At 39.4% G+C, this 254,320-nt stretch overlaps 2 protein-coding genes and 1 long non-coding RNA gene across 4 annotated transcripts; 1 reads left to right on the forward strand and 2 right to left on the reverse strand.

Moving 5' to 3' along the window:
• Window positions 1-9,598: 9,598 nt before the first annotated feature.
• Window positions 9,599-226,398, forward strand: GAREM1 (GRB2 associated regulator of MAPK1 subtype 1). 2 transcript variants are annotated; one of them, XM_055235105.2, is made up of 6 exons: window positions 9,599-10,183; window positions 89,996-90,136; window positions 179,436-179,566; window positions 202,492-203,664; window positions 219,517-219,683; window positions 221,143-226,398. In XM_055235105.2, the coding sequence occupies exons 1-6, from the start codon at window positions 10,063-10,065 to the stop codon at window positions 222,038-222,040; spliced, it is 2,631 nt and encodes an 876-aa protein (XP_055091080.2). In that variant the 5' UTR covers window positions 9,599-10,062; the 3' UTR covers window positions 222,041-226,398. The 2 variants fall into 2 exon arrangements, with proteins under 2 accessions (XP_055091080.2, XP_055091084.2); XM_055235109.2 differs by having other exon boundaries at window positions 9,600-10,183; window positions 221,146-226,398.
• Window positions 136,229-170,729, reverse strand: LOC129458847 (uncharacterized). The gene is made up of 4 exons (XR_008649750.2): window positions 170,565-170,729; window positions 169,804-169,908; window positions 145,348-145,445; window positions 136,229-136,595 (listed from the first exon to the last, which is right to left on the reverse strand). It is a non-coding gene; the product is annotated as an uncharacterized lncRNA (long non-coding RNA).
• On the reverse strand, window positions 193,738-198,806 carry LOC129458841 (DNA-directed RNA polymerases I, II, and III subunit RPABC4-like). The gene has a single exon (XM_063610318.1). The coding sequence runs from the start codon at window positions 196,582-196,584 to the stop codon at window positions 196,408-196,410; it is 177 nt and encodes a 58-aa protein (XP_063466388.1). The 5' UTR covers window positions 196,585-198,806; the 3' UTR covers window positions 193,738-196,407.
• Window positions 226,399-254,320: the final 27,922 nt, after the last annotated feature.

The raw sequence follows: 254,320 nt of genomic DNA on the forward strand, positions 1-254,320 counted from the left end.
GATCTTTATTTCCAATTGTCTACTTCATATATTTTACAGGTGACTCAATCCAATATGTCCAAATCTAACCAATTCTTTCTCTTTCCCTTCCACCTCCTGTTAATGGAATACTCATTCCCAGGACCCAAAGCAAGGAATCTACAAGGATTTCTCACTACTTAGGTGGGCAAGTCGCCAGAAAAAAGAAAGTTTAATAGTATCAGCCTGACATAAACTACATTGCTAGAGTTCGCTAAATGTTGAGACTGTCAATAAAACCTGCTCTGACCTGGGAACTATCTTGTCCCTTCATGGTGACTTTGCTTCCAAACAGTGGAAGTGAAAATTCACACATTTCTGGAAAGTAGATTGGCAGTTTATATCAAAAGCCTTTAAAAAAGTTCATACCTTCTAACACAGCAAGTCCCCATGCAGGAAATTATATTAAGGGGAAAAATGTCATGGTTATGCCCAAAAGTATACCTACAAGGATAGTCATGAAGGAATTATTAATAACAAAAAATTATAAACAATAAAAATGTCAAATAATAAAGAGTTGGATAAATTACAGTATGTGCATATGATGAAATACTATACAGTCATTAAATATCACCTTTTGGAATATATATCAATATGGAAAGTGTTGACAATATATTGTTAAATGAGAAAGGTGGACTATAAAATTATACTATAGTTTAATCCAAACTAAATAGATCTACACATACATATATAGAAAAAGTAAAATACACACCCAATATGAAGAGTGATAAAAAGTTAACTTGGGGTGATGGGATTATAGGTCATATTTTCTCTTCATTAAATGTTTTGTGTTTTCAAAATTTTATAAAATAGATATTTTAAACACAACTTTTGGGAAATTTTTAATTTGCTTCTGAGGTGGCGGAAAGGCATAAACTTTTTAAGACATGGGTTTGGAAATGATTAGAAAGTCTACTAGGGAAGTTAAGTATAATCTTAAGCAATTCTAAGTACATTAATGTGATACTCTCAAGCCTTCAGAGACCAGGAACCTGAAAAAATGAGAGGTCAGGAAGGAAAAATGTGTCCAGTTTGAACAAGTGTAGTCAGGGGCCCAGGGAGGTACCCAGCACAACCACCATCTTTCTTGTCTTTCCCTTCTCCCTGCTTACTACAAGAGAGGGGAGAAGAATCTGCAACCTAGGAAAACATGTATGACAGCCTTTCTTTAGGGGACTTGTCAGCAGGGAGCTAAGATCTCATTATCTTTCTATGGAAGGCTTAAAACTGGAAGCCGTCTGTAAGTGCCTCTGACACTGAAACTCCTTTGAAGATTCAAATCATCAGCTCAACAACAAACTCGTATACATCCTGGGAAGATTTGGGGCACTAATAAATATTTAATAATATGAATGATTAGTTTGACGCTAAAAATAACAAAATGAAAGGTTTGCTACCTGTGCTTTGCCCCATTAAATAGATAAATACGTTGAGAAAAATCTAAATTATGTCATAAACCATAGACTCTTGTAGGCGGAAAGAACCTTAGCTTATTTAGTTCATAAATGACATAACCAAATAGCTATCTGTTTCTTTAACCAATACTTTAAGTGTAGTATTAAAAACAGTTCATTCACATATGCACAAGGAATAATTCGTGATTAGTTAGCAATTCTGCTTTACTTTCAGAAAGAATTTATTCAAACAGCAGAAAAGCCACGCCCCACCCAACGCCATTTCTCACTACCAGCAGCTTCTCAAGAGGAGGTCTTGTGCTTGGTTGAGAGTAAAAGTAAAAGTACCACCCACAAAGAGCTAGCTTCTTCATAAACCCAAACTTAGAACCTATGAAGTTACACAAACACACGCATACACATACACATAGACATACATATATGATGATTTTGGTAAATTAAATAATTCTTACCATCTACATTTTTGCTTCTGAGTATTCATAAATTTTAGAAGCTCCTACAATTTTAACCATAATGCTCCCTCTTTTGATGAAATGTAAATACTTAATGCACAAAAGGAACTATTATTTTGAATGGTGGATTTTAAATTGCAGGTTGTGACCCATTATAGATTGTGAAATCTATAAAGTTAGTGGGTCATGATTAGCACTAAAAATAAAGAAATAAATAAAAAGTAAAAGATCAGGATGCAGTAGATATGATAAGTACACAAATAAATACTGTTTTGTATAACTTTTGTTTCAATTTATATGTATGTGTGTACTGGGTCACAATGTGATATGTATTTCTAAATGGAGATTTGTTATGTATTGTTTTAAAAGCATACAAGCCTGCATGAAATTTAATTTGCAACTGGTGATATTTTCCTTAATATTCCTATATTGGCACTGTAATATCTGTCTTATCCAGTGATCTACTTAAGAAAGGCATGTCCTATATCAAAAGGGAGCAATGACAGTAAATTTGAGCTTCTTTTTTTTTTTTTTTTTTTGGAGACAGAGTCTTGCTCTGTCGCCCAGGCTGGAATGCAGTGGCGTGATCTTGGCTTACTGCAACCTCTGTCTCCCAGGTTCAAGTGATTCTCCTACCTCAGCCTCCCCAGTAGCTGGGATTACTGGCATGCACTACCATGCCTGGCTGATTTTTGTATTTTTAGTAGGGATGGGGTTTCACCATGTTGGCCAGGCTGTAACTACTGACCAAAAGTGACCTGCCTGCCTCGGTCTCCCAAAGTGCTGGGATTACAGGCATGAGCCACTGCACCCAACCAGTTTGAATATTTTTTAAGAGACTTTCAGAAAGTGTCCATATGAGGTACGTTTTATGGTACTTTCATCCATTCAACATATGTATATCACAATATATATGCATGCATATATACCACAATATATATCTATTCACCACACACACACACACACACACACACACACACACACACTGTCTACTATATGCCAAATGCTAGGGATGCAGAGATAATAAAGAAAGCTCTTCTGGGGGTAAAGTCCTAGTAAGGAAGATAAAAAATTAACAAACAATAACACATATGCTAATGGTTTTAATACATGTTGGAATTGCTAGTCTAGAAGCATAATATCTACTTGGGTAATAAGAGTGCAGATCTTGAATTCAATGAAATCCAAATTTTCAGATGAATAAAAAGAATTGGGGGCCAATCTGATAGGAAACATTGCTATTTGGAATTAAAATCTCAAAAATCTTGAACATTTCTAGACTTGATGTATATTGTTTATAATCAAGAGATTAGAGCAGTGTGAAAAAGAGGCAATAATGACCCTGGGACTGAGCAAAGCTCGCAGGCTGTTGCATCTCTGATTCCAGCACTTATGTCCTACTGCAGTCGCCAACCTGCCTAAGAGAAAAGATGAAGGGGATGCTAAGAACATAAAGTCAAGGTGAAGGATGAACCACAGGAGACTTGCAAGGTTGTCTGTTAAATCTGCTTCTCCTAAGCCAGAGCCCAAATCTAAAAAGGCCCTTGCAAAGGAGGGAGAGAAGGTACCCAAAGGAAAAAAAGCATTCTTGATGCTGGCAAGCATGGGAATAACCCTGCAGAAAATGAAGATGCCTAAACAGACCAGGCACAGGAAACTGAGGCCCTGCAGATGCCGAGTGCAGTGTGTGCATTTTCGATATCTGTGTACTCTGGTGATGGCAGTTTGAAATACGATTTGTCACCAAATTATATAAAAGTGCAGAATTTTGTTTTCCTGTTTTTTTAGGCTATGTTGTTAGCACACCAAACACTTCATTGTGGTTTTCTGAGGAAGGGGCATATATTACTAATAGAATGTTCCTGAAGCTGGAATGATGTGGGAAAACATCTTTCCTTTCTAGTTTTGAGAGACTTCCTCTTGGCGTCCAGGAGGAAGGATTCCTTGAGGTTGACACACATAGCCACCTTGGCACAAACGCCCGGTGGTGTGGAAAAACTAAAATGCATTTTTATGTCCTCTTCTCGCTCTCTGCCTTCAGCATAGACTTAACTCCCTTAAACCCATACGCCTGTTAGAACCAGACCCTCCCAAAATCAGTTACCAGTGTGCCAGGCAATCTGGACTTTCCAGTGGTACCATTGAAATGGCATCCCTCAAAAGAGCAGCAGTTCCTGTTCTAGATTGTGGCTCGTCAGATAAATTCCACCATTTCTTTTCATTTCTTGAAAGTCAGGGTTGGCTCATGAAAAGTTAAACAACATGCTAAATGTGAAATGTCAACCCTTCCTCTAAACTTTCTCTTTCATGTTGGTTTTCCTCATATCAGAGTGTCCTGGCTCACATAATATTCTAGCGGTCAAGTGTGATATCAAAGTTCACAGCCCTAGTGATTTTTTAGGTCTCCACATTCTTTTCCCTTTCACTTAATTGCCATGTGATCCCCAGAGCTAACTTGAAAGACAGTCCCTGGCTAATGCCTTTTGCAGTGTCTATATCCTCATTGTCTATGAAATCAAGTGTAAAGCCCTTGGCATGGCATAGAAGGTTCTTCCCTTATGTGGCTGGGTCAGGGTATCAAATGAAGAGTTCGTTTGGGTTTTAGAGTGGCTTTCTGATGTGAGTAGTCCATTGAAGGAGAGAATTTGAAAGCTGTTCAATACTCTTAGTGACTGTCTGCACATGTCCTGCCTGATACTATGGTTGTTTATAAAAAGTATCTTGTTTTTTTTTGAGATGGAGTCTTGCTCTGTCATCAGGCTGGAGTTCAGTGGCGCGATTTCAGGTCACTGCAACCTCCGCCTCCCGGGTTCAAGCGATTCCCCTGCCTGAGCCTCCCAAGTAGCTGGGATTACAGGCACGCGCAACCATGCCTGGCTAATTTTTTGTATTTTAGTAGAGATGGGGTTTCACCATGTTGGCCAAGATAGTCTCCATCTCCTGACCTCGTGATCCACCCGCCTCGGCCTCCCAAAGTGTTGGGATTACAGGCGTGAGCCACTGGGCCCGGCTGAAAAATGTCTTAATAAAGCTGGATACAAGGTCAAGCGTGGTAGCTCCCAGCACTTTGAGAGATCTAGGTGGGTAGACTGCTTGAGCCCAGGAATTCAAGACCTGCCTGGGCAACATAGCAAGACCTGGTTTCTACAAAAAATAAAAAAGATTAGCCAGGCATAGTGGCATATAAGTGTAGTCCTAGCTACTTGGGAGGTTGAGGCAAGAAGATCACTTGAGCCCAGGAGTTGGAGGCTGCAGTGAGCCATGATAGTGCCACTGCATCCAGCCTGGGCAACAGAGTGAGACACTGTCTCAAAAAAATAAATAAATAAATAATGAAACGAAAAAAATAAAATAAATAAAAATTTAAAGCTGTATACCGTTTGGCTTGGGGAAAAAAAGGAGTTGCAGTGACCTACAAAATAATATAGAGTGAGAAGTTGACTCAGTGCATTGATTACTCAATTCAACAAACATTAATTGAGCACTTGCTGTGTGCCAGGGATGGTAATAGGAGCTGGCAAAACAGAGGTGAAAAAAAATACTCTTTTTGTATCCACTGTCAATTGTTATCTAGTAGGCAAAGCTAATATAGGAAGATAATTAATCAGAGTGCAATTAGTACAGTCAAAAGAGGGTATTGGCCGGGCGCGGTGGCTCACGCTTGTAATCCCAGCACTTTGGGAGGCCGAGGCGGGCGGATCACGAGGTCAGGAGATCGAGACCACGGTGAAACCCCGTCTCTACTAAAAATACAAAAAAAATTAGCCGGGCGTGGTGGCGGGCGCCTGTAGTCCCAGCTACTCGGAGAGGCTGAGGCAGGAGAATGGCGGGAACCCGGGAGGCGGAGCTTGTAGTGAGCCGAGATCGCGCCACTGCACTCCAGCCTGGGTGACAGAGCGAGACTCTGTCTCAAAAGAGGGTATTGCAGGTGCAATGGTAACGCAGAAAAAGGAATCTCCTTGGAGGAGGAGATACAACAGCTCACGGAATGCAGGAAGCTGGAGCTGGAATGAGGTTTTCACAGTAAGAGAAAAGGAGAAAGGCATTCTAAGCTGAGAGAACAAGCTCTACAAGGGTATGCATTACCATGATACATTTGGGCAACTACAGGCAGGTGCTACTCCAGATCATAGGGTATTAGAAGGTAGCCAAGAGGAGTGAGGTTAGGGAGTCAGACCCAGCCACATAAGGGAAGAACCTTCTATGCCATGCCAAGGGCTTTACACTTAATTTCATAGACAATGAGGATATAGATAGTGCAAAAGGCATTAGCCAGGGACTGTCTTTCAAGTTAGCTCTGGGGATCACATGGCAATTAAGTGAAAGGGTAAAGAATGTGGAGACCCAAAAAATCACTAGGTCTGTGAACTTTGATATCACACTTGACGGCTAGAATATTATGTGAGCCAGGACACTCTGATATGGGGAAAACCAATATGTAATGTTTTTATCTTGCAAAGCTGATAATGCAGAGAATTAACAAGTTATGCGTGTATAAACAGTAGACTCACAGTTAGGAAGCTGGCAAGTGTCTGTCACTTGAGTCCTGTAGTGTCATTTACCTGATTCATCTTTGGGCTTATCAATAGCATATACAGAGTCTTCATGATCCTGCCTGGGTCTGCTGGGTAGGAGGCTGGTTCACTGTGGAATAAATTAACCCCACAGACTCTAGATTTGCAATGAAGTCCCCCAGCTAGGTTTCTCATTTAAAAAGTGTTCTTCTACTCCTTGCCTGATATAACTATTTTCCCAAATCTAATCATTTCTTATTTTTCAAATCTATTCAAATCATCAGCATTTATCTCTTCATCTTTTTTATAAATTTTGCCCTTTAAAGCCAATGGTTTTTAATAATAATAGCAAATATTAATACTTCCATAGCACTTCCTATGCATCTGGCACTATTCTAAATGCTAAATGTATATTAAATGATCAAATTCTCATATCAACCCTATGAGATGAGTACTATTATTATCTTCATTTTTCAGAGGAGGAAACGGCAAGTTTCCCATGACACTAAATAGGAGCAGAGCCACTAATCAAATCCAAGCCATCTGGCTCTGGAGCTGATACTTTAATTCACAAATCGCAGTTTGTAATGGTACACAGTAGGAACAAGGGACCAGTGCATCAATTGTTGCCTTAAAGAAAACTTTTCTTGGATGTTCCTTTTTCATAAACTTCAAAGTCCTGTAAGTTTTGCCCCTGCACCAAGTTGTAATGCTTTTGTATACACGGTTTGCATTGTTCCAACAACCTTAAGAAACATGTTTGGAAGTACAGTTCAGCCAGACTGAAAGATTACCCCTCTCAACTGTTTTTTGTTTTTGTTTTTGGCGGTTTAACCAAAACTCTCCATCTCACAAATAAAATCCTTCCGTAAGAGTTCTTACAGGACATGAAACTTACTAAGAATTTGCAGCTCACTAAAATTTCTTCCTTTTAATACTCAAGATTGAAATAAAACCTTTTCTGCAAGGTCCGCAATAACAGATCTAATGTAAGTCCTTTATTGATTTTTAAAAAGTTGATTACATTAATCTTTTACTTTTTATCTTGTCATTAGGTCGTAAGTCACCAGTCCTTTTGTGAGAGGAAATTACTTCTCTTATTCTCTGAAGCTTTTAAAGAGAATATAAAAGTAACACAGTCATTTTTTAAAAAATCAGCCTACCATATAAGGGTTTAGGATCTACTTACAGGTTGAAAGACACTTGACCCTGCCCAATCTTAGATGTTTCCTATATCATTTTTGGAGTCTGAGCTTTATTTCCAGAAGTGATTAATTATTCAGAAAAAAAAAAAAATAGCTGGTACTTTACAGTTTTGAAACTTTTTTTTTTTGAGACAGTTTCGCTCTTGTTGCCCAGGCTAGCCTGCAATGGCACGATCTCAGCTCACTGCAACCTCCGTCTCCTGGGTTCAAGCGATTCTCCTGCCTCAGCCTCCCGAGTAGCTGGGATTACAGGCACCTGCCACCACGCTCGGCTTTTTGTATTTTTAGTAGAGACGGGAGACGGAGTTTGACCAAGTTGGCCAAGCTGGTCTCAAACTCCGGACCTCAGGTGATCCGCCCGCCTCAGCCTTCCAAAGTGCTGGGATTACAGGCGTGAGCCACCGCGCCCGGCCGAAACACTCTATGTGAACAATTCTTAGAACTTTATGGACTTCTGATTCTACATACACTCTACAGTAAATACTTCCCACTTTTTTCCAAGACTTTTTCAAAAAGTCAATGTAAATGACCCAAAGGTCAAAACTTTCAGATGAATTTTGTGAAAATTATCGCTAATGCTTCAAAGTGAGAGGATCAGGAAGGTGGGTGTAGAAGAATCTGTGTTTTTCTTCAAATGTTAATGGAGTGGTTTATTAGCACAGACCTTTTAAGCCAGGCCGCCAAAAGGCAGCGGGATGTTTTCAAGTCCCCTTGGGCTGGCGAAGCGGGTACTTCCTGTACCTTATCAAGCACCGAATACTGAATACGTGTTGAAAACAGAGCTGATATGCAACCTTAGCAACCACTCACCTCTGCTATTTAAACAAAATGTTAAGCAACCGAAAGAAAGAAAGAGAAAGAAAGAAAGAGAGAGAGAGAGAGAGAAAGAAAAGAAAGACAGAAAGAAAGAAAGAGAGAGAGAGAGAAAGAAAGAAAGAAAGAAAGAAAGAAAGAAAGAAAGAAAGAAAAGAAAGAAAGAAAAGAAAGGAAGGAGATTAGCTTACAAGGCAGGACATGCCACCTTTATATTCTGAGCTCTGTCCACAGTGAGCAGGCCATGTCAAACATTGCGAGAGACAGAGAATGATTGATCATGCAAAGCAAACTGTAGGTTTGAATCCCAGCACGGCAATCTACGAGTTATGAAATCTTGCCAAACTACCTAATGTCTTGGTACATATACCTAGAAAACGAGAATGATCCCAACCTTTAAGATGAGAAGAGAACTGAACGGGAAAAGCGGGTGAGAACAGTTGACCCCAGCAGCCTCCCAGTAACCTAGTTTTCCATTCCCATCTCCGTGTCTACGGTGTTTGGTGGCCTCATCATCTCCCGTCGCCTCCAGCAGCTCGTTCACTCAGTTTAGGTCCTAGACCGAATGACCACCTTCCTGTATGCGGCTACTGATCACCCACTACCTTTCTGCTTTTCGGTGCTTTGCCCTTTTTATCTTGTCTAGCAGCCAAAGCTGAGACTGGTGGGAGTCATTTCCAGCTCCGATGGTAGAGGAGTAGGGTTGAGGGGAAAAGCCAAGGCGTGCTCCACGCCTGCCGTCCGCAGCCCCGTTGGGCTGTGGTACTCTTCTGACCAAAGTCTGGGTCACCGGGAAGCAAGAGGGAGCGCCACTAAAGGTCTATTTTGTGCCCTGTATTTAGCCATTGCATTGCCAGGATGGGAGTGGAGGCGGACGGTGCCCGACACCACGACTCAGGGAGCGATCCCTGAGCTCGCTCGGCAGTTTCCGGGCTCCGGGGACGGGCCTGGGCGGGGAAGGAGTCGGGGCGCGCAGCGGCACCCGGCGAGACTGCAGGGCGCCCGAGCGGTCGGACGGGGGAGCGAGAGCTAAAGCTTGCGGAGCGCGCCGAGAAGCGGGCGCTGGCAGCCCCGGCCGGGGAGCTGCGGGAGGCGGAGGCCGAGCCGGGGGCGGAGCGGGCGGCGCCTGGGAGGCGGAGGCGGTGTCTCCCAGAGCTGCGCAGGCGTTGCTCGCACCTTGTTGATTAGTCAGTGCTGGGAGCGCTGCTATGGCGTTTCTCAGACTCGCGGCTCCTCCTCACACGCTCGAGGCGGAGGGAAGGAGGGGTAAGAGGAGGAGGAGGCGAGCGGGCGGCCGCCGCAGCTGCAGACCCAGGGCCAGAAGAGGAGGCGGAGCGGGAGCCGCCGCAGCCACCCGGGCCGCCGCCGCCGCCGCCGCCCGCAGCCGCGGGGCTGCTCTGAGTCTTCTCCGGGCGTGAGGGCACGCGGGGCGCCCCAGCCATGCCCCGCAGCGGCAGCTGAGCCGGGCGCCGGCCCCCTCCCTCCGGGCCGCCCCAGTCGCCGCGCCCCCCGGCTGCCCGCGGCCGGAGCTGCCCGGCGCCTCCCGCGCGCCCCAGACCGCGAGCGCGAGCAGCGGCGGCCGCCGAGGCGCGGGTGGTGCCGGCGGCGGCGGCAGGGGAGCGCGGGACAGGAGGCGGCGGGGAAGATGGACCCGGCGCCCTCGCTGGGCTGCAGCCTCAAGGATGTGAAGTGGAGCTCGGTGGCCGTACCGCTCGACCTCCTGGTCAGCACTTACCGGCTGCCCCAGATAGCGCGGCTGGACAACGGTGAGTCCCAGCTGGGGCGCGGGGCAGACGGGCGAGGACAGCCGTCTCCACGCGGGTGTGCGCGCGTGTGCTGGAGAGGGTGGGACCCGGGGGGAGTGGGCTGCCGGTCCCCGAGCGCCAGAGTTGGCCCGAGCGGCTGCCGCAGCCCTGGCGCGTTGCTCTCAACTCCCCCCAGCAGCAGACAGGGAGGTGGAAATCAGAGTCCTTGCAGTATAATTAAAAAGGACGCCCTAAAAAAAAAGTCAACATAGGGAGACCTCTGCAGATCGTAATCTTGGACGCCAGCGATCCCTCCCCACCCGCCTGCAAGAATTACTCAACCAGGGAAACCCTGAAGAGTTATCTTAGGCAACTTTCTTGAGAATATCATTGTGCTCTGGGTGGCATCTTAATGTGGGTGCTCTCCTCCCTATCTCCCCCATCCCCCGCCAAACAGATTGAAGAGGAAAAGCTCCTGGGTGACCATTGAAAAGGATCACATTTCTCAGAGACCTTGTATTACAGCTTGTCTGTTTTGTTTAACCCAACTGAAAGTAATTTAGGGCTGTGTGTAGAAAATGTTTTTAGCAGAAGTGATGGTATGCTTAAGGTTAATTATTAGGTTAGCGCATTTCCAGTCTGGAAAAAAAAAATAAGTCACCAAAACGTATTGACTCGGAACCTGAGCTCAGAACTAAGAAGGGTGTATTTCCTGAAACTGACCACCAGAAACCCACCCAACTCCTTCCCCCAACTGTTTATTCTGCGGTATAACAGCTGCAAACACAGAGTTGCGCATACTGTCAAGCAAGTAGACACCTTTCAGTTTGAGTGATGGATGACATGTAAGGTGGCAATTTAGGTGTGTTTGGTCTTCTCTTGTTTTCATCATAACTTCAATGGGCTTTGGCGTCATGCGATTTTAGACTGTTTGCAGAAAGAAGCCTGCCCTGCTGTGGGGCAGCTGTGGAAGTACCCGGGCCCAGGCTGGTAGGCAGGCAGGCAGAGCTGTGACTACACAGGCCAGGTCAGAAGAACACTAAGCAGAAAGATGTCATTTCGAGTCACAGGCACTAGGGTTACTCCTTGTTTCCTGGGGTAAAAGAGTGGGTAACGTGAGATGTATACATATACAAAGGAGTTTTTATTGTTTCTTATCTGTGGGGTTTGATTAGACATTTGTATATCTGATGTGAAAAATAAATGCAGGAAAGTTCGTGAAAGCTGGAAAACAATCTTGGCTTGCTTGCTATCCTCATTTGATTGTTGGTAGTAGTAGGGTGCATTGGGAATAAGCTGGAAGTTTTAAAACTAGTAATGAAGTGCAGATCACAGTAGCTGTTGCAGTGGCGGGGTGGGGGCGGGGGGCGGGGGCGGGGGCGGGGGCGACGCACAGGTGGTGTGTTGAGGCCTTTCTGCTTAGAGTGGGGGTGGGAAAATGTTGTGTGCTTTAAATAGCATCTGCAGACCTGAATTGGTGTGTGTATTTGTATTCACAGCGTTTCATTTCCTGTTCCAAAATTGTGTATATTGGAAGATTGTGAGTCCTTACCTTTTCCTACCTTCTCTCATCTCTGCACACTGCCACATTTGCTAGCTAGGCAGAGAGCATTGCTGCATGTGGTGTAAAAGCCACTCAAAAGCTTCATTAAACTGAAAGTTTAAAGGGGTGGAATATCTCACTTTCAGACATGACTTTCAGTTTTATTTCCCACTTTTCTATCCCTGCCATTCATAAAAAGGATCTGAATCAGCAGTGTACTCATCCCACACTTCTTTCTAAAATGAGGACGTGGGTAGCAAGTCTTAACACTGTGTCCTTTCAAGCTGTGGAATGGATTTTGATCACTACATGTAATTCTAATTCTTCATTGTAAATTTCTTTTATTTCCTTATTGCCGCTTGAGAATCATATTGGCACATACAAATTGGGAATCATTGCCAGATACTGCTTTATACCTTGCTTCTTTCACTTAACAATCCCATCTCATTTAAATATTTTTGTTAACATGATTTTTAATAGCTGCCAAAGAGTCCATGGGCTAAGCTATACCAAGTAATTTCATCCCTTGTTGTGGACATTATTAAGCTATATTATTTTGTGCTATTAAAAATTATGATGTAATGAATACTCTTGTACATACATCTAGGAGTTTTTTGATTAGAATATATTTCTACTTTGCTGAACAAGCATGTCAGTCCTATTAAAATCCTTGATACACATTGTCAAATTGCTTTAGAGACTAAAGGAAATCCTCATTTACACCAGCGTGAGCATTGTGATAGTATCAGTCTGCCCACATCCTGAAAATATTAAGTATTTACAAAAAAATTATCTGCTAATTTGATTGGGGAAAGTGTTGTTTTAGCAGTTTAATTTGGGTAGGCTTTAAAAGAGTCAATCATAGATTCTGTGCATGTTTTTAAACATGTTTCACACAGTTAGGACAGGTTGAGGACATGCTGGCCTATTTGTAAATGTTATAGGTGAAATCTTAAGTTTTGTGTTGTCCTCATCCTGTGTTTGCCTTTTCCCCAGTTTTAGTACTGCAAGTACATTTTACATCTGCACACGCCCACCCGATACTTAGACATGAAAGGTAGTCATTTTCCAACTCACTTGTTTTTAAAGAGACTAGAACAAAATTGAAAAACATGCCACTGGTTGACATTATGCCAAGAGGAAATGATTGGCTAATTTTAAATAATTTTTAAAGAACATTAAAAAATCTAATTTCACAACTATTGATTATCAAAAGCCTACTATAGGCTGGTACATTTCTAGATGCATAATATGTATTGTCTCAAATCCTCAGCAACACAATTTTTAAGAATTTCAGGAACCTAAGATTCAGAGAAATTGACTTGCCTGAAGATTCGTACCTAGTAAATGGTGGAGTGGAATTTCCAGCGGACCTTCTGACTCTGAAGACTGACCTCTTATCTCAAACTGGGCTACCTCCTGGTACTAAAGGAGAGAACGGTTGAAGTTGTTCCGACATCTGCTCTAAATAGATTCACTGTCTCTCTGAGAGCTTGAGGACTGGAAAGTCAATATTTCAAAAACAGTGTAGACACCACATTAAGTGCTGGCCTCATCCATCATACATATGACTTTCTGCTTCCCAAAGGAGTGGCTGAAAAGAGGCAAGAGGCAGTGGGGAAGAAGAGGTTACAGAACAGGAGAAAAAGAGAAAACATTGGGGTTTGAGGGCCTAGTAATGTAGATGTGTCTGTTGAGATGACTGTTCAGGACATTTGGCATCCTTAGAATATTCACCACACAATATGTAAAGAACTCTCCAATTCTTTGTATTATACATGCCACTCCTGAAGTGCCAGGTAGATAGATGTGTTCAGTATTACATCCTTGATGGTGAAATTTGCCTTTGTATGATAAGATAAATACAAAATAATTGAGCCTTTATAAATGTTGCCCCATAAGTTTTTCTGGAGAACCCAAAGAAAGTTACTCTAGCAATTCTCCTTGGGAGATTTGATGAGATGTATCTCATCAGCTGAGGTCTAAGCCCAGTCAGCAGTGCAATTAAGATCAGATATTTAAACTGATTGATCATCAGTCTTATAAACTGTTGTCTGTAGAACTGGGTTCAGCAAATGTGCTTAGGACCAAGGAGAGGATGGAGAAAAATACTAATCCTCACTCCACCCCCAACCATCCTCACTCAAAACTGGATGGGTGGGAAATTGTTCATTTTCTCTCTCCTCCTCATTTCATCTTGAATAGACCCTGAAGGCTTGTGTTAGAGTAGCATTCTTACAACCTTTTTGCTTCTATACCTCCTAAAAGATTTGGTGAAACTCTGTCCCTAAGCTCATTTTTGAGTTAAATGCTAAAACTTTTCATCCTAAGTTTAAATGCTTGCAGGGGATGTAATTTCTCAGCATATTGTAACTATTAATATTTTAAAGTATTATATCATTCTAAAAACCCTAGTAAAATATATATTTGATTTCTAATATCATTTGTTTAAAAATTCATGAGATTCAAGAATCAATCTTTTGAAAGTTAAATATTTTACACCTTTTCTTTATCTCTTTAAATTCTTACTCCGTTTCTCTTCCACTGTATAGAATTCTATCTCAGTGTAATATATTTTTATGCTTGAAAGTGTTCAATTGATCACCCTGCCATACTCTCTGTAACCAAAAAAAAGTATATAGATTGAAATCCAGTATTTCATATTTATTTTGATCATAAGACTTTCAATATTTAATGATTTCTGGTTGTTTTTTAAAACAAAGAATTGGAAATTACCTGACTTAACAGAAATAGTTGTTACCTAAATACTGGAGACTTTCACCCTGCCACATGAGTCAATATTTTTGTTCCTTTGTTTGTTTCTCTATCCAAGGTCTTTTCACCCTCAGGCAATGCATCTTAGAAAGATGTAGAGAAGGTAATACAAGTGCATTACTTTTGTAAAGTGAGTGAAGAACCATTGTGAAGGGGAGATGGTGAACGACAGCTTCCTTCCATCACAGTGAAGGTCCTCACAGGATGGATGTCCAACGCAATCGTGGACCCAAGCCCATTAATTTTTAAACAAGAGTACGTTTGGAAATTTCGAATGTAGAAACTGATTCCTTTACAGTTGTGATGATGAAACCCTTGGGAAGTGTTAGCTTTGCCTCAAACATGTACCCCAGTTTAAAGAATACTGGTCTAGCACAATAAAAGATGTGTTAATGGCCCTGTTTGCTGAAAGGAAAAGGAAGACCAAGGCTGCATGGAAAGGCAGGGAGAAAGAAGAAAAGGAGTAGGAGACTGCTAAGTAGATAGAAAGGAACAGTGACCGTCTCTCCTTCCTGGCTGTGCATAGGAATCAGATCAGATTCTAAGTCCCGGATGTGTTGAGACTGTGGGAACTTTGGTCCTTACTTTGTGCTCAGAGGCTTCTGCAGCTTTATCATTTACTGGCCTCTAGGAGCAAAAGCATGGACACTTAGGCCCCAGGGAGGCTCCAAGTGGCTGTTCGTAAATGTCAGAGGTCTTTCTCGGATCCATGTTTTATCACTGAAATTGAAGTAAGTTCTCAAAGTCTACTTTGTAATTGATGTCTTTTTCTTTTTCTTTTCTTTTCTTTTTCCCAAAGTAACTTAGTTTTGCTCTTGGAAGATGTTCTGTGTTTATCTTGTGGCTTCATTTCTCCTGGCATTCTGTATTTTAAGAGAGTACACATGGCCAGGGTGGGGGGAATGATAGTTTAAAGAATACTGGATTTGGAGCCAAGAGACCTTCGTTCTGTTAGAGGTACTGCCATTTCATAGTCATGTGATCTTGGTCAGGTCTTGTAATCCCTTTGATTTGTAGTTTTCCCATGTAGAAAAACTAGACATTATACTTGCCTATATTCTTCATTCAGTAAGTTGTTTATTCAGTCAACTAACACTCACTAAGCCCCTACTATGTGACAAGCCCTGTTACAGGTGTTGGGACTATAGCACTGAACAAATCAGACAAAAATCTATGTCTTTGTGGTGCTTACATTCTTGTGTATCTACTTATAGGAATTAAATGCAATAATATATGTCAAATACATGTGTGAGATGGCTGTAGTAGAGATACGGATCAGTTGAGGGAGGCTTCAGAGTATAGCATATCATTTAGGTAGCAGCAGGTTTTATTGTCTTTGTACAGAAGAAGAAGCTGAGAGAAATGCTCTGGGTGACTTGAGTGTGTTTCCTTTTGAGTATTCCAGGTTATTGATCTAGTAATCCACAGGTTATATAAAGGTGGTGAAAGGTCTTTATCAGACAGAAAGTGTTATAAACTGACTAATCTAACCAAGATTGGGCTTCGGAGGGACTGGAGGAGTTTGGAAAGGAACTTTTCTTTTTTAAAAAAAGAGATAGGTTCTCGTTATGTTGCTGAGGTTGCCCTCAAACTCCTGGGCTCAGATGATCCTCTGGCCTCAGCCTCTCAGGTACCTGGGACTGTGTAGGCCTGAGCCACCACATCTGGCCAGGAACTTTTAATTTAATCCAGAATCACAGGTGAGTTTTACCAAATGGTACCAAAACAATGAGCTTAGACACTTGCATTTTTTTTTTTTCTTTTTGTGTCGCCCAGGCTGGAGTGCAGTGGCTCAATCTTGGCTCACTGTAACTTTTGTCTCCTGAGTACAAGCAGTTCTCCTGCCTCAGCCTCCCGAGTAGCTGGGCTTACAGGCATGCACCACCACGCCCAACTAATTTTTGTATTTTTAGTGGAGATGGGGTTTCACCATATTGGCCAGGTTGGTCTTGAACTCCTGACCTCAAATGATCTGGCCGCCTTGGCCTCCCAAAGTGCTGGGATTACAGGCATGAGCCACCACGCCAGTCTTTTTTTTTTTTTTTTTTTTTTACCACATACTCATCATTATTTTCACTGATAGATGATCATTTTTTTGTACCTACAGTTGTATAATGGTTAGCAGGAAAGAGGTGCCTAGTATAATGTTATACACAAAGTGAGTAATTTAGGCCAGGCACGGTGGCTCACGCCTGTAATCCCAGCACTTTGGGAGGCCAAGGTGGGCGGATCACGAGGTCAGGAGATTGAGACCATCCTGGCTAACACGGTGAAATCCTGTCTCTACTAAAACTACAAAAAATTGGCTGGGTGTGGTGGCACGTGCTTGTAATCCCAGCTACCCGGGAGGCTGAGGCAGAAGAATCGCTTGAACCCGGGAGGTGGAGGTTGCAGTGAGCTGAGATCAGATCACTGCACCCTGGCTTGGGCGACAGAGCAAGACTCTGTCTCAAACAAAAAAAAAAAAAAAAAAAAAAAAAAAAACAGTCTCTTTAATATTCATTGATATATGGTATACTTTCTTCCAGTTTTGACCTATTCTGACTGTTGCCTGTGCCTAAAAATGATGAGAAAAGAATAGGAGAGGACATTGTAGCAGGCAGTGGGCAATGATAAACCTAGACCCACAGGACAAGATTTGCAGATAGCTCTTCCAGTGTCTTTTGTTTTCAAGTAAGATGGCTGTTTCGAAAGTCTTTTTATTTTTTTCCAGAGAACAGTACTGTAATATCTATTTAGAAAGGAAAGCAAGTATCTTGAATGTAAGGTGTCTGTTTACATATTCTAGTAAAAAAGTATAACTTTTTAATTTGTAATTGACATAATCATTATATTAATACATATTTATGGAGTACAATGTGGCATTTCAATATATGTACACATTATGTAATGATCAAATCAGGCTAATTAGCATATCCATCACCTCAAATATTTATCTTTTTTTTTTGTGGTGGGAACATATAAAATCCTCTCTTCCACCTATTTTGAGATATACAATACCCTATTGTTGACTGTAGTCACCCCACTGTGCAGTAGGACACTTACTCTTCCTTTTATTTAATTGTAACATTGTACCCAATGGCCACCCTCTCCCAATTGCCCCGCTTTTCTCTGCCCTCCCCAGTCTCTGGTAGCCATTGTTACATTCACTACATGCTGATTTCATGTCCTTTTTATATACACCCCATAGTGGGATTGCTGGACCCCTATCTGTCATCTATTACTGAACCCCTATCTAATGCCATATATGAAAATCAACTCAAAATGGATTAAAGACTTAAATGTAAGACCAGAAACTATGAAACTACTCATGGAAGAAAACATCGTAGAAACACTTTATGACATTGGACTAGGCGAGGATTTTTTGGATAACACCTAAATACATAGGCAACAAAAGCAAAAATAGACAAATGGGATTACATCATACTAAAAAGCTTCTGCATGACAAAGGAAACAATCAACAGAGCAAAAAGGCAACTTGCAGAATAGGAGAAAATATTTGCAAACTATGTATCTGACAAGGTGTTAATATCCAGAGTACAGGGAACTCAGCTCCATAGCAAAAAGACAAAGAATCCTATTTAAAATGGGCAAAAGACCTTAATAGGCATTTCTCAAAAGAAGACATACAAATGGCTTATAGGTATTTGAAAAAAATGGTCAACATCCGTCATTAATCAGGAATGGCAAATCAAAATCGCAGTGAGATCTCATGTTACTCTAGATAGAATTGCAAAAAGACAAGATATCAAAAAGACAAAAGTGTTGGCAAGGATGTGGAGAAAAGGGAACCTTTACATACTGTTGGTGGGAATGTAAGAGTGTAAATTTCAATTAATAAAGCCATTATGGAAAACAGTATGGAGGTTCCTCCAAAAATTCAAAATAGAATTACCTTGTGATTCAGCAGTCCCACTACTAGGTATATATCCAAAGGAAATAAGTCTTAACTGAAATGAGTATCCACATTGTCTGTAAAAATCTTAAGATATTCAGTTCATTTCTAAAAGGAAAACTGGTTTGACTGTTGTGATCAACTGCATTATAGTTTAAAGAGGGAGTATTTTAGTCTCTTTCACTCATTGGCTGCCTTACTGAAATAGCAAGTTCTTGTAGACCAGCTTGTAAACTCGTTTATTTTTGTTTGAGATTCCTGAGGTATCTGTCTTTTCACTTAGTGAGCTGCCGGTTCTAGGAAGACTCATAAACTCCCCACTCATCTTCAGCAGGACTGTCAATCTTAACAACACCAGCTATGATATGCCATGGGAAAAGTAACTTTTATTTCTGGCTTATGTATTGTTTTTGTAAAATATAAAATACCTGCTAAAATATTATTTATTTATTTATTTATTTAATTTTTTTGAGACAGAGTCTTGCTCTGTCCCTGAGACTGGAGTGCAGTGGTGCGATCATGGCTCACTGCAGCCTTGAACTCCCAGGCTCAAGTGATCCTCCCACCTCAGCTTCCCGAGTAACTGGGACTACAGGCACTTGCCACCACACCTGGCTAATTTTTGTATTTCTAATGGAAATGGGGTTTTGCCATATTGCCCAGACTGGTCTTGAACTCCTGAGATAGAGCCATCTGCCTGCTTTGGCCTCCCAAAGTGCTGGAATTACAGGTATGAGCCATCACCCCTGGCAGGATGAATTCTTTTAGACCTTTCCACATGAAAAGCCTCCCCTACCACCCTGCTGTACCCCTACTACCAGTTTCATAAGAATTGCTTACTTGAATTTCAGGTTAGAGGTATCTAAAATTACTTTTACCATTTCTCAGCTCTTAGCACAATGCCTGGCACGTAGAAAGCACCCAATAAGCATTTAATAAATGAATAAGCAAATCTCAGTATTAAAAATTATAAGGTCCAAGAGATCTATATTACTACAGCAGTGTATGAGCTCTGCAAGTCTGAAATAGAATGTCACTTTTGTTTCATTTGAGGCAGACATTATATTTTTAAATATATAAATAGGTACTAAGATGGCAGGTCTTAATATTAGCAGAAGGAAAAAGAGAGACTATCATGATTTATAAAATAATGATTCTTAGGGTCATTAGTTATCCATATTCTAAATAAAGTATTTCTGGAAAGTATAACTCATTTTTCGATTTTTCACTTTTTTGCTAGTTCTTTTCATTCCGAAGTTAAGATGTCTCCTTTACATATTATGTGTTTCCATGTCACTGGATTTTTAATCTTTGGTATTATCATGCTCTTCATATGACTCCTGAGTATATGGACTAGAATGCCATAAATCTTAGAAACTAGTCAACTCTTAACAAAGACCTGATAGCATAGTCAGCTAACCATTTATCCATCCTCTCATCTCTGGGCACCACAGATTTTACTTCTAAGCAAACAAGCCACTTGGTTCAAATAATGTTACAAAACTACAACTGCTAATTTGGTACAGTTGTCATCTTCCTAGAATAGCCCCAAGTTTGACTTCAAACAGTAGTGTCTGAATCCCAGACAATGAGTTTCCTTTTATGCCGTACGGGAGCATTACGTGGTGGTAAAAGAAGAAAAAAAACTGTTCCCAAGCTCCTTTCCAGTTTTGTGGATGAATTGCTTTACAATTACAGGACAAGTTATTTTAATTGATTCTGCTAATTGTTAACCTAGTTTGAAGTATTTGAATACTACGTGGGCTTTGATGACCTTATGGTTGTTTAATAAATACCAAGTTATTGAATTTAAAATGCAGTATGAATTCTTTATAGTTATGAAGACACTTTAGTTAATATTTAACATATATAGTAAATTGTTATGATTAAGCTTGGTTATATAGTGTTGAGAGGAATGTAACTCTCTATGAGCAATGCTTATGTAAGTGTCCCTGGGAAGATTTAAAATGAGTTGTGTTCTGTTGTTGTTTTTTCTCCAATTAGTAGAGAAAAATTTCCTTGGTCAGAGTTTTTTTTTTTTTTTTTTTTTTTTAATAAGATGACAGTTTTCTCAATTATCAGACTTTAGGATGTTAGAAATGAAAATTTGCCTTCCTAGCAGGGAACTAGAGTTTAAATATCTATCTAAAAGTACCAGAAAAAGGGTAAATGTTTATTTTTGAAATTTTAAAACATATCTGTTACTGTTAGGTAATTAGAAAGCACTCGTTATAACCGAGTCTGTCATCCATTAAAGAAAAGGTTAATGAAATACCTGAGAAGGCCCACTTGAATAACCCCAGGACAGCTGTCTGTGCAGATGCTATATTCCATGATTGATTCTCATTTTGGATTGCTGCTGTCTTCTTTTAGCAGCAATGGGCAAGTAAGGGTTGGTTTGAATAAAAAAACTAACATTGTCATTTCTGGTCCCCAGTAGTTTATGCTCCTAGATCTTCATTTTTAGCCTGTTTCAGGTTTTTAAAATAATGCAAGATTCATTTTTTACCTTTGACCACTGACCCACAAAATCAATCAAGCACTAGACCCAAGTTAAAAACTATTTAATGGTTGTTTCGAGAGAGAGACAGAGCGTGAGAGAGAGCATGCACTTCAGGAGGTTCAGATTACTTATTTAAAAATAAATAACAAGTAACAAAAAGCTTTATTAAGAGATTCTACTCTTATTTTTTCTGTTTATTTTGGTCCTGTCTTTGGCCAGTTAAGAGGAAGTCAGCCACTAAGAGAAGATAGGATCAGAGGGAATCTTCACAGCCTCATCATGGCCAGGGACCTCAGTTAAGGTTAATTTCAGTAGTGTCAGGTAAATTTAAAAAAATAGCGGCTTATACAACACAGAGAGTTTATTTTGTTTTGTTTTCATATAGAAGTAGTCTGAAGATATGTAGTCCAGGACTGATAGAGCAGTTGCACAGAATGAAGGATCTAGACTCTTTCTTTCTGCTCTGTTGTCTTCTGCAAGTAGTTTTCACTCTCAAAACTTCATGGTCCTAGATGGTTGCTGGAGCTCTAGCTGTCATGTCTACATCCCATACAACAAGAAGGGCAAAAGGCTGTGTCTTACCACTTGTCCTGCACAGCAGTTCACTGACATCTCGTTTGGTCAGCACTTCAACACTCCTATATGGGAGTATAGGAAGGCAGGAACTGAAGTCTTTTAACTGGGCATAATGCCCAGGGGTTCCTACTGCAGGAAAAGGGGGCATCGGATATTGGGATCCACTTAGCAGCCTCTGCCACCTAGATTGTTGCTGTGATGCTTTCTTCACTTTTTTTTTTCCTACTGACAAACTTATTAAAATAGCCATACATTGGGCCCTAACTCCTTGACCTCTCCAGAGTAGCTGGGATTACAGGCGCGAGCCACCATGCCTAGCTTGTTTTTGTATTTTTAGTAGAGATAGGCTTTCACCGTGTTGACCAGGCTAGTCTCAAACTCCTGACCTCAAGTGATCCTCCCGCCTCAGCCTCCCAAAGTGTTGGGATTATAGACGTGAGTCACCATGCCCAGCCACTTATTTTTCTAATAAAGACAGGGTCTAGCTGTGTTGCCCAGACTGGTCTTGAATTCCTAAGCTCAAGGGATCTTCCACCTTGGCCTCCCATGATGCTGGGATTACAGGCGCTAGCCATCACACCCAACCTTCTGATTTGATACACACGATGATAGTGGCCCATTTTTTTAAAAAATAGAGATGGGGTCTTGCTGTGCTACCCAGGCTGGAGTGCAGTAGCCATTCATAGGTGCAGTTATGGCACACTACAGTCTCAAACTCCGGACTCATGCTGTCCTCCTGCTTCAAACTTTCAAGTAGCTGGGATAACAGGCACACCACTGCCCAGCCTAGTTGTCCAGTTTTTTTAGAGGTGCTTTTTTTTCCTGCTGTATTCCTTTTGTCAGAGAGGCTTTGTGGTTGTGTTTAAAAAATAATATTTACTCTTCCCCCACAAAATATCACCATTATAGAGAGCTTGGAAAATATAGACAAGGAAAGACAAAAATGAACATCAGCTTTAATTCCAGATATTGTATAACTTGTTATATAACCATTACCAACATTTTGCTATTATGCAGGCATGGGATGTAAATCAAAAATACATTTATAAATGGGACCAAATTGTATATAAATCTGCTTGTTAAAATTTACATGAGATCTTGAGCCTTTTCCTTCATTATTAATATCTTTGGAAATAGACCTTTTGTGACTGAATGGAATTCTGTTATTACCAATCAACTATTATTTATTTGACTGTTGTGAGACACTAGTTGTTTTGAGTGTCCTGTTTTTGAGACTTTTTACTTAAATGTGTCAGTTTTACATCATTTTATTATTTTAGGTTCCTGGAAGTGGGATGGTTGTTCAAAATTCGTTATTTTTAGAATGTTGATATGTATTGCTAAATTGCATCCACGAAAGATTCTACCTTCAGCAGTGGATGAGTAAGCCCATGACTTTGTATATCATTGAATATCATAGTTCTTTTTTTTTTTGCCTTGCTAGTTTAGGTAATTAAAACGTTGTATTTCTTTGCTTAATAGTAGAATAGCTTCAATAATATCATATTTTGTTTGTGAATTTCCTGAGCCCTTTGTTCAATTTTTTGGTAGAGTTTTTTTTTCAAATCTCCCGTAATAAAATATCCTCCTGTATGTTTCTCTTAGTTTTCTATAGGATGTTTTTAAATAATCTTCCAGTTTCATGTGGGTTAATTACTTTTTAACTTATTTGTTGTCTTCAGCAATCAGTGTTCATAAGTATTAATAGATATTACCTCTGGTTTTGAAATTGAATAATTGTGATTCATTTACTTTTCTTAACCAACCTGGATATTGGATTTAAATATGATATGTTCACTGTTGTATTGTAACTGTCCTCTGAAAGAATTCCCTTGCATTGTATGAAATCAAATAGTCTCATGAAACTCTTGGTAAAACTGTGTTATGTGTTCACAAATATAGTTATATTTGTGTTCCATTCATGGAGAGTTCCCCAAAGATACTTCATTGTTGATAAATTCCTGTGCATTGCATGAAACAAAGCTGACAAACAATTTGTCACTTTTTGGCTTTAAATACTAATAAGTAAATGGACACGTTTGTAAAAGTATTTAATTATTTTTACATGTAATACATAAACTGAAGTGCCACATTTGGGGTAATTAGATAAGAGATAGACGACAACAACTTCAGAGTCTGTTGAAGTTTAGAATCTATGTAGAGACACTAGTGAATAAATAATAGAAATTCACAGATCACTTCCAGACATGGGGAGAAGCACATGTGATAGTTTGAATGTCATTTCATTTTTTCTGTTGAATATCTGTGTAAATATTGACTTCACTGTAATGACTAAGAAGAGAAATTAAAAGTCCAGTTTAATTCTCTCTGGACGTAGATCCAGGGGTTGATGGGTAATAAAGTACGTATCACCAACAGGGCACATGTATACATATGTAACAAACCTGCAGTTTGTGCACCTGTACCCTAGAACTTAAAAGTATAATAAAAAAATAAAAAATAAAGTACATATCACTCTGCCAATTTAGCACCCGAGGCCTCTATAAATAGTTGTATTTATCAGTGTTGAGGTGGCAGTTGCTAAAAGTGAAATAACAAGATAGCTTTAAGAGAATCTTTTGGTGCCACACCAAAGAAGCTTCAAATTAACTTTACAGTAGATCAGGTAGACTGCGAATTTTACTTACCCCTCCCCCATCTTCTGTTTCTTTTTTTTCTCCCTTGACTCAATTGGGAAGATACCTGCGTAGATTGTGTACAGTTGAATAATGTGTGTTATCGAGGAGTTTCTTGCTAAGCAGAGGCCACGGAGTTGGGAGGGAGGAAATGTATGAACTAAGTATAAACACTATTTGTGGTCTTCATTCCCCTCTGATTATAAACATATATATTATGAAGAATTTGAATACCGAAAACTATTTAAAAACTTAGGTATTCTGAAGTCTTGATATAACCACCAACATTTTGATTCATTCTCTGTTCTTTCTCTACACACACACTCTCTCTCTCTCTCTCTCTCTCTCCCTCTCTCCCCCTCTCCCCCTCTCTCTCTCTCTCCCTCTCTCCCCCCCCACACACACACAATCTCTCTCCCCCACCCCCCACACACAATTTTACATAATAGTGGCATTTTAGCTACTTTTTAACAAATTTTCTTCCTTCATGACAGACCCCATTCCTCCAAACCTGCCTACCTACGTAATCCAAATGTAATCCACTCTAACAGTCCAGTGCATGTTCTTCATATCTTCTTCATACTCATAGAATCCTACATCACTATTACATATACATACAGAGACATGCAGAATTTCTGTCATTGTTCCATAAAAATGGGATTATATGACAAGTACTTTTCGGCCTCTTGCTTATATCACTTATGGGAATCTTTCTAAATCATCTGGTATAATTGAAATTCATAACAACTGCATAATATTCCATGATGTGAAAATACTCATTCTTTTATTGAAAGGAGTTCAATTTGTTTCCTTTTATTGGTCTCCGTGAATTATACTTCGCTAAACCTTCCTGTACATGTCATTAATTTGTTCATTGTTTCTGTAGAATTCTGTGATTTCTAATAAGTTTCACTTCTCCAAAACATTTTTGATAACATTGTTTTCCTGATTCTTTTCATTTCCTATGCAATTACCAAAACTAAATAATTTTAGGAAAAAAATGTAGGGGAAAAATGGTTGTCTTGCATCCCAGTCAAACTCAGTTCACAGAAGTGGAGTTGATTTAATAAATGCTGCCAGAATGCTATCCAAAAAGTCCATAGCAATTCTCATTTCTATCATGGATGTGTGAGAATACCATTTCTCCAAATCTGTGTCAACCATAGTTATTATAATGTGTTAAAAAATATTCGCCAGTGTAATGGATATAAAGATCTTATTGCTGTGTCAATTTGCATTTCCCTGACTATTGGTGATTTTGGGGACTCTCTTTTTATATATATGTTCACCACTCGGACTTGCTCTTCTATGGATTAAAATCATACTTTCTGTTGGTTTTTCTGTTGTTGGCTTGTTTTTGTCAATTTCTAGATGCTATCTGTATATAATGGAAATATTTTTTACATTTTTCCGATCAATTGACCTAATCTACATTTTTCCATTTAAAAGTTTTAAATTTTCACATATACAGAGAAGTCTCTTATTCCTGTTTTCAATCCTAAGAAAGGTCCCCCTGACACCTAGATTGTACATGTAGTCTCTAGGATTTTGTAGGAAGATTAATTTTTTTTGTTTTTAGTCCATCTGGAATTAATTTTTACATATGATGTAAGATTTTTTTTTCTTCCAGGCTGTTGTGCCAGCCCATTTATTCAAAGACCTGTTTATTCCTGATATGAACTATCTTTGCCAAACTTATTTTGCTCTTTTAGTAGTATACAAAACACTTCAGCAACACCTTTCTTTCAGAGACTACCTTTGGCTGTGTTCCAAGAACACATAAAGTTAATGAAATCGGAAAACAATTATTTTATTCCTAAAGAAGTGAAGTTGTAGCTAGAACTGTTCCTGATCTTGACTTATCCTTCTTCTCCAATGGCTGTGAGAGGTCTGATATGTGTTTTTCTAAAGAAAATTTAAATGCATTTTGAAGCATTTCAAATGTGTACCCTGGTGAGTCTCTGAAGTGATAGTAACTTGTTAAATGCCTTCTAGAAGGATAGTCCAGATGCTTTGGCAGTAAGTTTTCTCCAGGGAAGAATTTGCTTTTAAAATGGTACTTTACAAAGCTGCTGTTCAAGTAAGTGTGTGTGTATGTGCGTGTGTGTGTTTCAGAATTTAAGAAGGATTTGCAAGTTGCACTCAGCTTGATTACTTAGTTGAAAGTGTATTTTTCCCCCATTATTTTTGTAGGAGTAGCAACTTTCACATGCTGTTCTCAATGTATGTGTGTCTCTTTCTTTGAAATCCCATAATGACCTACATCTGTCCACTTAAAAATTCTTAAATTTCCCTTACATTTTGTTTACCTTTCCCCCATTTTTTCATGGCCTTATCTTCCTGATTCCTCTTAATCTTGTGTGCAAAGACCAGAATGAAATCTACATTTTAGAAAAAAACAATGTAGGGCAATGTGAATCTTACATCTTAATGTCAAAACCCAGACTGAATAAATATAGGAGAAACAAGTGTGAGAAGAGGACTCATAACGTAGATTAGTCCCTGAGACTTTGTCTACTACATAACCTTTGTGTAAGATTATAACAAAACCTCGATCCTGGATTCCATGCAGACTTTATTAGGTTGGAGTTGTGTGTGTTTAAAAGTTTTATTACTTCCCTTTTTATATTTGTCTTTCTAAGCTGTCCAAGAGCAGAGAGCAGGGGTCCTGTCTTGTCTTTGCACTGTTCATTTCACACAGTTCACATGATCTGGTGTGATGTTCCAACAGATGGATCAAAAATTTTGTCTGAATGACTCATCTACAGAGTTGTTGGGATACTCCAGCCTATCCCTAAAGTATTTACAAGCTTCCCCGACTAGTACACACACAGGTGCACACACTCTGTTCCTTACAATCTGACTTTTTAGCAGGTTCTGGGCAAGGAAAGAAGTGATGATTCCATCAGCCTCTTCCTGCTCAAGGAATTTAGAGTTCTTTCTCAGTCTCTGACTTTTCCAACTATCTCAAGCCTGGAAGAGACCCAGATTGTGAGAATATGTCCTACTTTTAAGACTTAGTGAATTATATTTACATATATTAGCCCGATGGAAAGAGGTTGAAAAATACTCTGAGGCTTGTGAAGCCAATTCAGCATTAAAATTTTGCTGGGAAATCATTGATATTTGGCTATACTACTTAATCAGAAGCTGTTAATTTGTCTGGATGTATTGTAAGAATATATTTCAGAATGGAAATTAACATATTTCATTGATTCTAAGGTGTACATTTTCATATCTCTGAAATCAGCATGTGTCTTATAGTTAATGGCATGACATAGTTTTATCAGCAGTGTTCTGTCTTGGTGGTTGTCAAACAATAATTGTCTTGCAAGTGATGGCATTCTAAATTGTATGAATTGTGGTAGTGCCATGGAGTATCTTTGGGTTCAGTAATTCAATGTGCAAAGCAAACATATGAAACAAGGACTTTTTGTGAATGTCCCAATACAGGGTGGGAGATAATCTAAACCGAAAATCAAGTAGTATTCCCTGAACCATCCATCCCTAATGGAGAAAGTGTTAGCTTACTCATTTAACAGCAGGTAAGATGAGGTCACTATTATATACAACCATGGTGTAATTTTTTCTCATATTACATTTTCCAACTTTAAAGAATAACTTAATTTTCATACTCACCCCACCCCCCTATAGATTCTGACCTTTATGAAGGCAGAGATTGTGTCTTTCATGTTCGTCATTGTGTCCCCAGCACCTAATATAGTTTCCAAACTGTGTTACCTTGGTAACATGTAGGTGTTCAGTAGAGCCTTGTTTAAGGATTCTTCTTTGTACAATATACAACACACATGCACACAGGCATGTGCGCACACAGTGTAGTTGATTGAATGGGGGTCCTGCCAGCAGATTTGTCCACATCGAAATCCCTGGAACCTGTGAATGTTACTTTCTTTTGAGAAAAGATCTCTGCAAATGTAATTAACAGTCTTAACAGGAGTTCATTCTGGATTACCTGAGTGGGCTTTAAATCCAACGACAATGTACTTATTATGAGAGAAAGGCAGACAGAGATTTGAGACAGAAAAGGAGGCAGGGTAAGGATGGTTGCAGAGATTGGGGTAATGCAGCCACAAACCAAGGCTTACCTGAGCCACCAAAAGCTAGGAGAGGCAGGGAACAGAATCTCTCCTAGGACCCTCAAAGGAAGTGTGGCTGTGCCTGCAGCTCGGTTTTGGACTTTCGGCCTCTCAAGCTGTGAGAGAATAAATTTTCTATTGTTTGATGCTGTTCAGTTTGTGGTAGTTTATTATAGCAGTGGATGGTTTGGCTGTGTCTCCACCCAAATCTCATCTTGAATTGTAGCTCCCCTAATTCCTACATGTTATGGGAGGGGCCCAGTGGGAGATAATTGAATCCTGGGTGCAGTTTCCCCCATACTGTTCTCGTGGTAGTGAATAAGTCTCACAAGATCTGATGGTTTTTTAAGAGATTTCCCCTTTTGCTTGGTTCCCATTCTCTCATTCTTCCTGCGGCCACGTAAGATGTGCCTTTCACTTTCCACCATGATTGTGAGGCCTCCCCAGCCACATGGAACTGTGAGTCTATTAAACCTCTTTTTCATTATAAATTACCCAGTCTCGGGTACGTCTTTATCAGCAGCGTGAAAATGGACTAATTCAAGCAGTCACAGTAAACCTGTTAAAGACACGTACTCAAGCACACACCCACATGTAAACACACACACACACACACACATACATATATAAGTTTTGCTACCCTATAGTTAATAACATGCCAAGTTTCTTTAAAAAAAAAAACGTAGAAGTTATAAGTGTAAAACCTCCTTCTCTGGATCCTCAAAGTAACAGTTTCCCCTAACATTCATCAATAGGCTGATGGGCAAGTGGGAGTATGGTATGTGGTTTCCACAATGCTATTCATTTAACAGCTGTGGAGCATGTGCCTGCTGCTATACAAGCACAGTAACAAGGGCTAGGCGCACAAAGATGAATACATGTGATACTCATCCTCAAGGAGTTCAGAGGCCTGCTGAGTAGGTAGGTTCTTAGACAATTAAATACTGTCATGTGATAAGCAAGGAAATCCTTCAGCCCAGAGGCCAGTTAATGTTGCCGACAACTCTTGGGACAGGTTTTATAGAAAACATTAATTGATCACTGAACTAGTTGTTGAATGAGTAGAATTTTGGGAGGTTTTAAAGAGGATGGTGGCCTCTTTAAAGGATTTAAATCCTTAAATTTGCCTGCCCAACCTCCATAGGGGTCTCCACCTAAATTATTCACCTTTTAAACTGTTTATGTAGACATTGGTGATTACCCAAAATAGACTCTCCTCCCTTCAAGATTATGTATTAACAGGAAAATGAAAAAACTAACCTGGTTTACTGCATGTCACCATTCTCTCTGCAAAGGAAATTTTGAAGAATTGGAATAGTCGTAATGATAAGAAATAATAATTCTGGTCTTCACAGAAGATGAAAGAATATTTATTGAAGCCACTGGTGGCCTGACAAAGGTTTGGAACGTCCTGAACAGAGGCATGTTAGGGGAGGGCAAGTTGGGAAACAGATTTTGAAGAGCCATAATATACTGACATTTGACTTTTCTCCTCTGGCTAACTTGGTGGCTCTTAACTTCCTTTCCCCTTCTGGGACACAAATGACAGATGGTGTTACAACAGAATGGATTGCAACAGAATTCAATGGGGTCCTAAATTTGATGAACTCTATTATAAAAATGGGTAACAAACTACAATGATGTATGTTATAATAATATGTAAGCTCCTAATATCAGTAGAGTCTCAGGAAGGACTTGATGCAGAATCTTGGGCCATGTGCACGTCTTGGCTAGCTAATGATGACCTCCATCTCTTCTCCTTCTCAAGAAAGCGTGTCAGAATATGAGTGAAAGTCAAGTCTTCATAGAACTTGAATTAACTCTAACTTGAATTAACTCTAATTTTTATTTTAAAAATACCTTTTTTCATAGATTTCAGTATTTTACTAAATGCTAGTATCAAGCAACATTCTGCAGCTGGCTCTGTCACTGCATCATGTTGAAGATCATTGTCCAGGCAAATGGCTCATCCTCATTCCTGTGGTGCCTAGCACAGTGCCTGTTTGCAAACATGGCCCTCCAATGTTTGTTATACAAACAGCTATATTACAGCTGAAGGGCTGTAAATATGGGAAAGGCCCAGATTTTTTTTGTTGTTGTTTAACAAGGGTTATTCAGGTCAGTTTGGAAGATCATTTAGAGCAGAAAAAGTTTGGAATTAGACAGTATTTGGAAGCTATAGGGTTTATAATTAAAGAGAAAGAGGGCCTCTAGGCAAAACTAGATTTGTGGGAATGTAGTGGAGCAGGGTGAGTGGGAAATATTATAAGGTAAGAGTTCCAGGATTAATAACTGGATAATGGAATATGAGGAAGAGGGAAGCATTAAGTAGTCCTGAGGTTACTGGCTTGGGTGCTAATGCCCTTATCAGAGATAGAGAAGCAGGTTGCAGGTGAGTGTATTAGGCAGAGTAGGCCAGATTAGGTGGCAGTAACGACTCCAAAGTGTTAGTTGGTTTAAAACAGCAAGGGTTTATTGCTCACTTGTGCTGCATGAAATTTTGAAGAATTAGAATAGTTGTGGGAATAAGAAAGAATAATTCTGGTCTTCATAGTTGAGATGAAACGAGCTGGCTTGGGGGTGTGGGGATAGGGGCTCTGCTCTCCATCATCATCCTCATTGAGGATCCCAGGCCTAAAAACCTGAGTTTGTGCTTCCACGGTTGTTTTCATTCTTGTTTTTGTTTGAGACAAGGTCTCACTCTGTCATCCAGCTCTGGAGTGCAGTGGCACGATCATGACTCACTGCAGCCTCAGCCTCCCAGGCTCAAGTGGTTCTCCCTCCTCAACTCCTCTAAGTAGCTGGGACTATAGGTGTGTGCCACCATACCTGGCTAATTTAAATTTTTTTTTTTTTTTTTTAATAGAAATGAGGTTTCCCTATGTTGCCAAGGCTGGTCTCAATCTCCTGGGCTGAAGCAGTTCTCCTGCCTCAGCCTTCCAAAGTGCTGGGATTACCACAGTTGTTAGGAAAGGCAGAATATGGTAAATCATGCCCTGGCCCCTTAAAGCTTCTGCTCAGAAGTGATGCACCTTGTATCCCTCTTACATGTCATTGTTAGTGGCAAGTCCCATGGCGACACCCAACTTTCAACAGGGTGAGGTACCATCTTTCCATATGCTGGGATTATGACTCCATAACTGCGAAAACCTGGAGGTATGGGAAAGCAGCAAGATAATTTGTGGCTATGTTGAGGTATTGAAGGGGAAATTCAGTTCAGGAGTCAGAAATCCGGGCTTGCATCTTGAGAGAGTTCAGGGCTAGAGAAATAATACTGGGAGATTTCAATGTAATGGTCATAAATCAAGCCACGGAGTGAATCACATTGATCAAGAGGGAATTGAACCCGTGCTGATGATGGTAAAAGATCGAGGTTAATGCTTGTGGTTACAAATGTCGCAACCCCTGAACAGTTTTTTTTTTTTTTTTTTTTTTTTAGCAGCTTATTAGAACTTTTAAATAATTGTATGTAACAGTTGGCATAGGGGTTGAATTAATCACTTAAACGGGATTTAGCTTTTTTAAACTCCAGAATTGCTGACTTGCATTTAGGGATTTAAAAGGTACTCTTAGATTTTGTAGTAGGATTTCAGCCAATTTTCTAATCCAGCAGGGAAGAAAAAGTATTGCAAAGGATAGCCGTTATAGTCGGAACAGAAGATCAGTTATATAAGTTGATTGATACTGATTGCTGAGTACTCAGAATATTAGAATATCTTAAAAAATTTCCTGACTGGTTGTGCCACAGACAGCAAGATATTAGCTTAACCTTACTGTAATAATATTCTTTTTATAGCTCCAATTACTGGCAAAGGGAGGTAGTTAATGACACTTTTTCCCATTGGCTAGTGTTCATACATAAGGAGACTTGCTTTTTCTCTCCATTCTTTTTAAAGGTTCCTATGCCTTTGCCTGCCCAACCTCCATAGGGGTCTCCACCTAAATTATTCACCTTTTAAACTTTTTATGTAGACATTGGTGATTACCCAAAATAGACTCTCCTCCCTTCAAGATTATGTATTAACAAGAAAATGAAAAAACTAACCTGGTTTACTGCATGTCACCATTCTCTCTGCAAAGGAAATTTTGAAGAATTAGAATAGTTGTAATGATAAGAAATAATAATTCTGGTCTTCACAGAAGATGAAAGAATATTTATTAAACTTCTACCATGCCTGCCCCCCAACCCTTTGTTTTTTTGAGACAGAGTGAAACTCTGTCACCCAGATTGGAGTGCAGTGGCACAGTCACAGCTCACTGCAACCTCAACCTCCCACCTCTGCCTGTTATGTAGCTGGGACTACAGGCATGCACCACCACACCCAACTAATTTTTTTTAATATATATTTTTTGTAGAGATGGGGTTTCGCCATGTTGTCTTAACTCCTGGGCTCAAGCAATCCACTTGCCTTGGCCTCCTAAAGTGCTGGGATTGCAGGCGTGAGCCACCGCACCCAGCCTAAACTTCTGCTTTTTAGTAACACTTTACTATGAATGATTAAAAACTTTTAAAAAAAAGGAAGCTATAGCTTTTACCTTCTTGACAAAGGCACATAAAACTGTTAAAGTAACTCTTCCATATTCCCCCAAACAAATCCATTGGTGTTTATTTCTGTATGATAATTATAGTTAGCGTTCATTGAGGACTAATTATGGTGCCAGCTGCTGTACAACACTTTACGTACATTATCTCATTTACTTCTCAAGAGCTCTTTGACATAAGGAATAATTTGCTCAAGGTCACATGGCTGAAAAGCGGAGAAGCCAGCAACGGAGGCAGTTCTAGAGCTTGTACTTTATACTCTGGCCTGCAAGTAGTGTTTTCCCATTCATATTGCTTATCATAAAATGAGAGAGTCTTCTGTCCATCATCTTTATTGAAAGTTGAACCACTGTAGGCAAAAATACCAAGGATAGGTCTGATCCCACTATTGAAATAAAAAGAACCGTGAGGACCCCCGCAGAATTCAACTGGACCTTGGGGATTACTCACTGAAGAAGGTTTTCCATTTTGAATGTTTATTGTCTTCCTACCCCAGTCTCCCCAACAAGAAACACTTGGGGTGGAAGGTGACATGTAACAGCAAAATAAGAACTGTTTGCATTTTTCCTTCTTGGTTTGTAAAAGACTTGTTCCCAAATTGTCCTCAAAGGTACATAAATGCATACATATGATATTTGTATATATAAACACATATGTATAGTAATACCCTTCATTTACCTTGGGGTGAGACTTGAAGAAACTCCAGCCTTCTTTCTAGAGAGCCTCTGCTTCTGGTATTTACCTGTCACAAAGCCCACACCTGTTGTCAAACCCTTTCCCGTAACTGAGGAGTGTATTTTACGATTATGGAGTAGAGTAAGTAGCAAATGCTATGGAAATTAAGCCAGAAACAGGCCAGTGCCATCACAAATGACAAGAGCATAACAGACATAATCAGGGGATGTGGTCACACTTAGGTTGTGACATCAACAGATAATCTCCCCTCCCCTAGTATACATTTGTACCAGGTGATAATTTTACATTTTTTATTGATTACAACATCAGCAGTGATTCTTGCTTAGCTTTTTGGAGATCCTGTGAAAGCTGCAAATGGATAGGTATAAACACAGTTTTTCACATAATTTCAAAGTATTCATGGACCACCCTCCACCTGCGTGAAGCCAAGGACTCAGACCCTGAGTCCTTAATAGTACTTTGATAAATGATAGGTGTCTCTTCGACAATGGAGCAAGAGAGATCCCACAATAAACCCCTTTAGAAATACACCATAGCAATTCTTTATTATCTGTGTGCATGTATTTATTTGTGAAATGACATAATTTTCATTTTACACCAGGTTCTCTAGTGCTCTCTCACAGTATACTTAGCCAATGCCAACTGAATTATTGGATATAACACATGTAGTGTAGGATTAGGAAGGCAACACCTCAATAATAACAGAGAATTTCAACAACATAACTTCTAAATTATATAGTTTCTTGGTTCATCCATGACACATCTTTTAATTAATATGACTTAAGCAATGTCTGTAGAAATAAAAACAATTTTGTGAACATGCCTATGATGTGTAAAGCGGATGGGGAAGTATAAGGTCCCTACCATCAAGAAATTTTAAAATTTGGTACTTTTAGTACTAAAGTTACATCATTTCTTACAACTCTTTCTGTAAATTTGGAAGATTTAAAAAGGACCAGATCTATACCAATCCTGAGAGGTAACTATTCGTCATTATTGCTTTCCTGTAAAGTAAATAGTTTTCTAGACTTCACCACTACATTGATATGATACAGTAAGAAAATGTTGCATTAACATTAATGTGACTATATATCTTCTTTTAAAAGGCTTACTTTTCTATAAAGGGAATTTATTTATAATATGGGGAGAAGGAGTGTATGCCCGTAGGACTATGACTGAGAAATTTATTTGACAAATGGTTTTGTTTAATAAGCTTTTAAATATGCGAAAGTAAAAATTCAAAAGTAGAGAATTTAGTTGAATGTTTTGATATGTAAATAAGTTAGCCAGTTTCTTATTTAAAGGTATATATATTAAATTCCAACCAGAAAATAGTCTTAAATTTGGTAATATTTTATTCAGAAATTTGGCTCAAAACATGGAGGAATAGTGTAGTAAATGTAAATGAATTATCAGAAACCCACGCACAGCTTCCTACTGAATGTAAATTAGGTGGTGATAGTTGCCGTGAAAGGGTTGTAACTGCTGTTTGTGCACACTTGTAATAGAAACAGCGTATATAGTTTTAAAAGCAGCAAAGTTGCATGTAATTAGTGCTCTCTATGGATACAGGACAATCAGGGCCATTGATGGCCCGTGGCAGTTGAGCCTGCTGGGATGATGTATACAGTAAATGTCCTTTAATAAGATACTGCTGCTCAGTTACTGTTTGGAGGTTGTGCCTGATGACACTCACCACGGCTGGATTTTTCTGTTTCCACTCTGCACTCACAGAGAGTTTTATGATCCCAGTGTCTTGAAGTTTTAACCCCCACATTTATTTACCTAGAATAATTATAGGAATTTTGCAAGGGGATTTGAGAAAAAGTGTTGATAGAAGCAATAATAATCAGCTCAGGAAGCCTCATACAAGACATATTGATGAACTCACAATTATAACAAAATAGGAAATAGAGAAATATTGGTACTACGTTTGTTAACTTCTGTTTTTTGTTTGCTTTGGAAGTTGTTATTCTTTTGAACCACAGTCAGATACGGATTTCATTTCCAATTTCCTCTTGTCCCTGTGTATGAACTTGGGAAATTAAGAAACTTTTCTGAATTTGTTTCTCTCTGTGGAGAACCCCAGCATCCTGATTTGGTCAGGATAGTCCAGCTTGCATTTCTTATGCCCTATTTGATTCTCAGAAGTGTCTTAGATTGGGCAATACATTGTATGGAAATTGTATTTATAGGTGAAGTAGAGATAATACGTCCCTCCTTGTCTTGTTGTGATGATTAAATGAAGTAATACAAAGTGAACACTGTGATGCTTTTGGTTTACAAAAATTTTGCTACAACAGATAACCTTGAATATTGTATTAATGGTGAACAATTCTGTTGTTATACACACACACACACACACACACACACACACACACACTATAGGGAACTTACAGTCTGAGAAATGGATAGACTATTTTGGTAGCCATTTATTGTGTACTAGTAATCAACAGTCCCTGTGTTTTGAAATGAATAATTTCTATTGTATTTATGTCATTAGAGCTTTCTACTGCACAACTCTGTGTATCATTGTTTCAGTGTCCCCATCTGTTATTTGAATTAATTTGAAGGCTGTGCCACCCTCATGGCAGAGCATCATGTAAAATTAAGAGCATTTCTCTTGATGAGCAACATGCATTTTACCTCAACATGATACTTCCTGGAATAACATGGTTCTGCTACTGAAATAATTTGTGAGACTAATTTCTACCATGCTGCTATTGCCTTAACCTATATATATTTTTTTTTTGCCAGAAAAATGAATTTAGTTTAATACCATATGGCTTGATTCTGGGATTATTATATATGCAAATCAGCTATTTATGACTTACTATAGGGATTTTAAACTTTTTTAGGTGGAAATAATTTACGCTATAGTAAGATGATTGAACGTTAGAGTCCTGCAAAACAAACTAAATTATATTTACCCATAGAACTTTGACTAGTTAAACTGGGAGTCTTTAGCTTCAACCAGTCAACTTGATTATCTTTCATCAGAAGACTTCTGGTTTATATTCATTAATTCATGAACTTGAAATATTACTATAGCAATAGTTTTGATAAGACTATTGATGCAATTTGTTTTATTTTTTCTCTCTTTTTAAAATAACAGTGTGAATGGGGTTCTAGGGGGGAGTATATACCCCTATTGGAGGAGCAGACTGCTGGTAAGCATTTCTGGTGTACTATTTAACACATAGATCATAGGCATACTGCTTACAAATCAGTTCTTTTATCTTCATGAAAGATGCCCAGATAATAGCTCTAGCCTTTTTTTGTGGGGGTGGGGGGTTTAGTGAGAGCAATATATCTTTTAATAATTCTGTAATTTACACTTTTTAATATGTGTATATTTTGCCACCTGCATTCATTAGTTTATATAGATGCTGATGTCTTTCCAAAATGAGAAATCAAAGAGCAGGTTTGTGTTGGGGAGTGGAAAAGTAAGATGATGAGGTCAGGGGTTGGATGTGCTGACTTTGAGTTGCTGATGGGACATCCAGGTGGAGATGTACCCCAGTTGGTTGTTTTCTCTCATTCACCTGTGCACATCCATGGGCACAGGCATTCTGGGATCTCAGGTCATGGACAGATCCATACTGATGGTTGGGAAGGGAGGCAGGATATGCTACAAGAAGGAAGTATTGCCTATGCTGAGTCTTGAAGAACAGATAGGAATTAAGCCAGATGAAGAGGGCCTGCTTTATTTTCCTGTATCTCTCGAACGTGTCTATTAATCTTACAAAGTCATACCCACTTAAATGTTTGTGCCTTAGGAACATATGCATTCAATCTAGAATTTGCTGAACCAGCCCATAGGAAAAGGGATATAGAGAGTTTTTCACTTGCTAGCACTAGGTTAATTCATCGGGGCAGGTTGGAAAGAACTGGGGTGAGACCTGGCATTGTTGGGTGTTTGGGATTCCCAGGGATGGCTTAGTTCAGCTGGTTTTACTGTGATCCTTTCTGTTTTTTGGAAGTATTAACCCTCTCGAGGATTATTTCTCATATGATGACTATACTTAAACCAGAATAGAATGTGAAATTTCTAGTGACTCCCAAATATGCAGTGGAATTGCTGCTGTATTTTGATAGCTGGCATGATCATAGAATCATCCCGTTGAAACCAGAGGCCTTTTTTCCCTAGCACCCTAGCCATGCCCTTAACATAGGTGGCAACTGAGGTTCACAGAGCCATTGGCATTTAAGCAAGCCCGGGGGCAAAAGCAGAGCAGGACTTGAGCCCCTTAACTCTGAGCCCATGCTATTTGCATATAGTAAATTACTTTTAAAAACATTTTATTAACATGCTTTATTGAAGAATAATTCACATACTATAAATTTTGCCCTTTTAAAGTGTACAATTCAGTTTTTAGTATATTCAGAGTTGTGCAACTATCACCACTCGTTAATTCCAGAACATTTTTATCACTAGCAAAAGAAACTTTGCACCCATTTGCAGTCACCTCATTCCTTCCTTTCTCTACTGCTTGGCAACCGCCAATTTATTTTCTGTCCATGTAGATTTGCCTACATTGGACATTTTGTGTAAATGGAATCATACAATATGTGGCCTTTTGTGACTGACTTCTTACACTGAACATAGCATTTTCAAGATTCATCACGTCGTAGGATGTTTCCACACTTCGTTTCTTTTCATGGCTGAATAACACATCGTACCGATCTACCACATTTGGTTTACTTACTCATCATTTGATAGACATTTGGATTGTTTCCACTTTGGGCTGTTATGAATATTGCTGATATGAACATCTGTGTACAAGTTACTATGTAGACATCTGTTTTCATTTCTGTTGGATGCATACCTAGGACTGACTGGAATTGCTGGGTCATGCGATAACTCTACATTTAATTGTTTGAGAAACTATCAAACTGTTTTCCAGAGTGTCTGTGCCATTTTACATTTCCAGAACAATGTGTAAGGTTCCAATTTCTGCACATCCTTGCTGTCTCTCTTTTTGATGACAGTCATCCCAGTGCAGTGTGAAGTGGTATCTCTTTGGGCTTTTGATTTATATGTCCCTGATGACTACTGATGTTGAGCATCTTCTCATGTGCTTGTTGCCATTTGTGTATCTTCTTTGGGTAAATGGTTATTCAGATTCTTTGTCCATTTTTAAATTGGATTACTTTTCATTGTTAAATGGCAAGGGTTCCTTGTGTATTTTGGATACAAATTCTTTATCAGATAAATGTTTTGTAAATACTTTCTTCTACTATATGGGTTATCTTTTCACTTTCTTGATGGTATCCTTTGAAGCACAAAAATTTTAATTTTAAAGAAGTCTAATTTGGTTTTCTCTTCTGTTGCATATGTTTTTGATTTCACACATAAGAAACCATTGTCAAATCCAAAGTCACAAAGATTTACTGCTAGGCTTTCTTCTAAGAGTTTTATGGTTTTAACTCATACATTTGGGTATTTGATCCATTTTGAGCTGATTTTTATATAGATTATTTTTTAATGAGGAGTTATCTGTGTTTCTTAGCTGTTTTATCTTCGGTGTGTTTCTAGTATTTGAATCCACATGAAATTACATGAAAAGTTTTAAGAAAAACACCCATTTCATTCTTCTTTGTCTTATTTTTGGTCATTTGGTGCAATCCACTTACTGACATAGAGTTATTAATTTTAATTTTCTTTAACCTAATGCTATTGTGAGTTGAAGAATACACATGTTCTCTTTTACAGTAGCAAATACACGTCAGTGTAGTGCTGAAGGCTCTTGCTCTGTTAACCTGAACAGTTGGTCTCTGTTCTAGAACAATATCTTCATTTTCTGAGAACATTTGTTTGGGATCTTTCAATGAAAGCATCTCTCTTCCCATCAGCCTCTTATCTGCACAATGAACAAAGCTACTGAGTAGAGGGCAAAAGCTTAAGACATGCAGGTGACTTGGGAACTGCCACATCCGATATGCTGTAAGTGCTGAAAGTTAACATGCATACTAAAGTTGAGTTCTGGCAACTTCACAATATATTCTCTTCCTCAAATAATATGCTATAAAGTTTTGTTATAAAGTCATCTTCTTTTAAATTTTTTGTTAAAACAAGATGTTTTTTCATCCTTTAATATGCTTAATTTAGCATTTGGTGATACTGCTCTTTTTATAAATAGCATGTTTTAAATTTAAAAGTGTTAAGATCTCTTAAAATGTACTTTGTATTTCAAAGAGCTTCTGCTACCCTGAAATATCACATGCCAAGTAAAAAGCTGAAATGGAATTTTTGCACTGAATTCACATAAATTTATTTCTATTCTTTGGTTATTATTTTGGTGTACTTAGCTTATCAAGTTGTTAAATAATTTGTTATAAATAGCTGAGTTTCACATTTTATGGTTATAAAAATTGGTAATTATCTGATAAATACTGGTGTAGTTGAGATATAACAGGCAGTGGACATTATATCAAGCCATAAAATAGTTTACTTAGCACTGCTAAGTAGAACAATGGATTTTCAATATAAGTTTTATTTTAAAATGATAGATCAATAATGTTTTTCATGTAACAGCTCAGTAATTTAGCTTAGTATTTGGCAAAGCTGCTCCTAGCACCTCAGAGGGATTTTTTTTCTGTAAAAAAAAAAAAAATTACAATTTGCACCTGCCTTGAATATGGATGGAAGCAGCTTTCAGCTGCATGGTGTTGTATTGTGGGGGTAGTTATGAATTGCTTCAAGTTCTGTTACGGTGACCTTCCAAGGGACTTGGTAGGTTGCATCAGGGACAGGAAGTTTGCTGTATTTTGGAATGCAAGCAAAAATATTGGCACATTGTTTCTCCAGCTGACTCTAAGAGCACTTTTCTTTCTGTGCGGGGTTTGGAGGGTAGCCTCTATGTGGAGAGATTTGCCGTGTGGGTTGGCTTGTGTCCGAAGAAGGAGCCCTTTCAGATTTGGATCTGATGACTGAAACGGGGAAATAAAGCAGCAGTCGAGCTGCTTTTGTTTCTGGGTATAAGAGAAGGCTTCTGTATGTTTAAAAGATGTTTGTGTCTGGGTGCACAGTCATTAAATGGAGAACACGATCTTGGAAGGAGATTTAGTCATGCACTTGAATATAGTATGTTGCAGCTTTACTTATCTGCTGCTTTAATTTTTCTTTTTGAAAGCCGTGCTTTCCTGATTGTTGGCTGCTAGGAGTAGCTCACATATATTGAATATTTACTCTGTATCAAGCAGTGTTCTTTCTTTAGATGGGTTATTTAGTCCTCATAACAACCACAGCTGAGTTCAGTACTGTTGCTATTCCCATTTTATGCTAGACGTTGTTGTTGGACTTGGCCGCTAGTCCACACAGAACCCAAATTCTTAAATGAATTAAAAAAAATTGTTAAGTATTCTTAGTTAAAATATATATTGTCTTCCATATTTTTAAATGTATATTATCTGAGAACTTGCTTCTGTCCCTCTAGGCTTTCCCAGGCGGACTTTTTCCCTCTCAAAGAAAACATAGGAACTAGAGTCTTGATGTCTTTTAAGTCTCTGAGTCAACTGTTAGTTATGATACTATCTTCTATATTTTATTAAATCTTAAGCATCACTTGTAAGAGGCACTATTTTTTATATATACAGCTAAGAAAGAAAAAGATGTCATAAAGTGGTGCTTCTTAATCACTTAGAATTTTATACTTGATAAACTCTTTGAGACTTACGTAGACACAGATTTTCACTCTGAGGCTCATAGAGACAAAAATGTATATGTGAAATAAACAAAGGTATTTCTAAGGCTTCTTTCCATTCACAGTTGAGTTCTTCTGCCTTGCTTTTCCACGCAGCTGCAGATGTCCATGTATTTCCACACAATATGGTCCTCTGTGCCATCAAGAGCATTGTTGACACAGCATTTCTTAGGAATGCCACTGTTGTCTACGGAATTTTCTTCCAAGCTACTGACACTCGTTCTGTAAGTTCTATGGGTATGCACAGGCAATGAGGATACATCACAACTGCCACCTGCTTAGCAATGATTGTAGGATACATTCCAATTTTGGAGATTCGTTGTAGAATTAAAACTTAGTATTGTAATCTTAAAGGAAGAAACAAAATCAAAGGCTGAGATTTCTTTTTTTTTTTTTTTTTTTTTTTTGAGGCAGAGTCTCGCTCTGTCACCCCGGCTGGAGTGCAGTGGCGCAATCTCGGCTCACTGCAAGCTCCGCCTCCCGGGTTCACGCCATTCTCCTGCCTCCAAAGGCTGAGATTTCTAAACTTCATCACCTTTAATGAGGCTCACCATTACATTTTCTGAATGTGCTTGTGTTAATTATTAGTAATGGTAACAGAGTACAGACAGTATACTAATTACAGTATTAAGCAGGGCTGGCTGGTTAATTCTCTCTTGAGAATTTGAACTAGGACATATCAACAGCCTTGGGATCTGAAGCTGTAATAACATGAGATAGAGAGGTTCCCAAAACCCATTAGAGTCATGTAGAAGCCATGTGATCTTAAGCAAGTTATTTAATTTCTCTATGCCTCACTTTCTTCAACTAAAAAAAGTAAGGATGATAGTTTCCATGTCAAGACTTCTTGATTTAATGGGTTAATATCTGTGGAGTCTTTAAAACATTGCTTGATGTACTAGTAAGTGCTATTTGTGTTAAATAAGCTAATAAACAATCAAATGTCTAAAATCATCAGGAATTAGGGTACAGTGTATGAACAGAAGAGGCCAGCCAGCAGAGAGAGGAGAATGGAGCAGATGTGCAGAAACTGTGCAAGAGTGCCCATGCTGGTCCTAAGGGACTAGGCAAAGATGTGATTTCTAGAGCTAACTCTTGGAACTGGGGGATGAGGAATGGGAGGCAGCACTTGCACCTTCATTCACTAGAACTGTTCCTGAGTGTAAATAAAAGTCATTTATTTGTGTGACTGTTTTTGTAAGAGAGAGAGTGTGTGTCAGAATGGAGGTTGGTGGCTGATGGAGACTTAGAAGAGGGTGGTTGGGAATGATGGATGCTGAGGCTCAGTACCCAACATTGCCCTTACTTAGCTATGTCAATCAATGACCTCTCGTATTCTTACCAGAAATAACCCCACTTTTTAAAAAGTGCTTTTTAAAAATTAAAAAAAAAAAAGCTTACTTGGTCACTCTATTAGTTTCCAACCAAAGCATTTCAGGTGTTTTCTCAATATCTTTGGTCTAGAAATGACCCAGGATAAGGTCCAACCTGCAGGGTTGTCATCTGCTAGGTTCTCTTGAGTTGGAGAGGTTTAATAGGACTGGACAAATCCCCTGGAGCATCATCTTATCAGAAGTAAATTGACTTAAGCAATCACAGGAAGTTTCTCCTTATACAAAGTGTGCCTGCTTCGAGTTCTTGATCTGAGTCAATTCTGTGCTTATCTGATGTCAGCCTGGCAATAGAACCAAGGCTCTCATTGTCACCTAATTCTGGTTTTTCCTTCCATGCATGTTCTTTTTAGAAAGAACTCTCCTTTCTTTTCTCTATAATTCTTCATGTTAAATAACTGAAGTTGTAATGATAGGTGAAGAAAGTGGGCCTTAGAATTCTATTGACTGGCTTTTCAGTGCCCAGCAAGCCTTCAGAGCCTTGGTCTTGATTGATGTCTGTCTTGAGGATCCTCTGCAGTTATGCTGTTTAAGCTCCAGGTCTTGCAAGTAATAGTATGGACTCAATAAAGGCAGTGACACCTGTTCACAATTAGAGCAACGGAGTGAGGGTGAGATTGAGGATCAGTGTATACCACACCCCTCCACCTGCACCTCACCACCAGAGTCCTTACTGAAATGAGCCACTGTTACTCATGGGAGGATGTGTGGGGGATAGGAATGAAAGCTGTGCTACTTCTCTTCTCATCCCTTCCCATCTTCCTCCAATTCCTGGGGCTCTTGCTTAGGAGACACGGTGCCTTCAAATTTGTCACCTTGAGGGGCTAACTACTTATTTCAGTGACAATTCCTTTAAATGTTTCTTGGCAGTCCTATATCTTGAAAGCAATCTTGGAAGGTAATATTATAGATTGCATTTTATAGATAAGAAAACTGGGATTCAGCAGTTGGGTAATTCCTAAAGATAGAAGTAAAAGATAAGTTCCATTATAAACTTATAAATCAGCCCAAGTTTCTTGCTTCCGTATTTAAGTGTAATTATCAGGATGAGGATTTGACATGCATTTGTTCTTGACTCGCCTTTGTTGCAAGGTCTGGAAAGAAAGGAAGGCTGTCATTGTCGCTAACCCCTGTCCTCAGCAGCAGTTAGTTCCTGTGGCTCACAGCCTCCCAAGGGGAACAGTCAGTTTGACAATGGGTTCAGCTGCCTGTAGGGCAGAAGGGGCCGTGTGGAGGAGCGCTAGCTGTCATCACAGGAGCCAGGCAAGCCAGGCAGATGGCCAAGGTGAGGAAAGTGTGAGGGCTTAGCACGACCTGTGAAAGGAAGTTCACGGATGGAAGCCATCAATTCACAGGGCTGGTGGCTGGCATGGGAGTCTAGCTTTAGACCATAGCAAACAGACCCGCTCTGCCAGATAAAGCCAGTTTATTTTTATCTTTTATTTAGTTGTATATCGTAGGCCTTCTGTCTTCCTTATTGTTTTACTTGGAGTACGAATGGCAGCTGAAGTTCGTTCCTTTCCAAGTAAGAAAGATTAAGAATGCAGAAATGGGGGAAGGTACATGTTTAGTTCCTCATACTTTTGGTGAAAGCAGTAATTTGTTCAAGCAGTTGTTTTTTATCTTAGACTTTAGAGGTGCTGGAGTTTGGTTATTTTGGACTTTTGGACATTAGTTTACCATTTTAAAGAGATCAGTTCAACTGTTTTTAGATGGAACATCATGAGAGTCATAAAAATGCTGCTTAAAGGTAAGCTCAGTTTGCCTAGTTTAAGAATGTGAAGAGCACAGAAACTGAGTAACAGCACAGTTCTAAATAATTTAAAAAGGAAACATTCTTTAAAACCTATATTTGCTATTGTCTATGTGGGATCTTTTAAGAAGAAAATAAAGACTGCCACTGAAGTGTCATTTTTTTTCCTCCCGTTTTCTTGTGTTTGAAAGTTCCCTGCTTTGCCGTCTGTAGGTAAATCTGTCTCCGCATTCAGAGGTGGAACCACCTTGACTTTCTTGGGGTAATCACCTTGGCTCCCTGTTTCAGGATTTAATCATCATCCTTGCTGTTCATTGTCCCTGCTGCTCATTTTCTTCTTTACCTTTAACCCCTCTAGAAAGTCAGTTTCTGCTGGTCATGGAATTCTAGACACTGGAGATCTTGGGATAACCCCTCAAATGTGTGCAGACTATCAGTTGCCTTCTCCCCTTTCCTTTTCTTTTGTTTTGTTTTGTTTTTTTTTGAGACAGAGTCTCGCTCTGTCGCCCGGGCTGGAGTGCAGTGGCGCAATCTCGGCTCACTGCAAGCTCCGCCTCCCGGGTTCACGCCATTCTCCTGCCTCAGCCTCTCCGAGTAGCTGGGACTACAGGCGCCCGCCACCGCGCCCGGCTAATTTTTTGTATTTTTTAGTAGAGACGGGGTTTCACCGTGGTCTCGATCTGCTGACCTCGTGATCCGCCCGCCTCGGCCTCCCAAAGTGCTGGGATTACAAGCGTGAGCCACCGCGCCCGGCCTCCCCTTTCCTTTTCTTTAGAACTAATTTCAGTTACAGTTTTTACAACATTTCTCACTCATGTCTTTCTCAAGCACCCAGCACAGAATAGTATCTTGAGCTCTCAGGATTCTGTAGCTGGAAGGAAGCCCTGAGATGATCCCATCCCATCCCCTTCCTATGGCAAAGAGAACAGCAGGAGAAAGCAAGCACAGGAGCTACTGTAGTCCTCTCAAGGTCATTGCTGAGTAACACGTGAAATAACAGCTAAAGCCCACGTCTCCTGGCTCTGTCTGGTGCTATTTTCACTGTAACACATTGCTTTGCTTGGTTATACTTACTAGTTGCCCATTTGTCACTTTCATCATTTTAATGATTGTATGTCATTATAATGGTCTAAATCCAGGTGTAAAATGAAGAACATTATAGAGTTACTTTCTCTCTACCCATGTTAAAGGCTCTCTCTGTGCAGGTGCTGCATTGGGATTTATATGTGTAATTTCTCATTTAATTTCATGATGACCTTTAAAGTGGGCTTCACATTTATTGACTCAAAAGATAAGGCTTGCTTAAGGTCCCCCAGCTAGTAAGTAAGGAGGTTAGGATTTGAAAAAGGAGTCTAGGATTTGAAACTGTTTCTCTGTCTTCAAAATGTGTCCTTTCAGTACCTCCCAGTTACATATTCAGAATAAATAAATCTCTCACACTTGAGATTTTGTCCATTTTAGGTTTGAAAATGCGTAATCAGAATAATGGGTTTTTCTTAAACTATTATCCTACCGTTAATTTTAAAATAAAATTCAAGGGAAATTGTTGGTACAAATAAGGTGATATGCTTAAACACTCCTAATAATGAAGTCGTTTAAACTTACAGAAATGACATTTGACTTTAGCTGCTTCTTCAGGTTAACTGTGTAAGAAAGAACATTGGTATTTAGCAACAGACAGAGGGCTGGCTTCTAATTTACCCAGAATTTAAGTTATAGCTGTTAATTTGAGATGTTTCTTTTAGGTTAGAAGAATATAGATAAATATATGTCCTCTTGTAGTTATTTTTCTTGTGGATAAGACGTTGCAAGTCATACACACACACAACTGGTAAACTAGAGCTAAAATAATTTCAAGAGTGTGACTGTAATGGCTCTATGTTCTGCCTGTTTCCCTTTAAGTTACTTGACCTTCAGAGATCTACAGGTTGGTTCTGTGCTGCATTTCTTACATCCCTTTTCATATTTCCCCAACTCTGAGATTCTTGTGCGGAGAGCGCTCATCTAAAACCACTTCCACCATTGTCTTCCCTTTATCATTTAACAACTTAAATCAGTTCTACCGTATACCATCTTTATTCACATATTTTTACTCATCCCCTTTGATATATTTTATTCTTCCTGCTAGCCTCTAAGTTTTGCCCTTTATCAGAGGAAAATTACTCTCAGTTTTCATCAGATGCAGTAAATATAGAGAAAGAGACTTTGAACTTTGACTTGAGATTGAAACTCAGTTCTACTGCTTAACTAGGAGACCTGGGGTGCAATTTTTTTACTTGTAAAGCAGGGCTAGTAATAACCTTTCTCACAAGGTAATAAGATTAGCTAAGATTATGCACCAAAGCCACTTAAAACTGCCTGGCACACTCTAGGAATTCAAACATGAATACTTCTCACCTGCCTTTCACCCCTCCCAGATTCCATGTGTGAAATTAGCCATAGTAGCTCTTCAGAGATTGTGTGGGATTTTACCTCTACAGCAACATCTTTCTCCTCTTTTAATTTACTACTTTAATCATATAACAACATTTTCTAAAACCCTAATTTTTATTCTGTGTCACCATTTTTCACTGTTATTGTTACACCTCTACTGGTTTCTTCCATTATTTAAAAAAACCTTGTTGGCTAAATAGACTTTTGTGAGATATCTTGGAAAATCTACCAATTATGTTCTGCAGACAAATGCGATCTAGTATTCAGACAGCCAATTAATGTTAAAATTAAAACTTTTGTTTTTTCAGCTTTTTATTTTGAAATAATTTTAGCCTTAAAGGAATTAGAAAAATGGAGTTTTCCCATATACCTTTAACCCATCTTCCCCTAAAAACTGTAGTATAGTTATCAAAGCTGTAAGATTAGCATTCGTTTGTTGGTACTAAGTAAACTGTTGACTTCATTTGGATGGTATGAGTTTTTTCACTGCTGTTTTTTTTTTTTTTCATCCCAAGATTCAATCTAGTATCCCACATTGCATTCAGCTCTCCTGCCTCGTTTGTCTTTTTAAATTTTTCACAGTTCCTCAGTCTCCTTGTCTTTATTGATGTTGACACTTTTCAAGAATCCTGGTCATTTATTTTGTAGAATGACATTCAGTTTGGATTTGTCCAATGTTTTATCTTGATTGTGTTGAGGTTGTGTATTATTGGGAAGGATCTGAGAGGGAAAACATGCAGAGATGAGACGATGCACTCTTCCCGGTGCACTGTGTTAGGGATACGTGATGTCAATATAGCTTATTACTGGTGATGTTAACTTTCCTTATTGGTTAGGGTGGTCTCTGCCAGGGTTCTCTATTATAAAGTTACCACTACTCTCTTTATAATTAATAAATATTTGGAGAGAGTTACTTGGAAATATGTATCTGTCCTGTTCTTGCTTAAACCTTTTCCCACTCATTTTAGCATTCACCATTGGATCTTAACTGTAGCAGTATTGTAGTGGTGTTCTGCTGGTGATTTTCTGTTTCCCTCCTTCCTTCTATGTTTAGTAATTGGAATTCTTCAATTAGTAAAGAAGATTTGCTTCTCCCATATTTATTTCCTTATTTGTGTTATTAATTTATATCAGTATGAGTCATGGATATTTTATTCTTTTGGTTTATAATCTAGTATTATTCCTATTTAATTTGTTGCTCAAATTGTTCTAGCTTTGGCCATAGGGAACTCTAATTTTGGCTTTTGTGTCCTTCAGTGTGCCCCCATCTTTTTTAAAAAAGTATTTTCTTACTTTCTGACACAGCAAAAGATGCTCCTGCCCTGGGCTTGGAATCAGTGACCTCTCCAAGGAGCCCTCCTTTTTTAAAGATCCGGATACGTGTGCTTATTACAACTAGTGACAGCCCTAGGCTTCTAGCTCATAGTTAGGAAATATATGTATATCTAATAACAAATATCCACGCAAACCTATATATTTTATTCTGGATCCATCTGTCTCTGTATGAACTCAGGAGTTCATGCAGCATAACTCTGATACCTAACACAACAAGGTTCTTTTTGATAGTCCTTCTTTTTGTATTTGTAACTTCTTTTTTCAACAGTGAGAAACTGGCTTTCATTATCAAAAACTGATTGGCTGTATTTGGGTGGATCTGTTTTTGGATTCTTTATTCTGTTGTGTTGATCTGTGTCTCTCTCCATTCACCAGTACAGCACAGTCTTGATTATAGTTCAGTCCTAAATAGTGTGAATCTTCCAATTTTATTCTTGTGATTAAAAATCATTTTGATAATTGTGGTTCGTTTGCCTTTCCCTATAAATATTAGAATCAGTTTTTCTGTATCTACAAAAAAAATCCTGCCAAGATTTTAATTGTACTAATTCTATAAATCATTTTGGACTGACTGATGTCTTAACTATAGTGAGCATCCAGTCCATGAACATGCTATTTCTTCATTTCTTTACATCTTCTTTCGATTTCTCTCAAAGATTTTTTCATTTTCAGCATACAGATTCTGTACATATTTTTATTAGATTTATACTTTTTTTGAACTATCATAAATGGTATTATATTTTAAAATTCGTTTCCAATTGTATATTGCTAAGATAGAGAAATGTGACTGACTTTTGTGAATTGGCTTGATATTCTTCGGCTTTGCTAATTTTACTTATTAGTTCCAGGAACTTAAAAAATAGATTTTAAAGGATTTTCTATGTAGATATTTATGTTCTCTGAAAATGGGGACAATTTTATATAACATATAGATTTCCTTTCTAATCCATGTTTTTAATTTCTTTTTTTTTGTCCTTAATTGTAGTAGTTAGAACTTCTAGTATTATGTTGAATAAGAGTGGTAAGAGTGGGTATCCTTTCCTTGTTCTTGATTTTAGGGGGAAAACATTTGTTCTTTCACCAGAAAGTATGATGTTAATTGTGGGGTTTTTGTAGATGTCCTTAATCAGGTTAGAAAGGTTCTCCTCTCTTCCTAGTTTGTTAGTTTTTTTGTGTTTTTTAATCATAAAGGTATGTTGAGTTGTGTGATATGTTTTTTCTACATCAATTGATATGATCCTGTGTGGTTTTTTTTTTTTTTTTGGTCTGTTAATGTGGTTAATTAAATTAACCGATTTTCAATTGAACCATTTCACATGTTGAATTCCTGGGCTAAATTCCAGTTGGCATTGATATATTGCTGTTAATATTTTTTTGAGGATTTTTACTTTTGGGTTTATGAGGGATATTGGTGTGTAATTGTCTTTTCCTGTACTCTTTTTGTCTGGTTTTGGTAACATGGTAATGCTGGCCCCATAGAATGAGTTAGGAAGTGTCCCCTTGTCTTATATTTTCTTGAAGGGATCTTATGGAATTGGTGTTATTTCTTCTTTAAATGTTTGGTAGAATTTGCCAATAAAACTGTCTTGGCTTTGAGATTTCTCTTTTTGAGGAAAGTTGTCTCACCACAAATTTAATTTCATTAATAGGAGACTATTCAAGTTATCTGTTTCTTCTTCAGGGAGTTTGGTAGTTTGTGATTTTCAAGAAATTGGTCTATTTTATCTAAATTGTGAAATTTATATGTGTGGAGTTGTTCTTAGTGCTACCTTGTTATCCTTTTCATGTCTGTTACATCAGTAGTGACATTCCCTCTTTTCTAATATTGGTAATTTGTATCTCTTCTCTTTTGTTCTTGGTCAGTCCAGTCAGACATTTATCAATTTTATTGATCTTTTCAGAGAAAGATCTTTAGACTTATTGATTTTCTCTATTGTTTTTCTATTTTTAAACATTAATTGATATCTGTTCTCATTTCTAAACTCTTTAAAACATTTTTCTTTTATTTGTGCTCTTCTTTCTTTCGGATTGCTTTCGGTTTATTCTGTTCTTTTTTTTCCAGTTGCTTAAAGTGGAAGTTTAGATTGATTTGAGCCTTTTCTACTTTTATAATGTAAGCATTTAATGTTATAACTTTCTTTCTAATCACTGCTTTAGTAGTATCCCATAAGACACTGAAAATCCCAAAAGACATTGTTAGAATTTTTACTGTGCACCATCATACTTATTTTAAAGAAATTAAGAAAAGAATAGTCTGTGGTATTTACCCAGATATTTACTATTTCTATTGTTCTTCCTTCATTCCTGATGTTTCCAGTTTCCTTCTGTTACCATTTCCCTCTGTTTGAATAATTTTTAAAGCATTTATTTTAGGGCAGATCTGCTGACAACAGATATTTCTCTTAGTTTTTCTTCACCTGAGAATGTCTATTTCACCTTCATTTATCAAGAATATTTTCACTGGGTATAGAATTCTGGGTTGACAGTTCTTTTAGGACTTGAAAAATGTTCCAGTTCCTTTTGACCTCCATGATTTTTTATTTTTGTTGAAAAATCAACAGTCAGTTGAATCCCATTTTTTTCTGTAGGTAGGTAGTTGTTTTAATCAGGTTGCTTTCAGGATTTTTTTCCTTTGTCTTCAGTGTTCACCAGTTTCATTGTGATGTGTAAGGGCATGGATTTCTTTAAGCTCACCCAATTTGGTATTTGCTGACAATTTTGAATCTGTAAATTTATGTCTTTCACTAGATTTCTAGAGTTTTTAGCCATTTTTCCTTTATTTATTTGTTTATTTTTGAGACGGAGTTTTGCTCTGTCGCCCAGGCTGGAGTGCAGTGGTGTGATCTCGGCTCACTGCAACCTCCACCTCCTGGGTTCAAGCAATTCTCCTGCCTCAGCCTTCCCAGTAACTGGGATTACAGTCGTGCACCACCACACCTGGCTAATTTTTGTGTTTTTAGTAGAGACGGGGTTTCACCATATTGGCCAGGCTGGTCTTGAACTCCAGGCCTCATGATCTGCCTGTCTCAGCCTCCCAAAGTGCTGGGATTACAGGTGTGAGCCACCATGCCTGGCCTTTCTTTATTTTCTTTTTTAATACCATACTCTCTTTTCCTTCTGGACCCTTATAGCATGAATATTAGACCATTTGCTATTATTCGATAGTATCCTGAGGATCTGTTCATTTTTTTCCCTTAGTCATTTTTTAATGTTTTTCATGTTGGGTAATTTCTATTGATTTATGTTCAAATTTACTGACTTTTCTCTGTATATCAGATCTGACCTCTGTGTGCACCACCCGGTAACCAGTCTTGGTTTTGGGTAGTGGTCTGTACTGCAGTTCAATTCTTAAAGCATTTGACAAGTTGTTTACGGTCAGATCCAGGCATGCAAAGCTTTCATACAAAGGGATTCATACTCAAATTTATAGGATCACTCTGTTGAACTCCCTTCTCTCTGTGATATCCCTGACATTTTCTAGCTCTCTGAAACCCCTTTCCCAGTCTTCTGGCCAAAAAGTCCTCTCTGCCCTGTACTCCCCACAATTGCATTTACAGGGCCAAGTGGCAAGAGTACAAAGAGATTTAAAAAGCAACAGTTATTTGCCCAATACTCTTGGAACCACAGTTTCTGTAGTCAGAGAGGATTCTCCTCGTTCAGGGTTTTAGGGAACTGCCTAGCTGTTGCCGCCACTGTCATTACTTGTGGGTTGCTTGAAGACCCTGATGTGATGCTACATCAAAATCATGTCCTCTTCTTCTCCTGGCTGCTGCGTACTTTTTAGAGTCCTCAGAATGCTGCCCCATGTACTCTCTCTATGGTTTATAACTGCATTCAGTGGAGAAACAGGGTGAGGTGTACTGTATCTCTTGAAGAATCCTTAAAAGGCTGTGGCTCTCCAGACTGAGATTCCCTTCCTTTCAATATATTTGTTTATTTGTTCAATCCTAGTATATATAGAGAGAGTTTGTGAATCCATACTCTTGCGAGAAACAAGTTTAGCAACTAGAGTACAGTATTTGTGTACAGGTCTTTTTTTCTTTGTATTACAGCATGAAGTCAGAAACACTATTTCCAAAACTACTAGGGACAGCTCCCTTCATGCCTGTCAGTATGTTTGTATATGCCATTCATTTGTAATATAGTTGATTCATTTGGTAAGAGAGTGTTCTAAAGGTTGGTTTTCATATTTCTGAGATGTCCTGAAATACCAGCATTCTCTGCCATGATTTTGTCTTTGGTCTATTGTCTGGTTCTGACAACCTGCAGAATTGTACTGCAATGTTAATTGTTTCTTCCACTTACCACCCCTCGCTTTGATCCCACTCAGCAACAACTCTTTCAGTGTTCAAATGAAAATATAATACAGTGACATGGTGTTTGAAACCAAATTGTTATATCATGTCCTTCAGTTTCATGTTTCTCAGTTGTCCGTGACAAGCCATGATTTCTAGTATTTTTTGAACTTGTTTACCAGTCTTTGCAGTGCAGAAAGTGGTTAAGTATTCAACTGTGGTTTTGTTTTTGTTTTTGTTTTTTCCTATCTTACATGCATACTGTAGGCCAACAGCAATTATGATTAAAGAATGTCATTCCTCCTCTGCACCCGGAAGGCGTGAGATAGAAAGATTGTTCATTTAGAATTAAAGTTCACCTTTAGTTGGATTAGTGCTTTTCATTAGAGGAGTAAAGTGTCTTTTATCAGCATAGATAAAATGGTATCAAGCACCTAAGCCGGAAACATAGCCAGCAAGCTGAAGCACTTTCTGGCTTTTCTCAATTCATATCTTCACAGCTTGAATTCTCTTTTAGTATTTGAAGTACTGTGTTGTGGAGTTCAAAAATATCGTGGTAGCAACAGAATTCAGAATGGCATGCAGCCTCTCCTTTAAGGTGACTATGGCTATAATGGAATAAAGGATTTGTTTTGTTAGAAAGATTTAGGCTTGGTTATAGGGTATTAACAATAGTGATTCTGGGAGGTGGACATTACCCAGAATGCTGAAGTTGTTCTTTGAACTATTTCTATTTGATTCTTACGATAGAAATAATCCTAAGTGGCGTTTGATCCTTTTTGGATCCCTTGCCAAAAGATCATTGACTCCAAAATTACTAAAATGATTTAGAATATCACTGGGAAAATGTAGGAGAAATAAAAACCTAATAGTGTAGAATGACATATAGTTTTAAGTTGTTATTGATATAAAGCGGTCCAACAGTGTAGAATGACATATAGTTTTAAGTTGTTATTGATATAAAGCGGTCCAACAGTGAATCAAAATTTGAGACAGGGCATTTCCCTTTAATTGATGGAGATAATAAAAGTTAATATGGATGATAGAGACTCCAAAACTTACTTGCCCGTTCCCCCTCCCCCATAAAAGGAAGATGTCATTGCAAGTCTTTATTTTAGAGAGTTATTTTTTGAGAGGAGAGGGTAGTACATAAAGAAACATAAATTCATTCTATAAAGGTTTTTGAAACTGTAAATTTTGCTAGGGCTTTGCAGATGATACAAAAAAAACCTTGAACTACTGAATGGGAAAAGGAGAATACAGGACTATCAAGGAATTCAAGGGCAAGAATGCAGCAAAGGACTAAAACAAGGAACCGAAAAGATGGAAGATGATTCCACATACTCATTCTTGAGCCAATCAACTGTGTCTGGAGAGTTGAAGCATTTAGTATTAAATGTGTCTTGGGCCCCTCCTCTGGGGGTAAGAGTGACATTTAATGGTTGTATTAGTCTGTTCTTGCATTTCTATAAAGAGATACTTGAGACTAAGTAATTTATTTAAAAAAGAAGTTTAATTGGTTCATGGATCTGCAGCAATATAGGAAGCATAGTAGCATCAGTTTCTGGGGAGACCTCAGGAAACTTATAATCATGGCAGAAGGCAGAGGGTGGTGAGGTACCTCACATGGCTGGAGCAGGAGGAAGAGAGGGGAGAGGTGCTACACACTTTTAAACAACCAGATCTCAAGAGAACTCACTGACTGTCCCAACCACAGGGGGTGATGCTAAACCATTCATGAGAAACCACCCCCATGATCCAGTCACCTCCCACCAGGCCCCACCTCCAGCACTGGGGATCACAATTCAATGTGAGATTGGGGCAAGGAGACAGATCCAAACCCTATCAATGGTTAAAGGGTAAACTAGACAGAACTCCCAAAAGTTGTCTCTTACAATACCATGTTTAAGTTTCTAGCTTATAATAATTAAAGCCTCTAATGGTGTGTGGCCTTCAGGAAGGTTACAAAATTTATCAAACTTGCAAATACAAGTTTTTCGACCATTTTTATTCATAAGCTTGTCAAACTGTTTTAACAATTTTCCTCCAGGTGGCTGCTCCATATCTTGAAGATCACTGCATTTTTAATGGCATTATATTTTTTAAAAAGATGATTTCCTTTTCCTCTTACATAATCTACCACCATTTTTAGAACTCTCCATATAATATACTTTCCCTCCATATATAGTCATATTTTTTCATGCACTTTTACTTAAATTGCATAGGAGCCCTTTTTTCCCCTTTATTCATGCTATTGTGTGTTGGAATTTTTTTGAAACCTAAGAAATTTTAGTTTTCAGATTTAGAAAATATAGCTTTAATATACCCATAAATGATGTGGCATTTTTTGAAAGGTCACATTTTTTATGGTTGGAAGGAAAATTGGAAATATTTGTGAGTCATTTTAGTTGTCTGAGTTTAATGCCAGTTTTTCTCTCCAAGGTTAGATGCTTAATTTAAACACAGAGTATCACTTATCTTCACGTGTCTGATTTTGATTTTTGTGATGTGACAGAATATAATAATACAGTCCCTTGGAGGAGAAATTTTGATGTGCATTTGTGGGTGATAAGCACGTTGCTGCCATCAGCTTTTCTTTCGATGCCTCTGATAGCAGTGATATTGCACCAGACCTCAGCTGCCTCAAACATCACCATTGCAATCATTTCAAGATTGAACTCTCAATTTCCATGTCAAACTCAGGGAGGCAGACATTCCTGGTTCTCTCTCCAGCTCTGTCATTTATTAACAGAATGATTTGGGGCTGGTTACTTCACCTCTTTGAACTTAAGTTTTTCTTATCTATAAATTTGGGAAGAGTAACTTATATACCTGTTGACTGTTAAACACTTCATATGTTTCCTGGAAAAGAATTGCTGCTCAGTAAATGGTAGCTAGTGAGCTACTTAATGACGTAGATGTTTCCTTTACAATATAACTTCCCCAGTGAAAGGTCCCTATCTTAGTTCATTTGGTATCTCTTTTATTGATTTTCAGTGCAAATGTATATGGCTCTCAAAAGTTGGAGCTCCCAGAAACTACCACAGGAAGTTGGGACAACGAGAGTAAACCAAATTTAGGAATAGAATGGATTAAAATTTATTAGGTCTCAAAAAACTTCCAACACACAATAGCAGGACTAAAGGGAAAGAAAGGGCTCCTATGCAATTTAAGTAAAAGTGCATGAAAATATATGACTATATATGGAGGGAAAGTGTATTATATGGAGAGTTCTAAAAATGATGGCAGATTATGTAAGAGGAGATCTTTTTAAAAAATATAATGCCATTAAAAATGCAGTGATCTTTAAGATATAGAGCAGCCACCTGGAGGAAAATTGTTAAAACAGTTTGACAAGCTTATGAATAAAAATGGTTGAAAAACTTACATTTGCAAGTTTGATAAATTTTGTAACCTTCCTGAAGGTTACAAAGGTTGACAAGCTCATTAGCCAGTCAAGTAATATTAAATTGGTGGAGTTGATTGAATTGTGAACACACTTAAGTAGAGGTGGAAGAGGAATTTCTATAGAAAAAGAAAATGGTAGTGATACATTTAGAGATGTACATGGAGATGTACAATTCAAATACACGAAGTAGAAAATGGAAACTGAAAGAACAGACCTGTATATAATAGAGTGAAGCATAAGTTGAAGCCAGAATTTCTGTCATGTGTGTCTTTTACCTTAGATCCTGGGATTCCTATTTTAATGTCAATAAAAGAATGTAATTTTTAAGAACAGGAAAATAATCCTGCTTTGCCTGTTGGCCAGGCCATTAGTCAAACATCCTATTTTCTCTTTCAGACTCTAGAATTAAAGAAAAAGGCCGGGCATGGTGGCTCAAGCCAGTAATCCCAGCACTTTGGGAGGCTGAGGCGGGTGGATCACGAGGTCAGGAGACCCAAGACTATCCTGGCTAACACGGTGAAACCCCATCTCTACTAAAAATACCAAAAACTAGCTGGGCGTGGTGGCACGTGCTTTTAATCGCAGCTACTTGGGAGGCTGAGGCAGGAGAATTGCTCGAACCTGGGAGGCAGAGGTTGCAGTGAGCGGAGATCACACCACTGCATTCCAGTCTGGGCGACAGAGCAAGATTCCATCTCAAAAACAAACAAACAAACAAACGAAAAGATTTAAAACTGGAGGAAATTCAGAGAAGAGTGGTAGAAATAGTCAAAGGCTTATAAAAAATAAGGCCCATGAATGAGGAAAGGGTAAAGGAGTTGTGAATCTTTAATTTGAAGAAAAGTTTAAGAGACCACTTAACTGTCTGAATATGCAAAAAATTGTCAAGAAAAGAAGGCTGAACAACTGTTTTCTTTCTCGCAAAGAACTGAAGAAAGAGAAACAGTTCAAGAGCTACTTAGATTAGATGAAAAGAAGTATTTCTTGAAAAAGAGAAATCCATATGAGTCAGACTTAACTGTTCAACATATCTTTGTTTGGCTGTGTTCTTAGGAGGTAGGGTACAAGCCTTTACTGAACATTTGTTGACTTAGAGTCTTGGACACAAAATTAGCACTCAGCCTCAAAATTAGCATTTTTATCTCACACTATTCTTTATTTCTTGGTTCTTTTATGCACATTACTCTTTTGTGTCTCCAACCCGTTTCTCTGTTCTAAGTTATAAGGTATTACAGAGCACAAAACAAATTATTGTGGCCACTAAGAGACTTTTCAGGAACTGATCAATTAGCAGACTGTGGAGGAAGATCTTTTCCCACAATGTTTATGAAAATACTTGGAATCACTGCTTACCTCAAAAGATAACAATTTTTACTTAAAAATGGTAGGACCTTAAAGAAATCTTCACAGTAGTTAATGGGAAATGGCTCCAAATAAAATTTTGTGCCACAGTGATGGTTTAGTAAATCGGTTAACTGTATTTCCTATCATTGATGTGGAAAAAATACATATTTTTAAAGTGGGAGCTGCTGAGTTAATAGGGTTTAAAAGCTAAGTATATAGAAAATACTAAGCACATTTATAGTGGAATAGTTAAGTGAGTAATAACAAATTAACATATGCCCAACCCATTGAGGTAAAAATAGTGGAGGGGAGGAGCCAAGTGATCATTTGGTTGACCCTTTTTACTCAATCACAAACACTAAATTGGGACTGGTACAGAATTTTAAGTGCCTTTTTCTTGGGCCTTACTGTTGTAATCTTTCTTTAGAACAGTTTGATATACCCTTCGGAGGGCTGGCCTCTGTGGATGTTGTCTGTGCCAAATTACAACACAGAACAAGGGACTGTTCTGTTTCATTTACTGAGAATAGTGCTTAATAAGTACTATTTGACAACATGCTGAATTAAGAGAATGTTATAAGGATGTTTCACAAAGGAAAGTGAGTAAAACATCTGATGTTTACAAGTTCTATTTATATATATGTTGATAGCAATATAAAGCCATGCTTAAAGTTTTATTTTTAAATTTTTATTTAATACATGTGAATATGTATACTGAGAGAAAATGATCTCATCTGGTTCCAAATATATACAGTATCTTGATATAGTTAATGCTATTTCAGAATCCAGTTTTTTTTGTTGTTGTTGTTTTCTGTTTTTTTGCCTTGTTGGTTTGAAATGCATCAGACCCTGGTAAATTGATTTATGTTAACCAAAACACATGCAATACTGATTTGTAACCTGCGACATAGTCATGATTCTTTCCTTTCTCTTGCCTTTGACTTTTATCTTATCCTAATATGTTATCTTACTTTATCATCATAAGTAACTATGGTTTCCTTTCTAAAAATGGAATCCCAAGTGGAAATTATACTGTGGGATCATATATTTATGTAACTGTGTTTGCACAAGTATAAAAAAGATCAGTGAGATTTAATGTCCAATGGAGAAATAACTGTCAAAAATTTTTATAATACTTTTATTTATACTTCAGTGTCACAGGCTAAGCATTTATGTTGAATTTAATTCAGCATAGATTTTAGCATATGGAAGTAGTTCTGTGAGACACTTGCTTTTTTTTTTTTTGGCTGGTGGGGAGATGGGGGTCTTACTATGTTCTCTGGGCTGGATCGCAGCAGCATGATCTCAGCTCACTGCAGCCTCTATCTCCTGGGCTCAAGCGATCCTCTCACCCCAGCCTCTTGAGGAGCTGGGACTACAGGCATGTACCACCACATCCAGCTAATTTTTAAATTTTTTTGTAGAGACAGGGTCTCTTTATGTTGCCCAGGCATGTCTCAGACTCATGGGCTCAAGTGATCCTCCCACTTCAGCCTCCCAAAGTGCTAGGATTACAGGTGTAAGCCACCATGCCCCACTCAATTTCTTAATAGACATCTATACTCTATAGTCAGGTCTAACATATGAAATAATTAACTTGTGTGTTGAAGTACAAAATACTCTAATTTGTCATTTAAGGGAATGTAAGATTTAGATGATCCTTAATGCTCCTTGCAACTTAAAGATTCTGCGCCTCACTGACATTAAGCTTGTATGAGACCTGTAGTCTGTTGGAATACATAAGCAGCTACCTGTGTTACACAGTTGTGAGGTGGTAATATACTTGTGATGAATTTAAAGAGCTCTTTCTATTTTGTCACTGACAACGGAGTCTAAGAAAAACCTGAATCATTGCATAATCAAATAAGACCTAATTTCCCTTTCTTTTTCTTACCTTGGAGCTGGTATAATTCTCTTGCACAGAGCAAAGGCCAGCATCAAAACAAGAGAAAGATATAAGGATAAACAGAATAATGAAGTAGTGACTAGTTTTCACATTCACATGTGAATGTATTTTTCAGTGTAAACTAAAATATAGTGTAAACTAATACCTATTTTATATTTTATTAATATCTGGCACTTGTGTAACATTTATGATTTGCAGAATGCACTCACTGATGTTCTCATTTAATCCTCACAACAGTTTCTGAAAGAAGTACTGTTCTCACATTGCAGATGAGAAAACTGCCTGCAAGCAGTTTAATCAGGAGCACACAGCTAGTGTCCCACTGGAATTCTTACTCTGCCCTTAGACTTCAAAGCCAGCCCTTCTCTCTGTTGCTTCACTGTGTTCCCCTGGGCTGGGTTTGCTTTGGTATTACATTGAGATACACAATTTAGGTCAGTGTTTATGTGCTCATATGAAATTTAAGTATCTCATTTATTTTATAGAATAGGCAATTTAGTTTTCCCTCTCAGATGGTATAATGTTTGAGACCAAGAAGCAGGAGGCCGAGTTCTAGTCTTGCTGTCGCCACTGACTGATCAGGGACCTTGTACATATTTCCTCAATTATAAAAGGAAAGCACTTGACCTTTAGTTTCTCCAAGCAGCCTTCTAGTTCTAAAATTCTGTGATTCCAAATTTGTTCTTGTCTCACTCAAAATTGTTGCTTTAAAAAACTCCAACCTCATATGATTAGCCCAAATTTTTACATATGTTGTTTCTAATTGTCTAAGCCAGGAATTTTTAGGCTTCAAGTTTTGGATAGTGTAGTAATAAAATCCCTTTTTAATGATAAAGAAAACCTTTCTTCCAAAAAATTCTGTTCTGTAATAAATAGTGTTACTTAGTAAAGCTCTCATTCTGAATTTGGAGAATGGAAAATGACAGCATAATGCCAGTCACACAGGAAACTTAATCCAGGAAACATACATTGAGCATCATTATTAAGTACTGGAGTTGCTAAGACCTTGAGCTCTCAGCCTAGTGTGGAAGGCAGACCTACAAATACGAAATGTCACTGCAGTTAAAAGAACCCTGGGGAAGAGGTGTACCAGGGCCAAGGGAGTGAAAGGAAGGAATCAGTTCCATCTGTTGGATGGAAGATGGAAGGCATGCTAGCAAAGGCTTCACTGGGAATGGGAGTTAGAAGTCGGAGAAAAGCTGGAAACCATCATTCTTAGCAAACTATCTCAAGGACAAAAAACCAAACACCGCATGTTCTTACTCATAGGCGAGAATTGAACAATGAGAACACATGGACACAGGAAGGGGAACATCACACACCAGGGCCTGTTGTGGGGTTGGGGGAAGCGGGGGGGATAGCATTAGGAGATATACCTAATGTTAAATGACGAGTTAATGGGTGCAGCACACCAACATGGCACATGTATGCATATGTAACAAACCTGCACGTTGTGCACATGTGCCCTAAAACCTAAAACTGAAAGTATATATTAAAAAAAAGTAGGAGAAAGGATAATTTTAGGCAGAGGGAAGTGTGTACAGAGGGGCAGAAGCTTTAAGGTTTGTAGTTCCAAGAACCTCAGGTAGTTTGTTTATATCACCTGCTGGAAGAGGATGATGTGCTGGAAAGGTAACTTGTGTCTAGCTTAGGAAGGTTTTGTGTGGATTTGGGAGTATCCTAGGCATTAAGGAGACTGTTAAGAAGGGAAGGAAAAACAGATCTCTTGCAAATATGACAGAGGAGACTCTCCAATTTCTAGCTTGGGTAACTATCGGGGAAAGGCTTTCTAGGCAACCGAATAAGCGTGAGAAAAAAAGCATGGAGGCCTGAGATAGCCCCTGGAGCTGTGCTGGTCTTTATCTGTGCACCTTTCTTTGATTCTGCCTTCTGATATACATTACCAGTGTTACTGCTGTGGCTGGGTCCTAAAGGGTTTCATGCTGCACCCCACGGCGTTTGGACTTTTTTCTTAGAGTATTGAAGAGCCATTAAAGGTTTCAAAGCAGGGGAATGATGTGAGCAGATTGGCATTAGGAAGGTTCTCATAGCACCAGAATGGGAACCAGTTTAGATGGATATTAGAATGTAATCAGCTGGGAGCTGCTGGGAGCCTGTATTAAGCCTAGAACAAAAGGGATGTGCAGAAGAGAATGGACCTGAGAGACAATGAGTTAGAACAATGACAATCATTTTAGCCAAGCTTTGTTGAGTGCTTACTGTGTACCAAGTGCCTGGTCCAAGTGCTTTGCATTTGCACACACGTTTAATCCAGCCTACAACCTTACAAAGTAGACACTATTATTATTAGTATCTGCATTTTGCTGATGAGGGAAGTGGGTTAAGTAACACTGGGCCTGTGCTTGACAATTATGTATAACTTTAAATATTATACAACAGCTATCAGGATTAGTGAAGCTTAATATAGTTTCATTGGCCCTTTCGTAATTGCCCTCCATCCAAAGGACTCTGAGTGGGACTTGAGTTTATGTCCTTTCTGAATCTCCTAGAGTATATTTATAAACATTACTCTAAATAGGTAGATGCAGCACAGATACTGAGGAAGGAACTCCAGCTGCTGCATAAGTGAGAACAGTCTGAGGTGCCCCAAGATTGTTGGATTCTCGGAAATGAAGACAGAGCCATGGCAGAGAACTTTCATGTTTATGAAACCAATGCAGTTAAGTACTATGTGGCTGTCTTGCATCCAGCTTTGGGATTCTTTTTTTTTTTTTTTTTTCCATTTTTGAGGAGAAGGGGGTCTCACTATGTTGCCCAGGCTGGTCTCAAACTCCTGGACTCACGCTGTCCACCTGCCTTGGCCTCCTAAATCATTGGAATACAGGCATGAGCCACTGCGTCAGCTGGGATTCTGTTCTTTGCAAATTAAATGGAAACATTTTTTACAAACTTCCCGTGGGTATATGGTTTCCCAGTGGTGGTCATTTGGATGGATGAGTGCCCCAGGGTGGCAATTCAGGGTCAGGAATAGTGAATCCATAAAGTAGGGGAGTCAGTGCCCAGCAGCAGTCGAAACCGTTAGATGCATCCCGGGAGGTAGAGATGCATTGAAGTTTAAATCATAGTGCCCATTTCCCTCAATATCAGTGACCAGTAGGGTTTTTTTTTTTTCCTGTTTTTAAATATTTTCTGGTCCCTAATATAGTTCTTTTGGCAAAAAAACAAAAAGACTTCCCTTTCTTCTTTCCCCTTCCTATCTAGGGTTGAAAAGTACAGTCAAAGGAGCAAAGAAAGGAAGTCTCAAGACCTTAGCATGACGGATAGAGTAATAATTTTGAAACTATTTAAAGCTATGATAATTATGCTCAATTAACTTTAAAAAGCCAAGTGAAATCGTTGAAAATTATTTCAAACTTTATTCTTAAAGACTAATAGGTTTTGGCTGCATTCATTTCTCAATTTAATTTATCTGAGTTTAAGGTTCTGTTTATCTCCAGAGCCTGTGGAGTGTGTTCTTTTGGCCTAGCGGCACTGTAAATGAAGCAGCCTGTACTGCTACGTGGCTCTTCCACTCACCTTAGGCAAGGTGACAGCTGCTTTCGTATCATAATATCTCAAAGTATAAATGAGTTTCGGTTGCTTTTTACCCATAAAGTCTTTTTGAAAGGTAATGTATAAACACAACACTTGACCCATCATTCTCTTCAATTCTGTGTCTACTTTGTACTGAAATAACGAGCTTCCTTCGTGTATTAGCATGTGTGATTGGCAGAATTCTGAAATGGCTCCCTTGTACTCATCCCCTGGTGTTATGCCAGATTATGTTATGTGTATGGCAAAGGGGGATTTAAATTTTACAGATGTAATTAGGGTCCCTAATTGGTTGAACTAGTATCTTAGTTCAGTCTGCTGTAACAAAGTCCTATAGACCAGGTGGCTTGTAAACAACAGAAATTTATTTCTCACAGTTCTGGAGGCTGGCATTCCAGGATCACGGTGCCAGTATGGTCAGGTTCTGGTGAGGGCCCTCTTGCAGATTGGAGGCTGCCAGCCTCTCCTTGTATCCTCACGTGGCAGGAAGAGAATGAGAGAGGTGCCTGGGGTCCCTTCGCTAATCTTACCCATGAGGGCTCTACCCTCTACTTAACTTCCCAGATACCCCACCTCCTTATACCGTCACCCTTGAAGTCAGGATTTCAACATGCACTTTGGGAGAACACAAGCGTTCAGCTTATTATCCATGGAGGGAGACTATCTTGGTGGCCCGACCTAATCAGGCAAGCCCTTTGAATGCAAGAGATTTCCCTAGCTGGTCATAGAAGAGAAAGTCAGAGATATTTGAAGCCTGAGAGGGATTTAGCATGAGACAGGTTTTCTGGTGCTGAGAAGGGGATGGGGCCACTGGGCAACGACCTGAGAATAGGAATCAAGAGCAGTTTCCAGTGAATACCCAGCAAAAGGACAGGGACTTCAGTCTTAACAACTGCAACTGAATTCTTCCAACAAGAATGAGCTTAGAAGAGGACCCTGAATTCCACATGAGAATGCAGCCAGCTGACGCCTTGATTTCAGCCTGAGTGGAGAGCCCAGCCTTGGAGTGCTAGACATCTGACTATATTTAAGCTGCTAAGTTTGTGGTAACTTGTTACACAGCATTACAAAACTAACACATTATGCTTCTCTTCATTTCTGTCTACTTATGCTGATTATTGGTCTTGAGAGTTGCAGTGTTAGCATCTCTCAAGCTTACTATATGTTTTCCATCTGTGGCCCTAAGAGCCACTGTTGCATTGAATGAAAGAGAACCCCACTCATTTCTTTCCCTTTGTCTCTTTTTGAAACCCCCAGTTCGATCTTATTGGTTCTATTGTATTATGATACTTGGTATGGATTTCAACCTCTGGGGCAGGTAGGAAAGGCCTTAACCTCTCAGTTGAGAGGTTACTTGTTAAAGTATCATCATGCTTAAAGTGATTTGAGGATACAGGTTTCTTTCCCTTTTACTTTACTGAGTTAATTCTTGGTGATTTTATGTCATGCTTACGTTATCCTTTGGAGTGGGTCTGTTATTCCCATTTCATGTGTAGCAAACAAGCAAAAGAACAGTACGTGGCTATTCCATAGCGAGGTGGAATTGAGCCCTAGAACAGAGAGGTGTGTGGGATGAGTAGAGGGTGTTTACAGTACACAGCAACCAGGAGCCGTTGACTTTGGCTCATGGACTTTGACAACATGGACATCTGAGACTCATCACGGAACTCTGTAAGCATAGCAAGAAGAAAGTCGCTAATTTTGACTGTCTCACAAGGGAGAAAAGAACATGGGTTGCTCTATTGTATGTATGTGATTATTCTATTTTAGTCTCCTTGGTGTTTTTAGACACTTTATCTACTTTCCTCTTGCATCTAGAAAATATTGAAATGGAAATATTGAAAAACATGAGATGGAAGAAAATATTCTCTCTCATTTTATTAAGTTGATGGAGAACTGGAATGGGGTAGAAAGTTTTCCATATTCATTTTTTTTAATTTTGTGCGTACATGGTAGGTGTATATCTTTATAGGCTACATGAGATATTTTGGTACAGGCATGCAGTATATAATAATCACATGGAAAATTGGGTATCTCCTCAAGCATTTCTCCTTTGTGTTACAAATAATCTAATTATACTTTTAGTTATTTTAAAATGTACAGTTAAATTATTAATATTATTGACTATAGTCCCCCTGTTGTTCTATAAATACTAGGTCTTATTCTTTATTACTTTTTTTGTGTGTGTCCATTAACCATCCCCACCTTCCTCCCACCCCCACTACCTTTCCCAGCCTCTTGTAACCATGCTTCTATGTGCTGTCTTCATGAATTCAGTTGTTTTGATTTTTAGATCCCACAGATAAGTGAAAACATAAGATGTCTGTCTTTCTGTGCCTGGCTTATTTCACTTAACATAATGACCTCCAGTTCCACCCATTTTCTTGTAATGACAGGATCTCATTCTTTTTTATGGCTGAATAGTACTCCATTGTCTATAAGTTCCACATTTTCTTTATCCATTCATTTGCTGATGGATGCTTAGGTTGCTTCTGCATCTTGGCTGTGATGAACAGAGCTGCAGCAAACATGGGAGTGTAAATACCTCCTTGTTATACTGATTTCCTTTCTTTTCTATCTATACCCAGCAGTGGGATTGCTGGATCATATGTTAGCTCTATTTTTAGTTTTTTGAGGAGCCTCCAAACTGTTCTCTAAGGTGGTTGTACTAATTTACATTACTACCAACGGTGTATGAGGGTTCCCTTTTTTCCACGTCCTTTCCGGCATTTGTTACTGCCTGACTTTTGGATAAAAGCCATTTTAACTGGGGTGAAATGGTATTTCATTGTAGTTTTGATTTGCATTTCTCTGATGATCAGTGATGTTGAGCACTTTTTCATATACCTGTTTGCCATTTGTATATCTTCTTCTGAGAAATGTCCATTCAAATATTTTGCCCATTTTTAAATTGGATTACTAGATTTTTTTCCTGTAGAGTTGTTTGAGCTCCTTATATATTCTGGTTATGAATCCCTTGTCAGATGAGGAGTTTGCCCATATTTTCTCCCATTCTGTGGGTTGTCTTCACTTCATTGATTATTTTCTTTGCTGTGCAAAAAGCCTTTTTACTTTATGTGACTCCATTTGTCCATTTTTGCTTTGGTTGCCGGTGCTTGTGGGGTATCACTCAAGAAATCTACAGTCCAGTGTCCTGGAGAATTTCCCCAGTGTTTTCTTTTAGTAGTTTCATAGTTTGAGGTCTTAGATTTCAGTCTTTAATCCATTCTGATTTGAATTTTGTATATGGCAAGAGATAAGAGTCTAGTTTCATTCTTCTGCGTATGGATGTCTAGTTTTCCCAGCACTGTTTATTGAAGAGACTGTCTTTCCCCCAGTGTATGTTCTTGGAACCTTTGTCAAAAATGAGTTCATTGTAGGTGTGTGGATTTGATTCTGGGTTCTCTGTCCTGTTCCATTTGTCTATGTGTCTGTTTTTATGCCATTAGTACCATGCTGTTTTGGTTACTGTAGCTCTGTAGTATTAATATAATTTGAAGTCAGTTAGTGTGATGCCTCCAGTTTGTTCTTTTGCTCAGGATAGCTTTGATTATCCTGGGTCTTTTGTGGTTCCAAATAAATTTTAGGATTGTTTTTCTGTTTCTGTGAAGAATGACGTTGGTATTTTGCTAGGGATTGTGTTGAATCTGCAGATTGCTTTGAGTAATATGGGCATTTTAACAACATTGATTCTTTCAATCCATGAACAGGGAATATCTTTCATTTTTTTGTGTCCTCTTCATTTCTTTCCTCAGTGTTTTATGGTTTTCGTTGTAGAGATCTTTTACTTCTTTTGTTAAGTTAGTTTCTAGGTATTTAATTTTATTTGTGGCTATTGTAAGTGATTGCTTTTTTGATTTATTTTTCAGATTGTTCACTGTTGGCATATAGAAATGCTGTTGATTTTTGTATGTTGATTTTGTATCCTGGAACTTTACCAAATTTGTTTATCAGTTCTAATAATTTTTTGGTGGAGCCTTTAGTTTTTTCCAGATATAAAATCTTATATCATCTGCAAACAAGGACCATTTGACTTTTTCCTTTCCGATTTGGATGTTCTTTATTTCCTTCTCTTTTGTGATTGTTCTAGTTAGGACTTCCAGTACTATGTTGAATAACAGTGGTAACAATGGACATACTTGTTGTGTTCCAGATTTTAGAGGAAAGGCTTTCAGTTTCCCCCCATTCAGTAGGATACTAGCTGTGGGTCTGTCATATATGGCTTTATGATGTTGAGTTCTGTTCCTTCTATACCCAGTTTTTTGAGGGTTTTTTATATGAAGGGATGCTGAGCTTTATCAAATGATTTTTCAGCATCAGTAAAATGACCGTATGGTTTTTGTCCTTCATTCTGTTGATATGATGTGTCACATTGATTGATTTCTGTGTGTTGAACTGTCCTTGCATCCCTGGGATAAATCCCCCTTGGTTATGATGAATGAGCTTTTCAGTATATTGTTGAATTTAGTTTGCTAGTATTTTGTTGAAGATTTTCTGCATCAATAGTCATCAGAGATAATGGCCTGTTGTTTTTTGTCTGTTTGTTTGTTTTAACGTGCCTTTGTCTGGTTTGGTTATCAGGGTAACACTGACCTTGTAGAATGAGTTTGGAAATATTCCCTCTTCCTCTATATTTTTTCAGAACAGTTTGAGTATGATTGGTATTAGTTTTTCTTTAAATGTTTGTTAGAATTCAGCAGTGAAGCCATCAGGTCCTGGGCTGTTATTTAATAGGAGACTTTTATTATGGCTTTGATCTCGTTACTTGTTATTAGTCTGTTCAGGTTTTGATTTCTTCTTAATTCAGTCTTGGTAGATTGTATATGTCTGGGAATATATCCATTTATTCTGGATTTTCCAATTTATTGGCATATAAGTTGCTCATAGATTGTATATGTCTGGGAATATATCCATTTATTCTGGATTTTCCAATTTATTGGCATATAAGTTGCTCATAGATTGTGTATGTCTGGGAATATATCCGTTTATTCTGGATTTTCCAATTTATTGGCATATAAGTTGCTCATAGTAGCCACTAATGATCCTTTGAATTTCTGTGGTATCAGTTGTAATATCTCCTTTTTTTATTTCTAATTTTACTTATTTGAGTCTTCTCCCTTTTTTTCTTAGTCTGGCTAAAGGTTTGTCAATTTTGTTTATCTTTTCAAAAAGCCAACTTTTCGTTTCATTGGTATTTTGTGTTGTGTTCTATATTTCAAATACATTTATTTCTGCTCTGATTTTTATTATTTCTTATACTAATTTGGGGTTTTGTTTGCCCTTGCTTTTCTCGTTCTTTAAGATGCATCACTGGGTTATTAATTTGAAGGTTTTTTCCTTTTTGATATAGGCATTTATAGCTATTAACTTCCCTTTTAACACTGCTTTTGCTGTATCCCATAGGTTTTAGTGTGTTGTGCTTCCATAGTCGTTTGTTTCAATACATTTTTAAATTTTCTTCTTGATTTCTTCATTGACCCATTGGTCACTCAGGAGCATGTTGTTTAATTTCCATGTGTTTATATAGTTTCCAAAATTTCTCTTGTTATTGATTTGTAGGTTTGTTCAGTTGTGGTCAGAAGAAGGTGCTTGATGTTATTTCAGTTTTTTTTGCATGTTTTAAGACTTATTTTGTGACCTAGCCTTTTTTTTTTATGTAATCACATACTTCAGGTAAACTTCTTCAATTAGATTGCCCTTGTCTGAAAAAAATAACTGATATGTTTATAGATGCTTAATGATATTCCAGCTGTCTCTCTTTCTTCAGGTCTATATACTCATCTATCTGTCTGTCTGAGAAAGTTTAGAAAATAGTCACTGGATCAAGTTGACACAGTGATTTGCTGATGGATCTTGGTGAAGGAGAGTCCTTACATTTATTGAGCCAAGCTGTACTGATCCCTTATTTCGTCATTGTCTGTGAAAACCTTAAAATGTTATTCCAATTTGATGTAATTTAAACTTTGCAAATAGCAACCTTTTATCTATAATTTTTTATATACTTTCAGTCATTAAAATAGATTTTTCATTAAAAAGTATATATGTATACAATACACTTGTGAACTCTGACAGCTATAGCTTGCCTCCCCTCAAGCCAGATAAATGTTCCATGTCTCAGATGACAAGTTTAGGAAATATTCCTATGTAAGTATGACCAAGTGTCAAAGTGATTTTCTTTTGTTACATTTTGCCCCAGAAAATTATACTAGTAATTTATTCATAAGCAGTATAATTGCTTGGGAATGTAACTAACCACAGTACCGATTTAATTGATGATATCTTTCAGTCAGTATCTGTAAACTCCTGGGGTTTGTTTTGGTGAGGTTTTTTTTTTCCTCATTATCTTTATAGAGTTTTAAAAAGAAATGATAGCTGTTTTGTTTTCCAGTTCAATTTTAAGAAGTTGCACCCTACTTAACAGAGACACTTTTTTACTTCTTTTAGGCCTATTGTATCTTTATAGGCCTATCTATAAAACTTAATGATCTGGTTTTTTTAGTGTTTGCTTATTTCCATTATTTTGATATAGTGTCCTTTCATGTTGAACTTTTTTATTGCGTGTATTTTGAAGTCATAGATGTAGAATGTCATCTAGCCACTGTCTTCAGGGCAACCCACCTGGCAAAATAAAATAATCTTCATTTTTCTTATTAACCCTCTGTTATGTGTACAGAGAATATTAAAATTCAGTGGTTTTATATATTGATACTGGAAACATTAGGTTTTCAGCATTGACATTTATATGAGTCTTTGTTTCTTTCAAGTTTTATGTGGTTTTGTTTTTAAGGCTAAGCAGTATTTTTGGAAATCTACTTAATGTGAGTGACTCCCCCAAACTGTCAAATATGTAGTTGAAATATTTTTCTGAAGACTATATGTTTGGTATTACTTCTGGTACAATGAATTATATTTTATAATTTGATTCTTTTGTATTTTATGTTTGTTTTATTTGTCACATAATAAAGTTCAAAGGAAGCTATGCCAGATTTGAAACTGACACTGAAAATCCCTAACGTTTGACCTGTGGCTCAGTTTATCCTCTTGAAATAAAATTGTTGGGTTTTACGTGACATTAACACCCTGATGAAAATCACTCCTTAATTTTGTTAGTTGAATTGAAACATAAAGTTCAAGCCATTGCACCTTAGTGCATTTTCTCATTAGACACAGAAGCTGAATTATTTACCTGAGCCAGGCTAATAAGGTAAAGGGAACTGATTGAAGAAGAAAATAAAACCAAAGTCACCAGGCACAGTGGTTCATGCCTGTAATCCCAGCACTTTGGGAGGCCGAGGTGGGCAGATCACTTGAGGTCAGGAGTTCGAGACCAGCCTGGCCAATGTGGTGAAACCCCATTTCTACTAAAAATACAAAAATTAGCTGGGCATGGTGGCACTCACCTGTAATCCCAGCTACTCGGGAAGCTGAAGCACGAGAATTGCTTGAACCCGGGAGACGGAGGTTGCAGTGAGCCAAGATTGCTCCACTGCACTCCAGCCTAGGTGATGGAGTGAGACTCTGTCTCAAAACAAAACAGAACAAAAAAACGAAGTCGTATTTGTTGAGAGACTTCTATCTATACAGTACTATATTGAGTCCTTTATATTTGTTCTCATAAAAGCATCTCAACTTCCTTATGTAATTATTAATACTATTATTTTAAATGTGAGAACACTGAGGCTCAAGAAGTTATTTGCCCATGATCATATAGTTAATTAATAATAGAACCATGCTTTGGGAGGCCAAGGTGGGAGGATCTCTTGAGGCCAGGAGTTTAAAACCAGCCTGGGCAACATAGGGAGAGATCCCGTCTCTACAAAAAATAAAAAGCATTATCCAGTGTGGCAGTGCATACCTGTAGTACCAGCAATTTGGAAGGCTAAGGCAGGAGAATCATTTGAGCCCAGGAGTTCATGGCTGCATTGAGCTGTGATCATGCCAGTGCACTCCAGGCTGGGCAACAGAGTGAGACTGTCTCTAAAAATATATAAATAAATATAAATAAACCACAATTTCAACTAAATCTGGCTGAAAATCCAATCCTAGGCTATTTCTGAGAGAAAGCACACTGTGTCTCACCTACCAGGTGGAATAATAAATACATTTAAGTTACTGGAAGCAGAGAGTTGGGGATGGAGAGGTTGGGATCTTAGAAACATGCCTGGTCATTTGGCCTCCGATGTCTAGTAGAGCCTGAGATGACACCTGTCTGCTTCTGTGATTCTCTTACTTTCTCTGTCTTTTGTGTGCCTTTTATGGTGTGAGCATCTCTTCACACAGTGTTATAAATACACACATTGCACAAACCAAATGCATCATCTTACTACCTGTCCAACAGTGGAGGACAAACTGGATGTATCAGACTTATTGAGAGGAATGTCTCTATATTGTAGTTTAATGGATTTTCAAAGAATTTTTTATGTAAATCTGAGTCCCCTCTCTCACCTGCCTGCCTGAAATATTCCATGGTATGTGTCAGGCCTTGTGTTGGAGATTTAGTATATTATGAATGTTTGCAGAAATACTGGTACTACAGTTAAGCTCATCTGTTTTTCTGAAAGTTCCCTGGTGTAGAAATCTTGTCTTTTAAATACTAGTTACAGTGCAGTATTTCAGGGTGTAAAATTTCAGATTTGAATTAAGTAGGCATACTTCTGTTTCATACAGCAGGAGTCTATTATATGTAATTCCTGGTCATTTTACTGTTGAGAAAGGAGTCTTTTGTCCAAGGGTTCATTTGAAAAGAGGTAATAATATATCCCTAATCTTTTTTCTCTTTTGTTTCATGCATTCCTTTTTGCTTAGATTTCACCATGAAGTTCTTTGACTTCATTACCACATATTGCTTTGTCTAGATTAATCTCGATTTTCTTCTTTTCTTGCTGGGATTTCACAGTAAACTGTAAAATGTAGAAACAAAATTATTCCACTTGCTTGGAGTTCAGGGTTATAGTCTTTGGGCCTTTGAGTAAAGTACTCACCCAAAAATAGGATTTTAATATAGCTTTGTTGATGTTTAAGGTAGGAAGAGATCAATAGAAAATACTTGAAAAAAGTTTTTTTTCTTATATACTCTGCTTTCTTTGAGGGGCTTAAATGTTTAAAATCTGAGTGCTTAATTTATATTTAGACTTATTTGAACATACACCAATTTATACCTAAGATAGTTCACGTAGAAAGCAGTTTTTACACACCCGCTCTATTGCCTAGTGGTCCTGTGGAATGCAAACAGCAGAAAAAGAGATGATGTTGAGCCAAAAGAGCTGATGGGTTAATTGGGGAGATGAGGGTTTCTGCTTGTTTCATGCTGTACACTCCAAGGAAAGATAGGCACTATGGAGACTTAAGTGCATCTTTAGCACTTATTCTCTCATTACTTTTCTAAACATTTTATACTTCTAGTCAATATAGGAATTAGAAGTCACTTTTAGATTAGTCAACATTATATGACAGCAGATACATAGCTTAACTTAATCAGAATGTTTTCCCAGAACAAAAATATTTTGAGGGATGCAAAGGAAAAAACCTTTCTGATTTGATTGGCATATAGATTCCGCTCCCAAAAGTTAAGTTGCTTTCCTTTAAATTTTTGGACATTTTCAGAAAACAGGGAGCTCCTAATCATGGGTTGCACTAGAATTTCTGTGCTGCATGTTTAAGGCCTGAGGTACAAGAGGAGGGATTGAGAGTTGGTTACTGGGTATTTAGTCTTAACAATGGTCAAATGGATACAGAAGCCACAGTCTGTGCAGTGGCTTTCCCTTTCTGTTGTACTCACTATTGGGTATCAGTCAGGTATTAATGCTGACATTAAGTTCTCCTGCTGATGGTAAATTCTAGGACAGATGTTTCACCTGTATTCCTCACAATTTTTGCCATTAATATAAAAGCACTCATTGTTTTTCTGTCTGCATTAGGGATACTTGATATCACCCCATTTAGACTTATGCCCCTGACTTAGTTTTATCAATAACTTAGAATCAAAGCACATAATATATACGAATTTAACCTTTCAAATTGTGAGTTAACAAATACCTCTTTTTTGTAAATAGACACAAGTAAGGAGTTTTTTTTATTAAAGGTGTGACAATATTTTTAGTGATTTTAGGGTAATCTTGGCTTTCTGAAGTAATCTAGAGTTAGTAAAAGTAATACAGCCTCTACAATCAGAAACTAGTTAGAAAGCTTGTAAGAATATATTGGAAGCGTAATATTGATAAATACTATAAACCCAATGGAATTATTTTGAAGTTGGAAAAAATTAGATACCAAACCTTGTTCAAAATTTACAATCTAGAACCAGGCTTAGACAGTACTTCCTTAGATTGACACCTTTAGTAGAGTTAGTTTTTTTTTTTTTTTTTAAAAAGACAAAACTCCAGTTTTGTGTGTTGAAAGTAGTTCATATATTTTGATTGAGTCATGCAGGCATTGCAATATTTAAACTTTATTTAAATGCTCCTGTGCGTCAATTTCAGCTTGGGCTCAAGTCACAGAGACCCAAAGTGAAGTCTAGCTAGGAAATCTGAGGTTGATACGTTGCCCAGGATGGCAGGGACCCAGGTTTTTTCTCAGTTGTTGCTATTTCTTGGCCTCAATTCCAGTCCTAACTTCCCTTCAAGGTCTCAGATGGTCGCTGCCACTCTAGTAATGTCATCTACCTTCCATCTATCAGAAAGAATAAAGAGGGAAGAGAAGGGCACATTATCTTTAAAGCTAGATCTTGGTTGCCACTTATGTTCAGCATTGTACTGGAGATTCTAGCTCGGGCTATTAGGCAAGTGGAAGTAAAAACATGGCATCCAGTTTGGAAAAAGAGAAGTAAGACTATGTCTTTTCAGAGATGACATGAATTTGTATACAGAAAATCCTAGGGAATCTATTTGTTTTTGTTTTTTGTTTGTTTGTTTTTGAGACAGAGTTTCACTCTTGTTGCCCAGGCTGGAGTGCAATGTTGCGATCTTGGCTCACTGCAACCTCCTCTCAGAACCACTGTCACCATCTTCCTTAAGGCTGCAGATCCTTCTCACACACAGGGACCATTGGCCCTGAGACAAGCAACTATGTTCTCATTTTTACATGTGATTAGAACAGGACAGCAACTAAGCTCAAGTGACACTGTTGTTCTCTGTAGTGGTTGCTTTTCCAGGGCCCTTTCTCTGTACCACAACATGTGTCTTAGGATCCACAAAATGACAGCACCCGGTAGTGGGCGGGATTGTTGAAGTGAATGAGAGTAGAAACGTAGGCACTTGCATAGTGTTGGAGGATCATTTGGGATAGCTGAATGTTAGAGGTGACTTTTAGCATAGTAATAAAATTATTCATTGGGTCTGCTCAGATTCAGGACACTGATTTTCTTTTACATTCCTGGTATCTGTGCCAGAAACTTTGTCTTTTAAAAATCCATACTATGCTTTGCAGGAAGCTTTTATCATCAGGTGGCTTCAGATAGTTTTATTTGATTGATACCAGTGTCTGTTCCTTCCTCTTCAGTCTTATACTTTCTTATAATACCTCAACCATTGGGCTAAAAGCAGTTTCTTCTCTTGTTCCTAGAGCTTTCTTTTCCCACTGAAGAAATTTTGGTTTCTTCAGTTTCCATTGACTTCAATTATTACCTGTACTTCACTGATTTCCTGTAAACCACATCCTTCCTGATCACTTTATCATTTCTGCCTCTTAAAAGTTAGTTGCCAATTAGTTATTTCTTTCAGAGTTCTTCTCCTCTTTTTTGACTTTCTGTTTGGAACACCTTGCTGCCTTTTCGCAGACAACATTTTCATTTTTTGATTTCATGATTGTTCTTTCATTGTTTTATAGCAGTTTTCTATGATTTCACCTCTTTCCCCCCACCTCACACCGTTTCTTTACTCATCATGTCATTTGATTATAGTCAATCGGGACAGAGAAATACTACCAGAATGTCATGTTGTATTCTCACAGTAAACAGTTCTTGTTTGTTTACAAGACAGTAAAACAACTAGGACATCATTTATTTTAAATGTTTGAGGATGCTAGGCTGGGCGCGGTGGCTCACGCTTGTAATCCAAGCACTTTGGGAGGTTGAGGTGGGTGGATTGCTTGAGTCCAGGAGTTTGAGACCAGCCTGGGCAACATGGCGAAACCCCGTCTCTACAAAAAAGAAAAATAAAAAATAATGTTTGAAGATGCTAATTAAATAGCGTTTAATTATATCCCTCAGTTTATAGAATCAAATGTAACTAAAAGAATAAGGAGTGGAGTTTTTTAGCCTAAGCCACCTTTGCAAGGTGAAGGGTAAGTTTGTGTGTATGAAGAATAGTTAGAAGGAACAGACTGTGTAATAAAACTTTTGTGATTATTAGAAGACCGCTGGTGTTGAGGATTATGTATACAGATGTTTTAGTTTGGGTAGGCTAACTACTGTAACAAAGAAAGAAAATTACAACACATCACAGGCATAATATCACAGTGGAATGGTATTTCTTACATAACAACTCATTGTGTGGTCCAGGCATAGTTAGGTGATTTGTTCGAGTATGTCTGAATTGAGGAACCCAGCCTGCTGGCAGCTGTGCTATCTTCACTTTGTTCCAAGGTATTCCTGAGAATCAATATTTAGCCACTGGTTGAGAAAATAGCACAGAAGATAGCTTGTGAGCAGGTTTCATGGGTAAGGCCAGGACAGGAAGTAGGAAATGTCATTTCTCTTCATATATCATTGGCTAGAACTCAGTGACATGGCACATTTAACTGCAAGGGCAGTTAGGGATTGTGGTCTACTGTGCACTTGGAAGGAAGAGGATGCTTCCTTGGTAGTCAGCCCCTTCCAATGAAGGTATTTTGAAAAAAGTTTAAATTGTAAGAGAAGGCCGGGCTCGGTGGCCCAAGCCTGTAATCCCAGCACTTTGGGAGGCCAAGGTGTGTGGATCACTTGAGGTCAGGAGTTTGAGACCAGCCTGGCCAACATGAAAAAACCCTGTCTCTACTAAAAATACAAAAAATAGCCAGGCATGGTGGTGCACGCCTGTAATCCCAGCTACTCCAGAGGCTGAGGCAGGAGAATCACTTGAACCTGGGAAGCGGAGGTTGCAATGAGCCAAGATCGCACCACTGCACTCCAGCCTGGGTGATAGAGTGAGATTCTGTCTCAAAAAAAAAAAAAAAGAAAGAAAAAAAGAAACAAAAAATTGTAAGAGAAGTACAGTGGTTTGGGTATTTAACTGACTCAGTAAGTTTCCTTTCTACATGAAAAGGACAAGTAAACATAATTAAAATTATGCCACACTATTAAAAGAGGAAGAATAAGTACAGTATTATCACTTGAACAGCTTTCCTTTTGATATTGGTAAAATAATGCACAACTGTTAAATTTATAATAAGTGCCAACACAGAAATCATAGAACTTATTAAATTATTCATTGTTTAATAGATTTAGCTATGACATAAGGAATAGTTTATGTCTGTGACAGATAAAAACAATATCAAGTTCAGCCAATCTGATTCTTATTATATATGTACTAACAAATCAAATTATTTCAGTGGGGCCATATTAGTCAACAACTATTTAAATGTCCACTATAGACAAGGCTCTACCACAGTGCTGAGAAAAAACCAGACTAATGAGGAATAAAAACATTGTTTAAAAAGAAAAATCTGTCATATAAGATTATATATTTGCAAAGTTAGGTATTTCGGAGTTGAAGGGATTAAACATGCATGCCTTCTGCAGGGATACAGCTTCAGATGGTTGACCTAACCAGTTACTCTGATGTGAAATACAATACTCTAAGTACAAAGAAACACAAATGTGGAAAAAAAGAACCTTAATATACTAGCACACAACTTATAGAATTAACTAAAATCACATATACTTGCCTTTTCTTTGTTCTGTCAACCAGGGTTTTTTTTTTTGTGCAACATAAGAATAGCAAGAAACAAACCCAAAAACCCAACATGAGCGTGTGTCTGTTTTGTTCTCTGGATTCATCCCAACCTTAAGAGAAAACTCATCAGCAGTTAAGCTAACAAGTTGATTATCAATATATTATATTTAGTCATCCGAATGTATTTTGTCTTCATGTTTAAATATAAAAAAGCATTCAATAGAGATTTGGGTTCTGCTGTGACAGATGTTACATAACTACTTACATTGATTCACAACCATCCTAAGTAATTCACAAGGGTGCTTTAATTCATAAAGGCACTATAGTTATGCAATAATTCAGATACATTCAACTGTAATGAAGGTAATGACAATTTGGACAAAGCTGAAATACTTACAATCAGCATAAAAAAATAAGATTCAATATCCAGGGAGAAATATTCTAAATAAAGATTAACAGCATGTTATGGTCCTGCATACCTTTGTTCCTTATCCCCTACAACCATGTTTCTCAAAGTTGGTGAATGTATAGACCAGTTTTTTTTTTTTTTTTTTTTTTTTTTTTTTTTTTTTTTTTTTTTTTTTTTTTTTTTTTTTTTTTGAGACAGAGTCTCGCTCTGTCACCCAGGCTGGAGTGCAGTGGCGCGATCTCGGCTCACTGCAAGCTCCGCCTCCCGGGTTCACGCCATTCTCCTGCCTCAGCCTCTCCGGGTAGCTGGGACTACAGGCACCCGCCACCATGCCTGGTTAATTTTTTTTTTTTATATATTTTTAGTAGAGACGGGGTTTCACCGTGGTCTCGATCTCCTGACCTCGTGATCCGCCCGCCTCGGCCTCCCAAAGTGCTGGGATTACAAGCGTGAGCCACCGCGCCAGGCCTAGACCAGTTTTAAAATGGAAAAAAATGCTTGTAATTTCTGCAGGTTAAGTTATCATTACTGTGTTGGCCTTTAAATATTAATACATAAACATTAAAAAGTTTATCTAAGATGCATGTACTCATAGCTCTAAAACAAACTTATAAATTCAGCATAGACTGTAAGCAAAGCCATAAAATCAGTGCAGTTTAAATGAGTAGGATTAGGACCAGGGCTGGGCACAGTGGCTCACACCTGTAATCCCAGCACTTTGGGAGGCTGAGGCAGAAGGATCACTTGAGCCTGGGAGGTTGATGCTGCAGTGAGTTGTGATTGGACCACTGCACTCCAGACTGGGCAACAGAGCGAGAACCTATCTCAAAACTAAAGCAAAGAAAGATTAGGATCAGGAAGACATTCACAAAGGTAGCACTTGAGTTAGGGTGAGGGACTGGGTAAATAAGGGTTGAGAGATAAAGGCCAAGGCAAGGAAACTGAAGTGAGCAGAGGGCTCGTATAAGTGAGAGTACAGCATATATGTAAACAGAGAACAGTCCCTTTGGGTTTTGTGTAGTTTGGGAGCGGGAGGGGGTAACTATTAGAAGTAAATCATGGGGACCTTGAGTATTGGACTCAGGGCCTCATTGTATATAAATGGAACTGTTGAAGGCATGTGAGTAGTACTACATTTTCATTTTTTAAAATGTTATCTGCAGCAATACCTAAATACATTAGGAGAATGAAAAGACTGAGGCCAGGCACAGTGGCTCACTCCTGTAATCCCAGCACTTTGGGAGGCCGAAGCAGGCAGATCACTTGAGGCCACGAGTTTGAGGCCAGCCTGGCCAACATGGCAAAACCTAAAAATACAAAAATTAGCTGGGTGTAATGGTACATGCCTGTAATCCCAGCTACTCGGGAGGCTGAGGCACGAGAATCACTTGAACCTGGGAGGCAGAGGTTGCAGTGAGCTGAGATCACACCACTGTACTTCAGCCTGGGCAACAGAGCAAGACTCTGTCTCAATAAAAGAAAAAGAGAAAAGATTGAAAATCCAGCCAAAAGGTCCACTCCACGAGCACAGGTACATGGTTCATTACCAAGTTGTCAGGTCCTAGAACATAACTGGCCCTCAGTAAGTGTGTGTTGATTGAATATATGATGCTTAATGAAGGGCATGGGGACATCTAGTTAGAAATGTGTAGGAAATGAAGTCCAGAATAGGACTCAGAATAAAAGTTAGCAACTAGTATGAGCAAGGATTTAGGAGTTGTCTACAGCTAATTGAATCCTTGAGAAATATGTAAGATTGTAGAGGAGACAGGGTGAACAGGCTAAGGGTGGAGCCTTGATAGCTCTCTGCTACGGTTATAGCAAATGTCAAGGAGAAAGCACTGAGAGAAAATAGCAAGAAGGGATCAGAAAGGTGACTCAGGAGATCTGTTGGCCCAGAAGCCAAAGGAGCAGAAAAGAAAATTACCCATTTGTGCATGTCTGGCTTATAAATATTTATTTTGGATTTTGAAATTGAATCCTTTTTTTTTAAGCAGACTAACTTTGAAGGTTTCATGGATTCTAGTTATCCTAGTGTTAAAAATTATTTTAACAGGTAGGTAATAATGTTGAAAGGATCAAGGTCAAATGGGGCAAGTAAAATCCAAGCATATCCCAAAAGCATGTTAAATGTGGGGAAATTTTAGGATGGCATTCACATATTTTGGAATTTAACATGCAGTTCTAAGACGTCTCATTACTACATCGAGTTTAAACATATAAATTTTAGTACATTATATGTAGTAGTTAAGCAACAGAATAATTATATCGCAAAATTATTTACTTTATGAATTCATTTAGTATAATGTCTCTATTAGTGGCCTACCCTAGGATATTTTAAGTGATTATATTAAGTTTTATTTCTAGACAATTTTTCTGGAACTTATTTTGCCTAAAGCAGGCACACAGCTCAGTTAAAATAAAAAAAGACATAAGCTCAAAAATAGGCATTGGTTTCTTACTACTTTATGGCTTTAAAAATCATCCTGAATTCTCTTGCTGGAGTGTTTACTACACCAGCTAGCAGTAGGACTTAACATTATATTTTCATTTTGATTAACTTGACTGCAGTTGTTTCTTGGCTGCCTCTTTAGAGCCCACTGTGGGATAAAATTAAAGCAGTTTTTATGATACAACAATTTAGTTGCAGAAAACAACATTTTTTTCCCCCTGAATGGCAGTGTGTTCTACCTCTGGGTTTTCTGCATACGCCCCATGGCTCTGGTTTCTTTCTTCTCCAGTCCATCTTTTAGAGTTCCACCAGATTAATTTTTCTAAAGCAGAGCTTTGGCCATCTTCTCATCCAAAACCCTTCAGTGGTTCCCTTTGCCTCTCTCTTATCTAAGCCCAACTCATTCTTCAAAGAAAGAGCAGCTCACATGCTGTATTTGCCCTCTTACATTTTTCTTGATCTCCTCTGCTGAAGTCCCGATCTCTGTTCTACATTTCTTTTTTTTTTCTTTTTTAAGACCATTATCTGGAGCATAGTAAGTACTTAAAAAAAACTTAGCAGTTACTAAGTTTCTACATCCATCTTCTTTTTATTTCTTTTTTTATATTCAGTTCATCTTTATTATTTTCTTTATTTTTATACATTAAATTCTAGGGTACATGTGCACAACGTGCAGATTTGTTACATATGTATACCTGTGCCATGTTGGTGTGCTGCACCCACTAACTTGTCATTTACATTAGGTGTATCTCCTAATGCTATCCCTCCCCCTCCCCCCACCCCATGACAGGCCACGGTGTGTGATGTTCCCCTTCCTGTGTCCAAGTGTTCTCATTGTTCAATTCCTACCTATGAGTGAGAACATGCAGTGTTTGGTTTTTTGTCCTTGCAATAGTTTGCTCAGAATGATGGTTTCCAGCTTCATCCATGTCCCTACAAAGGACACGAACTCATCATTTTTTATGGCTGCATAGTATTCCATGGCGTATGTGTGCTACATTCTCTTAATCCAGTCTATCATTGTTGGACATTTGGGTTGGTTCCAAGTCTTTGCTATTGTGAATAGTGCTGCAATAAACATATGTCTGCATGTGTCTTATAGCAGCATGATTTATAATCCTTTGGGTATATACCCAGTAATGGGATGGCTGGGTCAAATGATATTTCTAGTTCTAGATCCCTGAGGAATCGCCACACTGTATTCCACAATGGTTGAACTAGTTTATAGTCCGACCAACAGTGTAAAAGTGTTCCTATTTCTCCACATCCTCTCCAGCCCCTGTTGTTTCCTGACTTTTCAATGATCTCCATTCTAACTGGTGTGAGATGGTATCTCATTGTGGTTTTGATTTGCATTTCTCTGATGGCCAGTGATGATGAGCATTTTTTCATGTGTCTGTTGGCTGCATAAATGTCTTCTTTGGAGAAGTGTCTGTTCATATCCTTCACCCACTTGTTGATGGGGTTGTTTGTTTTTTTCTTGTAAATTTGAGTTCATTGTGATTTTGGATATTAGCCCTTTGTCAGATGAGTAGATTGCAAAAATTTTCTCCTATTCTGTAGGTTGCCTGTTCACTCTGATGGTAGTTTCTTTTGCTGTGCAGAAGCTCTTTAGTTTAATTAGATCCCATTTGTCAATTTTGGCTTTTGTTGCCATTGCTTTTGGTGTTTTAGACATGAAGTCCTTGCCCATGCCTATGTCCTGAATGGTATTGCCTAGGTTTTCTTCTAGGGTTTTTATGGTTTTAAGTCTAACATGTAAGTCTTTAATCCATCTTGAATTAATTTTTGTATAAGATGTAAGGAAGGGGTCCAGTTTCAGCTTTCTACATATGGCTAGCCAGTTTTCCCAGCACCATTTATTAAATAGGGAATCCTTTCCCCATTGCTTGTTTTTGTCAGGTTTGTCAAAGATCAGATGGTTATAGATGTGTGGTATTATTTCTGAGGGCTCTGTTCTGTTCCATTGGTCTATATCCGTTTTGGTACCAGTATCATGCCGTTTTGGTTACTGTAGCCTTGTAGTATAGTTTGAAGTCAGGTAGCATGATGCCTCCAGCTTTGTTCTTTTGGCTTAGAATTGACTTGGCAGTGCAGGCTCTTTTTTGGTTCCATATGAACTTTTTTTTTTAATTTGATTTTATTATTATTATACTTTAAGTTTTAGGGTACATGTGCACAATGTGCAGGTTTGTTACATATGTATACATGTGCCATGTTGGTGTGCTGCACCCATTAACTCGTCATTTAGCATTAGGTATATCTCCAAATGCTATCCCTCCCTCCTCCCCCCACCCCACAACAGTCCCCGGAGTGTGATGTTCCCCTTCCTGTGTCCATGTGTTCTCATTGTTCAATTCCCACCTATGAGTGAGAACATGCGGTGTTTGGTTTTTTGTCCTTGCGATAGTTTGCTCAGAATGATGGTTTCCAGTTTCATCCATGTCCCTAAAAAGGACATGAACTCATCATTTTTTATGGCTGCATAGTATTCCATGGTGTATATGTGCCACATTTTCTTAATCGTTGTTCGACATTTGGGTTGGTTCCAAGTCTTTGCTATTGTGAATAGTGCCGCAATAAACATATGTGTGCATGTGTCTTATAGCAGCATGATTTATAATCCTTTGGGTATATACCCAGTAATGAGATGGCTGGGTCAAATGGTATTTCTAGTTCTAGATCCCTGAGGAATCGCCACACTGTCTTCCACAATGGTTGAACTAGTTTAGAGTCCCACCAACAGGGTAAAAGTGTTCCTATTTCTCCACATCCTCTCCAGCACCTGTTGTTTCCTGACTTTTTAATGATGGCCATTCTAACTGGTGTGAGATGGTATCTCATTGTGGTTTTGATTTGCATTTCTCTGATGGCCAGTGATGGTGAGCATTTTTTCATGTGTTTTTTGGCTGCATAAATGTCTTCTTTTGAAAAGTGTCTGTTCATATCCTTCACCCACTTTTTGATGGGATTGTTTGTTTTTTTCTCGTAAATTTGTTTGAGTTCATTGTAGATTCTGGATATTAGCCCTTTGTCAGATGAGTAGATTGCGAAAATTTTCTCCCATTTTGTAGGTTGCCTGTTCACTCTGATGGTAGTTTCTTTTGCTGTGCAGAAGCTCTTTAGTTTAACTAGATCCCATTTGTCAATTTTGGCTTTTGTTGCCATTGCTTTTGGTGTTTTAGACGTGAAGTCCTCGCCCATGCCTATGTCCTGAATGGTATTGCCTAGGTTTTCTTCTAGAGTTTTTATGGTTTTAGGTCTAACATGTAAGTCTTTAATCCATCTTGAATTGATTTTTGTATAAGATGTAAGGAAGGGATCCAGTTTCAGCTTTCTACATATGGCTATCCAGTTTTCCCAGCACCATTTATTAAATAGGGAATCCTTTCCCCATTGCTTGTTTTTCTCAGGTTTGTCAAAGATCAGATGGTTGTAGATATGCAGCATTATTTCTGAGGGCTCTGTTCTGTTCCATTGATCTATATCTCTGTTGTAGTACCAGTACCATGCTGTTTTGGTTACTGTAGCCTTGTAGTATAGTTTGAAGTCAGGTAGCGTGATGCCTCTGGCTTTGTTCCTTTAGCTTAGGATTGACTTGGCGATGCGGGCTCTTTTTTGGTTCCATATGAACTTTAAAGTAGTTTTTTCCAATTCTGTGAAGAAAGTCATTGGTAGCTTGATGGGGATGGCATTGAATCTATAAATTACCTTGGGCAGTATGGCCATTTTCACGATATTGATTCTTCCAACCCATGAGCATGGAATGTTCTTCCATTTGCTTGTATCCTCTTTTATTTCGTTGAGCAGTGGTTTGTAGTTCTCCTTGAAGAGGTCCTTCACATCCCTTGTAAGTTGGATTCCTAAGTATTTTATTCTCTTTGAAGCAATTGTGAATGGGAGTTCACTCATGATTTGGCTCTCTGTCTGTTATTGGTGTATAAGAATGCTTGTGATTTTTGCACATGGATTTTGTATCCTGAGACTTTGCTGAAGTTGCTTATCAGCTTAAGGAGATTTTGGGCTAAGACGATGGGGTTTTCTAGATATACAATCATGTCATCTGCAAACAGGGACAATTTGACTTCCTCTTTTCCTAATTGAATACCCTTTATTTCCTTCTCCTGCCTAATTGCCCTGGCCAGCACTTCCAACACTGTGTTGAATAGGAGTGGTGAGAGAGGGCATCCCTGTCCTGTGTCTGTTTTCAAAGGGAATGCTTCCAGTTTTTGCCCATTCAGTATGATATTGGCTGTGGGTTTGTCATAGATAGCTCTCATTATTTTGAGATACATCCCATCAATACCCAATTTATTGAGAGTGTTTAACATGAAGCGTTGTTGAATTTTGTCAAAGGCCTTTTCTGCATCTATGGAGATAATCATGTGGTTTTTGTCTTTGGTTCTGTTTATATGCTGGATTACATTTATTGATTTGTGTATGTTGAACCAGCCTTGCATCCCAGGGATGAAGCCCACTTGATCATGGTGGATAAGCTTTTTGATGTGCTGCTGGATTCAGTTTGCCAGTATTTTATTGAGAATTTTTGCATCAATGTTCATCAAGGATATTGGTCTGAAATTCTCTTTTTTGGTTGTGTCTCTGCCAGGCTTTGGTATCAGGATGATGCTGGCCTCATAAAATGAGTTAGGGAGGATTCTCTCTTTTTCTATGGATTGGAATAGTTTCAGAAGGAATGGTACCAGCTCCTCCTTGTACCTCTGGTAGAATTCGGCTGTGAATCCGAATTCTCTGGAATTTTTTTGCTTGGTAAGCTATTGATTATTGCCACAATTTCAGAGCCTGTTATTGGTCTATTCAGAGATTCAACTTCTTCCTGGTTTAGTCTTGGGAGGGTGTGTGTGTCAAGGAATTTATCCATTTCTTCTAGATTTTCTAGTTTATTTGTGTAGAGGTGTTTGTAGTATCCTCTGATGGTAGATTGTATTTCTGTGGGATTGGTGGTGATATCCCCTTTATCATTTTTTATTGCGTCTATTTGATTCTTCTCTCTTTTCTTCTGTATTAGTCTGGCTAGCAGTCTATCAATTTTGTTGATCCTTTCAAAAAACCAGCTCCTGGATTCATTAATTTTTTGAAGGGTTTTTTGTGTCTCTATTTCCTTCAGTTCTGCTCTGATTTTAGTTATTTCTTGCCTTCTGCTAGCTTTTGAATGTGTTTGCTCTTGCTTTTCTAGTTCTTTTAATTGTGATGTTAGGGTGTCAATTTTGGATCTTTCCTGCTTTCTCTTGTGGGCATTTAGTGCTATAAATTTCCCTGTACACACTGCTTTGAATGTGTCCCAGAGATTCTGGTATGTTGTGTCTTTGTTCTCGTTGGTTTCAAAGAACATCTTTATTTCTGCCTTCATTTCGTTACGTACCCAGTAGTCATTCAGGAGCAGGTTGTTCAGTTTCCATGTAGTTGAGCGGTTTTGAGTGAGTTTCTTAATCCTGAGTTCTAGTTTGATGGCACTGTGGTCTGAGAGACAGTTTGTTATAATTTCTGTTCTTTTACATTTGCTGAGGAGTGCTTTACTCCCAACTATGTGGTCAATTTTGAAATAGTTGTGGTGTGGTGCTGAGAAAAATGTATATTCTGTTGATTTGGGGTGGAGAGTTCTATAGATGTCTATTAGGTCCGCTTGGTGCAGAGCTGAGTTCAATTCCTGGGTATCCTTGTTAACTTTCTGTCTTGTTGATCGTCTAATGTTGACCGTGGGGTGTTAAAGTCTCCCATTATTATTGTGTGGGAGTCTAAGTCTCTTTGTAGGTCTCTAAGGACTTGCTTTATGAATCTGGGTGCGCATGTATTGAGTGCATATATATTTAGGATAGTTAGCTCTTCTTGTTGAATTGATCCCTTTACCATTAGGTAATGGCCTTCTTTGTCTCTTTTGATCTTTGTTGGTTTAAAGTCTGTTTTATCAGAGACTAAGATTGCAACCCCTGCCTTTTTTTGTTTTCCATTTGCTTGGTAGATCTTCCTCCATCCCTTTATTTTGAGCCTATGCATGTCTCAGCACGTGAAATGGGTTTCCTGAATACAGCACATTGATGGGTCTTGACTCTTTATCCAATATGCCAGTCTGTGTCTTTAAATTGGCACATTTAACCCATTTACATTTAAAGTTAATATTGTTATGTGTGAATTTGATCCTGTCATTATGATGTTAGCTGGTTATTTTGCTCGTTAGTTAATGCAGTTTCTTCCTAGCATTGATGGTCTTTACAATTTGGCATGTTTTTGCAGTCAGGGCTGGTACCGGTTGTTCCTTTCCATGTTTAGTGCTTCCTTCAGGAGCTCTTTTAGGGCAGGCCTGGTGGTGACAAAATCTCTCAGCATTTGCTTGTCTGTAAAGGATTTTATTTTTCCTTCACTTATCTTAGTTTGGCTGGATATGAAATTCTGGGTTGAAAATTCTTTTCTTTAAGAATGTTGAATATTGGTCCCCACTCTCTTCTGGCTTGTAGAGTTTCTGCTGAGAGATCTGCTGTTAGTCTGATGGGATTCCCTTTGTGGGTAGCCCGACTTTTCTCTCTGGCTGCCCTTAACATTTTTTCCTTCATTTCAACTTTGGTGAATCTGACAATTATGTGTCTTGGAGTTGCTCTTCTCGAGGAGTATCTTTGTGGCATTCTCTGTATTTCCTGAATTTGAATGTTGGCCTGCCTTGCTAGGTTGTGGAAGTTCTCCTGGATAATATCCTGCAGAGTGTTTTCCAACTTGGTTCCATTCTCCCTGTCACTTTCAGGTACACCAATCAGACATAGATTTGGTCTTTTCACACAGTCCCATATTTCTTTTTTGTTTTTTTTTTTTTTTTTTTGAGACGGAGTCTTGCTCTGTCGCCCAGGCTGGAGTGCAGTGGCACAATCTCAGCTCACTGCAAGCTCCGCCTCCCAGGTTCACGCCATTCTCCTGCCTCAGCCTCCCGAGTAGCTGGGACTACAGGCGCCCGCCACCATGCCCGGCTAATTTTTTGTATTTTTAGTGGAGACGGGGTTTCACCGTGGTCTCGATCTCCTGACCTTGTGATCCGCCCGCCTCGGCCTCCCAAAGTGCTGGGATTACAGGCGTGAGCCACCGCGCCTGGCCACATAGTCCCATATTTCTTGGAGGCTTTGTTCGTTTCTTTTTACTGCTTTTTCTTTAAACTTCTCTTCTGGCTTCATTTCATTCATTTGATCTTCCATCACTGATACCCTTTCTTCCAGTTGATTGAATCGGCTACTGAAGCTTGTGCATTTGTCACGTAGTTCTTGTGCCATGGTTTTCAGCTCCATCAGGTCATTTAAGGACTTCTCTACACTGGTTATTCTAGTTAGCCATTTATCTAATCTTTTTTCAAGGTTTTTAGCTCCTTTGTGATGGGTTCAGACTTCCTCCTTTAGCTTGGAGAAATTTGATTGTCTGTAGCCTTCTTCTCTCAACTCGTCAAAATCATTCTTCGTCCAGCTTTGTTCCATTGCTGGTGAGGAGCCGCGTTCCTTTGAAGGGGGAGAGATGCTCTGATTTTTAGAATTTTCAGCTTTTCTGCTCTGTTTTTTCCCCACCTTTGTGGTTTTATCTACTTTTGGTCTTTGATGATGGTGACGTACAGATGGGGTTTTGGTGTGCATGTCCTTTCTGTTTGTTAGTTTTCCTTCTAACAGTCAGGACCCTCAGCTGCAGGTTTGTTGGAGTTTGCTGGAGGTCCACTCCAGACCCTGTCTGCCTGGATATCAGCAGTGGAGGCTGCAGAACAGTGAATATTGCTGAACAGCAAATGTTGCTCCCTGATCGTTCCTCTGGAAGCTTCGTCTCAGAGGGGTACCAGGCCGTGTGAGGTGTCAGTCTGCCCCTACTGGAGGGTGCCTCCCAGTTAAGCTATTCGGGAGTCAGGGGCCCACTTGAGGAGGCAGTCTGTCCGTTCTCAGATCTCAAACTCCATGCTGGGAGAACCACTGCTCTCTTCAAAGCTGTCAGACAGGGATGTTTAAGTCTGCAGTGGTTTCTGCTGCCTTTTGTTTGGCTATGCCCTGCCCCCAGAGGTGGTGCTCTACAGTGCTTATTCCTCTTGCATAGCACTCATCATAGCTTCTCTAATGTAAAATTACATATGAACCCGCCTCACTCTCAAGAATGACTTCTTGAATGTAGGGACCAAGTCTTCTTTATATTTTTGCCCACTCCCTCATTGCCTTTCACATAAAAGATAAAAAATGTTTGTTGGATAATAAATGAATGTTTGTTGGACTGGTTAAAAATAAATGTGTAAACTGTCCCCTGTTCTATATAATCCTGATCTTCTTACCCATTACTTCCCCCACCCAGCATCTCTCACCTTCGAATGAACTTGTAATTTAATTACTTATTTTTGTTATTGGTATTGGCTGTCTTCTCCCTGTTGAATAGTCAGTGCCCTAGGGCAGTGATCTTGGGTTTGTTCACCAGTATGTGCCTAGCACTCAGAACAGTGCTTATTGTATTGGTTGAGTGAATGAATGAAACTTGAAGCCAAAGGTCAGTTTCTCCCTGTTCTTTGGATTATTGTCAGTGGTTTTCAAGGTAAGGGACATTGTGGCATTGGAAGAGCAGGAGATGGAGAGAGACCCCAAAGTCAGCTTCTGCCACTTACTATGCTGTGCAGCTTTGGGCAAGTTACTCAACTCCTCTGAAGTTCATTTCATAACTTTTAAAGGTTAATATAACTTGCATTACAATATTTATAGAAGGATTACATTTTAGAGGGAAAAAAGCATGCCATAAAATCAGTAGCTTATGTGTCCTGATCACTGCTAATACCTGCTAGAACTGCTACACACTTTCCATTCACTGTGCGTCTCCACATCCACTCTGTGCAGCAGGGCCTGTTGTATTAATAACTGCTTCACAGGTAAAAGGAGGAGGTTCCTGCCCAAGACCACACCGTGGTGGGTAGCGGAACATCACTTGAGACCAGGTCTGTGGGACTCTAAACCTGGTGCTTGTAATTCTTGCCTACTGTGCATATGCTCAGCAGGGGACTGCATGATTTCTCCTTTGGAGCAGCAGTTCTAAATTTTTCCTTCCTGTCCTAAGGTGGTTGAGGGACACAGGGGCTCATGAGTACCACTGGCCCCCAGGCAGTATCTTTCTGAAAAAGCTAGGCCACATCCTCTCAAGAGGTGATGGGCAGCATAGTCTGGTTTGAAAAGTCCCCCCAATGAATTGATTCTCCCCCTTCTGCTAATGTACCTTCACTTCCAGATCTGTTTTTCTCTCCCTGTCCCCTTATAAAGTTTTTTAACTCTTTGTATTTTGTACTATAAAGTATTCCTGCATTAAGACTGTTTTAACCTTTTTATTTTATTTCATTTTTTGTTTTTTGAGACAAGGTCTTGCTCTGTTACCCAGGCTGGAGTGCAGTGGCACAATCTCAGCTCACTATAGTCTCCACCTCCTGGGCTCAAGTGATCCTCCCATCTCAGCCTCCTGAGTAGCTGGGACTACAGATATGTGCCACCACACCCGACAAATTTTTGTATTTTTTTTGTAGAGACGGGATTTTGCAATGTTGCCCAGGCATGTCTCAAACTCCTGGACTCAAGCGATCCTCCCACCTGGAGTGTTGGGATTATAGGCATGAGCCACCATGCCAGGCCAAGACTGTTTTAAAGATTGTTGCATTACTGTTTTGGAAACAAATTACAGTTTAAGTTGGGATAGCCAAGTTGATCATTACAGTCTCTTCTATTTATTGAAAAAGTGCTGAAACTTTTAAGAATTTTTGAGAGATCTACAAATGGCATTTCAAAACACACAGTTAAATCACTAATAACTTAATTACTATAATATAGTGTCAAAATAAGGAAGGCTGTTTTCTGTACAAAAAATTAGCCTTTTCAGGTATTTTCATTGAGCACTTAAAATTACTAAACTAGGATTAATGGGATGGATTATTTCAGCATCTAGAAAAACATCTTTTAAGTTTCAGGGAATGAATTTCTCTTTTGAAATAGTTTGTCGTCAGTTCAAATGCCAAAAAGTACTTCAGAAAATATTAAAATGAAAAGAAATTTCATTTGTATGCTATAAATCATTGTTTTTAATTGATTGGGAAGTTTGGTAGGAGGCCAGAGAAAATTGGCAAACGTAAAACTTAAAAGGTGAGTATTTAATTTCAAGTACTCTTTCAACAGAGATAAGATTATTTATTTTTGTAGCTTTATTGTAGTGATTAAATCATAAGCTTTCAATCCATCTGACCTAGCTTTTAATCCTCACTTTTCAGTTTATTAAATCTGTGAGCTTAGACATGTTAACATTTCAAACTTTGATTTTTCTCACGTGTAAAGAAGGAGCATTACCTTTTACCTACCTCCTAAAGTTATCTTATTACATGAAATAGTATATGCAAAACATCTAAACAGTACCTAATGTATCCCAGGCACTTAATAAATGTTGTATTATCATTAAAATATAATCATTTAGGTATAATGTGATATTTGAATAGCTATTTGCAAATGACTGGGAAGCATTTCTTATGGGCTTCTGTGTACAGTTGTCAGCTTGGTGTGGAATACCCTTTTTTAAAAAAAAAAAAAAACCAGTTCAGAGGTAAACTTTATTTCATCTTGGGATGAACCATCAACTTCTGCATTAGTCAAGTTTTAACTAATGAACTTTTATTGCAAAGTATGGAGAAAGCAGATTATGAATTCTAAGTTTCTCATATAAAATTGTATTTCCTAGGAGAGTGCGTAGAAGGGCTGCGGGAAAATGACTACCTGCTGATTCATTCCTGCCGTCAGTGGACCACCATCACTGCCCACAGCTTGGAGGAGGGTCACTATGTCATTGGGCCAAAGATAGAGATTCCGGTACATTATGCAGGTAAGACTTCTCCAAGGGCCAAGATGAGGCAGCGAGAGAAAGGGGATGTGAATAGCTAAACTTTTCCTCTAAGAATTGTCTGTAAACTAGAAAGTAGAATGACTTAGAGAATCAAACATTTGTGTGTGGTTATCGATCAGTGAAAGCTCAGATTCATTTTGTTAGAAGTATTTCTAATTAATGCATGTAGTTAAATGGGGATTCTTGTTAGGTATTTATAAGATATAAATTTTACAAATAAAACACCTCTATTGTCTTGGAATTAAAATCAATACATGTAGCCAACCTCAGAGCTGCAGGGGGTCATGTCTCTGAGGAATCCTGTATACAATTTGAACATTGCTTTTGTGAATGACTTTGTGAAGATTTCACAAGATTCCGTCTCACAAATTAACATTATGGTCTGGTTTTAAAAGTATTGGATTGGTAGTTCATATACCTGGATATGTCTCTCCTTTCAATAGGCATTTAGATTACAGGCAACTGAGATGCCCTTGCTGCTTTAGTTAAATGAGGGTAATACCTGCCTTCTCACCTCACTTTGAACTCGACTCAATGCAATAGTGCCATTTAACTGATTTTTATTGAGTATATTCTGTGTGCCACTACTGTTCTAGGAGGTTAGGATACATCTAGTGGCTTAAATAAGCTTTAAATAGTGATAGCTTATAAATGCAATAAAAAAAAAAACTTAAGTGACCATATGCTTTTTCCGGCACTTATAATACATTATATAAAGAATCTTAGCCTTTTCTCTGTTACTGTTTAATATTTTCCAAGTCTGTTCAGACCTTAATCAACTAACCATAAATTGTGTAGCCCTAGACTGCCATTGTGTTTTCGAATAACCCCTTTACAATGCCCAGAGAGTTATTATTTGGAAAAGGGACCTTACTGTATTCCCACTGTCTAGACACAGCAAATGGTATTTGTTTGATGAATATTTAATGAATGAATGAATAGTTTGGTACCATTTTTGATTCCTGGGAATCTTCAATTGCCAGTATGACCCAGGGATTACTTCGCTTCTCAAAAATCCTTCTTACTCAAAAAAAATTATAAGAAAGACAGAATTTCTCTGGCCTAAAACTTTGTCCTCTAGAATTGTATTTCCTAGCCCTAAGAGTAGCCTTCATGGAAAAAGGGAGAAATGTATAGTTGTAGAAAGCATTACATCTGTTAGGTCGTAACTCAGGCAAATGGGACAGTTTTCATAGGGGCAGAGAATGAAACAAACCCCTTACCCTACCCATTCTCTTGTCAGAATGGTTCCTACTAGTAGTGAGATGCATGCTACTTTTGGCAAGTGCAAATTCTGTTTCTGTCTTTGTGGAAAACTGGAAAGAAAGGTAAATTGCTACATTGCTTCATCCTATATACTTTTTACCTAATCTGCTGTATTCTTCTGTGAGGAAATTACATTTTAGTCTTTCCCCCAAAATCACTGTGAAAAGCTCTGTCAAATCAGTCTTCCCAAAAGAGTGCCCTCATTTTATCACTTCCTCAAACCCCCTTAGAGACTGCATCCTGCCGCTAGATTCTTTGCCTTGTTGTTGAATGCCTTCCAGAGGCTGGTTCTAATCTACTTCTCCAAACTGATCTTTTCTACCCCAAAGAGCGAACCTCCCACTCTTGCTATATTAGGCATCTCACTGTTTCCTGAACATACTAGACACTTTTCCATTTACACAGTCTCTAGATGGCTGGAGTTGCCTCCCTCAGCTCATCATTTCATCAGGAGGGTGCAGCTGTCCTCTGCAGCCCCATGTGGTCTCCTGATGGGTCCCATTCATTTAGCACACGTCCTCAGTCTTCATTCAGTTACCTTTTCCTGTGTACACACTCACCAGTTGGACTGTACAGTCCTTAACAAGTTATACCAATTCTAAAAAAGACCTGAAGCCTTTGGATCTGTACTCAAAAGAAAATTCTTTGTGGCTATGGGTGTTCGACTCGGGGATCTCAAACTTGGTTATACATTGGATTCACCTGGAGAGCTTTAAAAAGACTGATGTGGGGTCCTACCTCCAGAAGTTAATTGACCTGGGGTGTTGGCTGGATATCAGAATTTTAAAAGCTCCCCCGTGGTTAAAATATACAGCCAGTGTTGGAAACCCGTTATTCTAGAATGAGCATCCACAATGTGAGATAAGATTTCCTGAAACACACACAAATATTTATAAATATTTTGATGTTTGGAACTTCCTTTTAAAAGTACCATCCAGCTTCCATTGGGAAGAAAGATGTGATATTGTTGAGCAGCTTACTTTTGATCCATAAGGAAGATGACGGATTATGTTGCAAATGATACATTTTTAAAAAATGAAATTGAGGTGCCAAGACTAAGAGGAAACATGGGCACTAAGATCATATCATTCAACAGAAAGGAGAGAAAATATATTAAAGAAAGAAAAGCTTGAAATAGGACCAAATAGGTCATGAGATCATTTGCCATTAAACAAAATAGAATGAGTGGCTGGTCAGGAGTGTCTAAATGTTCTAAGCTGTCTTCCTGAATTTTTTCAACAAGAAGTTTAGGTAGAAGTTTTGAGGTACAAATAGATTCCAGCTGATCATTTTGTTTTGGGTTTCATATCTTAAGATAGCACCATGAAACTTGCTTTACAAAGACAAATTTAGTGATTTGGTAGTTTTTTTTTTTTTTTAAATCGTATAAACTAACAGGTAAATAAGAAGGCAGTGTGGTTTTATAAGTGTTTTTTGTTTGTTTGTTTGTTGGTTTGTTTGTTTGTTTTGAAACAAGGTTTCACTCTGTCACCCAGGCCAGAGTGCAGTGGTGTGATCATGGCTCACTGCAGCCCTGGACTACTGGGCTCAAAGGATCCTCCCACCTCAGCCTCTTGAGTAGCTGGCACTACAGGCTTGTATCTGGCACCACGCCCAGCCAACTTTTAAATTTTTTGTAGAGACCAGTTCTCGCTTTGTTGCTGGTCTCAAACTCCAGGTCTCAAGCAATCCACCTGCCTTGGGCTTTCAAAATGTTGGGATTACAGGTATGAGCCATCACACCTGGCCTGGGAGTATGTTTTGATTACAGTGTAAAATGGAGACCTATGAGTCTTGATATGATTGATCATTTCAAGGTTATAGTGTATATATTTTGTCTCCAAGAATCTATTTATTGCCAAGTTTAGCCCTTGGAAGAAAGAGAGCATATAGTACATTGTGGAGACCAAAAATCATTTATGTCTCCCTAGCTTATTTGTGCTCTACTTTTCATAGAGGAAACTGTTGTATATGAATATTTTACCAATTTTTCAGAATTTCATCTAGGTTGAAATGAATCTCACATTCTTTGAGGACAGTTAATAAACCGTAATTAAAAATGTTTAACAGAGTAGTAAAGCCTACCAGCTTTGTAATCAAACAACCTAGTTTGATTTCTCATTCTGCCATTATCTGTCTATATTACTTTGGGCAAGTTACTAAACCTCTTTAAATCTTTGTTTCCTCATCTATAAAGTGAAGATAATTATAGTGCCTTTCTCTTAGGGTAATTGTGAAGATTGAAAGAGAAACACCTTTCAGAGTGTTTACCACTTAGTAAGCCTCCATAAATGTTAATGGTGATGATTATGATCATCTTAGTAATTAAATGTTTCTAAGGATTTAATTCTTTATCCTGCACTACTAATTACAAGTTGAATTACTCTTCTCTTCATTCGAGCTAGTTGAATACTGACACCCCTCAATGTTATTTGGGCTACTGTCTTTTTCTTTTGCTTTTGTAATTTTATTTTGAAGTTGCAGTAGTGTAGTTTACTCCCTTGTGCCATTTCCCCGGTTTTACCCATTTTTAGTATCATTTTTGCCACATTTGTTTTTTATCATTCTTACCCTCCTCCCTCCCCACCAAATGCACATACAAATACAGACAAATATGCTATTTATTTTTTTCTCAGTTATTTGAGAATAGACAGCATACATCCCCCTAATACTTCACTGTGTATTTCCTAAGAACAAGGATATCCTCTTATATAACCACAGCACTGGTAGCAAATTCAGTACATTTAATACTTTAATCTACTGTCCATGTTCCAGTTTTGTTGATTGTCCCAATAATGCCTTACTGCATTTTTTTTCCCCTCCAGGACAACATCCAGTCTAGGACCACTTATTGTATTTTGCTCTTGTATCTCCTCAGGCTCCTTTAATCTGGAACAAGTTCCTCAGCCGTCTTTGTGTTTCATGATATAGACATTTTTTAAAGAATACAGGCAAATTATTTTCTAAAACAACCCTCAGTTTGGGTTTCCCCGTGTCCTCGTGATTTGATGAGGCTATGCAGTTTTGGCTGGTCTGCTCTGTGTTGTGATAATGGCAAGGGATATCCTTTGCCCCTTATTGGTGATTTTAGTTTTGATCACTTGGTTAATGTATTGTCCAGTTTCTCTGCTATATAATTACCATTTACTTTGTGATTACTGGGAAATTTGAGAGGACGTACTTTTAGACTCTGTAACTATCTTGCTCTTTCCCTAAATCTTCTCCCCCCACCACTCCCCTATTAAGTAGTTATTGATGATTCCTGTCTGATTCCGTTTTTACTATGAAGGTGGCAAAACAGTGCTTTTCTAACTTAACTTCATCATTCCTTCTTGTATTTGTTAGCCGTCATTCTCCTGTAAGGAAAAGCATTTTTTTCTCTTCTGTTTATTTATTTTTTAACTTACCTGTTATTATGAGCATGGCCTTGTGGATTCTTATGCCATTCAGTGTACTATGATATATTGCTGTCCTTGTTTCTTCAAATGGTCCTATGTTTCTGCATTTGGGTATAGGCTGGCACCTGTGTCTCTGTGACATGCCCCCTTCATTTTTTAAATCATGTCCTTATTTTCTGGCATAGGTAACAACCATTCTTTTCAACCAGTATTCTCCTTTGGTCAGGGCTCCTACACTCTCCTGTTCCAAGTAATACCCCTTACTTTGTGATCTTTGGTAAGAGAGGCCCTTGGAGTTGGGCAGTGCACAGCCTGGGCAGCCACAGGCCACAACTCCATTCATGCATATTTTGGAAAGCGATAAAACTCAGCATTTTAAAGATATATGTTACATTAGAGATTTTCATGAAATTCTTAATATGAAAAATAATTTCGTAAAACTTTGAAAAAAGGTAACTATGACATCCGTAGTTCTTATGAGAACCTCACACTGTAATGGTGGTGACAAGAATCTCCTTATTCTGAATTCTGAAATTATTTAGATGTGCTTTGGGAAAATAAAGACATTCCCTATTCTGGCAAAATAAATTTTAGACAAAAGGTGTTTTCTTGGTATACCAAATAATTAATTCTGAGAGAATGTGTCCAGTCAACATCACGTATTTTGCTAATAGTAGAGAACCCACTTAAGAAAAATTGACATAGTGTTTAGAAAAGAGATTGCCACATTCATACAAATTGGATTCAGAAGGCATCACAGATAAATGTAATCTAAACTTTCCTACTTCACATTGCTACCAAAGGGGCAAACCTTTCCTACGAAATGTACAATACAGAACTCAAGATTTTTTCTGCATTCTGTATACTCAGAACATTAACTCCAAACTGCCTGGACCCGTGCCTGGACATTGCTAGCTCAACCTGCACACCCACTCTTCTTCCCACTCTTTTACCTTGACTTATTAAACAAAAACAAATATTAATTTTTTTTAAACTAGCAACTTAATTCTAGCCAGGAATTTCTGAAGTTGAATGGTTTTTATTCTACAATTAATGTATCTATTCATCAAATTCCTTTTGTCTCTGCAGCTCAGCATGACCAGTCAAGCACATCCCCAGTTCGTTACCACTAAAGCTGATGTCTCGGGGCCCTTGTTTATGCTGACCCTTTCTAGGGCCTGAAACCTAACTTAGTATGCATAATGTGACATTTTTTTTAAAAAAAGAATATAAACCTCAAGCCCCACGAAAGCCTAGATATGCCATTCTCTCTGGAATTTTATTTGCCCTCCTGAGCTCCAAGTCTCCACTCTATAAAATGGAGATCTACCGTAGAAAAATATTGAGCAGATTCTCAGAGATCTAACTTGTGTAAATGGCTCAGCACAGTGCTGGCACATGAGTAATACAAAATCAATGGTATCTCCTCTCACTCCCCTCTGTCATGAAAAACAACAAAGAAAACTCTACCAAGAGACAGCTTTGAGAAACCAAATGGATCAGAGCATGAAGTGTCTATATATCAGTGGTCTGCCAATTTGCAAAGTAATGGAATTCTGAGTGGGTTTATGAAAATTTATAGCATTCCATGGCAAGCGTGCTGTCATCATGGATGAACAGCTACTGTCATCATGGATGAACAGATTGCTACTTGAACATAAGCATCTGAGATAAACTCCAGCCACGTTTGGCTTCTATTTTTAAATTCTCATCCTCCTGCAAATCTGGTGAATCCATAACAAGCTAAAATGATCTCAGTACTTTCCCTCCTAGTTGTAATATGTACAGAAGTAAGTGACACTTGAGCACAAGATGGGTAAGAACTGCTTATGCAGTTTTCAAGGCCCTTATTCAGCAAGCACCTGGATTTATATCAGCAGTGCCTGTTTTTAAAAGTGTAGGATGTGCAGTGTTTTTCTCTTGGGCAAAATGATAGTAATGTGGCATCTAACATAACCTTGAATTGTAATTACTGAACAAAAGGAAATGTTGAAACAAGCTAATTTTATTCTCCTGGGTTGCAAGTTTAATTAGCATGAATCATGCATTTATAAAAGTAACTACTAGTGTTGAACAACACTTTGTGTACTTTCCCTGTTACATGGGATAAAGCTTATGTGACGAAATGGAAAATAACCAAACTCTCTTTTCAGAAGTCCTCAGAACTAATAGGGTATGCTGAGGAACATTTATCTCAGCCATTTTTGCCATTAAGAAATGTTATAGATCTAAAAAATAACCATTTTTGATGACTGAAATTTTAGGTTATAGTTAACAATAACTAAAATTTATTTAGTGCTTACCATTTCTTAGGCACTTTGTTAACTCAGCATTTTACCTTTATTTTTTCGTGTGACTTTCACAACAAACTCATGAAATGGGTGCTATTATCTATATTTCATACAAGTACAAACTGAGGTTTAGAGATGTTAAGTGTTCGTAATAATACACAGTTAATAAGTGTGATTTGAACCCAGGATATGTGGCTTCAGAGCCTGCCCTCGTTTCCACTATTCCCTGGAAAGTGCTAGTAGGAGGCACTTTTACTTGGAAGTCATCCCAGAGAGGAGAGATCTGTTAGAATTAGCCAATAAGCTGGGTAAAGCTTTCACTTTTCTTCCTTTCACAGTAGATCCCTACTTGTATTCTGACTCTAGGAAAAAATTAAGTAGATAAATAAGTCTTGACTTTTTCAGATTTACAAGTCATCTGCATATAGGTGACATTCCCCTTGCTCAGTAAATTTCCAGGAACAGCTTCCAGGGGAGCCCCTGGGGCCTCAGAGGGGACAGCTGCTGGGCCTAGGTGGGTGATCAGATCAGAGGCAGGAGGCCTGGGGAAAGAGTCTTTTAAGTGTTGAAGAAGGAAATGGGTGATGTTCAACAAGGCAGTTTCAAGTAAGGAAACTGAGGAAAATTAGATTACAAAAGAGAGTTAAAAATGAGTGAAAGGTAGGCAGCAAGCAAGGATCAACTATTTTTGCCAAGATACTTTGTATTAAAGGGAAACAAATGACATTTGATTTGGGGGGAGCAAAGTAAATATAAAAATTTTATTTAACAAAAAAGGGGGAGGGGGTGGAGCCAAGATGGCCAAATAGGAACAGCTCTGGTCTACAGCTCCCAGCGTGAGTGGCACAGAAGATGAGTGATTTCTGCATTTCCGTTTGAGGTACCGGGATCATCTCACTAGGGAGTGCCAAACAGTGGGTGCAGGACAGTCAGTGCAGTGCACTGTGCGCGAGCCGAAGCAGGGCGAGGCATTGCCTCACTCGGGAAGCGCAAGGGGTCAGGGAGTTCCCTTTCCTAGTCAAAGAAAGGGGTAACAGACGGTACCTGGAATATCGGGTCAGTACCACCCTAATACTGCACTTTTCCAACGGGCTTGGAAAACAGCACACCAGGAGATTGTGTCCCGCACCTGGCTCAGAGGGTGCTATGCCCATGGAATCTCACTGATTGCTTGCACGGCAGTCTGAGATCAAACTGCAAGGCAGCAGCGAGGCTGGGGGAGGGGCGCCCGCCATTGCCCAGGCTTGCTTAGGTAAACAAAGCAGCCAGGAAGCTCGAACTGGGTGGAGCCCACCACAGCTCAAGGAGGCCTGCCTGCCTCTGTAGGCTCCACCTCTGGGGGCAGGGCACAGACAAAAATTCAGCAGGAACCTCTGCAGACTTAAATGTCCCTGTCTGACAGCTTTGAAGAGAGTAGTGGTTCTCCCAGCATGCAGCTGGAGATCTGAGAACGGACAGACTGCCTCCTAAAGTGGGTCCCTGACCCCCGAGCAGCCTAACTGGGAGGCACCCCCCAGTAGGGACAGACTGACACCTCACTCGGCCAGGTAGTCCTCTGAGACAAAACTTCCAGAGGAACTATCAGACAGCTGAATTTGTGGTCTCACGAAAATCCACTGTTCTGCAGCCACCGCTGCTGACACTCAGCCAAACAGGGTCTGGAGTGGACCTCTAGCAAACTCCAACAGACCTGCAGCTGAGGGTCCTGTCTGGTAGAAGGAAAACTAACAAACAGAAAGGACATCCACACCAAAAACCCATCTGTACATCACCATCATCAAAGACCAAAAGTAGATAAAACCACAAAGATGGGGAAAAAACAGAGCAGAAAAACTGGACACTCTAAAAAGCAGAGCACCTCTCCTCCTCCAAAGGAACGCAGTTCCTCACCAGCAACGGAACAAAGCTGGATGGAGAATAACTTTGACGAGTTGAGAGAAGAAGGCTTCAGACGATCAAACTACTCCAAGCTACGGGAGGAAATTCAAAACAATAGCAAAGAAGTTAAAAACTTTGAAAAAAAATTAGACGAATGGATAGCTAGAATAACCAATGGAGAGAAGGGCTTAAAGGAGCTGACGGAGCTGAAAGCCAAGTTTCGAGAACTACGCGAAGATTGCAGAAGCCTCGGGAGCTGATGCGATCAACTGGAAGAAAGGGTATCAGTGATGGAAGATGAAATGAATGAAATGAAGCGAGAAGGGAAGTTTAGAGAAAAAAGAATAAAAAGAAATGAACAAAGCCTCCAAGAAATTTGGGACTATGTGAAAAGACCAAACCTACGTCTGATTGGTGTACCTGAAAATGATGAGGAGAATGGAACCAAGTTGGAAAACACTCTGCAAGATATTATCCAGGAGAATTTCCCCAATCTAGCAAGGCAGGCCAACATTCAGATTCAGGAAATACAGAGAACGCCACAAAGATACTCCTCGAGAAGAGCAACTCCAACACACATAATTGTCAGATTCACCAAAGTGGAAATGAAGGAAAAAATGTTAAGGGTGGCCAGAGAGAAAGGTCGGGTTACCCACAAAGGGAAGCCCATCAGACTAACAGCTGATCTCTCGGCAGAAACTCTACAAGCCAGAAGAGAGTGGGGGCCAATATTCAACATTCTTAAAGAAAAGAATTTTCAACCCAGAATTTCCTATCCAGCCAAACTAAGCTTCATAAGTGAAGGAGAAATAAAATACTTTACAGACAAGCAAATGCTGAGTGATTTTGTCACCACCAGGCCTGCCCTAAAAGAGCTCCTGAAGGAAGCACTAAACATGGAAAGGAACAACCGGTACCAGCCACTGCAAAAACATGCCAAATTGTAAAGACCATCAAGGCTAAGAAGAAACTGCATCAACTAATGAGCAAAATAACCAGCTAACATCATAATGACAGGATCAGATTCACACATAACAATGTTAACTTTAAATGTAAATGGGCTAAATGCTCCAATTAAAAGACACAGACTGGCAAACTGGATAAGGAGTCAAGACCCATCAGTGTGCTGTATTCAGGAAACCCATCTCACGTGCAGAGACACACATAGACTCAAAATAAAGGGATGGAGGAAGATCTATCAAGCAAATGGAAAACAAAAAAAAGGCAGAGGTTGCAATCCTAGTCTCTGATAAAATAGACTTTAAACCAACAAAGATCAAAAGAGACAAAGAAGGCCATTGCATAATGGTAAAGGGATCAATTCAACAAGAAGAGCTAACTATCCTAAATATATATGCACTCAACACAGGAGCACCCAGATTCATAAAGCAAGTCCTGAGTGACCTACAAAGGGACTTAAACTCCCACACAATAATAATGGGAGATTTTAACACCCCACTGTCAACATTAGACAGATCAATGAGACTGAAAGTTAACAAGGATATCCAGGAATTGAACTCAGCTCTGCACCAAGCGGACCTAATAGACATCTACAGAACTCTCCACCCCAAATCAACAGAATATACATTTTTCTCAGCACCACACCACACCTATTCCAATATTGACCACATAGTTGGGAGTAAAGCACTCCTCAGCAAATGTAAAAGAACAGAAATTATAACAAACTGTCTCTCAGACCACAGTGCCATCAAACTAGAACTCAGGATTAAGAAACTCACTCAAAACCGCTCAACTACATGGAAACTGAACAACCTGCTCCTGAATGACTACTGGGTACGTAATGAAATGAAGGCAGAAATAAAGATGTTCTTTGAAACCAACGAGAACAAAGACACAACATACCAGAATCTCTGGGACACATTCAAAGCAGTGTGTAGAGGGAAATTTATAGCACTAAATGCCCACGAGAGAAAGCAGGAAAGATCCAAAATTGACACCCTAGCATCACAATTAAAAGAACTAGAAAAGCAAGAGCAAACACATTCAAAAGCTAGCAGAAGGCTAGAAATAACTAAAATCAGAGCAGAACTGAAGGAAATAGAGACACAAAAAAACCGTCAAAAAATTAATGAATCCAGGAGCTGGTTTTTTGAAAGGATCAACAAAATTGATAGACCACTAGCAAGACTAATAAAGAAGAAAAGAGAGAAGAATCAAATAGATGCAATAAAAAATGAAAAAGGGGATATCACCACCAATCCCACAGAAATACAATCTACCATCAGAGGATACTACAAACACCTCTACACAAATAAACTAGAAAATCTAGAAGAAATGGATAAATTCCTTGACACACACACCCTCCCAAGACTAAACCAGGAAGAAGTTGAATCTCTGAATAGACCAATAACAGGCTCTGAAATTGTGGCAATAATCAATAGCTTACCAACCAAAAAGAGTCCAGGACCTGACGGATTCACAGCCGAATTCTACCAGAGGTACAAGGAGGAACTGGTACCATTCCTTCTGAAACTATTCCAATCAATAGAAAAAGAGGGAATCCTCCCTAACTCATTTAATGAGGCCAGTATCGTCCTGATACCAAAGCGTGGCAGAGACATAACCAAAAAAGAGAATTTCAGAACAATATCCTTGATGAACATTGATGCAAAAATCCTCAATAAAATACTGGCAAACCGAATCCAGCAGCACATCAAAAAGCTTATCCACCATGATCAAGTGGGCTTCATCCCTGGGATGCAAGGCTGGTTCAACATATGCAAATCAATAAATGTAATCCAGCATATAAACAGAACCAAAGACAAAAACCACATGATTATCTCAATAGATGCAGAAAAGGCCTTTGACAAAATTCAACAACCCTTCATGCTAAAAACTCTCAATAAATTAGGTATTGATGAGACGTATCTCAAAATGACGAGAGCTATCTATGACAAACCCACAGCCAATATCATACTGAATGGGCAAAAACTGGAAGCATTCCCTTTGAAAACTGGCACAAGACAGGGATGCCCTCTCTCACCACTCCTATTCAACATAGTGCTGGAGGTTCTGGCCAGGGCAATCAGGCAGGAGAAGGAAATAAAGGGTATTCAATTAGGAAAAGAGGAAGTCAAATTGTCCCTGTTTGCAGATGACATGATTGTATATCTAGAAAACCCCAGTGTCTCAGCCCAAAATCTCCTTAAGCTGATTAGCAACTTCAGCAAAGTCTCAGGATACAAAATCAATGTACAAAAATCACAAGCATTCTTGTACACCAATAACAGACAAACAGAGAGCCAAATCATGAGTGAACTCCCATTCACAATTGCTTCAAAGAGAATAAAATACTTAGGAATCCAACTTACAAGGGATGTGAAGGACCTCTTCAAGGAGAACTACAAACCACTGCTCAATGAAATAAAAGAGGATACAAACAAATGGAAGAACATTGCATGCTCATGGGCAGGAAGAATCAATATCGTGAAAATGGCCATACTGCCCAAGGTAATTTGTAGATTCAATGCCATCCCCATCAAGCTACCAATGACTTTCTTCACAGAATTGGAAAAAAGTACTTTAAAGTTCATATGGAACCAAAAAAGAGCCTGCATCGCCAAGTCAATCCTAAGCCAAAAGAACAAAGCTGGAGGCATCACTCTACCTGACTTTAAACTCTACTACAAGGCTACAGTAACCAAAACAGCATGGTACTGGTACCACAACAGAGACATAGATCAATGGAACAGAACAGAGCCCTCAGAAATAATGCCACATATCTACAACTATCTGATCTTTGACAAATGTCAGAAAAACAAGCAATGAGGAAAGGATTCCCTATTTAATAAATGGTGCTGGGAAAACTGGCTAGCCATATGTAGAAAGCTGAAACTGGATCCCTTCCTTACACCTTATACAAAAATTAATTCAAGATGGATTAAAGACTTACATGTTAGACCTAAAACCATAAAAACCCTAGAAGAAAGCCTAGGCAATACCATTCAGGACATAGGTGTGGGCAAGGACTTCATGTCTAAAACACCAGAAGCAATGGCAACAAAAGCCAAAATTGACAAATGGGATCTAATTAAACTAAAGAGCTTCTGCACAGCAAAAGAAACTACCATCAGAGTGAACAGGCAACCTAAAGAATGGGAGGAAATTTTTGCAACCTACTCATCTGACAAAGGGCTAATATCCAGAATCTACAATGAACTCAAACAAATTTACAAGAAAAAAACAACGAACCCCATCAAAAAGTGGGCAAAGGACATGAACAGACACTTCTCAAAAGAAGACATTTATGCAGCCAAAAAACACATGAAAAAATGCTCACAATCACTGGCCATCAGAGAAATGCAAATAAAAACCACAATGAGATACCATCTCACACCAGTTAGAATGGCAATCATTAGAAAGTCAGGAAACAACAGGTGCTGGAGAGGATGTGGAGAAAGAGGAACACTTTTACCCTGTTGGTGGGACTGTAAACTAGTTCAACCATTTTGGAAGTCAGTGTGGCGATTCCTCAGGGATCTAGAACTAGAAATACCATTTGACCCAGCCATCCCATTACTGGGTATATACCCAAAGGACTATAAATCATGCTGCTATAAAGACACATGCACACGTATGTTTATTGCAGCACTATTCACAATAGCAAAGACTTGGTACCAACCCAAATGTCCAACAACGATAGACTGGATTAAGAAAATGTGGCACATATACACCATGGAATAGCATGCAGCCATAAAAAATGATGAGTTCATTTCCTTTGTAGGGACATGGATGAACCTGGAAACCATCATTCTCAGCAAACTATCGCAAGGACAGAAAACCAAACACCGAATGTTCTCACTCATAGGTGGGAATTGAACAATGAGAACTCATGGACACAGGAAGGGGAACATCACACTCTGGGGACTGTTGTGGGTTGGGGGCAGGGGGGAGGGACAGCATTAGGAGATATACCTAATGCTAAATGACGAGTTAATGGGTGCAGCAAAACAACACGGCACATGGATACATATGTTACAAACCTGCACATTGTGCACATGTACCCTAAAACCTAAAGTATAATAATAAAATAAAATTTAAAAAAAAGTAGCTTTTCTTTACCAATGGAAAAAAAAAAAGGGAAGCCAAGAAAGAGGATATAGGAGTGAAATTGGCTTTCCAGTATTTCATATTTTTAAGAATAATGGAATCTGAGAAATCTTTCTAGACTAAGGGAAATGATTCAGAAGAGGAAAAAGAGAGAAGGTAATTAAGTAGTATATTAGTCTGCTGTCTAGGAAATTGTCTCTACCATTTTTTTCCTCAAGAGTCAAAAATGTTATTCTCTTCCTCTCTCCACTTCATTACTTAAATTTCATAGCTGCTGTAACAGTTTTTGTGGTCAGATAGAGGGTGAATGTATCTGTCACACATTGGTATTCACACTCATATTTTTACTCAAAACAAAGATGAAGAGATTATCTAAGTGTCTTCACTACAAGAATGGATTGAAGATTGTCACCAATCTTCAGTATAGCTTTCTAGTCCTACTTCACATTGTTTAAGAATAACTCAAGGAAATTTGAATATGAATGGTGTTCATGATGAGATGATTAGGGAATTATTGTGAGTTTGTTATTTGTAATCAATGTATTATAGTATGATGGAAAATATCCTCACTTTTCAGGGAGACATACTGAATTATTTAAGGGTGAAATGTGATTATAAAATGCTCGAGCAAAGGTGGACATAAAAATAGATGACTCCGGCAAACTATTTAAGTTGTTAAATCTAGGTAAAAGATATATGGGTGTTCATTACCCGAATTTTCCATATGTTTGGGAATTATTGTAATATAAAGGAAAAAATTGACTCAGCACAATCACCAGTGGCAAAATAAATTGTATAGTTGAACTCTTATATGACATTTTTATCAAAACCACTCTGCCTCCATCCTTGAATCCTATTTATAGTCTTAATTAATTTTTCTAGGGGTGAAAGTTTATCTTTCACTGGGTCGTTTTGTTCCAGTGTTAAATGTTTGTGGCAACAACACAGTGAAGGGTGAATTCAGGAAGAAATGATGTTGTTTTCACCATGTGGTAGAATCTTCCAGCTTATGGCTTTCTATGGAAACCTGATTGCTCCCAGCTGTGGCTGGTTTCTAGCGGCTGACCCAGTTGATGGTAGTGATTTAAGTATTAAAGGGGGGTAAAGTTTGGATAGGTGTATGTAATACTTGGAAAGAAAGGAACTTTTTAAAAAATTATTTTCTTAAAATAAGAGCTTTATGAGAGAGATGGAAAGGGAGAATATGAGCAAATACATTGCAGAATTATTTGGTGTCCTACTATGTGGCTTTTCTAGATTGCTCTATAAATGCTAGTAAAGCTCTAAAAATTTTAGAGTCCTTTGATTGCTATTTTCACATTTCAGCCTGTTTACTCGGAATCCTTGCAAATTATTTACTGAATCTACAAACAGAAAGTATAGTATTTAAAAAAAACACAAAAATTCTAGCACAAAACAGGGATGGGGTTCAAAACTCCTAGGCTACTGTTTTCCATTTCTTTATACTTACATTTAGGTACTCAGTGGAAAGTTGGTTACTTGAAAGGGCTAACTCCAGTTCAAATATAATTTAACCTATGAGATAATATGATTAACATCAGGTGGAAAGTTTGAACCAGCTGCCTGTGACCACACTGTTAATGGAGTGTTTATAGCATCGGTGGGAAAGTGCTTGTCTCACTTCATAATTTGATTTCCATATTGGATTTGTACCTCTAAGAAGTAGTGTGACCTTTTAAAAGGTTCTTTTTAAGGAATTTCTTTGAGCTTTTTCTATTTGTGGAAAACAGACTTCATGGGTTCCAAAACTGCAGTGCTAGCAAAACTTCCTGAATTGAAGTCACTCTGCTCCTTTTCTTAGGCTTGGAGTCACTTGCCTTTGTGAGTCACTATCCAGGGAAGTCGTGTGCTGGCTTTCTGTTAACCCTGACCCATTTCTGTAGTTGTTGAGTGTACTGCAACAGGAAAACAACAAAGCTATGTGTACTATGTGAACTTTTCTGATATTTGGAGCAAGAGGGTAGATGATTCAGACACGTCTGTGTTGATTTTTGGTGAGGTATACATTGCACAGGGCCTCCAACATGTTAGAACTGGTTTACAGAACACCATAGGGTTTGTCCCTAATAATGAGTCAAGCCAATGCGTGAGTGTGAGACAAGCAAGATAAACACAGAGCTTTTATTTTATAGATGTTAAAAATCATTGTAGGTAAACCAAATGCAGTGGACGCATAGTCGTGAGAAAGATTCCATTTCTCCATTCATGCCTTCTACATTCCATATGTTTCTCAGTGGCAATTACGTTTTTTCTTACAGCCCTTCATAGCATTTTATAGTCCCAGCCCTTTTCCTTTAATAAAACCGGTCCCCTCGTGTGGGAGTCCCAGTTCCCTGTCCACCTAGGGTCCTTTCCTCCTGACCCACAGAGTAATTATGCAGCAAGTCTTGTTGATTCTCTTTCCACACAATTCCTATCAAAACTGCTCCTCCTTTCCAGCCTACACTGACTGTGTCTCCCCTGCTCTAAAGGGCAAGGTGCCTCCCTTTCCTCCTCCAATCAGTCATCTGTGTTACTGTCAGATTATTGTTTTTTTCAAGTACAGCTCTGTTATTTTACCAGCTAGCCAGGAGTTTTCAGAGATGTTTCCCACGTGAGTATAAACTCTGGTCTAACGCTGGGCCTTTTTGAGGTCTGGTGTTCCTTTGACTACAAGCATCATTCTCCAGCAGACAACCCAGCAGGCACTCGCCATACCAGGTTGTTTGTTGTTGCTCAGGTAGGCTTTGCCCTGCCTTGTTCCCTCCTGTTTCTCCTGCTTGGAGGGCTCACACATCATAGCCACCACCCAATAGAGAAATCCTGCCCCAACCATCACCACCTTCAAGAAGAAGAATAGTGAAATCCGGCCTCAATTACCACCTTCTTCAAGAAGCTTTTCCTGATCTTTCTCACCAGGTAGATCCTTCCCCTTCAGAATCCCTGTAACAATTTGCACCCATGACTGTTTGTCTTGCTCTCACTCTTCCCACCACTAAAGGCTCCTTGAGGACAGTCCTAGCTCATACAGCATCTAACACAGCCTTGAATAGTTTAAGGACTCAATACATAATTTTAACTCAACTGAAATGGATTCTTCTTTAAAGGAGAAACATCAAAGATGCCTGAGAACTCCCTGGAGAACAAGTCAGGTCTCTTAATTCCCTCCAGTCAGGCAGGTACAGCTCTGAGACATTGACCAGGAATGGTGATTGCGAGTACTCTAACAGGTGCAAGCAAAATGCCATGGAATTGTTGAGTAAGTAGTTCTGACAGCTGTCTAGGAGTGGGAGGCCTTCAGGTGAACGAGGTTAAGGGCGTTCTAGATAGAGTACCAGGCACCATTCCTGAAGATAACAAATGGCTGTGGTATAGAGGGGAAGGAGTATTTAGGAGATGAAGTTAGAAACCTGGTTTGGAGCAAATTCCAGACTGAATAATGGGAACTATAATCTCTGTGCCCTGGGGAGTTCCTCCCAGAATCTGCTTTTTAGAAAGATTAAGTGAAGGCAAGTGTCCTCCCTCCCCTGCAGGTGAGTTAAATTGGTCAGGAGTGGAGGATGAGAAGATGGTGAGAAATTGCAGGTAGAAGAACTAGTTAGGAAGTTGTGAAAATAGACCTGATAAAAGATAATGAACACCTGATCTAGGCTGGGAGGGAAATGTTCAAGAGGGAAAAAAACGATACTTAGGTAAGAGGAATGAGGAAAAGGGAGCAAAAGATAATTCTGAGAAATTTTTAAAACTTTTTCCCCTAGCTTTTAAGGAAACATTTTTTAAAATTAACCTTCTTAGCACAGGCACTTGCTTTCGCACACTTTTTCTTACCCTGTTTATTATTAAAGGAATAATTTTTCAGGTTCTTCCTAATAAGAAATAGAGTAAGAAAACAACAACAACAAAAAACCTCTTTGTTATCTTTTGGGACTCTCAGGGCTTTCTAGCAGAGAAGTTTCCTATCTTGTCAGATATTGGACCTCTAGACTGGCAAGAATGTCCTTTTAGTTCTTGGGCTTGCCGGATATGTTAGAGATAGGAGTTCCACAGAAAAGTGTATTTGGAGTAAAAGATTATGTGATGGAGAAAAATGGTGCACAAAAGTCTCAGGCTCTAAAAGATTGATACCATAAAGATTTGATAGTTTTACGTATATTTGGCAATTACTTATTTTCTGCATCTAGTAGGAGGAATTCTTTGTTCTACATATAAAAATCTAGAAAAGTCTGATGAATGAAATATTCTGGCTATATATATTTTCAGTACTATGACAAATTCATCTGTGTGGGAGAATATGTGTTTGGTAGGTTGACTTGTTAGGATCAAAACATCTATTAAGGAATTTGTCACAGTTTTTAACTCTCTTACCTCCTTATTTAAGAAAAACAATTCTCAACAAAGTTGAAAGTTTGCACCCACCTCCCTACCCCAGCGACATCTACAGACATTTTTGGTGGTCACAATAGGAGGTTGGGAAGATAGTGAAATCCAGTGGGCAGAAGCCAAAGAAGTTGCTGAACATCCTACACTGCACAGGGCAGCCTCTGTGACAAAGAATCACCCAGCCCAAAATGTCAATGGTGCCAAGTTGGAAAACCCAGATATTTTATAATTGTTAATACCTTTATTATTGGAAGTCAGTTTTATTTTCTGCTCCGTTAGCAAAAACTCTCACTTTTTGGACAGACAGAGGCTACCAGACTTGATTGCTTGCTTGCTTTTTTTTTTTTAATGGAGTCTCACTCTGTCGCCCAGGCTGGAGTGCAGTGGTGCGATCTCGGCTCTCTGCAACCTCCGACTCCCTGGTTCAAGCAGTTATCCCACCTCAGCCTCCCAAGTAGCTGGGATTACAGGCACGTGCCACCACACCCAGCTAATTTTTGTATTTTTAGTAGAGATGGGGTTTTGCCATGTTGGCCAGGCTGGTCTTGAACTCCTGACTTCAGGTGATCCCCCTGCCTCGGCCTCCCAAAGTGCTAGGATTACAGGCGTGAGCCACTGCTCCCGGCCCAGACTTGATTTCCAAATCATAACCAGTCATTGCCCAGACTTACAGAAAAATGTTCCACAGATTATTAATCAGCATTACTTTCTGTACACACTGTGTGAGACTGATAGCAACCATGAGTGTCATGGCGGAAAAATTCAGAGGGCAGCAATGGAGCAATCCCTTTAGTTGCAAAGCTTTGTTTATTTTCCAGAACTATCCTAGCTCTTCTTCCTTTATTTTAAAAAAGGGTGTATCTGTAAGTGCCTAGAATAAGTAGATTTTTAAGGAATTAAAACAACATTGCAAACCTGGTCTCCCTGCTTCATAGCAGTATGCATCTACATGACATGTGATTTTTAAATGGTGTTGAAATTAAAATTTTCACATGTATCTGTGTGAGGTCAAGATTTGGGACTCCCTTACTCAGCTTCCTCAGCCCCCCAAGTGTATTTTCCATTTCTCTTCTATTGCTAATTCTCTCTGTTCCCAGCGATTTTTTTTTTTTTTTTTTAAAGACCAAGTCTCCCTCTGTCACCCAGGCAGGAGTACAGTGGTGCGATCTTGGCTCACTGCAACCTCTGTCTCCTGGGTTCAAGCGATTTTCCTTGCCTCAGCCTCCTGAGTAGCTGGGACTACAGCACACCACCACGCCCAGCTAATTTTTGTATTTTAGTAGAGACGGGGTTTCACCATATTGGGCAGGGTGGTCTTGAACTCCTGACCTTGTGATCCACCACCCTCCTCCCCGCCCCCCGGCCTCCCAAAGTGCTGGGACTATAGGCATGAGCCACCGCGCCTGGCCCTTTCCCAGCATTTTTTAAGTTTGGGCAACTTCATAGAAAGTCCAAGTCTAGGAAGGAGAGACTCCATTGAAATACTGTTGCTGCAGGTCTGTGGATCTATTCAGATATTAACTGAATAATTGAAGATCTACTAGATGCTGGGCAGTGAGTGAAGAGGGGACAACTGGTGACGAGGCAGTGTGGCAGTTAAGACACATAATAGTAAGTACTCTGGGAGCACCTCTCATGCAGTATCTGGGCCAGGGCTTTATACACTGCTGTTATCTCATTTAATATAGAAACTGTCCTTTTCTGGATGAGGAAAGCAGGCTTTGGGACCTCAGCCAAGGTCCTACCATCTACAGGTGGTGAAGTTGAGATTCAAACCCAGAGCCGCCCGGTTGGAGAGCTAAGCACTCAAAGTACAGCCTGCCTCAGGAGGCCAGGTGGCAGAGTGATTAGGAACCTTTTGAATTTGATCTGCCTCCTGTAAGCAGTGAGCTCACTCCCATGATACAGTATTTGTGTTTTAGAGATAACCCTTTGGCAGCAGATGGGAATGGCCTTTCGTGACTAGCAAATTGCATAAGTAAAGTGGAAATAGCAAATAGTACATTCTGTTGTTCCCTGAGTCTGCTGAGGAGACTCAGAGGCAGGCTGTATGAGTCAGGAAGAGAAGGATGGCACACTCTTGGATATGAGAAAGCATTTGTTTTTTCTTCTTTCCTTTACCTTTAACCCTCTTGTCAGCCAGTATTATTAGGTAGTATTTTTAACCAGAGCTCTTCTATAGCAGGAAAAGCTCACAAGTGCCAGGGCTTTTTGTTCCACCTCCCTCCCATTGGAGCATCATGCAGAAAGGTCTTCTGTGTTTTCCCAAGGTGTAAATGGGCTTGGGAAAGAGCAGTTTGTTGTTTTTTTTTTTTTTTTTTTGGAGACAGTCTCACTCTGTTGCCCAGGCTGGAATGTAGTGGTGTGATCTCAGCTCACTGCAGGCTCCCCCTCCCAAGTTCAAGGGATTCTTGTGCCTCAGCCTTCCAAGTAGCTGGGATTACAGGCACCTGCCACCATGCCTGGTTAATTTTTGTATTTTTAATGGAGACGGGATTTCACCATGTTGGCCTGGCTGGTCTCGAACTCCTGACTTCAAGTGATCCACCCACCTTGGCCTCTCAAAGTGCTAAGATTATAGGCGTGAGCCACCACGCCCTGCCAAGCAGTTCTTTTATTTGATTAAAAACCTAATATCTAGATTGAAAGAACAGACAACTATAGAAACTTAAAGAATGAAGAGATTTAAACTGAACTACAGAATTCCTGGCATTTATCACTTCACTTCACCTCAACCGTGCCCTCCTCCAAAGAGCGCGCGCACACGCGCGCGCGCACACACACACACACACACACACACACACAGTTATATAGTAAGGGATCTTTGGGATCTTGGCTGAGATCCCAAAGCCTGCTTTCCTCATCCAGTAAGTGAATAGTCTTTTGTGAGGTGGTAGAAGGAAAATCATATGATGCATTTGACCTCTTGCAGGAACCATTAAGAAATAATCTTCTGGCCAGGCGTGGTGGCTCACGCCTGTAATCCCAGCACTTTGGGAGGCCAAGGTGGGTGGATCACGAGGTCAGGGGATCAAGACCAGCCTGGCTAACATGGTGAAACCCCATCTCTACTAAAAATACAAAAAATTAGCCAGGTGTGGTGGCATGCGCCTGTAGTCCCAACTACTTGGGAGGCTGAGGCAGGAGAATTGCTCGAACCTGGGAAGTGGAGGTTGCAATGAGCTGAGATCGCACCACTGCACTCCAGCCTGGGCGACAGAACGAGACTCCGTCTCAAAAAAAAAAAAAACAGAGAGAAATAATCTTCTCTTTTTTATCCTGGTTCTGGTGAGTTTCCCATATGGCAACCGTGGAGCATGTGGCCATTTAGAGGGAAGTGGTCCACAAGTGTTGCTAATGTCCAGTCACCTTATACCACTGTCTTCACGTTTGGCAGCTGGGTAATGCCTCACCCGCCCAATAAGAATGCTAGACCTTGGATGACACAGGCTCTGAGATGTCCAGGTGGTAGGAACCACCTTGGAACATCTCTGTGATGCCTGGTGGAGACTTAAGTTCATCCCCTTCTTCCTTATGGCTTAAAGCAACAACAATATAGTACTGATCCGATTAGAATCAGGAATAAGATAAGGGTTCATATTTTTATTTCTTCTCTTCTGTGGCCTAACATCTTGGAGTTTTCTTTCCAACTCAATATTCTGTAAATACTCTGCCAAAATGACAGTGTAAAGAGGAGGTTCATTGTCCTGGTTCAACTCCTTAGTGGCCATGTGGTCTTATATATGTTGCCTAGCCTTTTTTGTGCCTCAGTTTCATTATTTCTAAAATTAGGATAATACTTATCTCATAGGTATCTGTCATGAGGATTAAATAAATTTGTAACTAACATACTTTAGAAGAGTTATAGCTAACACACTGGCTTATACTAAACATCATGTAAGTGTCCTGCTGCTGTTGCTAGTGTTTTTTTTTTTTTTTTTTGAGACAGAGTTTTGCTCTTGTTGCCCAGGCTGGAATGCAATGGTGCGATCTCAGCTCATTGCAGCCGCCGCCTCCCGGGTTCAAGCGATTCTTCTGCCTCAGCCTCCCAAGTAGCTAGGATTACAGGCGTGTGCCACCACGCCTGGCTAATTTTTGCATTTTTAATAGAGATAGGGTTTTGCCATGTTGGTCAGGCTGGTCTCGAACTTCTGACCTCAGGTGATCCACCAGCCTCGGCCTCCCAAAGTGCTGGGATTACAGGCATGAGCCACCACACCCGGTTGCTAGTGTTTTGTAGTTAATGTAATAAGACAAAAAAGGAAATTCAATTTTAAACATTGGAAAGGAAGAGAAAAATATTTACAGTTTATGTGATTGTCTCACCAGAAAATCCAAGTAAATCAACTGAACAAAAGATTATAACTAATATCAGATTTTAGTGACCAGATGTAAACGTCAATAATGTTTCAGATATACTTGAAATAACCAAGTGGAAAATGTAATTTTTACAAAGTAGTACAGAGCAGCATCCAAGACACATTCTTGTTTACCCTGTAAAGTCCTTGGCCTGATCTAAGTGGAGACAGTTAAATCTTGAGACGTCAATGCATCACTTATTCAGTAAGACAAGTGATTCTTTACTGGCATGTAAAAACATGTTAAATGTTATATGTAAATTTGTTTATACATTTAAAAGTCTTTCTCTTACCTTTACATGGAGGATTTTATCAATAGGTTTCCTCTGGACATTATTAATCCATACTATACTTTTAATTCAGCTGTTTGCCTGAATGTAATAAAGTATGATGATAAAATGTTCATAAGATTATTGCCCGGATTTTTTTTTTTTTTTTTTTACATTCAACTAAGTTCATGCAGACTTCTGTTAGAAATTAAGATGCCTAGAAATCCACTTGTGGCTGCACAGCAGTGATTATAGCAGTGGAGATTTGAGGAAAATAAGTGATATTCAACCCTTTTATGAAGACTCCTGCTCCAGTCAAGTGTTTGCTCTGGGATGGCCATATGAAGTCAGTATTGAATCTTGAGCAAATCTATTATATTCCATATAAAGTAGATGTAGATTGGATTGAAGAGGCAGGCAGATCCTATTGTCTTTTATAATCTATTCAATATTGGAATCAATTCCAAATCACTGCTTCTTAACTTCCAGCCATTGCCTTTAATCAAATGATTTCCACTTTGGCTGCATATAGGACCAACAGAATATCTAGAATGACAATTCTGTATCTGTGTGAGACCTAAGTCAAGGAAAAGGTCACTCCAATTGGCAGTTTTTGAATGGATTGGTTTCTCAAGTGATTCTTGACTCACTAATCTCATGACAGCCAATAGAGTTAGACTGGCATTGGACTCAGTTTAATTGGTCTGATGAATAAGGTATGAAGGTCATCCAAACTCAAACGAACCTATGAAGAAACCTTTTTGCTCTGGGATGGCCATATGAAGTCAGTATTGACGTAGCTTGGGTTTTATAGCCTCATCAATATTTAGAATTGCTCTTTTGGGTGTTCAGACTCCAGGGTCGCTATGGAGAGGTAGAATCGGTAGATTCTAGTGCTTGCCTCTACAGTTTACCAGCCTTATAACCTCAAAAACTGCCTTTATTGTTTCTAAAACTCAGTTCCTAAAATGTTTAAATAGTGATAATAATACCTAGGTTGCCAGATATTCGGAATATTAAATATATCTCAGACCATAGAAATTTCGTAAACTATAATTTACATATATATGTATAGTGTGTATATATAATTTATAATAATTGCAAAGCATTACTTTTAGTAGGACTAGAATTTCCTGGACCTTCATATTTAGCATTTTCTTTAGGAGAAAGTAGATGTCTTTTGTGCTTGGAATAAATGGTATCTGATCTCTAAGCCTGTTGAAAGGGCCTTTTCTTCTAAATCTGATGGCACTTTATTGGAACCATGTCTGCACTTCAGTATATAAGATACCTTTTACATATATCTGCTACTTTCCTGAAAGTTCTTGAATATAATATTTCATTTGTCTTTGCATTCTTCACAGTACCTTTGTGGTACGCCAGGTACACGGTAGATGCTTAAATGGTTGAACAGTTGAATACACAAACAGGTGTTGACTTACTATATGTCTTATTCCCCATGGAAAGTTCTTCTCAAGGCACATATTATACAGAACAGTGTTATTTTTAGAATCATTCAGGCATTTTCATTTTACCTTTCATCCTCTACTTTTCTATCTTCCCTTGTTATCGTGTTATACATACTTCTCCAGAGGTACCTGTGTAAAACTAATGCAAATTTTAATTGCTTTTGTTGGAGCTATATTGTTTTGCTAAGAAAGGGTCTAGCATAAGGTCTAGCACACTTGATTACTATCAGTGCGGCTTAAGCTACAGGTAGAACATTCTCATAGGGGCACATGCTGACAAGGAGAGCAAAACTTGCAGAGAAGGTGGGGAGTTCAGTTGTTCATCCAAGAACATATAAACGTATATCTAGAAAACCAACCTGCAAATTAAAGGAAGCACTCTAATTACTGTCCAGGGCAAGAAGTGGAGTGAGATGTAATGACTGAACACAATGTAGAAAGTTGGCTAGCTGCCCAGAAAAGGAATTTATGACTGTGTGACCTCATTTTGCCTTCAGCAGAGTGTGACTTTTCTAATATCTACTTGAATGTTCCTCATGCCTTTGAAGACCATGTGTGAAATATCTGATAGGAGATATGTTGTGTGAATGCTGGGTTCATGGTCTTTGGTGGAAGCTGAAACATTTCACATCCGAGAACTCAATCAAGTCATGTCTCAGTTTATGAAAGCTGCTGAATCACACATCAGATTTTAAGCATTCAAAGCTCCCAGGGAGTGTATTGGCAAAGTGAAATCTGTAAGAACATTGTCATCATTAATGAACACTATATTGGCATGGTTTACTTAGGTGGATACCAGTGTGTTCATTTTGCCAGGAATTCTCATCTATTGTTTTATAAGACCTTGAAGACTGATTTATAAAGTAATTCTGAGACTTCCCATACATTGACACCATTGGCAGTAAATCTGGTCCACTGTAAAGCAGGTGATGGAAAATTACCAGGTTCCTATCTCTCTGGCGGTTGAAAAGAAACCAGGATGGCACCTAGTGACCAACCTTAGAGATATCCTTATAGAAATGCTTGTGGGCGGCTGGAGCAGAGCATGTGTCAGCTGTCCCCTTTGGCATTATATTCTTCCAGATGCCTTATTTTCAGGTGGTTTTGCTTGGAAGAGTATCCGTGAAGACCTGGAAAATTTGTTTCACTATTTCTTGTCAGGGTCTTCTTGGGAAAATGTGAAGGAAGCGAAAATGTAGGTCTGGGTCTCTCTGATCAGGGCAGCTCCAGTCTCATGCCCTAATCACCACCCTAAGGCCCTAGCCCCAAATACCATCACGTTGGGCATTAGGGTTCAACATCTGAATTTTGTAGGGGATACAGACATTCATCAGCTTAGGGTAGTAGTAGAAAGAAATCCCTCCTCTCAAATGGGACTTAGTTTTTACTAAGTAGATATTATTAACTTTTATTAAAATATATTCAGAAAGAGTTGAGTTTTGACATTATAAACAAGAAATAGGATTCTCTTCCAAGTTGATACAACAATTTTATGTGTCCCCTTCAGCTAGACTGTTTGACTATTTAGTTTTTCATTCTCTATTTAAAAATAAAAATTTAGATATTTGTCTACTATATAAAGAGATACAGCATGAATACTTGTAAATCTTCTATTGTTTACAGACTAGGGAGAGTGATTAATACAGAAAAGCGTTGTCAAACATGTTCCTCTGATGTCTTCCAGGATAACTTCTATGGAAGAGAATTAGCTTAAGCAGTGAGAGTAGGAGTGTGGGTGAGGCGGGAGAGAGCTGTAATCAAGATGAAGCTGCCTGGGAGCTCCTCTGCTCCTCTACTAAAAAATCTACACAACCCCCAGTTTTCTACAGGAACCACCCCATGTCCTGTTCTGTTTTCTGGAAGTATTTGTGGGCCACCCTCTCTGTATTACAATTCTGACCTCTTGCCCCATTTCCTCATAGGGCAAACCCAAGCCAAATCCAGTGGCCATTCAGCTGACTAGGCCAGTTTAGCCAGTATTCCCAGTTTTGTTGACATTGCAACACCACACTAGAGAGCTTTGTGTGTTGCTTTTTTCCATGGTCATGAAGCAGAAGTCAGGTGTGGAAGCTCCACAGGGTGGGACTTGTCCCTTTCTGATGACTCACTGGGTGTCACTCTGGGTGTATATTGTCAGTACCCCCTTGCTAAAAGGTTGTTTGTTTTCAGAGGCATAGCTCCTAGGGCTCTACTCATAAGATTGTGTTTAAACCCCTGGAAACATTTCAAGTGGGTGATTTCTAACATCTAAAAATCAATAGGATTGGGTGTGTCTGTTTCCTAGGCTGACTGTGCTGTGTTATTTCTTAATAGTAAGAAACAGATTAGTGTGCGTCACATAGAAGCATTGGGTTTTGATTTAGAAGAGAAACTATACTTCCTTTTAGGTGTATGTTTACAATTCTGATAACTTAAAGGGTGGCTTGGGGTAAATATTTAATTCGCCTTCTTAGTACATAATAATCTTGTTGACAGTAAATATTTTCTGTCTGCCTTGTGTGTGTACACATACACACAGAAGAATATATGAAAAGATCATCATCAAAATGTCAGTGTTGGTTATCTGTAGGTAGTGAAATTTCAATTAATTTAAAAAACAAAGCAATCCAATCCACCTTTAACCTTGTTTCTACATTTAACAGCTACTCAGTGAAATGTCTCCATTCCTTACCTCTTACCTCTCACCTCTCATTTACTTCATAACCTCTCATTTACTTCATAACATTGTGGTCTGACTTTCTCATAACTTTACTGAAATAGCTTTAACTAAGGTCCTCAATGCATCCTGCTTTCTATATCTAGTGGCATTTCCCAGCCCTGACCTAGCTGGGCCTTTCTACTGCATTTAAGATTATCACGTGTGCCTTTTTCCTTGGCATTCTGGACCTCAAGGCTACCAAGACATCACCACATGCACCTAGTTTTCCTCTGAGCTCTCCTGCCCTCGGTGCCACCCTCCTTGTGGTACTTAGTATTATCCAGAGTACCATCCTGGGCCCACTCCTTTCCCTCCTGGGATATGTCTGTAGGAGTGTCCAGCTCCACTCTCTATAGCCAGACTTACTACCCACCCTTAATCCCACTCTTCTTCCTGTATCCTGTTTGGTGGTATCACTGCCCAAGCCAGAAATCTGGGAGCCCTCCCACGACTTCATCCCCCACATCCTGTGATTAAAAATCCCACTGATTCTATCTTCTCTGCATATCAAATGTGACTTAAGAAGAAAACAACAACATACTTCTGCTGCCCTAATACAAACTCTTCATTTTTCACTTATGGGGCCTTTTAACTGCCTCCAGTTTTGTTCCCCTAAAATTAGATAAACCATCAGAGTATTTAAATCCTCAGTATTTAAAAACACAGTATTTAAAATCTATCCACCTCAAACTTTTGGCATAAATTATTTTGTGGATCTCCAGGCCAACAATAGAAAGGCCAGGCTCCCCAGTATGACCAAGTTGGTGCTCCTCAGCCTGGGTCTTGCCAGTGGCTCTCTGCAGTGCTCAGTGTAGTTCCCTACACATGCCATGTCACCTCCACGTCCTTCCTTTGGTCATGCTGTCCTCTCCACCTGGAAGATTGGGCTTCATCACCCATCATCTAGGAAGCCCTTTCTCATGCTTCCTTGGCATTCCTGTAATCCTCTCTTTCTGACACTAAATGTCCACATTTGTCATTGTTGTTTCCCCCAATAGATCCTGAGCTCTTCGAGGTCACCTGCAGTTTCTTTTGTATCTCTAGTGCCTATCAGAGGATCTGGCTTGCAATAAGACAGTAAGTTTTCAGATCAATGATGTGTCTATGTAGTTTGGATTGCTGATAGGAAATAGGCTGTATATATATAGATTGTAAACAGCAGGTAGTTTGAACATAATCTTAACGTTAGTATTAGCATCTATTACTGATCGCCAATAGGCTGTATATATATAAATATTGTAAACAGCAGGTAGTTTAGTTAGAAACTCTGACTAATTTCTAACTATCTTAACGTTAGTATTAGCATCTATTACTGATCGCCAATCTAAGTGGTGAAGATGAGGAGAATTGTGCTCAATCAGTTTGGAGGAGCACACGCCATATTGAAACTTCTCTTGTTTTATGCACCACACTATGTTTACTTTATGTTGGAATTTCGAATACACAAGGAGCATGAGAAAATTGGGAACCAAAGGAATATGATATATAAATTAAAGAATATTGACTTAAATAATTTAGCAAAACACGATTGTAAATATTGTGTGTTATGCCTATGGTAAAAATTCACCTTACGCTTTTTTTTTTTTTTTTTTTGAAACAGAGTCTCGCTCTGTTGTCAGGCTGGAGTGCAGTGATCTCAGTTCACTGCAACCTCTGCTTCCTGGGTTCAAGCGATTCTCCTTTCTCAGCCTTCCGAGTAGCTGGGACTACAGGTGCGTGCCACTACGCCCAGCTAATTTTTTTATATTTAGTAGAGACAGGGTTTCACTATGTTGGCCAGGATGGTCTCGATCTCCTGACGTGATCTGCCCACCTCGGCCTCCCAAAGTGCTGGGATTATAGACATGAGCCACCGCACCCGGCCCACCTTACGCTTTTTTAAGCATGTTGATATGAATGATGTAGCCACATTTACTTTAAAATTGCCATGAAGTAGTGTGCACCCTGCCAGTCAGTGGAAACTTTTTGTAATTTTCTTCATGTACAACCTGTTTAAGAGTCTTGTCTCAGGTTCTTTCTGGTGATGCGTGTAGCAGCTTACAGCTCAAAGTGAAGGGTCACCTTGTTCATCCCCCAAACCTCACAGTTGAAGAAAATGAAGGACACATACACAGTTAGCAGTGGACCCAGGACTAGCGGCCAGGCCTCTGTAGTCCTCTGCGCATTACTGTCTACATAATATGGACAAATCCATATCTAGAGGGAAAATGGCAGAATGATGATGATTGTGTCAGAGTGATGCTAAGAAGCCTAAGGGTATAGGTGGTTCTTTCTTTATTTACAAGATGCCCTGTGATGTGGTTTAGGGAATCAGGAAGAAATTAAATAAATGTACTTGAATGATACCTGACCTTCCCTCCCACCAAAAAAAGAATCCTTGATGTTTTCAACAAAAGTACTGTTTATTAGCAACCATAAAATTGTCATTCTTTTATTTTAAAAGATTCTGGGGGTTGATATTTATCTGTTTATAAATCCCTCCCTCCACCTGTCTCCATATATCATACATATAGATAAAACATAGCCATATAAAATGTACACATTTTTAACCTCCAACAAATGACATTACCAACAAAGTCTGTCTGTTTGTGCAGAAATCAGAAGGAAAGAGTTTCAGATTGGTAAAGTGACAGGCTTCAGAAATACTCTCTGACTAATTTCTAACTATCTCTGCTCAAAAACATATAAAAATTATTTGACATATGCAGACATGAAGTAGTTGGAATCACTGTCCAAATTCATGATGTGAAAAGCCTTTCCGCACCTTTCAAAGCAGCATATGGGCCCTGAAATGTGAATACACACTTGGAATTAGCTTTGCCTTTCACTCACTCACTCTCAGTATGTCTCTGATAACATGCACTTGTGCCAGAATGTAGTCATCTGTAGAACTTATGTGTGGGGAAGGCAATATGATAAAAGTAACATTTGCATGCCACGACAGTTCAGATCTTCACTAGGAACAGCGGTATAGGTATACTGTTGAGATCAAATACAGACTAATTGTTCACCTTCTAAATGGACAATTATTATATTTTATGTTGAATTCACAAAGCAGATTTTTTTTTGGCTCGCTATATTTAAACTGAAGTGCTAGGCATTACCTTTTGTTGGTTTAATTTTACTGGTGTTATTACCAGGAAACTAAGTTTCTCAGATTTCTGATCAAAACACAGAGCCTATTTGTGAAAAGCCACGTTCATATTGCGTGTGTGAGAGAGAGAAAGAAAGAAAATATGTGAAAGAATGAGCTAGAAAAGTATGTAGGGCAAGGTTGTAGAGGGTCTCTATAGATCCATTTCATTCATTAAAATTAATAATTTAGCCACTTGGTACTTAGCAGTAGGGTCTGTGGACACTTTAATATATAAAAGATAGACTTCCTGCCATCTAGAGGTTATAAATAAGGCAGTTGAGCAGCGATTCAGAGTAGAAAAAGGAGACTAGTGTTTTTGCCAACTGAAGAAATCTTGAGCCCTCTCTTAATTCTACTAGGCAGAATTTTGGCCTGATATTCCAGGAAAGTAGCTTGACAACTGTGACACTTCGCAAATGATGCAAAGATCCAGAGGTACGTGGAAGTGCAATAAAGTTGTGAAATAATATGACTCAGTGCTGATCAGTGGCTCCTCATTGGCAGCAGACATTCATTAAAACATAGGAAGTTTCCTAGGCACTGGTGTTAAAGGGAGAGGCTAGCAGGACATGGCCCTACACTCAAGGACAGAGAGACCTAAGCTTAGAGACGAGTTCCAGCACAAGTAAAAAGTGCCCTGGATCTAATGAGGAATACCATGAGAACTGTAGGAGTGAGTTTTGGAGGGGAGGGGGGAACGAAAGATGCCAGGGCTTCTTGGGAGATCAAGGCCTGGCTTGAGCTGGGTCTAAAAAGGCATCCTGGATTTAAGCATGTTAAAGGGAGGGGGAGATAAAAGAAAGGGGAGTAAACGCGGATACGAATGTACTTGATGTACTTGAGATGTTTAGAGAAAAGTGAATAGATGTATTTGCCTGAGGATCTTAGTTTAGGAGTGAACATCTCAAACATTTCATGGTCTTCTTTGACTCTGCCTTGTCTCAGGAATGCCCTTGTCCCTGCCCATCTCTCAAGCTCCAGACTCAAAGCCACCTCCTGTGTGAAATCTCACCTGGCTCCTGTAGGCAGCCATCCCTCCTGTGAAGGTGCTTGGCTGCTCCTCCTTATCTCCCTGTTGCTTTGTATGGTCATCATGGTTCGTATGTGTCTCCCTGGCTTGCTTAGAATTGGGACTGAACCATGTCTGCCATCCTTGTATCCCTAAAACCTAAGAGAGTGGCCAGTTTGGAAATGCCTAATCAATAAAACAAAATAAAAAATAAAATTTAGACTTTGGCAGTGAAGACCTGAGAGATTGCTCTTTTTGTATTTGTTTTGTAAGGGAGGTAACCTCAAAACTGGGTGAATGAAGTATGAGAAATTTCTCAAAGGAGCATATCTTCTATAAATCAATGGAGTTTGGATTTTTCCTAGATGCTATATCAATCTATAAAACTAACTATCTTAGGAGAAGAAGAGGCTTTGTCTGAGTCTTAGACTCAGTGTATAATCTTAGTCTTAGGCAAGTTTATTGCCTCTGTGAGAAAAAGCAGGTTGTTACCTATATTAGCTGTTACTACATGCATGTATATATACCTGCCAACCAGTGTCCTTCAACTGGTCAGAAATCAGTATCCCATGTAAACCTTAAGCACTATTGCTATTAGGTAAGTGGTATTTCTTTTAAAATACTGTTTGAAAATAGTACTTGATCAGTTTTATAAATAGAGACTATTTTCTTGGGCTTTGCAGAAAATGAAAGGATTTATATAGATATATTTTAAAAGAGAGTACAATGTCCTGTTTTTATGTTGTGTGGTTTTGTTGTTTGACATGAATAAATTTGAAAATCTGAAGTATAGGGTTAAATATTAAAGACATTAGCACTGCTAGAGGGCTGTGGGATTAGGAAAGAGCTTAGGAGAGATTATTCAGAGTACTTTTTGACAGTGTTCACTGTGAAGTATGTGACCCTAATATCATGATACTTGGGTTCTCAAGCTTACATTTCACCTGTTGACAATAAAAGCTGTATTACTGAGGACCCAAATTCCACCCACTCGTTTTTCCAGAATATTTGCAGGACTTTCTCAGCAACTAAGAGCTGCCAACCCAGTTTTGGTATGTAGACCTCCCAGCTAGCCGGAAACAAAACATAATTTAAATCACTCTTTATTGCATAACTGCCCACTGACTGTACCATTTAAGTTAATGATTTTAACCAGAGTTGATATATTATAATGTGATTGTTAGACTCTCTTGTGAAAGTAGATGAGGAAAATAATTTAAAAGTGCATTGTTGCAGTTTTCTAGTCTACCAGCCATTTTAGGTTTTTGAATGGATGGAACTCCATGAATAACGAAGTTTCTCTATTATATACAGGTTCCCTTTCCTATAAAAATATGTAAAATGTAGTATACTTTAAATTCTCTTTCTTGCTTTCTCCTGGGGTAGCCCTTGCCCTAATTTTATTTATGAATTCATTTATGCAGCAGATATTTGTTGAGGACTCTTCTGTGCGAAGCCCTGGACTAGTCTTTGGGTCACAAGGAAATCGTAAGCCTGCCTGAAAGGAGGCAGGCTTATGAGGTTTACTGTTAAGTGTTTACTGTTACAATGTGAGGTAATAAGTAGTATTATAGAGGGAAGCACTAGGTGCTATGGGACTGTTTAGAAAGGGGTTCCTAGCTGGTACTAGAGAGTTGGGGGAACTAAAAGGTGATGTTCTGCTGGGTCCTAGGGTGCGTTAGGTGGGCAGGGTGGAGTGAGGGAAGGAGACAAGTATGGCAGGCAGGGAGAGGTAGCAGTATATTTCAATGAAATAAAATTACTCATTTGAAACTACCGGTGCTAACAGTTTGAAGAAAGAAAATGGAGAGATGGAACTGAACTGATAAACAGGAATCAGATCTGGAGGATCTTTTATGATCTACTAAGAACTTTAAACAATATTTAAAGGTGTTCTGGAAATGCACCTGCACCTCTATAAATCCTCCCCTAACCATGGAATTCCCTCATTTAACTTTTACTTATCAAATATATTACCTCCAGAAGTGTAATTCATAATGAAAAAGTTTCATACTACTTTGTGCATTATTTTAATGGCGTTGCTTTCCTTCTCAGATGAGCCTGAGGGAGTTAGGATTAGTACCCAGAGTGCCTTTTGATGAGGTGCTGGTGGCAGAGATGGGAGATGTGAAAAACTAGTGGGAGTGTGAAGCAGGGCAAATCCTGAAATGAGACTAGGGTGGGGTTCCCAGGCCCGTGGGAGTGGGAACAAGTCAGAAAGTACATTGTCACCATCCTTGGAGTTTTGGCCGATGCTTCTTCCTCTTTTCTACTTCCCATTTCCTCATTGTGGTATAGAAAAGTTATTTACCTATGGTATCCATAGTTTTGTACTACATGTGAGATATTTGGGTCCTTAAGTATTGGATTTATAGGAGATCTCATTGATATATATGCATAGTGAACAGATTATTTGAAATCAAAATAATCTCTTCAGTTGCTTTAGTAGACCTGGGTTTGGAATGATAATATTTCATGATATGAAGAGCTAGTATTTTTTGTTCTGTTGAATAAAATATCATTGCCAGAATAGAACATCTGGCATTAATAAATATTGGAATATTGGAATGATATTTATTGTTTCCCAACAAAAATTAAATAAATTCCACATATGTAAAGGTTCTGGTTATATTTTAAATTATTGTTCTGAACCAGTGTTCTTTGTGAAGTCTAGGAGTAAAGACAATTCCATCTCACAGCCCTCCGCTCATTTAAAAAAATTCCTTGTCACCATTGTGTTAGCAGGAAAAAAAAATTCTATAGATGGCTAAGGGCACAGGTTTTGCACAGTCTTGGGTGTGAGTTTTTGCTTTGCCACTCACCACTCTGTGATTTACACTCTGAAGATCAGTTTCTTTCTCATTTTGTTTTAGAAGTAATATATCGAGAAGTCTGGAGAAATAATACACATAAAGTATTTGATTTTTTTGTGTGTGTGTGTGTCTGTGCTCTTATATGTGCCTCGCACATGGTACATTCTCGTATTTAAAAACTTTGATTTGATTATCTTTGTTCATCTCTGGTGTACTTTTTCCACATTTTTCTGCTGCTGTGTTAACGTGTCTTGTGTTCACAAAGAATTTTTCTGTACATCAGTGCTACAAGCTAGATTAGAGAATTTTATAAGTATATTTTACCAACCTTAATTTGTTCACTAGAAATATTATGTTAACACTGGCACATCAGACTTTTTAAAAAAAATTTAATTTAATTTTAAGTTCTGGGATACATGTGCAGGATGTGCAGGTTTGTTACATAGGTAAATGTGTGCCGTGAACACCAGACTTTTATAAAATCAATAAATATAGTTCTTGCTTTTAGATTTTGCTTGTCTACCATACTTATTGTTTCTGTGTTACATGCTTTATGTGCATGCACACACTTGCAACGTGCATGTGTGTGTGTGCACGTGTGTATGTGTGGGTGGGGGCGGAGCAGTGAAGACAGGGGTAAATACTTTTGGAGGTAAGATATTAAAATTATAACCTTGGCCGGGTGCAGTGGCTCGTGCCTGTAATCTCAGCACTTTGGGAGGCCGAGGCAAGCAGATCACTTGAGGCTAGGAGTTCAAGACCAGCCTGGCCAACATGGTCAAACCTCATCTGTACTAAAAATACAAAAATTAGCTGGGCGTGGTGGTGGGTTCCTGTAATCCCAGCTACTAAGGAGGCTGAGGCAGGAGATTCGCATGAATCTGGGAGGTGGAGGTTGCAGTGAGCTGAGATCGCACCACTGCGCTCCAGCCTGGGCGACAGAGTGAGGCTCTGTCTCAAAAAAAAAAAATTATATATATATATATATGTATATATATGTATATATATATGTATATATGTATATATATGTATATATATATGTATATATGTATGTATGTATGTATTTTGTGTGTGTATGTATATGTATTTATAATTATATATTTATATGTATATATATGTATTTTATCTGTGTGTGTGTATATATATATATATTTATATATACCCTTGACCAAAATATAATGAAAGATAACCTTTGCCAAAATAAGCCTTAAAGTCAGCTGTGGCAAGGGTTTCTCCTGTGACATTTCAAAAAGTTCTAGGAAAATTACCTTGAGCCTCTTCAAAATAACCTTTCCTTTTACATGTTGATGACTGCAAATCATAAGCTGTAAGGCTTTGTCTCTTTTGAAAGTTCAGAATGTTCCAGTGTTCCTGTAACAGGGAGAAAGGGGATTGATTTAACTCATTAAACCTTTTCTAATCTAACATTTGCTTTTGAAAATTTGCAAAATTTTCAGATCCTTTACTAAAACCTGATTAGTTAAGGGTGAAGACAGAGACCTAAGCCTTCAGTGCCTGATTCAAAAAGGATTCTTCACCAAGATTCAAAAATCTTATTGAATCAGGGAAATGCAAAAGAAATTGTATCTATTTTAGTTTTACCTACTATAAATAATTTATAGGTATCATCGAGAATTTAACCAGGATAGTTAACTATACAATTATGACAACATATTTATTTTATTAAAAAACAGTGTTAAAAGCAATGTCCAAGGTAACATTTACATTTGCAAAGGAATGGAACCATGGACTACAATTACAATTAATGGCTAGGCAGTTGTTTTTAATTTGCTTAAAATAATTGGTGTTTTAAAGGTGTACTGTGTTCTTAAGAAAGATTTTTTTTTTTTGCCTTGAGACAGGAAAATATTTTTTTCTCATAAGAAACATTGGTATACTTCTGTAATATTCGCTAGGGAAACTTTGGTATATCCAGTTTTTCAGGAATATTTGTTTCAGGCCCATCAATTTGGATTCAAAACTAAACCCCTTATATAACTTATTGCCATAGCTGAATACTTACAAGCTACAATTTTAGTTTACCCCAATTTAAGCAAACTTGATGAATGAATTCAGATATAAAGGTATATAAATTAAATTATATACTTGACATATTTGCCATAGGATTCCTTGGAAGAGCAGTCTTTGCTAGTTGGTATAAAATGATTCAACTTAGTTGCAAATTTACAGTTTTGCAAAGAAGTACACAAATGAGTAAGCACATAATTAGTGGGATACTACTGTTTTTCAAATGCAAACATGGCTGATAAACATCTCTCCTTTCCTCATTAGTATCCACGTCTTGTTATGATAGTTACAATATCTTGAAATTTGCTGTATTGCAACTGAAACTGGAAGGGCAGGTTGAAGCATAAGTGGATGGTTAGGTGATCTCTGATGTCTTGCAAAATATTAGGGGTTTTATCCCAGTAAACACCAGCTTAGTCATCATTTGGTTAAACCATGTAAATTTATCTTTTAGTCATTTCATAATTGAGGTTTTCATGGTTCCCAGGAACTTCTCTCTCTTTTCTGTAATTTGCCTTTAAAACTGATATATAGAAAACAGAAAATCACACATTGCAGTTGTTTATTATTGACCTGCTACATATATGTAACAACCGAAGGAAAATATATAATTTCAAATATTATTTGTAATTTCAAGTGCATCTAATTTAGGAATACAGTAGGAATTAGATCATTAACCCACAAAAAGTCTCATAAAGGTCTTTACAAAAGACAAGGAAAGGTATTATTCTAGAAAGTGACTTGTTCCAGAGAGATACATCATTTGGGTACCATAAGGATAAATGTACATGAATGAAAAGAAACTGTGAATAGTGAAGACTGATGAGAAAGATGAGTGAACAGGAGTCTCTCCTGGAATCAGAATCCTTGGAGCTAGAACATCTGGTATGGGAGATGGTGAAGAGCATGGCAGTGCGGGCCACAAATTGGGGATTTCCATGTATCATCATTGTTCCTCTGTGGCTTCCCACCATCCTTCTTGCCAGGCCAAGCATGATAGTTTTTAGTTGCTATTGGAGGTGGCAGAAATGGTTTATAAACTTTGATTTTTGTAACATTGCTTGAAAATAGTCATTTTTCAAGTGTAATTCATACACTTAAAATGGAAATATACACATGAAAGATACGTACTGTATTCATCATTTAAATTTTTAATCTGGTACATATGTCTCCAAAAAAAGGATTGAACGAATGGATTTAAAGGAGAGAAATTCCATTCCGTCATTCTACCTGTCAGTTTAACCCACTTGATGTTGATTTTATGTAAGATAAACGTCGTACATTTTATAAACTCTATGAGGAAATAGAAACAGTTCACAAATTTTTCTAAAATAATTGGCTTAAACAGGATATTGGGAAATTATAAAATACTGATGTCAAAATCTTTCCTAAAATGTCTTAATTTCATTTCCTGTTAGTTTTGCAGAGGGAGGAATGTCAAATTTCCAAACACTTTTGTTCGAAACTAATTCTCTGTTTAAAATCAAAACTTGAAGAGAGTTTGCCTCTGCACCAAATGAATTTGTGGTTAATTATATTATTAAATTGTTAATAAGATCCAGTTGTTCAGAAGCAATATATTCTTAATTTCATTGAGGCAAAACAAATATCCAAAAATATTTTCATTTAATTTTGGATTTTGTTTTTTTGCAACAGATTTGCCTTCCTCACCATACTTGCCTGGCTCTAACATTAGAAAATAGCCAAGATCTTTAAAAGGCTCATGCCAACAAAAAGTGAATGAGGAAGTAGGCCAGGTGTATGTGGTTATGGTCGGATCGGAAGTAAGGAGCCAATCCAAGATTTCAGGGTTATCTGTAGGTGATCCCCAAGGCAGATAATCTACTTATGAACTGTGTGGGGCAATGTAGGCAACGACAGTGATGTCAGGGAAGAAAGAAAAACCTGCCTGCCTAAGACCTGACAAAACTGTGCTTCGTTTTCATGTGGTTGCATGGCAAAATCTAACAATGAGATAAAAAATCAAAAGTCTATCATTTTTGAGAATTTTATTATTTTTAAAAGAGTATTAAGTAGGAGAATATTTTGACATAACTGGAAATGTTGCATCATGAAGAGTGATTTTAACGTCTGAGGCAAAGGGAGAATGCTGATTTAATGTGCAACTTGAGCACAGGTGTTTAATACTTGTTCTCTCCCAAAACAAAGGAACATGAAGTGAAGAACAAATAGGGTATAGACTCTTAAGAACAGACAGGAGAGTGAGATCGCAGAAAATGAAAGATATTAACAAATCTCTGGAATAAGTTATGGAAATTTCAAGCCTAATTTAATCGATTTTCAACAGAATGGAGCTATAGTGAGGGTGACATGCCAGTACTAAAAACAAGAGTCCTGTGAAAGTCAAAACCCCCACTACAACCCCCAAAGCCACTTGGTTTTGGGGTGTTTGCTGGCCAGGCATAACTCCTATAGGCAGGAGGATTCCTTTTTGGAAAAATGCCCCCCCATCCCCCAAAAAAGATCTGTAGATACAACATTTGAGGGTCCTCTAATAAACCAGTAGGCCAGTGGGCTTCCCAGGTGACCACCTTGCAGTGAAATTAACCAGTCAACAAGCCCCTTTCATGCACCTAAAACTTCTATCTGAATTTTAGTGTTTTCCTCTTAAATGAGAACTGGCAACCAAGCGGCCTCAGACTTGTGAGGAATGTCCATGATATGACAGTTAGGAACAAACCACAAACCAGAAAAGAAGAATCTTGGAAGAAATACCATATAGGAACCAGAAAAAAAGTTCCTTAATTGCTTGAAAGGGATCAGAGAATAGAGGATATATATATATTTTTAAACAGGATTTTTTTTTCTTTAAGAAGCAGCTGGAAACTAAAAATTGCAGATATAAATCCAGAATGATTGGATGGCTGAAGGGGAGGAACTTTTCCAGAAAGTCAAATTTTTCAAAATGAGAAGAGCGTAAGATAGGAAAGGAAGAAAACAAATTAGAGAATGTCTCCATGAGGATCAACATTTAGGTAATAGATGTCCCAGAAAAGGAATAGAGGCGATCATTTTATACATTGTATAGATAGAGGTGATTCTTTTTATTTATTCAATTATTTATTTATTTATGTATTTAGTTATTAAGAGACAGGTTCTTACTCGGTTGCCCAGGCTGGAGTGCGGTGGTGCAGTCATAGCTCACTGCAGCCTCAAACTGCTGGGCTCCAGCCATCCTCTATCCTCAGCCTCCCATGTAGCTGGGACTACAGGCGTGTACCACCACGTCCAGCTAATTTTTTAAAAAAAACTTTTTGTAGAGACAGACTCTTGCTAAGTTGCACAGGCTGGTCTCAGTTGATCCTTTCACTTCAGCCTCCCAAAGTGCTAGCAAGGATCTTTTTTTTTTTATAAAAGAGAAAACTGATAGATCACGTGATGTGCTCAACCATATTGAGACAGGTTTTATGCTTTGGATTAACAAGAATTTGTGATAGTTACATTAAAAACAAAGCAACTGTAAAAGTAAGGCAGTTACTCACCCTGGGCTGGGGAGTGGGGGCATTGGACAGGAAAGGATATATAATCCATTTGGCTCCACTGTGAACTGTATAGTATAAACTGAATTTTTATTATAATCCCCAAACTGTGATAGGCCAAACTGGGAGGATCGAGGAGGAAGAATGTGGAGTGTGAGTGTATGCGGTGTGATAAGCTTCCTACATAATGGAAAATCAGTAGATAACATATACAAGTCATTCATATTTAGAAACATGGAGACAAGTATCAACAGAAACTGCTCCAAGAGTTAGAAATACACACCTCTAGGGAGAAGGAATCAGGTGGGAGGTGTGGGGCAGGGGCTACTGGTTTTCTTTATTAATTATAAGCCTTTTAATACCATCTGATTATTAAAACCATGGGCATATTTTAGTTTGACTTAAAAACAAAAGCAGGCAGCACAGTTTTTTGCTTTTTTCAAAACCTACCACATACCGTTTTGAAACGGCACACAAATATCACAGTATGAGGGTTATAAACTGCACAGCTGAGGACGGCTGACGGGTTCTTCCAGTCAGGTGTGGCTTCACAGGTGAGCATCCCGTGCAGTGAACAGGGCCCAGCACTTGGTTTAATACTCTGCTGTCACCGTTTTGAAATTCTTAATTTAGGCACAAGAGAGACCCCACGTTTTTGTTTTGCACAGAACCCTGCAAATTATTTAGCCAGACCTGCTTCTAATAGATACATTGTTTGAATTCTGGCCTGAGTGAGGTTGCTACTACTTCCTTTGACCCTGACCTCCTAGTGGCCTGCTGTTTTCACCACTCACATATTGATAAGGCCACCAGGATTGACGTAAACTGACATCCCTCACGAGGGAATTTGGAAGTCATCTATTGCATGATACCGTAGGAAGTTGTTACGGTGGCTTTTATGGATTAATTCTGTGCCCTTTTAAGGAAGACATTTGGCGTGGGAAAAGGTAATTTTTAATTCTAATTAATTATGTACTGAGGGAAATGGTTTTCACAGGAAAGAATATCAGTGCTTCACAACAGAGAATTGGAAAGCTAAGCTTGCAACACCCTTTTGGGGGAAAGGAAGAATGGTGGCCCTGAGGTATGAAGAGACCCCGGTGAACGAGGACACAGAGAGAACTAAAATCTGACCTCTTTTGACAACCTGGAGCCCTCACTTGACCTCCTGTAATGAGCTATGTCCCCTGCAGGCAGTTCCCTTCCCCTGCAGAGGACATATCTCATTGGTCACTGCATGGCAGACTGGGAGTCCCACCTGTGAGATGGGGAAGGCGTCATGGGAAGCACACAAGCCGGGTGTGCTCTCTGAAAGGGTCCCCTGTGAAAGCCTCCATGTGGAGTGGGATGTCATTGAAGCTTAGTCGGGGTGGGGGGTGGGCTCAGCTGAGTAAGTCACATAGAGAGAGGGAGGGGATAGACAGTGCTAACTAAGGGGTAATAGCTTGTCACCTTCAAGTGAGAAGGCAGGTTTTCTTGTTTGGTTAGTAAAGTAATTTCAAAGGCAGTTACCAAAGGGGAACCTTAGAAATATCTAGAGGAACAATAGAGTATGAGTAGTCATTGCATAGCCCCCTGCCCGCATGATGTAATAGAATTCAAGGCACCACTAATTCGGGTATGTGTGTTCTGCTGTATTTAAGTTATTTATAGTTATAACTTATTTATTCATTACAATTATTTATAATTGCAATGTTCCAGAGATAGCTGTGTAGCTATGTTTAGTATAAGGAAGCATTTGTCTTAGATAAATTTTTTTCTTTTCCTGTTTTGCATTTTGGATAAAACAGTTTTATAAAGGATGAAAGTTTATAAAGGATAAAACAGTTTTATAAAGGATGAAAGTTTATAAAGGATAAAACAGTTTTATAAAGGATGAAAGCTCCAATGCAAGTAACATTAACTCAGGCATGCCTGGGAGTGCTAGGAAGAGCTGATACAACAATCAGAGCCTTCCTCTTTCCCAGTCTGTAATGGCTTTTGCTATCCCTTCGGGTCCTGTGCCCATTGCTGTGCTAGACAGCAGAGATAGAGGGCTGAACACAAATCAAGTCTGTCTCTGTCATTGGGGAGCTCACGGTCCAGAGAGAGTGAGAGGCTAAGCACTTGCACATTGAGATAAAGGTAGCACGTGAAAAGTTCCAGGTGTCTTGAGAGTTTAAAAGTAGAAGCTGCTTTAGGTTGAGTTCAGGCAAACCTTTTTTAAAAAATTTATTTATTTTTAACTGAGACAGGGTCTCGCTGTGTTGCCCATGCTGGTCTTGAACTCCTGGGCTCAAGCGATCCTCCAGCTTCGGCCTCCCAAAGTGTTGGGATTACATGAGCCACTGTGCCTGGCCAAGGCAAAACTTCTTGCGGAATGACTTGTAAGCCAAAACCTGAGTACAAGTAAGGAGGAAGTATTGCAAGTACAGGGAACGGAGTGTGTGAAGGATGTGAAACAAGAACAAGTTCTTTGTACAAAAGGAATCCAGAGAGCCTCTGTGTCCCTACTGTCAGAAAGGAAGGGGCGGAGTGGCACGGGATTGTGCTACGGAGGCTGTGGGGCCAGAGAAGCTAGGACCAAAACCTCCATTAGTGATTTTCATTTTAAAATTATACATACAATGGAAAGCCATTGATTGCCATGGTTGGGGGTGGAGTGTGGCGGTTAAACAGCAGAACTTGAAGTCCTGGATCTTCAAATATCATCATAATGATCGTTCTCCTAGGAGACAGTTTTCACACTTAGAAGGTTTTTGGATTCGTCAGATTAAGGTGGATTTGAATCCCATTTCTCTTGTTCTTTGTGTGGCCTGGGACAAATGACTTAATTCCACTGAGTCTCAGATTTCTACCTTGTAAAATTGGTGTGATAATACCATATGTCATAGGGGAGATTGAAGGATATATAATATATAAGACACTTGTACAGTATCTGGCATCTAATAAGTTTTCAATATATGATAGTGATGGGAGTATTAGTTGTTGAGTTTGTTATTATTATGTATTTAGGGCATTAAACAGGTGTAAGTGGACAGAGGAGCAGAATAATAAATAATAAACCTATTGGGTTATTAAATAGGAGAGGGATATATAAAAGAATTTGTTCTAAGAATCAAAGAGAGGAGCTAAAAAATGATATTTATTTGTCTTTGTGATAGCAAAACTTAAAAAGCATAGCAGTAAAATGTGAATAATTTCACTCCTTTTCCTCCTGGGTGTTTTTACTTTGTGGAGTTGTAAGGTTAAATAGCTTGTATGTAAGAGTTCAGAAAGCAAACATGGAGATTAGTGTGACTGGTCATTAGACATATTCAAATATTCCTGATATATAATTATCAGTGCGTTTTGAATTACTCATTTTCTCAAGGAAAAGTTTTTGGAGACTTTAACTTTTTTAGAAATGGGAAAAAAATGCTAACCTGACCTGCTTCATGGTGATTCATTCCTTTCTCATTTTGCTCCTTAAAACAAACCAAGAAGCCAGATGTTTAGTTGCCTAAGATGAAAGCTGTTTCCTTAGAAATCCTGAATGAAAGAAAAACTGCTTCTCTAGAATGGCAAAGTCCATTTAGAAGGTAATCGTGACCTGATTTAGGCAATAGAATGTGGTTGAAAAATGTTGCTCATAGCAACCAAGAACACTTGTAGATAAATTAGTTTTCTAAAATAAGCCTTCTCTAATAACTATATGGAATTTTCCTGTTCAACTGTACTGCGCATTCTTTTTTGTCCAATGATTGTATTGACCTAAATAGTTCGGTTTGGTGGGCTTATAACCTTTTGATTACATCCATTTGCTTAAAAATCTTCCATTTCTTTTATAGAATGTTTTTCACCTGTCAACATACTCTTGTTCTTTCTGTGAATTTAAATCAAATGTAGTGGTGTCAAGGTACTAGAAAAAAGTCCAAGTTCCCCCATATTTATAAACAGCAGACTGAAATTGGTAATTTTTAATTGTCATTACTTAAAAAGATAAAAATGAAATAAACTTCTAATATGTCTGATTTTTGTTTCACTCTTGTTAGTGATGAAATGTTGAGCATAAAGCCCTGAAACATGAGTGTAAAATTAGTATTTTGACCACTTTTCTGTTTACTCTTGATTCCTTAAGTCAAATTTGTGACTATCATAAATAGAAATCTAGATAAAATAGTCATATGTAAAAATGTATCGACTCCAAATATGCAAAAAACCTTTCACAAAATAAAATTTTATTTATCCACAGATAGGGTTCTAGGCAGCATTACTTCATTATTCACCATAGGCCTCTTGCTTTGTGAGTTGTTTTTTAAATAGGAATTAGGTGTAGATTTGTAAAATTGTGAAACTCCTAGATAGATGTGGAAAAAGAATACCATAATTAGACACAAGCTCTTCAATATCTATAACGATCACAAGATTTAAAAAAAAATTTTTTTTTTCTTCCATCTTGATACCACAGTTTAGGCCTGACCAGCTACCCTACTTTCAAATTCTCAGCACATTCTTTGAAAAGATGGATTAAAATATTAGTTTCCATGCTGTAGAGAAATGCCTGTGAAAAGTAATTTTTTCCTCAGCATAGGTACACAGTTGTTAATCTCTCCTCTTCACTCATTTCTAATTTTTATTTTCATCACCTGTAGAGATAATTTTGTTTATGGAATTTTCTGGAACAGAGTTCACTGACACAGTGGTCTCCATGGTAAATTTACCATCAGGCAAATACCGTCACTGCTTCTGACACTCCCTCTTCACTTATTTGCCTGTGTCTTCTGGTTTCTTACAAAACATTCATTTAAACAGTCAGTAAAGAACAGAAACACTGGAGATCAGAAGACTGGAATTCCAGTGACTGCTCTGCTTCCTGACCTCAGCCACACCGCTTCTCCTCTCGGGGCCATGTTTAGCCAGTGGAGGGAGTTGACCCCACTGTCTCTGCAGTCTCTTCTAGCGCATTCTGGGTGATCAAAATATTCAATTTTGCTTTTGCGGAGAAGCTTTAGAGAGGAGGATTGTAGCTTGTTTCTCTCCTAGTTTCAATGTGTTGTTCAAGTTTTAAATTTGTATCGTAGATGAAAGAGAAACACACTTTCATCTGGAGGGAGTGCTGGTGGCATTTGGAGTTAATTTTGGACTCTTCTGATGAAAACTCCAGTTCTAACCATAGTCCGTCTCCCCTTTCTCTTAACATGTATTCATTCAAGTAACAAAGATTTATTGGCCTATGTGCCAGACACTCTTTTTGGCACTGAAATCCAATATATTATGTAATACAGTTGTCTTAAAGTTGGCAACTCTATCTTGAAAGTATGATGCGTTCATACTTTCAAGCTAAGTTATTATTAATGTTTAGAAGTGTACCCAAAAGCTATGAACTTCTTTCACATAATCCTTTCCTAATTTTGTTTTGTTTGTGATATAAAATATAAATGAGGAACAGGTAAACCACAACCTCTGGTACTAAAGTATTCTTTTATATTTACTGCTACCTTGTAATGCTAATGAATTTGTCAGTTTAGATTTTCAAAATTATTTATGTATGTTATCTGTGGATCCTTTGGTTTTACTAATACTCATCAATTCATTTCTTAACATATACCATTAGGGCATCTTTTATTTGTAATCATCTATTTCTAATTAATCAACTTGTTCAGAGATTTTATAATCTAAGGACAAAACCTTATTTTCTTGACTTCGAGCATTTTAGTTCTCCCTTCTCTTCCTTCCCCTTCCTTCTCTTCTCCTTCTTCCCTATGAAGTCCTCCCCAGATTTCTATCAATTCTAAATCATAAAGGCCCAGGTTCAACTTTCTAGTATTTCCATATACTTGTAGAACAGCATAGAATTATTTCATGAAACACCTTAGAATTCACCTGCCAGTGGTGGTATAATTGTAATGAAGTCAAAATGATTAGCCATTTTCTCCTTTTATGACTCATCTTTGTCTCCTTATTCTTCATCTGTTGGTAAACTTTAAGTTATTTTTAATGTACTTTTACCTAATGTAACTCAGAAGTCAAAGCCCATAGGTAAAGAAGGCCCTATTATAATTAAAGCAAGAAATTCAATACTTTAGGCCAGTTACTTGAGGACTTATAAAAGTGTGACAAATTATTTTAACCCTTATAGTTGGGCTAAGGTCAAAAGCTGGCTGCACATTAACAAAATAGCTATTAGGTAAGTAAATAGTGGTCTGAGAGGCCAGCTAGACATTGAGTAGCTGCCTTGTTGAGGTGGAAGTATTGTTGCTAAGAAGTAAAAGTAGGATCAAGAACTTGGAGGCCATACCACTGTGTCCCCTATGCTCAGAAAAGACATGGCCCACAATATGCCCTCAAAAGACATTTGTTGAAAAAAATGTTTCTGGCTTTGTTATCATCTGATTAGAACTTTTGTACATTTCTTTATGTGTGGACATTTAAAAATATTAATGTAACAAAAATGGACTAAGGTCAGTGATAAAAGATATAGGTTCTTACTCTAAACAGAAAATCACATAACTTACTTATCTGTTAACGTCTGACTTATCTAAAAATTCAGTCTGCTAGCCATGTAATCAGGGTGTGGAAATTTGTAATTGAAAGATTGTGTGAGTTGGCCTCGCTAATAAAAAATTGACTCCTTTGTTGTTTATATTTTATGTCTGTTGTGTTATCTGTTTATGCCACTTCCATATTAGTTCTAGTTCTAGAAGGGAGGCATTGAGAACTCCTCTGTCCCATGGCCACAGCAGGGGAGTTTCCTCTTCTACAGACTCTGAATCAGCCCAGAATTCTCTCCACTGTAGCCCCATCTTCCTTAAACCCTTCTTCCATGGAGATTCTTTCCTTCTCTCATAATCACAGGTGTGGTCTTCACAGGTGTGATCACAGATGTTCCCAGGTGTGATCTTCTTAATCTGATCCTGAGGAAAGAAAAGGTAAATTAGAGAAACAAGAGAAAAGTCCTCACTGGCCTACCCTAAACCTCCTGTCCCCTCTTTCTGTTCCACTTTCCACTCCATCTCAACTCATTACCCTCATCCACCTCCTCCCAAGTTCCCGTTTCATTTGTCATCCCCAAGCCCTTGGCTCTGCCCCTCACCTCCCGAAACTGTGGCCCTCTTATAGGCTACTCTCCATCCCCTCTCATGGCATCCACACCCCACAAATCCCCAGGGGTGACTGTGAAAAGATTCTGAGCTTACAATGAAAGGAACAGGATTCCCTGCTGAGGCCAGCGAGGCAGGATAGAAAGACGCTCTTGCCACTCCAGGTGGCGCTGGCCATGGGATGCATTTTCCCCAGTGTTCTGAGGAAATCCTGGTCCTGTCTTAGTATTATGTTTTAAATCCAGTTTTGTGGGCTGATCTGACAACTTAACCTCAAATTTTATTCTTGTTTCCCTGGGAAAATATTAAAATTTTGAAGAACTGACTAATAAATGAACTTTTGGAATACCTTATGTTTGTAAATGGGTGGCTGCCTGTTTTCTGATAATGGTGTATCCTGTAGTGGCTCAGAATGCCTTTGTTTGGGTTTGGAGGTGAGGAGAAAGAAAGGTTGTTGGTTTGTTTTAACACTGAGAATTTTTGGCTCTAAAAGTACTTTGTAATCATTTTAATTTTTATTATTCTTTCATTTAAATTGGGGCATTTGTACCAAAAATGTCTTCCAGATTCACATAATTCCTTATATCGACAGTTGTGTACCTATGTTGAAGAAAAAATTACTTTACACAGGCATTTCTCTGTGGCATGGAAACTAATATTTTAATCCATCTTTTCAAAGAATATGCTGAGAATTTGAAAGTAGGGTAGCCGATCAGGCCTAAACCTTGGTACCAAGTCATGCTGCGTAAAAAAATGGCTTTTCATGTAATTGTTTTAGTGATGTTTTCTGTTTGTGTAAGTAAAAAGAGAGAAGGTATTGCTTGAGAGATACTTACTTTTCCGTTTTTCTGTATATTTTTTAGAATATTTATTAACCAGGTTACCAGGACACTGTGTGTGTAGCATCATCCTAGAAGTAATGATCCACACACTTCTCTTGGTTAAACTTAACTACATGAAGTGTGTCCTCAGGAACTTAGCTGAACTGTGTGAAACCCATTCAGTTCACACAGGCCCTCGAATGTGCACTTTAAAGCTTTTCATGGAAAGTGTCTGAACCTTTATTAATATATTGTTTATATCTGAATTAAGTTAGGGCCAAGAACTGTAATTATTTTTCTCCTGCTTGCATCAATAGTTTTACATAGGCCTTCTCTGCTGATAAATTTGAGTCAGATTAATGAGTAATAAATCTAAAGATAACCTTTTAAAACCATTGGAGAGCCAAGAAAGTGAACATATAATTATGATTTAAAAGGATATGTGACTAAGGCACTCAGATTTGTTTCATCTGGTGCCTGGGTGTTCATTTCCAGTTTTAACGCAATTGAATGAAAATTACTTCCTAATTCCATCAAAATAGCATCATTGGCTACTTTAAACTTTTTAGAGTTGATGTTAGGAAATACACCAGTACACCATAAAAACTTAGAAATTGAGGATTGAGAAGGACCAGAAGTTCAACCAAAGGACTAAGAAATATTAAGTTCCTAGAAAAATTTAAGTCAACTTTTTCTACCTAACATTTTGCCAATATTTGTACTCTTCCTAATTAAAAATAGGCATACCATTTAAAAACATACTGTATTTATCAAAAGTAGGAATTTGTCTAATAAATTGAAATTTTGTTTAAACATCATGCTTTACATTCCTCATATGCCATAAAACTTAATGGTGGACCAGAAATGTAAAACCTTGACCAGTTGGGTTTCATGTATACTTTGAAACCAGAAGGCCATCACTTGGTTGGTTGTTTCTACAGTAGAAATGAAAATAATTTATTGTTTGCTAAATAATGGACACACTTTGAGAATTTTAAAGTGACTCGTAACCTTCAGGAGTTTACTTGGCATGTACAGCTCTTTTTAAAATTGCATTGAAATGCTGTTTTCAAATATCCTAGAGAGAAGGGGTCTTGTTTTTAGTTTGAAGCAGTATCAGATCACATATATAGTCAGAAATATCATAAGTTTGAGTAGAAATGTTTATCCTTCCTTCTACCTAATTTAAATGCCTTTGGATCTCGATTTAATGTGTTGAGAGACCCTGACTCTATTTTTAAAGAAATTGAGGCAAGAGTATACTAATATTAGCCAAAAATCCTTCAGTTGGATACATTAAATAATTTTAAGAAACAAAACAAAAAATCTAATCAGTGCATTATAATAATAGTTTTATTAAGGTTGAACTGTTAGAGGTGATTTATTTCTTATTTTCCAAACTATAAAGTGGTTATATTACTTTCATAAATAGACTTTTAAAAACATGTCTCCATGTGTATATATATTTAGAGAGGAGAGAGCCTCTGAATGACTCATTCTGGAAAAAAAGGGGGGCAGTTTTAAACTTTTCAAATAGCTTTCTTTTCTCTTCTTCCCATTTCTTAACTGAAAATTGCCAGTTACTGTATATAAAAAGTGTTCCTTTTCTTTTAACCGTCTCTGCTTCCTGCCAAGGTGTAAATCAGAAAGCCCAAGTTTCTTTCTCCCACTTCATAAACAAGACTTCGTTCTGCTTCAGACACTTGGAGCCCTGCCAGAGTTGTCATGATGATGTCAGTTTACCAAGAATGTTCACATTTCTCATGCTGTGTTCCACATTCCCTGGACTCGAGCAAATGTCCTTTTAGAGCTCACTGAAGTTTCAGGATTGGATTTAAAAAGCATGCCTTGTTTTCAGTACTTGCCCTTCATGTGCTACCTTTTCAAAATCAGGGATCCATTTTTAACAGCTTGACAGTTTACAAGCCCACATGATACATTTTGTATTTGTCGATTAAATACAGAATGACCAAAAGTTTATCAGTTGGTGAAACCAGTCAGATTTGCTAGTTTAATAATAGTTTATTAATAGTATTCTCTCATTTAGCAAGTATTTATTTTATATCTATATTTATAATTAATTTATGATGTTTCACTGATTTTTTAAATTTCCTTTTCACAAATAACAATGACATCTACTTATTTTGGGGGAAGTAATACCTCTATATAGGAGATGGAACGTATCAGATGAATTCTGATACCTTGTATTATTTCTTGGTTCTTGGCTAGCTGATTGGAAACCACTGTGATATACATCATTGTATCTAATTATTTAATAAATGATTTGAGCCTGTAAGCCATAAATATTAGAAAATCCAGACGGTTTTTGAAACGTATTTAGAGAGATGGCTATGACTGAAGGGAGTAGTTGAACTTTGTATATACCTTTTCCTGGTAAACTTAATGGACATCTCATTTATGCAGAAGTTAAGAGGGCCATGAAGAGTTCAGTCCTTCTAACATTTAAAATGTGTTAAGCCCAGTTTTATGGATTTTCATAGAACAAAGGTTTAAAATAAAACCTGTTCTATTTTATATCTGCTGCATTTGATCTAGTTATCCCATGTAATTCAATACTGTGCAGAATTTTATTTCTGAAATGATCCTTGAAAATCATATAGTCTGACTATAATTTTACAGGTAAGTCTTGGATAACTGAATGATTCTGGACAGTTTTAACTACATGTAGAAAATTGGACTAAATAAGATAAATTCTGTGAAATATATTAGTCCTCAGATAGAATTCTTTGTAAATGCCCAACAAATATGGATGTGTTTATATGGATTTATTATAGTGGTTGCACATTGATGACCTAATTAACCTAAGAAACAAAATATCAGTACATAATTATTTATGTTATAAACATATTTTGATTTTTTTTTCTTTTTTTTTATTACTATACTTTAGGTTTTAGGGTATATGTGCACAATGTGCAGGTTTGTTACATATGTATCCATGTGCCATGTTGTTTTGCTGCACCCATTAACTCGTCATTTAGCATTAGGTATATCTCCTAATGCTGTCCCTCCCCCCTCCCCCAACCCCACAACAGTCCCCGGAGTGTGATGTTCCCCTTCCTGTGTCCATGAGTTCTCATTGCTCAATTCCCACCTATGAGTGAGAACATGCGGTGTTTGGTTTTTTGTCCTTGCGATAGTTTACTGAGAATGATGTTTTCCAGTTTCATCCATGTCCCTACAAAGGACATGATCTCATCATTTTTTATGGCTGCATAGTATTCCATGGTGTATATGTGCCACATTTTCTTAATCCAGTCTATCGTTGTTGGACATTTGGGTTAGTTCCAAGTCTTTGCTTTGTGAATAGTGCCGCAATAAACATACATGTGCATGTGTCTTTATAGCAGCATGATTTGTAGTCCTTTGGGTATATCCCCAGTAATGGGATGGCTGGGTCAAATGGTATTCATATTTGATTTTTTAATATCCTCTCAACTTGAGTTGGCAAATTACATCTTTACAAGGAAAGAAAGGGGGAATTTTCTTGATTTATTTATTTATTTAGAGATGGAGTCTCATTCACTCAGTCACTCAGGCTGGAGTGCAGTGGCACGATCTTGCTCACTGAAACCTCTGCCTCCCAGGTTGAAACGATTCTCCTGCCTCAGCCTCCACAGTAGCTGGAATTACAAGCACGTGCCACCACTCCCAGCTAATTTTCGTATTTTCAGTAGAGACGGCGTTTCACCATGTTGGCCAGGCTGGTCTCGAACTCCTGGCCTCAAGTGATCTGCCCACTTCAGCCTCCCAAAGTGCTGGGATTACAGGTGTGAGCCACCGCGCCCAGCCTTGACTTAATTTTAAAGTGGGCTTTGTTTGACTTTCTAGGCTGATGTTGAATATTGCCTACTTTTCATTTCTCTTATAATAATAATGTGAGCTACAGTTTTCTTTTAATCACCAAGTTTTGATTCACTCAAAATAATAGAACTTGAGATGGGTGCCAGCCAAAACACTAAGTATTGTTAATCATAGGCAAAACCCTGGTCCTCTGTCCTTTGTTCTCACTGAGTGGCGTAATGACTTGCTGAATTCCAATTCATAAACTCAAATCATTGTGAATTTTATGTTTAATCCTCCTAGCATTGCTCTATGGCAAAAGTATCCTTTTGATAATTTTTAGAGCATTCCCTTGGGGCTTTTTATAGAAGTTTCAAAACAAGTTTAAACTAGGCAAATTAAAATCTAGTTTGAATACAGAGATTTTTAAATCTCTATTTTAAGAAATAATTGCAGATTCCAAAAGTAGTTTTCAAATTAGCAAGGAGGCCTCAACCAGTGTTTCATTCCCATCTTTGAACTCTTCATCACATTCTCTAGAATTTCAAGAGTGAATTTCCAGCGAGAAAAGGACCTGACACACAAGTGAAATAGTTACCTGGCATGAAAGGATATACAAGATGGTCTACTAAGCCACAGTTGTACTGTTTTTGATATTACCATTGTCTCTATATGGATAAGAACCGTCTTATAAACCCTGATATACTATTTGTCCCACTTTTATGCATTGTGTAAAATAAGTAAATGTTTTGTTAATTGACATTGATTTAGTCTTTCTGTGGTTTTGAGTTTAAGTTGTGTGCATCTTAAGGCATTTCTCCAAGAAATATTTCCTAATTGACCTGGTTTGCTTTAGGAAAGTTCTCTCAGTTCACCTTTGAAAAGATTGTTTTTCTAAATTTAGTGCTATTTAAGATTCTCTTCTCTCCTTATTTTCCAATATGAACTCCAGTTTCTTCCTTTGTTCCCAAGCAGCCAACTAGAGTATTAGAGGGTCCTCCCTCAACCAGGACATGACGTTTATTTCCTTTGCTGCAGAGCAGTGCTTTCCAGAGACTAGAGGTGCACTTAGTTTTCTTTTGTTTTTATTTATAATTTTTGTTATTATTATTTTGAGACACGGTCTCACTTTGTTGCCCAGGCTGTTCTCGAACTCCTGGCTCAAGTGATCCTTTCACTTCAGCCTCCTAAAGTGTTGGGATTGCAGACATGAGCAGCCATGCCAGGCCTTGTTTTTATAATGGTATTGTTACTAAGACTTTAATCTTTTATTCTCTCAAGTATTTCTTTTTATCCTCAACTATCTTAAAAGTCACTTCCTTTTTTGTTGTATGCACACAGCTAGCATTTGAGGACACAGTGTATGCATATTTCCATAAATTAAAGGCCCCAAACCTGGCTCTCTTGGGGAAGGTTTATATTCAGACTTCTCCAAATTCTGTTTCCAAACAGAAATGTAGTGTGAACAAAGCAGAGACTGAAGAGTGAATTGCACTGAGTTGGTGCCGACACAGCGTCTCCTCTCTCCTCTTCAGCCCTGGTGATCAGCCTCCTTCCCTTTTGTAGGAAGTTCTTTTCAGATCAGTAGCTGTCTCAAGGCCTTTTCTCCCCTGCAGTTCAACTCTACTTTGTAAACATTCTTTTAACGTTAGGTTTGTGTTTTGGAACCTTATTAAAAGTTTTTGAATCAGATTCTCTCTTAAGTTCTCCAAAATCCAGTGATTCTGCACTGCTTCCCTTTCAATGTCTGACACAACTAGGAGTAGTAATTCAGTTGTTTTTCTGATTCCCATAACATTAATGCATGAAAACATAAGCAGAACAACAAACCATTTGTTCTCCTACCCTGAAGGAGAGCCCAAATCCTTTGGTTGTATTGGAATTTTATTTTCTATGTGGTGTGAAACAAACCAATCATCAAACCCTTGCTTGGTCACCTTTTTAAAATAGTAATTTACCTATAATAATATCTATCGCTTTATAAGTGGATTCACTTTATATTGATGAAACATTTGCTAAACACTTAAAGAAATTCCCATAAAATGATGGTCCAATTGTAATGGTAGTTTATATTGGTCAATAATTTTATTTTATGTGAGAGTATCTTGAAATATTTGTATTTATTACATTTAAAATTATAAATTTGCTTGATTTTTGCCTTTCAGTTATGTTTATAATGAAGCAATATGTTGATGTTGATCTTGTCAACTTTTGATAAACATGGCAATTCACATGGGAAATGTATTCTATCTTAAATAACCAGACATGTGAAGAGACAAGATAAAATGATTATTTTACAAAAAAATAAAGCAACAAGCAATAAAAACACACCACAAAGGAGCCAAGTTATGAAGTTTACAGACACATGTTTTAAAGTAACTACACTTAATATATTCAAGGAGTTAAGATTGAGTTTAGTGGAGAACTTGAAACTGAAAAAAAAAGAAATTCTAGACCTTAACTCGTCTTTTTTTTCTTAATTGTCTTAAAATTCACTTTAAGATAGTTAATAAAAAGTTAAAACCAGCCCAGAGTGTGATATAAAATAAACTTAATATCACCTTAATAGAAAGCATATTTACTGTTTAGACCATCAAGATGATTAACTGCTGCACCATCAGTAATCCGCTTTTGACCAGCTGGACCCTTTTTCTGACCACCCATTTCAACAGTGCCATTATCACCCAGTTCTCAGATCCAGGTCAAGTTGCCCCAGTGTCACTTTCATCAGCTTAGTGATGGAATCCCAGCCAGAAATTCATCAGTTGCTTTTCATTCTGAGAGTCAAATAAGCATTTGCTTGTTTGGGCAGATTTGACCAGAAACTGGCATTTTCTTTGCTTATTGCCAACTTAACCAAATTACCATTGCCTTATCAAGGTTGTAGAGAGGACTTCTTAAAAGCTTTCTTATTTTTTTACTCTACTTGAAGAACTTGGTGCAGGTTCAAACGGAACTAATTTTATCTTTATGTAATTTATATCATAAGGTTTTGTTCTATCATTGAATGATGTTTCTGTCAATTAAAATTTTTTGCCAAATTTTAGTTTGGATTTAGATTTCAAAAATGAAATAGATTGGAGAAGACTCCCTGTGCTATATTGGTAATGCTAGTTTCCTAACAATGGTCTTTCTGGTACATAGATATTTCACTAGTTTGTAGTTGTTTTAACCATTTCATGAATGAAATCTTTATGATTAGTCTATCCTTTGGAGAATTGAGAGTTAACTGTACTCTGCATGTATTTGATTTGCTCATATATTTTACTTGTCTGATTTACTTATAGACTACAGACTGTTTTTGTTGTTGTCTTTCGGTTTTTGGTTTTTGGGTTTTTTTTTTTCGAGAACTGAGTCTTGCTTTTTCGCCCAGGCTGGAGTGCAGTGGCACAATCTCGGCTTACTTGGAACCTCCGCCTCCCAGGTTCAAGTAATTCTCCTCCCTCAGCTTCCTGAGTAGCTGAGATTACAGGCATGTGCCACCATGCCCAGCTAATTTTTTTTGTATTTTTAGTAGAGACAGGGTTTCACCATATTGGCCAGGCTGGTCTCAAACTCCTGACCTTGTGATCCACCCACCTTGGCCTCCCGAAGTGCTGGGATTACAGGTGTGAGCCACTGTGCCCGGCCTACAGACTCTTTTATTGGAGACTATTCATTAGCTTTCTGACCTGACACTTCATTATTACAAATTTTATATAAATATATACATATGTTTTATCATTTGACAGTGTTTATTTTGAAAATTGGTTTTTTGTACCAGAAATCTTTACAGTTAATTTTTTTACCCATATAACTTAATTTCCAAAATATTATTCAGGTAATTAGGCATTTCTAGATAGAGTAAATTGCTATTTACTCAGCATAGTGAGCAGTTACTTTTTTCCCATTTAGCGTGATTAGGCGTAATTATTGATAATTTCTGTTGATAATCTGTTTTGTACCTTATAAATCTGAACATCAGTGCAACATGTTGAGCTGCTTTACACGTCCCAGTTGTCCACATTGGCTCTTAGCAGAAGGTTGATGTATATTGCCAAGCCTAAGAAGAGTAAAGTTACCGGTCAGCATTGCCCCAATTTTGAGAAACTTTGAAAGCTCCTGAGTTTTGGGGAAGATGTCAGTGGTTCAGGACCAGATTTCAACAGGAATGCAGCCTATTTACACTAAGTCTAGTTGAGTATCTGGGTCCAAAAAGAGATCAAATCCTAAAGAAACAGTCTACAGTTGGGGACTGGGAGTGAGAAGGCGGGAAGGAGGGCAGCGCAGTTCTGTGACTATGATGCAGAGGTGTTATTAATGCCACTTGCCAAGGTGGGCATTTCCAAGACTTCCTTCAAGGTGAGATGGGAGGAGACCAGAATAGGATACACACAAGCCCCTGGAGATCTGAGCCTTGGCAAAAACAAAGCAAGGAATGACCTGAAGATGCCAGGAGGGAGTGCGCCTAGGAGGGAGTCAGAGAGGCTTGTGGGGGAGGGGAGAAGCCCATCTGTTTTCAGGTGTGGGGCAGCAGAGCTGGGAGTGGGAGGTGCCTGTGGATGTCCTGGATGGCCATTCTCCCAGGCTGCCAGGAGCGGGTGGCTTACTGACACTCAGATGTCCATTCTGACTGCTCACGTGGATCTAGACAGTGCCAGATGGCAACAGTATTTCCTATGAAGTTGCCGTAAGTGCACGTTAGGCAAATGTAAAATGTTATACTAAGATATTAATATATCATAATCTGGAATATATGAGATTGATTATATGAAGTACACATTTTGTTTCATTTTCTTTGAACTAGCTTGGTTTAAAAGTACTCTTGTTGTAGCCAGGCACAGTAGCTTATGCCTGTAATTTCAGCACTTTGGGAGGCTGAGGTGGGCAGATTACTCGAGGCCAGGAGTTCAAGACCGGTCTGGCCAACATGGCGAAACTCAGTCTCTACCACAGATACAAAACAAAATTGGTGGGCGCCTGTAATCTCAGCTACTCTGGAGGCTGAGGCAGGAGAATCACTTGAACCCAGGAGGTATAGGTTGCAGTGAGCTGAGATCGCGCTACTGCACCCCAACCTGGGCTACAGAGCAAGACTGTCTCAAAAAAAAAAAACAGTGGGGGAGAGTACTCTTTTAGCTTTTTGGAATTACTTGAAGATTCTCATGATGGTGCTTTTTCTCCACCCGCCTTCCAGTTTGTATCATTTTTTGCCAACTCTGACATTTTCTATGTAGTGTACTTTCTGTAACTAAATTTGTTTTTTACATTTATGGCTGTGTAGCAGAAAATTCAACAGTAATTGTTTAAAGTTTGGTTTGAGCAATTGGAAAGCTAGTAGTTCGTGAAACAAGTTAGCAACATTCTTACCACGTGGAATGAGTATCAGAGATACAGGGAGACTGACTGTCAGACATGTTGTCTTCAAGGCTCTTAGCAAATACTCTGATTTGAGCTCAAGTTATCGCATCTATAAACTGGTGATAGTATCTGCCAAATTGTTTAGTACAAAAGAAGCATAGATAATACATCGATGGGGCAAAGGAAACTGTGGCTAGAGTGGGCCGGTGGGCATGGTACCATAAAAGTAGACCTCTACCTGTCTTTGCTGCAAGGTCTCCTGAGCTTGTATTCATGCAGCACCCCCTTGATTTATTCAACAGACATTTGGATGTGTATAGTATTCAATTATTTATTCTTCCTTTCAATTTGTATGTATAAGGGGTTGGGGATTCAAAACAAAGAGAGTGTCCTGAAGAAGCTTCTGTTGGAGAGACAATCAGACAATTTTGCTGGAGCAGTTGGTACAGCAGAGTAAGGATGTGGAGTCCACTGTGAGCTGAGGTGTGTAGAAAGCATAGAGGACAAGAGGAGGGAAGGTGTCCCAGACACAGGAGAGAGCACTGCCTTTCTTAGCTATCCCATATGTCTCAGCCTCAGGGAAAAAAGTCACAGGACAGGTTGGTGGGGTCTGGATCATGCAAGGTTCTGTGTGCCATACCAAAAGGGTGGTAAGCAGAGCCCTGCAAAAGTTTAGGCTGGGAATGACATGATCAAGTGAGTGTCCAGCGGCAGCGTGGAGGATGAGACTAGCCTGGAGGAGGGCGGGTCATTTCAAAGGATACTGAGATAACCCAGGAGAGTTATTGATGGTAAATGTGCTTTAGGGCTCTGACTCTCTTTAGCTCCGAGACCTCAAGCAAGATGCTTAACCTCTGAGCCTCATTTTTCTTCACGTGTAAAGTGAAGATAATAATAGTACCAACTTCAAAAAAAGGTTATGGAGTGGTTAGAAATGATGCTTATGCAATGCCTGGTATGTAGCAGGCTTTTAGTAAATAGCAATAATTATTATAATGCCAGGTCTCAAAGGCCCTTCAAACCCAACTTATTCAAAATAAATCTTTTTTTTTTTGGTGGCCTCCAATATCAGTGTTCTCCACCTCACTTTGTAATTCTCCCAGACGTACCTCATCACCAGCAACCTCAGCATGATCCTTGACAGGACCCTCTGCCTCCTGTTATATGGCCTTTATCACCCATTGCTGATGATTTTATCCTCTATGTAAATCTGGAATCCATTCACTTCGCTCCAGTTCCGCCATTACAGCTGTCTTAGCCTAGAGGATTACATTCTGCTCTTTAATGGTTGCTGGGTATCTCCTCTCCATTCCACCTCTCCCTGCTCCACGCCGTTCTTCACTCGGGAGCCAGAGTGTGACGATCTTCCAAAAACAGAAATTAATTACATTGCTGCCATATTAAAGAAAGAAACTCCAGTGATTTCCCATTGCTTTAAAGAAAAATATCAACATTTATCTTACACTCTTGGTGGGACTGTAAACTAGTTCAACCATTGTGGAAGACAGTGTGACCATTCCTCAAGGATCTAGAACTAGAAATACCGTTTGACCCAGCCATCTCATTACTGGGTATATACCCAAAGGATTATAAATCATGCTGCCGTAAAGACACATGCACACGTATGTTTATTGCGGCACTATTCACAATAGCAAAGACTTGGAACTAACGCAAATGTCCATCAATGATAGACTGGATTAAGAAAATATGGCACATAAACACCATGGAATACTATGCAGCCATAAAAAAGGATGAGTTCATGTCCTTTTGTAGGGACATGGATGAAGCTGGAAACCATCATTCTCAGCAAACTATCGCAAGGACAGAAAACCGAACACCGCATATTCTCACTCATAGGTGGGATTTGAAGAATGAGAACACTTGGACACAGGGTGGGGAACATCACACACCAGGGCCTGTCATGGGGTCGGGGGAGGAGGGAGGGATAGCATTAGGAGATATACCTAATGCAATGACAAGTTAATGGGTACAGCACACCAACATGGCACACGTATACATATGTAACAAACCTGCACATTGTGCACATGTACCCTAGAACTTAAAGTATTAAAAATCCAATACACATCAATTCTTTTTCATCCAGTTGTTTTATATGTTTAAGCACAGAGAAACCCAAGCAAGGGCATGTGACATACTTTACATCAGTCTTCAGGGGGTGAGATTGGAGGTGGGGCCAGTTGGTGGCTCTGAGCTGGGCTCTAGGACTAGACTCCTTGGGATATCTGGCTCTCACTTTCTAACTTTATGGCCTTGGGCTTTTACTTTGCACCTCCCTATAGATAATAACAGCATGAAAACACTTACGAAGTACCTAGCATCCAGTAAGTACTATATAAATGGTGTGCTGCTATTATTTCTTTTCCGGTTGTTGAGTTGTTGCAGTAAACATACTTTACTTTTACAGCCCCTTAAAAATTTTAAGAGAAAATTTTAAAGGAAGAGAGATGGAAGAGTCCAAAGAAGTCTTGGTGAAATCTCATTATTGCCTGCAAGTCTCTATGACAGGCCCCTGCCTGTTCTGCAGCTTCATCTTGTGCTGCTTTTCTTCCCCTTGCTTTCTGGACCCGAGTCATGCCAGTCTTCTCTCAATTCCTGCAGCCTGACCTCTGCTTATCTTTCAGGTCTCAGGTCAAAGTTACTTCCCTGGGAAGCTTTGCCCTGGGTCTCTTAGACAAAGTCTGATTCCCATAATCTCACAGCACTTTTTCTCTAGAGCATGGATCCTAGTTATAATTACTTACTTCTTTGAGTGATTGTTTATTAACTGACACCCATCACTTGACAAGAATCTCTAAGAGGCCATGACTGTCCATTTTGCTCATCATGATAGCCCTCGGGGCCTAGCACAGCAGTTTGCCTAAGTAAGTAGGAAAAGAGCATCCCACAGAACCGGGAGTAAGGCCAGGTTTGGCGTAGAGAATGTAAGCTCCATGAGGACATGGAAGAAGTGCCACTGGAGAACAGGGGAAGCGCTGTGTTCTGAAGGAAGGATTTTGAATTGTATCCAGGTATTTTGAGGAACTAGTGACAGATTTTAGCCAAGGCCATGATTATAGGATTAGATAGCATTTTAGAGCGGTCACTCCGGCACCAGTGTGGTGGATGGGTGGAATACGGGGTCAGAACTTATACAACAGGGATGGAGCAGCTGGAACAGCTTCGGGAAACATTCGGATGGAAGGACTAATGGTACTATGTGTGGAGTGGATATGAAGCGATGCCATGATGATGAAGATGACTTCCACGTTCCTGGTTTATATTACTTTCTGGATTTTGACTTTCATTTGGGAAGTTAAGGAACAGAGAGAGAAGAGCAGATTTAGAGAGAAATACTATGAAATGAGATTTGTATATGTTAAACACCTGCAAGGCATCGTAGAGGAATTGTCCAGTGAAGACAGGCTTAAGGTGGTCTGGGCTAGGGAGAGATTTAGAAGACACAGGTCTGCACAAAGTGGATGCTATAGGTGTGAATGAGGTGGTCCAGACAGCAGTCCCTCCCATAGGTCCAACCCAAACCCATCTTCTGTAAAGAAAATTTCAGTCTATAAGGATTCCAGGTTTGCTGTCTGCAAGTGCTTTTTTATATTCAGAAGTTTTTCTTAGAGGCCAGCAGGGAAGCTGTAGTATACAGAAATATCTGCCCTCAGACATTTCCCTGCATAGTAGGACAGTGTTTTCACATAGTCATTCTGCAAGAAGCATGGTAGGTATGCTTCTTCCAGGCACTTATCAGTGGGCCGTGGACTTGGCATTCATATCAGCAAGGGAAGTGGAAGCAAAGGTCAATATGAAATACATATTCATGGTTTCATGTTAAAAACATATTAAGAAGGGTGAAACCAGTATATCAGTCATACTTCTCCAGAGAAACAGAACCAGTTGGCAGCAGAGTTGGAGGATAGGGGGTGGTATTTATAGATAGAGGGAGGGAGATTTACTTTAAGGAATTGGTTCACACAGTTACAGAGGTACAAGTCCAAAATGCTGGATAGAGACCTAGCAGGCTGGAGACCTGGTAAAGAGCTGCAATTTGGGACCAAGGGCCATCTCTTGGCAGGATTCCTCCTTTTTTTTTTTTTTTTTTTTTTTTTAGGCCTTCAGCTGGTTGGATGAGGCCCTTGCACATTATAGAGGGAGTCTGCTTTACTCAAAGTCTACTCATGTAAAATGTTAATCCCGTCCAAAAATAGAACTTCACAGAGACATCTAGAATAGTGTTTGACCAGATATCTGTATACCGTGATCAAACCAAGTTGACACAACATTAACCATCACACTCAGTAAGCTGCCCTATCTGCTCCAGGAAAGCTCTACAATGCTGCAGGTCTAGAAAAGATGGCCTCCATGTGAGGTTCAGGCTTTAGCCTGATTATCTAGAGCTTAAATGTCAAGTGTCCAAAGCATCCAAAATTTCGAGACCTTAAAGAACCAAAGGCCATTACTTGTTAAGGAGCTTTGCTGTTGCTTTAAGGGTGTTTAATGCATCATGGTTTTTTCATTTTGTCTCACAGTTTGTATTACAAAACTAAAAACTCATATACTCACACACAGAAAATAAGCATTTCGTGGTTCCTTTCCATTTTACAGATGAGGAAACGTATTGAGCCAGTGTTAGGTTCCATGCCAAATTGAGGACCATTAAGTGGCTAGTTTGAACCTAGGTCTTCTCACTGTAAATTGAGCCCTTCCTGTCCCTCCCTGCCATGCCCCCAAACACCTTATTTCTAAAAGAGAAGAAAGGGAGAGAGAAAAACAGGGACAGACTATGGGAATGAATATTTACAGAACTCCTAGCTGAATTCACGGTAGGGGAAATAAAAATAAATTTACCAGATTATATGCCTAATTTGATCCCTCTGGGGTTGTAGGTATTTCAAGCTACTTGGAAATTAGAGGAATTTAAGTTTGCAGTCCATTCCTTCCTCAGTCTGCATTTTTTGTATTTGTGGATGAGTAAGTATTGAAACTCTGAAGAAACCACCTCTTTCACTCACTCAGGTCACCTCCTCGCTGCCCTATAGCCTTTGAGAGGGTGTTTTCACAGTCATCGAGTCTGTCGGGTTTGGGTCTTGTGGTATGCCTCCTTCCAGTTTGTTTGGTTAGTTAGCAAATGTGTTTTGCATTCAACCAAGGAAGTTCAAAATACTGTCTCTGAGAAAGCCGGCTAAGGTAGAAATGCTGTCCAAGTTATGAGTGGCAGACTGGCTGAGTTCTCCGGGCGATGATTGAGAAAACCACCCACTAATTTTAGGCTGGAAGAGCTTGGAGCACAAATTGAGTTTTGAGTAGAAAACAAGGTCTTACTGAGATACCTTATAGCCATTGGAAACGCCTTCTGGCTCTTTAGCTCTTGGCCACTGTGAAAGTTCATATCCCTTACTCATTGTCATATCAAATGTGGTAAAGATCTTAGTTTTGAATATTCCGCATTCTACCTAAGATCATTTAGATCTCAAAGGTAATGGCAGCAGAGCTCGTCCTTCTTTCCTATGACTAATGCAGATGGGAAGCCGTAAGCCTCAGGCAGCAGTCTCACTTTTAAGTGGATAAGCTGGGTAATAGCACACAGAATTACCGAGTTACCAGTTTCAAGCTTGTGGGCCAGATACTAAATCGTAGTGTCCCAAAATGTGTATTCACTCGCCCCACTTACGTACATATTGTAACTTTTCAAAGAATTGTCCTGGCTTCATCAGATAGTTTCATCTGCTTTGTTTTGCCAGGATGACATTTAAGTGTGTGGCCAAAGCTCCAATTGGTCTTTCACAAGGAAATTGCATATGGCTCTGTTAGTCCCAATTCTGGCACCTTTTCAAACTTTCTGGAGCCATAACCAGGCCATTAAAAAGTAAATATTTTCCAGGAATTGATTTCCTAATGTATTTGTGCCTTGAATATACAGGTGCCCATGCCTGATTCTGTATGGTTTTGAATATCTCCCTAGAGTCTCTCATTGGGTTTTCACAACACATCTGCAGTTGGTAGAAGAGCTGATGTCATTACTGTTATAAAATAAGCAAAAACAGAGGAATGCCATTTACTTAAGGACCCCTAGACTGCATAGTTTTAGCAGTCACCATTTTCTGTCACCTACTTTGAGCCAGGAATTGTGCTCTCTGTTTTACAGACAGCCACTAATATTATTTAATCCTCGTAACAACCTGTGAAGTCAGGAAGGTAAGTTTCAGGGTAGTTTTAAGTTTTCAGGTAGTTTTAGTTTTACCGAAGGGCTGGTAAGTGGAGCCCATCTGGTCTAAGGCCCATGCTTGTTCCGATTCAAGCTGCACTTCATTTCAGGTTGATACTGTTAAGTTCAGTGGCTGTTTATGATCCATATTTAACTTTTCATCCATCAGAGTGTTTGAGTGGAGAATAAATAGGTCAGAACTGATGTAGATTTAACTTTTGTTGGTGCCCAGCCTCACTATATGCAGACTTCAATAATTGTATAAATCCCTGTATTTACATTTTTATGACAATTGAGATGTTTCAATCCAGAACAAAGTACAGCATGAGGGAATTAAGATGTTTAAATTTGACAAGTACTTACAGAGCACCAGTATTTGCTGGGCACTGTGATTGCTGCTTTCATATATACTGTATGTTTCGTTTTTTTTTTTTTTTTGAGACGGAGTCTCGCTCTGTTGCCTAGGCTGGAGTGCAGTGGCACGATCTTGGCTCACTGCAAGCTCTGCCTCCCAGGTTCACCCCCCATTCTCCTGCCTCAGCATCCTGAGTAGCTGGGACCACAGGTGCCCGCCACCACGCCCGGCTAATTTTTTGTATTTTTAGTAGAGATGGGGTTTCACCGTTTTAGCCAGATGGTCTCTATCTCCTGACCTCGTGATCCTCCTCTCGGCCTCTCAAAGTGCTGGGATTACAGGTGTGAGCCACCGTGCCCGGCCTACTGTATGGTTTTTATAACATCCCTGCAGGCCTTAATTATAGTTTGTTTACAGATAACGAAACTGATCCTCAAAAAAGAATACATTACTTGGGGAAGGGCACACAGCTAATAATAAGTAGAGCTGGACACAAACTGGCGTCTTTGAACCTCATGCCTGTTACTCTTTCTGGTAATGTCAGCGTTCGCTGCTTAGAGTGCACTCCGTTGCTCCCATGGTCACTCTGCTCTTCCACAGCCCACCATCAGCCCAACCCATTGCTTGCCATTTGCATACCCTCACTTGTGAACTTCAGATCAATTAAGCATCAACCCAGAAAGCATTTCCTGAGTTGCAACTAGAATTGTCTACAGGAAATCATGCATCTAAAGAAGGTATTATATTATGCAGTCATTAGCATCTTGTTTAGAAACCTGTGCTTTTCAGAATTAATTTCACAGAAAGCAGTGGAGTTATCTATCAAGCATTTCTGAGAAATAAATACAAGAGATGGATACATGTAGTTCAAATCAGGACAACTCATTAAATCTGCAGTGGGTATTGAAGGAGTCCTGAGGTAATTGAACATAGTAATTGCATTGCTCTGTCCAAAGGGTTTCACTGACACCTGTTTTGTTTGTGTTTTGCTGGAGCCCATAATTGCAGAAATATTCTCCCATGGTGATTAGCTCCCAGTTCAAAATGGACTGTTTCATTAAAGGTAACTCCATAATGAGACCAGTAAGGACCCAAGCTGTGTCCTTTAACGAGAGTAATTCCCTCTTCACTTGCAGCTTGACCATGTGCACACAGAACCGTGTGAGTCAAAGCCTCCAACTTAAGGCCTGTCTGAACTGCAAGAAAAGAGGAGGTTGAATTACATTGCCTTTAAGGTCTGTTCCAGCGTTAGCATTCTATGATTCTTTGGAATATTCGCCAAATAGAAGTTCAAAAATTGATTCAGCTTTCACACTGAGAGAGAAGAATGCCCACAATTGAATAAAAGATTAGAGGCTGTAGAGAGGAAATCGTTGTCTTGAGTGAGTTCTTTTATTGGAAATCAGCCTTGGCCTACTGGACAGGAAATTAAGTTCTTGCCTGGGTCATTAATCATTGTGCCGATTTGAAAATTGGCAGTGGGGGAAGGTGGCTATATTTGAGGAGGAAGGAAGGAGTGGGCGGAAAGAGCGATCCTCAAAGCTCCCAGTCTGAGTGGGCATTCACCAGCAAAGAGAGGGTAGTATCAACCACCTCCTTCTGGCAGAGGTGTCTAGATATTTTTGTCAACTCCCCTGAGCGTGCCCACGTATCTCCTACCCAAACCTGTTTCCCACTTCTACCAAGAGGAGGGAAATGGAATCACGGAATTTTCACTGGGTAAGGGCAGAGAAGTGATCTATCGGAGGTTGTATTTCTGTGTTTAGCTCAAGAGAGGTAGACAAAATTAGGATATCCTTAATTTTTGTCAAAGTTAACATTAACAAGAAACCTTTAAAACCAGCAAAAGCACAGGGAATAGGTTATGCCGTGTCAGGACTGCCTGTTCCCCTCAAAACTACACCATCTTTGACTATCTCCTGTTCCTCCGCTTCCATGTGGAACCCCACTCGGGGGAAATATCTTTTGCTGCATAAAGCCGAAGCCTCCCTCTGCATCTGTTCCTTGGGCTAGAAAAATATTAAGACCCTCCTGGCTTTCGCTTGTCCATCCTCCCCCGACTCCCTGTGACTGTTTAAGAGTATTTGCACTTTTCTATTTTTACTGTAAGGGGAGAAGTTTTGGTAAATAAAAACTTGGCAGCAGGTTTTATTTCCACAAAAATAACAATCTTGACATCTCGGGGTGTCGTGTGTTTTAAGGCTGTTGCCGGTAGAGTCTAGGTATACCTCTGGGCTTTCTTGTCGCTCATCCGAACTGCCTGGAAAATGTGCCCCCCTCAGGGTGTGACTAAGTCTTCTATAAAGCTCTCTCTTCTCTTACAGATTTTTCTGATGGGAAAGTGGCTAAGTTAGATTGGGAATTGAAGTATCTGGCTGGGTTACAGTTTGTGTGGGTTTCTGCTCTTTCCCTCTCTCGGGGCACCTGCTTCTTTCCGATTGCAATGTCACAATGTTCCTAACTGCTCGGTGCACAATATGATCCTCAGCATCCCTGACAGATCCTGCCCTGAATCATCCTCCGGAGCCATCTAGGGGCTGGCCTGTGTGGTTGTGGCTTTCCTGCTCCTTTGGAACAAACAGACTTCTCTCTTCACTCTGCGGACTGCACACCAGCCTGTGTAGCGACCTCAGTCTTGACTCCGTGCTGGACACAGCTACTCCTGCTCCTGCTCCTATTGTTGACACCAATGATAAGCACCTAGAGGTTATTTCCAAAACTGAGGAAGAAAAAAAATACCAAATGCAATCAGGTTGAGCGTCATTGTCAGCCCAGGAAGAGCATTCGGAGCAGCTAATGATGTAGAGGATGAGATCTATTGCCGTGGAGCCACCTCTTCACAGGAAATCACACAGGCTTGCAGTATCGGAGGCTCTTTGAATTAAAAAGAGTGGGTGAGGTTTCCACTTTATTTGAGTTTGTATACTGGCTCAGGAAGTTATACAAACTACTCAAGAACTCCTATAGTTCTGACTTGGAATACTGGATTGCAGCAGTGCCTACAAGGGGCCTCGATCTTCTCTTTTGGCACTTGCCCTTGAAACTTGGCTTCTGACATAACAGCTTCTCACCATCAGACCCGTGGTCTTTCCCTTTTCTGCTCCTTGGCCCTCTGTAGCACCGGACACTAGTGAGAACTCTCCTTGGGACTCCTTTTCCCACTCTCCCTAACATTACATTCTCCCAGCTTTCTGTCTGCTGTTCATTTTCTCTTTTTTGGTCCATCCACTATGTTGACCTGAAGATTCAGTGCCTGTTCCCCCTCCCCCTCTCCACTCCCCTTCTTTGTCTCTATTCCACCTCCTCCTCCTCTATCCCTCTTCTTCCTTCCTCTTAATGTGTCTCTCTTTCTTTTCCCTCTCATCATCTCCACAGAAAACCTAACCCTCCTGGCTTCCCTGTCACCTCCTGTAGGTCTCACTCTTTAATCAACTCCCATTCCAAAGTTCAGCAGCCTACTGAATACATTTCCACTTTTTAATTTTGTTATCATCTCAGCCTCAGCTTCTCTAAATAAAAAAAAAAAAATTCTCCCCTAACGGCACCCTCCTCTCCCCTCCTGTGTCTATTTTTGTCATTGTCATTTTAATCCATGTCCTAGGCCACTCTATTGGCCACTGATACTCTCTCTCTGTCATGCCATCGTTTTCAGGAAAGAGTCCACACAGGCTTCTAGGGCAGATAGAAGGGACCAGCATTAAGAGCTTAGAAACAACAGGTTCTATCTCTGAAGCCTCAAGTGCCAAGCACTGCACTGAACTCTTCTCTAGGCTTACTACATTTAGTCCCGACAGTGTCCTGTCAGATGGTAGGGTAGGAGACACAGCAGGGACAGTGTGGTGGGCTTGGTGATACGCGAGGAGGCTGAAGGAGAGTGGGACTCAGCTACTGAAGTGCTGAGAGCAGAGGACTGATAGGATTGAACTGCTGCCTCCACAGCCCTCCTTGTCCAGCCGCCACGCTGCACTTACAGTTCCTCAGGTAGAAGGAAGGCCACACCAGTGCCACATGCCCCTACCAATGACAGCTTCTGCATGCCACCCTTCCGTAGCACTTTCTGCTGTGTCAATTAAATCTTAGCTGCAAAACTGGTTGTAGAAAGTGTATATCTCCAACACCCCCCCCATGTCAGCACGGGGGCTCGGCTGTGTCTGGTGTGTTACATGGCGTGCCTCTGTGCAGTAAACACCGCATCCACTGAGCGAATGAACACCAGCGTTCAGGACCTCAGAGCCAAGCTGCTCAGAGCACAATGTGCTCTTCTGGGCCCCGCCATTGCTCTCTTAAAACCTGGTAGGCAAAGACTACACTAAGCCAATTTCCCACTCCTCTGAGCAGAGCCAAAACTGTATCCCAAAGGAAGGCACACCAGAAAGTCTTAGCACTCCAAAAAGGGAGGATAAAAGAGGAAGAGGACGCAAGTCCCCAACCACAAATTCCCCAGGTGAGTTGCCTCTGTCAAGCATCCTAGATGATACTCTCTTCACCCTTCCTGTACGAAAGAACACAGTCAGTTCTGTGATGTCTACAAGGGAGGAGGGAAAAGACTGATGCCTTTTCCCATCCCCTGGGTCACCAGTCCTGTCAGTCTGTCCCTGCCGTGCGTCCTTCCCACCCATGGCTCTGCCTGCGCCCAGATGTTCTCACCACTCACAGTGTTTCTCTCCTCACTCTTCCACCTTCACCTTCTTTTAATGACCCAAAGCCCAACCCACCCCTAGACCTCTCTCATATCCCAGTTTCTTCTCTGTCCTAACAATACAATTGTGACCTGTCCCTCCTATTATTTAGGCCAGGAGTTCTCAAAGGGGAACCTTGTCACTTGGGAACTTGTTATAGATGCAGTCTTGATCCCCATGCGACACCTTCTGAATCAGACACAGTGAGGCCCAGCAATCTGTTTTCATGGCCTTCTGGGTGATTTTGAGGCACACTAGTGCTTGAAAACCACTAGTTTATGTGACTGCTGTAGAACTGTACTTACTATGTGTTGCCTTATTTTCTTACATCATATACAGGATTAATATTTTGCTTCCACACTGAGATAATAAGTCCACTATTTTGCCCACATATGTGTTTTTACATAGTATTAACATTTAACAATTTAATATACATTTGGATAAATTGCTGAAAGCTATTTCAGTCAGTTTTTACCTCCTTCCGTATGGCTAATAATTTCATCTTGATCTGCTTAGGAATTCATAGTATATGTAGAGAAATGTAAACTCTTCACAACCTCTGACACCAGTTGTGAGGTTCCCATTGGTAAGGAGTACAGTTTAAGAAAGGGTATAACTCCAAACCCATTCTTTGTCAGGTTTTTAAGTATGAGGGAGAAATGTTTTTGAAATTTTAAACTATTGCTACCCACCAAAGGAATAATAATAGAATATAATAGAATTAAAGAGGGAAAAAAAACCTATAATTATCTGTGATGTCAGTTTTCTAGAAATGATCAGAGAGCAGGAGGAACAGACTTTTTGTGAACTACAGCACTTGGTTTGGTTGTGAGGTTAGGATGTACTTATGTCAGAGCACGTCTCTGTAGCAGCCTGTATGGAACTGTGAAGAGTGCTGGAAAGGCAGTCATTTCAAGAAAGAATGTTTTAATTTTTTGACCAAATGCAGTGCTTGGCTGTTAAGACCCTCAAAACGTTCCCTTCTTTCCTCCTTCCCTTTTTTCGCCTTCTCTGTTTCCTTCCTGATATAATAAATAAATGTTTAAAATACTAATCTTAACTTTTCTCCCCAGAAATAAAAGTGTGGGGAAGATTTTGTTTCATCCCATTCCATCCTGATAGTACATTCCCCTCCCACCCTCTCATTTAAATGTATTTATTGTGCCTTTTTTCTTTGGCTCTGTTTTTCTAAAAGTGCAGTGGTTTGTGTACAAATACTTTAAATTTACGTAAACTGTATTGTGTTTTAAGTCTCATGTTTTTCATTTAGCATTGTTTAAAGATCCACTCTTGTTTCCAAATCTATTCTTTTTTTAATCATTTCAACTTTTATTTTAGTTTCAGGGAGTACATGTGCAGGTTTGTTATATGAGTACATTGCATGATGCTGAGGTTTGTTATACAAACGATCCCGCCACCCATGTGAGTGAGCCTATTACCCAATAGTTAGTTTTTCAACCCTTGCCTCCTTCCCTCCCCCCACAACTAGTAGTCCCCAGTGTCTGTTGCTGCCATCTTGATGTCCATGAGTATCCAATGTTTAGCTCCCACTTGTAAGTGAGAACATACAGTATTTGGTTTTCTATACCTGCATTAATTCACTTAGGATAATAGCCTCTTGCTGCATCCTTTGTTGCTGCAGAAGACATGATTTGTTCTTTTTTATGGCTGTGTAGTATTCTGTGGTATATATGTACCACATTTTCTTTATACAGTCCATCACTGATGGGCCCTTATGTTGATTCCATATCTTTGCTATTGTGAGTAGTGCTGTGATGAACATATGAGTGCAGGCATCTTTTTGGTAGAACAATTTATTTTCTTTTTGTCAAAATCTATTTTTGTTGTTGTGTGTTTATATGATCTCCAAAGGGTGAGCAGCAAAAATGATGCTGCCACAAATGTCCTCATGCATTCCCCTGACACTCTTGTGTGAAATTTCTTTGGAACTTATACACAGGGGTGGAATTGCTGGGTGTTAGTAATATGAAGAGTTAATTTGACTAAATGGTGCCAGATCACTCTCCACAATGGCTGCCCCAGCCCCACTCCCACCACAGTCCAATAAAATTCCTTACCTACATCAGGAATTTATTTTTTTTAGCTTTTCAATCTTGTTTTTTTTTTTTTTTTTTTTTTTTAATGGAGTCTTGCTCTGTAGCCCAGGCTGGAGTGCAGTGGCACAATCTCGGCTCACTGTAACCTCCGCCTCCCGGGTTCAAGTGATTCTTCTGCCTCAGCCTCCCGAGTAGCTGGGACTACAGGCATGCGCCACCACACCTGTCTAATTTTTGTATTTTTGGTAGAGACAGGGTGTCATCATATTGGCCAGGCGGTCTTGAACTCCTGACCTTGTGATCCACCGGCCTCGGCCTCCCAAAGTGCTGGGATTACAGGCGTGAGTGACCACACCCAGCCAGTTTTTCAATCTTAATAGGTGTGAAGCAATACCTTTTTTTTTTTTTTTCCAAGATAGGTTCTTGCTCCATTGCCCAAGCTACAGTGCAGTGGCACAATCATAGCTCACTGCAGCCTCAAACTCCTGGGCTCAAGTGACCTTCCCACCTTAGCCTCCTGAATAGGTAGGACTATAGACACTTGCCACCACGTTTGACTAATTTGGTTGATGTTGTTGCTGTTGAGGTGGGGTCTCACTGTGTTGCCCAAGATGGTCTAGCATTCCTGGCCTCAAGTGGTCCTCCCACATAGGCCTCCCAAAGTGTTGGGATTACAGATGTGAGCCACCATGCCGGGCAGAAGTAATAGCTTTTAATTTGCATTTATTTGGCTGGTTGAGCTTCTTTTTACATGCTTGCTAGTCTTTAGGGATACCTCCTTAGTAAATTGCCTGTTCATCATGTTCTTTGCCTATCATTGTATTGGTGGTGATGTCTTTCTTAATTTTCAGGATTTCGCTGAATAATTTTATCATCAGTCTCTTTTCAGTTTTAGGCTTTGCAAATATCTTCTATTCTGCCACCTGTCAACTTTTCCCATAGTATCCTTAATTGAACAGAAAATCCATAATCTTAAAGTAATCAATGTTTTGCTTATACTTGCTGCCTCTGAAGTCCTTCCCTGCCCCTAAGTGGTATCAGGTAGGAATTCATTTTCGTTTTTCTCCATATAATGAGCCAGTTTTACCAGCACCAGAGACTAAGTGATCTTTTCCAGTTGTCTTGTGGTGATATCTTTATCATATTATATAAAAATGTTTTGCATTTACCTAACCCTCTCTAACGTCATTTATTCCACAAAATGCTTAGATTAAAATGACTCAGAAGGCTAGAGGAAGAAGCTGCCTCCTGATGACTAGCAGGAATAACACTCATGAAAATAATGTCAAAATGCTCTTATCCTGGCCTTGGAAAGTTTCAGCTAGACTTTAGGTGGAAACACAGTGTAACTGCTGAAAGAAGCTATTACTTATTTACTCTGTTCTACCTACAGATTATCAACCATACCAGCCAGCATAAATTTAGGTCCTATCCCACTATCTCCTGCAGTAATTGAGTTTATCAACTCTCTAATCATTTTGTATTTAATAATTATTTGTGGGATATTCACAATAAATACGCCATCCTAAATCACTCATCTTAAAAATTGAACAGACATTGGAAAAAATTCAAATCTGTATGTAAATGAAAGACAAGGAAACACAGAGATTTCGAAGTATATTTCTGAGTGCTTTGAAATATCCTTAGCACTTCATATACTGCTTTGAACAGAGTAATACATTGATAAATAAATATCTTTGAAATTTTAATATTTTGACTAATAGTTTAAATGGGGAGGAAAAATTAATTTGGCCTTTATATTTAATTCTCCTATGGAATCTTGATAATAAAAAATAATATTCATATTATTAATCATATTACTGTGAATCAGAGGCATCTTGCCCTTTGTTGAGCATTGTACATATATGGCCTATTTAATCCCTGTAACAGTCCCATGAAGTAGGTATCAACATCCCCATTTTATATGTGAGGAAACTGAAGCCCCCAAATGTCCTCCTCTCAAGGTCAAGGCCAAGGCTGAGATTCAAACTTGTCTGTCCACTCCAAAGCTGGGCTCTTGTTCACTACTCACATCGCCTCATACTAGTCTCACTAAGTGATGTCTCACTAAATGAGGTTGTTTTTAAAAACATTTGAACACCACATTGTGCATTTCATGCCAAGAACCCAACCTCAGACATTTAATATCCAGTCACACTGTAGGTTTTACAATAAAATTGTAAACATAATCCTAATCCTTCACCTTCTAGTCATTCTTTTCTTGTCATACATATTTGCTGGTGTCCAGTTTTAGGTATTGCAATCTCTATTTGCTTTCATCGTACCCGCTTTCTTCATCATGAGCTATTATCACCTTAGTATAATGAATTTTCTGTGTATAGTCTTTTTGTTTGCAAGGCTAAATACTTCATCACTTGTCCTATGTACTAGATATTAATGAAGATAATGCTGTCTCTCTTTCAACAGTAAACATCAACATGAGTACATTAGTGAATCCATCTACTAATTATCTGATGACTATGTTTCTTATTTGTTATAAAATATTAGCCATAATTCCCATTCAGCATCTGTATAGGTTCTTAAATATTAATAAATTCTGAAAGTAGCCTTCCAATATCTCTGGCACTTAAGATGTTTTTGGTTTTTCTTTTTCAAGAAATAGAAATTTACAACCACAAAATGAAAAAGTTGATCCCCTTCGTACAATATGAGAAATCATAATTGCTGACTCAGTTATTACAGTTCTTTTTACATTTCTCCCAGTGATTTCTGTTTTTAAAAAGCCAGGTCTTACATTAGAAAGAAGAGTGTTTTTTAATTTGGAATGTATCTCTGTTCCCTGACAAAGTCACTCCTCTCTAAAAGTACTTTTTCTCTCCAGCCTTGTTTATCCCATCAGACATTCCTGCCAGAAAGCAGCCCTGTTTACATAACTGCCCCTGTTGGATGGAATATTTTACTGAGCAACCATCCTACCCTTGCACCGCAGCCTATTTAACATGGAAGAGGGTCAAAACCTGAAAGGCACTAGAGAATGCTCAATAAGCTGGATCTGTACTGAATAAAAGCGGAGGCATTTGGATGAAAATGAAGTATTGGGAGATGGGAGCAAGAGCAGGGGCATTTTGTTAGCAAAGACTAAAAAAAAAACAAAAGAAGAGAGTGTCGGTCTCTTGTGAGGGGGTGGAAGGGAAAAACCATTTGCTATTTTGGGAGTGGGACAAAGGTATGTATTGACTGTTTGAAAGCATACTCATTCATTAAGCCCTTTAGCAAAAATGGAGCTGCAGGTCAGCAGAGCAGCAACATGGCTATTTGCTTCTCTTCTCCATTTTTTAATTAAAAGAAAAAGACTTAGCAAGAGTGGGGGGCTCTCTACAATGTAGGGCCTTTGCGTTTTACTAGCCTTTCCATTTTTACTGCAGTTTTGACTGATTCCTAACAAGCACAGGACTCTAGGCCACTGTCATTATGGTGACAAATTTATTACAGGAATTATATTTTAAGCATGAGCCATTTTAATTGCATTTGCTCTTGGATTGAGCAGAGAGTTTAGTAGGTAGCTTGTCATGGAAAAGATCACGCTTGTTATTTCCCAGTCCCTATCTTTCCCATAACCAGGGTCTCCAACCCGGTGGCAGTGAGCCACCCTGAGTACCTTCTGCATAGCTCTTTCCTCTCTTCTTCCTATCTACCAGACTACTGATTGTGCCATCTTTTTATGTATGTCAAATTTAGAATCCTTTTTGATGTCTCATATTCTGGAGGAGTTTTTTCAGGGTTACTGTAAGAAGGAGCTAATAACATTTCTCCTATTCAGTAAGTAAATCAGAATAATAGCATGATTACATTCCTTTTCATTCATGACAAGTGTATCTTCATCCCAAACTTAAACTTCTCTCTGACATACATGCTCATTGAGTCCTTGTCATGTGCCACTTACTGTGTTAAGCCCTTCATATATGTTTAGTCATCCTCATAAGTCCAGTGTCAATATTACTGTCCTGTATTATAGAACTGGAAAGCAAATGGAGGTGTAGAAGAATATGATGCAATTAAAGTTGCATGATAGGAGGGAAAGCCAGGATTCGAACTCTGGAAGTTAATACACTACCTGCTGTGCAAAGATTTGGTAGCAAAATGATCATCAGTGAGTATATGTTGAATCCAAAATTAACAGTCCTGTGCTGAGCCATGAGAACAAAACGTGCCTGACTGAGACTGTCCTACCTGAAGTCTTGAATCAAATGGAGGACTTTAAGGAGTTGCCTTCCTTTTTTCTGTTTTTTAAAGGCTTAGTTTTTTAGAGCAGTTTTAGATTCACAGCACAATTGAGAGGAAAGTAAGATTTCCCATGTACTCCTTTCCCCCACACACGCAGAGCCTCCACCATTAACATCCTGCACCAGAGTGGTGTATTTGTGACAATCAGTGAACCTGCAGTGACATGTCATAATAACCCAAAGTCCACAGTTTACATTAGGGTTCACTCTTGCTGTTGTACATTCTGTGAGTTTGGAGAAACGTATAATGACGTGCATCTACCATTAAGGTAACATACAGAATATTTTCACTGCCCTAAAAAACCTCTGTGCCACACCTGTAATCCCAGCACTTTGGGAGGTCAGGAGGTCAGGAGTTCAAGACCAACCTGGCCAATATGGTGAAACCCTGTCTCTACTAAAAATACAAAAATTAGCTGGGCATGGTGGCGCATGCCTGTAATCCCAGCTACTCCGGAGGCTGAGGCAGGAGAATTGCTTGAACCGGGACCCAGGAGGCGGAGGTTGCAGTGAGCCAAGATCGCACCACTGCACTCCAGCCTGGGCTACACAGCAAGACTCTGTCTAAAAAATAAAAAACTTCTGTGTTCCACCTATTCATCCATTCCTCCTCCGTAACCCTTGGTAACCACTGATCATTTTACTGTTTCCATAGTTTTGCCTTTTCCAGAAATGTCATACATGGTATAATTTTTTTCAGATTGGCATCTTTCACTTAGTAATAGGCATTTAAGTTTCCCCCATGTCTTTTCATGGCTTGATTGCCTTGCTGTTTGTAGCTTAAATTTTTGGTGAAAATGTGTCTCTAACCTTCACAGAAATGCAATGCAGAACCTATAGAGTATGTTTTTATTTTACTTTGTGTCTTTGCTAACTTTCCCATATCCAAGTCAATGCACAAGCCAGTGTGGGTGTTAGAATTTGGACTGTCCTCCTATTCTCTTTAGATAATACTGTGTGTGCTCTATACTCCACTTTTAAGAAACCATTCGTGTTTCTGTACATGGAGTTTTAATCACTTCGGTTTTGGCACAGAGGTTAAAAACTAAATCTCTCGTAATCAAGGCACTTTTTTTCCTAATGAAAACCACAGCTCAAGCAGCTGCTTGTATTATTGTCTCTCCTCTGTGGTCCCACTGGTGTGTGGGAGTTTACTGTTAGGCTGTGGAAAAGGGAGCAAATAAGCCAAGAACAGGATCATGTTTCAATTGAGAAATAATGGTGGAATGTTAAAATCCTTGAGTGTTTTCCTCACCCGCCTCACACTCTGTGTACTCAGTTTGGCTTTCTTTTTCCTTTCTAAATACTTCCATAAGGCGTAGAAGAGAAGCATAAGCACCATAGTATTGAAAATTCCTAGACACCTCAGCTTTGATTCTACACAGCTTGCCTTCACTTTTGCCTGCAGTTGTACAATGGCAGCGTAGCTTTAAGGTCTGTTTGTGTTGCATATGTCCATCTTTTGTCCCTCTGTGTTGGCATGGTCTTCCTTTCCTTTGTCTGGGTTGAAATCATGTTTATTTGTGTAACTGTCGTTTTCATAGGTCAATTTCTGTGTCTCATTTTCTTTTTGTATCTATTTCCCTATCTCCCTCTCTCCCCATTTTTCTCTTCCCTTTATATTTTCTATTCACCTTTGTTTTCCCCTTTTCTTTTCATACTAAATAACTGAAAATTCTATGAGTAAAAATTAAAGTTTAATTTTTGCTGCTCTTAATTTTTTATGTAGATTAAAAAATGGATCATTTTATATTTCACCGAAAGGTTCATCCTCAAAATTGCTTTTTACATATTGGAACCTTGATTGATTATTTATTTATTTATTTATTTATTTATTTATTTGAGACAGGGTCTTACTCTGTCACCCAGGCTGGAGTGCAGTGGCGCAATTTTGGCCCACTGCAACCTCTGCCTCTTGGGCTCAAGGGTTTCTACTGTGTACTGTGTCAGCCTCCCAAGTATCTGGGATTACAGGTGCACACCACTACACTTGGCTAAGTTGGCTAAGCACACCATGTTGGCCAGGCTGGTCTCGAACTCCTGGCCTCAAGTGATCTGCCCACCTTGGCCTCCCAAAGTGCTGGGATTACAGGTGTGAGCCACTGTGCCCAGCCAGTAGTATAGGTCTTAAATGAGCTTTCTCATAATGCTTATGCTAAAAGCTGTAAAGAGTAGCCTTCCACTTCAGGACCATGGTTTCAAATGAAGGTAGAATGAAGAGTTCCTGGACCCTAGACTTCCCACACATTTCTTGACCAACATTAACCCATTCACAAATACAATAGCATCAGCTAGATCAGTGATGTTATAAGCCCTTGCTCAATCCACACCTATGCCTGACTCTCTTTAAGAAATGTAGAGCAGTTTTGGGGCTGGGTGACATTTTTTATTTGAGCCAACTATTAAAAACCATTAAAAGTTGAACACATTTACATAAAAATTTCCTGCCTCTGGGAACCAGCAGGTGCTGGAGCTATGAGGTCATCATTTCTACTTTTATCAATTTTACCAATTTGCAAGACTTTGTGGTCTCATAAGTATTTGAGTTCGAGACTCCCAAAAATATATATTTCTCCTGCTCTAAACACCTACTCTTCAAAGAAAGCATTTATTCAGTTTCTAGTTTGGACTCAGACTCAGGTATCAGAGAAGCAGAAGGCATGATTCCAGCTGTTAGGGCACTGTAGTCTAATTAAGAAAACAGCACAAAAGGAAGTAAAATAAGTAGAGAATCGGTAAATAGACTCTGGTAATCAACATAAATGAAAATCATTTGAGCTGAAGTTGTCAAGGAACACTTCATAGATTATGTTGGACTTGAGCTGGCTCTTAAGTTCCTTCATTCAGCCATCATTTATTAGGCACCTTCTGTGTGTCTTGCCCAGTATAGAGTACTGGGAATAAAAAGGTGATTGACACATCTGCTTTCTTTAGAAAGTTTACTGGTTAGTTTACAAAGACAAGAAAACAAATAAGGACAATAAAATACTATACATGCTTTGATAAAAATCTGTAGATAATACAGTCATTCAAAAGATAAGATTCTTTCAGGTATGTAACTGACCCCAATCTTTATAGTTTAGGTAATAAGTGAATTGATTTTGGAAAATAAATAGATTGGTGAAATCTGGGAATAGAGGAAGGGTATTCCAGATGGTGCATTCTATAGTTCGCTGTGGATGGATCTAGATGGGTTTTAGCACGATGAGAAGAAAGTGAGAGCCAGATCTTGGAGGGCCTGTATACACATCTCCTATATGCCACCCCTCCTGCAAATCTACTCTCTACCACCTCTACCCTGCTCCACCCCAGAGGCTAACCTGTAGGGTTATATCAGCAGACTGTCATGCCTTTTAGTTTCAGCCAGTGGCTAAATAGCCTCAGCCAGAGATGGGCAGGAACAGAGCGAGGTCGAGGTCTTTTTTCTCTGTTGGCTTCCTTCCTTAAAAAAATCACTAGAGCCAGCTGCCTCTCCTTTTCTCAAAGCCAGGGTATTTATACAACTCTTTGTTTCCATAACTAGTCCCTCCCTTGTCCCTTGAGTCCAGTGGTGGTGACATCTTCTCTGATACTATCCCCAGATTATCACTGTGGTTCCCCTATAGCCTACCCACATCATGACCAATAATCCCATTGTACATAAATCCTGTGCAAAGTATCCTAAATTGAAATATGGTTAGATTTGAATTTTAAGCAATGGTGTAAGGATGGTTTCCTGGGGTGGAAATCTAGAGGCAAGACAATCAACTAGGAAAACTGGCCAAAGTGAGAGATGCTGTGATTGGGAATATGTGGTAGCAGTGGAGACAGAAAGGATTTGATCTATGTAAGAAAAAGAATGGAGTTGAAGTTGACAGTAATTGAATGTGAGAGATTAGGGAATAGAAAGTGTCAAGGATGACCATCCTTTCTGACTTGTATGGTTGCTTGATTCAGGAAGTAAAAAGATGATTTTAGTTTTGCATATTTTGATTTTGAGATTTTTGTGGGAGAGCCATTGGAGAAGTGTACCAGGTATTGGATAGGCTGATGTGGAATTTAGGAGAGATCCTGCTGGAGAGAAAGGTTGACGTATTGTCAACTTATATGGGTGGTCCTTGGAGCCAAGATGATAGAGGAGTTCCCCCAGGAGAGCTAAGAGAGTGAGAAAAGAAGCAGAATGAGAGGAAGACGGCCATGCACAGAACTCAGAATGTCATTAAAAGGGTCGATATTTTTGCAAAGACTGAGAAAAGAGCATGAGCAAAGGCAAAAGGGAAAGAGTGAGTACTGGTTGCACAGATGGTGGGGAAATGTTTGCATAAGCTAAGTGGAGCCAGATCATGGAGGGACTTAAATAAAAGCCGAGGCAGAGGAGTCTGGGCTTGGTGGTTAGAGATTAAAGAGCTATTATATGTTTATTTATTCATTTATTCTACGAGTGTTTATGGAACACTTAGGTTCTTGAGTGAGATGGATTTGTTTTAGGTTGTATTTTAAGGTGAATAATGTGATAATGGAAGGGCAGAGATGGAAACGGGCTTAAAATGTGAAGCAGTAATACCATTACAAAGTGATGAGAATCAAAACCGGAATAGTAGCAGTGAGTGCTCTGGACTAAGAGATTTCAAAGAAAGAAGTGCCAAGATTTCATAATGTATTAGCAACCATGTTCAATCTAAGACCTTTCTAGGTTCCATCATGTTTATGATAAATTTGTCCCAGAAAACTTCTGGTAATTCTGAAGAAGCAATTAACCAGTGAGATACAATGAAAAATGCAGTCTTCCCATTTTCAAAAAAACAGGGAAACCAATTTGGATGGTGTGAAATGGTTTCGCTGCTTAGAACATAGATCCCAGAATGGTTCAGTTTTGAATTCTGGGCCTAGTTAAGTTCAAGAATGGAGTTTCAGAATTGAAAGTAATGGTCTGACCACTTGCTTTATAAAATCTCAGATGGAGAAATAAATAGAAATAACCACAGATTATCTGTGGTGCAGTTCATTATTTTTGATTGATGCCTTCTTTTCTTTGGTTTTAATTCCAATTCTCTATGGTTGTATGTTTTGAGACTTTGTATTGAGACTTGTTCCTTACCCCTCCTTTCCCCCAACTCCACTTCCACTTCCTCCGCCATGAAAAAATAGTAATTTTAGGAACTAACTTCAAGTGATGTAGGGAATCAGATTTTAAAATAGATTATGTTGTAGAATTTCAAGTTTTTGTTTTTATCATTAAGACTATGATTAAGATCAGCAGAAATTTCAAAGATTGAGAATAAGAAAATGAACAGAAAAGTCCCATAATATGAAATATAGATTACTTATAAAAAGAATTATATCCTTTATAATGAGAAAAACACAATTACAATCCCAATGGGATGCTATTTTTCACCTGTTGGATTGGCAATGATAATTTTTCAGTTTGGTAATGAACTATTAAGAAAAGCATGAGCAAACGCATTGTTGTAAGAATGTAAGTGGACACAGACCTCTTAGTTTGACAATATGTATCAAGAATAAAAATGCATTTACCCTTTGGCTCAGCAATTCCTCATTTAGGCATTTTCCCACCAATGTGCTTGGACTAAGTACTCAAAGCCTTCAGGACAAGCATATTTAACTTCAATATCACTGTGGCTGCAAAAGATTGGAATAAATGTGGGTGTCCATCAATAGCAGACTGGTTAAATTAGTTATGGTATATGCATGGGATGAAATAATGTACAGTTCTTTTAAAGAATGAGACAGATTTTTATTCAGTGATGGAATAACTGTACAGAATGCAACCATTTGTTTTGAAAAGGGTAGCATTATTTGTGTATACTATATCAGATACTGCCTCTGGACAGATGTACAAGAGACTATATAGCAGCTGCTTCAGCAAGAAGATCTGAGGGTAAGATTGGGAGGGAGACTTACTTTTTCACCCTACACCCTCTAGTACTATTTGGATTTTTTTGGCATGTACATACGTTAGGCACTCTTTAAAAGTCTTCCACCTTACTCAAGGAAAGAGAAGTGAGGTAGCATTCGCTGTTGATGAAGGGTTTAGGTAAATGAGGTTTCATACACTTAGTGGAGGTGAACATTTATACAAAGGTTAAAAAGGCAATATATATTGGTTGGTGCCATACAAAATGAAGTGCTGCATATCTTTTATGGGGCAGTCCTACTTTTACATTTTAATCCTACAGAAACTCTAGCTTACATGCATACATAAGATTAAAATACAAGAGTGTGTTTGAACTTTGGTATTGTTTTGTGAGTCCACATTCCTACCCAGGTTTATTTACTTATTGAAAAATGGCAACTGGCTAGTTGTTTCTGTCACTTGAGAATTGCCGATCTCTTCACATTTGGATATGGGCCAGTGGTTTGAAGGGCCAGTTATTTGAGCCATTTTAAATGCATTTCATTTGTACAGTTGACTTGGAAGCATCTAACTTTGTCTGTGGCCTGTCTCTGAAAAAGGTAAGAGAAGAAAAGTTCATTCATTCACTATTTAGTGAGCACCTGCTTTATGCCATGTGTGGTGTGATGCTGGAGGTACCACACTGAATCACAGACCTAGACCCTCCCCTTCATGGCATTTTCAACATTCTAGGCTTCCCTTTGGTTATTTTTTTTCCTCACATTAGCCATTTTTAGGTTTCTTTGGTGTTCTGGTGCCATTTCTGTTGCTCTTGCTTTCTTTTCTACTTTATCATTTTGGGCTGGTTTCAGCAACATTTTTCTGCTCCCAGTTATGGAGGAGATGACAACAGAATGTTGCTCACTTGAGTTGTGGGTCCACAGATGGACACTGTGGGCCTCAGCTGTCATTCCATTTCTTTTTATTTGATACACAAAGTAGACTGCCGTGCTGAAGGGATGGCAGACAGTAAAACTATAGCTGCAAAAGAGGGCCCACCACAGGTCGTGCTGACTGCCAGTGGTGATGGCGAACAGTGAGGCACACATCATGGGGAGCTGCAACTTCACCGGTGGCACTAACCCTAACTTCCCAACCAGAAGCAAACTGGACAGACCTAAATTTGACCACCTGTAAGTTTCCCTTTTATTTCTTCATACCTCGGCATTGTTTCTTCTTAATTAGCAAAGTTTGTTTCCATTTTTCATTTCTGACAAGTGACCTTTCCCTGTAAGTAAAGGAGAGTGAAGTTTAGTCCCTTCAGCCCCATACAGATGATCGAAACTTAGATGAAGGAAGGATTTGGAGCGTCTTAGCTGATGTGTTATCCTTTCTGAAATAACTCACTGTGGCTATCTTGAGGGGCACACACAAAATGGATATTTTCTAGATGACGGTTATTTCATAATGTCAGTTATGAAATACAGTTTTAGAAATACATCATGAAATATAGCTTCCATCTTTGCTTTTTAAATATTACCATAAATTTATTTAAACCATAATCAGCGAGCATGTCATTGGTGTTGAATTTGTTCCGGGAACTTTCAGGGGCCTGCAGATGGAACAGCTCTTACAATGGAGACATTTTATGAAATCATCAAAGCTCCTGAAAGACAATGCAGCTTCCTCCCTTTCAAGAACAGAGTTTGACAGTAACATCTCAGAACAGATGTTTCAACAATCTCCAAATGTTTTTATTTGGTGGCACAAAGACTCTGTTATTCGTGAAATGGTCTGTTAAAAAATTAGTTCCTCCATGTGGGGATTGTGGGAATATGTGTCATGTAAATTGATTTCACTTTTGGCAGGAAACTGGCTCTTAACTCTTTAGATTGTCTCCAAGATTTGACTCCAACAAGTTCCGATTTCCAGGCCACATCAATCACCGAGGAGGTAGTAATACTCAGCATTTTTCCCAGAGTACTTAACGTTGGCTAATCTGAGAATGTTACAATCTTTAAAAAAAAAAAAAAAAAAAAAAACAGCAGCAAAATAAAAGTTCATAGAAATTTTCTCTTGCAAAACACAGTGAGAAAATGCAGGCCTTCATGTTTGCTGGTTATTTACATTATTCTTTTAATGTAGGCAGCTTTTACTTGTTGATATTAGACTCCTATTTAAAGGGAAAACTGCCGTTCAGAGACAAACATGGGCAACTTAGAATGTGATTTCAGGTACCTTACAAGAGACCCTGGTATGACTGTTCAGTGGTATACAATAAAAGGACTAGTCACTTGCTTTGCTTTGCTTTGCTTTGCTTTGCTTTGCTTTGCTTTGCTTTGCTTTGCTTTGCGTGTGTGTGTGTGTGTGTGTGAGAGTGAGACAGAGCTCCGTCGCCCAGGTTGGAATGCAGTGATGCAATCTCAGCTCACTGCAACCTGTGCCTCCTGGGTTCAAGCGATTCTCCTGCCTCAGCCTCCTGAGTAGCTGGGATCACAAGCATGTGCCACCATTCCAGGCTAATTTTTGTATTTTTAGTAGAGACAAGGTTTCACCATGTTGGCCAGGTTGGTCTTGAACTCCTGGCCTTCAGTGATCTGTCCGCTTCGGCCTGCCAAAGTGCTGGGATTAGAGGCGTGAGCCACTGCGCCTGGCCCATTTTCACTTCTAATGTCTTGTCTTGCCACTGCCCTGACCTATACTTTCCACTCCCTCCAGCAGGACAGAGGTTAGCACACTATGGCCTGTTTTCGTAAATAAAGTTTTTTGGAGCACAGCTGCTCTTACTCATTTGCGTGTTGTCTATGGCTGATTTTGCCCTACGTGGCCAGAGTTGAGTAGATGTGAATAGAGACTGTTTAGCTTGTGAAACCTAAAATATTTACAGAACAAGTTTGCCAACTCCTGCAATAGGAAGTTGCATGTGTATTGTGACCTAGTGTTTAAACATGATGAAAATATTTTATAGGTTTTAGCTATTTCTATTCTAAAGACATTTGTGGGGCGCAAGAAATGCAAAGTAGGGCCGCGTACGGTGGCTCACACCTGTAATCCCAGCGTACTTTGGGAGGCTGAGGTGGGCAGATTGCTTAGGCTCACAAGTTTGAGACTATCCTGGGCAACATGGCAAAACCCCGTCTCTACAAAAAAATACAACAATTAGCTGGGTGTGGTGGCATGTGCCTGCAGTCCCAGCTACTTAGGAGGCTGAGGTGAGAGGATGGCTTGAGTCTGGGGAGCCAGTGAGCCAAGATGGTACCACTGCACTCCAGCCTGGGCAATAGAGCCAGACCTTGTCTCAAAAATAAATAAATGTAAGATAGTATTTGGTTTTCAATAATTTAACATCACAGGGGAATGTTTATAATATGTGTACACAAATATGTAAATTAAAATCTTCCAGGACAATCTGAAAACACTATGGAAAAGAGAAGAGAGAAACTAACTGACAATTGAGTATTCACTAAACAATTGAAAGAACAAATGAAAGGAACCTGTTAATCTGATATACTATGTGCATAAATGTTAAAAGTTGTAGCATTTGGTCATATTTAGCTGTTAGTTTTTTTCCTTTTTCTCTTATCTGTGTGTGTTCATCATTCTCAGTAGAATTTCTTGTACATGCTCCCATGTATATGTGATTCTGAAGTCTTCCTGTCCAACAGGATGACAAAACACAGGTGACTATGTCACTTAATATGGACCCTATGACCATACCAAAAATGATTATTCATTTGTTCTATATGCCAAAATATGTTTGAGGCTGCTGATAGTACAAGATCACAGACACAATAGAAAAATAATTAAAGAACAAGAACCCAAGTTGGGAGACAAGGGGATAAAGGTGGTTACATCAAGAAACCAAGACTCTGTTATTTAAGCCAAAATATCAGCAATCATGGCAAACAGGGCAAAAAGGAAAATAGGAATTCCAAAGCTCTTCTTATTTCATGAGAAGAAACATTCTTCTTTTTCAGGAAATACATCTTTTTCCCTAAGAGGATTCTATCATGTAATCTTTATTTAAGGACTTGAACAGTACCTGCAATCACAGTTTTAAGGGAATGCTGAGATATTCTAGACCTGCACCGACTGTCCAGTATGACAGCCAATAGCCACATGGAGCTGTTGAGCATTTGAAATGTGGCTAGTCTGAACTGAGGTGATCCCTAAGTGTAAAACATACACCAGATTTAAAAGACTTAATGCAAGAGTGTATACACACATACATATATATATATGTATATAAATATATATATAAATTGATGTTTATATTGAATTTAGATGTATTGGTTTAAATAAAATGTTATTTAAATTTTACCTCTTTTTAAATGTGGCTACTAGAAAATATATAATTGCACATGTGGCTTGTTATATTTCTGCTAGATAGCACTATAGTGTATCTATATCTGCTAGATAGTCTATAGTGTAATGTTTGATATATTAGGGTGCAGTGATGCATCCTTGGCCTGTGAGTACATTTCTGAAGGGACAGAATGAAATTTATTACAGGCATGATGCTTTCAGGTAACCTCTTACCTCAGAGATTGAGCATCTGTAGACTACTCAATGAGTGTTTGGCATACATAGGAATCCCTGCATCTTGAGACATTTTTCTAAAATATTGATCATAAAATTGAAATAAATTAAAACTTACTAAATACTATTGAAAAGATACCATTTGCAGGTTTTCATGAAAGTATACCTGGCTTAATGATAGCTTGAATTGTGTTCATATTCCAAATCTATAATTTCTTAATCAAAAAATTTGACCAGGTGCGGTGGGTCACGCCTGTAATCCCAGCACTTTGGGAGGCTGAGGCAGGTGGATCACGAGGTCAGGAGTTTGAGACCAGCCTGACCAACATGGTGAAACCCCGTCTCTACTAAAAATACAAAAATTAGCCAGGCATGGTGGTGCATGCCTGTAATCCCAGCTACTCGGGAGGCTGAGGCAGGAGAATGGCTTGAACCTAGAAGGCAGAGGTTGCAGTGAGCTGAGATCGCAGCATTGCACTCCAGCCTGGGAGACAGAGCGAGACTCCATCTCAAAAAAAAAAAAAAAAAAGTGACCCAAGAAATGACAATCTGTATGCATCTTGAGAAGAGGAATAGAAGCTAGGAGTTGTTGAATGTGCACTCATGCTAAATACTTTGGATGCATCATATCATTTAATCCTCATGGCGGCCCTTGAAGTGTCCCCATTTTACAGGTGAGGAATCAAGACTCAAGTGGATTTGTAACTTGCCAGCACCACAAAACTTGAAAGTGGCAGAGTCTGCATTTAAATTAGGCATCTGTCTAACTTAGACTAATCATGTAAGAATGGAAAAACAGTTAAATCCTTTATGAAATGCTATGCAGACACGGGTGTCATTGTATGGAGAAATGCTCGGCTCAGTGGGCAAGGGCACAGTGTAAAACTGTAGAACACCATAATTGTTAAGAATTTGTGCATGAATCAGGTAAGAATAGAGACAAATGAAAAGTTTAACTTGTGACAGAATTTGTTTAAATAAGTATTATTTTGAAATTGCCTTATTTTAAAAAAAACTTATTTTTTGTCAAAATATGTACTGTAACATATTCATACTGTATATTCAAATGTATTATTCATACCTCTACATATTTCTACGTGTTGTATGAGCTGTTCTTTCATGTCTAGGTTCATCCTCTGTGTTGTCCTCGTCACCTACCTCTTAACGCCTGAAAACTGCTCCCTTCTGGTCCATCACCAGCAAAACCTCTGTATCCTTAAAGCCTTCTCTGAAATTACTTTTATCTTGTTAAACCCAAACTTGGATATTCCCTGAGAGAAGCCCTTTCAGGTGGCAGCTCTATTTTTTGCCCCAAAGTAGAGGAGTGTAAGTGGTCTCTTTATTCGTCCTCATCACCTTTACCATTCCACTTCACAATTCCCTAAAAACTCTTTGCTTTAAACCGCTTGTCCACCAGACTTTAAACCTCTTGTTCATCAGATTGTATCACCCACTACCCCATCGTTGTTGGTTACCTACCAAGCCTAGGATTCTGTCCTCATTGTGACATAATTTTAGTTCCTGGCTCGCTGTTATTCTCTCCAGAAATACTCCTCTTCTTATCAAGGAGGATTTTCCTTGAAAATATGATCCTTTTAATACCCCTGGGCTTCTCAGTCATTTAACTGTTTGCTATCTCAACCTTTAGCAGACATGGTCCCTCCTTAGACCACATCATAACCAACAACTCCATCCTTCCATTTTCTCAACTGCATGCACTGACTTCTCTCCTCTGCATGGCTTTTGAGCTCACTCCCTCTAGGGTTCAAAACTCAATTCCATCAAAATCCATTATCCATTGATCCCACTACTTTTTTCCTGGACCCACTTCCCTCCCACCCAGGATCTTGTGCCCATTTTATCCAGCTCAGGGTCCATGGTCAAGTGGCATAATTGCTCCCTGTGACATCCTGACTCCTTTGCCCCTCTCACTTCTCATATTCACTTGGTAGTCTCAGCTCTGGCTGAATCCGAATCTCTGGCTATTTTGTGCCAGCCTCTGTGCATCTGACCTTGGCTGGACAAAAACACAACCGTACTCTGTGGTTTTACTTTTAATTAATGACCATGAACCTCAAGTAGGAACTTAAAAAATGCTGCCCAGCAATCATATTACATTGCAACCTTCTCGTCTTTCCTTAACCCTCTAACAACTCCTCTCTCAACCTTATTCTCAACCGATGCCTTCCTTCCAGCTTTGGCTGGAAAAATTGGAAGCTTCCAACAGCTTCTACTGCTGCATCTCTTGGAGCTGGAGATGAATGGCCTGTGCTCCTGTCTGAAGGCAGCTCCTCCATTTCAACATCAGATGCACGTTCTCTTCCTGCTCAACGATTGGGTTCCAATCATTTCTCCTGTCATCACCTTGTCCCCCTCTGCTGGTCATTCCCATCAGCATGCACGCATGCTTGTTTCTTCTCCCATCATACTGAGGAAAATAAAAACATTCCCTACATCTCACTTCTGCTTCCTCTCAGTAGCCTCTGTTCCATCTCTCTTCTCTATTTTATAGCAGAACTCCCAAAATATCTGGTGCCTATTCTTATTATTTCTGGTTTCTCTCTCTTCCCAGGCTGCCTTCAATCCAGTTCAGCCAAGCTTTTAGCCCAGCTCTTCTGCTGCTCTTCTTGAAGTCCTCAATTAAATACAAGTTGCTGAATCCTACAGTTTTCAGTCCTCATTTCACTGTCCTGTAAGCAGCATTTGACACCCACTCCCCGTTCATGGGAGGAATCAGATCACCTGGCTTCTTGGATGCACCCCTCTTGGTTTTCCTCTCACTCCCCTGGCCAGTCTTTCTCAGTCTCCCAGGACTCAAACCTTAGACCTCTTCTCTGTCCACACTCAAGCCCATGGTCATCATCATCAAAATTTCATGGCTTCAAATAGCGTCTGTTAGCCGATGATTGCCTGATTTATTCTTTCCAGCCAGATTTCTCTCCTGACCTCCACACTTCCGTGTGTATCTAAGAACTTTTTGAACATCTCTGTTTGCATGTCCAATAGACATCTCAGACTTACCTGTCCAGACTGAACTCCTGATCCTCCCTTCACCCTCCAAAGGTGCCCTGTCTCAGTCAATGTCAGCTCTGTTCGGAGTTGTTCAGGCCGGAGTCCTCACACTTTCTAACCACTTCCCAGCCCCTGCCATGTCATACCTGAATTATTGTAGGAGCCTTCTACCTGGTGTCGCTTGCCTCTGTGCCTTGCACCTTTATGGTCTTCTCAACATGCCAGCTAGAGGGATCCTTCTGTAGCATTGGTTAGATCACCTCCTCTCCACTCAAATCCCCATTCCACTCAGGTGAAGACTGCAACTCCTTAAAAGCCATATACAGTCTGACCACCTGCTTCTGCTCTTTCTTTTCCCTCTTCCCTTGTCCCACTCCAGCCTTAGTGGCAGCATGCCAGGCAGGCACCCCACCCACCTGAGAATCTTTGGGCAGACTATTGCCTAGTCTTAGAATTCTGAGACCTCTACCTGCAACTACCAAGCACGACCCTCCCTCACCTACACCAAAGGTCACCATCTCAGCAATACTGACTGGTCTCTCTGCACTCTCCATCCCCCACACCCTGCCCTAAATTTAATAGCACTTCTCACCTTCTACCAGGGTATACTCTTACTCATGTATTATAGTATCCATCTCCTGCTGGAATGTAAGCTTTGGGAGAACAGAAATTTGTGTTAATTCCATTAATTGATGGATCTCCAGCATCTAGAATAATGTCTCCACCTAGCAGATGCTAAAAAATTGTGTTGAGAATATGAATGAAAGTTTTCCTGTTTCTGCCTGAGAGATTTGCCCCATGATAGCTTTTAATTCCTTTTAAGTTTCTGGAGTATTATAGCCAGGATTCAGAAAATAACTACTAAGAAACACTGTATCCCTGATAGGATTGCATATGGTATTTTATTCCAAACTGAAAACAGTTCTTCTCAAATGTTGCAGCAGGGTCACAGATACTGAAAATGTAAACAACACGATAGATCCTTGATATTTTAGGAGTATGTTCAAAGTTCTTCATAAATCCTGTAAATTGTGGAGACCATAATATGGCCTACTCGCATGAATTTCATATATAGCAGTAAAAGGAAAGAAAGGAGCCATGTGGAGCTCCGGAGGCTGAGTGGCCAGCAGGCTCAGTGGTTGAGAGGAAGCTCACCAGACAGCTGTCTGCTGCTGCTCCATGCTTCTGCCTCAGCAGCATCACACATTACAGCAGCTCATGAGCCCTAGACATTACCTGCATATTGTTGTAACCAAGAATATGAGTTATGTGAAAGCCAGGAATCCATTATATCATTTTGTTCTATTTGCAAAAAAAAAAATTTAATACTAATTTTAAAAAGTTAGCTCTCCCAGGCTTCTAAGACTCGGTTCTAGAATGTAAATGTGTGGTTCTTATAACAACTGATGGCCAAGGTAACTTCAATGTTTAACTTACTGTTAAAAACAACCATTTATAACAAAGTGAGTTTTCACTTTGAGATCAAACAGCAAGTAAGCATTCATTCAGTTTGATTTTGGACATCTGGGAATAAACTCTGAATGTAAACAAAAGAATGCAGTTTATTTTCATTTTTAAGCTGATTTTAAAGTCTATCTTCTAGTTTAATGGAACCTACCATAATGCCTTTTTAAAAAAAATTAATGATGAACAGGAATCTTTGACAAAGAAGGGCCGGAGTAAAGAGAGAGGATGCTGTTGCCATGGTAACAGCAGTCCAGCATAAACATCTTAGATCTCTTCTGTTTATCGTGTGTTTTAGGGCAATTCAAGCTGCTGGAACAAGACCGAGATATAAAGGAGCCAGTGCAATATTTCAACAGTGTGGAGGAGGTGGCTAAGGCATTTCCTGAACGCGTGTACGTCATGGAGGATATCACATTCAACGTGAAGGTAGCTCTTGAAGCACCAAATATTTATACTCACTAAAGATAATTTAACTTTCAAGTCTGGATGTACACAGTAAGTGTTCATCTGTGTCTCCTAGGAGGGTTTCATCTTCTAATGGTTAGTGGCAGTAGCCAAAACCACATATATTATAGCTGACCTGACTGCTTCTGTACTTATTAGCATTATCTTTTGTTAGAATTTAAAACTGATGTCTGAGTTCAAAACTGTAGCTGTTGAGGCAGATAAGTGATATTTTTTAAAATTTGGACTTCATTTTCTAATATGTAACAGTTGTTTAGCCAGATCTCCACTTCTGGAAGCAAAAGGGATATGATGAAACTAAATAATACCAAACACTTATTTAAAAAGAAAGAAACTTTGATAAAGAGAGGAAAAATACAAAGAAAGAATAGGTTTCTAAGCATTTCTTGAAGTCAGCATGTATTCATTCCATTCTTTGTAGACTGTGTATTTCACTATATATAGAGAAAACTGATATTGCCCAGAGAAAAGCTATATAGTGTTTGCTGTGCTCCATTTGTTCTGCAGTCTTTTTTTTTTGAGACTGAGTCTCCCTCTGTCACCCAGGCTGGAGTACAGTGGCGCGATCTCAGCTCACTGCAAGCTCTGCCTCCCTGGTTCATGCCATTCTCCTGCCTCAGTCTCCCCGGCAGCGGGGACTATAGGCGTACACCGGCATGCCTGGCTATTTTTTTTTTTTATTTTTGGTAGAGATGGGGTTTCACCGTGTTAGCCAGGATGATCTCAATCTCCTGACCTCATGATCCGCCCGCCTTGGCCTCCCAAAGTGCTGGGATTACAGGCGTGAGCCACCGTGCCTGGCCTTGTTCTGCATTTCTTAAAGGGACAGTGCAGTCCCTGTCCAGATGTTGAGCGAGGTCCTTTGACTAGACTTGCTGTTGAAGAGGGACTGACCAGAGAAGCAAGCCACCAACCAGGCCCATTGTATTGCCTGCAAATCTTCCACATTTTCTCCAGCAATATTCATAATTACACTAAAACACTTTAGAAAGTGTTCACATTGAAGGGGTTTTCTCTTTAATGTCATTTCAGCCCAAAGTCCACCTAAATCACATTTTCCAAACATTTCAAGATTTAGGGGGGCAAGATTCCTGTTTCTTAGAAATCCACTCTATGTGAAAAACAGACTACATGGTGTCTTGGCCCAAGAATGCCGCAGTGTCTTTGTGGATGAGTCACTCCACCCACACTCTTCAGGAAAGGGAGGAGATGCCCAGGACATCCCCTTATTGGAGAAACGGTTCTGCCCATTTCATTGTCTAAGCTAAGTCATCTCTTCTTCCAGTTCTGAAATACAGCTGCTTTGGTCTATGCTCTTTAGTTTTATTATTAAGATGAGTGATATTTTATATTTTATAAAATCTTTACTAAGTAAATTATGCTTACATACAAAAATATTTATCATTTTTAACTTTTTCAGTGGCCCTAATACATGAGCGGTCAGGACAGCTTGCATTTGTTTACAGTGAAAACTTGTGCAAACATGTTCATTTTTAAACAAACCTAGACTCATTGGTCAGAAGTTAAATCCTATTCCATTAGTGTTTTGATATGACTTAAATCTCTCCCTAAAACTTATATTTAGAATTCTCTAAATGAAAAAAAAAAAAGTTTTTTTTAGAAAGTTAGTAGTTTTAAACTCCTTTCTAGAAAAATATTTCATTTGCTAATAAAGAAATCAAATGTAAATTTTTAAGTGATTTTTAAAGATTTTCTCCAGTATTAAAATGTAACATTCCATCTTTTGCCACATATTGCTTATGTATACTATTTTTTTAAATGCTTCTAGCAGCTTTTCTTGGTGAATTTGTATTAAATCAGAATGACTGAGAGGATAACACTTTAATTTATACATTTTAGAGTTCTTTTTTTAATATAGAATACCATGACTGAATGTATTCATTAAAATGTGTTTAATAGAGAATATCATTTAAGAGTTAAAAGGCTCAGTTAAGTGTGTGAAATGTGAGCTTATAGCATCCATAAAACTAATTGGATTTAGGTTGAGTTCTGTGCTGTGCAAACATAAATATTTAATATTTCTAGTCTGTTACTTATGGAGTTTTAAGGTGCCATCACCTCTAGCTTGCATGAATCATTAAAACATTATTCAGTTCTGTTCAAAGAAGGATTATTATAGGAACCTCAGGAAATTTACATAAAGAAATACACAAAAGGTTTTGTGCTTAGTGATAAACACACCAGTAAATAAATAAACTAAGGATAGTCATAGAAAGTTTGTCTGGATACCACCTAGACCAAAAATAAATGCTGGAAGTCATGGTCTTCTTCAATTAAAAATAGACTGGATTAAGCCGGGGCACAGTGGCTCACACCTGTAATCACAGCACTTTGGGAGGCCGAGGCAGGTGGATCACCTGAGGTCAGGAGTTCAAGACCAGCCTGACCAACTTGGTGAAACCCCATCTCTACTAAAAATACAAAAATTAGCTGGGCTGGTGGCACACACCTCTAATCCCAGCTACTCGGTGGGGCTGAGACAGGAGAATTGCTTGAACCCAGGAGGCAGAGGTTGCAGTGAGCCGAGATCGAGCCATTGCACTCCAGCCTAGGCGACAGAGTGAGACTTCATCTTAAAAAAAAAAAAAAAAAAAGATTGGATTATTGTGTCTGTGTGAGAACTAAGAACTAGCAGGGGAGGAGTTAAAGAAATGGGATTTTGGTTATTCTCATGGAGAAGGTGGGAAAAAATTAAACACAATACTCTACTCATAAATGTAGCTATTATCCAAGAAGCAGTTTTTTAAAAGAAAGATTTCAAACCTTCTTAGAAGATTTCACCCTCTCTCCTCTACTTCAGATACAGCGTAAATTAAACCAAAAGGATAAACCACTGAGAAAAGCACTTGCAGTTAAAAATTGATAGTTATCTGGCACCATGATAATCAAGACATTATTATTAGAAATAAATATACATATGTATCTTGATATATTTATTTACAAGTCCAAACTGAAATTAATCTTAATAAGAATGTAAAATAAAGCAGAAGTATTTAAAAAAGGCAGGGGGGAATTCTAGTTCTGGGTTTCTTCACAAACTGTAGCAAAATTTTAACTTCAAATTTTAAATTTAATGGCTAGTACTGGTACTATTTATACATTTGTTTAAAAATGAAACATTCTTTTTAATTTGGAACTAAAATTTGTCTTTAAAAGATACCTTGATGTGTTTAAAACTATCTGCCTGATTGGCCCCATCATTGATTAACTGCGTGAAATGAATTCATATGCATTAAGTGTTTAATTCTTTAACCAGCAAATATATTTTGAGCACCTACTATATGCCCAGCACTACTGCAGGCACTGGGGGTAAATAGTGAATATGCAAGTCCCTCACTGCATGGAGATTACAGTATAGTAGGGGAGGTAGACAATAAATACATTAACACGTATCAGTACTACCTCCAAGTAGAGATACCAAGAATCAGTTGGATCTACAGGTTGGGAGCTTAGAGAATAGAGTCTAGGCCCAGAGTATATAGTTGGGACTTACCATCTTCTGGAAGACGTTTGAAGCCATGGGTCTAGTTGAGTTTACCTGTACCAGTGATTCTCAACCAGGAGTGACTTTGTCTCTCAGGGGACACTGGCAGTATCTGTACACAGTTTTGATTGTCATGACTGTGAGGTGGAGGATGTTACTATCATTTAGTGGGTAGAGGGTGGGGTTGCTGCTAAACATTCTGTGATGCACAGGACAGGCTCCCATAACAAAGGATTATCCAACCCAAAATGTCAGGAGTGCCAAGGTTGAGAAGCATTAACCTAGAGACAAGATTAAAAGGAGAAGAGCTCTGAGGACTGAGCCCTGGAGTACCCCAGCATTTAGGGGTCTAGAAGAGAAGACTGGATAGGATAGCAGTGAGGTAGAAGGACAGCCAGGAGCGTATGGTGTCCCAGAAGCCAAGATTCAAGAAGTAATGAGCAACTGTGTCAAATGCTACTTAGTAATTGAATTAGATGAGGACTGAGAACTAACCATGAAATTTAGCAAAATGTGAAGGTCATTAGTGGCCTTGATAGAAAGCAAATAATAATCAGCTCTGAGACTGGAAAGTGAGTTAACCAGGACAGTACAATGGGGTGGTCCTAGAGTTTTGTCAAGGTAAGTTTCAAGTGAGATTACTCAGCACTACCCTTTCTTTCTTCCAGCCATTTTTGGCTCCCTCGATGCAGGTATAGAGTAGACCAAGAGGGCTGAGTTTAATCAGGTTGAGGTTCTCCCAGTGAGTATAGCAGACATCAGCAAAGGTGTTGATGGAATGTGCCCTAGAGTGAGTGACAGGTCACACTGAACCATGGAATCCTCACTGGAGGCTGGGCGCGGTGGCTCATGCATGTAATCCCAGCACTTTGGGAGGCCAAAGCAGGTGGATCACTTGAAGTCAGGAGTTCGAGACCTGCCAGGCCAATGTGGCGAAACCCCGTCTGTACTAAAAATATAAAAATTAGTTGGGCATAGGGGTGCACACCTGTAATCCCAGCTACTTGGGAGGCTGAGGCAGGAGAATTACTTGAACTTGGGAGGCAGAGGTTCCAGTGAGCCGAGATCGTGCCACTGTACTCCAGCCTGGGTGACAGAATGAGACTCCATCGCAAAAAAACAACAACAAAAAAGAAGAATCCCTACTGGCTAACCAAGCGTGAATAGAAGTGTAGCCCCAATGAGAATTGGACTTATGAGATAGATATGTTTGAGAAAATGAGATGCAAAATAGGAGGTGGTGGTAGAGTGTAAAACTCTTGAAATTTAACTTTAGGCAGTAAGATCGGTAATGACAGGAGTAGCTCTATTTTCTGATATAAGTATGTCCATTTGAGTGAGCAGCTGGGTGGTAGAAACAGAAAGTAGGAGATGAGAGAGTACAGAAAATAAAAGGATATGTGGGCAGGTTACCTCTCACTGATCATTTGTATATATCTCTTCTAATCCCTGCAAAGCTAAAGGAATTCCATGTTTTGGGAATAGCAGTCACCTGTCTCTTTCACTTTTTTTTTCTTTATCCATCTGGTTTTTAGTTTTCAGGGTAAGAATGTTGTTTTTGTTTACTTGCTTTCCTGCATATTTGTGGATTTGTTTTTTTTTTAACTGTAATAGGCTTTTTCTCTCTCAGTTATCTCTCTTAGTTTTTTCATCAGCTATCTTTCTTCTCATGTTTACTTCCAAAGTCAGAAGATGTCCTCTTTCTGAGTTGGCCATTCCAACTGAAGGCCCATACCCCTCCTTTTAAAAATAAAAACAGCTGCACTAACAATTTTCAAGCCATACATTTTTCTTCAAGCAGGCCGCCACGATCTACAGAGTGAGTTGGACTGTATAGTGGCTCAGGCTCTGAACTCAGAGCTGAGTTCAGAACCCTGCCCCAGGCATTGACTCTGACCATAGGTGGGTCACACGACCTGAGCCCACAGTGTCTTTACCTACAAAATGGAGGTGATACTACCCACCTCATAGATTTGTCATCAGAATTAAGTAAAGTAATACGCTCAAGTACTTTGCAAGTGTCTAGTAAGGAGGCTGGTAAGCTAGTCTGTGGCAAGCTGCCTGTTTTTGTAAATAAAGTTTTATTGGAACAAAGCCATGTCCATGTGTTTATGTATTATCTATGGCTGCTTTCATGCCAACAGCTTAATTAAGTAGTTGCAGCAGAGACTATATAGCCCATAGAGCCTAAAATTATTACCATCTTGACCTGTAAGATAAGGTTTGGTTCAGAACATAAAATTATAAAAAATTAAGTTTCACATTTAAAAAAATTCCCACCACAGATTAAGATTATTTCACTTACTCTTTTTCTTTTCTTTATTTTTTATTTTATGTTATTTTATTTTTTTTGAGACAAAATCTCACTCTGTCACCCAGGCTGGAATGCAATGGTGTGATCTCAGCTCACAACAACCTCCACCTCCCAGGCCGAAGCGATTCTCCTGCCTCAGCCTCCCAAGTAGCTCAGACTATAGGCACGCGCCACCATGCCTGGCTAATTTTTGTATTTTTAGTAGAGACGGGGTTTCGTCATGTTGGCCAGGCTGGTCTCGAACTCCTGACCTCAAGTGATCCACCCTCCTCAGCCTCCCAAAGTGCTGGGATTACAGGGGTAAGCCACTGAGCTTGGCCTCTTTTCTCTCATCCCTCCTCTCCCTACCCTCCTCTCCCTCCCTCTTTCCCTGTTTCTTTTTTTCACCTCTCTCTTGTTTCTCTCTCTCTCTCTCCCTCTTTCTTTTTTTTTTTAAGAAACATGCTTTGTCACCCAGGCTGGAGCGCAGTGGCGCTATCATAGCTCATTGCAGCCTTGAACTCCTGGGCGCTAGTGATCCTCCTGCTTCAGCCTCCTGAATAGCTAGGACTACAGGCATGCACTACCACTCTTGGCTGATTTTTAAATTTTTTCTGTAGAGATGAGCATCTCACAATGTTGCCCAGGCTGGTCTTGAATTCCTGGCCTCAAGCAATCTTCCCGCCTCAGCCTCCCAAAATACCGAGATTACAGGCATGAGCCACCATGCCTGGCCTGCTTACTCTTTATGTAATACTTCCTACCCAGTGACTTACTATTAAAAACTCAGTACATAGTAGCTGTTCTTTGTTGTGGTTTCGAAATACCCCTTCACTTCAAATACTTTTTAGGAGACCTTACTACACTAATTATTTTAAATGTCTTCCAGCCTTTCAAACTCAGCCTAATAAAGATGAGAAAATTTTCCCCGCCTGCATTTCCTGCCATCAAAATAATGACTAACAAATTAAGTTTTAATTTAAGCTCTATCTTTACTATGACAGTTGTGGAGAGAGAGGGGAAAAAGGTGGCCTTCAATTTGGCATTGGGTCCGAGGCATCCTGTCTTCATTGATGTAATCCAGAAGCTTTCTACATTAAAATTAACTACTCTCAAATCTCAGAGCCCAAATACCCTAATCTGGATGCTATAATGTTACTATTTTAGCTCCAGCTAGTTAGTGAGATCCATACTTTCAGCTGTTCCAGCATAGATTTCCTCAGAGGCAAAGTAACAAGTTTGCATTGGCCTCATTGGAGAAGGTTACCCACTCAGGAGTGTGAAGTTTCAGTCAGATGTGGCATACAGTCGCTGCCTCTGCCTGCCTAGACCTCTTCAGAACCACTTCCATACTGCGTGTGTGGTCTGGCCAGGAGCTGAGGTGACAGCCTTGTCATCAGCCTGTCAGCTTCTGATTACTGCTTTGGCACCTGCTGTGGGCCGGGGTATCAGTGCCTAGCAGCAGAGCCACTGTAATGTGGGGAGAAGGATTTCAGTGGTACCTTTTCTTTGGATATTGATAAGTGATGCTGTGGTGCAGGTATACAATGTGGAATGATTGAATTAAGCTAATTAACATTTCCATCACCTCTCAATTTCCCCCCATTCTACCTGGAACATGTACCCTTTGACCAGCATCTTCCCATTCTCCCCACTCTCCCCACTCTCCAGCCTCTGACAGCCACCATTCTCTCTGTATCTATGAGTTTGATGTTTTTAGTTTCCACGTATAAATGAGACCATGTGGTATTTGTCTTTCTATGCCTGGCTTATTTTGCTTAGCATAATACCCTCCAGGTTCATTCATGTTGCCACAGATAACATGATTTTCCTCCTTTTTAAAGCTGAATAGTATTCCATTGTGTATATATACCCAGAAGTGCCTCTTTTTAATTGGAGAAAACATCATATAAGTTTCAGAGAACTTAAGTCAAAAAACTAGAGCCTTGGAATACTAAGAAACATGACCAAGAGTAAAATGATAAAATACTATAAATTATCCAACAGGACTAGGAAGTTTACAGACTTTGAGTTGTTATAATCATCACATTTTAGATCTGGAAAGGCCCTTAGACGTTGCCTAATCCTACTTCTTTTAGCAAATATGAAAACTGAGAAACAGCTATGTTATCTGACTTCATTGGTTCATATGAAGCCACAAAATGACTCAGCAGCAAAGCCCAGCATAGAAACCAGGTCTCCTAATACAATCCGGTCACCTCTCTGCTCCATCACTCTGTTTATGGATTTGAGATAAGGCTCAAGATTGTGATCAGAATGTACTTCCACTTTGACACAATAGCTTGTACAGTTTAATTCATTTTCCTTTTTAAAAAATACAAACATGTTCAATCATTATGGCATGTGGTACAATATAGCGAAAATCCTTCTGTCATTTGTATTTCTGAAACATTTATGGTCTGACACACAGGATTTGGCAGCTTTTATGAATGTTATATATGTGCCTTTTTTTATCTTATTAATAGTAAAGTATGGTGCCAGTATTTAAAAAATAAAATCTTGTAACTTATATGAACAAAAGTTCTCTGAAATAGGAATTTGAAGGAAAGACTCTTCCAGTGAACAATTTGCAGACCGTGGAGAGATAGCCTTCAGTATAAAATGAAGATGCAATTCCAGAGAACAAAGGGAAGGTCCCGGGTTTTATAGCAAAAGTGCCCACTCAGGTTCTCAATCAGGTCCATATAGCAAATGAAGGATTGAAACACAATTAGTTCTGACTAGTTGGTGCTGCTGAGCCCTGATTGGCTGAGGCTGGTGAGTTCTAATTGGTTGGTTTGCATTAGCTCTGAAAGTCCAAAAGTTGAATGGAGGCATGGGTTTTCCAGGAACTTAGAGCACATGTGTGACCTCCAATCAGCAAATGATTGGTTGGCTGTATTTTAAATTTAGACCCGGTTAGCCACTCAGGATCTGTCTTAGAGGACTGGCTCTTTCATGTTCACATTTGTTCACACTTATTTTGAAATTTTCACTCTATCAGTATCAATGTAGTTTCTGATTATTTAAATATCACATGTCAGAATGAACTCCTTCAAACTCCATAAGGTCTTAACCCAGAATTTTTAGAGTGCTAACCAGTATTAATAAAGCAGCAAGACCAGAGGCTGGGTTCTTGTATTGTTGCTTGAAGCAGTGTTAAAGATACACCGACATGACTAAAATGCATTGCTGAATAAACAAGCACAGATTTTAAAGTTTAATATGATTAATGCAACTTGATGCCAAACTCTGAATGTCTTCTAAGGCTTCCAAGTTACTGAAAAGCAGCCAATATATTTTCCCAAGTCATAGATTTGATGCAGTCCATGTGCCTTTTATTTTAACATATTAGTTACCCTTTTAAAAGTTGCCATCTGAAAAAGTGCTGAAAAAATGAAGACCTTTCACTTCTGCTGACCAGCTAGACTGTGCCTTCTTTTTTTTTTTTTTTGAGACGGAGTTTCACTCTTGTTGCCCAGGCTGGAGTGCAATGGATCAATCTCAGCTCACCGCAACCTCCGCCTCCCGGGTTCAAGTGATTCTCCTGCCTCAGCCTCCGAAGTAGCTGGGATTACAGGCGTGCGCCACCATGCCTGGCTAATGTTGTATTTTTAGTAGACACAGGGTTTCTCCATGTTGGTCAGGCTGGTCTCGAACTCCTATCTCAAGTGATTTGCCCACCTCGGCCTCCCAAAGTGCTGGGATTACAGGTGTGAGCCACTGTGCCCCGCCTACGTTACTTTCTTTATTCATTTTAGCAGAACAAACTACAGACAGAGCCGCTTGTGATTCTACTCTTGTAATTATTTATGCTCTGCCATCCTCCTGGTCATGTTTTATCTTTGAAAACACAAAAACAGTTTATTAGTAGACTTTGCTCTGCATACATAGGCCATCCTGTGGTTGTCCTGTAAAATAGTACAAGCTAGTAGTACTGAAACATTTAGCATTCTTCAGGGTTTTTTATTTTGTTTTCCGAGTGTAGTTCAGTTGTAACCCACCATTCCTCGTTTAAAATACAATTCTTAGTTTCCATCTCAAGAATTCAGAAAAGGAATCTTGCTAAATTTTAAGTTTATAATAACGCCAGAGAGACCATCCTTTCCTGTGATTTTTCAAAATGGGTAGGAATTATTTGCTCCAGCATTTTCCACCTACTCTCTGGAGGCTTTAGGGCATGAGTAGTTCTAGTGAGCCAGTTTTTGGAGTAGCCGTGAATGTTAACCAAATTCTGTCCAAAATGACTGTAATTTCCTTTCAGTATTTTATAATACACTTTTCTACTATCTTAAAGATAGTACTTGAACAAAATTTAAACTTATCACTGTCTCCTGTTTTATAATTGATTAAAGCACTCAGCCCCACTTGAGTATGACTTTTGCCTTTATATAGAGAGACCATAAGCCCTGAGAATTTGATATTTTTACGGTCTCATAATTTAAATTTTTTTTAACTTTTTTTGTTTAAAAACCTTTAACGGTTTGCTGTCTTATTTGCCTCTTGTGTCTTTTTCAGAATACCTTTCTTAACGGTCCCTATTTTTAGTTTAATTTTTCACTTCTGTTTTGCTTAGGAATCAGTACACTAAGTTAAGGACCTCACAGCCTTTCACGATAAGCCCTAACATCAACAACATCCCATCATTTTGGTTAGCTCACTGCCTTGTTCTTGGCTATATTCCAGAGAGGTCAGAAATTATTGATTCCTATGCAACCTGAATTTTGTCAGATGTAAAAAGGAATAATTAAAATGAAAATTGAATGTATTTAGATATAGCCACTTTTTATTTTTTTTTATTTTTTACTTTTTTTTGAGACGGGATCTTGCTCTGTCACCCAGGCTGGAGTGCAGTGGCGCAATCTCGGCTCACTGCAAGCTCCGCCTCCTGGGTTCATGCCATTCTCCTGCCTCAGCCTCCCCAGCAGCTGGGACAACAGGCGCACACCGCCACGCCCAGCTAATTTTTTTGTATTTTTAGTAGAGACAGGGTTTCACCATGTTAGCCAGGATGGTCTCGATCTCATGACCTAGTGATCCGCCGGCCTCCGCCTCCCAAAGTCCTGGGATTACAGGCATGAGCCACCGTGCCCGGCTAGATATAGTCACTTTTTATTTTCCAGTTTTTTTTAATTATATGTTTCCCTTAGGGTGAGTCAGATGTCATTTATTTTCAAGATCCATTCAGAATGATAAATTGGATACAATTGTGAGGTTAATTATTTCAATGTTTGAAGATAGCTCAGTGCTTTTTTTGTCATCTGAGGTTTTGGGCCCTCTGAAAAACTACCAGTTGGCAAGCCCTCTGCTATAGCATCACAAATGGAACCATTGCCATTGTACTTGACATTCTTGCCCTATTTTGTGTTAAAATATATATATATAAACACCATTTAGGATTAACATTTATCTTAACTCTTGATGCAATTTTCTTTCATTTGCTGTCATTTTCCCAAAAGAAAGAGTAATGAAAATTTAATTTGGGAAGACATAACAATACTAATCAAATATTGTCTATATAACCTATATATCAACCAGATCATTCCTGATTTTATCTTATGAGTTGGAATTTTAACCTCTTACATGTTTGAACAATTGTTATTAGAACAATTGTTGCTAGAGAACAGATTTCCTATTGCCAGAACCTTCAGAGAGAGAGAGAGAGAGAGTGTGTGTGTGTCCACAAGCTTAAAATTTTACGTCAGTGTTTCAAAATGTTTCTTGACCATGGGTTATTAATTGAGTGGTATTATGAGCAGTAAAAAGTAAAACCCTGATAGTTTCCTGGATTCAACCTATTAGCGTTGTTTAGATAACACACTTTGAATTACTTCCTCTCAGGAAACGTTGAAACTGGAAATGTTAACCAGACACACATACGGAAGCACTTAGACAGAATGCATTGTTTCTTTTGCTATTAAAAAAAAAGGAAAAAATTATGCAAATAAATTACATCTGTAGAAACCTGAGGAGACTATTTGGCTCTACTGCTAAAGAAAGAGCATTTATTTATGAGATTTTTCATCTGTCACTGGCAGTGACCACAAAATTGGTCAGTATGTTAGTTGTGTAATTTATTCAGGGCTAATTGCTAGCATTAATAATGACTTCAGAGTTGGAAGCATGGGATACAGATTGTGCTCACATGTTATGCATTTTTATGTATGAGAGTAGGAGTAAGTTACTTAAGAAGTACACACATACACGAAAATGTAGACAAAACTGTTGAATGTGCCCAGGTAGTGACATTTAGTAAGGATAACTTTGATCTGTTTAATCCGTATATGTACTGTCTCATATGAGTCTCAAAAACTGGTGGACGTTATCTTTCAGTTCATTTGCTGTGCAGTACTTCACTAGACTTATCATTTCTTAATTCTGGAAGGTGTATGTTTATAAAGATAAATTAGGAAAATATAGTAAATATTGATTTAAAGGGATAGAAACATATTTTTTTAGTTTCCAGATCCCTGTCTGCATCTTATCCCTGTCTCCATCTTTATTCAGATGGGTGACTCGCCAAGTTTTTTACAAAGTTCTAATAAAAAGGAAGTATAGCAGTGCAGCTGAGAGTTTTGCAGACTAGACTATTCTAAAATTGTATATTTTGAATTATTTCCATATGTTCACATCCTTTGGGATATAATTGTAATGATATTTCAGGCTCTATTCTGGCATTAAGTTTTATTCTAGGATAACATAGTCAATAAAAACTTGAACAATATTCAGTACAGAGAGAAGGATAATGCTTAGAAGTAGTGGTTTGGGCTTGAACACAGTAGGAGATGAAAACTTAGAAATCTATGTGAAAATACAGAGATGTGAAAGGCAATGTGAAACACTTAAAAAAAGTAAAATGTTTTGTTAATAAAAGTAATAGTAACGATGGCCTCCATTTATTGAGAGCCTACCATGTGCCAAGCACTGTGAGCATTTGTTTACGTACGTTCGCTTAGCCTGCAGAATAGATGGTGGTGTTCCATTTTATAGGTGAGGAACCTAAGGCTCAAAAAACTAAAAGCATTTTGTCTGAGGTCACTACACTGTAAAGGCAAGATTCAAACTCAGCTTGTAGTTTAGCTAATAGTATTGTACCTGTCAGTTTCCAAAGGCCATGGTTCTTTTCATCCATCTATACCCACTATCAGTAAACCTTTACTGTAAAGAAACAGCACATATTTTAGAGTTTGCAAGCCATACAGTCACTGTTGCAGCTACTCAGCACTGCCATCATAGCGTGAAAACAGCCATAGACTATTTATAAATGAATGGGTGTGGCATGTCCCAATAAAACTTTATTTACAGAACCAAGTGGTGGGCCAGGTGTGGACTGTGGGTATTAGTTTACTGACCTTTGATCTATATTTTTGTAAGTTTAACTAGATACTGGTTGAAAGTAAAAGCCTTAGGGATAAACCAAAAGCTAAAATTGATAGCAGATGATTCTTGGTGACCTAAGTCAACAGAATAAAATAACTGAAACCAGGACCCAGACAGAGCAGCCTGTTCCTCTAGTCCCAGCCACTTGGGAGGCTGAGGCAGGAGGATCACTTGAGCCCGGGAGTTCAAGTACAGCTTTAGCAGCATAGCAAGACCCAGTCTCTTAAAAAAAAAAAAAAAAAAAAACTGCTGAGAAAAAATAATAACTGAAAACTTGAAACTACAGGTCCTATGGAAAAAGAAAGTCCTTGTATGTGTCAAGCACTGTCATTTATAAATGATGGATTAGCTCTAAACAAACAAAAACCCTAAGCCATATTCTTCAAAACTGTCGAAGCCTTAGAAACAAGGCCAAGAAATTCACAGATCAGAGGACCAGAGGCAATGTGGTATCCTGGCTTGATCCTGGGATATCAAAATGACACTCATGGGAAAAAACTGGTGAAATCCGAATAAAACTTGTACTTTATGTAACAGTATTGTACTAATGTGAATTTCTTAGTTTTGATAAACATGCCATGGTCACATAAGATGTTAACAGAAGCTAGGTAAAGAGTATACAGGAACTTTCTGTACTGCCTTTGTAACTTTTCTGCAAATCTGAAATTATTCCAAATAAAAAGCTGCCTGGGCACGGTGGCTCACGCCTGTAATCCCAGCCCTTTGGGAGGCTGAGACAGGTGGATCACAAGGTCAAGAGTTCAAGACCACCCTGGCCAATATGGTGAAACCCCGTCTCTATTAAAATACAAAAATAAGCTGAGCATGGTGGCACGTGCCTGTAGTCCCAGCTGCTTGGGAGGCTGAGGCAGGAGAATCACATGAACCTAGGAGGAGGAGGTTGCAGTGAGCCAAGATCACACCATTGCACTCCAGCCTGGGCAACAGAGTGAGACTCCATCTCAAAAAAAAAAGAAAAAAAAAAAAGCTAAAATTTATTTAAATTCCTAGGCTTGAATTTAGATGCCTAGCATCTATATTAGAACCAGATGAATACTGAAGTACTAAAAGTAAACACAGTTAGGTTGAGATCTTGTTAAAAAATAATAGCAATACTTACCTGAATTATCCAAAATGGACTTTAAGCCTTGGCAGCATATATTCCCAGTAAAACAATATTGTGCTGTCATTTCTGTACTTAAACAATGTCTCCTACGGAGAAATTCACTTCACTAAGGAAACAGCAAAGCTATTTGTTTTTTATAGTACTAATGTTGATTGACAAATAACTTGTTCCAAAGATTAAAATTATACAGAGATGACCTAGAATAGAAGGTAAGAAATTATTTACAAATGTTCCTCTTCCTAGTTTTCTAAACACATATTGATGATCGCCACTCAGTATGTGGTATGAACACTGTCAGTTACTTTACCCAGACATTTTTATTAATATGAGAGAAAAAAATTCAAGCTTAGGTTTAATGTAAGCCTGATACCAAAACCTGATAAAACATACATAATAAAACTGTAGGCCAGTCTCATCTGTGACAAAGATGCCCATATCATAGATCAGGTACTGTCAGAGAATTATACAATATTGTCTTAAGTGTACTATGATCACGTAGAGATTATTTCAAGCATGTAGAATTATTTTAATATTTGGGAATCTATTATAATATATAATCAGAGTATTAGAGAAGTGAAAAATGAACATATGGGCCAGGCACGTGGCTCACTCCTGTAATCCCAGCTACTCAGGAGGCTGAGGCAGTAGAATCGCTTGAACCTGGGAGGCAGAGGTTGCAGTGAGCTGAGATCATGCCACTGCACTCCAGCCTGTGTGACAGAGCAAGACTCCATGTCAAAAACAAAACAACAACAACAAAAATAAACATGTGACCATCTTAATTGGATATAGAATCAACGTTTTATTAAAACTTTTAAAAATTTTATTTGTAGAAACTTTTAGAAAACTAGAATTGGAAAGACATTACTTACATGATAAAAATATCTCAAACAAATTTCTCGTATTTTTATATTAAAACACTGACAATATTCTCATTAAAATCTGAAACACTAAAATGCTCCCTGTCACCACCACTACTCTTATGAGAGAGAAGGGATGAAAATTGAAAGGATAAAGATACATTTTTCATCATTTGTGTAAGATATAATCACCTAATCCCAAGAGAATTAACTGAAAAAAACTCTTACAGTAAGACACTGGACATGCAAAATAGCAATAAAACATATTCAACAACTATGACTCAACACCAGTGTCCAGGGATTGATAATGAAGGCAGAATTAAATACTAATAAGGGAAATAAAATATCTGAATAAATGATGAGAATTATGTGCCTCTTTGGAAATGCTGTTACAATGATGTCACTTCTTGCCAAAACACCATGTAGATTTAATGTACTACAATAAAGTTATTATTACAGACCATAGACAAAATGATTCCAAAGTTTATCTGGAAAAGGCAAATTTTTCAACCTTTCATTTTTAAATTATTTCAGTTCTAAAGAATTGTTGCAAGAATAATAATGAGGACACCGTATCACTTTAGCCAGATTCACCAACTTTTGCCATTTTAGCACATTTGTTTTACCCATTTCCCCGGAAATATACACATACATATATACATATACACATACATATATGCGTAATATAACTTATCTTTTTCTGAATCGTGTGAGGGTGAATTGAATGCATTATGTCCCTTACCCCTTAATACATCAGTGTATATTTCCTAAGAATAAGAGTTTTCTCTTATGTAAACACAGTATATTCAGGAACATTAGCAGTGATAACAATACATTTATTTATAGTCCCGATTCCAAATTGGCCAGATGTCCCAAAAGTGTACTTTATTGCATTTACTTTTCACTTCTCTTTATTTCATGTTAATGTGGAACAATTTTTTTTTTAATGGTTTGCAATAAATTTATTTAATCAGAGCTTCGGAGGGTTCTAGAAACCTGCATTTTTAACAAGGACTGCAGATGATTCTAGGTTTTGCTTAAAAGTGTGGTTTGGGGAAGCAACTTTACCCTTTATTGTGTATCAGATTACATATACAATAAAACAAAAAGTCATGTAATGAAACAAAAAATTGCTTTATACAAAATATTAGTAGATACCCAAATATAATATGGTCTTAAAAATAAAATCATATGTATATAGTTGTATTCCTAAGTACAGTAGTGCCCCCCTCATCCAAAGTTTCCCTTTCTGTGGTTTCAGTTACGTGTAGTCAACCACATTCTAAAATAGGTGAGTACTGTACAAGAAGATATTTTGAAAGCAAGAGAGACCAACCATATTCACGTAACTTTTATTACAGTATGTTATCATTTTTCTATTACATTATTATTAATCTCTTGCTATGCTTAATTTATACATTATACTTTATCATATATATATATATATATATATATATAAAACAGTGTATAAAGGTTTGGTACTACTTGAGGTTTCAGGAGTTCACTGGGGGCCTTGGAATGTATCCCCCGAAGATAAGGGGAACTACTGTAAGCAAAATCGAAAGCTATACAACAATCAGAAGTGTGAAGAGAGCAAATCCAAGTGTAAGTGAAGACATTCCTCTGAATTCCCAGCATTCATCGAGCATCAAAAATGACCAATCTTTTAGTCCTTTTCTTGTACATTATTCTGTATCCACATTCTCTGCATCTGATTGGATCCCTAGATTTTATTTCATTTTCTGTGTGACACTCTCCACAGATATATATCATTGGTTGCTGCTTTGGAGATTGAACATCCTTCTGGGTGTCCATTGTTAGCCCCTACACAGCACGGAAAAACTTCTCACTCCCTGGAACAATTATTTATTTCATTTTAATCTGGAACAATTATTCAGCCTTTCTTTGTCTTTTATGGCATGGAAATTTTGTTAAGAATATACACGAGGTATTTTATAGAATATTTCTCAGTTTGGGTTTGTCTGATATTTCCTCTTGATGAGATTTCCGTAATAGTTGTGGCTAGAATGGTACATAAGCGAGGTCATGAACTTCTCAGGAAGTCACATTCAGAGGTAGAGGATGTCAGTATGCCTCTCTTTGGTGATACTAAATTTGATAACCTGGTCAAGGTACTGTCCAAGATATATTCTCCACTATATAGTTACTTTTTTGCTCTTGCAGTGAATAAGCATTCTGGGAAAAGACACTAAGACCATGCATATAACCTCCTTAATCACCTCCTTAATCAAACTCCTATAAATTTGGCATCTATTGATGATTCTTATATAAAATGATCTTTACTAAAGTTATAATAGTATAAAGTATAATAGTAATAATAAAGTAAATAATAAGTTGCAAAATTATGATTTTCCAGTCTTTCTTGTGTGTCATCTTTTTGCTATCAGCATGGACTTAGGTGTTCCTGTTTTATTCAATAGATTATAATTCATCATGGTCTTTATTGTGATGCTCAAATTGTCCCAGATTTTAGCAGTAGGAGCTCATTTAGGCTGGTTCCTGTGTCTTTTTGGCATGTTCCCATCATCTTATGAGCACCTTACTTTCTGGCACGACAAAATGTTCCCAGCACACCTTGTACCATTTCAGCCCACCCTTGGAATTCATCATTTCTCCAGGGAGCCCTGGTTCTCTTTAGTGGGGAATGATTTGGGCGGTTTCTGGTTGCTTGGAAAGGAAAAAAACTAAGATATACGTGTGTGTGTGTGTGTGTGTCTGTGTGTCTGTGTGTGTCTGTGTGTATAACTGCTGAAAAGTGTGAGTTAGTACGGATACCTCTAATTTCAATCCAAACCCCAAGGAGTTCTGTCTTGCCTTTCCTGCTCTTCTTCATTCCATGTTTCTGTCTCTCCTTCCAAAATGCAATGTCTGTAACTCGCAAGACATCAATATATTTACCCATTCATTCAATCTTACAATAAACATAAATTTGACTCAGAGTTGCTCTACCCATATCCCTATGAAAAACAAATCTACTAAAAGGATCAGAATATTTATTGGTCTTTTTTTCCCTACTGGCATTATATGGTCAAAGTGTATTAGTCCATTCTCACACTCCTATAAAGAACTGCTCAAGATTGGGTAATTTATAAAGGAAACAGATTTAATTGACTCACAGTTCTGCATGGCTGGGGAGGCCTCCGGAAACTTGCACTCATGGAGAAAGGCACCTCTTCACAGGGTGACAGGAGAGAGAATGAGTGCCCAGCAATGTGGGAAGCCCCTTATAAAACCATGGTATCTCGTGAGAACTCACTATCATGAGAACAGCTTGGGGGAAACCATCACCATGATTCAATTATCTTCACCTCGTCCCGTCCTTGACAAGTGGGGATTATTACAATTCCAGGTGAGATTTGGTTGGGGTCACAGCCCAACCATATCAGACAGCATTCCAAAGCTACTTGGATTTTCTCTTTCCCCAGAGTGGTTATTTTGTTGATTTAAAAAACAGTTGGATTTTGCATTTGTTTCCATTTGCATTCAGTTTTAAAATAACTTAAATTTACAAGAAAAAAAAACCCCATCAAAAAGTGGGTGAAGGATATGAACAAACACTTCTCAAAAGAAGACATTTATGCAGCCAACAAACATGAAAAAAAAGCTCATCATCACTGGTCATTAGAGAAATGCAAATCAAAACCACAATGAGACACCATAAATGCCAGTTAGAATGGCAGTCATTTAAAAGTCAGGAAACAACAGATGCTGGAAAGGATGTGGAGAAATAGGAATGCTTTTACACTGTTGATGGGAGTGTAAATTAGTTCAACCATTGTGGAAGACAGTGTGGTGATTCCTCAAGGATCTAGAACCAGAAATACCATTTGACCCAACAATCTTATTACTGGGTATATACCCAAAGGATTATAAATCATTCTACTATAAAGACAGATGCACATGTATATTTATTGCAGCACTGTTCACAATAGCAAAGATTGGGAGCCAACTCAAATGCCCATCAATGATAGACTGGATAAAGAAAATGTGGCACATATACACCATGGAATACTATGCAGCCAAAAAAAAGGATGAGTTCATGTCCTTTGCAGAGACATGGATGAAGCTGGAAACCATCATTCTCAGCAAATTAACACAGGAACAGAAAACCAAAGACCACATGTTCTCACTCATAAGTGGGAGTTAACAATGAGATCACATGGACACGGGGAATATCACACACCGGGGCCTGTTGCAGGGTGGGGGGCTAAGGGAGAAAAGATAGCATTAGGAGAAATACCTAATGTAGATGATGGTTTGATGGGTACTGCAAGCCACCATGGCATTTGTATACCTACATAACAAACCTGAACGTTCTGCACACATATCCCAGAACTTATAATAAAAAAAAATTCTTGTTGACCTAATTTTTAAAATATGTAGCACATTAGTGTACATCCTTGAAGTCAAAACTCTGTGGCAAGGTATACTCAGAGAGGTATCATTTCCTCCCTTGTCCCTAGCTCCAGTAAGTAACCAGTTTCATTGTTTTCTGTTTTTCCTTGTGCATGTTTTTGGTTTTTTTTTTTTTTTTTTTGGTAACAAAAATAAACTGAAAACGTATATACTAATTTTTCCTTTCTTCTTAAACAAAAAAAAGTATACTGTATTAACTTTTTTTGCACTTTGCTTTTTTTAATTTAATAATCTTGAAAGTCATTTCATATCCATTCCTTGGATTCATTATTCTCATTGTCTTTTGCATAGTACCAGGAAGTGTGTGTACCGTAGTTTATTCAGTCAGCCTCCTATATTTAAGCATTTAGATGAGTTCCAATATTTTGCAAAGACAAATAATGCTGCAGTGAGTAACCTTATACATGTGTACTTTCATATTGTTGGAGGAATGTCTTCAGGGTAAATTCCTAGATGTAGGATTGCTGGATGGAGGGATAAATGCATATGTCATTTGACTTGATATTGCCAAATTCCCCACCACATGGGTTGTATCATGCTGTATTCTCACCAGCTATGGACAAGGATGCTTTTTACCCCATAGCCTTACCAACTGAGTGTGATGTCAAGCTTCTGAATTTTTAATCAATGTGTTAGGTAAGAAATGGTATCTTAGTATAATTTTAATTGGCATTTCTCTTATGAGGAGAGAAGTTGAACATCTTTTCATAGGTTTGAAAGCCATTGTACATCTTGTTATGTTAGTTAATTGATTTTTCATGTATTTTGCCTATTTTTCTTTTTTTTTTTTTTTTCCAGACAGTCTCGCTGTGTCACCCAGGCTGCGAGGCAGGGGCACAATCTCGGCTCACTGCAACCTCTGCCTCCTGGGTTCAAGCGATTCTCCTGCCTCAGCCTCCTAAGTAGCTGGGACTACAGTCACGTGCCACCATGCCCAGCTAATTTTTGTGTGTTTTTAATAGAGACAGGTTTCACCATGTTAGCCAGGATGGTCTCAGGTCCTTACTTTTAAAAAGCTGCTCGTATATTAGAGATATTAGCTCTTTATCTGTGATATGTTTTGCAAATATTTTCAGTCTGTCATTTGACTTTTGACTTTATTTCTCTTGTTTTCTGCCATCTACATACTTTTTGAGTCAGAATAAACACAAGTCAGGGCTTTTGTTATCAGATCTGAAAATATAAGATGAAGACACAAATTAAAAACATTGTAGTTACAGTGGGAAAATAGAAAGGTCGCTAAGATTAATGGCCCCAAAATAAATGCAAATATACGTATATTTTTGAATGTATGTATTTTATGAACCCAGTATATAATACTTTATATATTTTTAATTTATGATATAAAAGTATATAATATTAGTATACAGTAAAAGTGACACTGCAAATTAGTGATGAAAGGGATGGCTCTTTAGGAAGTGTACTCAACATTCAGTTAACTTACACACACACAGACACACACACACACACACACAGACACACACAAACCTACCTTAAATAAGCCACCAGAGTAAATAGAGTTACATTCCCTGTTGGGCTACTGGTTAGGATTCAAAAAAAAAAAAAAAAAAAGTAGAGATACATAGCAAAGTATTAAAAGAAAACACTGGTAATTATACCAGCATTTCTCAACCTCAGCACCACTGAAATTTTTGCACTGGCTAATTCTTCGCTGTGGGGAGCTGTCCTGGGCATTATAGCATATTGAGCAGCTTCCCTGGCCTCTACCAACTAGATGCAAACAGCAGCTTCCCCAGTCATGGCAATCAAAGCTGTCTCCAAACATTGCCCCCTAGTGGGTACAGTCACCCCTGGTTCAGAATCATGAATCTACATCATCTCAGCTAGAAGCGTAGCACCCAAGAATGAAATCACAAAGGAAAATTTTGAAAATATTGACTACATTTAAAAAAAAACAACTTTAATAGTTAAGCTATAAAATTGCAATTCAAACAACAAATGGAAAAATACATAGCACAAATGACATTTTCATTTACATAAAAAGTAATCAGTAAGAGATCTAAATAATTAAATAAATACTGAAAAATGAATATACCAATAAATATATTTAAAATAAATTCAGCATGCATGCTTTACCTCTCATACTGCTAAACATGAAATAAACTTCAGTGTGAGTGTAGGGAGACATAATTTCATAAAGTGATAAAAGTATAAATAAGTATAACGTTGATGAAAACACAGTGGGCAGTGCATATTAGACCTTTCAAATATATGCATATTAGCCAGGTGTGGTGGCTCACACCTGTAGTCTCAGCTACTCGGGAGGGTGAGGTGGGAGGATTCCTTAAGCTTGGGAGGTCAAGGCTGCAGTGAGCTGTGATCATGCCGCTGCACTCCAGCCTGGGCAGCAAGATCCTGTCTTCAAAAACAAAACAAAGCAAAAAAACAAATATATGCGTAGCTTTTGTCCCTGCAGTTTTTCTAGTCCTTAATCCTAAGGAAATAATTGAGCTGTAAAAAAGTTCATTGCAGTACTATTTATAATTGCTAGACATTGGAAAAATCCATCTATATTTTTATTTTACAGTAAGGAACTAGTCAAATAATGCACATTCATACAAAATGGAATACATTAGGTTAGTATTACTATTGATGAAGTATGTGCCCGGGGGAAATGGATACAGTTAGAAACTCAGGTAACAGAATTGTGTATATATGTATCTATTTTATCTCTGAGATAGATGGATCAATTCTGTTTCTTTTTTCTATTTGACAGATTATCTTTAGTGATAAGATAGTATAGAAGTTCTTCATTTTTATAATTGTATTTTTTTAATATTTCTTCCAATTAAATAATGGATGTGTAATTTTTTTAAAAAATTGAGAAATACCACATTTTTAAGTTCTTTTTCTCATTTTAAGTTTCTTTTAAAATTTCAAATTTTAAAAATTTAATAAAATTTTAAAAAGTAAAAATTTTAAATTTAAATAATAAAAAGCAAGGAATTTTCTACATCAGCATTCATGAAAACATTTTGAAAAAGAAAAAATGACAATGTCCCTGTTAGTATCCATATGATAGACTACTCTGCATATATAGAGAAAAGAGATGTTTATAAGATTCTAAACTAATATCACCTTGAACAAATAGTAGTTATTGTTAATCACATAAGTATAATAAAAGAAATGAGGTGTCTAAATTTAGTATTAAAGAAAAGCACAGCATTTTCCTCTGTGTGCGTATTTGTGTGTGTCTTAATAGGAGGTTCTTTGTGTGAATAGATCAAAGGAAATGAACCTAAAATGTGATTTATTATATTGTAGGTTGCTTCAGGTGAATGCAATGAAGACACTGAAGTTTACAACATCACCCTGTGTACTGGGGATGAACTCACTCTAATGGGGCAGGCAGAAATCCTTTATGCAAAGACATTCAAGGAAAAGTCACGACTCAACACAATCTTCAAAAAGATTGGGAAGCTCAATTCCATCAGCAAGCTGGGAAAAGGCAAAATGCCATGCCTCATTTGTATGAATCACCGGACCAACGAAAGCATTAGCCTTCCATTCCAGTGCAAGGGCAGATTTAGCACCCGAAGTCCCCTGGAACTTCAGATGCAAGAGGGCGAACACACCATCCGCAACATTGTGGAGAAAACCAGGCTTCCTGTGAATGTGACTGTGCCAAGCCCTCCACCGAGAAACCCATACGACCTCCACTTCATCCGTGAGGGGCACCGCTATAAGTTTGTGAACATCCAGACCAAGACGGTGGTGGTTTGCTGCGTGCTGCGGAACAACAAGATCCTCCCCATGCACTTTCCTTTGCACTTGACTGTCCCCAAGTTCAGCCTCCCAGAACACCTGGTGAAGGGAGAGGGCTGGCCCGAAACCCTGGTCCATCACTGGCTAGGTGTCTGCCAAGAACAGTTTGACATCGATGAGTATTCCCGGGCTGTCCGTGATGTGAAAACCGACTGGAATGAGGACTGCAAGAGCCCCAAGAAGGGCCGGTGCTCTGGCCACAACCACGTGCCCAACTCGCTTAGCTACGCCCGCGATGAGCTCACCCAGTCCTTCCACCGACTCTCGGTCTGTGTGTATGGCAACAATCTCCATGGCAACAGCGAGGTGAACCTTCATGGTTGCAGGGACCTGGGGGGAGATTGGGCTCCCTTTCCTCATGACATCCTGCCCTATCAGGACTCTGGAGATAGTGGGAGTGACTACCTTTTCCCAGAAGCTAGTGAAGAATCAGCAGGCATCCCGGGAAAGTCAGAACTTCCCTACGAAGAGCTGTGGCTGGAGGAAGGCAAGCGCAGCCATCAGCCTCTCACTCGCTCTCTGAGCGAGAAGAGCAGATGTGATCAGTTTAGAGGTTCTGTCCGATCCAAATGTGCGACTTCTCCTCTTCCCATCCCTGGGACTCTGGGAGCAGCAATGAAGTCTTCAGATACTGCCCTACCTCCACCTCCAGTGCCTCCCAAATCTGAAGCCGTAAGTCATTTCTGTTTTTGAATGCGGTGCCAGTCTTTCTGTCTCTCTGCTCAGTCATCCACTAATTTATTTCTTAAAACTCCCCAACTGAAGATTATCAGAGTGAGCAAATTTGTTTGGTTTGGAGTGAGATACACATGCTAGCTTGATTATTTTGACTAGTTAGGAATTAGAGTTTTACTCTATGTCTGATGAGAACCTCTTGGAGAGTTTTTAACAGGAGAGTTTTAAACATGACTTTTGCTGCTGCCTGGAGAATGGATTATAGGGAGGAGAGAGTAGAAGGTGGGAGGCAGAGAAGAGGCGACTACATTAAGGTAGGTGCGAGGTGGTGAGGCCCTAAACCGTGGCAGCTGGTAGTGGCTGGCAGAGAGAGACGGCTGCTTCAGACTGTTTCATAGGTAAACCCAACAATATTTACTTGTGAGTTGGATGTCAGGCATGAAGGAAAGAGAACAATCAAAGAAAACTCCTGGATTTTTAGCCTGGGCAACAGAATGGATATTAGTGTCATTTACTGTGATGGGGAAGACTGAAGGAGGAGGAAATTTATTTGGTGGTGGGAGGGGAAGCAGAGGAAAATCAAGAGGCAGCAGCCTCACTTATAACTCTTTCCTATATCCCTGAAGTTACGTTGAGATCAAAGCATAGTGGATGTGCTAATGTATATATGTACATACACACACACACACACTCCAGAACCAGGTGCCAGGATAGTTCTATTTAACACCTTAAACATAACTCATTCAGAGCTTGATTTTAATGTAAAACTAAAATTTTGGTACACTTCTGTTTAGAACAAGAGAAAGGGCCCTCTATTTTGACCATGTTCTTCAATTGGCAGCCACTCTGAACCTTTGCTACTCATTTTTGATCACTGAATTTCGTTATCCCTGAGGGAGAAAGGGCTAGAGGTATTAAGTGTAATTCTATTAATTTATTTGACAATATCTATTACAGTGGCTTTCTTTTTTCTGTCCCTAAAAGAATCCTTTTTAAAAGAATTACATGAATCCCAATATATAGAAGAGTTCAAATCAAAACCTACCTGACCAAAGCACAGATTGTGGGGAAGGGGTCTTCCTTGGGTCCCTAACAACTCTCTGCCCCTACCAGGTGATCTTAGGACACCTTTCTGGAACCCTGGGGCTGTGCAGAACCAGGTTTTTAAAAACTATGGAATTACTAGGCTAGATGCTAGAAATACAGTCATCAAGAAAACCTGGACTCTAGCCCCTTGTACTTCTCAGTTTTACAGGGAAGGTAGCAGATGAAAAGCAATGACTGTTATACAAGTTAAAAGGTGATAAACAATAGGAAAACGAGAGACAGATAATGTGTGGAGAATTCAGAAGAGACAGAGAAACTTCTAGTCGCGGGATGAATGAGAGGAGCCTCCATGGAGATTATGACATTTTAAATGCGTTTAGAAAATGTACCTGAATTGGAAGAGTAGAGAGATGAGAAAGAAGGACATTCCGGACAGAGCAGCATGAGCAACGAGCTGGAAGCTGGGGCAGCTTTAAGCATGTAAGAGGGAAGACAAGGGGTTCTGTGGGGCAATTGAATAGAGCTGGATATGGTGCAGGAAGGGCAGTGGTGGCTGAAAGGCTGGTGCCAGGGCATGGACAGCCCTGGGTGTCAGGCAGCAGTTTGTACCAGGCTCCATGCTTAGCTGTCCATAAAGAGCCCTCATTGCTGCAAAGCTTTCCTGAGAGAGGACCCACCTCTGGCCCTTTGTTGCAGGGCTTGAGAGCTCCCCAGCAGCTACAGGTCTGGACTTGCCCTTGCTCCTTACAGGATCCTCTGGGGACCATCAGGCACAAGCCAGAGATCTCTGTATTCACTAATTATCGTGGACTATTTGGGGAACTTAATGGTGGAGCCGGGGTCCTTGACCCTTGTGTTTATGTCAGCGATTCCCTAAGAATGTTCATCAAAAGCCGGGTAAAAAGTAAGGGGGCACCCCTCCAAACAAGTACTCCTGGAACTTGAGGGATATCTTAATTCAGCTATGTATTTCATGTTACTTGAAGGTTGGGGCTCTGACCTTCAATAGAAACATGACTGCATGAGCTTTTGCTGTTGAACTTAGATCCTACCTGGCACACAGTGGGGACTCATGTCTGCTGATTGACTTACAGACTCATCCGAGATGGTCACACCCAGGGTCATTTATGTAACCAAGTCTAGAGGTAGGAAACTAGCATCACTTGTTTTTTCTGTGGCTAATGAAAGATGAGTAAGAACATAAATATTAAGAGGTCCAACTTTGCCCTTGGTACTAAAAAAGAAATGCTAAATTTGAAACTAAAAGCAAATCTCACAGAAGAAAAAAAAATTTGGCCTCCAGTCTAAGCTGTAATTTCTTATGACATAAGAGAATCTTTTCAGAGCGTGTCCAGTGTTTGTAGATTGCTATAAACCTAAGGATTTTTTATAAACACCTGAAATCATTTAATTTGGGTTTTTAAAAAAATTTAGGCATTTCAAATGAAGTCATGTTTTTTATTGGTTCTGTGACCATGAAATGAATTTTCCATTTTTAGGATGTGCGTGGGATCCAGAGAACATCATAGTTGTTAGATGTGGCTTCAGCTTGTAATTTTCAAAAGGGAACTTTAATGGGGCATAAATTTAAGTGCTCCCACAGAATTAAGTAAAAGTTCTTTGGATAGTTCCGGTGGAGTGAGTCTTGGGAGAGAGATGTGCCATGTGTCCAGCCAACTATCCTACCCAGTAATTAAAGATGTTGGCTTCCCTTGAAAGTTCACTAGCTAGATATTAGCTGCGAAGGTGACAACTCTCACCAGGTCCTTAGGAATAGAAGGTGCCAGGGCAGTCAAAGAAAGGGTATCTTCCTCCCGAGTTGTGCTGCAGCTCTGGCATCCTCCAGGCTCTGCTTGTCAGCCCTTTTCTGTTTGTATCTTAAACAGGGAAACTACATCGTGTGAGCCAAACAGAAAATCCTTGGGGGCAGAGTCATCTGTTTAATCTCGTCCATATATTTTGTTAGTATACCTTGTATATTAACTTGTATTTGATGCTCTAGTCCTCTTGTATCTTTGTATATGATGCTCTAGAATTGTATGCTCTAGTCCTCTTATATCTTTGTAAAGATTGTTTAATAATTTTTTATGCTTTTTTTTGTTTTTGTTTTTGTTTTTGTTTTTTTTTTGAGACAGAGTCTTGCTCTGTTGCCCAAGCAGGAGTGCAATGCACGATCTTGGCTCACTGCAACCTCCGTCTCCCGGGTTCAAGCGATTCTCGTGCCTCAGTCTCCTGAGAAGCTGGGATTACAGGCATGCGCCACCACACCTAGCTAATTTTTTTGTATTTTTAGTAGAGATGGAGTTTCACCACGTTGGCCAGGCTGGTCTTGAGCTCCTGACCTCGAGTGACCCACCCACCTCTGCCTCCCAAAGTGCTGGAGTTACAGAAATGAGCCACTGCGCCCAGCCATGTTTAATAATTTTTTAAACAAAACACTGACACTAACCTCTCTGGAATATGAGAGGCCGTTCTCTTCCTAACGGGGATGTCCCAGGGAAAAGTAAACAGTTCCTGGTTCAAGGAATAGATAAGATGCAACCCCTAGAACTGTTGCAGCTGAGCCCAACTGAGGGAGCATGCCCAGTCTGGCATTTTCCCTTTTTAAAATTTTGCAAGTTGCCCCCAGATCAGAGTGACCTGACAGTCCCTCAAGTGGATTATCCTTATTGAGCCATATGTTTATTCTAAACACATCCTCTATTTTATAACATTGCAGGCCTCTATTCATCAGTTAGATTTTCTGGTTATTGGCTGATATGTAAAATATTTACCTAGATGTACTCTACAAAAGGCAGTCTTCAAGAGCAATCTTCTTTTCCCCCTCTTTAGAAAATGCCATTTTGGAGAGCAATGCTGGGAAGACTTTATATTGCACAAGATTCTATAAATAGAGCATTTGACTTCCAGTCTGTTCTCATCTATGCAATGAGTTACAAATGGTTATCAAAACTGCAGGGTCAGCCTGGCACGGTGGCTCACACCTGTAATCTCAGCACTTTGGGAAGCTGAGGTGGGCAGATCAGTTGAGCTCAGGAGTTCAAGACCAGCCTAGCCAACAGTGAGCTGAGATCGTGCCACTACACTCCCGCCTGGGTGACAGAGCAAGAGTCAGTCTCAGAAAAACAAACAAAAACCCTGCAGGTTCACAGCTCTTCTAAAATCATTTGTGTGGCAGTGTCCTATCTGGGGACCCCAGCACCCAGTGATCAGTGTTCTCCATCTGTCTTCTTTTTTTTTTTCAGACGGAGTCTAACTCTGTCACCAGGCCGGAGTGCAGTGGTGCGATCTCAGCTCACTGCAACCTCCACCTCCTGGGTTCAAGCGATTCCCCTGCCTCAGCCTCCCAATGAGCTGGGACTACAGGCTCACGCCACCACGCCTGGCTAATTTTTTTTTTTTTATTTTAGTAGAGACGGAGTTTCACCATGTTGGCCAGGATGGTCTTGATCTCCTGACCTCATGGTCTACCCGCCTCAGCCTCCCAAAGTGCTGGGATTACAGGCATGAGCCACCGTGCCCAGCCTCCATCTGTCTTTAAGAACAGAAAAAAACACATTCCCTCTTGGATAGTGGTTGATATTATAGCAATTCCTGGTAAAAGGAAAATCATAAAAGGAGCTCTTCTGTGAACCACTGGTTTCAAAAAGTTTTACTGCAGTGTTGATGAATTTGTGAACCTTTGTGATAGACAGGGTTGCCCCACAGCTTATGAGAAACAGAGTTTAGGGACTAAGATGGGTTGGTAGCATGCATTCATTGTTAGAAGGCCAGAAGTTCATCATAAAGTTTCTTTAATGAAGCACACTGTGTTGTTGGTGTTTGAGAAAAATGGGACTTAAAGAGTAAATTTAATGCCAGATTGATGGGCCTAGCCTAGTAGGTGCTTGAAAAAAACTGATTTAACTATAGAGAAGTCATTTGGGTCATCTGAATCTGCCTCAGACAGGCGGAACACTCACTATGTGATAGATAATTAGAGGCGTGCAGCATTGCATCTGAGAGCTGCACATTGATTTCAATCCTCACGCTACCACTTTGTAGCTTCATACCTTGCACAAAATATTTAACCTCCCTGAGTCAGTTCCTGTGGGGATAATAACGTCTTCACTGCATTTTTGTGCTGTACAAGGAACTTGGCACTTCTCCCTGGCACTCGGTAAACATTTAAAAAGTAGCAATAATTTAATATAGGATGGATTCCAGTTTAGAGTCAGGTAGACAGTCACTGTTTAGAGGTTTTTTCCCACTGTCTTTCCTTGACTAAGGGATGGAGAGAAGAAGTCACACTTTCCAGGTACATAAGTCCCCTCCAAAGAGTCAGAAGGTGGGTGGGAGTAGACATATCCACCCCCACAGCAGATGGGCAGAGCCAGCTACCACGGGGGTCAGTCAGCCTCCCATTCCAGAAGTGGGTGTGCTAGTTCATTCTGCTGGGTTTCTGAGATATTACAAAAACACATAATTGGTTTTAAAAATAGCAAAACATTCTTTTAATCTGACTTTTAAAACGTCTACTTGGTGAGATAGGTATTGTGTTTTAGTTACCTAACAGTGGAATCATCACAAACTTTGTAATCATCATATGCCCCCAAAAAGAGTTCCAGAAATGCTTGGCACCCTGTGGATCCCAATAGCATAATCTTTTAGTGGCAGAGTCGGGGGTTTTGAAGAACTAGAGTGCCTGTGAAAAAGCCACATGAGGCTCTAAGGCTGTGAACAAGTGTCAAGAAACTGGTATTCCCGGGCAAACCTACACAGAAATACCAAAGGTGAGAAGTGGCCTTGGATAACTGACTCCCTTCCTTGGGCTTGGCCAGACCAGCTCCTGGTGCTGCCAGATCTCATTATTTTGGATATGGCCAGCCTACAGAATTAGGGGCCTCACATGACTACCCAAGTTAAAAAAGTGCCATAAAATATGTTTGTTGATAATAAGCTGTGAGAAGTAGCTAAGAATTGATTCTACTCTGCATTTTTATTTTATTTTGTCTTTGGGCTTTTTCTCTCTGTAAAATATTAATATTAGAAAAGGTATTGACAGATTTTCTTAAATCTGATGTATTAATATTTAAGCTTAGTGATTATTTACTTTTCAAAATAACTGCTCTACAAAAAGATATACTCAGGATTCCACTAGTTAATGAGGTTTCTTAGGGCATTTGACATTTAATTAATTTTAATTACAAGCTTTGAGGAGTACTTTGTAAGCAAGCCATACCTAAGTTCCCATTTGTTAATTGAAATAAGGACTAAATTATTATTGTGTTTTGATAACTTTGAAACTAATTGCCTTCTGTTTCATGTAGGTTCTTTTTAAATGAAAGTTTCTAGGCCAAGATTTATTTTTTTCTTCTTCTGTGTCCATTGAAAATGATAATAAGGATATAATATTCTATTGCCACAGTCCCCAACCTCTTTTTGGCACCAGGGACCAGTTTCATGGAAGACAATTTTTCCACAGACTGGGGATTGGGGGAGAGAGTGGTTTCGGGATGACTCAAGTGCATTGCATTTATTGTGCACTTTATTTCTATTATTATTACATTGTAATATATAATGAAATAATTATACAACTCACCATAATGTAGAATCAGTGGGAGTCCTAAGCTTGTTTTCCTGCAACTGGATGGTCCCATCTGGGGGTGATGGGAGACAGTGACAGATCATCAGGCATTAGATTCTCATAAGGAACATGCAACCTAGATTCTCATAAGTAACATGCAAAGATCCCTCACATTGCAGTTCACAGTAGGGTTCATGCTCCTATGAGAATCTAATGCCGCCACTGATCTCACAGGAGGTGGAGCTCGGGCAGTAATCCGAGGGATGGGGAGCAGCTGTAAATACAGATGAAGCTTCACTGGCTCACTTGCCAGTTGCTTGCCTCCTGCTGTGCAGCCTGGTTCCTGTCAGGCCAGAGACCAGTACCAGTCCATATCCCAAAGGTTGGCCACCCCGTTCTGTTGGATAAGTCTTGTTCGAAACTTATACAATTAGGTATGTACCATTTGTATAAAATCACATTAATAGGAAGGTTATATACTACTTAAGTATATTTATCACATATACTCCTTGCTCAGGAAAGATCTTTATTCTACTCCTCAATGGCATATACTTTCTGAGTCCATGAAAGCACCCCAAATTTTAAACAAGTACATCTTTTCAGAACCACTTGCCCCTCCTGCCACTGAGTGAGTGGCTGCCCGCTCCTTCCCCTGGGCCTCCCTTGCCTGAGGCTGGAATATTGGAGACCATTTCTGAGAAAGGTCTGTCTTAGGTCCTTATCAATGTATAAAAATGTAAAAAAGAAGCTCATGCATCTAAGAATCAGGATTTTGACTGCAAATCACATTTGCCCTTGTGTAATTAATTAAATAGAGGTTCATTTATTGTACTTTGTCATTATAAAACTTTAATTTCTGTTTGGCTGAAAATATCCACTGATGGTTATGCGACAGGGTTATGAACTCTTTGTATAAAAGCCTCTTTATAAATAAGGTTTCTTACGGCTGTAATGATTTTGTTATCTGGGAGTGTGGGAAGAAATGTAAAATACAGGGCAGAGGGCAGTCAGTGAAGGCAAAGTTACAAAGTTCAAGGAAGCATGGTTACAAAACTCCTTTCTTTGAGTTGCTGACGTTGTCCTGCATTTGGCTTTTTAGGGAAGAAAATGCATAAGAAAGGTGAATCTCATTTTAAATCAAGCTCCCCTACAGTGTAGGTATTTTCTTAATCATTGTCAATACGGAAACAAAACGATCCTTACACCACCTAAGTATGCCAAAATGTCCTTATTGATTGTCCAAAGTTCCAAGCAATATGATCTTTGAGACAGGAGGTATACTCCCTCCCCCACGCCCCTGCCAGGCATGTGACAGTTGATTCTAGAAGGTTAACTCAGGAAATACATGGCCCCGTCAGCAGATGTCCCTAGATCCATTGTCTTGTATGTAAGAGTTGAGCAGCCACCACTGCTCTGAAATTGATTTTTTTTTCCCAAAAGGCTATCTGAAAACTGCTAAGACCATGCCTTAGTTAACTGTCCTTTTACCTTTCTTAAGCTCTTTGGTCCTGTTAGTGACTGCATGTGAAAGTTGTGTTTCCTCCACAGAACAGAGGAGTCACAAGTTGTGAAAAACAAAGGCTTTCCAAGAAATGCTGTTGTACCAAAAAGCCCCCAGTCTTAGACGATGCTGTTTCATAAACCCCTAGGAAGTGTCAGAGAAAGAGGTGTAACAGGAGAAAGAAATCATTTCATAGATTCTATGTAGAAAACACTCCAATTGTATGTATGTTTCAATTTTTGTCCTCCAGAGATCTACATGTAACTCTGCTTTCCACTCATGCAATGATGAGCTTCCTACTGTTAACAAATTCTCATGCATTATTTTCAACATGTGGCAATTTAGAGGAGACAAATTACTGATCCTTGACCTGTGCTCAATTCCCTCCCAACTAAGCAAGAGTTAGAACTGTAAGAAGGGGAGAAGGGAAAAGAAGGTTAAATGTCTATTCCAGGACTCAGGAAATGACATTAAACTCCCTGGGCAGTATTCTGAAAGTAAAGAAAATAGTTCCATTTTATGATGTGTTTGATTTGGACCATAGATGGGAGTTGCGCTTGACTTTGTTGACCACCTCCACTTAGAAACATGAAGCTTTCCAAAGCGTTTGTTCTATTAGGTGTGTTTCATCTTTGTTTTCACTGTTAGATGATATGCTACCATTAATTTATTTTTCTAGCTTTATTTGGCCAGTGATGGCATGACAGAGGCAGGGAGCAATGGAAAAATGGTCTCCCCTTTATCTTCTTAAATTAAAGGTGAGCACAGGGTCCCAGGCATCAGTGTGCACTTGACCTCCAGCTTACATGCATGCATATACATACCCAGGCACATTTTTTCAAGTTTCTTTGAAGTTTTTTTTAAAAAGGCATGCCTCCTTCAAACCAGTATGCTTTTGTAACAACTGCCTCACTCCTTCCTTTCCAGACAATTCCTGAGAAGAGTGGTCTGCCCTCACCAACACCACTCTTAACTCCTATCTAACTTGGACTCACTGGAGTCTGGCTCTGCCCCCTCACTTGACTCACACCTCATTTGCTAAGATCACCAGTGACTTGCTAACTGTCACATAAGGGGAACTTCTTCCAGCCTCTTTCCTGACTTCCTGACATTTCTCCATCTTTGCACTGTTGTTCCCCTGCGGCTCTCCCTCCCTTGGCTTCCTTGATGCCATTCAGTCATGATTCTGCTCTGTGAGTACTAAAGTGTAGTTACCTGTTTTTCCCCTCCTGTCTTCTCTTCTGTCCATCCCTTGGGGGGTTCAGCCTTCTTCACTTCTCATCTGGGATCTCAGTGCCGCCATAACTTCAGATTCTATCTATCATTAGGACACTGAGCTCAAAGTTAGTATTTTCAAAACTGACCTCCTCTGCTTCTCCCAAGCCCTGTTCTTCTAAATTTCTATCTGAGGAATGGCACCAGTGTTTTGTTTCATCATCTAAGCCCACAGACCAGATCATCATTCTGGTTCTTCTTTTATGCCATGTTCTTTTATGTTCTACCTTTTGTACACTCATAATCCCTCCTAAGACTTTCTCAGTAAGATTACCTATGAATTTGTTCTTCTCCTGCCGCCTTGAGTAAATTTATGGTGCTCCCATGAACCTTGCACATACTTGTATTATCACACTTACCAGATTGTATTTTAATTATGTTTGTTTCCCTCCCTCATAGGTAATTCCATGAGTTACTCACTGTTGTATACTCAACACCAACTCAATGAGCACATGATAGGCACTCAATATATTTGAACAAATAGCAAAGTGGAATTAATAGAGGCTGTAGGAAAAGAGAAGTGATAGCCATGTTCTTCAGACTTTCAGGGATGGTGGAAGTTGATGCTTGTGATCCTGGCCATCAGCCCCCAGGACAGACACCTTTTACAGCTTGCTTTAAGCCCCCACTATTAGATTATTTCAGTTGCCTGAATATGCCTCTCTAGGAATATGCCTCATTGACTAAAGAGGATGAAGTTCGAGAAATAACAGAACTCACTGTTTCTACCTCTTTAATAAATGAGCTTTTGTTTAGCTCTGCATTGATGATCTACAATGTGAATACCAAGGAGACTTGTATCAACACCAGAGTAGTGGTGTCTCATGTTTGATGATAATTGAAACACTGAACATTTTAGAAAAGAGACAGACTTAGGCCAGGCACGGTGGCTCAAGCCTGTAATCCCAGCACTTTGGGAGGCCGAGGAGGGCGAATCACCTGAGGTCAGGAGTTTGAGACCAGCCTCAACATGGAGAAACCCCATCTCTACTAAAAATACAAAATTAGCCAGGCGTGGTGGTGCATGCTTGTAATCCCAGCTACTCGAGAGGCTGAGGCAGGAGAATTGCTTGAACCTGGGAGGTGGAGGTTGCGGTGAGCTGATATCGCGCCATTGTACTCCAGCCTGGGCAACAAGAGCAAAACTCTGTCTCAAAAAAAAAAAAAAAAAGAGAGACAGACTTACTCTGAAGGAGCAAGAGGAGAGAAGTATGCTAGCGGTGGGGCAGCTGGGAAGAAAAGCTTTAGGCCAGGGAATTGCTCAGGAAGCCAGGCTTTGGGTACTCCACGTATCTGCACTGTGCTCATTGACCCTGTCATCAACAGGACTTTGGTTCCAGGAGCTTCTCTGTGAATACTCAAGGTACTCATAACCCGAAGTTAACTACACATAGGCAGAGATCACCGTCATCTGCAATGGACAGTAACACCCACCTCAAAACAGAATGCCAGCTCTTCACTGAGCGTGAGGGTTGGAGGTTCATTCCTGATAATAGAGGGGCCCCTCTCTCCTTGCGTTGCCAGTGGAAGTCCAGTCGTAAACATTGCATTGGAAGTAAATAGAAAGGCTTTAGTCCATTAGGCACAATATAGTCCTTTAGATCTTCATTTTAGAATAGTCATTACTCTGGGGTGTGCTAGATTAAAGCCACAGCGCTTCCTAGTTCAGGAATACTGTCACTGTCATTTTCACCGTGACACTGTGTCAAAGGGTGGTGGTAGAGTTGGTGGTGGTCATATGTGCCAGGTCTTCTGGTGCCTTTTTTTTCCCTAGATTGACTCAAGGTCACCGAAAAAACGTAACATTCAGCCCAAATGACTTGTCAATAATAATTTCCACATAAACGTATAAAAGATATTCTGTGGTATATGGGTTTTTTTAAGTGCCTTTTTTTTGTATTTTTTGTGACATTTCTTAACATCTACCAGGCATTGTGTGTGACATGTTCGTGCCAGGAGTGACACATTCCCAAACTCTGCTATTCCCAGGATGGTAATAACAAGGATGGCAGTCCTTACATTTTAGCTCGCAGGCTCATTAAATATAGATGGAGAGTAAGTAAGTATGAACAGTGTGTGGCAAACAGTGTGTGTGGTGGCCCACATGTGTGGGGCTGGCCTATAGGAACTGGTGTTTAGGTGTGGTGGGCAGTAAAAACAACGAGAGAAAGGGGCAGGAAAGCACAGGGTGTGCTGGGGGGACACTGAGTCCACCACTTTGCATGGACCTGTGTGCCCATATAGACTAGGAGCAGTGGGAGAGATTGCTGGAAAGATGCATGGGAGCCTGGCTGCACAGAGCCTTGGGTGGCAGGCAGGGGAGGCCGGCCTTTATCCAGAATCAGAGGGAGCCGTCGGAGACAGCCAGTAACATGATGAGAGCCACATGCTGAGGCTTCCAGAAGGGATGTGCTGAAAATGTTACACTTAAAAGCTAAATTGAATATGAAGGAAAACTGGAAATAGGGTGATTGACCGTCTAGTCTTGTAAATTGCCTTTTATTGACAGATAAAATTCATCTAAAGCACAGCTACCTTCCTCCTGGATATAAATATCCCGCGTGAATCAAATCAAGAAGCAAAGAGTAATAGAACGGTTACTGTTCTGAGAGTAAGAGATAGGAACTAAGATGGTACAATAAACCCTCACTCTGTCACTTCTCAATCCCAAAATGCATACATCCCACCACAGCATGTAATTCTTCCCTTAAGATGCAGAGAAATAGGCCATCATCAGAGTGGCCACCCATGTAGCAACAAGTTGAAAGTAATAATGCCACTTGGAGATGTGTCTGTGGAGTCCTCAGCTGTGCCCACCTGCCATGGGCTGCCCCTCACCTGCCTGGCGTAGCGCAAGCCGCTCACTCTTTGCCTCAACAAAATGACACTCAAAATTCTTGTCATGAATGGAGTCCCTTTAAAGTCATCCTTTAAAAAACAACAACAAAAAAAAAAAACAACCTTTCTCTAAAGTGAGTTTCAAGTAAACCTAATTCTTTTACCTTGACCTCACGTAACAACACCCAGACTGCCCTCCCATCACAACAGAAAAAAATCCCTGGCCTCATATTCTTGTTTCATCACTGACAACATCCCGTCTCCTAAGAGTAAGAATCAATTTGTTTCTCTCTCTCTGTCTGTCTCACACACACACATTAGTTCTTTAACTCCTTTCAGGAGTCATGTGGCTACCCCAAAAGCTCTATGTGTCTCAAATTCTGTCTTGAGCATCAACCATAAACACTCCCAGTTGGCCCTGGCTACCTCCTCACCAGGCCCTTTAGCTTAGAAATGCTTCTCTTCACTACCGCCCTCTCCTCACCATTGTGGGAAATCTATTAGCCCTTCAGGAGTCCCTAGTTATGAAGGTGGCAGAACCAGCTCTAAGTGACCTTGGGTACCTGGGGTTGGTTATAAGAACAGGAAGAGGGGAGTTCCTTTAGGTCAAATTCAACTGCAAGTGGCTTCTTTTCTGAGTTTATAAACCTAAGTCAGCTGACTATTGTAAATTAAAATGCATATTGTAATTGACATCTGAGTGTATTATAATTGACATCCCAGGTAAGTGTTTCCTAATGAAACGTCATATTTAGTGGCTAATTCTAAAATTTTGAAAGTGCTAAGTTGAATCCAGCATTAACCATGTTTTCCTCATGTTCCACTCTAATCCAATATTGGGAAATAACTAAATATTTATTTTAAAATTAAGAAGTTAACTGACAGAGTCCTTATCATCTCACATTTTCCATGCACCCTATTTCTGTAAACATAAATAGAACCAAGCACATCTGTAATAAAGTGACACCCATCCACCCTAAATTCTATAGATATTCCCTAAGAAAGAAACACATCTGGCTACCATGCAGCTCACTAACAAGACAGAAGGAAGATGAACCAAAGCCAGGAAGCGGGGTGGCCCAGTCTGAGCTCCGGCATCCTGGTTGGTTCTTAGCCTCTTAAGAAGACCTGGCCGGCCGAGGAGGGTGGATAACCTGAGGTCAGCAGTTCGAGACCAGCCTGGCCAGCATGGCGAAACCCCTTCTCTACTAAAAATACAAAATTAGCTAGGTGTGGTGGTGCATGCCTGTGATCCCAGCTACTCAGGAGGCTGAGGCAGCAGAATCGCTTGAACCTGGGAGGCGGAGGTTGCAGTGAGCCAAGATCATGCCATTGCATGCCAGCCTGGGCAACAAGAGTGAAACTCCGTCTCCAAAAAAAAAAAAAAAGGAAGACCCCAGAATGGTGCAAGGGTCTTTCCGGGCCAGCCCAGCCGAGCATTCCTCTCATGTCATTATCCAAACCTCATTTCCTCGCGGACATCCTTTCTGCAGTCATCCACCACCTTTTTAAAAGCTCACAAGGGGAAAGCCTGCGTCTATTTTGGAAGAAATCTGCTGCTCCAAATATTTTCTTTTAGTCTAAAGAGTTTGTCCAGATGAAACCGTTCCCTTTCACCAACCCACTGGGCCCCAGTAACCAGGGCTGTGGGTCCTGCAGGTAGGAGCAGTGATCCCCAGCCCCGGGAAGAAATGCAGCTGATGAGACTTTTTAAATTGCTTCCATTTCATTCAGAGTTGGGTTACTGGCCTACCCATAGCCATGAGTCTTCTTAATGGCTGGTTTTCTCTGGCAAGTGAATCAGGCCTGGGATGTGAGGTGGAGGTCCCAGGTGCGGTGTAGATAGTAGGAGATATGCAGTATGATAACATGAACCCATTTCATTTCAGCTTAAGCAAACTCAGTACCAAAGCTAATAGGAGCTTGCTGTTTCATTGTCTTATCCCAGAGCTGCTTGGCCAGAAAGGAATTGAAAGTAAAGGTGAAAAGCTTGGTGGGAACCTAGCCTAAAAGTAGACAAGGTATGCATTTCAAAGCATAGCATTTTTGACAGAGTCAGAATTGGCTCTGTTAATATTTTTACCTCTATAGCTTAGGGTAGACTAGCAGAGCCAGGTATAAACTGCCCCCTGCTGCCTGACACATAGAAGTACATGAAAAATGTCACTTCATTAGTAATTATATTCTGAAATGCCTGCAAGGAATGGAAAGCAAATTAGGGGAATGGCAGGCAGTCTCAGAGAAGCCGTGGACGGCACAGATCATCTAGATCCTCTCCAGTGTGAAGACGAAGGAAATGTGAAAGAGCTGGAAGCAGCTCTTATAAAAAGTACTTTTCAGATGTAGAGAGCCGCTTCATTACTCCTTCTGCAACCTTGTCAGTGTGTGGACCATGGTCCAGTAGCATCAGTATCACCTGGGAACTTTTAGAAATGCAGATTCCCAGGCCCCACCCTGGGTCAACAGAATCAAAATCTGCATTTTAAACAAAATCCCTAGGTGATACACACTCATATTTACATTTGAGAAGCCCTTGCCTGGCTCAATGTCTCATACCTGTAATCCCAGCACTTTGGGAGGCCCAGGCAAGTGGATGACTTGAGATCAGGAGTTCAAGACCAGCCTGGCCAACGTGGTCAAACCCCGACTCTACTAAAAATACAAAAATTAGCCGGGCATGGTGGCAGGCGCCTGTAATCCCAGCTACTCGGGAGGCTGAGGCAGGAGAATTGCTTGAACTTGGGAAGCGGAGGTTGCAGTGAGCCAAGATGGTGCCACTGCACTCCAGCGTGAGCAACAGAGCAAGACTCAGTCTTGAAAAATACAAAAAAATTTTTAAAAAGTAAAAGTAGCCCTGGCCAGGCACGGTGGCTCATGCCTATAATCCCAGCGCTTTGGGAGGCAGCCTGAGCAACATGGTGAAACTTCATCTCTACTAAAAATACAAAAAATTAGTCAGGTGTACTGGCACACACCTGTGGTCCCAGATCTCGGGAAGCTGAGGTGGGAGGATCTCCTGAGCCCAGGAAGCAGAGGTTGCAGTGAGCTGAGCCGAGATTGTGCCACTGCATTCCAACCTGGGCGACCCATCTCAAAAAATAAAAATAAAACATCCCTGAACATGACTTCAGAAGGAGCTTTAGCCCTGGACCAGGTCCAGGGTTCTCTAAGGTTTGGATCAAATTGAATTCAGCTTGAACAGTGAAAAAAACACAACCTAATAGAAGAGATGAATCCTCAAGTTAAATTTGCGAAAGCCTTATGTTCTTATTTTCTTAATACTTCCTTTTTATCCATCCTCACGTCACTAGCTCTTTAACCATAGGCACTTTAACTTGCCGTATTTCATGTTACTTTCTATATTTCAGCAGCAGCCAGCATTTGCCAAGCAGTTTCTTTCAAAAATCATTCTGTCCCAGCAAGTGTGTGACAGGCATCTGATTTGCTCTCTGGCAGCCTCTGTGCTTCCCATCATTCTTGTTTACTTCAATCTTCTCTCTGCCATGCTTACACCCTGCTGTTACGGTTAAAGAGTGCGACTTGAGCAAGTCTGCAGGATTGAGCTGGCCCCCAATGGCATTGTCAGTCTGTTGCTAACCTGGAGTGTTCTTTTCTGCGCCAGGTCAGAGAAGAATGCCGGCTCCTGAACGCCCCACCTGTTCCACCCCGAAGCGCAAAGCCTTTGTCCACCAGTCCCTCCATCCCTCCTCGCACAGTCAAGCCAGCGCGGCAACAGACTCGCTCTCCCAGCCCCACCTTGTCCTACTATTCTTCAGGGCTACACAACATGTAAGTCTTCCTGCCAGGTCCCACTGCACCCTTATCTTCTCATCCACCAGTTCATGGGTTCTTGAAAGCATTTTCAGGGTAGCCATAACAGGCAGGGTGGCGGGAGAGGAAATGGCTTTTCAATTTTTTAAATAATTTTACTGAGTGAGCATGATGGGGCCCCTGTTTGTTTTGAGCTAGGATGGAAGAGCCAATGTCTTGGGAAGAAAAGATGCCACACCAGTCTAAGAAATTCAGAGGTAAAGGCCAACTAGATTCTCCTGGAAACAACCCGGGGGCTGCCATCAGTTCTCACAAATCAGCATCTAGTTCTTTCCACTTTGACTTTGACACGAGCAGACAGCACCTTCAAGCAGACACCACCTTCGACCAGGACCTAAAATGGAAAGGGTCCCATTGGCTATCTACTCTGAATTTCCATCCAGACAGGAGTCCCCTTTTGGCCATCACTGTTGGGTGGTCATTTCCTTTTGTCTGGATACTTCCGGTGCTCTGAGATCATTCTTCTGCAACACAGCTCGTTCCATTGTTGGCAAGCACCAATACTTTAAAAAAAAAACCTTTATTATATTGAGTTGAAATCAATCTCTATGTAACTTGCAATCATTTCTTAGGTCTAAAGAAACAAAAATAGGTCCATCCCATATCTCTTTGTCGACTCATGAAAATTCCGAGTCAGCTATGGTAGAAGTCTTCTCTTCTTCAAAAGAAACATCCTTGCCTCCCTCTGCTGTTTCCCCGACATCACTGTCAGACCCCTCACCAGCCTGCTCACCCTCCTGTGAGCGCACTCTAGTTTCATGTTGCTCTTAAAACCCCCCAAAGCCTAATCCACCGCTCCACATGTGCTCGTTACAGTTTAAAGTAGCTCTCTTTGCAGGTACTTTTTGTTCTCTGGACATTTAAATCGTTGTGCTAATGTTACTCGATTGTTCAGAAACTAAGACAAGGATAAGCATTTTATTTGAAGGATTTCCTCCTACCTCAGACTTTTGGATGGAAATAGAGTCACGGATGGTGTGATGCCATCATGTCACTGTAGCACAAGCATGGCAAGCATGTGCCACTCATTTACTATTCTCTCCCTCTACCCTCGCTCACTGCAGACATCATTCATCAATCTTGGCACCTGTTGGTGCAGAGCCTACACGTGACTTAATAATTTTCCTCATCATAAAGACCCAGGCACCTATTAACAATGATTTTCTTACTGGCTGAAATATTTATTTTATCTCCACTGTAGCATTTTAAATCATTATGTACATATCTACAATTACCAATGTATTTTATTAAAGATTCTTTAAAAAAAAAAAAAAAACCCAGTGAAGTTAGCAGGAATTTTATTGAATTCAAAACTAACTGCACTTTTCTACTCAGCAGTAACATCTGTAAATAACAAAAGCCTTGGGATTTGGCTTTTTTCTTTTAACTGATTTCTCCTTCTGTGTTTGCTTTTAAGCAGCGTCACTAAAACTGACAAAAGTCCTTCTGAAAGCGCTTCTGTTTCCTGCTATCCATGTAACCGAGTGAAAACTGATTCTGTGGACCTGAAATCCCCATTTGGAAGTCCTTCTGCTGAAGCTGTGTCCTCTCGGCTCTCATGGCCTAACCATTATTCAGGAGCATCAGAGAGCCAGACCAGGAGTGACTTCCTGCTGGATCCAAGCAGGAGTTATAGTTACCCTAGACAAAAGACGCCAGGCACACCAAAGAGAAACTGCCCAGCACCTTTTGATTTTGATGGCTGTGAGCTCTTGGCCAGCCCCACTAGCTCAGTGACTGCAGAATTCAGTAGCAGCGTCTCTGGTTGTCCCAAGTCAGCCAGCTACTCTCTGGAGAGCACAGATGTGAAATCTTTTGCAGCTGGCGTGACAAAGCAGAGTACGTCATGCCCTGCCTTACCCCCCAGGGCTCCAAAACCAGTGGAAGAGAAGGTCGCCTCCGAAACATCTCCTTTGCCTCTGAAAATCGATGGTGCTGAGGAAGACCCCAAGTCTGGGTCACCAGATCTCTCGGAGGACCAGTATTTTGTTAAAAAGGGCATGCAGGACATCTTCTCTGCCTCCTACCCTTTCTCATCTCCGCTCCATCTCCAGCTGGCCCCCAGATCCTGTGGCGATGGTTCTCCATGGCAGCCACCTGCTGACCTATCAGGACTCTCTATAGAGGAAGTGTCCAAGTCACTACGGTTCATTGGTTTGTCCGAAGATGTCATATCATTCTTTGTTACTGAAAAGATTGATGGGAACCTGCTTGTTCAGCTAACGGAAGAAATCCTCTCAGAGGATTTCAAATTGAGCAAACTGCAGGTGAAGAAGATAATGCAATTCATTAATGGCTGGAGGCCCAAAATATAGCCAAATAACCCCTAGCCAGCATGGAACAAAGCTGATCAATGCGTGTGCTAGAAGGGGTGGGCTGGGACACAGTTTCATGTTTTTGCACTAAAAACCTTCTCTGTAAATAAGGATAAGAGAAACTATGCAGATTACGTTTTTGAATGGTGAACAGGCTATTTTGTACATCAATAAAAATGCTGTACAGAACACTTGGAGGTGTGCCTTGTACGTCACTCAACAAACACTCAGCAGCTGCTAAAAGAAAAAAAGGCATGTGCAGAGAAATCATTCTTACCCAAGTAGGTTTATGCGAGAAGGTATGATATTTATTACAAAATAGCCAAAGCTGAAAGACATAAAAATCTTTAAAAAAAAAAACACTTTTGAACAACAATTCCCTTCTTTCAGGAGGGTTGACTTTAGACAATTAACTATGTTCTGTGCTCTGTCATTCAGATTGCTTCTTGCTAATTGTTTTACTCTTGTGCCTGAAAATGTTAGTGATATGAATTGACACTTTAATGTTGTATGCTTGGTGGGGATCTTTTTATCACAAGGCATTTTCCAAAAGTCATATGTTGATAAAGGGATATATGTTGTCCTTAGAAATCACACAAATCATGACCACAATAATTTATCTGTAACTGCTGCTAATTTTGAGCAGAGAAAAAAGAATATACATATATAAACAGTATAGGTGCATACACAATACACCCGGATATGTTTTACACATAATTTTGATTCTGATATTTTAGATAACATCTGTTCACTTTTAAATAATCTGTTGAGTTTTTGGGACTGTTATCTATGTTGATTCTCTTAGGAATAGTGGACAGAATGACTCCAAAGATTCTCAGAACCCTGTCACTTGAAGCTCAGTCTTATTTGGGTTCATCACTGAAAACTTAGAACAAATCAGTAAAGAGTCCTGTATTGAAGAATTAAGTTTGAGTTTAAGTCCACTCACTGCAGGGCTGGTTTTTGCATGTAATACTCCCATGATGTCTGGGGAAATGACAGTTTCTGTTGAATTGTAATTCTCAGGTTTGAGGGTCTCCTTCCCCTGGTGTCTGATGGCGAGAGGTCTGAAGAGCATTTGTCAGAGTGCATTAGGCATTCTCAACCTGCTTCATGCTTTACGAGAACTCAGAAATCAGACGCACCAGCCTTTATTATTACATATGCTACATCTGTTGAGTATTTTTAAAATACCAATAAGAAGACTTGTTTATTTCATAAACCACTTCTTCCCTCTCTTTCAAAGAAAATACATTATTACCATACTTTTACATTAGTCTGAGAATTTTTTGCTAAATATGATTAAGTATTCCAAAATATAATGGCGTCATTATTCTTGACTTGTTTAGAGAATATACATCTTAGGACTGTGTTAGTTCTCAGAGTAAGGCGTCATCTACTCCCCTGCACCCCAGAATCTGGCCCCAGATTCCAGAAGTACAGACAGCCCATGACCGAGGTGCACACAGTGCCCTCTTGAATAGGAAGGTCAGCCAGTGAGGTGGCAGCATAACTTGCAGGATGGACTTATATCTTAACGTCTCTTCCTGCTACCAAAACAAAAAAATAAGTTGAAAAACAAGACCCACCAGTCTAGTTCTGTAGACCTGTGAAACGTGTCTTTATTTCTTGGCATTAGAAGAAAGATATTTTTAATCCATATCATGGTTTAGAGTTGAAGTGAATTGATACCTAATTTTCCATCTTAGATCTAATTTTCCATCTTAGATCTCCTTTATCAAAAAAAAAAAGCATTTTTTTCTCCTAACATGTCTCCCAAAATGTAAATACTATAGGCAAAAAGAGTACCCTGTAAAATTCTCACACTGGAGCACCTCTTCAAAAGTCACAGACAATTCGATGAGGAAGTGTCTGGTACTGCACTCACAGGACATGAGACCTATGAAGCTTTCATGTTTTGAAAGCATCCTTCTGTGTGAGGGGGACTGCCTCCCTTAGTAAAGTAAACCTCTCAGAACTTCTTTTTAAAATAAAAACAGACAAGATGCAGCTACTAAGCTGCAAGTTTTCATTGGCAAACCTAGCTGAATCCGTTTTAAAATACTTAGCACTCGAACACAATTCTCAAACTCAGGAAGAAGGAACAGGGTTGGTTTGGGTTTACTATAAAGGTTGCCTCACATAAACAACTGACTCCTTTTTAGTGTTTTTTTTTTCTTTTTGTAAAAACTTTACACAAAATAGGGTTTTAAATTCTTTTTGCTTGTTTTGGACTTGGCGTATTTTTGTCAAGTTTATATTGATTGGCAATGCAGAGACTCCTTGAGGTCAGGGACTGTGGCCTTTGATTCACTTATGCTACAGTCTGGAATCACTACAGTGCTGAGTAAAAGGCACAGCCCCTGCCCTCTTGGAGATCATATTGTTTATACTTGCAATCTCAGTTGCTAAGAGTATGTATGTGTGGGTAAGAAAGACGTGAAATCCTCTGGGCAGCTGGGCATATGGAGAATTACGTGTGTCCTGTCTTTAAAACGTCAGCCTCTATTAGGGGTACAGAACACCCCAAGATCACTAAAACTTGGAATGTGTTGGAGGCAGAAAGTATCTCTCACTGCCTTGTGTTGTTGTTTTTTTGTTTTTTGATTTTTGTTTTTTTTTACTGACCTGGAATTCTTTTAATTGTAATAAATATCTTCTGTCACAAATAAATGAAATTGCCATTCCTAAGCCGAGCACCTGTCTGTGAAGGACCTTGGCGCCCTGACTAGACAGAGCATTCATAGCTCCAAGAGAATCATGACAAGATATGCAAAGCAGGGATAATAAGGAGACAGCCCTTCCCTTCCAAGAAGCCCTTCCCTTTCACAGCCCTTCCCTGTGATTCTGCAGTGAAAAGTGATGCCCAGAGATCCACACACAGAACCTTTCTAACCAACCAGGTCAAGACTTATCATCCTATCTCCTCTGGCAGGTCCCCTATAATCAAAAGAGAGGAAGTGTCCGTCTAAACAAGACCCTTTTGGGTCCTTAGATTCATGGCAAAAATCATCATGGCCCCCATCAGAAGAGAAAATCAGCAATAAACCAAGCCAAGCAACTAAAATGTGTAATGTGGACCTGACTCGTGTTGGGAGGCAGAATTCAAACACTCACAGATCAATCTTGCAAGTTTTCTCTTCTTTAAGTTGAGCTGCTCAACTTTATGAACTGTGAAATTTACTTACATTCTTTCAACCCACATATATCATTGCAGTTTATGAAGTTGCAGCGAACTGCCCATTCAGCTAAATTGCAGTGTTTATTCTTGTCTCATGTCGAAATACAACAATCTTATGGGAAATATTATGACAGTCCATTCCAACTGTTTTCAGACACATGCATAAACAGTCTCTGCTCACATTCCACAGCCACCTGCATGTTACCCATACAGCTCCCTGAGAAGTCAAGGGATGGGAGGCAGGAAGGAAGGAAGGAGGGTCCTTCATTTTCTAAACACTTTGTATAAGTCACTACTCATCATGCCTAGCAAGCATAAGATTAACATTTTGAATAACAAACTGGAAAACAAATAATCCTTCAAAGAATCTAGTGAACTGTTCAAAGGAAATTTTAATTTCAGTCTACCAGAAAAGTTAAATCTGTTGTTAGACATAGGAGGCTTTCAGAAACATGCCTCTTATATCAATTTCCACTATCTTTCAAGTTACCTAAAGGCACCAGGCTGCTTGAGCAAGAAGAATAAAAGGCCTAGAGTGCAAATTATGTGAAGTAGAGCTTTTAGATTGTGGGATTGTAGTAATATGGGATTCTCATGGTTACATCATGTTAAATCGCACTGTTTAGTCTTCAAAAGTTTAGTCTTCAAAACTTGGTGTTTTAAAATTTGTCTCATTGTGATAGCCAGAAACAAGGAATAAACATGATTTCAGTTTAAACTATATACAAATATCTTCTGTAATTTTGCTGCTCTAATTTTTAGGCTATAAATTTTGTAATAGAGCTTATCAGATTGCAAATTTCCTTTGTTTACAATCTCATGTAGTAGGGCTCAGATAATTTCTTAGCTATAAACCTTTTCTCCCACTCTCATATTAAGTTTCATTTAAAATATTTAAGCTAAGCCTAAAAATTGAAATCGGTTGAGGATTTGGAGAGTTTATCTTAAATGGAAATGGTGTATTCTTTTCAAAGAGTTTTGTAACCATCTTTACAGTTTCTTTGCTTGGAAAACTTTGGTTGTTAACTACCAGTTAACAATTGCATTACTTTCCAAAATATTATCTGATGGGCCCAATGTGTACCTCAAGATAAACACAGTATGTTATGTCTAAAAACTTCCTTGTCTTGATTTAAATGGTTCTGAAATGTCTATAATAAAGAAATTCTCAAAGTTGCTTTTCTTGCAGTTGTTCCTCGTTGGTCAGACCTAGTGCATAGTTTTCTAAGGACTTGTTTCCCATCCTCACTTAGGAGTAGGGAATTTGGAGGGAGTCCCGATACTGCAAGCCCATTCTGTATTAATAAGAGATTGAAGACTGTGGCTATACTGCATAGTCAGAAGATGCGGGTAACTAGGTACCTTGATGGCATACAGAGAATCCAGTACCTGTGTGGTCAGGAGATAGCGCAGAAGATGAAATAGATAAACTGGTGAGAAAAAAAAACAAAACCTGGTCCAAAGATAGTTGTCTCAATTGATCGTTCACCATCAGTTACAGATCAAACTCCTTTTTCTACTCTTTCTCCACTCTCACTACTGCACTTGACTCTTAAAAAATAAATAAAAGTATACATTTGAATGAGGAAAAGAAAGATAATATAAATTTATATCTCTTTGGCTTACATACAGTTTAACTTATGTAACTAGCAAATAGCAGAGATGGCTGAGGTTATTAAAGAAAAATTGAGTGTTCAATATATTGTAGCATCCACTGGAAAGTGTTACACAGAAGCTGGAGAATTGCAAGTGGAGTTTGGTTAAGAGAACTTTAACTGTACTCAAAATAGCATAAAATAGTTTCTCAGTATTTTATGCCCCAAATCTTCCTGTCTTCTTTTACTAGACTAAAAGCATCCCCAAATCATTCATTCTATCTTATACTTAAGCCTTCAGCCCTTCTTTCCTGTTTCACAGGGATAAACCTGTGACTAAACCCATACGTGTCCACTTTACTGGATTTCAGGAATGTGTGCTAGAAGAACCTGTAGGGTTGACTTAGGTTGACTGAAACTTCCCGAGATCTATCTCAGGATTTTTAGAGTACTTCATCAAGTAGTATACACTAGAACATTTGACTCCCAAAATTAGATATTGCAAAGTAAATTTGAGTTTAGAAATAAGTTGGGTTAGAATCAGATGTCCTTTGATTCCTTATATATCTGAAGTTAGAAAAAGCCAAATCATTGAAAACAGTAAGTGCTAATTCAATTCTTACTACACTGAAATGAATAAAAAGATGTGCTCAGCCCCTTCTTGCTTAGGTGATTCATGCACATCCTTCAGGATTTACCAAATGTCATCCCCAAGCAGATTAGATTTCACTCCTTTGCACTGATATAGCTCTCTGTGCATATCTCTGTCCCCTGGAAAGCTATAAGCTCTTTGATATCAGGGCTTATGTCTTCATTGTTGTATCTTCAGAAGTAGATGCTGTTTGAGGTTCTGTTGAATGACAGTTTGAAAATCACATTCCTGATGGTGGCCAGTCTTTGTGCCATCAAGGTCAAGACTGCAGCCATGTGACAATGTAGCGAAGTAAGGTCAGATGAGTGATATCAATGAAACTTGTACTCATCATAAAATATCTGAGTGCCTAAAAATGGGTGAAATGTAAATTTGTCTAGAAATCGCAGGTTGAGTTTGTATCACTTCCCAGGGAATAAATTTTTCTTATTTTATTTAATTCAATGACTTCCATTTTTAATGGCTAAAAAAAATGACTCGAAAGGATGTGTTCCCATAGATTGACTCAAATACTAGCTCTAAAAGACACAGGCAATTGAAAAGTAAGAGATATGGTTGAATGGCCTAAGGTAAGAGTGGTCTCAGGGTCAGAGGCAGTGATGGGTAAAGATAAACAGATTCTGTGTGCTCAGAAACACATGGCCAGGAGACATGGTGCTGAGCATGGAAAATACCATCTGTAGGCAGATCATAGAAGTTTAGAGACAGAGGGGACCTTGGAAAGGATCTGGTCCCTCCTCCTTATAGGAATGAAACCCATGGAGGGTGAGTGATGGGCCCCAGACCTCATATGGGTCATGAAAGAACCAAGGCTAGAAATAAAATCTCCTGGTTCACTGTTTTGCATTCCTTCCATTACAACACTGTCTCCCAGTTTCCTCAACTTTTAACTTTCAAAAGTAACTTTTTTTTTAGTGCATGGCACGCCCTACGCTGATCCTCCAACTTCTTTGTCTAAGACTAAAAAACAGGACAGTCCTCAGTTGATACTCCTCAGTCAGTGTTAGGTGGAAATCAAGAAAAACCTACGTATGAAATGGAAGCTCTGGGTACATCTCCTGCTCTTTGATAACACGGATCACTTAATGGAGACGCTAAATGAGATGAATGGGACAGAAAACATAACAGATTCACAGATAGCACACACACATTTCATCCTGCTATATATATCCAGGCTAGCTGCTAGGAAGAGTTTACAGGCTGTGGCACCTAGGAAGAGAAGCAGCTCTGTAGTACTAAAAATGGCCACAGGGTGTGGAGCTTTTCCACCCAGCCAATGACTGCGTAAGGATCACCCCGGTCAACTCTTAATGGAGTAGAGTGGAGAGTCAGGGATTAGGAAGGAGTAAAATTTCAGTCCAGCCATATTGAAGGTCTCTCTTTCCATCAGTCGCTTTTCAACTTTCCTCAGTTAGCCGAAGGCATTGGAATCCTAGTTATGAATAAACAGAAGTAGCTCAAGAAAGATAAGGGGCCAGGAGTGGTGGCTCATGCCTATGGTCCCAGCACTTTGGAAGGGTGAGGTAGGTAGATCATTTGAGGCCACTTGAGGAGTTTGAGACCAGCCTGGCCAACATAGCAAAACCCCATCTCTACTAAAAATACAAAAATTAGGCATGGTGGTGGGCACCTATAATCCCAGCTACTTGGGAGGCTGAGGCACAAGAAAAGAAAGAAAGATAAGGAATCTGAAGATGGGGCACTATGCATTTTTTCAACAGGTGTCCACTGGGGAAGAGAGTAGAAAACTGATCTGTCATATGCCTTGCCACTTCTTGGTTCTGAGTCTGGGATTTTTCTTCCTTCCTCCCTTCCTTCCTTCCTTCCTTCCTTCCTTCCTTCCTTCCTTCCTTCCTTCCTTCCTTCTTTTCTTTCCTTTCTTGTCTCACTTTGTCGCCCAAGTTGGAGTGCAGCGGTACAATGATGGCTCACTACAGCCTCAACCTCCCTAGGCTCAAGTGATCTTCCCACCTCAGCCTCCTGAGTAGCTGGGACTACAGGTGCACGCCACCATGCCCGGCTAATTTTTTAATTTTTTGTAGAGATGGGGTTTCACCATATAGGTCAGGCTGGTCTTGAACTCCTGGGCTCAAGCAGTCAGCCCACCTCAGCCTCCCAAAGTGCTGGGATTACAGTTGTAAGTCAGCATGCCAGGCCTGTCTCTGGAATTTTAAGAGTGAATAGCTTGAGTCAGAAGCTCTTGAGTAAAAAGAAGTTGTACTTAAAAAAAAAAAAAATCCATTGGTTTGTTTTGAACAACAAAACCCTTAACCTGAAACTAGATCTATCAACTAACATTATACTAAAACTTACTTTCAAGTTTGGATTGAGAAACCATATCTCAATCCTCCTCCTTGGCCTTCAGAGTCAAACCGTGAACACACTCAATTGGCCATGGAAGAAAGGACAAAGAAAAGATACATCCTAACTAAGAAAAAGAGACTCATCAATCTATAGTTTTTGCATAAATGTTTCTGCCTCATTCTATGTGCCCTTTACTACTCTCAGGAACACAGTTATTAAGGTAAAGCAAGTCTGTTTTTCAATTCACCTTTTAAGGAGATGACTGATTTTTATAAATCCAGTAAACTACCAACAATTTCGTTTTTCATAGTTTAAGTTGCCATCTTGAAGCAGTGTAATTGCCTGTTAAAAGTTTTCATGGCTGGGTGTGGTAGCTTATGCCACCCAAGCCCCAAAGGGATTACAGGCATGAGCCACCACGCCCAGCCATGAAATGCACTTTGAGAGGCCAAAGCAGGCGGATCGCTTGAGCCCAGGAGCTTGAGACCAGCCTGGGCAACAAGAGGAAACTCCATCTCTACCCCCAAAGATACAAAAATTAGCTGAGTGTGGTGATATGCTTTGTAGTTGCAGCTACTCAGGAGGCTGAGGCGGGAGGATCACTTGAGCCCAAGAGATCGACGCTGCAGTGAACCTAGATTGCACCACTGCACTCTAGCCTGGGTGATAGAGTGAGACGCTGTCTCAAAAAAAAAAACAAAAAAATTTTCATATAATCATGTTTTTATCATACATCAGTGATTCATGAGTAAGAGTCGTGGGGTAATGTGATTGTTCTGAGAGTAGACCACAGTTTTTTTTGTTTTTTTTTTTAGATGGAATCTCACTCTGTCACCAGGCTGGAGTGCAGTGGCGTGATCTCGGCTCACTGCAACCTCTGCCTCCTGGGTTCAAGCAATTCTCCTGCTTCAGCCTCCCGAGTAGCTGTGTTTTTAGTAGAGACAGGATTTCACTGTGTTAGCCAGGGTGGTCTCGATCTCTTTACCTCGTGATCCACCCACCCCGGCCTCCCAAAATACTGGGATTACAAGGCATGAGCCACCACACCCGGCTGACCACAGTTCTTGTTGTAAAATGGTCTGCTCCACTGGCTTTATGTTGTTTTTTTAAAATTTTACCCCATCCTGCACGCTATGCCCTCAGTTTTGGTTTCTTTTCTATGTGAAGGCTCCATAGAATCATGCCAGTCCTGCATCTGTATCCTATTTGCCCCCATCTAAAGCTGGAAAAGTTTAGCCATGTAAATTATCATTTTCCCATTGAAGCAAATGCAATCTTGAGAGGACATGTGACTGACCTCCCATCCTTGAGGCAAATCACTCACAAACCCACTTAGTCTCAAAATCTGAGTCCTGGACGGGACTTCAACCTCCTCAGGCTGTGATGATCTCTTCCTGTATTTAGAGATCTCTGTGAAAGTTTCTGTTCCTACACTGAACAGTTCTCAGTTCTTTCTTCTCTGCCTCATTTTGCAACTTAAATCGTTCACCTACTTTTATGGTATGTGAGTTATATTTCTATTTTTTTAGATGTTTACCTATTTCTCCATGGAGATAAATTGTGAATCAGGTTGTTTTCTATCCTATTGTTTCTCAGGCCTAGAGAATGTTACTTTTCTTTCTAGTTTTCCTATTAGATGAAAATAACACTCGAGTTCTTGTCACTGTGATTCAGTTCTGTGTGCACCAGTTATTGGGAGCAAATTTGGAAGAAATATTATTTCCCTGCATTTAGTCATTCTGGATAATAGATGTGGACATTATTTGTTCTGGCAACAGGAAAAGGCAACCTGCAGAGACACCACTATGATAGCAACCTAGAGAGGACTATGATCCATGAATCAGTTAATCGCTGAGAGTCTATTCTTTGGAAGGCTAAGATAACTAACTTATCTTTCACAGATAACTCACTGTAAAAGAAGAGTTTGAAATATGGGATGGGAGAAGGAAGGGCATGCCCTCCTTATTCAGTTAACTATTAGGTACATCTCACTAGAATTCATGCTTGAGGGGGAAATGCTCTTATTTAACCCTTGCCAACTTCTTCGAGAGGAGTGTTATTTTATTTTATTTTATTTTTTGCCTTAGCATGTTGCCAATGTTGACCATTTTTGGAGCATCTGTCTTCTGTCTATTGGCTTTGTCTCCTCCTGACTGTCACCCAGTGTCAGGGTGTGATTTTGTTTTAGGAGGATTGAAAAGGAGAAGTCAGTAGTTGCTGCTGGAGGAGAATCTGATACACAGCAGGTGTATCCAGCACCCATTTCCAAACTGTGGATGATCCCATTACCAACTTATCTCCTGACCTCGCTCAGGTGTTCTCCCAACTTATTGTTCACAGAAAGAAAGGATCCCCTCTACCACTCTGCCTCTGTTCTAGGTTTCTGCTCATACTGTGGGACTTCTTGTATTTTTACTCAGACTTAGCCCAAATTTCACATTTCCTTGAATTCCCTTTTTTCTCTTTTATTCTATCTCCAGCTAGCTCATTGTGGTGCTTTAAAACATTCTGTAATCTGATTAGATCTGCCGGGGTAAACAGCATTGGAGAAATTCTGTCGGTCTCCTAGGCAGATGGAGGAAGGAAGGGCAGCTGGTGTGTGGTTGTATGGGTTTATTCATTGAAGTAATTTGGGGGAAGTGCCTAACATCATTTCCAAACAGTAAAAATTTACTCTTCAGTAAATACCAGATCCACTGAATGCAGAAGACAGGTTAGAAGTTATTTTTAATATCAATAGATTGTTTATCCGCCAGTTCCCCATGCCCTGGCGGGCTCCTAAGAGACTTCCCCAGAATGTTTCAGGGAAGGCGTGTTTCATTTGTGCCTATGTTGACCAACACAGTTATTCTCTGATTCTCAGCCCTGGCCATAGCACCCAGGCCTGCCGTGGCCGCAGGCTCACTTCCCATTAGTCATCACTGCCAGGAGCTCCTGGACACAAGCTTTGGTTAGACAGCTAGTCCTGTGAACAGGCACCACCTGAGAGGTGCATAGGGGCATTTCCTGTCTCCACTGTGACTTCTTCTCCCCAGTACCACTATATCATCCATAGGAAATCACATGCATTATTTCATTTAATTTACACAGCAACACTAAGAGGTAGCTACTACTGTTGTTCCTTTTTTTTTTTTTTTTTCTTGAGACGGACTTTTGCTCTTGTCACCCAGGCTGGAGTGCAATGGTACAATCTCGGCTCACCGCAACCTCCGCCTCCTGGATTCAAGCGATTCTCCTGACTCAGCCTCCCGACTAGCTGGGATTACAGGCATGCACCACCATGCCTGGCTAATTTTGTATTTTTAATAGAGATGGGATTTCTCCACGTTGGTCAGGCTGGTCTCGAACTCCCTTTCTCAGGTGATCTGCCACCCTCAGCCTCCCAAAGTGCTGAAATTACAGGCGTGAGCCACCGCGCCCGGCCTGTTGTTCCCATTTCTATAGATAAGAAAACTGCATCTAAAAAGGATGACCCACCCAAGATCACACAGCAAGTAAATGGCCAATCCCAGGTTGAAACCCATCTTTCTGACTCAGGGTCCTTGCTCTTATGAGGGGATATATACAACATGCTCCGAGAGCTCACAGTTGCAGGGTGGGAAACCTCACTGTGTCTTAGAGCTCAGAGAGAGCGTCCTGAAAGAAGTGGTGTCTAAATAGGAATCTGAAGGATAAGAAGGAATTAGGAAGATAAAGGAGAGGCAGGAAAAGGTGGTTGATATTCAAGGGAATAATACAATACAATCATCCCTTAGTTCCAGGACCGCTGGGGATACCAACATCTGAGTCCCTGGTATAAAACAATATAGTATATTTGTATATAGCCTATGCACATCCACCTATGTACTTTAAATTATCTTTAGATTACTTATAATACCTAATACAATGTAAATGTTATGTAAATAGTTACCATATATTTTTTTTTATTGAATTGTTATTTCGTGGAGTTTTTTCGGATGTTTTCCATCAGTGGTTGGTTGAATTTGTGGATTTGGAACCCACAGACATGGGGTACCAACTGTATTTGCGGAGTCCTAAAGATCCAAGAGAGCACACGTTGCTTACAGAAATTGTCCAGTAGGACTGGAGGGTAGCAAATAAAGAACACTGGTGAGAAACGAAGTGGCAGGACGGAGCCTTTCCACGAAGATCAACCGCAAGGCAGATGAGGGAGTCTGTTCTTTCATCCTGAAAGCATCAGAGAAACCTTGTCATTGAAAGTGAGATGATGTGACACGAACAGATAGGACTGCTGTGAATGCAAGGTGGAAAACAGACTGAAAGAAGGCAGACCTGGGTGCTGAGAGGTCAATCAGGAAGCCATAGGAATTCATGCAAGGGATGAGAGGAGCTGGGTGGAACACCGCCTGTGGGGATGTAGAGAAATGGAACAAGTAGAGCAGTGTGTATGAGGTGAAACCGAAAGGGTTTGGCAGCTCATCAAACATGGCAGCTAGTGTTTATCTTTGAGAGCCGGTGCCTAAACCTCGCATAGCCCACATGCCTGCAAGTCTCTCAAACTTTTGTCACTCCCCCTCCTAATACAATATGGGAAAGGAAAGTAAAAGATTAGTATTATAATAGTATTTCAAGGGCTTCTAGGTATAAAAAGAAACAATAGAATATTAATTTTATGACAAACCATAGCACTTGCTGTGTCCCAACAAAATTCATATGTTGAAAACTAATCACTGATGTGATGGTATTAGCAGGTAGGGCCTTTGGAAGATGATTTGGTCATGAGGGCAAAGCCCTAATGAACGGAATCAGTGTCCTTAGAAGAGACCCCAGAGAGCAAGCTAGCCCCTTCTGCCATGTGAGAGCAAAGCAAGAGGTGCCATCTGTGAAGAAATACACCTTCACCAGACACCAAATCTGCTAGTGCCTTGATCTTGGACTTCCCAACCTCTAGAACTTTGAGAAATAAACTCAGGTGTGGTATTTTGTTATAGCAGCTCAGATAGACCAAGAGTGCTGAAGCCAGAATCCCTGCCAGATCCTCTTTGCACAAAAGGATGAAACAGAGGCTCTGTCTCACAGACCCCATCTGCAGACAAGCTTGGTAAGGAGCTACCAAGAGTGTGGCGCTGAACCAGAGTATCCCTCTCTCCACCCAGCCACACTGGGTTCTGCAGCACCCAAATACTGCAAGCAGGGATTTCCTCAAAGTCAGAAGCTCTGGCAACTGCCTGCCAGGAGCTTTAGAGGTTGCACTCAGTGGGTAGCAGTGGCTGAGTAGCAGAGGTTGTGCTCAGAGCACCTTCCGTGCAGCAGCACAACAGGTGTTGCAGCTAACAGCAATGAGGGAGGAGCAGGAGTGAGGATGGCGTCCAGGCTGTCCACTTGGGCAACTAGATAGAAAAGAAACAGAGAAGCAGCATGAAGGAGATGCTTACTCAGCTTTGGGTGTGTTGCATTTCAGGCCATCCACCAATTAGGATCGCTTTTGGCCACACAGAACTAAAACCCAGCTACAATGGCTTTGTCAAGTAGGGGTGTGTTCTTTTGAATAACAAGAAGCTCCAAGAAGGCAAGTTAGGACTTTTGCAGCTGCTCAAGTGGGTCATCCAGGAACCAGGACCCTTCAGCTCTCCTGCTGCACTACCCTCACCAGTGGCTTTAATCCTCACTATCATCATCATATGGACCCAGTACATACAAGCATTTTTACTGACTTCCAAGAGAAAGAATGGTTGGAAGTGTCAAGAGGCAAAAACAATTCAGTGGCACGATCTCAGCTCACTGCAACCTCTGCCTCCTGGGTTCAAGCGATTCTCCTGCCTCAGCCTCCAGAGTAGCTGGGATTACAGGCACATGCCACCATCCATGCCTGACTAATTTTTGTATTTTTAGTAGAGATGGGGTTTTGCCATGTTGGCCAGGCTGGTCTCAAACTCCTGACCTCAAGTGATTCCACCCCACTTGGCCTCCCAAAGTGCTGGGATTACAGGTGAATCTGTCCCTTTTTAATAAGGAAATATATTCCTCAGAAACGTCCCCCATAGATATCCAATTGGGCAAAACTATGTCACATGACCACCCAGTTGCACAAGTTGCACTGCTGTGTTATTTCTAACCCTGAACTAATAGAGAGACTCTCTATGAGCAAGGAAGAAGAGGAGATCAGATATTGGACAGGCAACCAGCAGTGTCTGCCATGGGCTTGCGGTGAATATTCATTGCCTCCGTGTTGAATGTAGGCCATCCTGGTGGGGATTTTTATTTTTTTATTTTTTATTTTTTATTTCCCCATTTTTTGGGGATCAGGTTGTGTTTGGTTACATGAATAAGTTCATTAGTGGTGATTTCTGAGATTTTAGTGCACCCAGCACTTGAACAGTATATGCTGTACCCAATGTGTAGTCTTTATCCCTCCCTGCCCCCGACCCTTTCTCCTGAGTCCCCAAAGTCCAATGTATCATTCTTATGCCTTTGCATCCTTATAGCTCAGCTCCCACATATAAGCGAGAGCATATGATGTTTGGTTTTCCATTTCTGAGTTACTTCATTTAGAATAATAGTATCCAGGGCCAGGCACAGTGGCTCACATATGTAAACCCAGCAATTTGGGAGGCTGAGGTGGGTGGATCACCCGAGGTCAGGAGTTCAAGACCAGTCTGGCACCACAGTGAAACCCCGTGACTACTAAAAATACAAAAATTAGCCAGGCCTGGTGGCATATGCCTGTAGTCCACTTTTGCATCCTCCTCATTTTCTCTTGCCACCTCCACGTAAGAAGTGCCTTTCACCTCCTGCCATGATTCTGAGGCCTCCCTAGCCATATGGAGCTGTAAGTCCAATTAAACCTCTTTTTCTTCCCAGTCTCAGGTATGTCTTTATCAACAGCATGAAAATGGACTAATACAGTAAATTGGTACCAGTAGAGTGGGGCATTGCTGAAAAGATACCCGAAAATGTGGAAGCAACTTTGGAACTGGGTAAAAGGCAGAGGTTGGAAAAGTTTGGAGGGCTCAGGAGAAGACAGGAAAATGTGGGAAAGTTTGGAGCTTCCTAGAAACTTGTTGAATGGCTTCGACCAAAAGCCTGATAGCGATATGGACAATAAGGTCCAGGCTGAGGTGGTCTCAGATGGAGATGAGGAACTTGTTGGGAACTGGAACAAAGCTGACTTTTGTTATGTCTTAGCAAAGAGACTGGCGGCATTTTACCCCTGCCCTAGAGATCTGTGGAGCTTTGAACTTGAGAGAAATGATTTTGGGTATCTGGCAGAAGAAATTTCAAAGCAGCAAAGCATTCAAGAGGTAACTTGGGTGCTGTTAAAGGCATTCAGCTTTATAAGCGAAGCAGAGCATAAAAGTGTGGAAAATTTGCAGCCTGACAATGTGATAGAAAAGAAAAACCCATTTTTTGAGGAGAAATTCAAGCCAGCTGCAAAAATTTGCATAAGTAACAAGCTTATTTTTATTCCCAAAGACAATGGGGAAAATGTCTCCAGGGCATGTCAGAGGTCTTCAAGTCAGCCCCTCCCATCAGAGGCCAGGAGGCCTAGGAGAAAACGGTTTCATGGGCCAGGCCCAGGGTCTCCGTTCTGTGTGCAGCCTAGGGACTTGATTGAATGAATTTCTTGACAAGGCCTATCCAGAGATTAGAGAAACTTTCCAGACAGCCAGAGCTGAGACCCAGGCACCCACGGCAAATTATAGTGAAGCTCAGGATCTACTTTTCAAGCACCAATCATTTTTTCAAGTTTATCTGGAGTTCTAGAATTTAAACTTATGCCAGTGAGTAGGAGCTAGTCATGTGACTACGATGAATGACCACCCCGCCCCGCCCCGACCCCCAAGCATACAAGCAGCAACCACAAATCTACTTGGTCTTCCGCGTTGAAGGAAACATCTAAAAACAGGAACATAGTTTTCATAATTGGAGCTAGATCCTCTTAATTAGGAATTTCCTTTGAAATCTCTGGAAGTGGACAAGAATGATATATATGGTATAAACAGACTTACCCGTAAGACCAACTAAGCAACAAAAAATAGTGAAGCTGATTTCTTTAGCCTTAGCTCCAGGCAAATATACAGTTTTTAATTTATTTTTTCATTGTTCTACACTTTCGGCCTAAAACATATTTATATCAATGACTCTTATCACCACAACCTTCATGAATGGAATACAACAAGGTATTAAACACCTTGTAGGGAAAAAAAAATGTGTAGTATTCTGCAAAGGGTAGTTAATGAGTCAATATACCTTTCTATATAGGATAATCCATACCTAACTTTCTTTGACTTTAAAAAGCTTAAGCAGAGTCTTGGGAACAGTATCAAAAAAATAAAATTGCCTTTAAGAAGCAAGATCCAGGCTTTCATTTCTTTGAAAGAGGAAAGTTAAACCCAAAGGAAAAACAAAAAAGCATCAAAAATGACAGGGCTTATATATTAGCAGAAAGAGGGAAGGAAATTCTTTGTCATTGTTTGTCATGTAAATTGGCAAGATAATGAACCAAGAAGAACTGACCTTTTCACTGGAGGAAAGAGCTGGCATTTAGATTATTTTTCTGAGGTCAGGAACTGGGTCTTATTCGCCTTTCCATCTCCCTCACAGCAACCAGCGCAGCAATTTGTCTGCAGTCTATGTGCAGTAATATCTATTGGTTATTTGATGGGTGAGTGGGTGGAGGAGTGCATGGGTTGGTTGGTTGGTGGATTTAAATTAAACAACTTTCTCTCTTTTCTCCTCCAAGCCTATATAGCAACCTCTTTCTCCTGGTCTCCTGCCCATAATGCCTAGTCCCAGTGCTGTCATCAATGTTGTTTGAACCAGTGTGCCTGTCCTTGTATCAGTACCACAGGGCCATTCCCCTCTAGAAGGTGAATGGGTTTCCTCCAGAAGCCTTCTCCTTTTGCCACTGAATTGTAAACTCGTATGTCTCATTTATCACTGTCCTGTTCTCCCAAGGCTGTCCCACCTTCCCCTCAATCTGTCCCTCCCAATAAATATGTATGTCATTGGCTTGGTGAATTTAAGCAAATTGCACATTTAAATTCTGTTTTTGAAAACAAACTTTTCTTTAAGTAGTGTTTTTAAAAAGGAAGATAAATGTTTGCCAAAAGTGCTAAATGTCTTAAGATACCTGTATTTACCTATTTAAGAAATCATTTTTGTACTTATAATTGAAGCTTACATTTAATTTTAAATCCAATGAAATAATCTGTCATAGCTTTAAGAAAAATACAAGGCACTGGCTGAGCACGGTGGCTCACGCAGTGAGCCAAGATTGCACCATTGCATTCCAGTCTGGGCAACAGAGCAAGACTCCATCTCAAAAATGAAAAAAAAAAATACAAGGCACTCACTTTTCTTAGCTTTTTTTTAGTTTTTCTTTTCTCATTGAAAATGATTTTTTTAAAAAAGTATTCAACCTACTGAATATATAATTCTCTGTAAACTATAATGTGATTCACTCTGCAAATTTTGAAACATTTGCCTCTATTAGGTTTCTTTCTCTTCCTGTGTTAACAACCACATGCATTGTGCTAGATTTGCCTCAAAGCAGAGGGAACATCAGTATTGAAGACCTCTAATTCTCATAGACCATTTCACAGCAATCTTTTTACCAGTTCCTTCTTTAAGCTTTAAGAGAGCTCAAGTTCTAAAAACAATACACAGTATAGTGCTGTATCTGAGATTTAGAGAAGACAGGCAAAGGTTAACAAAAATACAAAGAAAATTCAACTCATTCCATTTTACTGAAAACAATTTCCAAGTAGCTTATCTGTTATGAAGATAACTTCATCCAAGCATTTATTTAATAGTTAATTAGCAGCAGCTCTTAAAATATTTCTGCAGCTTAGAAAACACAGGGCCATCATCCTAGCTAATAATATCACACTGACGAGCAAAGACACAGTATCTACGTTTTCAGCTGATGATGTGGCAAAGATCATGAAATTCTGCAAAACTCAATCTAAAGTGAGTTATAAATCGCACAAATACCAGCTAATGGATAATGAGATTCTATTCTAATGTTGATAATGTGCAATGTAAGTGTTTCCGGTTTCTTAAATAGGATATCTTTGACCATTTAAACAAGTCTTTAGTACCAAGCATCCACAGACATGAGTATATTAAAAAACCCATTTTGTGTATGCCGCTTGGAGGTAATGAGAAAGTGCTTTTCAGTGGGACACGCATAAGAGGAGACATCAATGTCTTATTAATAGGTGAGAGCACGCTGAGTTAATAGTGCATTGATAACTTATTTTTATTGTCCCCTGCTCACCACGCTTGTGTGACTCGGTGTTGTAATATTAGCAAGAAAACAAAAAGCCTAACCAGCACAATTACTGTGTCATCATTTTCTGGTATAAAAATGTGCTTGCCTTTTATTGGAAACATTTTTTTATCCTTGGGAACATCATTTGACCTTTTTCACAAATATCTTGTGTCCAATACATCAACCTCCTACCCTAAATTCCCCTTTTCTTCTCACTCCCACCCTTTTATCTAGCACCATGTCCCAACTTTGATCTACTGAAAAATCCCAAAAAACACCCTGAAAAATCTGACTTTCTTTATTGTCTAAATCTCTCTCTAACCTAGGCTGTTCCCCATCTTTCCATTGTATCTTTTCAACAAAGGTTCAATGACCAAGTATAGCTTGAGCCAAGACTTCGGGGTGCTTTCATCTGTTTAAGAACTTGAAATTGGCAAATCTTTATCCACTACTAACTCTGTCCCTCTTGATGCCAACCACTCGGGGGGACACAAAAATACATGTGATACAATATCTGCCCTTTTGCCTAGTTGTGGGATGAGACAAATATATTTATTGAACATACATTTATTAAATTCTTACTCCATGTCAGATACCGCCAGCCATGGACAAAACAAAAAATGAGAGACACAAAGCTTGTCCTTAAGGGACTTACAGTAGAGAGCAAAGGGATAGAAGTGGAAAGGAATTAGTGCCTCAAAGTGATCTAGGCACTATGATCAAAGCGTAAGCAAAATGTTGAGAGGGCACTAACAGAAAGTACCAGAAAGGGGATATTATTCAGAGGAGGAAGATATTACACAGGTGGGAAAGGAGGAGAAGTTTCCAAGAGTAGGATTTTAGCTTTCAACACCTCCTCTTGAATGGTCATTTCAAGAACTTGTTAGAAAATATTTGTAAAGAGGCTATAGTTACCAAAACAGAATGGTACTGGCCGGCACAGTGGCTCACACCTGTAATCCCAGCACTTTGGGAAGTTGAGGAGTTCAAGACCAGCCTGGCCAACATGGAGAAATCCTATCTCTACTAAAAATACAAAAATTAGCTAGGCATGGTGGCAGGCACCTGTAATCTCAGCTACTCAGAAGGCTAAGGCAGGAAAATCGCTTAAACCCGGGAGGCAGAGGTTTGCAGTGAGCCAAGATCATGCACTGCACTCCAGCCTGGGTGACAGAGCAAGACTCTGTCTCAAAACAAAAAACAAAACAAAACAGCATGGTATTGGTATAAAACAGAGCGAGACTCTGTCTCAAAAAAAAAAAAAAAAAAAAAAAAAAAACAAGAAACAAAACAAAAAAACCCAGCATGATATTGGAATAAAAATAGGCACGTAGATCAATGGAACAGAATAGAGAACCCATAAATAAAGTCAAATACTTACAACCAATTGATCTTCAACAAAGCATACAAAAACATAATTTGGGGAAAGGACACCCTATTCGATAAATGGTGCTGGGAAAACTGGCAAGCCACGTGTAGAATAATGAAACTGAATCCTCATCTCTCACCTTACACAAAAATCAACTCAACATGGATCAGAGACTTAAATCTAAGACCTGAAACCATAAAAATTCTAGAAGATAACATCAGAAAAACTCTTCTGGACATTGGCTGAGGCAAAGAATTCCTGACTGAGACCCCAAAAGCAAATGCAACAAAAACAAACATAAATAAATGGGACCTAATTAAATAAAAAGCTTCTGCATAGCAAGAGTGATAGTCAGAAGAGTAAACAGACAACCCACAGAGTGGGAAACAATATTTGTAAACTGTGCATCCCACAAAGGACCAGTATCCAGATTCTACAAGGAACTCAAACAAATCAACAGGAAAAAACCATCCCAACCAAAAGGGGGCAAAGGACATGAAGAGACATTTCTCAAGAGATGATATTCAAGCAGCCAACAAACATATGAAAAAAAAAAAAAATACTCAGCATCATTAATCATCAGGGAAATCCAAATTAAAACCACAATGAGATACCACCTTACTCCTGCAAGAATGGCCATAGTTTAAAATTCAAAAAATAATAGTTGTTGGTGTGTCTGTGGTGATAAGGGAACACTTTTACACTGTTGGTGGGAATGTAAACTAGTACAACCACTATGGGAAACAGCATGATTCCTCAAAGAACTAAAAGTAGAACTACCATTTGATCCAGCAATTCCACTACTGGGTATCCACCCACTGGAAAATAAGTCATTACATGTAAAAGACACATGCACACGCGTGTTTGTAGCAGCACAATTCACAACTGATGAGTGGATAAAGAGAATGTGGTGTATATACACCATGGATACTAGTCAGCCATAAAAAGGAATGAAATAATGTCTTTTGTAGCAACTTGGATGGAGCTGGAGACCATTATTCTAGTGAAGTAACTCAGGAATGGGAAACCAAGTATCATATATTCTCACTTATAAATGGGAGCTAAGCTATGAGGATGAAAAGGCCTAAAGGTGATACAATAGATTTTGGGTGCTTGGTGTGGGGAGAGTGGGAGGGGGTGAGGGATAAAAGACTACATATTGAGTACAGTGTACACTGCTCATGTGACGGTTGCACTAAAATCTCAGAAATCACCACTAAATAACTTCTCCATGGAACCAAAAACTACCTGTACCCCAAAGACTATTGAAATAAAAAATAATAATAAAATAAAGCAATGTTGGAATAAAGTAAAAAAAAAAATTGAAAAGAATGTCTGTTTTCATTTTATTCCTCAGTATCTCCCACACTCATGCTGTAATTTATTTGGATTTTCACTTAATTATCACCTTCGGGAGGTTTGATTGGACTTCCCAAAATACAGTAACTACCCAGGCACTCTCTCTTAAGTAAATGTATGTAATCCTTTTTCTAACACTTTCAAAATCTACTGTTTTGTTCTCTCTTGTCTCCCCAGTGCCTAGAATGGTACCTGTCACGTAGAAGGTGCTCAATGATTTTTTTGAATAGATGAATGGTAAATTCGCAGGATTTTCTCAAATCAGCTTTGTAGACAGGCTATTTTCCCTTTCTCAAACCTCTATATTCCACACACTTTTCCTCCACCCTCATCAGCTTTGAATCAATAACCAGTTTTGTTCCACAGAGAAATAAGTTTTACAGCCGAGAATGCTGATCACACCCTATTGCCCTTTCAAGGTGCTCGGGTGCCTTAGACAAAGGTCATAGTCAGAGCCAAAGCCTATGGCAACTAGGAGACTAGCTAAGTCTGCACAAATATCAAATTATAATATCAATTTTAAACAAAATGTAAGCTATACAAGAAAATGAATTCTGGATTATAGAAAACTGTTGTCTTTTTGCTGTAAGTTTATTGTCTTTTAGTTCAGATTTCATGAGGATTTAGAATTTGGAGTGATGTGTTTTGCTTATTTCCCAATATTTTATGTCAAACAGAAGGACTGCCATTCTGAAAAGAGGGAAAATGACACAATTATATTTGAAAATAAATATTATTTAGTCCTATCTAGCTGATAATTGTAATAATACAAATGAGATATTATCTCTGCTATAAAGCTTCTTAAAAAATAAAACATGCGGCTGGGCATGGTGGCTCACGCCTGTAATCCCAGCACTTTGGGAGGCCGAGGCAGGTGGATTACCTGAGGTCAGGAGTTCGAGACCAGCCTGGCCAACATGGTGAAACCCTGTCTTTACTAAAAATACAAAAATTAGCTGGGCCTGGTGGTGCATGCCAGTAGTCCCAGCCACCTGGGAGGCTGAGGCAGGAGAATGGCTTATGTCCAGGAAGTGGAGGTTGCAGTGAGCCGAGGTTGTGCCACTGGGGGCGACAGAGTGAAACTCCGTCTCAAAAAAAAAATAATAATAATAAAAAGAAAACATGTTTGTATTTATATTTACCATGCCTTTGAATATGCTAATCTATTCAACTCAATTTCACAAATATTTACTGAGTACTCCCAGGTAGTGGGAAGTGGGTTGGGGGTGCTATTAGGTATGTAAAGATGAGTAAGAACCTCAAGAATCCTGAAACCTAGTATCTTACCATGAGTTCTAGAATAGTTTTATATTAACATCTCATATTTAAAGGAGAATTTGGCTGGGCAAGGTGGCTTACACCTGTAATCCCAGCACTTTGGGTGGCCGAAGTGAGTGGATCACTTGAGCTCAGGAGTTCAAGACCAGCCTGGGTAACATGGTGAAACCCCATCTCTACCAAAAATACAAAAAATTAGCTGGGCGTGGTGGTGCATACCTGTGGTCCCAGCTACTTGGGAGGCTGAGGTGGGAGGATCGCTTGAGCCTGGGAGGCAGAGGTTGCAGTGAGCTGAGATGACGCCACTGCACTCCAACCGGGGTGACAGAGTGAGACCCTGTCTCAAAAATAAAAATAAAAGAACGTGCCTCTCTTCACTTTGTGTTTTCAATATTCAAAGTGGAAACGAAGTCAGAGAAAGCTACACTGCAGTGGCAGAAGCCCGTGCTAGTGGTGCAGAATCCCCCAGCCCCCAGAACTGCGCAGTTCCAGTTTTCCTGGTTGCCTTCTCCATGGGAAAATTAGGAGAGCATCTGTTGCTCTGAGCTCAAAAACAAAAACGTGCTCTGCTGCTCTAGGAGATAACATCCACAGAAGGCTGAAAATTAAAATAAACTAAACAGAGGACTGCAGATTGTTCAGATTAGCTCACATGAAAGCCAGGGGAATAGCCAGTCATTTAACTGTTAAATTAGACTGCGGCTGCAGCTGATTTGAGAGGACAGATGACTGAATGACAAGTGTTAATAAACCCGGGAAAAGGTGTAAAGTAAGCCACAGGGAAGCAAGGGAATGCAAAGCAGATGGACAATTGGATTTGAACAGAAGGAGAAAAATTAAATTTTTAGATTGAATTTTTAAAAAAGATAGCAATAACCTGTATTTCCACAGACACACTCTTTTTCTTTCTGAAAGATTTCTAAGTCCTTCTTTTTCTGTTTACTGTCTAAAAGGAAGGGACAGGAGCTGCCGATAAAATGATACAGATAAGAAATACCTGAGTAAGAATGTTGGATGCTTTCCATAAACCTCCGAAAGCATTGCATCACTTGATATGTTGTTAACCTACATAGGCATTCTATGAGATTCTAAACCCAAATACAGGCCAGTGAAATCCGTCAGTCAACTAACATAGTCTATTTCTAGTAGGTTGAGATACAAAAGAACTATTCATTCACTGCCATTTGAAAATGAATGATCTGGGTGACAAGTCTTGCCATTTTAAGAACCAAAACTTTTCCATTTGAAACTTGGTAAATTTTGAATTTTGAAATTTGAAATGGTGAATGCCACAAACCGAGTGGCTCACCATTCATACATTTGTTGAACAAATGTATGAATAAAACTTTTTGTTGAATGAATGTATTAATAAAATCTTCTTGAATAAATGGATGAATGAATGAATGAATGAATGAAATTGATTGTGCAATTGCATTCAGCAGTAGAGACTGAAAATAATTTCTTGGTGACATTGTAAACAGAAGTTATACTGCAGTCCCACCATATGAGAGCAACCTTGAGGGCTCAGATGTGAGTTGGGATAACAGCTTCACTTGGGTGGTTCTCACCTGGGGAATTGGACATAATGGAGCAAGTCTAGAATGTCAGTGAGATCGGCCCAGCAGGAGACTGCCAGTAATGGTCACTAGGGCACCTACTGAGGGAACGCCACTTGAGGGGCAAACGATCAGGCCTCACAATTTGTTAAAAGAGCAGTGCCAGATTCCTTGGAGGTGAGGTGAAATTTTGAGTTCTGCACATCATTAGTGAGTCTGATAGTTTTCCTCTAGGCAGGTTTCATGGACTCGTATCTAAGTCTTAAGGAAACAGTGAAATGTAAAGGGAAAAGCAAAGAAATTACTCTTATATAAACTCTTCACGCAACACTGGTAATACTGCTTTGAAGAAACGAGTCCTCTTCCGTTTGTCACAAAACTTAGCATCGTTTCAGGGAACATGGGACAGCTCCAGCATACCAGCTGCATCCAGCAGCACCCAGCTTCACCTAGGCTACAGCCCTGGCCACCAACAGCGGCAGCACAAGCAGTAGTGACCCTCCACTGAAAAACACCCTCATGACAGCCATGTCCCCAGCACAGTCACAGATTATCCACCACAACACAGCTGCACTGCCAGATCTGTGGGCACTGGCCCCGGGTGAGGATTAGGCTATTGTTAGCTATCAAGGCTGACTGAGCACGGTATGCCAGACTCTCAGCTAAACTCTGGCAACACAGTGACAAATAAGACACACTTGGTCTCTGCCCTTGTGGCACTTGCATTTTGGAAAGGTCTTGGCAGGTGTCTTAGTTTCCTAGGGCTGCTGTAACAAAATGCCACAAACTGGGTGGCTCACACAACAGGAATTTACTGTCTCTCAGTTCTGGGGGCCAGAAGACCAAGATTAGGGTGTCAAGATTAAGTGTTGGTTCCTTCTAAGGGGGCTGTGAGAGAGAATCTGTTTCATGCCTCTCACCTGTGGTGTTTGCTGCAGTCTTTGGTGTCCCTTGGCATGTAGAAGCATCACCCTGATCTATCTCTCATCTTCACATAATGTTCCCCTTGTATGCATGTCTGTGTCCCAATGCCCCCTTCTATAAGACACCACTCAGATTAGGGGCCCACCATACTCTAGTATGACCTCATCTTAATGAATTACATCTACAAGGACTCTATTTCCAAGTAAGATCACATTCTGAGGTACTAGAGGCTAAGACTTCAGCATTTGAATTTGGGGAAACACAATTATAGTGGAGAAAATATTTTTCTTTACCCTTCTGAGTTCTCAGCTGGGCCCCCGTATCAAAAGACAGATTAACAAGAGAAAAACAAGCAGAAGTTTATGAACATGTACATTTCAAATGTACATGAGAGAAAACTCAAGGACAGAGTAACCCTCAAAGAGGTGGCTTAGATCTCCAGCTTATATAGCATCTTCAACAAAGAATTAGTACATTTTTAGAAAAGTGACAAGGCAAAAGGAAAGGATGTTAATTAAGCCTGTAAGTGCAGCAGTTGTGAGAAGCCAATGATATAGAAAACTCATGGTAAATAGAGACTAAATAGTGAAGTTTGTTACGTAGATTCCCCTGGTGCCCTCCCCAGGCTGCTAAGGGTCTAACTGTGTCTCCAGTGACCAACCTTTGCCCTTCCTGGTAGAGAGGGAAGGAGGGACACCTTTGTAAACTGATGTCCTGCTTTTAGACAATAGCGGGGAGGGCACAGGGCTTTTCTTGTATCTGACTCTTCTCAACTGCCTTTAGCTCAAAATAATCCTTATACCAAAGTGGCACATTTTGGGGTGGCATATTCTGCTCTATTCACTATGCCACCCATAAGAGCAGAGAAACACTGGTGGGAGCTGAGCCACAGAGGGTAATGGTGGATGCCACATGTAGCTGAGAGAACATGTTTTTGAGCCTATGTGAGAAAACTCCTGAAATTCCAAAAACTATGATGGAGCCCTTGTGAGTGGCGGAAGGTCTCACAGAGCAGATGGAGGCAAAGGACAGAAAAATATTACTTAATACTCTGAAACCTCAATTTTACTGCCCAGGCTAAGGAAACATACGTTCATATGTTATTCTGTTTTCTTCCAGTTTTTCACGTATTTTTAAACGTTTAGCCATCTGAACGGTTTCATATTCATTGTGGTATATAGAGTAAGCATACATCTAATTCATTTTTCTCTCTCCTGATATCCACTTACCCCAGTCATCTTTATTAAGCAATGACTCGAGAATGATATGTAGCGAGTTTTTATTGTATTGTAGTTGTAAACCAAAAAGTTGTCTGGCACAGATCTCAATCAGTTTTGAGGTTTATTTTGCCAAGGCTGAGAATGTGTCTGGGAAAAAGAAACACAAGCCACAGTAGGATCTGTAGCTTGTGCTATTTCCAATAAGGGTTTTGAGGACTTCAATATTTAAAGGAGAAAGAGCAGGCAGGAAAGGAAAGAGGAAAGAAGAAAAGGGGGAGGGTAGGTAATGAGGCAAGTGGCCCCATTCTTGTAAGGCTTTGATTAAGGCTCACTGAATCCGCATTTTACATGTGAAAAGAGAGGAGTGGGGAAAGTCAATTATGCATTTGTTTCATGCTCAGTAGATCTACATTTTACGTAAGTATGTGAAATTACAGCTATCTGTTTAGGAACAAACAGAAGGCAGTTTTTGCATGACCCAGTTCCCAAGCTTAACTTTTCACTTTGGCTTAGTGAGTTTGGGGTCTTAGGATTTTCTTTTCTTTTCACGTAGTTAAGAAAGCAACTCTAGCCCATTGCCCTATCATCAAATGATTATTCTAATCTATTATAAAACACATCTTAAGGTTTATAACACTCTGTAAAAGGATGCTTTTCTAGTGTTATTTTGGAGGAGCTAATGATACAGCAACATTGACCCATTCTAATAAAAGTTGAGAATTAGATCACCAAAAAAAAAAAAAAAAAAGCAAGCAAGCAACTCTGTCAGCCATATCCATTCAATCCTTCCCTTCTGCTTGAGAATCCCAGAACAATTTTGTCATATTGCCTCTATTTTGCCTTACATTCATTTCTAATATATGTACAATAGAATAGACTCCTCTGGTCAGTTTATCCTCTTTTAACCCAATGCTATACTGTTCTGGTTTTTACTACTTTCTAAAATGTTTCAAATTTGACAGAGCAATTTTACGTAAATATATTCATATTTACTATTTCATATTGAGTCCCTTAGTCCTCCAGGTGACTACCAAATTGTCAATTTCTATTTTCTATTCTGCTATAACTTCAACTGGTAATGCATCAATGATGCAAAAACCTGTGTGTTATCTTTAGTTAAGAATTACTGTCTTCTTACAGTTCTCAACTGGCAATAGCATATATCTGTCCATTTATTCTTGTCCTCTTTTATCTTTCATGTTAGGATTTTATGATTTCCTTAAATGTTTTGTGTCCTGAGTTAATTCTCAGTAATTCAATATTTGTACAAACAAAAAAAATAAGGAATCTTTTCTTAGCATTGTATATTTTAGCATTATGTCATTCACATGTACAAATAATAAATCTTGCAGATTTATTTCATATGTGCATTTAGGAGAACTTACTACTTCTGATAATTTTTGATAGATCCCTTTGAATTTTCCAATGATAGACTCATAAAATCTACAAAAGGTAAAATATTTATTTCTTTTTTTCCTTTATTTGTAATTATTGTTTTCTTCTCAACTATCACTAGAATTTTTGAATAATTAGGGTTTCTTTTTTCCATTTGAGTATGTTCTTTCTGTCTACTAAGTCTACCTTTAATGCTAAAATAAGTAATTTTTTTATTTCTACAAGTCTTAACATCTGCTGTTTTTAAGACCAAATGGGCCAGGCATGGTGGCATACACCTGTAGTCTCCGCTTCTCTAGAGGTTTAGGCAGGAGGATCACCTGAGCCCAGTTCAAGGCCACAGTGCACTATGATTGTGCCTGTGAGTAGCCACTGCACTCCAGCATGGGCAACATAGCAAGACCCTTTATCTCTTTAAAGAATCACTTGGAAGGAGCTATTTGTGATTAAGCATAAGAAATGCAAATGCTAAGTAGAGTAGCAGTCTTTCATTTCCTTTAATGAGTTAGGAAAACATCTCTAAAGTGTAATTATTTGGGGCATATCTCAGAAATCACTAACTTTTGGGGGCCATTAATTGCTTTCTCTTTCCCTGAAGTCTTCAAGAATAGTGCAGCCTTGAGTGAGGGTTTGTGGGGGAAGCAAAAGGATGGGATTCTGATAGTCAGGGCCGATCATGTCTAGCAGAAGAGTACCTTGGAGAAAGTCACTCTCCCAGCTCTGATCCTAATGCCTGTGGGTCTTTCGAATAGAAAAGAGGATAATCAATGAGTCTAGTTCCATGGGCAGCTGGTTAAGGGATGGAATCTGCCTTCTAGCATAACTGCTTTAAAAACATTATTTTATCCTTTTAAAAATTATTATTATTATTATTATTATTATTTTAAGATGGAGTTTTGCTCTTGTTGCCCAGGCTGGAGCGCAATGGTGCAATCTTGGCTCACTGCAACCTCTGACTCCTGGGTTCAAGCGATTGTCCTGCTTCAGCCCCCTGAGTAGCTGGGATTACAGATGCCCACCAGCATGCCTGGCTAATTTTTTGTATTTTTAGCAGAGATGGGGTTTCACCATGTTGGCCAGGCTGGTCTCGAACTCCTAATCTCAGGTGATCCACCCACCTCAGCCTCCCAAAGTGCTGGGATTACAGGCAAAAATTATTATTTTTTAAATCATTCCAACATTAGTTATTTGTAGCTGACACAAAATACAGTGGCCTCTAAATCTTGAGTTCCCAAGGCCATGTTTCCATCCCCCTCCTGGCCACAGGGGTGAGTACTTGAGCCAAACTGAGCCAATCATGACACCTCACCCCTGGCCACAAGAAATTAGCAAATAACTAAGTCAGGGCAAGCAAAATCTTTCACCACAATGCTCCAAAATGGAGCTGGAGGCAGAAAGAACCATGTCCTGTCTGTGGCAGAGCTGTCAGGACCTCAGTCGGGCACTGCCTGCAGCCGCATCCCCTGCCACAGAGAGAGAACTGGTTGGGTAGAACAAAGCCAACACACAGAGAGAGGTGGAGGCGGGAGAACAGAGGACAAGAGGAAGTCCTGGTGGCATGCAAGTTTCTGATTCCTGTCATTCCTGGGGCCAACTTGAGCCCCGGCCTTCCCAAGTTTCAAACTTGCAAACCAGTAAGTCCCAATCTGCTTAAGCCAACTTGTAAATTTTTCACTTATAACCCAAGGAATCCTGAAGCTGTTCCTAGATTTTTTCTCCCTTCTCTGGATTCCGTTGGGATATCTGTCACTAACCAACAGTGACTGCACTGTCTTTAAAGGCAGCTACAATTTCTCTCTCATTTCTTATACACTCTGTGGCTGAATACAGGGACTCTTGAGTTATGAGTCTCCCTTAGTTCCCCAGCTCCTCTCTCCCTAGTCAAATCCCAGCTCCAGCACTTATTAGCTGGAAGACATAAAAACCCAGTGTGACACTTGGAGAAAGTGGTCTGTTTCGGTGGACCCTATTTAACGGGAATTGCTTCTTTTTTGTGGGCTGCTTTATAGGTTGGCAATCACATAGCTTATGAACGTCACTAATCCAGGGGCTCCCGGAGCATTATTTCAAGTACACATTCCCATTTGGTCATTCAGGGCCATCATTCTTTAGCTTCCCCTTCCTTCACTATTCCTTTGTATCCTACGCTGTCATTATAAATGATCCAAAAAGCTAAAACCAGAAGAAAGAATAACACAGAGGCAGCACCTGCTAAAAGAAGACACAGATAGGAGGGAGATTCAGAGTAGAAAATGGATGTTTCTTGGGACTGTTGGAGCTTCCAAGGAGATAAGTGTATTCTGTTTTTTTGTTTTTTGATATTAACTATCTTCTTTTCTTCTTCTTCTTTTTTTTTTTTTAAAGATGGGGGTTTCACCATGTTGGCCAGGCTGGTCGTGAAGTCCTGGCCTCAAGTGATCCACCAGTCTCAGCCTCCCAAAATGCTAGGATTACAGGCGTGAGCCACCATGCCCAGCCAATACTAACTATCTTTTTTATTTATTTTATTTTACTTTTTTTCTGTTTTTAGAGACAGTGTCTTGCTTGCTCAGGCCGGAGTGCAGTGGTGTGATCATAGCTCACCACGGCCTCTAACTCCTGGGCTCAAGGGAACCTCCCACCTCAGCCTCCTGAGTGGCTGCAGTCACAGGCACACGCCACCATGCCCAGCTTTTTTTTTTTTTTAAAGATAGGGTCTCTGTATGTTGCCCAGGCTGGTCTCAAACTCTTGACCTCAAACAATCCTCCTGCCTTAGCCTCCCAACTTGCTGGAATTACAAGCATAAGCCTTGGTGCCCAGCCAACTGCCTTTTTTATATTTACCATAATATTGGCTTAGAAGCTTTCAGAGGACAATGAGAATTAATTCATGAAATACTGCCAAACTGGAAACTGAGAATTTCCTCATGAGGAGGGTGCTGTCGTGGCTAAGGTTTACAGATAAGACAGTGTTTGTTACTGACGGTACAGGGGCTGCCTAATCAGCTGGTGCATTATCACCACCATCCTGACAATTCCACGTACTTACTACATGTGATCCTTTTCCAAGGCTCCATCTAAAATGAAATGTTTTGCAATCCTAGCTGCTTTAAGGTGTACCAAATCACTGTCATTAAGGTTTATAATAACTGAGTCATCTGCCAGGAAGGGGAAACCTTTGCCCTAGAACTATTCATCCAGAGAAGATAAGTTCTTGAGGACCTGGGATGTTTTTTGTTTTGCTTTGTTATACAATGATCAGAAAAATAACAAAATATTAAATCTTTTTATTATGACCATTAGAGTAAGAATACAAGAGAAACCTAAAATAGGAATATTTGAAAATACCTGGAGAAGGAAAATTTAAAAGCCTAGATAGCTAACCCAGCACAGTATCTAAGTTATAGACACTTGAGGCAGTTATATAAAAGGATACAGAAATCAGATCCTTTAAAACAAATCCCCTCACAGAGTAGATGTTCTAATTGTAGATATTGGAAAAATATGTTAAAAATGTAATCACTTAAAAAATTAAAAAGGGAAATGTTGTACTTCTCTCTTTCTCCTTCTCCTGTCTGTGTATACTGTCCTAGGCTCCTGGGAGATCTGTTCAGGTACATACACACGTGTGGGTGGAACTGTAGCAGGAAGAGGACCTCAAGATGTCCTTCTGGAAACTGCTATGACGATCAGCTCCTGGGCAGAAGGGCGTACTGAATTTTGAAACCTGGAAATTAACCTTAAGTCTCAGGGAGGTCAAAAGCAGTTAAAAGCAGAGATGAGAAAGGGCCTTAGGTGAGAGGACCAATCCTTTTATTGGCAGGTCAAGTAAGTTCCCTAGTACAGCAGGCTGCTGAGTCTGAGGAATGGCTTTGTAGTCTCAGTCAAATTGCAAATCAGATTTTTACCTCCGTTCTCACACTTACTGGTCTAATTTCCTTTCCATTCGTTTTGGTGGTAGAGCATTGATTTGATTGGGCTCTGCTTGGTCATTTACCACCTTAAAGATCTCCATGTAGGTTCTGTGTAAGTTGCACTTAAAGGGGAGACAGGTTGCACCCTCTCCCCCTCCTGAGGCATGATGGGACCCTCCTGGGGTGGCATGTGCTGCCTGGGGACTGCACGGTGGCCTCACAGAAGAGGCATGACTTGATGGCCAGACTGACCAAATTCTAACCCCAGTATTTCTCCTCCGCCAAATGAGGATTAACAATGTCCCCTATCACAAAAGACTGTTTGGAGGATTAAATAAGATCATATGCAAAACACCTGACACAGAAGCTAGACCTGAGTACAACGTCCTTTCCTCCAAAACCGTATTATTCCCTCAGAGCAGGGAGTGATGATCTCTAAGATCCCAAAACTCATGCATATCCACCTTGAAGAGTCTGTTTCTACCTCCCAAGCTAGTCTGAAATAAAATCTCATGGCTATTTAAATGGCCAGTGATTAATTATATCTTCCAAAAACAGTTTTTCACAGGCATCTGAGAACACTGAAGAAATTTCTTATAATCAGCAGCTCTAAAGATGGCAAGCCCTTCATTTCTAATGTAAAATACATCTTACACTGGGGTTAATGTTATAGAAGCTTCCAATCTAATGACTTGACTTCAGTGGTGAAATTTGGTTTTATGTTAAGACTGTAGATACCAAAGGAAGGTTGTCTTTCCTGCAGTCCACATGCTTATTTAAGTATGATTACTGATACGGAAGATGATCTGAATCTGAATGGAGTCCTATTTTTTCCAGGGTCTAACTAGTGATATCAGTAGAAATGCAGGAACTTTAAGGCCATTTTGAGCCCACAGATTAAATAATGTTCAATCTCTCCCTGGTATTTAAGAAAATAGATTAACTCATTAATTTCCCTGGGTACCAATAGGCCCAAAAGAGAGAATGAGTGTATCTGCTTCCCTGAGTATTCAACTGCTAGAGGATAATTTTGCCTATGAAATGTGATGTGGCAAAATTCTACGCAAAATGTGGAACTTTAAATTTGAGATAACACACTATTAAATGCAGTCATAAAGTCTCTGTACAAAATTTAAAATAATGTGAAACATCCCAAATTAAAAACTCTTCAAGAATCTCATCATGTTAAAGCTAGTAGTCCACATGAATTGAAAATTAATTATGTTACAGCCACAAAGGAGTCCATTTTCCACAAATATCCGTTGTCCCTTGTCAGTCAAAACCGGTAGAACCCAATGGCATCACAAACGTGCAATG

This window comes from Symphalangus syndactylus, chromosome 1, assembly GCF_028878055.3.
Source record: "Symphalangus syndactylus isolate Jambi chromosome 1, NHGRI_mSymSyn1-v2.1_pri, whole genome shotgun sequence".
NCBI classification, from domain to species: Eukaryota; Metazoa; Chordata; class Mammalia; order Primates; family Hylobatidae; genus Symphalangus; species Symphalangus syndactylus.

Excerpts from the sequence above, each read along its gene's own strand:
- LOC129458841 (XM_063610318.1), bottom strand. The coding sequence starts at position 196,584 with ATGGACACCCAGAAGGATGTTCAATCTCCAAAGCAGCAACCAATGATA.
- GAREM1 (XM_055235105.2), top strand. The coding sequence starts at position 10,063 with ATGGACCCGGCGCCCTCGCTGGGCTGCAGCCTCAAGGATGTGAAGTGG. Across the intron at positions 90,137-179,435 it reads GATTCCGGTACATTATGCAG|GGCAATTCAAGCTGCTGGAA; the intron begins GTAAGACTTCTC and ends CGTGTGTTTTAG. Across the intron at positions 219,684-221,142 it reads TCTTCAGGGCTACACAACAT|CAGCGTCACTAAAACTGACA; the intron begins GTAAGTCTTCCT and ends TTTGCTTTTAAG.